General features: G+C 40.4%; 1 protein-coding gene, 1 non-coding gene and 1 pseudogene across 4 annotated transcripts; 2 read left to right on the forward strand and 1 right to left on the reverse strand.

Moving 5' to 3' along the window:
* The first annotated feature begins 11,365 nt into the window (after positions 1 to 11,365).
* Positions 11,366 to 11,472, forward strand: LOC145161997 (small nucleolar RNA R71). Its single transcript, XR_013738850.1, has one exon. It is a non-coding gene; the product is annotated as a small nucleolar RNA R71 (small nucleolar RNA).
* Positions 11,473 to 171,529: 160,057 nt separating this feature from the next.
* On the forward strand, positions 171,530 to 173,507 carry LOC145160355 (LOB domain-containing protein 10 pseudogene; annotated as a pseudogene). Of its 2 annotated transcripts, none has more exons than XR_013738099.1 (4): positions 171,530 to 171,802; positions 171,944 to 172,022; positions 172,115 to 172,188; positions 172,575 to 173,507. The product of XR_013738099.1 is annotated as an LOB domain-containing protein 10 pseudogene, transcript variant X1 (transcript). The 2 variants fall into 2 exon arrangements; XR_013738100.1 differs by lacking the exon at positions 171,530 to 171,802 and adding an exon at positions 171,816 to 171,839.
* Positions 173,508 to 175,262: 1,755 nt separating this feature from the next.
* LOC145158270 (uncharacterized) lies at positions 175,263 to 176,100 on the reverse strand. Its single transcript, XM_079077190.1, has 3 exons — positions 175,992 to 176,100; positions 175,508 to 175,923; positions 175,263 to 175,298 (listed from the first exon to the last, which is right to left on the reverse strand). Exons 1-3 carry the CDS (start codon positions 176,098 to 176,100, stop codon positions 175,263 to 175,265), a joined length of 561 nt encoding a protein of 186 aa, XP_078933316.1.
* Between the last annotated feature and the right edge of the window lie 112,258 nt (positions 176,101 to 288,358).

A 288,358-nucleotide genomic window follows, 5' to 3' on the forward strand; every position in this document is an offset into this window, starting at 1 on the left:
AAGGGAAAGGTAATTGTTGTTGAAAAGTCGAAAGATGAGAAGAAGGCAGAAATTGAAGCAGAAATAGAAAAGAAAAGACAGATACAAACTATTCTGAGGCTTCGCGAAAATGATCCACAACAATGGATAAAGGTGATCCAAAGAAACTTCACAGCTATGAAAATATCGAAGCCAGAGTGTCATACAACCACAAGTATGCATTCGAAAAGAAGCCAAGAAGAAGCTATTATATCGAAAATTTTGATATGAATCAGCTTGATTTTCCGATTAATGAAATGATGTTCATCACAGCACAATACAAAGTTATTGAGAAGTTTCAGAATGAAGATGATTTTCTCTATATGAAATTAAGGTTTCATGATATGGTTGGAAAAGATCAGGAGGAGGTATGGTCTTTTATCAAGATAGTTCGTGTGATAAGTGTGACAAAGGATGTTATGTTCGAAAACATGATCCAAAATTTTCGGTATCATGTGGTAAGGGCGAACAACATGGCATGTGATTTTACTGTAGCTGATTTTCCATTGATGAACTTGAATGATCTTATTCAAGTTGAATTAATTCTGAAGGATATGGATGCTTCAAAACTTCAAGGAACAAGCAAGGAAATTTTGAGACATGGGCTTGGTCACATCAAAATTTTCATAGACAATTACAATGATTGTCTAGCCTTGACTGATACAGAGCTTTCTACTGCATTGGGAAAAGAAGTAAAAGTGGATATGGAAGTTATGAAGTCTCAAGCTGAACTTAAGAAGTTTGCTGATGGAGAAATTTGTTTAAAGCCAATGGGGTTAGTCTTTTCAGGAAAAGACATGAAGGGAAAAGCAAAGAGATTTTTATTTCAAGCTTCGGAAGTTGAAAGATATACAACAACTCAGTATACGAACTTTATTGTTCGTATGAACAACTATAAAAAGAACAACGAATGCGGTAAAGCTGAATTGAAGAAGGTGATGAGCTGGTATACCGAAATTCGAAGGATGATGCATTTTGATGCTCAAATTCTCACAAACTAAAGTTCGACATTGATTACAAAGGGGGAGAATGTTGAGTCAAATATATTGTAATGTGTCGAGGTTTGTTGAGTCAGTTTCGAATGTTATGTAATCTATTTACTAAGGCATTTTAGTTTCGAAGTCTAAATGTCGAGTCCTTAGTATTTTTTGTATACTTTCAGTTCTCCTATAAATTGGAGATGTACTCTGAGATAGATAGAACTTTTGGCTGTAATTCTGTCTAACACTCTCGTTGTATGTTGAAAGTATAAATGAGTTGAAACAAGATCTTATTTACTCTGGTGTTCCGATTACATTGTTTTACTCTGATTTCTTTCATACACTCGATTAATCACTTCTACAAAGGGGGACATGAATATTTTTATAGTTCTTATCATTTTGAGTTTATTAGACTAGAAAGAGACTTATTTATGGTGAAAGAATCAGGTTTGTATAGTCATGATTTTTGTCAGTTTGGATATGCTCGTTACCATTATTGTCAAGAACACAAGTAAAGAAAAGTATGGAGGTTTAGGGAGGTCAAAAAGCACAATGCTTGTTCTTTGTAAAGATATTCATACCTGGTTGTACCGAGTATAGATAACAAATGATTATGTTCATACCATTTCTGTTTTCAGAAAAAAAAATATCAAAATTGAGTATTCAATATGCACCAATTCAACCAAGATTTAATAAAATCTTGGATTGTAGCAACAAACTAGGGTTAGAATTGAAATAAAATATTGGATTGTCAAGAACACCAACAAACTTACCATAGATTGGAGCAACTTTGTGCTAAATAAGAGGATTCATTGTTCCTTGCTCTTGCATATACATAAATTAGGGTTAGAATCAAAATAAAATCACACAAATTTAGGATATTTTGTGTGGTTTCTATTTCCATAAGTTAGCATGCCGTCCACTGCCCACCAACATATTTGTCTTAGTTGGCGTCTGATTCTCCATCTCCGTTTCACTCTGCAACATCTGAGGAGTAGCATCTCGAAAATCTTGCAATAGCGCCTCTGCAACATCAAACTTTTTATATATCTAAAACAATTTTAAGGGGGAGCACAGGCTACCCCTGGCTACAAGCTAGGTTAGCCACTGGCCACATAGGCGCCACTTAAGCTTTAACCATTTTCGCCACAATTTACCTATGAATGGGGTGTATTGATCTTTTTACTTACCAACTTTTTCCTTTTTTAAAAAAATCTAAAATATAAAAATCACATAAAATAAAAAATAAATATTAATTAAAATAACATAACATTTCATTAAAGTTTAAAAACATTATATTTAATTTAATCAACATAAAACATAACTTAAATTAACTAACTTAATAACGTAGAACCGATAATCCGAATAACATCAAATCTTTCAGTCTGAATATTCGCCGATATCATTGTCAATTGGCTTATTTAAATCAATTTCATTAACCTGATATATATGCTCCACCAAATTGTTGCGAAGCTCGTGATGTTTTTTATTGTCACATATTGACCTTCTTCTTGTGCGTCATACGTTGGAACCACCGCACTTGATGATGCATTTTCATTTTCTTGATACTAGCAAATTATTTTGCACTAGTCTTCTAATATCATATCATGTAAAATGATACACGCATACATGATACAAGCGATCTTTTCCACTGTTCGAGGACGTGCTGGATGTTGTAGCATGTGCCAACGCTTCTTGAGGACTCCAAATGCTTGTTCAACATCATTCCTAGACTTTTCTGTTGGATTAGGTGTCTAAGCCCATAACTATAATTGGTATGTACTTGAATTGATAGTAGCACAGTCCTTTTGAATTGCCCTCAAAACTAGCAACTAGATAGGATGAATTTTGGAGAGAGAGGTTGAATTTATTATTTGATTAATAAATTATAATAAATAATTTGTTAATATATTATGAGAATAATATATTAATTAGAAACATGAATATTTAATTAATATTTAATCAAAAATTAATTGGAATTAATTTTGGGATTAAAAGAATTAATTAAAAGTGCAGGGGCTAAAGTGTAATTGTTTAATAGTTAAGCAAGAGGTTCCAGATGCTTCCTAGGGAAGGAGGTGGACGGTTTCTATATGGATAATCTGGGGTTTATAGATTATCCAATGTGGATAAATAAGGAGCTGGATAATTACCAATTTGAAACATTAATATTATATTCAGAGTAGGGTTATCCATGATATCCTAGCTGCACTATAAATAGGCATCTACCCTCTAGGATTTTCAGCCACCTGAAACCCTAGAAGGATAGCATAAATTCTCAAGCTCCCTTATCCTCTCTCATCTCTCATCCTCTTGCTAGCATTGGGTGTGATCTACTAGAGGCACTACATTTGTGGTGCTTGCTCTTGAAGCTTCAACAACACCAAGGATTTGTATTGTTATTGTTATATAACAATTAAGGTATGTTTTCTTAACCCTAGTTAGTGTTTTCGAAAACATACTAGTTAAAGTCTTTGGGTTTTCCATTTTATGTTCAAAAGTTGTATATTCACTTAGAGAAAACATAGATTAAGAATTAGGGTTGCATGCACACATAGGTTTTTGTTTGTTATGCTCAATTAGAGAAAACAAAGATCTTGTGACGCAACAGCTTCAAGTATGACTATGAGATAACCTTTATCACCCCATGTAAATTACCCTTGACATGAATTAGGACAACTATCCCACGCCCAATGAAAACAATCCAAACCTCCAAGCATCTAAGGAAAGCCATAAACGAAATATGAAGATGAATATATGTTTAAGTGATTTATGAAGATGAATATAGATTTAAATGAATATGTTTTGATTTATATGTTTGTATTTATAGTGGTAAGGAAAAAAGAAAAAAAATTGAATTCGCACAACGGTCACAAACAATGCTCCAATGGTCATCTTTGTCATCGGTGGAAACCCACCACGAGTAAACCACGGCCGGTAAAAAAAGGGGTGCGGCGCGATATTCAATGCCGGTAACCCCTGCCACGTAGAAATACCATCGGTGAAAACCGATCGACACTGTATAGCCTAATTATCATTTGAATCTTTTGTAGTAGTTTGATTGGATAAATGTATATTTTTTTGTGAAATTAATAGTAAAATTGTAGTAGTTTAAAAATTCTAATTATCTAAAAGACTAACAAATAACTTAAATAAAAGTATAATTCCGTGAATAATTAAGACATTGATGTGCACGGAAGTACCCACTAATTTTAATATTTATAACCTAACAAACTTAGACTAACTATGCACTTGTAGGCAGTGTACCTAGTCAGATTACAGTATAGCTTAGGTAAGTCGGGTGTCGATCACAGGGAACGGTGTTATTAATTAATCTATTTACTACTAAATTAATCTAATTATTAACAAGCTAAAAATGGGGTTTTTATCTGATTTTTCAAGATCATACTAACTTAACTCAAATTCGATCAATAATTAAAAGACACTCTTATCTAGTTCGAATCCACTTCGTCCTTATGGCTAGCTAATAATTATGGATTATTAAGTTGGTTATTATTATATTAGTAATTTAGGTCTAAATTTACCAATAGTTAATTAATTCATGTAAAACTATGTATGGTCACACACAATTAAACACATAACCAATTATGTTTATGAATATGCTATGTAAGATTTATCATGCAAACACAATTATGATCATAATCTATGTTCTCTAGCACAACAAGGTTAATTACTTCAATTACTAACTAAGACTTTGGTCGATCCTAGCTCTAGCAATTCAATGTTCACTAAATTACTAGGTTATCAAGTTTATGCAGTTAATGGTCACTAAGCTACCCATAACATGAATTTAAGCAATTAAAGCAACAACTTAAACATGCTAGGTAACAATAAATCAAACGCAAGTAATTCACCAACTAAATAGATCCATAAACAATTATGATATTCATAAGTTTGAAGCTTCATCTAGCTAGATAAGAGTAGCTAGATTCAACTGCTCATAGTAGCAACTAACACATAAACACAACTTAAATAAGAAAACATGTTCATAGGTATTAATCAAATAAACAAATTATATACTTTTACTCTTTTGGTGTTGAAAACCCTTTTCCAGGACCTTTCCTCTGCTGTAAATCGCCTCCTGGAACCTCTTCCTTCAGCCAAAAGTATCTCCAATCGTAATGGAGAGGGGTTTATATATTTTCTGGAAAATCACGTTCCACGTCGTGGCAGGAAGCTCCACGACGTGACTTCAGGAGTTATCCGTATTCGCCAAGGATTCTTTCTTCGCGTACTTATCTTCTGAAAAGATCGATTCCACGTCGTGGTTATCAAGTTCACGTTGTGGCCCCAGTATATTCCATGAATTACTTCATCTTTTATGCTTCAAGCCTCCAATGTTCCATAAATTGTCACTTCTTGTCCCTTCCTTCTAAAATGCTTTATTTTGGCTGCAAATAACATTTTATCCTCATAAGTACCATAATTCTATGCAAATAACCAAAATATTTAATAAAATGTAGATCAATATTGCCTAAAACTACGTATAAATATAGCAATATCAAAATACCCCACACTTAGGCTTTGCTTGCCCTCAAGCAAATCTGCTTATTTAAACTTAAACCTGCATCACTAGCATTACATAGAACAATCCAATTCCAGCTCAGCCATTAAGACCTCAACGCATGCATTTGTGTCTAAATTTTCCTAAATGACCCCCCCATACTTTAAGTACTCACAATCTTCATAAACACTCGCCCACTTCTTTCGAACAATGCTCATTTTATGCAACCCTCCGAATCCATCCTCAGAAAACTTTCTAACCTCAAGATATTTTTGTAAAGCTACCCAAGCATACATAAACTAAAGAATTACAACTTTTTAGAAGATACCACAACTTGGAGCTCTTGAATTCTTCTTTTCTTTAATGTTTGATCTTTCAATTCATTGAATTCACTTCTTTCATGATTTTTGGCATCTTTGACTTTTGATTCTTTAGAACTTTGATCTTCTGATCTTTAACTTTGATAGCTCCAAAATTCTTCAAGAATTTTTTACTTTTCGGTAATTTCTCTCTTTCTTTTACATGTATAACTCACTTTTTTATATCACTCAAAAACCTACATGCTTAAGCAGGGGCGCTTAACCTCAACCTTTATTGGTTAAGACATATCTTTCCTGGATACATTTCAGGTTTAGGCTGCTAAACATGTTGCATTCCTCAAACTAAGTAGGATTATGTTTTTGTTCCATGATTTCACTAAAATAAGGGAGGCCACAAATGCATTATAACGTATATCGGCTCAACTAAACATTTGAGCTCTTATCGGATCATTCCACTAGCAAGTACAGTTCAAATTATTACTACTAGATCCAATTAATAAAAACTTAAAATTTACCAAATTATCTAGCAATTTACTTTTTCTACCCCCTACCCCACACTTATTTCATACAATGCCCTCATTGTATGCTTAAAATAATATAAAAATTAAGAGAAGGGAGAAAAAGGAACAGACTCCCCTGGGATAGTGGCGTGAACGAAACTCCAAAAGTGTGGAAAAACGTACATCTCGAATATGGACCTCTTTAAAATAAAAACTCGGACTTGAAGCTACTGTATATGGTGGAGGAAAACCAACCACAATAGTCTTTAAAATGACCCCAAGAAGATGCGTGGAAAGCCATATGGAAAAACACCCAATGGTCTTCAAAATAGTGAAATGAACAGAAATCACGTCGTGGTGTATAATACCACGTCGTGGTATTGTATAAAAACGCGAACAGAATATCCCAGTTAAAACACTCCACGACGTGAAAATTTATTCACCACGTCGTGGAAACTGGACCATCAGAAAATTAAGATTTTCCACTTCTTCATTCAACCTAGCACCTTGACTAACATCTTAATGGGTTAAGACTTCTTCTAATGTTGTATAAGACACTTGTGGACTATATCCTCTCTCTCTTTAACGCACCCCACACTTATTTCAAATTGTGAGTCACGACTCTTGACTCGACCTTACTCCTCTTCATGATTCCTTAGCAAGCTGTAATCAACCAAAAGAACTAAAAGAGTAACATAATAGTTTACTAAAGTCTTACATCAACAAACCAAGTTCAACATTAACTAACACCACATAAAACAAATAAAAAAAACTAAAAAGTAAACAGAAAAGAAATTAATCATCATCCTCTCGTCCCTGCACTCCACTCGGTCCTTCCCCATCGTCCCTCGGGATCCACAGCTCTTCCCATGTCGGAATATAAGGACATTGTGGTGGCACCGCGGGTGGTCGCACCACACCCATGTGGGAAAACATTGCTTCCAAAATTTGTGTGTTGTAATTCATCCCACCACGGAGATTATCCAAATATGATCCAACCCTGGTTTGAAACGGGTCGGTGGGTACTCCTCCCGGGTGACGGTCTCTCTCAACTTCTCCCCGGGCTCTAACGTTTCTTCGTCTTCTCGCAGGAGGTTGCTCGGGTTGTTCCACCTCTTGCTCTCTATCTTCCGGGGGTATAACATAACGTCCCCCGACATCAACCACCACGCGCATAACACCCAAAAATTGAATAGTCAAATCATTGTCTGGCAAACGGGTAAGGTTCCGCACAAATTCTTGGGAGAAAATCCCATATGACCAGGCAAGACGGGTGACCAAATGTCCACCTGTAATTGGACTTCCTTGTCGTGAACTGACCGCTCTCTTTCCCAAAAACCTTGCTAGCATGTAAGGAATATCACAACACACCCCGGGAGTAATAATACTCCACAAAAAGAACAAATCTTGTAAAGAAACCTTATCACCGTGATGTTTATGATTGATAAAAAAGGTGATAAGGCGGTGAAAAAAACGATGCACCGGATTCCGAATTTGTGCTTCACTTGAATCACGAGAACTGTACTCGTGATTTGCGATAGTGCGCCAAAATTGAACATCAAAAATACCGGGCGCAAAATCTCGAACACAACCAAGTAAAAATGGAACAAAGAATGGGGATTGAGTCTCCACTTCTGTATAGATCCCCATGCGCCATGCAAATTCCCGGAGACTACACTCCCGATACACCCCGCCCAACCGGAAAACTAGTGCTCGGTTATAATCAAAATCCATGGTGCGTTCTTCAAAGTTCACAGTAGAGAAAAACTCCACTGATAATTCCCGGTACACGGGTTCTTGGATCGCGAACAAGTTCCTCCATCCATGGCAAGTAAAGGAAAAATGATCTCCCTCGTATACTTTCGTCCAATGGCGCTCCAACTCAACAATCATTCCAACACCGCCGAGCCATCCCCAGTCAATAATCGGAGCTATAGCAAACTCCCTATTGTATAACCATCCCAAACGGTTCTGATAAGACGTCAACAAGGCCCGTGAAATGGTTCGTGGAAATCGATATAACGGATGGATATTCCAGACATCAATCGGGTCATTGTCCTGTTGAACAGCCCTTCTAGGTGCCATCTTTCTGCAATGTTCAAAAACAAACCAAAACAAAAACAAAACACCTAAAATATGTTATCAAAAACAATGCAGAAAACTTGTCGCCCAGGAATCACGTCGTGGCTTGGCTCGCCACGTCGTGGTCTCGCAGTCGGATCGTTGGGACAGATCGAACACTAAATACGCGATTTAACCCAAAAACAATACTTGGGGTTTGTTTCTATTGCTATTCTAAGGGCATGCAATCTAAAAACAGTGACCAATTTCATCCAATTTCGGAAATCCTATCATTCACATAAACCCTAACTATGAAAATGTATAAATTGTAAGTAATATCTACAATTAATGGATGAAATACATACCAAATGGAGTAAAAGGACAAGAGAATGAAGGAAATTTGGAGGAAAAGTTGAAAAAAAATCAGCTGTGGGGACCTTGCTTCCGTTCGTGAGGCAGTAAACAAATGGGGAAGAAGTTTGTGGTCAAAGGGTTTAATAACTGGTCCCCCCCCTTCGTGACTTTTAAAGGTCACGTCGTGGCATGCTATACCACGTCGTGACTTTTAATAATAGATAAACTGGTCAAGTTGCAATTAGTCCCCGAATTGTTCCTTAAAATCACGTCGTGGCTCTCCTGACCACGACGTGATTGATGTCTGGTCACAAAAATTTGCTAATCTAACAATTTTTATTTATGTTCTTTGTGTTCCAATTATTACCAAAGCATCCCACAGCTAATTTTTTTACCAAGTAATAATCTATAGATGATGACTTGATAACCTTTAAAAAAAACTCAAAAACTAAAAAGAAAAGAAAAGAAAAGCAAACCAAACTCGGGTTGCCTCCCGAGAAGCGCTTCTTTTTGAGGAGTCTTGAGCTGGACTTCGTGCCTCCTACGTTGAATCATCTGAAGAGTCCACCACTAGGATCTTTTGTTCCTTGAAACGCCTCTTGTAAGCTTGAACACGTCTTTTATACGCCTTTTTTGAATTTTCCTTTTTAGCTTTGACCTCGTCTCCATCAAGCTTGCGTTTAGTCCCTTTAGTCTTCAATTTTCCATTATCTTTAAGCTCCAAAGTATCCTTCTCTTCTTTCACCACTGGACTTGTTACTTTTGAAGTAACCTCCTTTTCATCACTCGACAACTCATCATCTTCCTTGCTCACCCAAGAAGTTGGATTCGTGTAGGCAATGACTTCAACTAAAAATGGAACAGATGCTCTCGGTTTTGTTCTTTTAACTTGTTGAATTGTTTTGATTTCCTCTTCCATGAGCTTCTTTAATTCTTCAAGTTCATTTTCTTCATCAATGTTGAAAACCTCTTCTTGAGCATGATTCCTTTAGAAGCCATCTTCTATCCTAAAAATTTCCTTTTCATCACCAACCCTCAAGGTGAGCTTAGACTCCCGAATATCAACAAGAGCTCCAGCAGTGTTAAGTAACGGGCGACCAAGAATAATCGGTACATTGGGATCTTCTTTCATATCCAATACCACAAAGTCTATTGGAAAAATGAATTTCCCAATTTTTACTAAAATATCTTCCACAATGCCCCGGGGTTGTGTCACTGAACGGTTCGCCATGTGAATAGTCATCTTTGTAGTCTTCAGCTTCTGAATATTTAATTTTTGATAAAACGAATAAGGCATCAAATTTATGTTAGCCCCAGAATCGGCTAAAGCATAAACCTTCATATTATTCCCAAACTCACATGGGAGAGTGAGTCGTCCAGGATCCCCCATCTTCTTAGGTATTTCTCCCAACACAGCTTTTGAGCTTTGCTCACTTAGAATCACCTTAGAATTCTCCTTTAATTGCTGACGAGTGTCTAACAAGTCTTGTAGGAACTTAGCATATTCTGGAATTTTTGCAAGCGAATCAATAAAAGTAGTATTGATAGGAATACCCTTTAATTGCTTGATAAACTCCAGATGTTCTCTCTCCAGTGGACTGAGATTAGCTCTAGACGGGAATGGCAAAGGCGGTTTATAAGTCGAGACGGTTTCCGGAATATTCTGATCAGACCAAGGCCACGACGTGGACGTATTATTCCCACGACGTGGTTTCTGTACTTCAGCTACATTTTGGTTCTCGAATTTTAGCTTCTTCGGTTTTGGATCGGGGTGCTGGGGCTCCACTTCCAAGGCCTCTAGGAACTCAGAAATCGCCTCTTCTTCAATATCTATGGCCATTACGTGAGATTGGGTTTTGTTTTCAGGATTTTTTAGGGAATATCTTCTCATTAACCAAAGTGGTAAGTTGACCAAGTTGTACTTCAAGGTTATTAATGGAGGCTTGCTGATTCTTTATTAATGCTTGCTGATCTATCATCATTGCGTGATGATTCTTTATTATACTTCTTTGTTCTTCCATTGCAACATCGGTAACATCATGTCTTTTTTCTGAAGCTTCCATGAATTTCATCAACATGGTCTCTAATTCTGATTTCTTCTCAACTAGTGGTTGCTCTCTTTGGTAGAAGCCCCAGCCAGTTTGCCTAAATTTCTCTTCTTTTTGCTTCTTGTATTCTTCGTAAGGCAGCCACTCCTTCTTTGGTTTTCTCCAATCTTCTTCATACTTATCCCCACTCGAGTAACACACTTGAGCTTTTTTGTTTCCATATTCATCCATATTGCAATCCTTTGTCAAGTGTGGGCCACTACATCTCTCGCAACCAACTCGAATTGCATGAATTGATTGGTCCATTTGAGTCAATCTCCTATCCATAGTGCTAAGCATTGCCATCACAGCAGCCATCTCTTCAGTTTTTGTACCTCCACTGCCTTTCATTCCATCTCGCCCTGGGTTGTGATACTCACGAGAGTGCCTTGAAAACTCTTCAATCAGCTCCTTGGCCTGATTTGGGTTCTTCTTCGTTAGTGGTCCTTGCGAATCAAGGAGTTGTCTAGTCATGACATTCACCCCATCATAAAATATTGACATCTCTTGCTGAATATTGAGGTCATGTTGAGGACAATTCCTTAACAACCCCTTGTAGCGTTCCCAGGCCTCGTATAATGACTCCCCCGGATTTTGCTCAAAGTTGGCAATTGCCTTCTTGAGTTTAGAGATTTTGGAGGGTGGACAAAACTGATCTAGAAATCTCTCACGCAATTGGGCCCATGTGGTGATCGTACCAGGTGGGAGTGCCTTCAACCAGTTTTTTGCTGCTCCCTTGAAAGTGACTGGTAGCATCCTTAGCAAAGCTGTCTCCCTTGGGATATTTGGAGTATTAAAATAATCCGCAATATCGTTCACCTCGTCTAAGTGTTTGAAAGCATCCTCGTGATCCTTCCCGTAAAATGGGATATCCTTAAGTGCAGTAAGGATATGTCCCTTTAACTCGAATGTGGCATTGGGAGGAATCGTAGGATGTACTAAACCCGACCCCACATCATCTTGAATGCGCTTCTTGTAGTCCCCCATGGCCATCTCATCAATGTTTGCCATTTCGTTCTCCAGCTCGTTCTCGAGTTCACTTGTATGTAATTCAAATTCAGGCTCAGTATCGTACGCGGACTCGGCTTGGACGGGTATTTGATCTAAGTGTTCAAGCTTGCTCTTGTTCTTTGAAGATGAACCTGACTCCTCCGTTTTCTTCCCCGACTTCTTTGAGAACACTGATTTGAATTCTTGTAAAGGTGTCTTCTTTGGTGTTTGATCTTCTTTCACGCTCTTATCCTTCTTTTTGTGAAGTGTAGACTCGGGATCTTCAAGTGGTGGTACCAAAGGTGTGTTAGAACCTCTGGTCATGAACTCCTGAAATAAGAAAAGAAAATAAAACATAAAACTGAATTAAGAAAAAGGGAAAAAAAAAATTGTGAATCACAGGTGTCACGCCGTGGAAGAATACTCCACGTCGTGACTTCTGTAACGAAAAAAAATTAAACTATGCTTATAAAAATAACTTTTTGCGGGTTTTACCCCACAAAAAGGATCGATTAATCTAAAGCAAATAAATAAACAATAAACTAAGCCGCTCCCCGGCAACGGCGCCAAAAAACTTGATGTGCACGGAAGTACCCACTAATTTTAATATTTATAACCTAACAAACTTAGACTAACTATGCACTTGTAGGCAGTGTACCTAGTCAGATTACAGTATAGCTTAGGTAAGTCGGGTGTCGATCACAGGGAACGGTGTTATTAATTAATCTATTTACTACTAAATTAATCTAATTATTAACAAGCTAAAAAGGGGGTTTTTATCTGATTTTTCAAGACCAGACTAACTTAACTCAAATTCGATCAATAATTAAAAGACACTCTTATCTAGTTCGAATCCACTTCGTCCTTATGGCTAGCTAATAATTATGGATTATTAAGTTGGTTATTATTATATTAGTAATTTAGGTCTAAATTTACCAATAGTTAATTAATTCATGTAAAACTATGTATGGTCACACACAATTAAACACATAACCAATTATGTTTATGAATATGCTATGTAAGATTTATCATGCAAACACAATTATGATCATAATCTATGTTCTCTAGCACAACAAGGTTAATTACTTCAATTACTAACTAAGACTTTGGTCGATCCTAGCTCTAGCAATTCAATGTTCACTAAATTACTAGGTTATCAAGTTTATGCAGTTAATGGTCACTAAGCTACACATAACATGAATTTAAACAATTAAAGCAACAACTTAAACATGCTAGGTAACAATAAATCAAACACAAGCAATTCACCAACTAAATAGATCCATAAACAATTATGCTATTCATAAGTTTGAAGCTTCATCTAGCTAGATAAGAGTAGCTAGATTCAGCTGCTCATAGTAGCAACTAACACATAAACACAACTTAAATAAGAAAACATGTTCATAGGTATTAATCAAATAAACAAATTATATACTTTTACTCTTTTGGTGTTGAAAACCCTTTTCCAGGACCTTTCCTCTGCTGTAAATCGCCTCCTGGAACCTCTTCCTTCAGCCAAAAGTCTCTCCAATCGTAATGGAGAGGGGTTTATATATTTTCTGGAAAATCACGTTCCACGTCGTGGCAGGAAGCTCCACGACGTGACTTCAGGAGTTATCCGTATTCGCCAAGGATTCTTTCTTTGCGTACTTATCTTCTGAAAAGATCGATTCCACGTCGTGGTTATCAAGTTCACGTCGTGGCCCCAGTATATTTCGTGAATTACTTCATCTTTTATGCTTCAAGTCTCCAATGTTCCATAAATTGTAACTTCTGGTCCCTTCCTTCTAAAATGCTTTATTTTGGCTGCAAATAACATTTTATCCTCATAAGTACCATAATTCTATGCAAATAACCAAACTATTTAATAAAATGTAGATCAATATTGCGTAAAACTACGTATAAATATAGCAATATCAGACATCAAACTAAAAATTTTAAAAAAATGTAGCAAATTAATGATATTTTTTTAAATAATATTAGTAATTCAAGTAACATATATAAAAAAAGTTAAAGAGACAAACTTTTTTATTAAAATTATTTATTTTAACTATACACTTCTTTATGAATGGTATAACAAATTTTTTTTCTAACGACACAATGAAATAATTTCAAAAGTCGATAATTAGTTTTTTGGTAATTAGATCCATAATGATACCGTTTTTGTAAATCTGATAGTGGTCGAAGAAAATATAAAAAAGGTCGTTGATAAACACTAAGATCATCATGTATATTAGCCACAAAGCTCCTGGTGGTCTAGCTCGCCACGGAAAACAAATATGAACACCACATCGGGTGTTTAGTGGTCGCTATTGGTTGAAGACTTCAAGTTTTTGTGGTCATTTGTGATGGGAGCACGAACCAGCACAACCAATTTTTTTCGCTCTCTATCTCACTCTATTTCTCTCTATTATTTTCTACATTTTATGTAATTAAAAAATATATATTTTGTTTAAATAATTAAAAAAAATAAGAGGGTATACCAACCTTATAGTTGTGTGTGGTGATGAGGTGACGTCTGAAAATAGAGTCATATGATTAATGAAAGAGAGAGAGATTACAAGGTTCTTGAAAAATATGAAATCAAAGAACAACAAGATGGGGAATATAAAGGCAAACTAAGCTAACCCTAACCTTAATGGACTAAAGACAAAAGAAGCCCAAAACAAGTGGGCTTGTACTAAACATATATATGCTAACATCCCCCCTCAAACTCACAACGCCACAGTAATAAGCATTGAGAGTTTGTCACACAAGAACCAAAATCGAGACGCTGACAAGGCCTTCATAAAAATATCAGCAAGTTGCAAGGTGGATGGAACAAATGGAAACGATATGGTCCCGAGTTGTAAGTGATGACGGGTGAAGTAACAATCAATCTCAATGTTCTTCGTCCGCTCATGGAAAACAGAATTCTTCGCAATCCGCATCGCACTTTTGTTATCACAATGCAGGTCTAGTAGGAGAAGAAATGTGAGCCCCCATATCTGCAAGAAGCCACCATAACCAGATAATCTCACATGTACTCACAACCATAGTACGATACTCAGCCTCCGTGGAAGATCTATAAACAACTTCTTGTTTCTTGATCTTCCAAGAAATGAGAGAATCTCCAAGAAACACGCAAAATCCGGTGGTGTATTTTCGATCATGACGATCACCATCCCAATCAGCATCACTATAGGCACGCAACTTAAGAGATGACGTCGAGGGAAACAAGAGGGTTTGAAACTGAGTGTCACGAAGATATCCCAGAATACGAAGTACAATGCCCCAATGAAAAAAAGTAGGAGCAGTAACAAATAGACTGAAAACATGAACAACATGAGCAATGTCCGGACGAGTAACTGTGAGATAAACCAAACTTCCCACAATAGTCCAGTAAAGATTCAGATAAGATAAAGGAACACCATCAGTAGGAGAGTACCGTGCATTGGTTTCAAGAGGAGTATCTACAGTCCGATTGTCAGAGAGGCCCACCCATGTAAACAAGTCAGATATATATTTAGTCTGAGAAAGAAGATACCCTTTCTTAGACCGAGCTACCTCAATACCCAAGAAATAACGTAGTAGACCCAAATCCTTCATAGCAAATCGACGAGCTAGATCATGCTTCAAAGACTCAAAACTACCATGGTCATCACCAGTAATAATCATGTCATCCACATATAAGGATAAAAGAATTTGTCCTGCACTTGAGCATCTAATAAACAAAGTCGAATCATGATTACTCCGAACAAATCCAAGAGAGGTAATCACTATGGAGAATTTCTCAAACCAAGCACGAGGTGCTTGCTTGAGACCATACAAAGCTTTGCGAAGCCGACAAACCTTGCCCGATTGGTGCTGCATTCTTGGGGGAGGAGACATATAAACCTCTTCATGGAGGTCACCATTCAAAAATGCATTTTTTTATCCATTTGAAAGATCTTCCACTGTAACAGCCCACCAACCAAATAAAAATTTTCATTTTCAAATAGGAAATTACAATCATAAATTGTTTCCAAAATCCATCACATAATAAACATGTCCAATTAATAGAGTAACAATATCAGAAAGTGTGGAAAATAGTGGAGAATGAATGTTGTGCCATCAAGTCGGACCCTTCCCTTTAGTACCGGAAGTACCTGAAACCACAATACAAATTGTAAGCAAAAGATTAGTGAGTTCCCCAAATACCACATAACATATAATCATAAAATACCACATAACATATAATCATAAAATACCACATAACATACATATGACTGCCATGGGTTACCCCTATGGTCTTTTCCTAGGAATGCCATGGGCTACCCCCATGGTCTGATATCCAAGTGCCATGGTCTATACCCATGGTCTTCCATGCCATGGGCTTCCCCCATGGTCTTCCATACAAGTGCCAAGGGCTACCCCCGAGGTCTTTCAGACAAGCAAACACATAGACAACTATCATTCCAGATGTCAAGTAATGGGCCGGAATTGATGCCTTCGACCCATTGATATAGTGAGAAAACTCACCTTGGTCTTCTTATAAATACTAACTACTCGGATACCGCTCCAACAATCTAACACTAAATACACAAATTACCCTAATCAGAATTAGGGCACAATCCCAAATCATGGGCCAAAACCTAAGTCCAAACTCCTAAAATAAGGGCCCAAATGATTTTTCCTTTAATGGCTTAACTATTCCTGGTCCAAAAGCAATAACGGGCCTTATGGCCCAAAAGGCCCAACAACACCACTTAGGTCTTAGGGCCCATTAGCAAGTTCAAAGGCCCACTCACTCTAAACAGATCAAGGCCCAAAACCAAGAAGGGCCCAAATGACTCAAAATCCTAACACAAGCCCAAATGCTCACAGGAAGCGTATGTACAACGTAATCCCCGTAGGCGCAGCGTACTAGCCCGCCATGTAGTACGCGTTGCGTACACTTTGGTACACTCAACGTACTGCTCAACCTACTACATTTAGTCGTTTACTATTTAACCCATACAGACACTTAATCCCAATACCAGATCTCGAATACTAAAAGGGTCCTAGGGCATAAAGCTGGCAACTTTATGCCTTAGCATAACTTATGGGAGTCCAACATCCATTTTTGTTTATCAAAGCTCACTTAAAGATCCTAGACTCATGCATGACTTCATATCCATCAACAAATTGACATTTTTAATCTTCTAACATGCCAAAGGGACTAAGATCTAGCCCTTTTAACCTCTGGAGTTGCCCAAACTCACAAAAGAGGATCCATGGACCAAAAGTGAACTTATAACCAAACCCTAGCTCAATCTAACAAAAGCATCTACAAGGTATGAGCTTTTTACCTCCAAAATCTTCCCAAGATGATGTAGATTCAGGATCTTGAAGCTCAACCATGCCCAAGGCTTGCTCACCAACTTCTTCTTCTTGAAAACACACCAAAAAGGGCCACTAAAGTCACTTTCAAGCTCAAAGATCACACTCCAAAGCAAACTAGGGTTTTTGGTACGTTTAGAGGTGTGGAGGCTGATAATAGTGAGGGTCCAAAGGTTATAAATGTGCTTAAATAGTGGTCATGCCCGAAAAATTAGGGTTTTGCTTTTGGCCACGTACGACCTGCGTACTCTTCGTTCGGCCCGCGTACGTGGTTCAAGTTCGCGATCACTCCCACCCATGTACGCTAAGCGTACATATATGTATTCCCAACGTACAGAGGAATCTCTTTTGCAATAAAAACCATGAACCAAGGACTAAAAGGTAACATACCTGAATCTGAGTGTTACAAATCTCCCCCACTTGAATTAGACATCGTCCTCGAAGTCTGTTGCCGCAGAAAAATCTAGGTAGTGCTCTCTCATTTCGTTCTCCGGTTCCCACGTCCACTCGAAGCCCCTTCGGTGCTGCCATTGCACCTTCACCAAATTCACCACCTTGTTACGCAATGTTTTAGACTTCCTGTCTAGAATCGTAATGGGCTTCTCCACATAATTCAAGAACTCATCCACATGAATATCATCTAATGAGATCACTTCTGAATCGTCGGCTACATATTTCCACAACTGAGACACGTGGAAAGTGTTATGGATTTGACTGAACTCGTCGGGAAGATCCAACTGGTATGCAACCCTGCCAACATGGGCAAAAACCCTGAATGGACCAATATATCGGGTACCCAGCTTGCCCCTCTTCCGAAATCAGATGACACCTTTCCAAGGTGACACCTTCAGCAACACAAAGTCTCCCACTTGAATCTCGAGATCTGAAAGGCGTCGGTCCGCGTAACTCTTCTGACGACTCTGTGCGACGCGCAACTGGTCACACACTCGTTGAATCAACTCGGTCGTCTTAAGCACTACCTCAGTGCTTCCCATGACCCGATGACCGACCTCTCCCCAACAAACCAGGGTCCTACACCTCCTTCCATACAATATCTCTAATGGTGGTCGATCAATACAAGCATGATAATTGTTGTTGTAGGATAACTCTGCCAGTGGAAGGTAAGTATCCCAACTCCCTCCAAAATCCAAAACACAAGCCCTAAGCATATCCTCAAGCATCTGAATCGTCCGCTCGCTCTGACCGTCGGTCTGGGGGTGGTATGTTGTACTGAAATGCAATTGAGTACCTAACTCCTCATGGAACTTCCTCCAAAATCTGGAGGTGAAATGAACATCACGTTCCGATACCACAGAGACCGGCACCCCGTGCCTGACTACCACCTCCCGAACGTAAATATCCGCTAACTTTTCTACGGATATACTCTCGGCAATTAGAAATAAACTTTACACTCTTGGTTAACCTGTCTACAATGACCCAAATAGAGTCAACACCCGGTGCCGTCCTGGGCAATTTGGTGATGAAGTCCATAGTGATTTCCTCCCATTTCTACATAGGGATGGGTAACGGCTGCACCTTTCTGTGAGGTCTCTGATGTTCGTATTTGACCTTCCTACAAGTCAAACACTGCTCAACAAACCAAGCAACTTCGCTTTTCATGCAGGGCCACCAGTAACTCAACCTCAAATATCGGTACATCTTCGTTGCCCCTGGGTGGATAGAAAACTTTGATTTATGCGCCTCCTCCAAAATCGTCTATCTTACCCCACCTGATGCTGGAACCCAGACCCTACCACACTGGGTCAATAACCCTCGGCTGTCTCTAACAAACAAAGGAATCCGCCCTCTAATCCACTCAATCTTCCAATTTTCCTTTTTCAATCCTTCTACCTAAGCCTCCTTGATCAAATCCATCAAGGGTGAAGTAACAGTCATCCTCAAACAAATATCTCAGATCGATGAGCACACCGCCTTACAGCTGAAAGCATCGGCCACCACATTGGCCTTCCCGGGGTGATACAAAATCTCACAGTCGTAGTCTTTTACCACATTTAACCACCTCCGTTATGACATATTCAAGTTCGGCTTATCCATCAAATACTTCAAACTCTTATGATCGATGTAGATAGTGCATCGGACCCTATACAAGTATTTCCTCCAGATTTTGAGGGTCAACACCACCGCCCCCCAATTCCAAATCATGCGTGGGGTAATTCGCCTCATGAGGCTTCAGCTTCCTCGAGGCGTAAGCAATCACATTCCCTCTCTGCATAAGGACAACTCCCAACCTGAAATAGAAGTGTCGTAATAAACCACAAAATCATCCAATCCCTCAGGTAACACGAGAATCGGGGCCTCGCACAATCTCTGCCTCAGTGTCTTGAAGGCCAACTGTTGATCCGGACCCCGCTGAAAGATCACATTCTTCTTGGTTAGGCGGGTCAAAGGCACTGCAATCCTGGAGAAGTCCTGAATAAATCTCCGATAATATCCCGCAAGACCCAAGAAACTCTGAATCTCAAATGCGTTCTTTGGAACTTCCCAACGCATCCCAATCTCGATCTTGGCCGGGTCCACCAAGGTACCACCCTGGTTGATGATGTGCCCCAAAAACTGCACCTCATGCAACCGAAATTCACATTTGGAGAATTTGGCATAAAGCCTCTCCCTCCTCAAGGTCTCCAACACCTCTCGTAAATTCTGCTCATGCTACTTCTTGGTCTTGGAGTAGACCAGAATATCATCAATGAAAACAATCACAGACCGATCTAGCATCGACCTGCAAACCCGGTTCATGAGATCCATGAATGCTGCTGGTGCATTGGTGAGCCCGAAAAGGCATCACCACGAACTCATAATGACCATAACGAGTTCTAAAGGTTGTCTTCTATACATCCTCATCCCTGATCCTCATATGATGGTATCGTGACCGAAGATCAATCTTAGAGAACCAAGATGCACCCTGAAGCTGATCAAATCAGTCATCGATCCTTGGAAGTGGGTACCAGTTCTTCATCGTTAGCTTGTTAAATTCCCGATAATCGATACACATCCTGTGTGACCCGTCCTTCTTTGTCACGAACAGGATCGGTTCTCCCTACGGGGAACTGCTCGGACTGATAAAACCCTTGTCTAGCAGCTCCTGCAGCTGCGTAGATAACTCCTGCATCTCAGACGGTGGTCGGCGATATGGCGCCTTGCCTATCAGAGCCAAACCAGACATCAAATCAATCTGAAACTCAACCTCCCAGCAACTCCTCGTGAAAGACATCGGGAAAATCCCGCATAATGGGTACCTTGCTCAACTCCGACGTGGTCTCAACCCGCGAATTTGAAACATAAGCCAGAAACCCAGAATAACCTACTGAAGAATCCTCCTAGCCCTCGCAGCTGAACAGAGAGATGGCCCGTGCGAAGCTCTCTCACCAGTAATGACTAGTTCTCCCCCACTTGGGGTTCGAACTTTCACCAACTTCCGATGACAAGCAATCACAGCCCCATTGGGCCCCAACCAGTCCATCCTGATGATCACTTTCAATCCCCTCAAGGGAATCGATAAGAAACCTCTCACTGAACATGTTCAGAATACATCCTCGGAATACCTGTGCAACGCTCACATTACAGTCATCCACGATCTCCACCTCCAAAGAGGAGTCCAAAGTCCCCGGAGCGTCTCAAAACTTCTTGTAAGCGCAAGAGATACAAAAGATCGGGTAGCCCCCGAATCGAATAAAATATGGGCCGACAATCCATTGACCAAAAAGGTCCCTAAACAAGATCATAACAAATATAAGCATAACAAGAAAACAATAAAAGATAGAGTTAAGTCACATACCAGTAACTACATTTGGCGTTGCTCGGGCCTTATCGGCGGTCAAGTGAAATGCTCTGCTCTTCAGCGTAGGAGCCTCTGCCTTGCCCTAGCAGACGTTAGTAATCCTCAAGGTGGCTAGCGTAGGCTCCACCACTGCTCCCCCAGAAAACCTCGAAAAATCGGTCTTTTTATGGCCGGTCTGGTTGCAGTGAAAACAAATCAAGCCCTTCTTGGGGCACTCCCTGATCATGTGGCCCGACTGACCACAAATGTAACATACCGAACCTGCTACTCGACAGGCCCCACTGTGCGGCTTTTCGCACTTGGCACAATAGCCCCGACCCTTCTGGCCTCTGCTATAAGTATTGGATGTCTTGGGCTTCTTGACCTGGCCCACTACTATCTGCACCTGCTCCAACTTCCGCTTCTTCCGAAGCTCCAACTCGATTTACTGCTCACGAGCCTTCTCAATCATATCATTCAGGGACTTGCACCCCGAGAAACTCACGAACTCCCTGATATCATCCATCATCATTTCATGATATTTTTGGATAAGGTGTCTAAGTCCATAACTTATTTGGTATATACTTGACCCGACCCGGCATGGTCCATTTGGGTTGCACTTCACCCAAACTATTTATATGGATAACATTATGAGAAGAGTATATTTGCGGCTTATTAAATATATTATAAGTTATAATATATTAATATTAAATCATATTATTTAATTAGTATTCGTCTTAAATTAATTATGAATTAATTTAGTGATCAAATGGTGACTAATTAAACATGGGCTATTATATTTATATAGTGTGGGCTAACACTCATTATGGTAATGGGCTAAGCTTATATGGGAGTCCATGGATGATCCATGGAGCTCTTAACCCATGGATCCTTGGAAAGGAAAAGACATGGGTTATTAGGGTTTACCCTAATCATGTGCACTATATAAACAAGCTTGTGATGCATGAAATGACACCCTATTGTGTGTGAAGAAAGGTGGCCGAATTCTAGAGCATAGATATACTCTCTCATAAGTTTTCCAAGTTTGTGGTGATTTGTGATTTCCATTTGAGGCATTCACATTATTGGTGCTTGGCTCTCAAACTCCTAAGGAATCAATTCACAAACAAAGGTATGTAATTCATCTAGTTCTTTTATGTTTAAAAGTTCCCCATGTCATGCTAGATAAGTTATAAACCTTGGAAAACAAATTTTGCATGTATTTTAGACAAACATACATACAAGGTTTATTAGGGTTGCATGTACACTTAGGAAGTGTTAGAATGCTCAAAACCCAACAGTGGTATCAGAGCCTAGGCTTGTTTGTTGATACTTGATGCAAAATTGTGTTAAAACTCGAAATTGTTTGCTGTCTGAACAGTGGACTCGCCGAGTCCATGGGGGGACTCGACGAGTCCAAGTGAAAATTCATCCTATTCGTCGAGTAGGTTCGTGCACTCGACGAGTAGAATGAACTGACAGCAGATTTTCGACTTTTGTTGCTGGAAATGGACTAGAAACATTACCCTAAACTGTTTTGGTGTTTTAAAACCTGTTTTAGATGGTGTAATGTTTATGCTAATCCATTTACAATGGCTTATATCAAAATTCCATGATTTTATGTGCTCATATAATTCTTGAAATCTTGATGATCATGTTCATGTTCTTATGAGTTTAGAAAAATGATAGGAATTATTTGCTGAATTGTTTATCATTAATTCTTGATCATTTATGTGTTTTAATGGAGTCCATAATTTGTCCTCAAGTTATGGATATCCAAAGGTCACTTTCTTTTAAACACACATTTAAACACATAAGTTACATAAAAATGAAGAGTCCTCAAGTTATGGATATCCAAAGGTCACTTTCTTGCCCTCAGGTTTTGGAATTTGTAAAGTTACACACACTTTAATATACTTTAATTCCAACCCTTAGAGTTTTAAAAGTTAAAATTCAACCCTTATACTATTTATAACATTAATGGTTAATTATTATATATATGTATAAGATCAAGTCGTTTTACCGTTATTAGGCCTCATTCACGAAGCCGGTCTATAAGGGGGGTATAAGGTTGTTGCCTATAAAATGGCAACTTAATGGGTGTCCACTCTCACCCACCGCTTCCTTGATCGGTGGAGGGTCGTTAGCCGAACGGGTAGGACAATGACTTTAATTCTCATTAAAAGTATAAGGATTATTATAAAGTAACTAAATATTTTTATAATTCCCAATCTTAGTTACTTTAGGAAAATGTGAATTTGATGCTAACCCATGAAATTCACACTTTGTACCTTACCAAGTCGTTGGTGGAGCGTGTGTGGTTAACCGACACACTAACTTGGACTAGTAAGGATCACGAAGGGTGACTTAATGTTTATCATAGATCGGTGGAGCGTGTGTGGTTAACCGGCACATCGATTAGGTGATAATATTAAGGGTACCAAGTGAGTTTGCATGGTTATTCACACCTTGTTTTGTGATCCTCGGCATCCCAGTCACAAAACCTGAAGGGCACAATCGAGATTGAAACATGCCATTGAAAGTTCAATGAATCTCAAAAGATCTAGGAGTTTCAAATCCAATTAAAACTTAATAATTTATTTCGTTTTTCATGGTGGAAATTGGTGAATCGTCATTCACCTACCTTCAAATATTTTATAGCTTGGATTACGGCATCCCTCTTCCAAGTTATAAAATATTGTGTTGGGTCCTAGCCTTAATATTTCATATTGGGTGTTATATTAAGGACTTAAAATCAACTAACTTGAATATCTCCCATTGTAGATGTCTGGTTTAGACAACTATGATCTTCCCAAATCTCATGGAAATCATACTTCTCTACCTCCACCTCCTCCATTTATTCTCCCTGACCCACAAGCTCGAAGACTTGAAAAATTCAAGGTCACTCAAGCCCTACTAGCAATGAAACATAAGGATGGAAGACCTGTGTGCACTCATGTCTTAGGAATGAAGTCACACTTTGACAGGTTGAGAATGTTGGGTGTCGTTGTCCCAAGGAAGTTGGCTATTGACTGGGTTCTTCAGTCACTTCCAGAGTCATATAGTGAGTTCATTCAGAACTACTATGTGATAAATCACGACATGGCCCTAATAGATCTATCTTATTTGCTTGTTGCTGCTGAGTCAAAAATGATGTGGCGCAATGGTCAAGCAAATATGGGTGGAAGGTCTATTTCTCAAACTTCCATGGACATGGACATTGGTAACATTGGAAGTCCAGAAAAGCCTTTTCTTCCCAATGGAAAGGGATCGGCCTTGGTCGACCCTGTTGACCAAAAGGCAAAGGGAAAGGCTAAGTCTGTGATAATCTCGTGTACCATTACCAAAGAGTCTATATGTTTTTATTGTCATGAGAAGGGTCATTGGAAGCGAAGCTGCCCTGAATACCTAAAAGATCTGAAAGCAAGTAGAAACAAAAGGTTTGACTCTGCTTCAGGTAAGTCCACTATCTAACTCTGTTAAGTTCCTTATTGATGATTCTTAATACAAAATGTGACTCGGTTACATTTTGGTGTCTGGCAGGATCAAGCAAAGGGAAGGATACTTAATAAAAGGAGTATGCTGAATCTGATAGCGAATATGGATGGTTCGAAGATCGGATTCTTGAGCTGCTACATAAGAGTTATGATAGATTGCTAGAAGATATGTAATAGCATAGTTTTCATTTAAAGTTGCATTGTAAGGAAAAAGTTTTTCCGCATTTATAAATAAATAAAATTTTGTTTTATTTTATTATATCTCCTTGCAATGGCATTTTATGAAAAAAATGATGTTTGTATGGTTCTAGCAATAATGGAAATGTGCATTTGATTCTTTCATTAGTGGTAGTGTCTAAATTTATCAAATAAGGAAAGATTCTCATCACCCAATGTTTCAATTGGACTGAAACTTGGAATCATGCAGGTTGTATTGCATGATGAATGAGAATTTTCATTTTTGGAAAGTTAAGACTAATTCCCTGACCACATGTATATGTGAGACAGGTGAAAGACTAAAGGATCGGGTACACTGGGTGTGTGCAGGTCAAAGTCCACCACAAAGATCGATAAGACTATTCGTCATGATTTACTAAAGTTTAGTGAATATGGTTGTACCTACAAGTTTAAGTACAATTCTGAAACATTGGAAAAGTTTCAATGTATGGCAGGGCGAATGGGAAGAATCAAATTAGGCAGAAAGATGAAAGTTTCTCAAATCTGAAAAGATGGGAGAGTACTTTAGTATCTTGTTTTATGATCATCTTAATGATTAAGAAACCATGTCACAATTCATCCTCTAAGGACATCTTAGTGAATTTTATGGCTAAGAAGAGGATTCATGAATTGTTGGAATGGTTAAAATCAAGAAGATGAATCATACTTCGTTCCAAAAACAAGTCTTAGAGTCATACTCCAAGATTGTAACTTGAGTGACACATCTTGAATAAGGTTTATAACACTTGTCAAATGTAAGAGTAAAATGTTTTCTACTCTTGCACATTTGAAATTGGTAAGTTGTGATGTTTTGGATAAGACAAAGACCAACTGACATCAATTGTGTGAAGTGTTTATCTTGATAAGAATCTGCACGGACTCTTGAATGTTTGTTTGGTTGTCAAGGAATGGTTCTTGACAAAGAGAAACTTGCATGTCAAGAGGACAGTGGGAGTCTTAAAGGTCTTCAAAGTTTCAAGAGCTAATCAAGGATAAAAACCTATAGTTTATCACTAGCACACGACTTGAGGTTTGTAACCTATCGTGTTGACATAATTCTTGTTTCTGTGCCTATTCCGGTAAAGTTCACTATGTATGTGAGTTCTGTGAGTTCTCAATTGTATGCATAACAACTTGGAAGAAATGGTGGGCCCTTGGGCGACCAAGAGGCAAGAAATCAAGATTGAACAAGTTCAATCCATATGATTTTGAGTTTGTCACTAACCTTGTCTTGTGATTAAGGTTTTGAGAAATTCACATGGATAGGAACACATACATCATAAAATCTAAGTGTCATAAGGTTTCTTTCCGATTCATGAAAATGATGGTGAGGAAACGCTTTCACTAAGTAGATTTTAAGTAGATAGCAATTGTGTTGTTTGCATTCTCAAAGTCGTTAGTGGAGCTTGTGTGGTTAACCGGCACACTAACATGGACTTATGAGAAATGGCAAACAGGTCTAAACATTATGATTACGACATCCCTCTTCATAATTGTTTAGACACACATGTGAGCTATCTAAGGAAAGATGTATGAGTCTGAGAAGCTTAGATAAAGTTTTGTCGAAGCATCTCGTATCAGAAGTTTGAACTTTGGTGATGAAAGTCAATTAAGTATTGATTTCTAGAAGTAGATTTCTGAGTACATGTCAAAGCTAGTGGGAGCATAATTGTTGTGCTAAATGATTATCATGCTAGTGGGAACATAATCAATTATGATGAGTATTGTTAATTATAGAAAACAAGAATTTCACTTGGAAAAGGTTGTTTTGCTATAATTAAGGGAGAGAAGATTATACTTCGTTTCAATCCTAAAAGTTTAGATTGAGATTTCAATCATCTTTAGTCAAGGATATATATACGAATTTTATGTTGGAATGGTTCAACATAAGGAAATTCTATATATATATTGCGTTCTCAAATTCGATTATGATTACGACATCCCTCTTCATAGTCGATTTTTGAAAACATGGCAAATAAAAAAATATTGTAGCAAAAGACTGATCTAGTATCAGGTCTTTATGTGAGACATCGTGAATCGTGTCCCATATGCTTCGGGTATAGGATCGGTCACATGTGCTATAATATTCATCCTTTCTAAATTTTCCAAATGCTCAGAGCATTAAGAAGGGAAAAGTCTAGAATTGGATAAGACTAAAATGATTAAGCAATTGTCGAGGACAATCTAAGGTTCACCAAAGATTGGTTGCTCAGTGACAGTTGGAAGTATAGTGTTAAATTTTGGAAGGACCATATGGATACATTCTGAAAAGAGGTAGCTCTTGTTCAGATATGATAATCAAAATGGGAATATGGAAATTTTCCATATTGGGAGTTGGACATTAAGAATCTATGAGAAAGTTAGAAACTTTTATGCAAGAAGGATGGTCAAAGCAATGTACTTTGAATATAAGAGTTCGTTTCCATAGAAGTGACCTCCTTTGGAATACTCTGTAATGACTGTTGACAAGTTTTGTAAACTTTTGTGCATAGTCATTGCAAGAGGATCAATGCACATAAGTTTGGAATCTAACAGATTACAGTAAATGACAAGAATTTGGTATTCTTTCATTTACGGTAAGGATTTGGGACTGTGAAATGAGCATCATTGGAATCATGTTCAATTGATCTACTTCACAAAGTAAAGATCATAGACAAACATAGTGTGCACACTTGGTGTATGGCATGACTATTGTTTAGAAAACATAGTGTACATGCTTGGAGCATGGGACAACTATTGTTTTAATTCAAGTGTTAAGTTGATAAATCGAAACAGAATAATGTGGAATCAATATGGTGATGAATAAAAGGTGTTTTATTTATATTCATAAGGGCTGAGACCATATTGGATTCAATTATTCTTGTGTTTCACTTTGCATGTTTTGACTTCCATAATAACTAGGTTATTCTTTCCGAATGATTAAGTTATTCAAACCATCCACAGTCGGTCATATGTTGGAAGTAGATATGAATCAAGACTGTCATGAGTTGGTTGTAGAGGTCTAAGATGTTGGACATGGCTACAACACTCATGAGTGCTCATAAGTTATGAGTATTGGATTCAACCCACGCTCACTTGCATCACTTCATGGACTTTATCTCGAGTGATCGTGAGACGGTAATATCATATAAGTCTTCAAACCTAGAGATATGAGTTGTTACCTATGAGTTGGTTGTACATTGATTGCACGAAAACGCATCAGTAACTTGATGTTATAAAACGTGCCTTTGTGTATAATTTAACAAGTAGTAGAAACAAGTATATGAGTCGAAGTTTATATGTTCCTTCTAGTCCTTGGAGGATTAGAAGCGATATCTGGGCCCCTCGATGATTTTGTTTTGACCTATGTACCGAGCCCGGTCAGAACTAAATTGATGTGTTCGATTAAGTTCTTTGTCAAACAAATCGGAAATCGGGAAACAAACTGCTGGACAATAAGTAAGACATTGTTCCATGTATTTGTCCGGCTGATATCATGAGAGCAGAGGATTATATGATCACTTATCTAAAATGGCTCTTCATAGTTCAACAGAGTTTTTGAGAGCTACGATTGCCGGTTGGTTCCTGAAGTCATATAGGCAAATATAGTTATTAGACTTATCCAAGTGGGAGACTGTTGGATAAGGTGTCTAAGTCCATAACTTATTTGGTATATACTTGACCCGACCCGGCATGGTCCATTTGGGTTGCACTTCACCCAAACTATTTATATGGATAACATTATGAGAAGAGTATATTTGCGGCTTATTAAATATATTATAAGTTATAATATATTAATATTAAATCATATTATTTAATTAGTATTCGTCTTAAATTAATTATGAATTAATTTAGTGATCAAATGGTGACTAATTAAACATGGGCTATTATATTTATATAGTGTGGGCTAACACTCATTATGGTAATGGGCTAAGCTTATATGGGAGTCCATGGATGATCCATGGAGCTCTTAACCCATGGATCCTTGGAAAGGAAAAGACATGGGTTATTAGGGTTTACCCTAATCATGAGCACTATATAAACAAGCTTGTGATGCATGAAATGACACCCTAGTGTGTGTGAAGAAAGGTGGCCGAATTCTAGAGCATAGATATACTCTCTCATAAGTTTTCCAAGTTTGTGGTGATTTGTGATTTCCATTTGAGGCATTCACATTATTGGTGCTTGGCTCTCAAACTCTTAAGGAATCAATTCACAAACAAAGGTATGTAATTCATCTAGTTCTTTTATGTTTAAAAGTTCCCCATGCCATGCTAGATAAGTTATAAACCTTGGAAAACAAATTTTGCATGTATTTTAGACAAACATAGATCCAAGGTTTATTAGGGTTGCATGTACACTTAGGAAGTGTTAGAATGCTCAAAACCCAACAGATATCTCGTCTTCCTCATCTCCTTATTCGCAACATACTACAGAACGAGCAATGCCCTCTCCTTGAATTTGGCGGTGATCTCCGCCACAGTCTCTGTAGTCTGGTGAAGGTCCTGGAACTCCCTCACCAGCTGTTGCACCTCAATGGTCGGTGAAAACTCCTGATAGATACTCTTCACAAATTATTCCCAAGTCGTCACTGTAACAGCCACCATACCAACCACTCGGGTAACCTCCTCCCACCAGTCCCGCGCTCGGTCCCTCAACAAGCAAGACGTGAATCCCACATTTGCCGCCTCGGGGCAAAAGCTCGTGCGCTAAGCATTCTCCATGTCAGCGATCCATCTGTGGCTAGCGATGGGGTCCTTAGCCCAAAAGAACACAGGCGCTCCGCACGCCTTGAACTCCCGGAACGAGGGAGTTTGAGTCTCAATCTGACCCGCGACAATCTCGGCTCAAAATGATCTGAGCTGCTCCTCCATGATCTCTATAATCCCCTCCTTGATGGTACCGAAAATCACCGGGGTAGTGTCAAGGATGCCACGAGTAACCTCGACTGCAATAAGCTCGCACAACCTCTCATCAATCGGTTCTACACCGGAACCTGAACCCGAACCAGAACCCGATCCCGAACCTGAACCTCCTCGAGTAGTCATCACCATCCTCAACTAAAAATACAACATAGAAAAAATCTATAAAGAAGTTCAAAGGGATTCCTCCTCACCGGACTCCTTAGAGTTTCCAGGTCTGCTCTTGTCTCGGGTACAGGTCCTGTGTTTTCAGTAGTACGGGCCAAATACTACCTTACACACCTACATGTACCTTCCTCAAGGTCATACCTGATACCTCTAATTCACCCAATTGTCTCAGAACATAACTCATACAACACATCACACACACATATCCTAGACTCTTCTAGGATTTCTCAATCCTCACAGAACCAAAAACCTCAATCCACATTGTAGGTTGCCTTATGCATGCAAGTTATACACAAATAGAATCATATAGACTGTCAAATAAAGTTTCTACCCTAAGTCCACAACCAAACAAGGAACAGGAAATGAGGCAGAATCCATCATTCTAGGGCTATGCAATCCTAATCATATATAACTTTGAAAGCATACACTTAGCAAATACAGAGTCAACATTGATTCCAAGAAATATATGGCATCAAATTTTCCTAGGCTATAAGGCATCACACAAATGAGGCAATTTTATCACATAATCCCTGAAGGTATCCTTAGCCCTACTCTAGCATGCACTTCACATATCAATCTTACTAATCGCAATACATAAGCATGGTTAATTTTTGGGAAACACTTACTTGAGCTCGACCGATCGTACGCACTGCACTCTCCCTTTTTACTTAAGAAAACCCTTTTCAGAAAAATTTGATTCTTTTTCATTTGAAAAGATTATCATTTCCTCAGTTTGAGTTCTGACACACCTGAGGGTGTGGCCGAATCCCTCAAACCAAGGCTCTGATACCAACTTGTAACAACCCAAAAACCAGATAAAAATTTTCATCTTCAAATAGGAAATTACAATCAAAAATTGTTTCCAAAATCCATCACATAATAAACATGTCCAATTATCAGAGTAACAATATCAGTAAATGCGGAAAATAGATAAGAGTCAATGCTGCGCCATCAAGTCGGGCCCTTCCCTTTAGTACTGGAAGTACCTGAAACCACAATACAAACTGTAAGAAAAAGCTTAGTGAGTTCCCCAAATACCACATAACATACAATCACAAAATACCACCCAACATACATATGATTGCCATTGGATACCCCCATGGTCTTTTCCCTAGAATGTCATAGGCTACCCCCATGGTCTTCCATACAAGTGCCACGGGCAACCCCTGAGGTCTTTCAGACAAGCAAACACATAGAAATTTCATTCCACATGTCAAGTAATGAGCCGACATTGGTGCCTTCAACCCATTGATATAGTGAGAAGACTCACCTAGGTCTGCTAATAAATACTAAATATTCGGCTACCGCTCCAGAAATATCACAATGAATACACAAATTACCCTAATCAGAATTAGAGCACAATTCCAAATCATGGGCCAAAACCCTAAGTCCAAACTCCTAAAATAAGGGCCCAAATGCTTTTTCCTTTAATGGCTAACTATTCTTGGTCCAAAAACAATAACGGACCTTAAGGCCCAAAAGGCCCAACAATGCGACTTAGGGCCCATTAGCAAGTTCAAAGGCCCACTCACTCTAAACAGATGAAGGCCTAAAACCAAGAAGGGCCCAAATGACTCAAAAGCCCAACACAAGCCCAAATGCTCACAGGATGCGTACGCGCGACGTAATCCCCGTACGTGCAGCGTACTAGCCCGCCATGTAGTACGCGTTGTGTATACTTTGGTATGCTCAGTGTACTGCTCAACCTACTACATTCAACTATTTGGTACTTAACCCATGCAGACACTTAATCCCAATACCGGATCTCGATTACTAAAAGGGTCCTAGGGCATAAAATTGGCAACTTTATGCCTTAGCATAACTTATGGGAGTCTAACATCCATTTTTGTTCATCAAAGCTCACTTAAAGATCCTAGACTCATGCATGGCTTCATATCCATCAACAAGTTGACATTTTTATGCTTCTAACATGCCAAAGGGACTAAGATCTAGCCTTTCTAACCTCTAGAGTTTGCCCAAACTCACAAAAGAGGATCTGTGGACCAAAAGTGAACTTATAACCAAACCCGGGCTCAATCTAACAAAAGGATCAACAAGGTATGATATTTTTACCGCCAAAAGCTTCCCGAGATGATGTAGATTCAGGATCTTGAAGCTCAACCACGTATAAGGCTTGCTCACCAACTTCTTCTTCTTCTTTCAAACACACCAAAAAGGGCCACTAAAGTCACTTTCAATCTTAAAGATCACACTCCAAATCAAACTAGGGTTTTTGGAACGTTTAGAGGTGTGGGGGCTAATAATGGTGAGGGTCCAAAGGTTATAAATGTACTTAAATAGTGGTCATGCTTGAAAATTTAGGGTTTTGCTTTTGGCCACATACGCCCCACGTACTCTTCGTATGCCCCACTTACGTGGTTCAAGTCCGCGATCACTCCCACCCATGTACACTAAGCGTACATATATGTACGCCTAGCGTACATATATGTACGCCTAGCGTACAGAGGAACCTTTTTTGCAATAAAAACCATGACACAAGGACAAAAAGGTAACATACCTGAATCTGAGTGTTACATCTACTGTCTAACAGATGCAACTGCAATCATAGTACGTACTGTCATCATCTTTTCCACTGGGGAAAAACTCTCCTCATAGTCAAAACCATACTGTTGGGAATACCCTTTTGCTACAAGTCTGTCCTTGTACCGCTCAACAGACCCATCAGATTTTCTTTTTATCTTGTACACCCAACGACAACCAATCGTATGTTTCTCAGGAGGAAGGGAAACTAATTCCCATTTATGGGTATGATGAAGAACAGTAGGTTCCTTATCCATAACATTCTGCCTTAGAGGATTCAAAACAGCTTCTCTATACAATTCAGGTGCAGTCAGATGGTGGATGCTCGCTATAAATGAAGAAAATGATCTTGGGTATGTAGAGTAGGAAAAATCTGGAAGCTTGGTGGACTTAATAATATGAATAGACCTCCTAAGGGGTGGTGTAGGTGGGTCTTCAATCTCAACAGTCGAAGGTGGGGACTCAGGAGAAGTCGAGGAACGCTATGAAGACGGGAGCGTGTTGTAACGCCCGCGTTTCTAGACTAAGCATTAGTATACTGATGTAATAGTTAGAGTCAACAAATGTAACTTATTTTGAAGTAATAAAGATGAATTACTTGAAGAAAGTTGTAGTGGTCGTGACAAGGATTTCGGAGATATAAACAACGCCGAAATCCGAGTTATAACGAAGAAGTTATGATCTGTCGAAGTTTCGCGACAAAATCGGCACGACGTTGTGTGACGTAAAAAGTGAATTTATGATAATGAGCTTTTTAGCCTTAGAAATCTAAACAAAAGTTGTGGTATACGTTAAACCGAGATCGTGCTGAAAAAGAACGTCCAAATCTGACTTCGTATGAGGAAGTTATGAATGTTCTAAGATTTGGCATAGCAATGTGCAGCCCGGAGTTCAAATTTTAGATCAAACAATTTTTTGTTGACACAAACTAAATGAGAATTAAATATCTCATTAATAGGAGTTCAACGATAAAAATACAGTCGAAAACGGAGTCCGTATGTAGAAGTTATGAGTTTTGCACGGTCGTTAAACAGTGTAATCTTCTTATACTGTTAAATTTAAAATCGGTCGAGAATTAGCCGATGGAGTCAAAAGGAGAGTTGTAGATCTTGTCAATACCTATGCGTGGATATAAATAACGTCGAAAACGGAGCTTGTATGCAAAAGTTACGGGGTGTAGAAGTCGGAAGGGTGCTGCTGCGAAGTGGGTGACGTGGCGCAATTTGGGCCATTGCTTTCTCCCCACCAGATGACGACAAGTGGCACCAACTCGATGAGTTGGACCAGAAAATCGATGAGTTGGTCCAGAAACTCGATGAGTTTGGGGCCAGAAACTCAACGAGTTGGGTCATAAACTCGACGAGTTCATCGCTTTTCCAACCTATAAATACCACCCGAGAGTTCCTTCATTTTTCACACCTAAAACTCTTTCTTTCCCTCTCTAAACCTCCCAAACACCCCCAAAAGCCAAGGAAACTTCCCTAGCACTAGAAGAAAGCCTCGAAGCGCCCGAAGGCTCCGAGAAAAAGAGTTTTGCAGCTCGGAACTCTGCCTCCGCAGAGCCCGGTTTTCAAGCAAACCTTCCGGTTTCGTCGAAGCGAAGCGTTGTCCAAGTTGGAATCACCATCTTATCAAGTGAGTGCATAGTTACTTTCATCTTACATATAGATATGAAGTATTTTATATAAATTATGTGCTATGTGTGCATATTATTTGTTTACTTGAGATCTGTGTTGGATGAAAGATTTAAACTTCTTTTTTTTCAGATCTAAACTGTATATGTATTTATATCTTGAGATCTATGATGGACGAAAGATTTAAACTTCCTTTTTTCAGATCTAAGCTGTATATATATTTTATATCTTGGGATCTATGTTGGATGAAAGATTTAAACTTTTTTTTTAGATCTAAATTGTATATGTATTTTATACCTATAATTATGATGGGTAAAGATGGGTAGATTAAAGAGAATATGAGATGAGAGATGAAATATGAGGTGAATGATGAGTGATGAAAGATGAGAGGTGAAAGATGATGAGAAGAGATGACCCAAGCGATAACCCAAACGATGGCCTCGTCATCTAGCAGAGTATAGATGACAACCACAGACTATTCTAGACAGTCCACTGGAACACCAACAGGCTCACAACCTGTAGGTGTGTGAACGATATGTTCATTAGATGTACTCTAAAAACCCATTGACATGTATTGCGGGTGGAGTCCCGAAAATAATACTGTCAATAAATTAGATAGACCTTGTCAGCTATGGACTTAGCGCCTATTAGATGAACCGTGACAACTATGGACTTAGTGCCTGTTATATACACCCTGGAAACAATGGACTTCGTGCCTATTCCTTAGGACAATCCTTAGGAATGAATGAGTGGATGATAGATGATTCTTAGGGTAGATCCTTACAAACTAAAGAAGATAATGGGGATGGGTAACTGGGTTAATTGTTTGCTGATGAAACATAATAACTTTATTATTGTGGGTTGAAAACCCTATGTACTCACCAGGTTTCCCAACCTGACCACTTAGTTTATTTGTATCACAGGTGTCGATATGAAGCTACATTACACTGAGAGATTAAAGGAGATGTAAATCACTAGTGTAAATAAATGTAAGGTCTGTATATGCTTATGTTCTGTATTGACGATGACATCTCAAAGTTTTTATATAAACAAAATATATTTATTCGGAAATGCTTTGATAATATATTTATCATGTTTTCTTTGAACAACTTTATCAATATTTTTCTTTAAAATGAATACTCTGATTTTCAAATAAGCATAAATATATTTTTTTTAAAATGACAGTGAATTTGGGGATGTCACAGTTGGTATCAGAGTATTAGTTTAAGCGAACTTGGAATTTGTAGGATTTCTAGACTTAAACTTTGAATGCTAAGCGATGATTGTGAGATGAGTGTCTACTATAATTTAGACACGAGCACTAGTTTATTTTAGGAAAGATGCCTAAAATGCTTATATGTGCTTAATGCTTTATGATATGGCTATAAATATGCCTTATATGCTATTATTTGTTCGGATCTATGGTCTATTGCCGACCGGATCTGGAAACCTTACGTGTTCAGGATTCTAAGCGTTCGATTATGATATTAGAACTATCATGTAATGTTTCTGAGTGATAAGGAGGATTTAAACGTCTAAAAAGATCTAAATTCACCTACTTTGGTGTATAGATTGAAATGGAAAGTACTCGAAGCGGATTTGGAAACGGCAAGCCGCAGCCTGAGGCACAAGTGATTGAGTGTACACCAGAAGTAGCAGCTGCACCCGAGCCAATCACGATGGCAGGAGTCTAAGAAATGATTCACGCTATGATGGCCAAACAAAGGGAGGAGATGAGGAAAGTGTTGCTTAGTAGGGTGAACCTACTGTGTCAGTACGCCTAGCACCTACTCTTAAGGCGACCATCTGGGTTGCTGAGTCTGTTGAAGAAATAATCAACGACAGGACCGCCAACAAGGTTTAAGTTGGTAAGAAGAGGAAATCTGAGGGATCTTCAAGGTTCAATAAGAACAATAGGTTATCAAAGCCTGGAGTAGGAGGAGGTGAAGAAAGATGGTGTGAGAAGTGAAAAAAGAAACACTCTGGAAAATATGGCAGGAAGGTGACATGTTTCAAGTGTGGAGAGACTGGGCATTAAGCCAATGAGTGTATATTTACCAAGAAGGTGTGTTACGGATGTAAGGAAGAAGGACATATTTCTAGGGACTTCCCGAAGAAAAATGAAGCAGCAAGGCCAAGCGCACCGCCAACGCTAAGGGCATTCCAGATGATCCTTGACGAAGCAGGTGGCAATGCAAGGAATCAGGAGTGAGGACTTTATATCCGAAGATCAAGATATGTATTACACTTACGGATAGTATCATGTGGTGTAGCCTATTAGAGGCATAGTGTAGGGTAAACTTGAACATCTATGTAATCGTTTCAAGAAATAATATAAACCTTGGTTTTGTTATCTGGTGTATTGAGTTGCTATATGATTTTCTTGTACGGTCTCTTGGAAAACTGCGAGGCAATACTTGGGACGAGTATGAGTAGGTGTGAATGGTAGTAGAGGCCTATACTACCAGAAGCACACGACTCACACTTGGATCAGGGAAAGTCACAAGGTTACCATGAAGCTAGTAATTGATTCCGTTTTGTTCAAGTATGTCGTTTCCACGTTTCGGTAATGACTAAGAAGATGATTGTTATTCCGAACCTAGTGGTCATATCAAATCAAGTCCGACTAAAATAAGTATGATACGTGGTTCAGAGAACCAAGTTTGATGTAGCATCCGAATTAAGCCAGAAGATTGAAGTAAAAAGATAATCGAAGCGATCAGTAGAAGTATCACGATCATTGTTAAAGTATGAAGCTTGTATCTAGAAGTTCTACATACTATAATGTAATTATATCACATTAGAGTATGAAGGAAGGTATATTACATTCTGGAATTTGACTCTAAGAGACCTGAGTCTAAGCGTCGCATCATACGATGAGAGTCATTAGAACATGACCTGTCGGTATGTCATGTGGTTAACCAAGAGGGAATAATGTTTGACCCAGCAAACATTGAAGCTGTGATGAAGTAGGAACGACCAAAAAAAAGCCCCACGGAGATTCGAAGATTTTTGGGATTAGCTGGATATTACTGAAGGTTTATCCAAGGCTTTTCTTCGATATCTGCTCCATTAACAGCTTTGACCCATAAACGAGCCACTTATACTTGGAGTGAGAAACACGAAGAAGAATTCGAGAAGCTAAAGAAGAAGTTGTGTGAAGCACCGATTCTTTCTTTACCTGACGGAGTTGAAGACTTCGCAGTTTATAAGGATGCATCTAGAGTTGGGTTAGGTCGTGTTCTGACCCAAAGGGATAAGGTGAGAGCATATGCATTGAGACAATTGAAAGAACACGAAAAGGACTACCCCACTCACGATTTGGAGTTGGCAGCGGTAGTCTTCGCACTAAAGATATGGAGGCACTATCTTTACGGCACGAAGTGAAAACTTTTCACTAATCATAAAAGTCTCCAGTATCTCTTTGATCACAAAGAATTGAATATGAGGCAACGACGCTGGCTAGAGTTACTCAAAGATTACGACTGTGATATACTTTGATGGGTTTTATACAAACAATCCTATGTGTGCATGCAACCCTAGAGTTGGATCTATGTTTTCACTATTAGTTATACAACTTTATGAACACAAAAGAACCCTAGCATGCATCTACTATTTTCGAAATTGACATAGGAGAATAGAATACATACCTTTTGTTGTTATGTAGTAATAACAACTAGTTCCTTGAATTTCCTTAGCTCTTGAAAGCAAGTACCACAAGTGTAGTACCTCTAATGGCTCACAAACACACTAGGTGAAAGGATGAATATGGGAGAGAGGAGAGAAGGATATCTTGCCCTAAAATTCGTCCCTTTTAGGGTTTCCCAAGGCTTGGACGAATTCTAGTGCCTTAGGGTGCTATTTATACTTGAGGCTAGCTAGGGTTTCAAGGTGGAAACCCTAATCCCTTAGCTTAGGGCCTAAGCAAGTCCATGGACTCCTTTCCTTAAGCCCTTGGACGAAAACTCCTAGATCCTTCTAGGATTTTCGTTCAAGCCTTAATAAAAGTGATCCAATAGCCCAAAGTCTCAACTATCAAATAATTACAAAACAGCCCCTATACTTTTAATTAATTCCTTTAATCCCGAAATTAATTCCTAATTAATTTCTGATTAAATACTAATTAATAATATGATTCCAAATTATTATATTAGTCATATAATATAATAAATAAATCATATTTATGCCCTAATCAACCTCTCTCCTCAACTGTCATCCTGTCTAGTCACCAGTGTGAAGGCAACCCAAAAGGACCATGCTCACAATCGGGTCAAGTAAATACCAAAATAGTTATGGACTTAGACACTAATCCAACAGTCTCCCACTTGGATAAGTCTAATAACTATTCTGCGTATGACTTCAGAACCTGATAAGCAATCGTAGCTTCCAAAAGCGCTGTCAACTCTGATCTTATCAGATACGCGTGTCCTTTAGATAAGGGATCATATATTCCTCCATTCTACAAGATATCGTATAGACATGAGACATGGATTGAAATCATTCTCTCAGTCTATGTGTCGTTTCCCGATTTCCGATTTATGACGACTGACTAATTGAACAAATCAAATCAGTCCTGGCCCGGCCGAGCACTTTCCTTTGTCATCACTAAATCATCGAGGGGCCCACAGATATCGCTTTTATCCCACCTACTAATCAAATGCTTGCTTGCACCTACTAATCGAATCACACACAACAATAAGTTTTATAACACCAAGTTACTGGTACGTTTACTTATTGTCAATGTGCAACCGACCAGCAAATAACAACTCACACGTCTCGGTTTCAAGAATATACAATGTTATCGTCTCACCAATCACTCGTGATAAAACCATGAAGTGATTCAAATGAGCGTGGGTTTAATCCAATACTCTAATCTTATCAAAGCACTCATGAACTCTGCAGCAAACTTGTGCTATGTCTAAACATTTTAGACAATCTACAGACAGATTCATGACAGTCTTCCTTCATACCTACTTCCAACGTATGACCGACTGTGGATGTTTGAATAACCTAGTTATTCTGGAAGTCAAAACATGCAAAGTGAAACGCAATAATAATATTAATCCTATATGGCCCCAAAACTTTTGAGCGTAAATAAAAACACTTTTATTTAAACACCATATTGATTACTCATTATTCATTGTTTACTGTTTCAGACAATCAACTTATTACTCGAATTATAACCACAATTGTCCCATGCTCCAAACATGCACACTTTGGTTTCTATGGTCCATACTCTGTGAAATAGATCAATTGAAAAACTTTCCCAATGAAACTCATTTCACAATCCCCAATTTTTTTTTTTTTTTTATTATTAGTATAAGAATACCAAATTCTTGCCACTTTTAGAATATGTCAGATTCTAACACTTTATGCAATGATTCTTTCGTAATGTCATAGCACAAAAGTCACCAAGACCCGGCTAATGAAATTACTAAGTTCTCTATCAGAAATTGTTACAAAACAATTTTATAGATGTGATGTCTCTCACTCAAAGTACATTCCTTTGAACATCCTTTTGCATAAAAGTTTCTAATCTACATAGAGTCTTAATATCCAACTCCCATTAATGGAAACATTTCCATATTTGCTATATGACAACTTATTCTTAATAGAATCTTATCTATTCATAATAATGTCAATATAGTCCATCCAGTACTATACTTCCAACTACTCACAAGCGACAAATCCTCAGTGAACCTCAGACCGTCCTTTGATAGTTGTTTAATTATTTTAGTCAAAACCGATTCTAGTCCTTTTTCCCTCTTAATGCCCTAGGCATTTGGAAAATTTAGAATGGTCAAATATTATAACATATGCAATCGGTCCCATACCCGAAGCGTATTAGACACGATGCATAATGTCTCATATAAAGACGTGATACTTTATCAGCCTTCTGCCATAATATTTTATGTGCCATGTTCCCGCAATTCGAGCTATGAAGAGGGATGCCGTAATCATAATCGAATTTTGAGAATGCACTATGTATCCTTGACTAAATTTATTAACATTTCTCGATCTAAGCTTTAGAATTTTGAAACGAAGTATAATATTCTCTCCCTTAATTATAGCAAAACAACTTTTCAACCCTTGCAACTTTGCAAAGTGAATCTTTGTTTTCTATAATTAATATTGCTAACTTGCAATACTTACCATAATAATCATGCTCCCACTAACATGATGATTATTTTCTTACCAGCATAACACTTATGCTCCCACTAGCTTTGACATGTATTCAGAAAATAATTGGACTTCTAGAAAACAATGCTTATTGAATTCCTTAAGTTCATATTTCTAATACCTAATGCTTTGATAAGCCTTTATCTAAGCTTTTTAAGCTCATACACCTTTGCCTTAGATAGCTCACATGTGTGTCTAAACAATTCAGAATTTATGTTACTAAGTCCCAAATGTTCAGATCAATTGCCAAATCTCACAATTCGAACTATGAAAAGGGATGCCGTAATCATAATCGAATTTGAGAATACAATTTTCACAATTGCTATCTTCTTAAAATCTCTCTTAGTGAAAGCATTTCCTCACAATCATTTTCATAAAGGAGGAAAACCTTATGACACTTAGATTTTATGATGTATGTGTTCCTATCCATGTGAATTTGTCAAAACGAAAGTTTGCGACAAATCCAAAACATTATGGACTGAACTTGTTCAATCTTGATTTCTTGCCTCATGGTAACATGAATGCCCACCATATCTTCCAAGCAACTCACCCTTTCATATCAATGTACTTTCCATTGATCGAGGTGCTTTGTCTTTATGCATTCAAATGAGAACTCATAGAACTCACACGCATAATTAACTCAATTGGAATGGCACAGAAAAAGAATATGTCATCCACAATAGGCTTTAAACCTCAAGTCGTGTGCTAGTGATGATCAACTAGGTTTACTCTTGATTTGTTCTTGAAACTTTTCAAGACCATTAAGACTCCCACTGACTCCTTGACATATAAGATTCTCTTGTCAAGAACTATTTCTTGACAAACAAATATTCAAGAGTTAGTGTAGCCTTTTGTCAAGTTCAACACTTCACACAATTGGTCCTGGTTGGTCTTTGTCTTATCCAAGACATCACAACTTACCAATTTCAAATGTGCAAGAATAAGAAAACTTTTTAAATTCCACATCTGTCGAGTGTTATAAACCTATTTAAGACTTGTCACTCATGTCAGAATCTTGACTCTAAGACTTGATATTGGAACGAAGTATGATTGACTTCTTGATTTAACCATTTCTACAATTCTTGATTCCTCTTCTTAGACATGCAATTGCACTAAGACTCACTTAGAGGATCAATTGAGATATGGTTCTTAATCATTAAGACTTATCATAAAACACAATAAAAGGTACTCTCCCTTCTTCTTAGAATAGAGAAACTTTTATCTTTCTGCCTACTTGATTCTTCTTATTCGTTCTGCTATTGATTTAAACTCTTTCAATCAACTCAGAATTATACTTAATCTTATAAGTATAATCATATTTACTAACCTTTAGTAAATCATGACGAATATCTTTATCACTCTTGTGGTGGACTTGATCAACGCACAACCTAGTGTACTCGATCTCCTGGTCCTTCTCTTGACACTTTGCCAAAGAATTAGTCTAATTTCCAAAATATGAAGTTTCTCATTCATCACGCAACCAAGTTGTATGATTCCAAGTTTCTGTCCAATTGAAACTTGGGTGATGAGAATCTTCCTTTATTTGGCAAATCCTCGACATTTCACAAATAACATAATCAAGAATCACATCCAATTCAACATTGCTAAAATTAGAAATACATAAACATCCATTTTCACATATGCCATTGCAAGGATGAATAAATAGGACGAAATCAAAATTCATTCTATTGCGGAAAAACTTGTCCTTACAATGCAATTCAAATGAAAACTATGCTATTTCAATTTCTAAGCAATCTATTCTAACTCTAAAGTAGTAGCTCAAAAATCCGATCTTCAAGCAATGCGATCGAAATCCATTTCTTCACGATCAGATTCAGCTTACTTCTTCCCTTAAGCTTCCTCTCTTTTCTTCGATCCTACAAAACATCAAAATGTAATCTTATCACATCATGTATTGAAAATCAAAGAATAGGAACTTATAGAGTTAGTTATTGGATATTACCTGAAGTAGAGCCATACGTCTTGACTCTCCCATCTCTTAGATCTCTCAGGTAAACAGGGCAGCTTCATCTCCAATGCCCCTTCTCTTGGCAGTAGAAGCAGATGGACTTTTTTGGAATGGCACAAGGAACTATCTCAGAATTTACCTTTTCTGGATTTCCAATGTCACTATTTTCAATGTCCATTGAAGTTTGGGAGTTTGATTTGCCAGACAAATTTGCTCGATTAGCACGCCAAATCATTTCTGATTCAGCAGCTATAAGCAAATAGGTCAAATCAATGAGGGTTACGTCATGGTCCATCATATAGTACTCTCTAACGAACTCACTATATGATTCAGGAAGTGACTGAAGAACCCAGTCAACAGCCAACATTTCTGAGATATCGACACCCATCATCCTTAACCTATCAATGTGTGACTTCATCTCTAAGATGTGTGCACACACAGGTTTCCCATCTTCGTGTTTACTTGCCAATAAGGCTTGAGTGAGCTTGAACTTTTCAAGCCTTTGAAATTGTGGGTTAGGGAGAATAATTGGAGGAGGTGGAGGAAGTGAAGCATGACTCTCATTTCCTTGATCGTATCGTGGAACGTCATCTTCATTTGGAAAGCTTGTTCCAAGGGACTTGGGAAGACCATTGTAAGATTTAGACATCTACAAAATGGGAGAAAATTCAAGTTAGTTGATAAGAATCCTTGATGTAACACCCAAATGAAACATCAAGGCTAGGATCCAACACAACATTCTACAACCTAGAAGAGGGATGCCGTAATCTAGTTGCAGAATATTTGAAGGTAGGTAAATGACGATTTACCAATTCCCACCATGAAAAACGAAAAAGAAATTTAAGTTTTAAATGAATTGAAAACTCCTAGATCTTTTGAGATTCATTGAACCTTTCAATGGCATGTTTAAATCTCGATTAGGCCCTTCTATTTGTGACTGGGATGCCGAGGATCACAAACAAGGTGTGAATAACCATACGAATCACGTGGTGCACCCAATTGCTACTATCACCTAATCAATGTGCCGGTTAGCCACACACGCTCCATTGATCTATGATAAACATCGAGCCACCCTTCGCCACCAATGTCAATCCCAAATTAGTGTGCCGGTTAGCCACACACGCTCCACTAACGTTTGACAAGGGTATGAAGTGTAATTCCATGGATTAGCATACAAATTCACATTTTGCCCTAAAGTAACTAGAATTTGGGAATTTGTAAAAGCATGTAGTTACTTTGTACTTCATTATACTTATAATGGAAGGTTTCGTCCTATCCTACCCGTTCGGCTAATGACCCTCCACTAGTCAAGAGTGCGGTGGGTAAGAGTGGATACCCATTCAATCGCCATTTTATAGACAATTTCCTTAAACACCCCTTATAGACCAGCTTCGTGAATGAGGCCTACTAACGGTAAGACTGACTGTTTACATATATAATATTAGACTTTTAATGTCATATATATATAGTATAGGGTGTATTTTACACCTTTAAAATACTAGGTGGTTTTATTAACTTTCCAAAACCATAAGGGTGTAATTTGAACTTATTCAAAATACGAGGGTTTTAGAATTTAACATTTCAAAATTAAACTTTTAATCAACTTTTAAATTCCAAAACTTGAGGGCAAGTTTTGAAACTTTTCAAAACAATTAGGTTTTAATCTCACTTTAAAATTTTCGAAATTTAAGACTATTTAAATTAAAATTTTAAATATTAAAACTCTTGATTTAATAATTATCTTGAATTAAACTATTAATTTAAATTATTAAATCATAAGGGATTATCTAGATCATAAAGGATAATTACCAATTAAACAATTAATTTATCCTAATCCTTTTAATCCCTCTAAATTTCGAAAATCATGGGATAGGATAATTCAAAATCTTTAATTACCATATATAACCATTCAAGGATAATTACAAGATATGGGGTAATCCAAATACCTAAAATTTAGGATCTTATCTTGGGGAGGAGGCTAATTTCGAAAATCATGGGGTTTTACAAACCCTAGATTTCGAAATCTTGAGGCTTAAGGAAAGGATTTGAAAACCCTTTCAAAATTTCGCAAATTAGGGTATAGAAACCCTAATCTCGAAATCTCTAGCCTCCTAGGGTTTATTGGCTATAAACCCTAGTATGTCAAGTTCATACATTTGAATAAAGCTAATTGAAAACAAAAACCAATGGCTCTGATACCACTGATGGGTTTTATACAAACAATCCTATGTGTGCATGCAACCCTAGAGTTGGATCTATGTTTTCACTATTAGTTATACAACTTTATGAACACAAAAGAACCCTAGCATGCATCTACTATTTTCGAAATTGACATAGGAGAATAGAATACATACCTTTTGTTGTTATGTAGTAATAACAACTAGTTCCTTGAATTTCCTTAGCTCTTGAAAGCAAGTACCACAAGTATAGTACCTCTAATGGCTCACAAACACACTAGGTGAAAGGATGAATATGGGAGAGAGGAGAGAAGGATATCTTGCCCTAAAATTCGTCCCTTTTAGGGTTTCCCAAGGCTTGGACGAATTCTAGTGCCTTAGGGTGCTATTTATACTTGAGGCTAGCTAGGGTTTCAAGGTGGAAACCCTAATCCCTTAGCTTAGGGCCTAAGCAAGTCCATGGACTCCTTTCCTTAAGCCCTTGGACGAAAACTCCTAGATCCTTCTAGGATTTTCGTTCAAGCCTTAATAAAAGTGATCCAATAGCCCAAAGTCTCAACTATCAAATAATTACAAAACAGCCCCTATACTTTTAATTAATTCCTTTAATCCCGAAATTAATTCCTAATTAATTTCTGATTAAATACTAATTAATAATATGATTCCAAATTATTATATTAGTCATATAATATAATAAATAAATCATATTTATGCCCTAATCAACCTCTCTCCTCAACTGTCATCCTGTCTAGTCACCAGTGTGAAGGCAACCCAAAAGGACCATGCTCACAATCGGGTCAAGTAAATACCAAAATAGTTATGGACTTAGACACTAATCCAACATACTTTACCAGCTTGGTAAAGCAAATGTCGTAGCTGATGCTCTAAGTCGAAAAGTAAGCCTTGAAAGAAAAAGGCCAAGAGTGTTAAGAATTGAAGTTGTCTCAACGATTGTGGAAAGCACTAAGAAAGCTCAGGAAGAAGCTTTAGAGAAAAATGACTGAAAGAAAGAACGTTTTGGAAAAACGCTGGTGTTCGGTACGAATAATCAAGGATTGAAGGTATTCAAAAATAGGATTTTGGTACCTAAGACGGGAGGAGTAAGAGATCTTCTGATGGAAGAAGCTCACAAGATCATGTACTCTATTCATCCCGGCAGCACTAAAATGTATAGGGATCTGAAACCCTACTACTCGTGGCAGACGATGAAGCTCGATGTTGCAAAGTTTGTGGCCGAGTGTGTAGCATGTGCGAGAGTTAAGGCACAACATCAGAAACCTTATGGGAGTTTAGAACCTTCACTTGTACCCATGGGTAAATGGGAAGACATCACCATGAATTTTGTGACTAAACTGCCCAGGACGAGGAACGGTCACGACATGATTTGGGTGGTCGTGGATCGGTTCACAAAGAGTGCACACTTCATAGCAATCAATGAGAGATTGTCTATGGATAAGCTTGCAAATGCTTACGTGAAGGAGGTAGGAAGACTTCACGATGTTCCTTTAACGATTATATCAGATCGTGATAGTCGTTTCACATCAAGGTTTTGGAAGAGTCTGCAAGAGGAAATAGGTACGAAGTTGTGTTTAAGTACATCTTACCATCCGCAGACCGATGGTCAGAGCGAAAGGACGATTTAAACACTAGAGATATGCTAAGAGCGTGTACCCTGGAATTCCAAGGTAACTGGGATGAGCACTTACCTCTGGTAGAGTTTTCCTACAATAATAGTTCCATTTGAGCATCAAGATGGCGCCTTATCAAGCTTTGTATGGACAGAAGTGTCGTACGCCCTCTTGTTGGCTTGAGGCTGGAGAAAAGCAATTTATGAGCCCCGAGATAGTCCATCAGAATGCTGAAAAGCTAAAAGTGATTAGAGAAAGGATGTTAGTAGCTCAGGATAATCAAAAGAGCTATGTTGAAAAGAAAAGACGACCGATGACATTCGAAGTTGGAGGTTCGGTTTTTCTTACAGTGGGAAGTTGAGTCCAAGGTTTATTGGACCATTCCAAGTTCTTCAGAGGATTAGGAACCAAGATTACAAGCTAAAACTACCAGAAGAACTAGATGGTATTTATAACACTTTCCATGTGTGTTATTTGAGGAAGTTCACGGGAGAAGTTCCCGACATAATTCCAATTTCAGAGTTGAGGATGGATGAAAATAAGAGGTTAATCGAAGATCCGGAGGCGATGGTTGACAGTAAGACTAAGAAGTTGCGACGCAAGATGGTCAAATTAGTGCTTGTGCAATGGAAACATACAAATGGACCAAACCTCACCTAGGAAACAGAAAGTGACATGATGAGCCGCTATCCGCATCTGCTTGCTGATGCATGATTCCGGGACGGAATCATCCTAAGGGGGAGAAAATTGTAACGCATGCGTTTCTAGGCTAAGCATTAGTATGATTATGTAATAGTTAGGGACAACAAATGTAACTTATTTTGAAGTAATAAAGAGGAATTACTTGAATATTATGTGAATTGTGTGATTTTATGTGCATTATACTTATTTATAAGATATAACAAATTAAGAATGAAAATAAACGTCAAAAATAAAAATATAGATAAACCCGATATCTATGAATAAAGTAGTAGTGGTCGTGACAAGGATTCCGGAGATATAAACAACGCCGAAATCCGAGTTATAACGCAGAAGTTATGACCTGTCGAAGTTTCGCGACAAAACCGGCACGACGTTGTGTGACGTAAAAAGTGAATTTACGATAAAGAGCTTTTTAGCCTTAGCAATCTAAACGAAATTCGTAGTATACGTTAAACCGAGATCGTGCTTAAAAAGAACATCCAAATCTTACTTCATATGAGGAAGTTATAAATTTTCTAAGATTTGACATAGCAATATGCAGCCCGGAGTTCGAATTTTAGATCAGGTGATTTTTAGGCGACACAACCTAAATAAGAATTTAAGATCTCATTAATAGGAGTTCAACGATAAAAATACAGTCGAAAACGAAGACCGTATGAGGAAGTTATGAGTTTTACACGGTCATTAAAAGTGTAATCTTCTGATACTGTTAAATTTAAAATCGGTTGAGAATTAGCCGACGGAGTCAAAATGAGAGTTGTAGATCTTGTCAATACCTACGTGTGTATATAAATAACGTCGAAAATGGAGCTCGTATGCGAAAGTTACGGGGTTTAGAAGTCGAAACGGTGCTGCTGCGAAGTGGGTGACGTGGCGCAATCTGAGTCATTGCTTTCTCCCCACCAGATGACGACAAGTGGCACCAAATCGACGAGTTGGACCAGAAAATCGATGAGTTAGAACAGAAACTCGATGAGTTTGGGGCCAAAAACTCCACGAGTTGGGTCATAAACTCGACGAGTTCATCGTTTTTCCAGCCTATAAATACCACCCGAGAGTTCCTTCATTTTTCACACCTAAAACTCTTTCTTTCCCTCTCTACTCAATCTCTAAACCTCCCGAACACCCCCCAAAAGCCTAGCAAACTTCCCTAACACTAGAAGAAAGCCTCGGAGCGCCCGAAGGCTCCGAGAAAAAGAGTTTTTCGGCTCAGAACTCTGCTCCCGCAGAGCCCGGTTTTCAAGCAAACCTTCCGGTTTCGTCGAAGCGAATCATTGTCCAAGTTGGAATGACCACCTTATCAAGTGAGTGCATAGTTACTTTCATCTTACACATAGATATGAAGTATTTAATATAAATTACAAGCTATGTGTGCATATTATCTGTTTACTTGAGATCTGTGCTCGATGAAAGATTTAAATTTCTTTTTTTCAGATCTTAACTGTATATGTATCTTATATCTTGAGATCTATGTTGGATGAAAGATTTAAATGTCCTTTTTTCAGATCTAAACTGTATATGTATTTTATATCTTGAGATCTATGTTGGATGAAAGATTTAAACTTTTTTTTAGATCTAAACTTTATATGTATTTTATACCTATAATTATGATGGGTAAAGATGGGTAGATTAAAGAGAAGATGAGATGATAGATGAAAGATGAGATGAATGATGAGTGATGAAAGATGAGACGTGAAAGATGATGAGAAGAGATGACCCAAGCGATAACCCAAGCGATGGCCCCGTCATCTAGCAGAGGTATAGATGACAACCACAGACTATTCTAGACAGTCCACTGGAACACCAGCAGGCTCACAACCTGTAGGTGTGTGAACGATATGTTCATCAGATGTACTCTAAAAACTCATTGACATGTATTGCGGGTGGAGTCCCGAAAATAATACTGTCAATAAATTAGATAGACCTTGACAGCTATGGACTTAGCGCCTGTTAGATTAACCCTGACAACTATGAACTTAGTGCCTGTTATATACACCCTGGAAAGGATGGACTACGTGCCTATTTCTTAGGACAATCCCTAGGAATGAATGAATGGATGATAGATGATTCTTAGGTTAGATCCTTATGAACTAAAGAAGATAATGGGGATGGGTAACTGGGTTAATTATTTGCTGATGAAACATAATAACTTTATTATTGTGGGTTGAAAACCCTATGTACTCACCAGGTTTCCCAACCTGACCCACTCAGTTTATTTGTATTACAGGTGTCGATATGAAGCTACATTACATTGAGAGATTAAAAGAGATGTAAATCACTAGTGTAAATAAATGTAAGGTCTGTTTATTCTTATGTTTCTGTATTGACGATGACATCCCAAAGTTTTTATATAAACAAAATACATTTCTTCGGAAATGATTTGATAATATATTTATCATGTTTTTGGGAACAACTTTCACAATAGTTTTCTTTAAAATGAATATTCTGATTTTCAAATAAGCACAAATATATTTTTTTTAAATGACAGTGAATTTGGGGATGTCACACGTGTCCTGAGTTGGAGGATCAGGTGACATAGATGAATCTGGAGCCTTTATATCAAAAGGATCAATATACACAAGATCTGACTTCATTACATTATGGGATGTAGCAGGAATCGAGTAGCAAGGAATATGTTCCAAAAAGGTGACATGTTAGGAAACATATAACTTCTGACTCACATGATCGTAGCAACGATATGCTTTCTGTCCAACACCGTAGCCCAAGAATACAAAAATAGCAGATTATGGTCCCAACTTGTTCCTCTCAACATGAGGACAAAGAACAAAACAAGTGCATCCAAAAACTCGTAGAGCAAAGTAATATGGTAAGTGGCCATATAGCTTCTTAAAAGGAGACATTCCTGAATTCAATGCAGTAGGAATAAGATTAATCACATAAACAACAGTTAAGATTGCTTATCCCTAAAAGGCACTAGGAACCTGCGCATACAAGAGCAATGATTGGGCTTTCTCAACAACATGATGGTGTTTCTGTTCCGCTACACGGTTTTGCTGAGGAGTATCAGTACACGATGACTGATGTATGGTACCATCAGAAGAAAGTAACTGAGTAAACTCATTATGTAACATATTCTTTATTAATAAACAAATTAGATAAAGATTAATAACTGAATAGTAGCCCTAAAATCCATAATATTTATCGGGGTGTTGGTTTCAGGGAGTCAAATGACATGATTTGGAGTTTCGGGGGTAAAAGTGTAAATCCAGGAATTATTTTTTAAATATTTTTAGAAGTCAGAGGGGTGTTTGGTAAGTATTGGACTTATTATGAAAGTATTTTGAAGACTGAGGGTTGTTGGGTAAATTGCGGACTTGATTTGAAAGGGATTTCAGAAGGCAGGGTATAAATGGTAAATTATGGACTTTGTTTGAAACGATTCTTATGGGGAGGGACCATTTGCGTCACTATGGAAGGAATTTTCAAATGGCGCCAGGTATATAACCCGTCCCATAACCCTAAGCCTAAGGGACTCATCAGCCGCCACTTGTAACTCAGCTGCCACCATGCTCGTCCTTCCGATCAGCCAAGGCCGCCGCCTGCTGCCTCGCTTATGAGCGCCATCGCAACGCGGTTGCCGGGGATGTAAGCGAAACCGGAAGAACCACCGAGACCGGTCGAATGTGCTGCTGACTGGGTCTCGTCATTGCTACCGCCGCCAGGCGGCTGTTTCACCGTCAGTTGATGCCGTCATCCTTCTTCTGTTCGTCGTCGCTTCGTCGGCGCTGCATCTCAGCTCCGTTGGTGTTGCCGCTGCCTGTTTTCGTTAAAGACAAACTTGCCGCCATCTCAGTCGGCCTCTGTTAGCCACCGCTGTTGCCGCTAGTGCTGTTGCTGCCGTCACCGTGCACCACCAGGTGGGTTGTTGGGTTTATTTTTTCGAGCAAACGTGTGGGTGTGCTTCTGCCACTAGAGAGCCTGCCGTAGAGGCGGTTGTTTGTTAGATTTCGCAAGAAAAGCCATCACCACCACCGTGAGGTGGTAGCTGCCACCTTATACCACCGCCGGCCACCACAAGGGTGGTTGTGTGTGTATCTTATTGCGTGTGTTTATTTTGGGATATTGTGTTGTATAATTGTAATTGGTGACGGAATAATCCAGAAATTCATAACCACCACCGTGATGTGGTGGTTGCCGCCTTCTGCCACCACCAGCCACCGTGTTAGGTGGCGGTATGCTTTTTCTTGTGTTTAGATTTCTTTGGGATGCTTGGACCTGATTGGACTAGAACTATAACCACCACCACGAGGTGGTGGCCGCCGCCGTGAGCCGCCGTTGACCACCACTACCCGAAGTGGTAGTGGATGGTGCCCGACTTATTTAACCCTAATTAACCTAATGAATCCCTAATTGACCTAAAAACCTAACCATTTGACTAATGGGCAGTCGATTGGGTTGGAAACCTTAACTTTGGATTTGTTGGTTTGGACTTATCGGGACCCGCGTTTTGGGCTATTGGAATTGAATTATGAATTACACCCAATCACACCGTATGATTTACCTAGTAGAATGATGGACTTAATGGATTAAGTCCTTAATGGGTTAAGTAAGAACACTTAACATTAATCGTCATTTTATGTGAAAACCCTAATTTTGTTTGGGCCTTGAGTTGGGCCTTTCTGTTGGGTTATGGTGATTGGGCTATTCATGGGCTATCCAAGAACAAGTATATGGACTAGAATATTTGGATGGGCTTTAGGATAAGGCCCAATGGAAAGGCTTGGGCCCAATTTGGAAAATTGGGCCATAATTGGGCCTTGATGATTATGAGATATTGGGCCATTAGAATGCCAAGTGTTGGACTAGAATAAATGGTTGAGCCTTAAGGTAAGACCATGTGAGGGGTTGGGCCCAATTTGGAAAATTGGGCCATAGGTTGGGCTTTGGTCCATTGTTTGTCTTTTTGGGCCTTTGGGGTGTGAGCTTGGGCCTTGGGCTTGAATAAAGCTAGGTTGGGGGTAAAGTAGTCTTTTACCCCAAGCATGGACTTATGGTTATGTGTTGGAACCTAATTATTAATTGGGTGTCGTTTTGATGTTGACAGTTCGGGAATATGTCATCCAGCAGCTAGAGTTTATCTGCGGGTCTTCAGCAGTGTGAGGTGAGTTCTTTTCACTATATCAACAAGGTCTAAGGCACCAAGGCCGGCCCTTAGGATTTGTATCCTGTTTATAGGATTATGCTATGTTAGAGATCAGTTAGATCTGTATCCTGGTTATAGGATGATGCTATGTTAGTGATCTGTTAGATCAGTATACTGGTATATAGGATGATGTTATGATTAGTGATCTGTTAGATTTGTATGACTATGTGTACATGCTAGCGAGCGTATGATATTTATGTGCACATGATTGTTTGATTGGGGGTTGGGTTGAGGCGGTCATGCTTTGTGCTGGAGGCCAACATACCCAGGACGGCCCAGATAGACTGAAGGCCCTGCGAGGCGGTCCAGTCAGGACGAAGACCCGACGAGCGGTCTAGATAGGCTGAAGGCCCTGCAAGGCGGTCCAAACGTTCCGAAGGCTCGAGAGCGGTCCATATAGGCTGTAGTGTCGCACCCCCAAACCAGAACGGCGGAAACGTTCGGGGGTGGAGGACTTTTAGGTAAGTATCACAACACATGCAATATAGTAATCAAAGTACAAACAACCATTGCATTAATAAGTATAAGTTTTACATAAGTGTTTAAACATTACATATTCAAACACTAAAGTAGGTACAATAGAAGACAAGAGTCGCGGTACGGTACTAGGTAGTCTTCTCAAAAGCTTCTGGAGTGTACCTGTCTACTGGATTCCTGAGAATACAAGTTATTTGAAAAGAGTAGATCAGCATTTAAGCTGGTGAGTTCATAAGTATTTTAGTTCTGTTAAGTATACCCTAAGTTCTTTGAATGAGTTCACTGGTTTCTCCAGGAAATCCTATATCTCCTGAGGTGATTAACTGATAACCTCAATAGTTTCCCTCTGTAATTACTTAGTTTATACTGATTATACATAACATAATATTGAATTGATAGTTAAATGGGTGTATCTGCCCTAAGCCCACAACCAAACAAGGAACAAGAAGTAAGGCGGAAGTCACACATTTCACTGTCAATCGGACATTACTTATGTACGACTCTGATGTAATAACTAAGGAATTATAGAATTAACCACTAAAGGTCTTTTATGTTATACTAGTTTACAAAGATTGAGTGACTAAGTTTCATTTGATAAGTCGTTTAATTCCATAAACCGTTTCCTTTGTATAAGTGGTTTAATCCCATAAACCGTTTCATTTGTAAAAGTGGTTTAATCCCATAAACCGTTTCATTGGTAAAAGTGTTCTTAGTTATATATGTTCTACAGTAACAACCTTAGTATTAATCATGGAGAGTATTCTATTATCCATAATACTGCCTTGTGGTTTTAAATGTTCAAAACCAGAAGTACAATACTTGATTTCATGATATATAGCTCTTACTGTAAGTAAAAGCTACTGAAGGTATATCTGGTCGGGATGTAATTAACTTTTCTTACTGTTATAAGAGAAGTATATTACTTTGTAATTCACTCGTTGTTTTATCCATGTGAGTCCTATTAACCATACTAATATGACGGAAATGCCTGCAGCGACGTTCTTCAGGCGTCGGAACGGTATGATATTTGACACCCTAGGCCTGCCGGCCAAACTGTAGCGAACAGTAAAGGTGCGGAATTGTCAGTCCCATATAGATCTATACACAAATTCACGCTCTCCCTACAAGAGATTCTGGCTAATAGTTCAGGACTTAAAAAGGTCGTACTTAGATAAGCACACCGTGAAGGGTCTCACAAATTTATTGTTTCAACGAGATTTCCGATGTATTATTGTTATTACCCGATGAATGCTAACTCTGGTACATTGTATCGTACCCTTGGTTAATGCAAACCCGGTAAGATGTATAATTACCTCGAGTTTGCTAACTCGGGTACTCTGTATAGTACCTTTGCTAATGCCAACCAGGCAGAATGTATTATTACCCGTGATTGCTAACTCTCGTACTCTGTATATCGTACCTTTGTTAATGCAAACCCGGTATGATGTATTATTACTCGTGATTGCTAACTCTGGTACTCTGTATATCGTACCTTTGTTAATGCAAACCCGGCATTACCACGTGTTTGCTAACCCTGGTACTCTGTATCGTACCTTTGTTAATGCAAACTAGGTATGATGTATCTTTACTTCTTTAATATGTTATCCGTATATTAAAGGTATTATACATATCTTGGTATAATTGAATGAATTTTGGTAATTTCCTTGGAAAGTATACAGTTGTAATTCATACTTGTATCTTTAGTTTTAAATGATAAATTATACCTATTATAATTTATATGTTCTATCTGATTAGCATGGTTTCTCATGGATGAACACCTTTGCTCAGCCTGATACAAAGGTGAAGATACCAAAAGGAGTAACCTTTGGTACTCATATATGTATAATATATATATATATATATATATATATATATATATATATATATATATATATATATATATATATATAAATATATATATATATATATATATATATATATACATATATATATATATACATATATATATATATTTATATATATATATATATATATATATATATATATATATATATATATATATATATATAATTAAGAAGGAAACGACCTTCGGACAAACAATACAACCCTAATTCCACATCCAAACAAGGAAAAGGACATATGATAATTCATTAGTCCTAAGCCCTTCAAATCTTATTTATATATTTATACATATATAAACATGATTTTGGCATTTATACTTTGAAATAGCTTATAAAACATTTTTCAAAGAATTTAACGGAGTTTTTAAATGACTTTAAAGATTTAACATGGCTTCACGTTATTTTGGAAGTATTTGATAATTCTTAAAAGCATACGGAATCATTTTGTGTGATTATTATCACATACAGTTATTAACACAATTTAATATTGTGTTAAACTTGTATTCCCCCCCTAAAAAGTATTTAAAAACCATTGAAAATGTAAATTATAGGGGTATGAACTCACTTTGATAATCGGTGATTTGGGCAGCGTTTCGTTTCCTGTAAAGAGTTTATTTAACGAGAAACCGGCTCAAACCGGGCAGAGTTTCGACCGGAGAGAGGATGAATTCTCGAGAATTCCGAGGCTCCGGGGCTTGCTTCGGGATTTAGACGCGATACCGGGGCCTTCGGGGGTCGTGAGAAAGTTTCCGGGGCTAAAATGTGAAAAAAGGGGAAATTTTGGGGTGAAAAATGGGGTTTCTTCGGAAGCCCTCGCATGCTATATATACTCTGAAGGTTCGGACCCGAAGCTGTGCGAAGGTGACACGCGTCGGACAGGTGGCGAGGTTTCTGGCTTACTTCGGACCGCAGGCTCGCAGATGGGAGGCTCGGATTGGACCGGACTTCGGTCCAATAGAAGACTGACACGTATGCGAATGGGGTGTCTCCGGGGTGTCCGATGCGAGGCTGTCCGAAGCTCATTGGACCTCGGCTGCGGTCCACTCAGGAGGTAACACGTGTACCGCGGTCCAACCAGAAGATGACACGTGGAGGTTCGCACGTGATGATGACGTGTCCGAAGGGTGACATGCGAAATTTCCCGGTTTTCAAGATTTTCTTGATTTTTGTGCTAAAAACTTGCGAAAATTATAACTTTCGCATACGAGCTCCGATTTTGACGTTTCTTTATATGCACGCGTAGGTAAAATCATACTCTACGACTTTCGTTTAGACTTCGTCGGCTGGTTTTGACTTTATTTTTAATATTATTATTTTAAACAGACCGGGACGGGAATCCGTTAAATATTCATAACTTCTTCATCCGACGTCCGTTTTCGTCTGTCTTTTTACCGTTGTGCTACTTTTGACGAGACCTTCGATTCTCGTTTAAGTTACGTCGGCTAAATATCGATCGATTTATATTTCGAATTTTTAGCTGTCTACTGCTAAACCGAAACTTCGAAAAATCATAACTTCCTCATACGAAGTCGGATTTTCGCGTTCTTTTTATGAACGTTCTCGGTTTAACATATTCTACAAGTTTCATTTACATTGTTAAGGCTAAAAATCCTTTTATCGAAAATTCGCTTTTTACACTAAACAGTGTTTTGCCGGTTTTACCGTGGATTTTCGATTGGTCATAACTTCTTCGTTATAACTCGGATTTCAGTGTTCTTTATGTTTTTGGAAACCTTGTTACAAACTCTACCACTTGGTTCATACCAATTACGATTATTGATCAATTAATTTTTGACCAAAATTTGACTGGTGTCACATTATCCCCCCGTTAGAGGGAATTTCGTCCCGAAATTAAGTCTAAAGTGATACTCATGGACTAGGTCTAATCTTTCCTATCCCAAGTGAATTCAGGTTCTTGGTTTGTAATCTAGGGAACCTTCACTAACGGGATGAGACTTAGCGTGGTTCTTCAGATTTCCCTATCCATGGTTTTTATTGTTTCTTCTATAGAGTGTAGACTTTTATTTAACTTGATTTCATCGAGTGAAATAACAAGTGTTTTATCGGATAGACACCTCTTTAGATTTGATATGTGAAAAATGGGATGAATGTTATTAAGTTTTTGTGGTAGTCCAAGTTTAAAAGTACAAGACCGATTCTGGTAATAACCTTAAATGGTCTTATGTACTTTGAGTTTTGTATTTCACGCTTTCTCAAGCGCATCTTGTCCTTCCTGAGTGAGACATTCATATGACAAGGTCATCAATCCTGGAATTCCAAGGTTTTTCTTTTATCGAAGCCGTAGCTTCTCTGGTTAACTCTGGAAGCTTTATGGCGCTTCCTGATTCGTATTTTGTTTTTGGTAGTTTCTCGGATGAATTCCAGATCAGCGAGGGTGCTGTGTGGAAATTGGATCTCTAGCTAGTTGCGTATTACCTACTTTAGTCCAGTGCAGATGGAATATGTACTTGTGACCACAGAAGGTTTCGAATGGAGCAACTTAAATGCTAGTGTGTTAAAGGACTCGACTAATTGGTGAATGGATATCCCATTCTTTACCATAGCCAATCCCATAGAATCATGACTACTCTGGTTCATAGAGGTTTTTGAGTGACGACCTGAACTAGGAGATGATTCTATTATCTCAATGGAGATAACAGATATTGGCATACCGTGCACTCACACGTTCTAGTTATCTTATCTACTTGCCACATTTTCAGGTTTCAAGGCTTCCTGTTGAGCCTCCTTACTCTATGTGGAGAGATTTGAATGGGTTATCATAGTCTATGATTGGAACTATTACCTGGGTACTCTTTCCGACTTAGGGTGTCAGCTACTATATTGGCTTTGTCGAGATGAGAACAAATTTCAAATTCGTAGTCATTTAGTAGCTCGACCCACTGTCGTGGTCTCATGTTGAATTCTACCTGGTAGAATACATGATACTGGATTTTGCTCCGAAGTTCATGATCAGACTCATACTTGGCTCATCCACCATAACCTCGTGTATACAAGTCGTATATAATTTAGATTTCACAAAACGTTCGGATGTGTGACTCTGCCCCAGGTTCACAACCAAACAAGGAACAGGAGATAGGGCGGAATCACACATCCTTAATCTTGTTAAGTCTAACATATATACCACTCTCGTGTATACACTTAGCAGCGATAGATTAACTTAATGAGTTCTTAGTCTCTATTCTTGAACTTGACCTGCGGTACAATGATTTTCCTATGAGATCTATTGAGGTACTTCGGTAGTTACTGACTTCTATGACTTCTTCGGTGCTTTTCGTTTGAAGTTTCCTGTCTACTGAGTAGGCTAGAATGACGGGGTACTCTTCGCATGGGTACTTCTGAAGTTTTGAAACAAGAGACAACCTAAGGGTTTTATGTTATGGATTGAAAGAATTTCATCTTACGGCTGATTAAGGAAAAAGTTCTCTTATACAGCATAAGAATTTTCACATGGTAAGGGCCAGGCCAAACCATGTCGAATGAGGATGTCGGAATTTTCTCGATGAAATAGATAATAAGTCGTTCTGGGACGAATGCTTACTAGGATGATATCCTATGTACCTAAGTTCTCAGCGTTTCTAGTTTTATTATGTTATTATCGCTACGAACCCCTTTTGATTCGAAATTGGCGGGTACTACCAATACGAGGGTTCTGACAATTTGAAATTATGAACTTTCATGAAACGATCCTTACTAGGTCTCTCTATAATCGCTTGGTGTATACAAGTCATGTATAATTAAGATTGGTAAGACCTTTGACTAAGCAACCGTGCCTTAAATCCACAACCAAACAAGGAACAGGAAATGAGGCGGGATTACTCACTCTAAGTCTACAAATCTTAATTATAAATGACCCTTATGTATACACTAAGTTATCATAGCTTACCTGTTAGGGTTTCAAATTTTTATATAAGTAATTATAGATAATTATCGGGGTTTGGAAGCGTACCAAAATATAGCAGGGTTCTTTGATGTTTTCCCATGTATTGGGATCAAAATCCTCCTGCTCCCCCGTCGTTCTTCTCTGTTGGACAATCCCTTTTGTAATGTCTTATTTCGCCATAAAGGTGACATATAGGAATGGTTTAAACATTGGCAGTTGAACTGATGAACTCGACCGGAGTTCTACAGATGCGGGCGGTATGCCCGTTCATGTTGCATCTATTGCAATGCAGCTCTCAGCAAACTCCATGATGATGGTAGTTGCACTTGCTGCAGTGTGGGAGGTTTCCTAAGTACGGCTTGGTTGGTGCTAGAATAACAGGGCTGATGGGGGTATCGACTGCCCCAGTTCGTTGCCCTCTTCTAGGTTCTTGAGTTGAACAACTCCCTTTCGTGTTCTCGAACTTTCGTTTAAGGATATTAGGCTTAAGGTTCGAGGTGTTCTTACAAGTAGTTGCTCGTTGCTTTACTTGGCCATCACCACGATCGGGGTTACCGATAGCATTATTACTAACATTTGTATTGTTAGCATTAAGGTGTGCCATGACAGCTGCTACAGCTGTTGTGAGCCTATGACCGCAGCTTGAAACGTAGCCGCATCTATCTGAAGGATTGGTGTTTCGCTGGTGGGTTGGTTACACTTCTTTGGAGGCATGATTCTGTTACATGATAAGAAAATGAGTTCGTGAGCGACTATCGTGTCTTTAGATGTATTCTAACCATTTGTATCTATGTATTAATCTTTTATTTTGTTATATTGTTCTCAATGATTCGACCTGCATCCCTATGATGCAGTCCTGGTGAGGAACAAGAATAAGTTTCTAGAATGGTTAGGAACCGAGTATTATCCAAACTAAGTTACCTTTGTTTGGTGGATATCGTTTCCTAATTTTCGAAAATATTCGAAAAATAATTCATAACAGTGTCAACATAAAATAGACTTATGAATTTGAGAAGTAATCACTATCAATTAAGATTCCGTGATCTGATTTATTGTTATTAGTCGTGACAGGAAAAGAGGATAAGCTCCAAACCTAATGTGAGTAATGAAATCACTAACTCACTAGGTTGAACCGATTTACAAGTTATTACTTAGATGAAAAGGTGCTCGAACACTTCACATGAATCATGCGTGGTTTCCCTTTATTCTATTCTGGGTGGTAATGATTTGTTCTCTCCTGGTATCTATAGGGTGTCCTTCTCCTCTGTAGGTATATTGAATTCCCGGGTTGTCTTACTTCCGATTCTGACACTGATCCCCATTACTTTGTAATGAAGATTTTGAATCTTGGAAGTTCATGTGAATCTCTCATTGGTGTCCTTAATAAGGTAAGGGCACTAAATGATTTCTATAGTTTGTTTACTTCTCCTATGTTTCTTCTTGGGATTCTCCTAATGAAGTTCTGTTGGATCCTCCTTGACTCTTCTCTTGATTGCTGGAGTAACTATGTTTATCTAACGGGTTTATACGAGAATGGGAATGTCTAAAGAATCTATGAGAAAATTTGAATTTTTACGAAGGTGATTCTTTCTGGTCCTTCTATAATCACATGGTGTGTACCGATTATATATAATCCAGATCAAATAGACCTTTGAATAAGTAATCCTACTCTAAAACCACATCCAAACAAGGAAAAGGAAGTAGAGTGAAAATCACATATTCTAAGTCTATAAAATCTCGGCTATATATAACCTTAACGTATCCACTTAGTAATTATAGACCTATTAGAAAAGATCTTTTAACATTTCCCCAAAGGTATGAAACATACCTCCATGTTATTTTAGTTATGAGTTTGATTCTTGGACTTCTAGATACAAGAACTTAACAAGTTTTCAGTTTTCTTGTTATAGCATCCTAAAATACTCCCATAGTATTTTAGTCTTTGGTTCTAGAATTCTTCTGGTGCTTAGGTAAGTTTTAGACCAGTTGCAACATTACAATCACTCCCCTAAACACATGTTGGTCATATCTCGGATGAATCTAGTTGATCAGGCTATATTGATCCCAGATATGATTATGTCACTGTCTAGGTTTAACTGCAATGTCCAACATCCAAATACTTTTGTTTTGTTCTTCTTGTGATACTCATTCTAGTATATATATTCTGCATGTACTTATACTTTTATAAAATATTAATATATTTTTAAAGTATAACTCTTGGTCAGAGTGTTTTTGTCCCAATGGGTTTATAGTTGTATATCTTTTATGACTGATATACTGAGTTCACTATAAACACTGCTCTGATACCAATCTGTCGCACCCCCAAACCAGAACGGCGGAAACGTTCGGGGGTGGAGGACTTTTAGGTAAGTATCACAGCACATGCAATATAGTAATCAAAGTACAAACAACCATTGCATTAATAAGTATAAGTTTTACATAAGTGTTTAAACATTACATATTCAAACACTAAAGTAGGTACAATAGAAGACAAGAGTCGCGGTACGGTACTAGGTAGTCTTCTCAAAAGCTTCTGGACTGTACCTGTCTACTGGATTCCTGAGAATACAAGTTATTTGAAAAGAGTAGATCAGCATTTAAGCTGGTGAGTTCATAAGTATTTTAGTTCTGTTAAGTATACCCTAAGTTCTTTGAATGAGTTCACTGGTTTCTCCAGGAAATCCTATATCTCCTGAGGTGATTAACTGATAACCTCAATAGTTTCCCTCTGTAATTACTTAGTTTATACTGATTATACATAACATAATATTGAATTGATAGTTAAATGGGTGTATCTGCCCTAAGCCCACAACCAAACAAGGAACAGGAAGTAAGGCGGAAGTCACACATTTCACTGTCAATCGGACATTACTTATGTACGACTCTGATGTAATAACTAAGGAATTATAGAATTAACCACTAAAGGTCTTTTATGTTATACTAGTTTACAAAGATTGAGTGACTAAGTTTCATTTGATAAGTCGTTTAATTCCATAAACCGTTTCCTTTGTATAAGTGGTTTAATCCCATAAACCGTTTCATTTGTAAAAGTGGTTTAATCCCATAAACCGTTTCATTGGTAAAAGTGTTCTTAGTTATATATGTTCTACAGTAACAACCTTAGTATTAATCATGGAGAGTATTCTATTATCCATAATACTGCCTTGTGGTTTTAAATGTTCAAAACCAGAAGTACAATACTTGATTTCATGATATATAGCTCTTACTGTAAGTAAAAGCTACTGAAGGTATATCTGGTCGGGATGTAATTAACTTTTCTTACTGTTATAAGAGAAGTATATTACTTTGTAATTCACTCGTTGTTTTATCCATGTGAGTCCTATTAACCATACTAATATGACGGAAATGCCTGCAGCGACGTTCTTCAGGCGTCGGAACGGTATGATATTTGACACCCTAGGCCTGCCGGCCAAACTGTAGCGAACAGTAAAGGTGCGGAATTGTCAGTCCCATATAGATCTATACACAAATTCACGCTCTCCCTACAAGAGATTCTGGCTAATAGTTCAGGACTTAAAAAGGTCGTACTTAGATAAGCACACCGTGAAGGGTCTCACAAATTTATTGTTTCAACGAGATTTCCGATGTATTATTGTTATTACCCGATGAATGCTAACTCTGGTACATTGTATCGTACCCTTGGTTAATGCAAACCCGGTAAGATGTATTATTACCTCGAGTTTTCTAACTCGGGTACTCTGTATAGTACCTTTGCTAATGCCAACCCGGCAGAATGTATTATTACCCGTGATGCTAACTCTGGTATTCTGTATATCGTACCTTTGTTAATGCAAACCCGGTATGATGTATTATTACTCGTGATTGCTAACTCTGGTACTCTGTATATCGTACCTTTGTTAATGCAAACCCGGCATTACCACGTGTTTGCTAACCCTGGTACTCTGTATCGTACCTTTGTTAATGCAAACTAGGTATGATGTATCTTTACTTATTTAATATGTTATTCGTATATTAATGGTATTATACATATCTTGGTATAATTGAATGAATTTTGGTATTTTCCTTGGAAAGTATACAGTTGTATTTCATACTTGTATCTTTAGTTTTGAATGATAAATTATACCTATTATAATTTATATGTTCTATCTGATTAGCATGGTTTCTCATGGATGAACACCTTTGCTCAGCCTGATACAAAGGTGAAGATACCAAAAGGAGTAACCTTTGGTACTCATATATGTATAATATATATAGATAATTAAGAAGGAAACGACCTTCGGACAAACAATACAACCATAATTCCACATCCAAACAAGGAAAAAGATATAGGATAATTCATTAGTCCTAAGCACTTCAAAGCTTATTTATATATTTATACATATATAAACATGATTTTGGCATTTATACTTTGAAATAGCTTATAAAACATTTTTCAAAGAATTTAACGGAGTTTTTACATGACTTTAAAGATTTAACATGGCTTCACGTTATTTTGGAAGTATTTGATAATTCTTAAAAGCATACGGAATCATTTTGTGTGATTATTATCACATACAGTTATTAACACAATTTAATATTGTGTTAAACTTGTATTCCCCCCCTAAAAAGTATTTAAAAACCATTGAAAAGGTAAATTATAGGGGTATGAACTCACTTTGATAAGCGGTGATTTGGGCAGCGTTTCGTTTCCCGTAAAGAGTTTATTTAACGAGAAACCGGCTCAAACCGGGCAGAGTTTCGACAGGGGAGAGGATGAATTCTCGAGAATTCCGGGACTCCGGGGCTTGCTTCGGGCTTTAGACGCGATACCGGGGCCTTCGGGGGTCGTGAGAAAGTTTTTGGGGCTAAAATGTGAAAAAAGGGGAAATTTTGGGGTGAAAAATGGGGTTTCTTCGGAAGCCCTCGCATGCTATATATAGTCCGAAGGTTCGGACCCGAAGTTGTGCGAAGGTGACGCGCGTTGGACAGGTGGCGAGGTTTCTGGCTTACTTCGGACCGTAGGCTCGCAGATGGGACGCTCGGATTGGACCGGACTTCGGTCCAATAGAAGACTGACACGTATGCGAAGGGGTTGTCTCCGGGGTGTCCGATGCGAGGCTGTCCGAAGCTCATTGGACCTCGGCTGCGGTCCACTCAGGAGGTAACACGTGTACCGCGGTCCAACCAGAAGATGACACGTGGAGGTCCGCACGTGATGATGACGTGTCCGAAGGGTGACATGCGAAATTTCCCGGTTTTCAAGATTTTCTTGATTTTTGTGCCAAAAACTTGCGAAAATCATAACTTTCGCATACGAGCTTCGTTTTTGACGTTTCTTTATATGCACACGTAGGTAAAATCATACTCTACGACTTTCGTTTAGACTTCGTCGGCTGGTTTTGACTTTATTTTTAATATTATTATTTTAAACAGACCGGGACGGGAATCCGTTAAAAATTCATAACTTCTTCATCTGACGTCCGTTTTCGTCTGTCTTTTTACCGTTGTGCTACTTTTGATGAGACCTTCGATTATCGTTTAAGTTACGTCGGCTAAATATCGATCGATTTATATTTTGAATTTTTAGATGTCTACTGCTAAACCGAAACTTCGAAAAATCATAACTTCCTCATACGAAGTCGGATTTTCATGTTCTTTTTATGAACGTTCTCGGTTTAACATATTATACAAGTTTCATTTAGATTGTTAAGGCTAAAACTCCTTTTATCGAAAATTCGCTTTTTACACTGAACAGTGTTTTGCCGGTTTTACCACGGATTTTCGATTGGTCATAACTTCTTCGTTATAACTCGGATTTCAGTGTTCTTTATGTTTTTGGAAACCTTGTTACAAACTCTACCACTTGGTTCATCCCAATTACAATTATTGATCAATTAATTTTTGACCAAAATTTGACTGGTGTCACATGTAGGCCCTACGAGGCGGTCCAGTCAGGTTGATGGCTCAGTGTGCATGTTGTTTGTTATGATATGGTTATGTTTGTATGGCGTTGGTATTTTGGGGGAACTCACTAAGCTTCGGGCTTACAGTTGTTGATTTTGTTTCAGGTACTTCAGATGATCACGGGAAGGCGAAGGCGTGACCGTGTACCTCCTCATGTGTTATGATTTTGGTTTCGGGGATACTATGACATGAAACCATTTTGAAAAAGAATTGTAATAATTACTGGTTTTTGAAAGTTTGAAAAAGTTTTAAATTGGCATGATTTTTAAGGGTGTTACACATTAGAGTTATATTCACCCCTAAGTCACAGCTGGAGCACTTTATCACAACTGAATGTTGAGTTTTAACAAGAGCTCTAAAATTGTTGTAAATGTCAAGGAAATCATATATGTGTTTCATAAGATAAACCTAGGTATAGTGAGTATAATCATCTACAAAAGATACATAATAGGCCGACCCACCCTTTGTAGATAGTGGTGCAGGACCACACACATCAGAATGAATAATATGAAAAGGAGAAATAGAGCAAGAGATACTTTTACTGAAAGGTAAAGCAGATAATTTTTCTAGTTTACAACCACTACAATCAGAAATATCACAAGTGTTCAAATCACCCAAAACACCACTAGAAGCTAGAAAAATCAAACGTGATATAGATAGATGTCCCAAACGAGAATGCCAAAGATAAAACTGAGACGGCAAAGGACTCAAACGAAAAGAAGACAATCAATATTGTAGGCAGCAATAACAGACGCTTTGAGAACCTTCAAGACATAAAGTTCTCCCACCTTACAGCCGATCCCAATCACCTTCTGAGTGTGTTGGTCTTGTATAACACAGAAGGAATCAGAAAAGAACACCCAATTACCAAACCTACACAACTGGCTGACTGAAACAAGATTCAAAGTGAGTTTAGGAATGTAATAAACATCAGGGAGAGACATATGAGGAATAGAAACAAACCCAACACCCTCGACTGTCATAGATATATCACTAGCAGACATAACAGAGATAGATGACATGCGCGCCAGAGAAGTAAACAATGAAAAATAAGGAGAAATGTGATGGGTTGTGTAACACCCAGTTCTGAAAATACTTTGGTTGTGGTCTAGGTGGCCCAGAGTATAGGCGATTCGGTCGTTTATGGGTCTCGGGTTCTATTCTAAAGGTTTTACGGCTTGGGTGTGTAGTTAGGAGCGTAGGGCTTCTCGCCACCTTTTCGTGGATATAAAGTTCGTCGGAAACAGACTTAGAATGAAGAAGTTATAGCACTTTGAAGTTATTGGCAATATTGGTCCTTAATAGAGAAAGATGGCAAGAAAGGACCATGTATGCAAGGTGGTAGGCGCACGAGTACGCCCAGCGTAGATGAGTAAGTGACACGGGTGCGGAGAGGCGTACACCCAACGTACGAGAAGTACGCCCAGCGTACACTCAGAGTTCCTAAACCCTAATTTTTAGGGTATGCCACTATATAAAGAACATAATGCTTCAAGGGTTAGCCTCCCTCTCATCCTTAGACAGCCACCTCAAAACCCTAATCCCCCATTGAGTGTTCTTGGAGCTTAAAAGGCCATTAGAGAGCATTTTAGTGTTGTGAAGCCATTTTCCAAGCAAGAGAAAAGCATAGTAAGGTGGAGGATCAAAGGGAAAGCAGTAGATCCGAGATTGGGGTTCCATTTCAGATCACCTTGAGGTATAAAGCTATAAACTTTCCTCAAGTATGCTTAGATCTAGTGTAGTTTGGTTTTGAAGTCATTTTGGTCCAAAGGATGAAGCTTTATAGTCCAAATCCGATTTCTAGGCTAAGGGTTGCCACCCTTGGTGCTAAATGACTCCCTAGGACAGAAAGTTGTCATCTTGGTGGTCCTAATGGGTTCATGCAAGAGTTAAGACCATTTTCATGGAAGTAGAATATAATTTTTGGAGTTTGGGATTATTAGGGCCATGTAAAGTCACCAAGTCAGTGAATTTATGTATTAAGACGTTGAAGAGGACCTGGATTTGTGTTTATAGCTGTTGGAATGGAGTATTGAGTGCTTAATGGAAAAGTGACTTAAGAGGGACGTACGCTGAGTGTACTGTTGGATTAGTGTCTAAGTCCATAACTATAAGTGGTATGTACTTGACCCGATTTGGCATGGTCCATTTGGGTTGCATGGCATCAGAACAATTTGGATAGACTTTTGTGAGAAAAGGATATTTATGATTTGTTAATATATTATAAGTTCTAATATATTAATATGAAATCATATTATTTAATTAGTATTGATCAAGGATTAATTTGGAATTAATTTTGTGATCAAAAGGAGACTAATTAAATATATGGGGATTGATTGTGTAAATCATTCATTCTTATATATGTGGGCTTATGATCCATAGTTCTTCATTTTGGGCTAAACCCATGGAGTAACCCATGCATACTCCATGGAGGTTTTAATCCATGGAGCATGAAGAATATGGAAAGACATGGGTTACATGGTATAACCCTAATAGCCACCATATATAAGGACCCCATGGCTCAAGAAATTGGCACTAGTGTGTGTACACATGAGGGCTAGCCGATTTGAGCATAAGAACCTTTTCTCTCAAGTTATTCCAAGATGTTGGTGATGTTGTGTGAACCATTTGAGGTGTCACACTTGAGGCACTAGGATCTTAAGCTCCATGGAATCAAACTACAACAAAGAGGTATGTAATTCTACTATAATTTATATTATATGTTCTTCATATTATGCTAGTTAGAACAGTACCTTGGAAAAATTTGATATTTGCATGTATAATAGAGAAAACATAGATCCAAGGTATTTAGGGTTGCATGTACACCTTAGGAGTGTTAGAATGCTCAAAACCCTTCATGTACATGCAGGTACTTGCAGCGTACTCGCCTTATAGCTAATACGCTTAGCGTACAGAAGAGTACGCCCAGCGTACTCATCAGATATGGTCTTGACGTGTTTTAGGCCTCAGATTGGGCCATGTATTGAATTTTGGTTCCTTGGGCCTTAGTGGGCCATCAGAAGTCAGATAATTTGGGCCAAGAATAGTTTGGTCTTAGGGTAAGGCCCATTAGAAGGATTGGGCCCAATTTAGCAAATTGGGCCATTAGTGGGCCACCAGTGGGCTTGGGAAGCCTACCTAGTGTTGGGCCTTTGTAGATCATGGTTTGGGCCTTAGATAGGGACCAAGGTGGACTAGGAGGTAAAAGGGTCATTTTACCCTAAGAAGAATTATTGATTTGGACTAAGTGATATTTTGGTCTTGGTAGCTCGAGGAGCCGAAGGATCAGCAGTTCAAGAATTCCCAGATAGCAGCCAGAGGGGTATCAGCAGGACTTCAGCAGTGCGAGGTGAGTCTCCTCATCGTGTGCATTGGTCTACGGCCACAATGCCGGCCCATTATGTTTGTGTATAGTAGGAAGACCCAGGGGTTAGCCCTAGGCATTTTTATGATATATATTCCTGATTACGATCCAATGTCGGACGAGGACCGAGGTATGTTATTATGCTAGAGGTCTTTGTGATTCTTTCATGTGTCGGTAGTATGTTCTGAGCTAGGGTCCGATGTCGGGGTAAGCCCGCGGAATGTTATATGTTGCATAGTAGTTGATACTTGTTGTCTTTGTGATACATATATGTGCCTGGTAGGGAGGTGAGTGTGGGCGAGGTCCCGTATCTCACCACTAGCTGAGTACGGACGGGGTTCCGTATCTCATTATTAGCAGAGCAGGGGCGGGGCCCGGGACAGGAGAGAGGTGAGTGTGGGCGGGGGCCCGTATCTCACCATTAGCTGGAGTATGGACGGGGTTCCATGACTCTTCAGTAGCAGGACAAGGGCGGGGCCCAAGATAGGCGAGGCCTTAGAACAGGAATTCAGTAGTGTGTGTTTGCTTTATGTGTTAGTATGTTTATGTGATTGTATATGTATAGCGGGAGGGGCCCGGAGAGAGGCGAGGCCTAAAAGAAATAGATCTATATATCGAGCGGGGCCCGATGCCAGGCGGGGCCTGATGCCCGGAGGGACCCGATGCCTGAGCGAGTCTGATGTCGGCCAAGTCCCGATGCAGCGGGTGGGGGATCAGTATGTGGTTATGTGTATGGTATGTGGTAGGTTGGGGAACTCATTAAGCTTCGTGCTTACAGTTTTCAGTTTTGGTTTCAGGTACTTCCGGTAGCAGAGGGAAGAGCTCGGGATGACTGCATCGCACACACCATGATGTTTAGCCTGGGATTTTTTACTCTGATTTTGATATGGAACAGTGATGACAATGTTTTGATGAAATGTTTTGATAACTTATGGTTTTATGAATGAATAAAAATGAAATTTTTAGTCTTGAATTTTGGGATGTTACAAGTTGGTATCAGAGCCTTGGTTTGAGGGATTCGGGCACACTCTCGGGTGTGTCTGAACTCAAACTGAGGACTTTGTATGAAAATTTTCAAAAGAAAATCATTTTTTATAAAGATCTTTGAAAAAGGAAAAGAATATTGAAAAGAGAAAAGGGTGTGGTACATGCAATCAACCGAGCTCAAGTAAGTTCTCCCAAATTACCCATAGATGTTTGTTTAGATATGATATACTTATGAGAACTGCATGCTAGACTAGGGTTAAGGATCTAGGAGGATGCCTTATGTGCCTGTTATATGCGTATGAGCTTTGAATCGCATGCTATTACAAATTCCTGATATGTGGACATAATTGCTTGATTATGTTTATGATTAGATTTTATGTTGGTACGAATGCTGCTTGCTTTGTGCTTTGTGGGACTTTGAGTGATGGGAGTTAGCTACTAGGTGAATACGTTAAGTCACATGTGACCAGGGTTGAATAATCTCAGAGTGCTGGATTTGACCCTATTGTGCAGCTCTCGTTTGAGTCTAACCATTGTAGGGATGAGTCCTTTACTCGAAGGATTATTCGAGCCTCGTTACATGTGATGGTATTCAAGTAGTGGTTAATTGGCATTATGAAGAGTCCTTAGCAGCTGAGGACTGGGTTGGGTTATAGATTTCCCTAGGGTAAGCCTAGGATGAGATTAGTGTTGGGAGCAATAGTAGTAGTGCAAGGGATTTGGTGGAGTCAAGAAAATCTTTGAGCAAAGTATGGATGGATGTGGAAGGTAGTATGGGGCCACACTACTGAAAGCAGAGGATATGTACTCGAATCAAAGAGGGTTGAGATAAAACTAGGGAACTTGTAGTGCATGTGTGATCCCTCAGGAGTGATGAGTATTCTGATGATTATTATGAGATGTTGCAGAATGGTGACGCTACGGGGTAGACCAGTTGGCGATTCAGGCGCCGGTGAGGGATCAGGCTCGGGCTTAGGAGCCGAGTAGCTCGGGGAGCAGATGAGAGAGTTTATTTCAGTAGAGATTATGCACAGTATTCTAGACCAGACTCATGTGATCTTTGGTTCGGTCAAGGAGGGTATTTAGAGCTTCTGGATGAGAAGTTGGGAGTTTTTCGTACTGAGATGATTGCCATGATGGGGGCGCGTACCATGACATTCCGAGAGTTCAGAGCTTATTGAGATCCAGATTACCATGGGGCTCGGGACCCCATCGCTAGCAGCAGGTGGTTGGCTGATGTTGCCAACGCTTTCCGTACGATCCGATGTCCCGAGGGGGACAAGGTACGACTTGCCTCCTATCTTCTAAAGGACAGAGCACGGGATTGGTGGGAGGAGGTTGGACATGCCATTGGGGATGATGCAGCGTTGGACGCGATGACATGGAGTGATTTCTCGGCCAGGTTCAAGTCCGAGTTTGCACCGGTGATTAAGTACAACAGTTAGCGCGGGAGTTTCAGGACCTCCGTCAGACGACTGCGACTGTGGCGGAGATTACCTCCAAGTTCAGGGAGAGGGCTCTTCTTGTTCCGCAGTATGTGGTGGACGAGGAGATGAAGAAGGCCCGATATCATGAGATGCTGAGGGATGACATCAGGCAGTTTGTGAGCAGGTCCAGTTGCAAGACGTTGGAGGATATGATTGCTCGAGCCAGGGAGAGGGAGATCGACCTAGAGCACCAGAGGAAGAGGAAGTCGGATGAGATTCAGGTAGCCACGGGTTCAGGCAAGAGACCCAAGGGGTCAGACTCTAGATCGAGGGACTATCAGAGCCGCAACCGATGTGGCAAGTGTGGCAGGACGCACGAGGGTGTGTGCAAGAGTGATTATGGTGGTGATTCTGGCTGCTTCAAGTGCGGCCGGACTGGTCATTTTAGCAGAGATTGTACAACTACCACCACCCAGGGATCATACCTGATATGCTTCCATTGCAGTCAGCGGGGCCACAAGAAGGCCCAGTGTCCGAGTTTGGTTACCACGGGACAGGTGATAGCACCTGCCCCTGTGACGTTGAGGATCTCCGACAGCCGTCAGGGCCGAGATTGGCACCCACGGTGAGGAGCAGGGCTTTTCAGATTACCATATAGGAGGCACGAGCAGCTTCCATTGTTGCATGTGCATATCTTTTGCTTTCTTATCAGCTTTTATTTATGATTTTATTGTTATGCCACTGCATCGATATTGAGTTATATGCCATTTGCATACCTTGAATTTTAGAATAGTAGTTAGAGGTCGTTCCCTTTTAGAGAAGGTTATCAGGAAGCAATAACTGTAGCAAGGGTGGCTAGAACTCAGGATACGTGTCGCTAGTATTTCAAGAGAGGTATTGATTGGTATTGGTCAGTTAGATCACTAGCAATGTGAGAGTCGGATTGCAAGAGGATCGATCGTTGGACGCTAAGAAGGATGAGGAATCCTTTCCAAGGATGTGAGTTATAGGGAGTTAGATGAACCGAAGTGGGGGAAAACCATCCGAGTATCCGGGAGCAGAAGTAAGTGCGAGCCGGGACAAGTTCGCATCCTGTTTGGTAGGGAAGCAGCCCGATTGACCATGTGTATAGAGTAGTACAGGAATTGGAAGTTTGGGAAACTTCACGACATAGGGTTCGTGTATTCACGATAGTAGATAGCTGGTTTGGGAAACCAGGTCGGAGAATTTCCGACAGGACGTGGGTTTAGCCAGGATGTAAGACTACGGAATAGCCATAGCATCCACCAGCGGTCAGACAATGAGAAAAGGGATGTAAGTCTACGGGATAGCTGTAGCATTCATTAGCAGCCTAGTTAGCAGAGTGTGGGTGAGGGCCCGTATCTCCTAGATTGCGGAGTGTGGGCGAGGGCTCGTATCTCCTAGTTAGCGGAGTGTGGACGAGGCCCGTATCTCCTAGTTGTTGGGTTTTGAGCATTCTAACACTCCTATGGTGTACATGCAACCCTATAAACCTTGGATCTATGTTTTCTCTATTATACATGCAAATATTAACTATTCCAAGGTTTCATCCTAACTAGCATATTATGAAGCACCTATACTACAAAGTTCTAGTTAGATGACATACCTTTTGATGTAGCTTGATGTCTTCAAGCTTTAAGAGCTTAGCCCCAATAGTGTGGAAGCCTCAAATGGAATCACAAATCACCAAAACACCTTGGAAGAACTTGAGAGAATATGTATGCACACTAAAATCGGCCCACTCTTATTTTCACACACTTGTGCCAATTTTGTGAGCCAAGGACCCCTTTATATATTATGGACGATTAGGGTTACATCCATGTAAACCCTAATACCCATGACCTTTCATTTACATAGGATCCATGGGTTAAAAGCTCCATGGACCATCCATGAAAGCTTAGCCCAACCTAAATGAACTTGGCCCATTCCATATATATAAGAGTCCATATTTAATTAGTTCTTTTTGATCACTTAATTAATTCTAAATTAATTCTTGATCAATACTAATTAAATAATATGATTCCATATTAATATATTAGAACTTATAATATATTAATATAAATCATAAATATACTATTCTCAAAAGACTATCCATATAAATTATGCCGGTGAAGTGCAACCCAAATGGACCATGCCGGGTCGGGTCAAGTACATACCAAATATAGTTATGGACTTAGACATTAATCCAACACTAGTCAGCATGATAAGAGTCAGGAAAGGATAGAAAGCTGAGATTCGAGGAGGAGTGGGCCTGCATAGCCCTAGAAAGGTGAGACATGTGGGAGAGGCCGCTCCGAGATATAGTTTGGGTGGGACCCGTGGGCGAGGCCCGTGCATTTTTAGCAGCACAGGTGGGACCTGGTAGAGACCGTAGGGTCAAGGTAGGGGATCGAGGATCCCAGGACTTATAGAGCCAGAGTGGAAAGGTAAATAGAGTTGGTTTGGATTGTCGTAGTTTCTTCGGAAGTCGCTGGGAGCGACTGAGAGATTGAGCTTGGGTTCAGTAACCGGTGGGAGTCCGGTAACCCTGATGATGGCAGATCAGTGGGGACCAGGGTGGTCCCGGTTCATCTGGAAAGCGGATAAGAGACAGCAGGATCCTCGGACAGGTAGTGATAAGAGAATTCTGGAGTGGAGCAGCTAGTTGACCGAGAGGTGCTAATTCACTCATAGCTGGATTAAATAATCTCAGAGTAAAGGTTTGACTCTGTTGTTCAGCTCTCGTATGAGTCTAACCGTTGCAGGGATGAATCTTCTACTTGAAGGATTATCTGATTTTCACGTTCAGTTGAGTTTTCAGCATCTGGACATAGTAAGTGGAAGCATTCAGTGGGTAACAGCGAAGAGACCAGCACTGGGAGTGGCTGGAGATTCGTTACAACGAAGGATCTGTCCTTCGCCGAGGCAGGAAAGGTTGTCGGTTATGAACAGTTGTCTTGGAAAGGCCATCGATTGCGCGGGGTAAGGGTTGGACCTCAGGAGGTCAAGAGTAGCGGTCCTTTCGGAGAATCGGACTGAGCAGACAAGGTTAAGCGTTGTATAAGAAGGGTTGTGAGCATCCAGGCTAGCTTGGAGTGGCTACTGTGACCCATGAGAAGTAACCGAGATAAGTATCCGCAGAAGACTTCGATGACGAAGTCTAATTTAAGTGGGGGAGAGTTGTAACACCCAGTTCTGAAAATACTTTGGTTGTGGTCTTGGAGGCCCAAAGTGTAGGCGATTCGGTCGTTTATGGGTCTCGGGTTCTGTTAGGGTGCAAAGTCACTCTTGGATGTATTTGTGCTTTACCCTTATGGAGGTGTAAAAGTTGAGTGTGTAAGTGAGTGTTATTTATGTAGATTTAGATATAGATCCTTTTTTGTAACACCATACATATTCGAATACATCTCTTAAACACTGAAATCACCGTGCTCATTGTGTGTTCTTTAATTCCGCAAGCCAAACTAAAGCTCATAATTCACATCAATTGGTATCAGAGCGGTTCTTCAAAGATCAACACAATTTTTTGAAGAAACGATTCTCGGTTTGGTTAAATTTGTCACAATTGGAGCATTTATGGTGAGTCTCTCTCTATGATCTCTCTTAATCTCATTGATTCGTGCGTTACGTTTTTGAATTTTGATCGGTTTGTTTCGTTGGATCTAATCCGTTTTTACCACATCAATGATCCAATAATTTTTTTTAAAAGATCAAGCCTAAGAACAAAATCTTGTTACTGTACATCATTCCAAATTTTGTTCATATAACATTCTTGAAAGTCCAATTTAATTCGAAGCCCAAATGAACATAATTTGTTATTGTTCACGAAAGCAATTGATCCAGATTTCAAAATCCGTTACTGTTCACATATCTTGAGCCCAAAAATATTTGATCCGAAAATCATGAGCCCAATAACTTCTTCTCACGGATCTGTGATACTGATACGCATCTAAACAAAAATCAGTGGTTAATAATCTATTCCAATCGTCATACGATTTTTCTCACTGTGATACGCATTTGATTATTGATCAAAACTATTCTTACGATTTCATCTCATCATTCTTAAAAATCATTTGTTGTTGATTGTTAATCTGAAATTAGAAATCGATTTCAGATGATTTGTGTATGATGAAATCGGGTTTGTTCATATCTCGACTTTGAAATCGGAAATTGATTTTGAGATATTATAAATCTTGGTCAAGAACACTTGAATGTAATAAAGAACAAGTTGAAGGTTCTTTATTTGATCTGAAAATCGGTGACAAAATCGTGAATTTGGTGTTTCTTGCACTTTGATTTCGAAAAGTCAAACACAGCAGAAAGTCAAAGTTTAGATTTATGTGATGATTTAATGAATTGGTAAAAGAAATCGGAAGATACAAGTTGTATTTGGGCTGGGGATGTCGAAATCATGTTCGATTTGGGGTTTAAATTCGAAATTGATGGGGTCTATGTTCTTGAGATCGAATAAAGTTCATGTTCGCATCTTCAATGATTTTCGGAAATAGAATGTTAATAAGGCTGTGAAATCGATTGGTATTGTCTATTGACGAACTGGATGCTTTGGTTGATGATTTCAAAGGTTGATGAATTGGGTTGGAGTCGATTTGATGAACAGGTGGCTGTCGAAGGCTTGATTAAAGAATCGATGTGCGAGAACTTGATTTTTGGGTTAGATGTTGTAACGCCCGCAGATCCGGGCTAGTCAATTTAGAGACGATGAACATCAAAAATGAGTTTTTGATGGAAGATTATTTAGAAGGATTAATCTTAACCAAGTTTTAGTATATGTTACAAGGGTTCTGTATATATAAAGAACGCCGAAATCCGAGTTATAACGAAGAAGTTATGGCCCGTCGAAGTTTTACGGCAAAACCGGCATGGCACCTGGAGACGTAAATAGTGAATTTACGGTAGAAGACTTTTTAGCCTTAGTGATATAAACAAAATTTGTAGTATACGTTAAACCGAGAACATACAAAAAAAAGAACGCCCAAATCTTACTTCGTATGAGGAAGTTATGAATTTTCTAAGATTTGGCATAGCAGTGCACGACCCGAAACTCGAATTTTAGTTTGAGCGGTTTTTGGCCTACGCGACCTAAATGAGAGTTGAAGATCTCATTAATAGGAACTCAACGGTAAAAATACAGACGAAAACGGAGTCCGTATGTAGAAGTTAAGAATTTTACGCAGACATTTAACAATATAATCTCCTCCTACTGTTAAATTTAAGATCGGTCGAGAATTAGCCGACGGATTCTAAATGAAAGTTTTAGATCTTGTTTTTACCTACGCATGGATATAAAGAATGTCGAGAGTAGAGCTCGTATGTTAAAGATATGGACGAAACTTGGTCCCTACTCTTCGAGCGCGATAAATTCGATACAGTTTGTAAATCTGAGATAGAATGAGAATTAGCTGACGGCGTCTAAATGAAAGTTGTAGTACTCGTAAATACCAACGCGTGGATATAAAGAACGTCAAAAATGGATTTCGTATGAACGAGTTACAAATTATAATAGCATATTTACGTATTAAAATAAAGTATAAATCATATATACGTACACATATATATACAAATGTATATATCATTAGAAAGGTATCGATGATGCGGTTATTATAAGACTAGTGTTGAGTAGTTTCGACATTAGTTTAGTACAAATATCGTTAAATCTATTTAAAATAGTATTATGAATGGGGTGTTTAGTCGTTTATATAACTATAAGGTCATTAAGTAATTATGGAGGGTAGTTTTTGTAAATTCAATTACTATAAATAAGAGGCTTGGGCTCTCATATTTCTTGCACCATTCTCTTTATTCAAGAGTCTTTCTCTTCTTATCCCCCGAGCATTTCGGTCCCTCGTGATTCGACTTCTCTTTCTGTAGTTTTAGTATAGTAAGGTGAGCGCTGAAGCGCTGCACGAATCGTTCTTAGAAAGATTCAGCGACGAAGTTCTGCCCCTGCAGAGCCCGACTCCTAGCTAAAACCCCCTTGTAAGTAAGTTATGCTTACCCTATTTTAATATAGCTTATATTTAAAATTAGTATTGTTATTATGAACTTATAATAAATATTTGAGCTATTATTATGACTTATATAAGTGTCGTTATAATATCTTTTTAACTACTCGCGGTACGGGGAATCTGGTTTAAAGGGCCGCATAGGGTTGTTAGATTTCAGAAGTGCTATATGCCAAAATGGTCCTGCCCTCCGGTGTTTTATGTCTGGCCCCTGTCTGTACATAGTGGTTGTAAAGTATTGTTTAAACGCTTATATAATAATAATAATAATAATAATAATAATAATAATAATAATAATAATAAGACTAATAATTAGTCACGGTAAATATTAGACTAAAATCTTGTAACATCCGGATTTTCAGAGGTATTATGGTGTAGGTTAATCTTGTGATTAAAGGAGGGACTCGACGAGTTGAGGGTCCAACTCGCCGAGTCGAGTCAGGTTTCTCCCGTGGATTTAATGAGTGGACTCGACGAGTCCGAGGAGAGTGACTCGCCGAGTAGGCGCTGATTAGAGAAACCCTAATTTCCGGGGTTTGGGACCTATTTAAAGGCACTTATAGCCTCATTTGCGGCCACCCTTTCCCTGGAAGCAAACCCTAAAGGTCATTTGAGCTAGAAAGTGAGAGAGAAGCTATATTGGGATTTTTAGTGCATCATTTGAGAAGAAGAGAAGGAGATCAAGCAAGGATCAAGAGGGGGAAAGTTGAATCCAGTGATAGATCGTCCAGAGCTTCTGAGGAGGGTAAGAGTCTGCACCTTTCTCATTATTTTGGTTAGATCTCATGTGTTTGGAGTTCTAGGGCTTTTACCACCTTTGGTTTGGGACTTTGAGTAAAATGGATTAGCTAGAAGCCTGGTCCTCAGATCTGGACCTTGTAAGGTCCCTAGAGTCCAAAGGTCCCAACTTTATTCATTCAAATGAGGGTTGTTGTGCTTAACACCTTAAGAAGGGCTTGTTTTGGCATCTTGAGGCATTTGTGTCGTGCATGAACGTAAAGGTCGAGACTTTATGTGCCTATGGTGTCTTAAAGGGCTAGATCTAGGGTTTGGAATGAGAGATCTGACTTTGGACGTCTGAATGAGGAATCAGACCGAGGGGACTCGTCGAGTCCATGAGTTGACTCGACGAGTCAGTGAGGGTTTGTCCCGATGAGCTTGAGCATGTGATAGCTCGACGAGTTGGGGGTCAACTCGACGAGCTGAGCTGGACTGTCACGAGATTTTTCAGGAAAGTAATTGGACTCGACGAGTCGCAATGGTGCACTCGGCGAGTCGGGTCAAACATGGACTGTTGACTCGAGTTTGACTTCTGTTGACTTTGGGGCTTTGATCAACATAAGTAGTAGAGACCATGGAGGGGTAAATGGTCTTTTATCCACTTCAAAAAGTTAAAGAGAGGAAGAATAGTCTTCGGTCATTAGAGTTGTGATTAGAGTATCACTTAGAGATATTCATCCCTTGTGTTAGGTGGAGGCTAGTTCGAGATCCGGGAGCGGGGTCTTTACTTGCTGCTAGCCAGGTGAGTCTTCTCACTATACATTACCTAGAGTGGTATCTATATGTAGACCGGAGGGTCTTGTGTGCTATGTGTATGTATGAGATTATGTGCATTGTGATATATGTATGCTATGTATTGTATAGACCGGACCGGAGGGTCCAACGATATAGACCGGACCGAAGGGTCCAACGATATAGACCGTACCGAAGGGTCCAACGATACAAACCGGACCGAAGGGTCCAACGAGCTACGGGACTGGAGGGTTCCGCTGAGACACATCGACCGGAGGGCCGCACTGTAGCCTCGAGTGGCGTATGTGTTGTATGTGGTATTTTGGGGAACTCACTAAGCTTCGTGCTTACCGTGTTATGTGTTATGTGTTTCAGGTTGTTCTCAAGAATCGCAGGAAGGCACCGGCTTGATTGTACACACTAGAGAAAGAGTTATGTTTTGAGGATCCTGGATTTTTAATGGAGTTGTGTTTTGTAATTTGAATAAACGAGATTTCCATACAATTTGTTATGAAAAGTATGCGATTTTAAAATGAAAAATCTGTTTGAAAATTTACGGTGTTACAAGTTGGTATCAGAGCCTTGGTTTGAGGGATTCGGATGCACCTTCGGGTAGATCTGGACTCAAACTGAGGATTTGAGAAAAAATTTCAAGGAAATGATTTTTCTAAACCGAGCAAGAGTTTCTAAAAGAGTACGAGTTGGAGCAGTGTGTACAATCAGCCAGAGCCCGAACGGTGATTTCCCAAAATACCCTTACGTTTGTATTATGAGATATTTATGAGATATTTATGAGATATGCTATGAGATATTATGCATGCTAGATATAGGCTAGGTATTTCATATGTTAGGACTAGAGTGGCCTGATTTGTGATGCCTTAGCCTAGGAGTTATTGTTATCTGTGATGTGCTTTCGAGCATGTGTTGAGTAAGAGTATCCAACAGGAATCCTCTAGAGAGGGATTTGAGTAGAGGAGTAATCTAGGAGAGATACCTAGATGAGCATTTGAGGAGTCTACTGAGAAAGTAGTCAGACGCCCGCGTGGGGTAAAGTTGCTTGAGTTCGGTGGTATCCTTTGAGTATGAGGAGAGCAAGTGGGTAATAACCTAGAGTGGTTTTACATGTTCGTAGAGATTACTCGATGCCCGAATGCTGCTTGCTTCGTGCTTTATGGAACTCTTGATGATGAGAGTCAGCTACTAAGTGAATATGACGATATTCAGGAGGTAGATGACTGGCATCATAAGGAGTTCTTCAGCAGCTGATGGCGGAGAAGTATGAGAACCTAGGAAGAGCCTAGGAAAGGGTGACCCTAGTCAGATGAGTACGCTGACAGAGTTGGATATTTCGCAAGATGAGCGAACATGCATGACGGGGTTGGTGATTGAGAAGGTCGAGCAGCTACTTAGGAACTCGGGGATGGTCCGTGTGGAAAGTATGGGCAGATGTGGCAGGTAGTATTGGCCCGTACTACTGAAAGCAGAGGACCCATACTCGATACAGGGAACATTCCGGAGGTTTTAAGTAGCAGATCTAGAGGTGATTTCATGGTTCGAATACCATGAATTGTAGCAGATCGAGAGGTGATTTCATGGTTCGAGTACCATGATTTGTAGCAGATCGAGAGGTGATGGCATGGGTCGAGTACCATGACTCGTAGCGGATTGAGAAGAGATAACATGGTTCGGGTACCATGATTCATAGCATATCGAGAGGTCGCCACATGGTTCGAGTACCATGACCCGTGGCGGTTAGTGTTACTGGTTCTACCAGTTATTCCGTTGAAATTGGTTAGACTGAGATCAGATGTGAAAGATTATGGGGCCAGACGGCCATGATGAACGCGTTTTAGTGGAGCATCCCTTGAGAGGGAAATCGAGTTAGCTCCGAGGGATTTTTGGTGAGATACCAATTGGAGTCGCAAGACTCAAGAATGAGTAGAGATGGCAGTTATGGAGGATTACGGCATGAGTTGAGCAATCAGGCGATAGTGGAGATGTCACCTTCTGTGACATGGATGGTATTATTTCCGTTTCCTGTGGGAAACATAAGAGGTGTTGAGAATTCGGTTTCCGAGCTTGGGAGTAGAACCCTGCGGGTTAGCATTGATGGCGACCTTCCATCAGAGTATTTGGGCAGTATGTCTGCCGAAAGGTAATGTTAGAGCAAGAGCAGGTTGTCAGCGGGGACTGAGATGGTTAAGGACCAGGATACACCCTATTTGAGCATAGTAGGACATGTGTTAGCTGCAGCAACGGACGGTCAAGAGGAGTATATCGGAGCAATGGCTCTTAGTGTCTATGATGGGTATCGAGTATGGAAATGAGGTCTCTGCTCTTATGATAACTCACGTGATGGGACGTCAGTTGAGGAGTCGAGGATGAGGAGTATGTTAGTTCATTATTTTCAGACAGAGAGTCAGGGTTACTACTGAACAGTTGAGATGTCCGGTAGTGGGATAGCGCGAGATTCTGAATGACTAGAGGCAGTAATGATGAGAAGCTTATGAGGATTCCATCTGAGATTCGGGGTATTTGGAGTTGTTTGATCTCCGTCGGGGAGATCATCGAGCATAGTGTATCACCTTCCAAGAATAGGTGCGATTTTACTGATAAAAAAAAGTCTGTGGGATAGATTGTTGGTGAACCAATTAGTGATGGTTCGAACCCTGAGTGGGGGAGAACCGGGTACTTTTTTTTTGAGGAGATCAGAGGTTTGTTCAAGAGTGGTTAGAGAACTGGATATAGAGACATGTGGTGCGAATTCCTGAGACCAGGGTTATCGGTGGTCGAGGTGAGTTGCAGAGGGAGTTAATGCATGTTGTCCGCGTTCAAGGAAGGATGAGTGTCTGCACGGCAGGTGGCCGTTGGTCAGAGGCCTTGTGGTAGATAAGAATTTTTCGAGGTGGATGGTTCATAGGGATGCTTCGGTAGTTGGGAGATTTTGGTTCGATGAATGGACTATTCTATGCTCTTTGGAAAGGGTAAGAGATGATCAGGCATCCAATTTCCGGGACGGCATGCGTAATCGCGCTTGGTTTTGAGCAATAGAGGAAAGAGTTTCGGAGGGTCATTTTCGTGTTCCGAGCCGTTGGCGATTTCTCCGTGTTTCAGTTTGGGAGATGGAGTATTCCAGGGTTACAAGTGGCACGAGAGAAAGACCGGTTGCGAGGCTCCGAGGAAGCAATGCGGTATCTGAGTATGATGTCATGAGTATGAGATCAGTGGTAGATTCAAGACACTGCGAGGCGTTGTGATGGTATTCCGGGGTATCCGAGTTTAATGTCCTAAAATCTCGGATTATTTTGAGTTTGAGTTTGAGATGACGAGTGGAGTATCAAGTGTCTATGGTTCCGGTGGGGGCCCTTCAACTAATTGACATCAAATGGATTTATTTGAGAATGTGAATTGCAACGAGAAAGAGAGGTGTTGTCACGACGATGGTCGTCCGAAGTAGTGATGCTTAGCCCGGATGGGTGTGTGTACCTATCTATGCTGGGCCGCAGAGCATGAGTTAATGATCGCAGTATGGTGTCAACCTGAGGATGAGATTGTGAAGTGGTAAAAGTAAGTGCGGTAAGACTGCGGGGAGCTGCAGTTTCAATGAGTCAGTGCAGAGAGGTGTGGTGATGCTACGGGGAGTCGTAGTACTCACTATTTAGTGAGAGGGTGTGGTGATTCTACGGGGAGCCGTAGTACTCACTATTCAGTGAGAGGTTGTGGTGATGCTACGGAGAGCCGTAGTACTCACTATTCAGTGAGAGGTTGTGGTGATGCTACGGGGAGCCGTAGTACTCACTATTCAGTGAGAGATTGTGGTGATGCTACGGGGAGCCGTAGTACTCACTATTCAACGAGAGGTTGTGGTGATGCTACGGGGAGCCGTAGTACTCACTATTCAGTGAGGGGTGTGGTGATGCTACGGGGAGCCGTAGTACTCACTATTCAGTGTGAGGTCATTGTGATACTACGTGGAGCTGTAGTACCCACTAGTCAGCGAGAGAATGTTGTGATGAAGTGCTCTTTGATCAGAGCTTGACGCAAAAGAGTTTTAGGCTTGGGTAGCCCTAATATTTGACTTGTGGAAGCCTGGGGTCGAACCAGGGGCGAGACTGGGGTCTCCATGTTTGTCGGAAGTCGTTATATTCTGAATTGAGTAGTGGTTTTCGTGGCCAAAGAGAAGTGGATCAGTGAGGTTCGCATGGGTTGCGGGTCACGAGTCATGAGCTGAGTGGTTCGTTGGGGCGAGTGGTTCCAGCTCTGGGTTAGATCGAACTCACGAGTTTGAGTTTGGCTCTGGTAGTGCGTTGAGTAGGCAGAATGAGATTCCGGATTCAGAGCTGAATTTCATTTGGAAAGGGGTATTGCTTCTATCAGGTGCCTTAGACCTGAGTGGGTCAACTCGTTGGTGTGAGAAAACCGTGAAATGCATGGAACTAATGAGTAGTAGACGACAGAGGTCGAGAGTGAAACGAATTCCGTATTCGCTTGAGGAAAAGCGAACTTCGTGACTTGTGTGTCACACTGGGCCGAGATAGGTAGTGTGGGAAGGAAGTTAGTGAGACATGTTGAGGTGTGCAATGGGTAACCTTTGGAGGTTCAACTGTGGAGTCAGAAGTTGACCTAGTGCTCAGTATTAAAAAGGGGTATGAAGAACGAAGTTGGGACTTGTGATTATGATGTCCGAGGACACTTCTGAGCGAGCCTGGTTATTCTCTTGTGTCTGAAGGGCAGAGTGTTGAGGATCCTTTGTTCGGATGGGTTCTGATAGCAGTTTAGTGTATGATCCCTGGTGGGGTGTGGACCCTTCCGTTTTTGGAGCGTGATTTGGATCATTAGCATGATGATATGAGTGAGCGGTAACCGATGGTTGGATTTGCTCTTGTGAGAATCAGAGGATCAGTGAGTTATCAGGGTTTGATATTCGAGGAACGAATATCATGGTGATCGCTTGAGTAGGCGGTCTGGCGGCGGGTCAGGCCACTAGAGCTTCCGGATAGTGGGAAGGAGTATATTAGCGACGGAAGAGTTGGTTCAGTTCTGGTCTTGGGAGTTTTGTGTGGTTTCGGGTGTCCATAGAGAAAGATATCGGTGTAGTATGAGATCCTTTCGATGGTGCCTTTTGGGTTGATGATTTCATTATGTGAGTGGTTAAGGAGTGATTTCGAGGGCGAAATCTAATTCAAGTGGGGGAGAATTGTAACATCCGAATTTTCAGAGGTATTATGGTGTAGGTTAATCTTGTGATTAAAGGAGGGACTCGACGAGTTGAGGGTCCAACTCGCCGAGTCGAGTCAGGTTTCTCCCGTGGATTTAATGAGTGGACTCGACGAGTCCGAGGAGAGGGACTCGCCGAGTAGGCGCTGATTAGAGAAACCCTAATTTCCGGGGTTTGGGACCTATTTAAAGGCACTTATAGCCTCATTTGCGGCCACCCTTTCCCTGGAAGCAAACCCTAAAGGTCATTTGAGCTAGAAAGTGAGAGAGAAGCTATCTTGGGATTTTTAGTGCATCATTTGAGAAGAAGAGAAGGAGATCAAGCAAGGATCAAGCGGGGGAAAGTTGAATCCAGTGATAGATCGTCCAGAGCTTCTGAGGAAGGTAAAAGTCTGCACCTTTCTCATTATTTTGGTTAGATCTCATGTGTTTGGAGTTCTAGGGCTTTTACCACCTTTGGTTTGGGACTTTGAGTAAAATGGATTAGCTATAAGCCTAGTCCTCAGATCTGGACCTTGTAAGGTCCCTAGAGTCCAAAGGTCCCAACTTTATTCATCCAAATGAGGGTTGTTGTGCTTAACACCTTAAGAAGGGCTTGTTTTGGCATCTTGAGGCATTTGTGCCATGCATGAACGTAAAGGTCGAGACTTTATGTGCCTCTGGTGTCTTAAAGGGCTAGATCTAGGGTTTGGAATGAGAGATCTGACTTTGGACGTCTGAATGAGGAATCAGACCGAGGGGACTCATCGAGTCCATGAGTTGACTCGACGAGTCAGTGATGGTTTGTCCCGATGAGCTTGATCATGCGATAGCTCGACGAGTTGGGGGTCAACTCGACGAGCTGAGCTGGACTGTCACGAGATTTCTGAGGAAAGTAAGTGGACTCGACGAGTCGCAAGGGTGCAGTCGGCGAGTCGGGTCAAACATGGACTGTTGACTCGAGTTTGACTTCTGTTGACTTTGGGGCTTTGATCAACATAAGTAGTAGAGACCATGGAGGGGTAAAATGGTCTTTTATCCACTTCAAAAAGTTAAAGAGAGGAAGAATAGCCTTCGGTCATTAGAGTTGTGATTAGAGTATCACTCAGAGATATTCATCCCTTGTGTTAGGTGGAGGCTAGTTCGAGATCCGGGAGCGGGGTCTTTACTTGTTGCTGGCCAGGTGAGTCTTCTCACTATATGTAGACCGGAGGGTCTTGTGTGCTATGTGTATGTATGAGATTATGTGCATTGTGATATATGTATGCTATGTGTTGTATAGACCGGATCGGAGGGTCCAACGATATAGACCGGACCGAAGGGTCCAACGATATAGACCGGATCGAAGGGTCCAACGATACAGACCGGACCGAAGGGTCCAACGAGCTATGACCGGACCAGAGGGTCCAACGAGCTACGGGACTGGAGGGTTCCGCTGAGACACATCGACCGGAGGGTCGCATTGTAGCCTCGAGTGGCGTATGTGTTGTATGTGGCATTTTGGGGAACTCACTAAGCTTCGTGCTTACCGTGTTATGTGTTATGTGTTTCAGGTTGTTCTCAGGAATCGCGGGAAGGCACCGGCTTGATTGTACACACCAGAGAAAGAGTTATGTTTTGAGGATCCTGGATTTTTAATGGAGTTGTGTTTTGTAATTTGAATAAACGAAATTTCCAAACAATTTGTTATGAAAAGTATGCGATTTTAAAATGAAAAATCTGTTTGAAAAATTACGGTGTTACAAATCTAGTGGTAATAATACTAGGTTTCATCGAAGGAAATTATTTTAAAGTAAACGAAGCGCTGTCCGAGTACCGAGTCACCACCTTATCAAGTGAGTGCATAGTTACTTTCATCTTACACATAGATATGAAGTATTTTATATAAACTACGTGCTATGTGTGCATATTATCTGTATACTTGCTATCTATGCTGGATGAACGATTTTATACAAGTTTTATATAATTTAAATTCTATATGTATTTATATCTACATAATATGTTGGGTAAAATATGGATAGATGAAATATGAGTTGGATGATGAGTTGAGAGGTGATATAGACCATGAGGTAAGGGTGAGAGGTGGACGATGTACTCTGATTTTTATAAATGAATAAAAATGAATAAAAATACATTTCTTCGGAAATGCTTTGATAACGTATTTATCATGTTTTTCTGGGAACAAATTCCGCAAGATTTTTATTAAAAGAAGTACTCTGATTTTTATAAAGCATAAACGAAATCGGTCTTTTCTGGCCGTGAAAATGGGGATGTCACAGTTGGTATCGGAGCATTAGTTTAAGCGAACTAGGAATAAGGATTTATTTCTAGACTTAAACTTAGAATGCTAAGCGATGATTGTGAGGAGTGTGTCTAATATATTTTAGGAAGTACACCTGAATAGACACGGGCACTAGCTCATTTAGGGAAGATGTCTAAATTGCTTTTATGTGCTAAATGATTTGTGATGCTTTATTACGCTATCGTTTGATCGGATCTACGGTCTGTTGCCGACCGGATCCGGAAACCTTATGTGTTCAGATTTCTAAACGTTTAATTACGATATTAGAACTGGTATGTAATTTTTCGAAGTAATAAGGAGGAATACGCGTCTAAACCTTCCTTTATCTATATTCTCGTCTCGATACACCAAACGACTGCTTTGGTGTGAAGAACATCATGGTGAAGACTCGTAATGAATTGAGTAAATGGAGGAAATGAGAAGGCTTACGATATTGAATGGTACCTATCGGAAGATATCGTAAGAGTGATATCTTGCCTATAGAACGCGTCTAAGAAATAATATGTCTAGTACGGGAGAAGTACACTTTCGATTAGCAGAAAGAAAGATTTTTGGTATAATCCATGAAGTTATCCCATCGTCTGACATTTCCATCACCAACCGAGTTGAAGCAGAGTTGATGATTGTAGATGCGCATGGAAGAAGTCCTTGTAGAGTTTAGGGAAAATTATATGATTGTTTGGACACATTTGTATGTGTTAAAATTGTTTTTTGTGATAATGACTTGGAGAACTTCGAGACAATACTTGGGACGAGTATGAGTAGGTGTGAAAGGTAGTAGAGGCCTATACTACCGGAAGCACAGGACTCACGCTTGGATCAGGGAAAGTCATAAGGTTATCAAGGAGCTAGTAATTGATTTCGTTTTATTCAAGTATGTCGTTACCATCGTTTCGGTAATGACTAAGAAGATGATTGTTATTCTGACCCTAGTGGTCATATCAAATTGAGTCCGACTACGCTGAGTATGTTATGTGGTTCAGAGAATCAAGTTCGATGTAGCATCTGACTTAAGACGGAAGATTGAAATAAAAAGTGATCAGTAGAGGTATCGCGAAAAGTTGTTTGTAGCTAGAAATGCTACCTTTTAAGATGAGATTACAACATGAACGAAAGTATAGTCTATTCTGGAAGACTCTAAGAGACCTGAGTCTGAGCGTTGCAACATACGATGATAGGTCATTAGAATATGACACATCGTTCCATTGTAGTAATAAAAGAAAACTTATCTTAAGTTCGTATCCAGTGAGGATCGAGATTGTGACTTGAAGGTCATAATTTGGAGTCTAACGTGAGATAGGGAGCAAGTGCAAGATCGAGCACCACCTGCAATCGAGTAGTCCAAGAATTAGATACTCATTCTAAGGAACATAGAAGTTACGATTATTACCAAGGATAAAGAGATAACATACAGAGTCATTATACAGCCCTGTTTCATTGATGATTCCGGGACGTAATCATCCTAAGGGGGAGATAATTGTAACGCCCGCAGATCCGGGCTAGTCAATTTAGAGACGATGAGCATCAAAAATGAGTTTTTGATGGAAGATTATTTAGAAGGATTAATCTTAACCAAGTTGTAGTATATGTTACAAGGGTTCTGTACATATAAAGAACGCCGAAATCCAAGTTATAACGAAGAAGTTATGGCCCATCGAAGTTTTAGGCAAAACCGGCACGACACCGGGAGACGTAAATAGTGAATTTACGGTAGAAGACTTTTTAGCCTTAGTGATCTAAAGAAAATTTGTAGTATACGTTAACCGAGAACATACAAAAACAAGAACGCCCAAATCTGACTTCGTATGAGGAAGTTATGAATTTTCTAAGATTTGGCATAGCAGTGCACGACCCGAAACTCGAATTTTAGTTTGAGCGGTTTTTGGCCTACGCGACCTAAATGAGAGTTGAAGATCTCATTAATAGGAACTCAACGGTAAAAAGACAGACGAAAACGGAGTCCGTACGTAGAAGTTATGAATTTTACGCAGACATTTAACAGTATAATCTCCTCCTACTGTTAAATTTAAGACCGGTCGAGAATTAGCCGACGGATTCTAAATGAAAGTTTTAGATCTTGTTTTTACCTACGAATGGATATAAAGAATGTCGAGAGTAGAGCTCGTATGTTAAAGATATGGACGAAACTTGATCCCTACTCTTCGAGCGCGATAAATTCGATACAGTTTGTAAATCTGAGATAAAATGAGAATTAGCTGACGGCGTCTAAATGAAAGTTGTAGTACTCGTAAATACCAACGCGTGGATATAAAGAACGTCAAAAATGGAGTTCGTATGAAAGAGTTACAAATTATAATAGCATATTTACGTATTAAAATAAAGTATAAATCATATATACGTACACATATATATACAAATGTATATATCATTAGAAAGGTATAGACGATGCGGTTATTATAAGACTAGTGTTGAGTAGTTTCGACATTAGTTTAGTATAAATATCGTTAAATCTATATAAAATAGTATTATGAATGAGGTGTTTAGTCGTTTATATAACTATAAGGTCATTAAGTAATTATGGAGGGTAGTTTTTGTAAATTCAATTACTATAAATAAGAGGCTTGGGCTCTCATATTTCTTGCACCTTTCTCTTGATTCAAGAGTCTTTCTCTTCTTATCCCCCGAGCATTTCGTTCCCTCGTGATTCGACTTCTCTTTCTGTAGTTTTAGTATAGTAAGGTGAGCGCTGAAGCGCTGCACGAATCTTTCTTAGAAAGATTCAGCGACGAAGTTCTGCCCCTGCAGAGCCCGACTCCTAGCTAAAACCCCCTTCTAAGTAAGTTATGCTTACCCTATTTTAATATAGCTTATATTTAAAATTATTATTGTTATTATGAACTTATACTAAATATTTGAGCTATTATTATGACTTATATAAGTGTCGTTATAATATCTTTTTAACTACTCGCGGTACGGGGAATCTGGTTTAAAGGGCCGCATAGGGTTGTTGGATTTCAAAAGTGTTATATGCCAAAATGGTCCTGCCCTCCGGTGTTTTATGTCTGGCCCCTGTCTGTACATAGTGATTGGAAAGTATTGTTTAAACGCTTATATAATAATAATAATAATAAGACTAATAATTAGTCACGGTAAATATTAGACTAAAATCTAGTGGTAATAATACTAAGTTTCGTCGAAGGAAATTATTTTAAAGTAAACGAAGCGCTGTCCGAGTACCGAGTCACCACCTTATCAAGTGAGTGCATAGTTAATTTCATCTTACTCATAGATATGAAGTATTTTATATAAACTACGCGCTATGTGTGCATATTATCTGTATACTTGCTATCTATGCTGGATGAATGATTTTATACAAGTTTTATATAATTTAAACTGTATATGTATTTATATCTACATAATATGTTGGGTAAAATATGGGTAGATGAAATATGAGTTGGATGATGAGTTGAGAGGTGATATAGACCATGAGGTAAGGGTGAGAGGTGGACGATGTGAGAAGCCTTGTTCCTAAATGTTGGCCCCGTCATCTAGCAGAGTATGGATGACAACCACAGACTATTCTAGACAGTCCAGTGGAACACTAGCAGGCTCGCAACCTGTAGGTGTTGTGAACGATGTGTTCACCCGGTGTACTCTAAACCCTGGTGATCGTGCAGACTTGGTGCCTAAACCTTGGCGATCATGCAGACTTGGTGCCAAAACCCTGGCGACTATGTGGACTTAGTGCCTGTTGTATAAACCCTGGCTTCTATGCAGACTTAGTGCCTAAAACCCTGGCGACTATGCGGACTTAGTGCCTGTTGTATAAATCCTGGCGACTATGCAGACTTAGTGCCTAAACCTCGGTGATGATGGACTTCGTGCTGATTCCTTAGGATGATCCTTAGGAATGAATGAACAAGAGATAGTTGATTCTTAGGGTAGATCCTTAAGAGTAAATAAGATAATGGGGATGGGTAATTGGGTTAATTGTTTGATGATTAAACATAATAATTATATTATTGTGGGTTGAAAACCCTATGTACTCACCAGGTTTCCCAACCTGACCCACTCAGTTTATTTGTATCACAAGTGTCGATATGAAGTTACTTTACACTCAGAGATTTAAAAGAGATGTAGATCACTAGTGTAAATGAACGAAAGTTCTGTTTATGCTTATGTTTCTGTATTGACGATGACATCCCAAATGTTTTAAAATGAATAAAAATACATTTCTTCGGAAATGCTTTGATAACGTATTTATCATGTTTTTCTGGGAACAAATTCCGCAAGATTTTTATTAAAAGAAGTACTCTGATTTTTATAAAGCATAAACGAAATCGGTCTTTTCTGGCCGTGAAAATGGGGATGTCACAGATGTCGAATTTAGTTACTGGAAATTGTATTGGAATTTGAGTTGAAGGTCGACTAATTGCAGACGGTATCGATTGATTTGGAGTCATGATGTTCGATTTCTATGGGTTGGGGACGAACACATCTAGTGATTTCGATTGTGTGATCGATGTGCAAAGAAGCAATGTGAGCGAATGGTTAATGGAATTTGTTCACGAAATGGTGTAATGTTTGGAAATCGATTCTTGCTGTTGGTTTGATTTTGGAGTCGACTGGGAAGCTGATTTGGTATGATGAGAACGAAAGGTGTGATTTCGTTAAATGGGTGTGTTTGATTAAGTAACGAAGACAATGGTATTTGATTTTGACGAATTGACGAAGATATACAAATTTCGTGAAAATGGTGTTCGCTACCCGATTAACGAAGTGAAGAAGAAAGATTTTCGTTAAGATGGTGTTGAAAATTTTTCGTTAAAATGGTGTTGAAAAATTTCGTTAAAATGGTGTTGAGGATTTCGTGATTGTAATTAACGAAGGGAAGGAAGATTTTTCGTTACTAGATTAACGAATTGGAGAAGAAAGCATAGAAGTTTCGAAAATGGTCCCTGCTGTTTCGAAAGTTTGACACATTTTACAAAATTTCGACATTTGGGTAGTTTTCGTAAGATTGGAAGTAATAAGGCAGAATTTTCGAAATTATTGTCTGCACTTTCGAAAGTTTGACACCTTTTGCCCACATTCGAAATTTGGACCTAATTTCGACAGTTTTGAAGAAGAATGCAGAATTTCGAAAGCAGTCCCTGAAATTTAGAAAGTTTGGCAGTTTTTGCCCAATTTCGAAATTGGACTGATTTTACTGAGAAGTTGAAGAATATGCATTTCAGCCCCCTGTACTTTATGTGAATTGACGCTTTCTACCTAGCTTTGGAAAAGGGGGAGAGTTTCGCATTTTTGGCTGTTTTGGGCGGACCGGGTCACTGCAGAATTTTGAAATTGACAATTTCTACCCATTTTTGAGAAATTTTGTCAAAAGCTGTCCGTGAACGAAGCTAAAAGTTGAAGATTTTTCGGTTTTCCGGATTGAAGCAAAAAGTTTATGCCACATGTTAAGGGGGAGTTTTGACACGAAAAATTCCGAATAGAGGACGTTCTCTTTCCTTGATGGTTTTATAATCAAATTTCGATTATAAAAAGGGGGAGAAATTTATATGGAAATTCGAAGTTGAATTTTTCATATTACGCGAACTTGAAGACCGAAGTGACCTTGAATTTTTGAAGTTTATGAAATGATGCGATTGGAGATTCGGAAGTGATTTCGGTTCGAGATTGGTTTGGACTAATTGAATATTTTTGGGGTGCGTTTTTATGCTCAACTTTAGGGTGATTATTTGGAGTTTGAGATGCTGTTAATCATTCGTTGATGCTCGGTTCGTATGGTCTCACATCCTTGAACCCAAATTGAAGAATCATAGAAGAATTGAAGATTTGAAGTTCATCTCAACATGTGTCACGCTTGAGGCTCGGATCGCGTAGTTGCTCGATTTTGGAATATTTGAAGTGGGTCATCAATTCCTAACTTTGAGGGGGAGAATGTTGGGGTACAAAGTTATCCATGTATGACTTTGTAAATGGTTTGACTTTTGTAGACCCACTTGCATGTGGTGCATTAGCCTTGTGACATGAGATAGAGAGTGAGAGAGAGAGAGACATGTAAACACCTCTATATAAGGTGGGTTTATTCCACTTATGGAGGTGTGTTGAGAGGTGTAAAATTGAGTGTGTAAGTGTGTGTTATTTATGTAGACTAGATCTAGATCCCTTTTTGTAACACCATACATAATCAATACATCTCTTAAACACCCAAATCACCATGTTCATTGTGTAATCTTTAATTCCGCAAGCCAAACCAACGTTCATAATTCACATCAATTGGTATCAGAGCGGGTCTTCAAAGATCAACGTGATTTTTTGAAGAACGATTCTCAGTTTGGCAAAATTTGTCACAATTGGAGCATTTTTGGCTGAAATTGGATAATACAAGTTGTTTTAAGGCTATGGATGTCGAAATCAAGGGTGATTTGAGGTTTAATTTTGAAAATTAGCTTGGAATTGAATTTTGATGTCAAATGCATTCTTGAGAACGAAAGCACTTGGATGTTGTTGATGCGTGTTTATGAACATTGGACGAGTTCTCAAATGTCATCATCTGTTTTTGAAGGGTTGGAACTAATTGATGTGGCGAGTGCTTGAGAGGTGTAAAAGTTGAATGTGTAAGTGTGTGTTATTTATGTAGATTTAGATCTAGCTCCTTTTTTGTAACACCATACATATTCAATACATCTCTTGAACACCCAAATCATCATGTTCATTGTGTAATTTTTAATTCCGCATGCCAAACCGAAGTTCATAATTCACATCATGTTCTATTCGAAAGGTTTTAAGGCTTGGTTGTGTAGTTAGGAGTGTAGGGCTTCTCGCCAGCTTTTCGTGGATATAAAGTTCGTCGGAAACAGACTTAGAATGAAGGAGTTATAGCACTTTGAAGTTATTGGCAATATTGGTCCTTAATAGAGAAAAATGGCAAGAAAGGACCATGCATGCAAGGTAGTAGGGGCATGAGTACGCCCAGCATAAGCTGGGGGTACGCCCAGGGTAGAGGAGTAAGTGACACGGGTGCGGAGAGGCGTACGCCCAGCGTACGCTCAGAGTTCCTAAACCCTAAATTTTAGGGTATGCCACTATATAAAGAACATAATGGTTCAAGGGTCAGCCTCCCTCTCATCCTTAGACAGCCACCTCGAAACCCTAATCCCCCATTGAGTGTTCTTGGAGCTTAGAATGCCAGTAGAGAGCATTTTAGTGTTGTGAAGCCATTTTCCAAGCAAGAGAAGAGCATAGCAAGGTGGAGGATCAAAGGGAAAGCAGTAGATCCGAGATTGGGGTTCCATTTCAGATCACCTTGAGGTATAAAGCTTTAAAATTTCCTCAAGTATGTTTAGATCTAGTGTAGTTTGGTTTTAAAGTCATTTTGGTCCAAAGGATGAAGCTTTATAGTCCAAATCCGATTTCTAGGCTAAAGGTTGCCACCCTTGGTGCTAAATGACTCCCTAGGATAGAAAGTTGTCATCTTGGTGGTCCTAATGGGTTCATGCAAGAGTTAAGACCATTTTTATGGAAGTAGAATATAATTTTTGGAGTTTAGGATTATTAGGGCCATGTAAAGTCACCAAGTCAGTGACTTTATGTATTAAGACGTTGAAGAGGACCTGGATCTGTGTTTATAGACGTTGGAATGGAGTATTGAGTGCTTAATGGAAAAGTGACTTAACAGGGACGTACGTTGAGCGTACATGCAGGTACCCGCAGCGTACTCGCCATATAGCTAGTACGCTTAGCGTACAGAAGAGTACGCCCAGCGTACTCATCAGATATGGGCTTGACATGTTTTGGGCCTCGGATTGGGCCTTGTATTGGATTTTGGTTCCTTGGGCCTTAGTGGGCCATCAAAAGTTATACAATTTGGGCCAAGAATATGGTTGGGCTTAGGGTAAGGCCCATTAGAAGGATTGGGCCCAATTTAGCAAATTGGGCCATTAGTGGGACACTAGTGGGCTTGGAAAGTCTACCTAGTGTTGGGCCTTTGTAGATCATGGTTTGGGCCTTAGATAGGGACCAAGGTGGACTAGGGGGTAAAATGGTCATTTTACCCTAAGAAGGATTATTGATTGGACTAAGTGATATTTTGGTATTGGTAGCTCGGGGAGCCGAAGGATCAGCAGTTCAGGAATTGCCAGATAGCAGCCAGACGGGTATCAGCAGGACTTCAGCAGTGCGAGGTGATTCTCCTCATTGTGTGCATGGGTCTACGACCACAATGCCGGCCCATTATGTTTGTGTATAGTAGGAAGACCTGGGGGTTAGCCCTAGGTATTTTTATGATATATATTCCGGATTACGATCCGATGTCGGGCGAGGCCCAAGGTATGTTAGTATGCTAGAGGTCTTTGTGATTCTTGCATGTGTCGGTAGTATGTTCCGGACTAGGGTCCGATGTCGGGGTAAGCCCGAGGAATGTTATATGTTGCATAGTAGTTGATACTTGTTGTCTTTGTGATACATGTATGTGCCTGGTAGGGAGGTGAGTGTGGGCGAGGTCCCGTATCTCACCACTAGCTGAGTACGGACATGGTTCCATATCTCATTATTAGCAGAGCAGGGGTGGGGCCCGGGATAGGAGAGAGGTGAGTGTGGTCGGGGGCCCGTATCTCACCATTAGTAGGAGTGTGGACGGGGTTCCATGACTCTTCAGTAGCAGGACAGGGGCGGGGCCCAAGATAGGCGAGGCCTTAGAACAAGAATTTAGTAGTGTGTGTTTGCTTTATGTGTTAGTATGTTTATGTGATTGTATATGTATAGCGGGCGGGTCCCGGAGAGAGGCAGAGCCTAAAAGAAATAGATCTATATACCGAGCGGGGCCCGATGCCAGGCAGGGCCTGATGCCGGGCGCGCCCTGATGCCGGAGCTAGTCTGATGCCGGGAAAGTCCCGATGCAGCGGCCGGTGGCTCAGTATGTGGATATGTGTATGGTATGTGGTAGGTTGGGGAACTCATTAAGCTTCGTGCTTACGGTTTTCAGTTTTGGTTTCAGGTACTTCCGGTAGCGGATGGATGAGCTCGGGATGACTCCATCGCACACACCATGATGTTTAGCCTGGGATGTTTTAATCTGATTTTGATATGGAACTCTGATAACAATGTTTTGTCGAAATGTTTTGATAACTTATGGTTTTATGAATGAATAAAAATAAAATTTTTAGTCTTGAATTTTGGGATGTTACAGGTTGCACCAGAATCTAAAATCCACAAATATGAAAGTATACCTAAGGTACCGAATGAAGTAGGACCATAATAAGACATAGATGCAGACATGGCAGTAGGATTGGAGGCCAAATACGGTCTGAAACTCTCAAAAACCTTGGGATCCAATGCATAAAGTGGCATGCTACCAACTGACTCAGTGTCAACTGATGGGGTAGCAGTAGCAGCAAATTGTGGAGGGAGAAGTGTCCATGGAGAAGCACCAGAAGAACGTGGCTGAAACTTCTGCTGACCAGACCTATATTGTCGTCCCGATTGAGTCTGACCAGATTTACCCTTGTTAAGTTAAAATGAACACTGAGCTTTCCAATGAATTTCTGTTTGCAAAAGGCGCATTCATTATAAGAAACCCTTAGATTTTGACGAGACTAACTAGTGGAAACAACAAGCACAGCAGGAGTGGAAATAGGAGTGAAGATTTCTTTAGGCCCTTTATCTGCGTGAGATTTGATACGAGTCTCTTCATCAATCAACTCATGAACAACGGAATCCACTGAGGGAATAGGGGAACAATGAAGAATCCTTCCACATAGGCCTTCAAAATCATAACACAACGCCATCAAAAACTGAACCAAACGTTGCTCCTAGAAATATAAGGCTCAAAATTTTTTTAACTCTTTAGATTCAGTATGAGTCAACTGATCCAATAAATCAGATATAGCAGCATAGAAATCTTGAATACTCATATGATTCTGCTGAAGGGAACGAATGTCATATTTCTAACTGATACTGCTTAGCAAAATTGGACCGAGCATACAGTCTCTCCAAATGGTTCCACACTTTCTTTGTTGTGTCATATTTAGCCATTTGCATACCAATAGACCGAGTAACAGAATTGTTAATCCAAGTAATGACCTTGGAGTTATCAGCATCCCAAGTATCAACCAACAAATCGAAATTTTTAGCTTGAGGCACTTGGCTTTAGTCCCAGTGATATGACCCCATATATTCTTCCCACGAAGGAATTTCTTCATAACATAGCTCCAATAATTATAATTCTTTCCATCTAATCGAGGACTGATTGACTGAAGGAAATCGTCCTTTCCATTCATGATGGCAACCGAAAAATAACCACAATAATGGACAAGCAATCAGAGAACAAGAACAACAAACCATCAGAAGCAACCAATCGAACAGCAAACCCTAGAATTCGAGCAGCAACAACAAACTAACAGCAACAACAAATAAACACTAACAAGCATACAAACATCAACAACAAACGAACATCAAACGAATCAGCTACAATAAACGAACATCAAAAGTTTGATCCGCGCCACAGATGACTGCTACAAAACCTCCTAACAACGTATCAAACCTCTGCTTTGATACCATGATAATAGAGTCATATGATTAATGAAAGAGAGATATTACAAGGTTATTAAAAAACATGAAAGCAAAGAACAACAAGATGGGGAATATAAAGGCAAACTAAGCTAACCCTAACCCTAATGGGCTAAAGACAAAAGGAGCCCAAAACAAATGGGCTTATAATAAACTTTTATATGCTAACAACTTCGACCACATTAGTGGTTAGTGGTAGGTACTTCGGATGACCTAAGCGAGATAAAAAATTCCGTGATGTGAGGAACCAAAAATACATCCAATAACTTAAGATCTTTCGATAGTGATGATTTACCAATATGAGAAATATGAGAACTCTTATCATTGCTAAACACAACATGCTCGTTGCTATATTAAGAGAAAAACGAGTCAAGATTTGTGGTGGAGTATGTTATATTAGCCACGAGTGACATGACATTGAGCTTGAACAACTTGTTTCTAGTTTGCATTTTGATTTGATACCTAAGCAAAGGTACTTAAGTTCGGACAAGAATGTGTGTCATTGTTTGTCCGACAAAGATGGCAATGCGGCGGTCGATATCCATGACCACTAGAAAAGAAGCCTCGACCATGGTTGTGTCCAGCAATGGTGCCACTGTGAGAAGTGATTGTCAGGGAAACAGAGTTGTCAGGGATTGTTGTCTGTCGGCGGTGAAGGCAACATCAGGTGGAGAAGACATGTGTATGGTCGTAAGAAATAACTCATGGCCATCGGCTTGAGATACAAGGTCACGAAATGATGGTTGTGGCTTGATTGCTTGATTGGTTGTAGAGAAAGTCTCGAAAGAAGGGCGGTCAAGTCTACAAAGGCACCAATGGCTATTGTCGAGCCTATCAATCGGGTGACCAATGGTGGAGAGTTGGTCTCATATGACTTTGAATTTGCGACCAAATTCGGAAACGCAGAAGAGGATCATTTTGGAGTTGACAAAGAGTCTTTTAGAAAAGTAGTAAACTAGCCTAGATACATGGGTTTAAATAATTATAAGCATTACCAACTTATCTTGGCAAGTTGTCAAGACTTATCCACACTCGTCTTAAGTTACATTAAAAAAAAAAGTTGTGATTTGTTGTGGCGTCTAAAGTTTGATGCTCTACCTTTTGAGTTTTGAGTTTTGACCTAGTCACTTCTAGTTTTTTACGGAATTTAAAACTTTAGTTCTTTGACTTCATTTTGAACAATTTTATAAAGTTAAGTGTTCAAAACTTCAAATAGGACAAAGAATCATGGATTGACCCTATCGTGATATTCTAAAAGGCTGACTGCTATTTAATAAGACAAAGCTAAAGATTTATCATAGAAAGAGAAACAATCTATTTTGCCAAAGCAAAACTCAAATTCATATCCGGTGATAATATTTAATACCCAAGCAACTACTGGTTCAATGATTATTATGCGGCTAAAAATCATGTATGGTATAGTGATAAATCTTCTGATTTATTGCATATAAATAGAGCCTTCACCGTATAATTAAAATCCCTGATAAAAATCGAAGGAAAAGGTGGTGATGAATCAAAGGTATATATAGCAAAAAAATCATGATGAGAAGTCAATGACATCAGACTAAACAAACCAACAGCGTGAAAAACGCATTCATTCATTAAAGCATGCGTGGAGTTTGGGTTCAGGATCTTCTTGAGTCATAAATGCATACCCAACTTTGACCTTTTCAAGTCAACACTCTGAGTCAGAAAGGTGAGTGAGAGACAGGTCTTTCGGCTGATATGCTTGTAACACATTTATTTGATAATTGATACTACATCAATGGAATAATATTTGAACTCAAGAGAGTTACATTATACCGTATATGAACTTCAAAATTTACATAAGCTTAAATATTTACCGTAAATATCCTTAATTTACAATTCTCCCCCCAAAAAAAAAAACAATGTCATATATCGATTTCTAATGTTTTATTATGAAATCTTATTTATAACATTGCAATATAAAGAAATTATGAACCGCAACAACCTTTGATATTAATATGATATAATGAATTGTCTATCTTATGTGGTTATGTTAGATCAGTCATGTAAGAGTAAATTACACGAATGGTCCTATAGTTTGAGAAGTTCAATAAAAAATAATTATTAATCAAGTAACCAATGAACCAATCCAAAACGTCGAAATTTAAAACGATCAATGGCAAAATGAACAGTTGTACACTTTTACAATGGAGACATATGCACATGATTATAACAAAACTCAATTTTTTTAGGCAATGTTCTTTATCAAAAAAAGTCCGAATATACCGTTGTTTATGATTTTCGTCTTTTTTCCATAGAGATCCATATTGATATATAAAAATTGACTTTTTTTTTTTCAAAAAAAAAAAAAAAACCACATCATTTTCTTTGTTTTATGAAAAGTCAAGGTCTATTTTTTATCGAAAAAGTTAATAAATATATTAAAATTCATATTTTTTGGTACTCTTTGAACATAGATTCATATTGAAGTTAAAAAAAATCGAAATTGTAGTTCAATTCAGATTGTGAATATGCTCAAGTGTGAATCTGCTCATATTTACAGTGTAAATAATAATACGTCAGACTCACATTGTGAATTTTGAAAACTAAATTATATACAGTTCAGATTCACAATGTGAATAAAGTCATTTGTTGATTTTACAGAAATAATTTACGAGTAATCAAAACGTTAAAATATTATAAAACTACATGGAAATATATTTCGATTCATATGTTAATTTCACTTAATTTGTGAATGATCAAAGAGTTGAAATAATAAGTCTGATTCATGTTGTGCATGTTAAAATTGAAATATTTACAATTTAGATTTTTAGTTTGAATTTGAACTGATCGAACTTTTTTTTAGTTGATGTTGATTTTATTAATAGAGGACAAAAAATTAAGATTTTTGATATAACTAGTTTTTTTTATAAAAATAAACTTAAATATCGAAAAAAACAAGAAAACAAAGTGAGTTATTTACGAAAAACAAATTGCTTTTATATATCAACATGAATCTCTATAGAAAGAAGACGAAAAATTATGAACAACGGTTTCGATTTTTTTTTCGATAAAAAACATGGCCTAAAAAAATTTTAACGAAAAAAAGATGTGGGTTTTTTTGGTAAAGATGTGAGCTTTATGGTATAATCTGGTATGTGTGCGTCTAATGTACAAGTGTACATCCATTCCCTTGACCGTTGATTATTATTATTTTCGATGCTCACGATTGGTTCTTTGGTTCTTTGATAATGATGGTTCTCTATTGAACCTTACAATATATATATATATATATATATATATATATATATATATATATATATATATATATATATATATATATATATATATATATATATATATATATGGAAGATGTGGAACCCGTTAAGGGTTGTGTATATTGAAATCAATATATAGTGATACATATTTGACAAAACTGTAAAATTGGTACTTGTGGTTTTCAAAAAACTGTTGATATGGTCTAAAAAGTTTTCAATTTGCATGAAGGGTCCAAAATCAAGAATTTTCCATGGTTTTGGTCCCTAGACTACTTGAAAAGACGGTTTTACCCTTTTATTTTATTTTTCTATTTTCTATATTTATGTTAATACCTTTTTAATTTAAGAATAAAAAAATAGTCCTAACCCACCCTATCACTCCACTCGTAACCCTCATCCCCCTCTCTCTCTACTAGCTCTCTCTCTCTCTCTCTCTCTCTCTCTCACACACACACACACACATACACCTGCAACTTAAAATACACACATGTGTAGTATTATTTATTATATGATTAATAAATAGCAATAAATGAATTTATTAATATGTTATGAAAATAATATATTAATTAGAAGTAGTATTATTTAATTAATAACTAATCAGAAATTAATTGGAATTAATTTTAGGATTAATTGAATTAATTAAAAGTGTAAGGACCTAAGTTGTAATTGATCAATAATTGAACAAGAGAGGGATTCTAGAATAATCCTAGGTAGGCCAAAAATATGAGACTTCCTTAGGGATCTAGAATGTCTCTTGAAGATAATTAGGAAACCAGATAATTATCTGATTTAAGATATTATTATTTTAATCAAGTAAGGCTTATCTAGGGTTTTCCTAACAGTTATATATAGTGTCTCATAGCTTACAATTTTTGGCCAATTAACTCCTCCTTTCCTCGAGATAGCCGAAAATTCCATATCCCCTTTCTTCCCTCTTAAGCCTCCTTGTTGCTAGGGTTGGGTGTGAACCATCAAAGGCATGAAATTTCTGGTGCTAGTTTCCAAGCAACTACAAGAAGGATTGTTTGATTGTTTACTACAAAAATCAAGAGATATGTTTTCTTCTATGAATTTCGTAAATTACCTAGGGTTATAGGGTTCTTGTTGTTCGATAGGATGTTACACCAATAGAGTTATAACTAGATCTAATAGGTTGCATGTACCCTTAAGTGTGTAGGAATTTATCCACGTTATTGCATGTAAAACACATCAGTGGTATCAGAGAGTATGGTTGTCTAACAATTGAATGTACACTGCTTGAACTTGAACTTAAACAAAACCCAAATTACAGGAAGATAGAATCGTCATTTTGTTGCGACACTGCATCATGGTGTTCTTCTGCCGTGACTTGGTGATTTTCGAATCCGCATCTTTTTCCGTTCTACCACGACGTAGAAATTATCCGCCACGACGTGGTGCACCCTCAGATCAACGAAAATTGTATTTACTTAATTGATAAATTGATTAGGATAATTACTTTAGATAATGTTTTTAATTGTATAAAATTGAATAATTATTTGTGTAATCAGATATCCTTATCTTGAATTTTTGAATTATCCTTATGTTTTAATTAGATTTAATTATTTGATTAATTAAAAGATTAAAAACATAACTGGTTTATTTTAAATTAAATTAATTCCTTAATTTCGAAAATTTAATTTAAACCTAGTATTTTGAAAGGTTTTTAAAATACACCTTATATATAATATTAAAAGTTAACTACTATATGTATAAGATTAAGTCATTCGGATCGCTAGTATGCCTCATGCACGAAGCTTAACTATAAGGGGGTTATAAGGAAACTGTCTATAAAATGACGGTTGAATGGGTGTCCAATCTCACCCACCGCTTCCTTGATTGATGGAGGGTCGTTAGCAGAACGGATCTGATAGGACAATAACTTCATTAATAAGTATAATGATATAAAGTGACTAAACTCTTTTATTAAATCCCACTCTTAGTTAGTTTAGGAAAAATATGAAAAGTATGTTAATCCATAAAATTGAACGTTATACTTTATAGTAGTTAGTGGAGCACTTGTGGTTAACCGGCACACTAATACTGACTATAAAGAGTAATAATGGGCATCTCGAAAAATATCATTATTTAATGGAGCACGTGTGGTTAACTAACACATTAATATGGGATGATGAATGATATCGAGAGTGCCAAGCATATTTGTATGGTTATTCACATCTTCTTTGTGATCCTCGGTATCCCAGTCACAATTAGTAGAGCATAATCTGAGATTAAACATGTCATTGATAGATTCAATGAATCTCAAAAGATCTAGGAATTTCATTGTTTGAAATTGGTAAATTCTTTTACCTACCTTTATAAATTCGCGATAAGATTACGACATCCTTATTCTTAGTTGTGAATTGTTATTTTGGATCCTAGCCTTAATTATTTATTATGGGTTAAAATATTAAGGATTATTGTCATCTAACTATAACTATTTCTTTTTCTCTATAGATGTCTACTCATGATGCTTATTCTCCTTCGTCGTCTACCCACCACTCGGGTTTCTCCTTATCCTCTATCGTGTCCAAGGTGACATTTGATGGCACCAACTACAATGATTGGATACGTAACATCAAGATGGCTCTTCGATTCGAGGGCAAAGAATATTTCCTAGAAGAAAAAATCATTGAAATCGATGAAGCCAAAGCTACTCCAGAACAACTAGCCTCCTACAAGAAATACTACGACGATGCTATAAAAGTGGCTTGCATCATGGTCGCTACAATGGATCCTGAGTTGCAGAGGTTCTATGAGGACTCCTTGCCAAGTTGTTATGATTAGTTCATATTGGATTATCATTTGAACAACACAGAAACCACATTGGCAAAACTCCACAACTTGCTACAAACTGTTGAGTTGGGAATGAAGGGAAAGAATCCAGCCCCTTCTGCTAATGCTTTTGTTCTCGCCATTGATAAAGGCAAAGGGAAGAAGAGGAAGGCTACTCCCAAAGCTAACTCCAAGAATAAGGCCTAGGCTCGATCATCTAGCAATGTCCCAAAGACAAGACCCAACTCAGACATTCCAGCTGTTAGTAACCGCAAATAGGCCACTTGTTACTATTGCAATGACAAAGGCCATTGGAGGAGGAGCTACCCCAAGTACCTACAAGACATCAAGGGTGGAAAAGTGAAGCCATCTTCATCAGCTATATACATTATTCAAGCTAATAACTCACAGTCTACTCGTTCTTGGTCCGTGATACAGGATGTGGTTTTCACATTTGTTCTGATTTGAAGGGACTAAAAGAAAGTGAAGAGGTGGAGCATGGGAGGATAAATCTGATCATGGGAAATAGGTGATCTTCTCTTGTTACCAAGATTGGGACTTATCATCTTGTGCTTAGTAGTGAAGTTAGTTTATATTTGATTAATTGTTGCTATTCGTCATGAATAACACGAAACATTATTTCATTTCATGCATTGTTCAGACAAGGTTTTCTTTACTCTTTTAATTATTTGAATGGTTCAATTCTAGTTTATAAAAATGGTGTTTTTATATTTGAAGCTTAACCTTGTTATTGTGTGTATGAAACTGTGACTTGTGTTGATAACTTAGGCAATATTGTATTTCACATTGATTCGTCTAATGGTTTAGACAAGGCATGATTGTGGCATTATCGTCTTGGGCATATTAACAACAAACGCATCACCCAACTCCAAAAGGATGGAGTCTTGGAATCATTTGACCTAAGGCCAAATGATGAATGCGAATATTGCCTTTTGGGTAAGATGACAAAATCACATTTCACTAGATCTTTTGAAAGAGGTGAAGGTTTGTTGGACCTCATACACATAGATATGTGTAGACCCTTCAGATCCACCACAAGGGATGTTAATTGATTTTATGTAACATTTACGGATGATTATAGCAGGTATGCTTATATCTACTTAATCAAAAATAAATCAGAAAACTTTGAAAAGTTCAAAGAGTTTAAACATGAAGTCGAGAATCAACTAGGCAGGAATATAAAGACGCTCTGATCTGGTAGAAGAGGAGAGTATCTTAGTATTGACTTCCACAACTACCTCAAGGAATGTGGAATAGTTTCACAATTGACTCCTCCTAGAACACCACAACTTAATGGTGTGGTTGAGAGGTGCAATCGAACCTTGTTGGACATGGTTCGTTCCATGATGAGTCGAGCCACTCTTCCTATTTCCTTCTGGGGCATGCCTTAGAGACAGCCGCCCATATCCTCAAGTTTGTCCCAACTAAAAAGGTTGCCAAAAAACCTCACGAGATGTCGACAGGGAAAGTTCCCTTGTTAGCACATATCAAAGTCTGGGGTTGTGAAGCTTTCGTTAGATGAGAGACTCATAACAAGCTAGAATCCAGAAGTGGGAGATGGATTTTTCTTGGCTACCCACAAAAGTCCTTTGGATATTTGTTCTACAGACCTACTGAAACCATGATTTTTGTAGCACAAAGAGGAGTCTTTCGCGAGAGAGAGCTCATATGAAAAGAGGACAGTGGGAGTACAATTGACCTTAAAGAGATTCAAGAGTCAACCAATGAAGGAACCTTAGAAGACATTAGCACTCAACCAGAGGAAGAAACTCCAGTTGAGCCATTTGACAATTCATTATCTCTTCATCGTTCTAATAGAGTTAGCATGCCACCAATGTTCTATGGTTTCCATATAACGTCAGATGGTGACACGTTTATCAGTGATCAAACACTAATAAATTTGGATGAGCAAGCTAAATACAGGGAAACGGTTTTAGGCCCTGAGGCTGACAAATGGAAATAGGTAATGGACAAGTGATATCAATTCCACGTATGACAACCAAGTTTGTAATTTGGTTGATCAAGAACCTGGTTGAAAGACATTTGGTTGCAAACAGATCTTCAATAATAAGACCAACATGGATGGAAATGTGCACACATACAAGGCACGACTGGTTGCGAAGGGATTTACTCAAACCCCAGGGATTGACTATGATGAGACCTTCTTACCAGTGGCCAAGATAAAATCTATTAGGATAATGCTCGCCATAGCTGCTTTTCATGATTATGAAATTCGGCAGATGGATGTCAAAAATTATTTCCTTAATGGGAAGTTGGCTGAAACTTCTAACATGAGTCAGCCAGAGGGTTTTGTTGATGCAAAGTTTCCCAATAGAGTGTGTAAGCTTGAGAAATCCATTTACGGATTTAAACAAGCATCTCGCAGCTGGAATCTTTGCTTCCATAAGAAAGTCAAAGAGTTTGGTTTCTCTAGAAGTGAGGATGAGTCATGTGTGTATGTCAAGGCTAGTGGGAGTATAGTAACTTTTCTGGTATTGTATGTTTATGACATACTACTTATAGGAAATGCCATTCCAACCTTGCAAGAAGTAAAATCTTGGCTTGGAAAGTATTTCTCTATGAAGGATCTAGGAGTAGCTACCTATATTTTAGGCATAAGAATTTTGAGAGATAGAAAGAAAAGACTAATTGGACTTAGTCAAAGTACATACTTGGACAAGGTACTAAAACGGTTTAGTATGGAAAATTCCAAGAAATGAGAGCTACCGATTCATAGAAATGCCAAATTGAGTAAGACTCAAAGCCTCGGTACGGATGAAGAGATAGGTGATATGAGTCGAGTCCCTTATGATTTGGCTGTAGGGTCGATCATGTACACTATGACATGTACTCGCCCTGATGTGTTCTTTGCTTTAAGCATGGTCAGTCACTATCAGGGAAATCTTGGTAAAGCTCAATTATTTATTCTTGTGTTTCGTTTTGCATGTTTTACTTCCCAAATAATTTAATTATTCAAATTCCATAGTCACTCATACTTTGGTAAGTAAGTAGTGAATTAAGACTGTCGTGAATTGGATTGTTGATTGTCTAAGGAAGTTAGACGTAGAAATTGTATTGCTACAACATTCATGAGTACTTAGAAATGGAGATTTAAGTATTAGATAAACCCACGCTCAGAGAATTACTTCATGGATTATATCACAAGTAATTGTGAGACGATAATATCTTATATTCTTGAAACAAAGATATATGAGTTGTAATTTACAAGTTGGTTGTGTATTGGTATTGCGAAAACGCATCAGTAACATGATGTTATAAAACTCAGTGTCATGTATAATTTGGTAAGTAAAGGATACAAGCAAATAAGTCAAATTTTATTCGTTCCTTTTGACCTAATAGGAAAGGCGATATCTTTGGGCCCCTCGGTGATTTGGTGTTGACTTATAGTGCTGGGCCCAGCCAGGACTCGATTGATGTGTTCAATATGAAGTCTTATGTCGTCATCACAAATCAGGAAATCGGGAAACAAAACTTGGACTATGAGATTGATTCTAATCCATATATCATGTCTATATGATATCAATAGAACGAATGAATATTTAATCACTTATCTTAGGACCACTGTCTGTTTAATTCAGAATTCGACAGTTGCTATGGAAGCACTCTTTCCTGGTTAATTTAGAAGTTATACTGGTAATTGCAGTTATAGACTTATCCAAGTGGGAGACTGTTGGATTAGGTGTCTAAGCAAATAACTGAATTAGTATATACGTGAATTATTAGCAAAGTCCTTTTGGGTTGCCCTCAAACCTAGTAATTGAATAAGATGACTTTTAGAGAGAGAGAGAGAGAGAATGATTTATTGGCTTATTATATGATTAATAAATGGAAATAAATGAATTTATTAATATGTTATGAAAATAATATATTAATTAGAAATAGTATTATTAAATTAATAATTAATCAGAAATTAGTTGGAATTAATTGGATTAATTAAAAGTGCAAGGACCTAAGTTGTAATTGTTTAATAGTTTAACAAGAGAGGGATTCTATAATAATCCTAGGTAGGCCGAAAATATGAGGCTTCCTTAGGGATCTACAATGTCCCTTGAAGATAACTAGGAAACCATATAATTACCTGATTTAAAATATTATTATTTTAATCAAGTAAGACTTATCTAGGGTTTTCCTAACAGCTATATATAGTGTCTCATAGCTTACAATTTTCAACCAAGTAACTCCTCCTTTCCTAGAGATAGCCAAAAATTCCATCTCTCCTCTCCTCTCTCTTAAGCGTCCTTGTTGCTAGGGTTCTTTGTGAACCATAAGAGGCATGATATTTATGGTGCTAGTTTCCAAGCAACTACAAGAAGGATTGTTTGATTGTTTACTACAACAATCAAGAGGTATGTTTTCTTCTGTGAATTGCGAAAATTGCCTAGGTTTATAGGGTTCTTATTGTTTAATAGGATGTTACCCCAGTAGAGCTATGACTAGATCTAATAGGTTGTATGTAGCCTTAAGTGTGTAAGGATCTATGTGACATCCCCATTTTCACGGCCGGAAAAGACCGATTTGTTTATGCTTTGTTTGAAAATCAGAGTAACCTTTTAAAGAAAAGTGTTGCGGAATTTGTTCCCATAAAATACATGATAAATACTTTATCAAAGCATTTCCGAAGAAATGTATTTTATTCATTTAAAACATTTGGGATGTCGTCGTCAATACAGAACATAAACATCAACAGAACTTACATTCATTTACACTAGTGATCTACATCACTTTTAAATCTCTCAGTGTAAAGTAGCTTCATATCGACACCTGTGATACAAATAAGCTTGAGTGGGTCAGGTTGGGAAACCTGGTGAGTACATAGCGTTTTCAACCCACAATAATATAATTATTATGTTTGAACATCGAACAATCAACCCATTTACCCATCCCCATTATCTCCTTTACTCTTAAGGATATACCCTAAGCATTAGCTATTCCTCGTTCATTCATTCTGAAGTCCATCGTCGACAGGGTTTACACAATAGGCACTAAGTCCATAGTCGCCAGGATGTATACAACAGACACTAAATCCATAGCTGCCAATGCTCGTTCATAGAGCACTAATTCCATAGTTGCATTCATTGGGTACTAAGTCCATAGCTACCAACTTTTATCTAATAGGTACTAAGTCCATAGCTACCATCGTTTATCTAACAGGCACTAAGTCCATAGCTGCCGATGTTATTTATTAGGCACTAAGTCCATAGCTGCCGATGTTATTTATTAGGCACTAAGTCCATAGCTGCCAATGTTCACTCATATCATCTTTCATCTCTCATCATTCATCTACCCATGTTTTACCCGACATATTCGTAGATATAAAATACATATACAATTTATTATTTAAAACATCTATAAAATTGTTCATCCAGCATAGATAGCAAGTATACAGGTTATATGCACACATAGCACGTAATTTATATAAAATACTTCATATCTATGTGTAAGATGAAAGTAACTATGCACTCACTTGTTAAAGTGATGATTCCAAACTCAGGCAGCGCTTCGCTTCTAACGATTCTAATTTCCTTCGAAGAAACCTAGCATTATTATCGCTAAATTTTAGTCTAATATTTATTGCGACTAATTATTAGTCTAGATTTGTCATTAACTCAAAGTCTACTTTCATGATCTATTAAGTAAGGAACAACCAGGTAGGATCATATCGGAGATAGGGTCCGTTTGGTATATGAAGTATACTGTTTGGAAATCCCACTTTAAACACCTCACTAAATCACAGCCTAGACATCATTCCTGTAAGTAGATCAATCGGTATAACGACTTTGAATCACTGATAGATATTATTTATAGGTTCATAATAACAATATTATATTTAAATATAAGCTATTTTTAAAGTAGGGTAGGCGTATCTCAATTACAGCGGGTTTTGCTAAAAACCGGGCTTCACTGAAGCAGAGTTTCTGAGCTGAAAGCTCTTCTTCTTGGAGCCTTGGGCGCTCCGGGGCTTTCCTCTAGTTCCTTGAGGATACTAGGGCTTTTAGGAGGGTTTTTTGGGAGTCTAGAGAGAAGTTAGAGAGAGAAAGAAAGGCTTATGGTGTGAATAAAATATGAAGAATTCATCCTTTATTTATAGGGGTTTGATCATAGAGTAGGCCCTAAGTTTCGTCCGTATCTTCCGCGTACGAGATCTGTTTTCTATGTTCTTTATATCCACGCGTTAGTATTTATGAGTACTACAACTTTCATTTAGACCCCGTCGGCTAATTCTCATTCACATTATTATCGCTAAATTTTAGTCTAATATTTATTGCGACTAATTATTAGTCTAGATTCGTCATTAACTCAAAGTCTACTTTCATGATCTATCAAGTAAGGAACAACCAGGTAGGATCATATCGGAGGTAGGGTCCGTTTGGTATACGAAGAGTTTGGAAATCTCACTTTAAACACCTCACTAAATCACAGCCTAGACATCATTCTTGTAAGTAGATCAATCGGTATAACGACTTTGAATCACTGATAGATATTATTTATAGGTTCATAATAACGATATTATATTTAAATATAAGCTATTTTTAAAGTAGGGTAGGCGTATCTCAATTACAGCGGGTTTTGCTAAAAACCGGGCTTCACTGAAGCAGAGTTTTTGAGCTGAAAGCTCTTCTTCTTGGAGCCTTCGGGCGCTCCGAGGCTTTCTTCTAGTGCCTTGAGGATACTAGGGCTTTTAGGAGGAATTTTTTAGGAGTCTAGAGAGAAGTTAGAGAGAGAAAGAAAGGCTTATGGTGTGAATAAAATATGAAGAATTCATCCTTTATTTATAGGGGTTTGATCATAGAGTAGGCCCTAAGTTTCGTCCGTATCTTCCGCGTACGAGATCTGTTTTCTATGTTCTTTATATCCACGCGTTAGTATTTATGAGTACTACAACTTTCATTTAGACCCCGTCGGCTAATTCTCATTCACATTATTATCGCTAAATTTTAGTCTAATATTTATTGCGACTAATTATTAGTCTAGATTCGTCATTAACTCAAAGTCTACTTTCATGATCTATCAAGTAAGGAACAACCAGGTAGGATCATATCGGAGGTAGGGTCCGTTTGGTATACGAAGTATACTGTTTGGAAATCTCACTTTAAACACCTCACTAAATCACAGCCTAGACATCATTCCCGTAAGTAGATCAATCAGTATAATGACTTTGAATCAATGATAGATCTTATTTATAGGCTCATAATAATGATATTATATTTAAATATAAGCTATATTTAAAGTAGGGTAGGTGTATCTCACTTACAGCGGGTTTTGCTAAAAACTGGGTTTCACTGAAGCAGAGTTTCTGAGCCGAAAGCTCTTCTTCTCGGAGTCTTCGGGTGCTCCGGGGCTTTCCTCTAGTGCCTTGAGGATACTAGGGCATTTAGGAGGGTTTTTTGGGAGTCTAGAGAGAAGTTAGAGAGAGAAAGAAAGGCTTATGGTGTGAAGAAAATATGAAGAATTCATCATTTATTTATAGGGGTTTGATCATAGAGTAAGCCCTAAGTTTCGTCCATATCTTCCGCGTACAAGATCTGTTTTCTACGTTCTTTATATCCACGCGTTGGTATTTATAAGTACTACAACTTTCATTTAGACCCCGTCGACTAATTCTCATTCTATCTTCGATTTACAAAACTGTATCGAATTTATCGCGCTCGAAGAGTATGGACTAAGTTTCGTCCATATCTTTAACATACGAGCTCTATTATCTATGTTCTTGATATTCACAGGTTGGTATTTACGTGTACTACAAATTTCATTTAGACATCGTCGGCTAATTCTCATTCTATCTCAAATTTACAAAACTGTATCGAATTCGCCGCACTCGAATAGTAGGGACTAAGTTTCGTCCATATCTTTTGCATACGAGCTCCGTTTTCGACTGTCTTTTTATCGTTGAACTACTATTAACGATATATTCAATTCTCATTTAGATTATTTTGGCTAAAAATCGACCGATCTAAAATTCGAATTCCGGGTTGCACACTTCTATACCAAATTTTAGAAAATTCATAACTTCCTCATACGGACTCCGTTTTTGTCTGTATTTTTATCGTTGAGCTCCTATTATTGAGATATTCAATTCTCATTTAGGTTGCGTTGGCCAAAAATCGGTCGATCTAAAAATTCAAATTCCGGACTGTGCACTGTTGTGCAAAATCTTAGAAAAATCATAATTTCCTCATACGAAGTCAGATTTGGGCGCTCTGTTTATGTATGTTCTTGGTTTAACGTATACTACAACTTTCATTTAGATCTCTAAGGCTAAAAAGTAGTTTATCAAAAATTCACTTTTTAGTTTTTACGATTCCCGGTGTCGTGCCGGTTTTGCTGTAAAACTTCGACATGTCATAACTTCTTCGTTATAACTTGGATTTCGGCGTTATTTATATGTACGGAACCCTTGTGACATATACTATAACTTGGTTAAGATTATTTAATCTAAATAATCTTCTATTAAAAGTCATTTTTGACGCTTATTGTCTCTAAATTGACTAGCCCGAATCTGCGGGCGTTACAATTATCTCCCCTTAGGATGATTATGTCCTGGAATCATCAACAAAACGGGGCTTGTATAATGACTCCATACGTTATCTCTTCATCCTAGGTAATAATCGTAACTTCTATATTCATTCGAATGAATATCTATCTCTTGGACTTCTTACTACATACAATGCTCGATCTTGCACCCGCTCTTCATACTATTTTGTAACCTTCGAGTTACAAACTCAATACTTATTGGAGACTCCTGCTCCTTCTGAAACAGACTTTACTTAAGAGAAGTTCTTTATTTTGATTATCATGACAGACCGATGGGTCATGTTCTAATGACCTCTCATCGTATGATGCAACACTTAGACTCATGTCTCTAAAAGTCAAATTCCAGAATGGAATATACCTTCCTTCACGTTCTAATGTGATATAATCACCTTTTAGCATGTAGCATTTCTATCTACAAGTTTCTTACTTTAACAATGATCGCAATCGCTTTGATTATCTTTCACTTCAATCTTCTGGCTTAAGTCGGATGCTACATCAAACTTGGTTCTCTGAACCACGTAACATACTCATCTTGGTCGAACTCGATATAATATGACCACTAGGGTTGGAATAACAACAATCTTCTTAGTCATTACCGAAACGATGGTAACGACATACATTAACAAAATGGAATCAATTACTAGCGCCTTGGTAACCTTGTGACTTTCCATGATCCAAGTGCGAGTCATGTGCTTCCGGTAGTATTGGCCTCTACTACCTTTCACACCTACTCATACTCGTCCCAAGTATTGTCTCGCAGTTCTCAAAGTCATTATCACAAAAACAATTTTAACACATACAAATGTGTCCAAACAATCATATAATTTTCCCTAGACTCTACTAGGACTTCTTCCATGCGTATCTTGAATCATCAATTCTGCTTCAACTCGGTTGGTGATGGAAATGTGAGACGATGGGATAACTTCATGGATAATCTTTCTTTCTGCTAATCGAAAGTGTACTTCTCCCGTACTAGACGTATTATTTATTAAACGCATTCTAAAGGCAAGATATCACTCTTACGATATCTTCCGATAGGTACCATTCAATATCGTAAGCCTTCTCATTTCCTCTATTTACTCAAGAAACTACGAGTCTTCACCATGATGTTCTGCACACCAAAGCAGTAGTTTGGTGTATCGAGACGAGAATATAGATGGAGAAAGGTTTAGACGCGTATTCCTCCTTATTACTTCGAAAAATTACATGTCAGTTCTAATATTGTAATTAAACGTTTAGAAATCTGAACACATAAAGTATACAGATCCAGTCGGCAACAAAACATAGATCCGATCAAACGATTGCATCATACAACATCGCAATTCATTTAGTACATAAAAGCAATTTAGGCATCTTCCCTAAATCAGCTAGTGTTTGTGTCTATTTAGGTGTACTTCCTAAAATATATAAGACACACTCCTCACGATCATCTCTTAGCATTCTAAGTTTAAGTCTAGAAATAAATCCTTATTCTAGTTCGCTTATACTAATGCTCTGATACCAACTGTGAAATCCCCATTTTCACGGCCAGAAAAGACCGATTTGTTTATGCTTTGTTTGAAAATCAGAGTAACCTTTTAAAGAAAAGTGTTGCGGAATTTGTTCTCAGAAAATACATGATAAATACTTTATCAAAGCATTTCCGAAGAAATGTATTTTATTCATTTAAAACATTTGGTATGTCGTCGTCAATACAGAAACATAAGCATAAACAGAACTTACATTCATTTACACTAGTGATCTACATCTCTTTTAAATCTCTCAGTGTAAAGTAGCTTCATATCGACACCTGTGATACAAATAAGCTTGAGTGGGTCAGGTTGGGAAACCTGGTGAGTACATAGGGTTTTCAACCCACAATAATATAATTATTATGTTTGAACATCGAACAATCAACCCATTTACCCATCCCCATTATCTCCTTTACTCTTAAGGATCTACCCTAAGCATCAGCTATTCCTCGTTCATTCATTCCGAAGTCCATCGTCGACAGGGTTTACACAATAGGCACTAAGTCCATAGTCACCAGGGTGTATACAACAGACACTAAATCCATACCTGCCAATGCTCGTTCATAGAGCACTAATTCCATTGCTGCATTCATTAGGTACTAAGTCCATAGCTACCAACTTTTATCTAATAGGTACTAAGTCCATAGGTACCATCGTTTATCTAACAGGCACTAAGTCCATAGCTGCCGATGTTATTTATTAGGCACTAAGTCCATAGCTGCCGATGTTATTTATTAGGCACTAAGTCCATAGCTGCCAATGTTCACTCATATCATCTTTCATCTCTCATCATTCATCTACCCATGTTTTACCTAACATATTCGTAGATATAAAATACATATACAGTTTAAATTATTTAAAACATCTATAAAATCGTTCATCCAGCATAGATAGCAAGTATACAGGTTATATGCACACATAGCACGTAATTTATATAAAATACTTCATATCTATGTGTAAGATGAAAGTAACTATGCACTCACTTGTTAATTGGGCAGCGCTTCGCTTCTAACGATTCTAATTTCCTTCGACGAAACCTAGCATTATTATCGCTAAATTTTAGTCTAATATTTATTGTAACTAATTATTAGTCCAGATTCGTCATTAACTCAAAGTCTACTTTCATGATCTATCAAGTAAGGAACAACCAGGTAGGATCATATCGGAGGTAGGGTCCATTTGGTATACGAAGTATACTGTTTGTAAATCTCACTTTAAACACCTCACTAAATCACAGCCTAGACATCATTCCTGCAAGTAGATCAATCAGTATAATGACTTTGAATCACTGATAGATATTATTTATAGGTTCATAATAACGATATTATATTTAAATATAAGCTATTTTTAAAGTAGGGTAGGCGTATCTCAATTACAGGGGGTTTTTGCTAAAAACCGGGCTTCACTGAAGCAGAGCTTCTGAGCTGAAAGCTCTTCTTCTTGGAGCCTTTGGGCGCTCCGGGGCTTTCCTCTAGTGCCTTGAGGCTACTAGCGCTTTTAGGAGGATTTTTTGGGAGTCTAGAGAGAAGTTAGAGAGAGAAAGAAAGGCTTATGGTATGAAGAAAATATGAAGAATTCATCCTTTATTTATAAGGGTTTGATCATAGAGTAGGCCCTAAGTTTCGTCCGTATCTTCCGCGTACGAGATGTGTTTTCTATGTTCTTTATATCCACGCGTTGGTATTTATGAGTACTACAACTTTCATTTAGACCCCATCGACTAATTCTCATTCTATCTCCGATTTACAAAACTGTATCGAATTTATCGCGTTCGAAGAGTAGGGACTAAGTTTCGTCCATATCTTTAACATACGAGCTCTATTATCGACGTTCTTTATTTTCACACGTTGGTATTTACGAGTACTACAACTTTCATCTAGACCTCGTCAGCTAAATCTTATTCTATCTCAGATTTACAAAACTGTATCGAATTCGCCGCGCTCGAAGAATAGGGACTAAGTTTCGTCCATATCTTTCGCATACGAGATCCTTTTTCGACTATCTTTTTATCGTTGAACTCCTATTAACGGTATCTTCATTTCTCGTTTATATTATTTTGGCTAAAAATCGACCGATCTAAAATTCGAATTATGGGCTACACACTACTATGCCAAATCTTAGAAAATTCTTAACTTCCTCATACGGACTCCATTTTTGTCTGTATTTTTTATTGTTGAGCTCCTATTAATGAGATCTTCATTTCTCATTTAGGTTGCGTTGGCCAAAAATCGATCGATCTAAAATTCGAATTCTGGACTGTGCATTGATATGCCAAATCTTAGAAAAATCATAACTTCCTCATACGAAGTCAGATTTGGGCGTTCTATTTATGCATGTTCTTGGTTTAACGTTTACTACAACTTTCATTTAGATCTCTAAGGCTAAAAAGTAGTTTATCACTTTTTACGATTCCCGGTGCCATGTCGGTTTTGCCGTAAAACTTCGACAGGTCATAACTTCTTCGTTATAACTCGGATTTCGGCGTTCTTTATATGTACGGAACCCTTGTGAAATATACTACAACTTGGCTAAGATAATATTCTATTAAAAAGTCATTTTTATTGTCTCTAAATTGATTTGTAACGCCCGATTCCTGCTTGAAGAAAGAAGTGTAAGCTTGGTGGTTCCAGAAGAAGCAAGTAGATCTAGAGGTTTTGCTTCTTTTCCAGCTCATTCAAGGTAAAAAGCTTCAACCTTGACCATTTATCTCTTAGATCTCTAGTTAGGACAAGTTTCTACCTTTTCTAAGCTTTAGTAGAGCCATTTTTTGGGATTTTGTGGTTCTAAGGGGAATGACTTCAGATCTGGAACCATTGAGGGTTCCCATTGCATAAAGGTGCCAAATTTATGGCCATGGTAGTCCCATGAATCATATAAATCCCATTTTAGAGCCTTTTGAGCCAAAAACCCCATGCATGAACGTCAAATCCGTAGCTTTACGTGTAATATGGACCCTAGGAGGTCAGATCTATGTTTTGGATGCATTAGGACCATCTGAAATCGACTGAATAGTTTTGGACATAGAGGGACTCGGCGAGTATGGTAGCATTTTCCCCAAAACCCCTTCTGATACCGAGTAGTGTGTTGAGTTGGAAGAAGACCCAGCCAGTTGGTTCCATTATGGACCTGAAGATCAACATACTCGACGAGTTCAAGGATGAACTCGACGAGTTCAAGAAAATATCCCAACCATATGAAGATGAACTCGACGAGTTCAAGGATGAACTCGGCGATTCAGGGACTAAACACCTTAACCCGGATGAAGATGGACTCGACGAGTTCAAGGATAAACTCGTCGAGTTAGTTGTAGAAGGTCCCGACTGTGTTTAAAGGAGAAATTGGTGAGCCCTTGTAAGGCTCAGCGAGTAGGGAAGAAGTCTTGGCGTTTTAATGATTTCAGAACTCGACGAGTTGTGGGGCCAACTCGGCGAGTTGAGTCAACTGGATTTTGACTTTGACCTAGATTTGACTTTGACCAAGGTGTTGACCTTGACTTTGAATTAGACCTGAGTTGACTAGGAAATGGTAATTAAGGATGATTGTTATGTGTAGGATCTGAGAGGGATTGATTCCGACAGCAAGGACTGTTCAGACACTTTACGACATTGAGGTGAGTTACCTTCTAGTAAAGTTGGGTCTAAGGCACGAATGCCGACCCACCAGTAGGTGATTATGTATGAGATGTTTGTCCTTGTGATGATTGTTTGGTTTGCCACTAGCTGATATGCTTTATGTGCTAGGATGCTCTGTTATATGTGATAGTAGTAGTAGGGGCGAAATAGTCCCCAGATACCAGTTGAAAGATATCGAAGGGGTAGTTAGTACCCATGCATGATTAGCAGTATGTTTATGTTATGTTATTATGTGGTAGTGGTAGGGGTGAAATAGTCCCCAGTAGTCAATTGAGATAAATCGATGGGTAAGTCAAGCACCCAGAATGGCTTGACCTCGGTAAGTCAAGCAACCCAGACTGGCTTGACCTCGGTGAGTCAAGCACCCCAGAATGGCTTGACATGGGTCGGTCAGGCACCCCATAATTGCCTGGCAGTATGTATGTTGTATGGTATGTGGTATGATGGGGGGAACTCACTATGCTTCGTGCTTACAGTTTACAGTTTTGTTTTCAGGTACCTCTTCATCGAAGGGGAAGGAGCCGGCACGGTAGCAGCGCGTCGTACACACACACCCGATTTCTGCACTATGATGTCCTTGGGATTGTACTCTGACATTATTATTATTCCATGACATGTTTTTATGACATTTGACTTATGGGTTATGAGTTTGAGATGATATTGATGTTGTTTTTCAGTAAATAGTTTTATAAATTACTTAATTAAAAACAAAATTTTTGTTCTTGAAAATTGGGACGTTACATGTTGGTATCAGAGCCTTGGTTTGAGGGATTCGGACACACCTTCGGGGGTGTGTGAACTCAAATCGAGGGTATGAAATGTTTTTACAAGAAATTGTTTTTCTAAAACTTAAAATAAAAGGTTTCGAGAAAGAATAAGGTGTGTGATGCGTGCGACCGACCGAGCTCAAGTAAGTACTCTCAAATTACCCATACAATTTTATGTTATGATATGATTATCATCTTTATGAGAACAGCATGCTAGATTAGGAATAAGGATCTAGGAAGGATGCCTTATGTGCCTATTATATGTGTATCAGCTTTATGAGAACTACATGCTAGTTTAGGGCTAAGGATCTAGGAAGGATGCCTTATGTGCCAATTATATGTATCTCAGCTTTATGAACCGCATGATAGTACAAATTAGTCAGTGGTGGTCTGAATGTGATATGCTTGATTATGTGTACTCGATGCTCAAATGCTGCTTGCTTCGTGCTTTTAGGAGTTCTAGTTATCTTTTACTAACTAGTAAACAAATATGTTAAGTTACATATTGCGAGGACTAAATAATTTCAGAAGGTTAGGTTTATCCTTATTTTGCAGCTCTCGTTTGAGTCTAACCGTTGTAGGGTAGAACCTCTCATTCAAAGAATTATCTATTCTTAGTGATATGTAATAGTATTTGCGAGCTAGTTAGGGGGAGATAGCAGGGACTTCTTATGCAGCCGATGGCGGAGAGTGGGTTGGTGATTACCCTAGGGCAAGCCTAGGATGAGATTAGGATGAGATCAGCAGTAGTGGTAGAAGGGACTTGGTGGAGTCGAGGCAGTTCTTGAGGAAAGTACGGATAGATGTGGAAGGTAGTATGGGCCCGTACTACTAAAAGCAGAGGATCCGTACCCAAATCAAGGAAGGTTGAGATGAATCCGGGAAACTTGTAGTGTGTGAGATCCCTCGAGTTATGATGAGTATTATGATGTTAGTGATGGTATATTACCGAGTATAGTGACGCTACGTGGTAGACCAGATGGAAGTTTTGGTGCCGGCGAGGGATCAGGCTCGGACTCTCGAGCCGGGCAGCTTGATGGTCAGATGAGGGAGTTCATTCCATCTGAGAGTACGCACAGTATCACTTATCAGATTCACGTGATCTTCGGTATGATCAAGGAGGGCATTTTAGATATTTGTGATGAGAGGCTGAGTCCATTCTGCACTGAGATAGTAGACATGATAGGAGCGCATACGTTGATGTTTTGGGAGTTCAGAGCTTGTGAAGCTCCAGATTATCATGGGGCTAGGGACCCCATTGCTAGCAGCAGATGGTTGGCAGATGTCGCCAACACTTTTCGTACCAACCGTTGTCTTGAAAGGGGACAAGATCCGACTTACTTCCTGTCTCCTGAAGGACAGAGCACGTGATTGATGGGAAGAGGTTGGTAGTGAGTTGGGTGATGATGTAGTTGATGCTATGTCATGGGATGACTTTTCGACCAATTTCGGGCAGAGTGTACCCAAGAGATTGAGGCGCAACAGTTGGCGCAAGAGTTGTTAGACCTCCGCCAGACTACTGAGACTATGGCAGAGATCACTGCCAAGTCTCGGGAGAGAGCTTAGTTGGTACCGCAGTATGCAGCAGTTGAGGAAATAAAGATGGTAAGGTATCATGACATACTGTTGAATGATAGCAGGGAGATCGTGAGTATTTCGGGGTGCAAGACCCTAAATGATATGACTTCTAGAGCTCGAGGACGGGATATAGACTTGGAGCACATTGGTAAGAGGGAATCAGATCAGTTTTTTATACTGAAGGGTCTCGGGAGGAGACCCAAGATTTAGAATTAGCTTTTGAGAGGCCAGCAGGACCAGATTCGGTGTAGCACTTGCGGGAAACTGCATAAGGGAGCCTTTCGTTCCAAGGGTTTGAGTAACTGTAACTATGGGTTATCCTCTGATTGTGTTTGAATTATATTTTCAAGATATTTCATATGCCAATTGCATACCGAGAATTATTAGCGGATAACGATAGATCATTTCCCAAATTGCGGGATTGGGAGAGTACAACGTCATCTTGGTTTATTCCAAGACTGAGGAGCAGCATGAGAAGCACCTGAGGGAAGTGCTAGAGACTTTGAGGAGGAAGATACTTTTTGCAAGGTTCTCCAAATGTGAGTTCTGGTTGCGCGAGGTGCAATTTATTGGGCACCTTGTCAACCAGAAGGGTATTCTAGTCGATCCGGCCAAGATGGAGGCCGTGATGTAGTGGGAGATTCCGAGGTCTCAAACTGAGATTCGGAGCTTCCTGGGTCTAGTGGGTTATTACCGGAGATTTATACGGGACTTCTCCAAGATTGCAGTTCCTTTGACCCGACTGACCAAGAAGTCGGTGACCTTTCGCTGGGGGCCTGAGCAGCAGGCAGCCTTCGAGACTCTCAGACATCGGTTGTACGAGGCACCGATTCTCACCTTGCCAGAGGGTGTAGATGATTTTGTAGTTTATTGTAACGCTTTGATCATGAGCATGGGTGCGGTACTGAAGCAGTGGGGTCACGTGATAGCAGGCCTTGGGGAATCGGGTTGAGGATTCCAGTCAAGACATGAGTTCAGTTTGGGATGATAGGCCGTGTGTATGCTCGACGTTAGATGTGTTCGGATTAGTAAGCAGCCAAATAATGTGAGAAAGTGTTGTAAGTCTGCGGGTGTAGCCGTAGCATTCACTAGCGGCTAGATAGTGTTAGGGTGTTGTAAGTCTGCGGGTGTAGCCGTAGCATTAACTAGCGGCTAGATAGTGTTAGATTGTTGTAAGTCTGCTGGTGTAGCCGTAGCATTCACTAGCAGCCATATAGTGTGAGAGAGTGTTGTAAGTCTACGGGTGTAGCCGTAGCATTCACTAGCAGCTAGACAGTGTTAGAGTGTTGTAAGTCTGCGGGTGTAGCCGTAGCATTCACTAGCAGCCATATAGTGTTAGAGTGTTGTAACTCTACGAGTGTAGCCGTAGAATTCACTAGCAGCCATATAGTGTGAGAAAGTGTTGTAATTCTGTCGGTGTAGCTGTAGCATTCACTAGCAGCTAGATAATGTTACAGTGTTGTAAGTCTGCGGGTGTAGCCGTAGCATTCACTAGCAGCCAGATAGTGCTAGAGTGTTGTAAGTCTGCGGGTGTAGCCATAGCATTCACAAGGTTGGCAGATAGTGCTAGAGTGTTCATAGTCTGCGGGTGTAGATCTAGCATTCACTAGGCTAGTAGATAGCATTGGAGTGTGTTGGATCGCGGAAAGTAGTACCCATCAGTTCGGATGCAGCAGTGAGGGCGCGACAAATCCACATATTGGTTTACGGATTTCCCCAGGTGAATCAGACCTGTTTGAGCCAGTGATAAGATCATAGGAACATCACCGCAGTCAGAGACTCAAGGAAGCGATGGACCGTTTAAGGTCGTGTGTGATTTAAGGCTACCCTTGGTCATGTAGTATTCACTTTTAGCATTGGGTTTGGGTGAGGTCAGGATCCGACGTTTGGACCCGATAAGTTAGATCAGAAAATCATTAGAGCCGCAGTTGCAAGATAACTAGGGGCAACTATTGACAGACAAGAATTTCATTCGGAAATCGTATGGAACGACCACGTGGGAGTCCTTTGGCTCCGCAACCGGGCCGGAACCCGGTATTTCAGATGACTGGTGAACGAATTGAGACCAGGGAGGTCTCGGTGGCTTTTGGAAAGCAGCCATGTGGCAGCATGCTGTTTCAGGCAGTTCAATGTTTCAGGCAGTTCAGTGTTTCAGGCAGATCAATGCTTCAGACAGCTTCGGGTCTCAAGCAGAAATGGTATTTTAGGATTTCATGTATGGTAAGAGTCACAGATAGCTTGGGTTATGCTAAGTCACTCACAGCGGGATGTAGCCTGGTATGTCGAGAGGTGCCTGCCCTGCAGGAAGGTCAAGGCGGAGCACCAGTGTCCTCACGGCAAGACGCAGCCGTTGGACATCCCCATGTGGAAATGGGAAGATATTACCATGGATTTCATCACCAAGCTTCGCAGGACCGTGCGGGAAGCGGATTCCATATGGGTTATCGTGGATTGGTTGACCAAGAGTGCTCATTTCATACCGATCCAGGAGAAAATTTCGGCCGAGAAGCTGGCTGACATCTATATTCGAGAGGTTGTAGCTCGACACAGAGTGCCCGTCTCCGTGATTTCTGACAGATATGTGCGGTTCACTTCCAGATTCTTGGAAGAAATTCCATGACGAGTTAGGTACTCGTCTGCACTTCAGCACCGCTTTTCACCCACAGACGGATGGTCAGAGCGAGCGGACCATCCAGACTTTGGAGGATATGTTGCAGGCATGCGTTTTAGACTTCGGTGGTAGCTGGGATACCTACCTTCCCTTGGTAGAGTTTTCCTATAATAATAGCTACCACGCGAGTATCGATCGTCCTCCCTTCGAGATGTTATACGGGAGGAAGTGCAGGACCCCGATATACTGGGGTGAGGTTGGGCATAGAGTCATGGGGAGTACCGAAGTGGTACTCAAGACGACGAAGAGGATCCAGCAGGTCCGGAGCAGGCTTCAGATTGCTAAGAGTCGGCAGAAAAGTTATGCCGAAAAGCGTCGTTCGGAGCTGGAGTTCCAAGTCGGAGATATGGTCCTCCTGAGGTGTCACCTTGGAAATGTGTCATCCGGTCCAGGAAGCGGGACAAGTTGGGCCCCAGGTACATCGGTCCTTTCAGGGTTGCAGCCCGGGTGGGAAAGGTGGCGTATAGGCTGGATTTGCCAGCCGAGCTTAGCCAGATGCATAGTACCTTTCACGTCTCCCAGCTGCGGAAGTTCCTGGTAGACAACTCTGCAGTGGTGCATCTGGAGGATATTCAAGTGGATGACAACCTGAATTACATTGAGTGACCAGTAGCTATCCTCGACAGGAAGTCGAAGGATCTGAGGAACAAGAGGGTCGAGCTGGTGAAGGTGCAATGGCAGCACCGTAAGGGCTCAGAATGGACTTGGGAGCCGGAGGACGAGATGAGGGAGCACTACCCCGAGCTTTTTCCAGATGCAGCAGCAGACTTCGAGGACGAAGTCTAAAATAAGTGGGGGAGATTTGTAATGCCCGGTTCCCGCTTGAAGAAAGAAGTAGAAGTTTGGTGGTTCCAGAAGAAACAAGTAAATCCATAGGTTTTGCTTCATTTCCAGCTCATTCAAGGTAAAAAGCTTCAACCTTGACCATTTATCTCTTAGATCTGTAGTTCGGACAAGTTTCTACCTTTTCTAAGTTTTAGTAGAGCCATTTTCTGGGATTTTGTGGTTCTAAGGGGAATGACTTCAGATCTGGAACCATTGAGGGTTCCCATGGCATAAAGGTGCCAACTTTATGGCCATGGGAGTCCCATGGATCATATAAACCCCATTTTAGAGCCTTTTGAGCCAAAACCCCATGCATGAACGTCAATTTCGTAGCTTTACGTGTAATATGGAACCTAGGAGGTCAGATCTATGTTTTGGATGCATTAGGACCATCTGAAATCAACTGAATAGTTTTGGACATAGAGGGACTCGGTGAGTTGCTTATGCGACTCGGCGAGTCAGGTAGCATTTTCCCCAAAACCCCTTCTGATATCGAGTAGTGTGTTGAGTTGGAAGAAGACCCAGCCAGTTGGGTCCATTATGGACCTGAAGATCAACGTACTCGACGAGTTCAAGGATGAACTCGACGAGTTCAAGACAATATCCCAACCATATGAAGATGAACTCGACGAGTTCAATGATGAACTCGGTGATTCAGGGACTAAACACCTTAACCCGGATGAAGATGGACTCGACGAGTTCAAGGATGAACTCGACGAGTCAGTTGTAGAACGTCCCGACTGTGTTTAAAGGAGAACTCGGCGAGCCCTTGTAAGGCTCGGCGAATAGGGTCGAAGTCTTGGCGTTTTCATGATTTCAGAACTCGACGAGTTGTGGGGCCAACTCGGCGAGTTGAGTCAACTGGATGTTGACTTTGACCAAGGCGTTGACCTTGACTTTGACTTTGACCTGAGTTGACTAGGAAATGGTAATTAAGGATGATTGTTATGTGTAGGATCTGAGAGGGATTGATTCCGACATCAAGGACAGTTCAGACAGTTTACGACATTGAGGTGAGTTACCTTCCAGTAGAGGTGGGTCTAAGGCACGAATGCCGACCCACCAGTAGGTGATTATGTATGAGATGATTGTCTGGTTTTCCACTAGCTGATATGCTTTATGTGCTAGGATGCTCTGTTATATGTGATAGTAGTAGTAAGGGTGAAATAGTCCTCGGATATCGGTTGAAAGATACTGAATGGGTAGTCAGTACCCATGCATGACTAGCAGTATGTTTATGTTATGTTATGATGTGGTAGTGGTAGGGGTGAAATAGTCCCCAGTGGTCGGTTGAGATAAACCGATGGGTAAGTCAGGCACCCTAGAATGGCTTGACATGGGTAAGTCAAGCACCCTAGAATGGCTTGACCTGGGTAAGTCAAGCACCCCATAATGACTTGACCTGGGCGAGTCAAGCACCCCAGAATGGCTTGACATGGGTAGGTTAGGCACCCCAGAATTGCCTAGCAGTATGTATATTGTATGGTGTGTGTTATGATGGGGGATCTCACTAAGCTTCGTGCTTATAGTTTACAGTTTTGTTTTCAGGTACCTCTTCTTCGAAGGGGAAAGAGCCGACACGGTAGCAGCGCGTCGCACACACACACCCGATTTCCGCACTATGATGTCCTTGGGATTGTACTCTGACATTATTATTATTTCATGACATGTTTTTATGACATTTGACTTATGGGTTATGAGTTTGATATGATATTGATGTTGTTTTTCAGTAAATGGTTTTATAAATTACTTAATTAAAAACGAAATTTTTGGTCTTGAAAATTGGGATATTACATGACTAGCCCGAATCTGCAGGCGTTACAATCTATCCGTGTTATTGCATGTAAAATGCATTACATTATTCATACAGCCACCAGATATGTACGTCGGAGAGCCATAACAGGACCACCAACGGCGATTTAGTTGTATTACAGACGAATTCAAGCTTTTAAGGTAAGTTTTTTTTGGTTTTTTGACAAATCGATTCTTAATGTGTGTGGGTGTTTTTGAGCAGGTTGCAGGTTAGAGCTGGCAGTCCCGGGTGGGGTTTATTTTTGTTTGGGTTTCCGACGAAGAAATAGGGATGGATGAATGGTGGGTTGCAATGAAGCTTGCACTCAATCTTCAAGTGGGTTTGTGTTTTTTGTAGGTTTTAAAGAAAAAGAATAAAGAAGAAGAAGAAGAAGAAGAAGACAAAGAGAAAAAGATAAGGTACGGTGGAGTGGGGGTGGGGTAGTGGTGGGGTGTAAATTTTTTGTATTTATATATTTCCTTTTATTTTGTAATTATAAAACATTAAAAGGGGTAAAAATAATGTAAAAAGAAATTAAAAGGGCAAAAACGTCCATTCAGGTTTTCCAAGGTCCAAAAGCATGACAATATCTTAACTTTGGGACCAAAACCATGGAAAATTCTTGAATTTGGACCTTCCATGCAAGTCGGAAACGTTTTGGACCATATCCATAGTTTTTTGCAAACCAAAATGACCAAATTTGTAGTTTTACACAAGAGTACCTATAATATACATAGATGTATAAATAGTCAAAATAGATAAATATATCTATTTAAAATACCCACGTCGTTTGAGCTGGGAGGGTACCCAAATGTTCAAATTGTTTCTAAAATTAAGAAAAACTGTGTAGGTGGAACCTTTTGTGAAAATATATGCACACTGATACGATGATGGAACATCCAAAACACGTACATGACCAATCACAACATGCTTCCTAACAAAATGTAAATCTATTTTCGCATGCTTGGTTCTTTGGTGCTAAACCAGGTTGGACACTAAATACATGGCACTGACATTGTCACAAAAGAAAAAAGTAGCAAGGGATATCAGACAGGATAACTCGAGAAGAAGATTCTAAAGTGAAGCGGTTTCAGCAACAACATTGGCTACACCCCGGTACTCGAATAAGGCACTAGAAGGAGACACTAGATGTTGTCATGTAGAGGACCAGGAGATAAGATTATTTCCAAGAAAGTCACATAACCCAAAGGTGGACCGATGAATGGTGGGACACCCGGTTCAATCAACATTAGAGTAATTAGTAACCAAGCGGTCTACAGCTAACGGTCGAATATGAAGCCCATGCATCAAAGTACCTTTTACATACATAATGCGTTTGAGGGCGTGAAAATGTAGAGCACGCGGGTCATGCATGAAGAGATAGACTTGCTACATAACATAAGCAATATCGAGACAAGTAAAAGTCAGATGTTGTAGGGCTCTAGCAAGGTTTCAATATAGAGTTCGATCAGAAACCGGATCACCGTCAGCAACGAGCTTGGTTTTAGTATTAGTCGGAGTGTTATATAGATAGCACGTAGCCATATCTGGCATGATATAATCTCTTGAGAAAAAGCAGGTTGGGATAAGAAGAGACATGAGGAGTTGCGAGAAGCAGCAATGCCGAATTAAAAAAAAGACAAGTGCCCCATACAAGACTTAGGAAATTCAGAAGATAGCTGAGAGATGACTTTGGAGATGAGTGAAGGAGAAGAAACAATGATGATGATATCATCCCCATACAAAAGGAGGTAGATAGTATCATAATCACGATGAAATGTAAAAAAAAGATATCAGACTTGTTATTAAAGAAGCTAAGGGAGGAAAGGTAGATGGTGAAACGGTGATACCACGCTGGAGGGTATTGCTTAAGACCATAAAGGGCCTTGCACACACGAAACACATGATCGGGAAACTGAGCATTGACATAGCCAGGTGTTGACAAATATAGACAATTTCATCTAGATTACCATGAAGGAAAGCATTCTTGACATTGTAGCGTCCCAAAAAATTTTAGAGATATTTTTTATTTATAAAATAGATTAACGAATTAAAACCTTTATCTCAAAAACCTTTGAATGACATTTGTTTGATTGAAACCATACATTATTAGAGTTGAATTACAAAACCTGGTATTTTGAAAAGTTTTAAAATACACCTAATATTATATATGATTAAAAGTTTAATATATTATATCTATAAGACAAGTCATTCAATTCAATAGTATGCCTCATTCACGAAGCCATACTCTAAGGGGGTATAAGGAAACAACCTATAAAATGACTGTCATTGACTGCCCACTCTCACCCACCGCTCCCTTGTATGGTGGAGGGTCGTTAGCCGAACAGTTTTTATAGGACATAACCTCTAACATTATGATACTATAAAGTAACTAAATCTTTTACAAATTCCACTCTAATTACTTTAGGAAAAATGTGAAATGTATGTTAATCCATGAAAACACACATCACTTTTTATATGTCGTTAGTGGAGCGTGCATTTCTAACCGGAACACTAATTTGGGACTATAAATGGATAAATCGAAAATTATCATTATTGATGGAGCGTGTGTGGTTAACCGGCACATCAATTCGAGATGATAAATGACCTTGAGGTTGTCAATCGGGTTTTCATGGTTATTCATATCTTAATTGTGATCCTCGGCATCCCATTCACAATTGGTAAATGCATAATCGAGATTAAACATGCCATTGATAAGATTCAATGAATCTCAAAAGATCTAGGAGTTTCATGTGATTGAAATCGGTGAGATGGTTCTACCTACCTAAAATAGATTCGAATTTGATTACGACATCCCATTTCAAAGTTCGAATAAAAAATATAGATCCTAACCTTAATTTAAAATTTGTGTTAATAATTAAGGATTAAAATCAACTAACTTGAATTTTGTCTTCTCCCAAATTTTGAATGTCAAATCAAGACAATAATGGTCTACCTCTTTCTTATTGAAATGGTTTTCCTCAATCTTATGGAGATGGTTTTCTACTTTCATGTCAAGGTGAAATTGTCTTCCCTTCCTTAGGAAATGGTGGAATTGGACATTGTGACAACCCGAAATTTCTAACTTGTACATTTTTCATTTTTATCAAAGTTAGCCTTCATTTTACTATCTTCTAACGAAATTATGGGTCTATATGAGTGTTTTAGGCTTAGTATAACATGGATATGAGTCTTAGGAAGGGTTAGAAAGTGTGTAGCATCACAAAATCGGGCCAAACACACCAAAGAAGGTGTGTGCGGCCGCACACCCGCGTGTGCGGCCAGCCAGCCGCACACACCCTCCAGCCTCACACCCGACCCTATATATTGGAGGAGACCCCCTTCATTCACCCTTTTCCTCTTTTGGCTGCACCCAACTCCCTCTCTCTACTTTCTCTCTCTAGAAACATCATCCAAGAACACTCTAAGGGCCTCAAAAACGTGAAGCACTCCATCATTCAGCTTGTTATATTGGTAAGACACCTGAATCTAAGCCTAAAACTCATAGTGTTCTTCATGTTCTTCATCCTTTGAAGGTGTACGGCCGCACACCTTCATGAGGTGGCCGCACACACCCTAAAACTCTCCAAAGTGAAGAGTTTAGCCTCCATTCAATAGTAGAACCTGGTATTAGCACAAGAACACCTCAAGAACACCTCAAAATTGACATTTCAGACACAAATGAGGAGTGTACGGCCGCACACTCCTGTGTACAGCCGCACACACCCTCTGTACAGCCGCACACTCCTGTGTGCAACCGCACACACAACCTGGCCGCACACTCACTCAAATGGCCGTACATCTCCCTTATTTGATCATATAGGGTCCCGACAAGCATTTCCAAGTCTTTAGGGTGGTTTCCCGTCATATTTAGCCATGAAACACCCTAATTCTAACACACATATGTGTTATCACATGTTAATAGGATCCACTTGCGTGCGAAACATCTGTTGACACTCAACACTCGTAACCAATTGTGCTTTCGGATCCTACGTCAAACAGTGAGTTCATACCCCTTCATTTTCCGTGTTTTTAATGTTTAAGGGAGGGAATACAAGCCAAACTTAAAGTATTTTATTAAGTTCTAAACTTATTAATACAACCCAACGATTTCCATGTTTAATAACTTACTCGGATATTTTATCCCTTTTGTAACCTGTTGAGCATAAGGGAAATTATTATTTTGGAAATCTCACTACATATCTTTCAGAAAGGTTTTTACAACGCAGCTTTATATCGACTCTAATAAACTATAACGGGTATAGTTTGGGATAACTCTCTAGGCAGTCTCTACTTAATCAGATTTCATAAATGAATATATATAAACTATGGCAGATTTAGTTTATGTTATATGTTTTCTCAGAAGTATAAAGAACATTTATTCAAGGATAATTACTGTTTTATACTGATTTCTCGCTAGTAAACTAGATTATACAGAATTGTGAGGCGCTACTTCAATACTGTACCCTTACGTGTATAGTGATAAATCCTTTTAGTATAACCAGAGTCTCCTAGAGGGAGAGCGTGAGATTTGTGAATAGATCTATTCGGGACTGACAATCCCACACCTGAACTGCTAGCTACAGTTAGGCGGGAACGCCTGGGGTGAACAAATGTCATTTAGCTTAATGCCTGAAGAACGTTACAAAGGTCTCTCGGTCATATCAAGTATGGTTATACGACTCACAAAATAAGTATAAACAAACTCTGTTTACGGACTCTACTCTTCACTTGTTTTATTTTGATTAATAAAACTACTCTCATGTATATACTGATAGTAATCGTGGGTTTTCAAAACCTACATCTCTACCTCTAGTACGGATAACCTGCCTCTAGGGAAATTATAGGATTTTCCCAAGGTAACACCGGTATTTCTAAAACTGATGGTTTATTTTCTACTAATAGACACTCCTTCAAAAACCGCTTTTCATAAGAAAATATAGGATTTTCTTGATAAACACTTTTCAAAGGATCAAAGAAACATTCTCTTCCAAAGATTAAATGCTTATGAACTCACCAGCTCTATGCTGATATTTCTAAAACTGCTTGTATTCTCAGGGCAACCATAGACAGGTATTTCTGCCAACTTTTGGAGAAGACGGGGCATTTTTGGAGTCACGTCTTTTACTTTTGCTATATACTGATATGTATAAATCATGTTTCTGAACAATGTAAATATTCATATTATAATGTAATGGTTGTGTTTACTTCGCTTACTATGATACAACTGTTGTGATACTACGCATGATGTCGCTCCGCCCCGGAACGTTTCCGCCTTCGGTTTCGGGGTGTGACAGATTGGTATCAGAGCTATTGTTTATAGTGAACTAAGTATACCGAACCTTACATGGTATACAACTATAAACACTAAGGGGCCTAAGTGCTCTAAACTAAAAGTATACTTTCAAAATATAAGTATTTTTACAAAAGTATACAAGTATACCTACGTACCAGAAAACAGTATCCCGAGTAGAACAAAACAAAAGTATTTTGGATGTTGGACACTGCGGTTAAACCTGGGAGTGATTTTGGTGTTGCAGCAGGCCTAAAACTTACCTAGTATCCATTCAACTTAAAATACTATAGGAGTATTTTAGTCAGAGCTGAATACATTGCAGGAATTCATTCCTTGTGTTGCTACTTATTCCTTTTAGCGATAACTTAACTGCATTGATAGCTCTTCCTTGCTTATCGCTTAGTAGAACATTCCAACCATCGTAATGAGATATATATTCTTGCTTCATATCTCTTGGTTCGATTCAGAGGACTTACCATCCTCTTCTTCCTGATTCTTTTTAGAACAAGTTGCCTCCCCGAAGAAGACCTATCAGAAGGAACAACGACACTCCACCACCACCACCGCCCCCTCAGTTTGATCCCGCTATGTTTCAAGCAGCTGTTACTGCTGCTATGGCAGCCGCGATGTCACAGATGAATCCTGGCGGATCTGGTGGTCAGGGAGGTGGTACTCATCCCCAAAATCATGAAGGTGGTCAGGGACACCAAAAGGAGTGCTCTTATAAAGACTTCATGAATGCGAAACTCACATCCTTCGACGGCACTGGAGGTGTTATTGCCCTGACTCGATGGTTTGAAAAGATTGAGTCCATCTTCGAAATCTGCTCTTGTTCTGAAGCTAACAAGGTGAAATTCGCTGCTTGCACTTTCGCCAACAAAGCATTGACCTGGTGGAATGGCCGGGTCAAGTCCTAACCCTGCCAATAGCAAATGCTATAGGTTGGGAGAGCTTGAAAGAGCTCATGCTTGCTGAGTACTGCCCACGGGGCGAAATCCAGAAACTGGAGCACGAACTCTGGAACCTAAAGATGAAGAGTTCTGATATTGCCACCTACACATCTAGGTTTGAAGACCTAGCGCTTCTCTGCCCGGGGATGGTCACCCCGGAAAGCAAAAAGGTGGAAAGATACATTTGGGGGCTGACCCAGCCGACCAAAGGAAATGTCTTGGCTGCCAGGCCAAACACCTTCGATAGCGCCAAGTGCCTGGCGCAGACTCTGATCGATCATGAAGTCGATCTCGATGAAGTGACCGCCACTACTGAACCGGCAAAAGGTAGTGGTGAGAAAAGAAAATTCTGGAAGCAGAGAAAGGGTCAATCTTCACAGGAGCGCTCCAAGAAGAAACAAACAGTGGCAGTCCACGCTGCTACTACTCCTACTGCTACTCCCACTGCTGTTCCAACCACCCAAGCTCCTACCGGTGGTTATTCAGGGAAACTACCTCTGTGCAACAAGTGTACTTTTCATCATCACAGAACCTGCCGTGATTTGAATTGCAACAACTGTGGAAGGAAGGGACACACGACCCGATACTGCAGAGCACCAGCCCAACCAACCAATCCGACTCCAGGAGCGGGTGCCAGCCAAGCCTGCTATGGATGTGGAGAAGTTGGGCATTTCAAGAGAAACTGCCCCAAGGCAACAACAACAGGTGGCACAGGGAGAGTGCTAACGATGGGTCAAGAGGAAGCCGTGGCTGAGCCTACCGTTGTGACGGGTACGTTCCTCCTCGATAACTCTTATGCATGCATTCTTTTCGATTCCGGTGCTGAAAGAAGTTTTGTTAGTCATGCATTCAAGCATTTTCTTAAACATAAATCCCGACCTTTAACCGAAACGTTTACCGTCGAAATGGCTAACGGTGAGAAAGAGAGCACTAAATACATATTCGTGGGTTGCATCCTCACTCTGAACGACCATTCATTCCCCATCGATCTTATGCCAGTCTCTATAAAAACCTTTGATGTCATCATCGGCATGGATTGGTTGAGCCCCAATCGTGCTGATATTCTTTGTTGCGAAAAAGCTATCCGTCTCAATCTTCTCTCCGGAGAAACCCTCATGATCTACGGTGATAAACTCAGTTCAAACCTTCGCATCATTTCGTGCATCAAAGCCCAGAAGCTCCTGCGGAAGGAGTGTTATGCATTCCTAGCCCACGTCATTAACGAAAAGCAGGAAGTTAAAGACCTCGAGAGCATCCCCGAAGTCTGCAACTTTCCCGATGTTTTTCCCGAAGATCTTCCGGGAATCCCTCCTGAACGCCAAGTCGAGTTTCGCATCGACTTAGTCCCCGGAGCTACTCCCGTAGCTAAATCTCCATATCGTCTAGCACCAGCAGAAATGCAGGAGCAATCTAGTCAGCTCAATGAACTGCTCAGCAAAGGATTCATCAGACCGAGTTCCTCACCCTGGGGAGCCCCAATCTTGTTTGTGAAAAAGAAGGATGGATCCTTTCGGATGTGCATCGATTATCGAGAGCTGAACAAGCTCACTGTCAAAAACCGTTACCCTCTTCCTCGAATCGACGACCTCTTCGATCAACTTCAGGGAGCCAGCTACTTCTCGAAAATAGATTTAAGATCAGGGTACCATCAGCTACGATTCCATGAGGGTGATATTCCTAAAACAGCATTTCGGACTCGATATGGTCACTACGAGTTCGTAGTTATGCCCTTCGGTCTAACCAACGCACCGGCAGTGTTCATGGACCTGATGAACCGGGTGTGTCGTCCTTTCCTGGACAAGTTCGTCATCGTGTTCATCGACGATATACTTGCCTACTCCAGAAGCGAGGAAGATCACAAACAGCACTTGAGATCGGTGCTGGAAACATTAAGGACGGAGAAGTTCTACGCGAAATTCTCCAAGTGCGAATTCTGGATTCGAAAAGTAACCTTCCTAGGTCACGTGGTAAGCGAGGAAGGCATACACGTGGACCCCTCCAAAATCAAAGCGATAGAGAACTGGTCAGCACCGAAGACGCCCATAGAAATCCGTCAATTCTTGGGTCTCGTTGGCTACTATCGCAGATTCATCCAGAATTTCTCCCGAATTGCCAAACCCTTAACCACTCTGACTCAGAAAGGCGTACCCTTTTGTTGGAGTGAAAAGCAAGACACTGCGTTCCAAACATTAAAGTAGGCCCTATGCAGCGCACCTATCTTGTCTCTGCCCGAAGGGACGGAGGACTTCGTTGTCTACTGTGATGCATCTAATCAGGGCCTGGGTTGTGTGCTCATGCAACGGGGAAAAGTCATTGCTTATGCCTCAAGACAGTTGAAAGCACATGAGGTCAACTACACGACGCACGACCTAGAATTGGGAGCAGTGGTCTTCGCATTGAAAATATGGAGACATTACCTCTACGGAACCAAGTGCATTATCTTCACTGACCATAAAAGCCTGCAGCATATCTTCGACCAAAAGGAGCTGAACATGAGACAACAGCGATGGGTTGAACTACTCAGTGATTACGAGTGCGAAATCCGCTACCATCCCGGCAAGGCCAATGTGGTGGCAGATGCCCTCAGCCGAAAAGAGTACTCAGGTCACAGAGTGAAGGCACTAACTATGACTATCCAGTCCCATTTATCCGCGCAAATCAAGGAGGCTCAGCTGGGAGCCTTAAAACCAGGGAACATGCTGGGTGAAGCCTTGAGGGGAATGGAAAAGAACCTAGAAATCAAGGGAGACGGAGTCTATTATTTCGTGGACCGGATATGGACCCCAAAGTTCGGTGGTTATAGAGAGGTTGTGATGAACGAAGCTCACAAGACCAGATACTCCGTTCACCCAGGTTCAGACAAGATGTACCTCGATCTCAAGAAGTTATATTGGTGGCCAAACATGAAAGCGGAGATCGCTACATTCGTGAGCAAGTGTTTGACTTGCGCCAAGGTAAAGACCGAATATCAGAAACCCTTAGGTCTACTCCAACAGCCGGAAATTCCCGAATGGAAGTGGGAAAGGATTACTATGGATTTCGTCACCAAATTACCCAAATCTCCGAGTGGGTACGACACCATCTGGGTAATAGTCGACCGACTAACTAAATCCGCTCACTTCCTGCCGATCAGGGAAAACTTCAACATAGAGAAACTCACACAAATCTACATCCAAGAGATAGTCCGACTGCACGGTGTACCTGTGGCCATTATCTCCGATCGAGATAGCAGGTTCACTTCGTGATTCTGGCAGTCCCTGCAGAAGGCTCTTGGAACTAAGTTGGACATGAGTACAGCTTATCATCCTCAAACATATGGGCAGAGTGAGAGAACCATCCAACCCTTGGAAGACATGTTGAGAGCATGTGTCATCGATTTCGGTAAGTCGTGGGACATTCATTTACCCTTGGTCGAGTTCTCCTATAACAATAGCTACCATACCAGCATCAAGGCTGCGCCTTTCGAAGCCCTCTATGGCCGCAAGTGCAGATCCCCTCTGTGTTGGGTTGAGGTGGGCGACACGCAGTTAGCCATGGGACAAGTCCAAGATAGCACTCTCACAGGTCCAGAAATCATTCGTGAAACCACCGAAAAGATTGTACAAATCCGAGAACAACTTAAGGCCTCACGAGATAGACAGAAGAGCTACGCCGATAAACGACGAAAACCCTTGGAATTTCAGGTTGGAGACCGTGTCCTGCTAAAAGTCTCACCCTAGAAAGGCATGATACGCTTCGGAAAGCGTGGAAAGCTAAACCCGAGGTACATAGGACCGTTCGAGATCCTCGCCAGGATCGGTCCTGTAGCCTACAAACTCCGATTACCTCAAGAGCTTAGTAACATTCATCCCGTCTTCCACGTCTCGAACCTTAAGAAGTGCCTATCCGACGAGACTCTTACTATCCCTCTCGATGAGATTGAAATCAACGAGAATCTAAACTTTGTCGAAGAACCAATCGAAATCATGGATAGAGAGATCAAACGAACAAAACAAAGTCGCATCCCGATAGTGAAGGTTCGCTGGAATGCCAAGCGAGGACCGGAATTCACTTGGGAGCGCGAAGATCAGATGAACCAGAAATATCCTCATCTCTTTCCTAATTCATGATTTGTATTCTATGTTCAAATTTCGGGACGAAATTCCCTCTAACGGGGGGATGATGTGACAACCCGAAATTTCTAACTTGTACATTTTTCATTTTTATCAAAGTTAGCCATCATTTTACTATCTTATAACGAAATTATGGGTCTATATGAGTGTTTTAGGCTTAGTATAACATGGATATGAGTCTTAGGAAGGGTTAGAAAGTGTGTAGCATCACAAAATCGGGCCAAACACACCAAAGAAGGTGTGTGCGGCCGCACACCTGCGTGTTCGGCCAGCCAGCCGCACACACCCTCCAGCCTCACACCCGACCCTATATATTGGAGGAGACCCCCCTTCATTCACCCTTTCCCTCTTTTGGCTGCACCCTACTCCCTCTCTTTACTTTCTCTCTCTAGAAACATCATCCAAGAACACTCTAAGGGCCTCAAAAACGTGAAACACTCCATCATTCAGCTTGTTATATTGGTATGACACCTGAATCTAAGCCTAAAACTCATAGTGTTCTTCATGTTCTTCATCCTTTGAAGGTGTACGGCCGCACACCTTCATGAGGGTGGCCGCACACACCCTAAAACTCTCCAAAGTGAAGAGTTTAGCCTCCATTCAATAGTAGAACCTGGTATTAGCACAAGAACACCTCAAGAACACCTCAAAATCGACATTTCGGACACAAATGAGGAGTGTACGGCCGCACACTCCTGTGTACGGCCGCACACACCCTCTGTACGGCCGCATACTCCTGTGTGCAACCGCACACACAACCTGGCCGCACACCCTGGCCGCACACTCACTCAAATGGCCATACACCTCCCTTATTTGATCATATAGGGTCCCGACAAGCATTTCCAAGTCTTTAGGGTGGTTTCCCGTCATATTTAGCCATGAAACACCCTAATTCTAACACACATATGTGTTATCACATGTTAATAGGATCCACTTGCGTGCGAAACATCTGTTGACACTCAACACTCGTAACCAATTGTGCTTTCGGATCCTACGTCAAACAGTGAGTTCATACCCCTTCATTTTCCGTGTTTTTAATGTTTCAGGGGGGGAATACAAGCCAAACTCAAAGTATTTTATTATGTTCTAAACTTATTAATACAACCCAACGATTTCCATGTTTAATAACTTACTCGGATATTTTATCCCTTTTGTAACCTGTTGAGCATGAGGGAAATTATTATTTTGGAAATCTCACTACATATCTTTCAGAAAGGTTTTTACAACGCAACTTTATATCGACTCTAATAAACTATAACGGGTATAGTTTGGGATAACTCTCTAGGCAGTCTCTACTTAATCAGATTTCATAAATGAATATATATAAACTATGGCAGATTTAGTTTATGTTATATGTTTTCTCAGAAGTATAAAGAACATTTATTCAAGGATAATTACTGTTTTATACTGATTTCTCGCTAGTAAACTAGATTATACAGAATTGTGAGGCGCTACTTCAATACTGTACCCTTAGGTGTATAGTGATAAATCCTTTTAGTATAACAGAGTCTCCTGGAGGGAGAGCGTGAGGTTTGTGAATAGATCTATTCGGGACTGACAATCCCACACCTGAACTGCTAGCTACAGTTAGGCGGGCACGCCTGGGGTGAACAAATGTCATTTAGCTTAACGCCTGAAGAACGTTACAAAGGTCTCTCGGTCATATCAAGTATGGTTATACGACTCACAAAATAAGTATAAACAAACTCTGTTTACGGACTCTACTCTTCACTTGTTTTATTTTGATTAATAAAACTACTCTCATGTATATACTGATAGTAATCGTGGGTTTTCAAAACCTACATCTCTACCTCTAGTACGGATAACCTGCCTCTAGGGAAATTATAGGATTTTCCCAAGGTAACACCGGTATTTCTAAAACTGATGGTTTATTTTCTACTAATAGACACTCTTTCAAAAACCGCTTTTCATAAGAAAATATAGGATTTTCTTGAGAAACACTTTTCAAAGGATCAAAGAAACATTCTCTTCCAAAGATTAAATGCTTATGAACTCACCAGCTTTATGCTGATATTTCTAAAACTGCTTGTATTCTCAGGGCAACCATAGACAGGTATTTCTGCCAACTTTTGGAGAAGACGGGGCATTTTTAGAGTCACGTCTTTTACTTTTGCTATATACTGATATGTATAAATCATGTTTCTGAACAATGTAAATATTCATATTATAATGTAATGGTTGTGTTTACTTCGCTTACTATGATACAACTGTTGTGATACTACGCATGATGTCGCTCCGCCCCGGAACGTTTCCGCCTTCGGTTTCGGGGTGTGACAGACATCGTCTTTATTCAACTCTTCCACCTCCTCCTGTGACTCTCCCAACATCAAATTTTCCTCGAGTGGAAAGATATGAAACTACTCAAGCCCTGTTGACATGTAAACATGAAAATGGAAATTATGTTTGTGTGCACGTTCTGAAAATGAAATCGTACATTGACAAACTGGAAATGATGGGTATCGTATTCCCAAAGGAGCAAGCCAAAGATTTGGTTCGTATTTCTGTTCTGAGTCATATGGTCAGTTCATTAAGAACTTTCATATGATGAATCTCGATGTGACCCTAATTAATCTGACCTACATGTTGATGGTTGCTGAAGCAAAAATGCTTAAGAACACAACTAAAACAGAAATGCTTATAGGGTAAATTTTTTAAGAATTCCAATGAATCCATTTGTTTTTACTGCCAATTGAAGGGACATTGGAAGTGAAGCTGCCCAAAATACCTGAAAGGTCTTAGAGATGGTAAAGTCAAGTCGTGTGACTCTACTTCAGGTATATCCATTAACTAATTCCATAAGTTCCTATTTTATAGACTCTTAATACATGATGTGATGATCATATTTTCATGGTATTGCATGATCTAAAAGAAAGAAGGAAGCTTAAGTGAAGTGAGCTAAATTCGATCGTGGGAAATGGAATTTGGTCACATGGTTCGATGGTCAGAATTTTGAGCTACTACTAGGGAGTTAGGATAATTTAATAGATTGTTATTACTCTTCAGAGATGTTTAGAAACATAGTTTTTCTTTTTATGCGTTTTAAGGACAAGTTCCAAAATTTCATTTATTTCGATAAAAGCAAAATTTTGGTTTACTTAGTTTCCTTATCTTATTTCCTTGTAATGACATTAATGAAAATGTTAGTTATGTTTCTAATAATAACAATATTAATTTTGGTTTTGATTCTTATTATATCGCTTGTGGTACTATCATAATTGACCAAGTGAAAGGAAATCTCATCACCAGCTGGACATATACTTGGTGTTGTACAAGTTGAATTGTATGATATATGAGAATCTTGTTCATTGGAAAATTATGACTTACTTCATTGATCACACGCTTATGTGAGGCAAGTGAAGGACTAATGGATCTACTACATGTTGATATGGACTCTTTAGATCCACCACAAGGGAAGATAACTCTATTCGTCATGATTTACTGATGTTTTAGTAAATATGATTATGCTTATAAGATTAAACGGAATTTTGATACTTTGAAAAGTTTCAAAGAGTACCCATAACGAATAGAAGAATCAATTAAGCAGAAAGATAAAAGATTCTCCATTATGAAAGGAAATGGGAGTGCTTTAGTATCATGTTTTGTGATCATCTCAGTAATTGTGGAATTATATCACAATTAATCATCTAAGAACATCTTAGTGCAATTGTATGACTAAGAAGAGGACCAAAAATTGATGGAAATGGTTTGATCATAGATGAGTCATGCTTCATTTCAAATCTAGTTTTAGAGCCATGCTTTAGTAACTATAAATCGTATCTTGAAAATAAATTCAAACTAAGAAGAATGATAACATATGGAGTAATAATGTTTTCTTACTCTAGCACATTTAGAATTGGAGTTTTGATGTTTTTTCGTTGATCGAGAAACAAAAGATAAATTAAGTCCTATTCTATGAAGTGTTTTCACATGACCTTTTGAATGTTTGTTTTAGGTCATCAAGGAATGTTCCTTGAGAGAAAACTCACATGTCAAGAAGTCTGTGAGATTTATGTTGATCTTGATCTTGGAAAAGTCAACTGACTATAATCCTTTTAGTTATCACTAGCACACAAACTGAGGTTGATAACCTGTGGTGTTTAATTGACATATTTTATGTGCACCTCCAGTCGAGTTGGCAATGATTATGAGTTATATGTTCTTCTTTTAACTAAAAAAGCAAAGCACATTGGTAAGTGAAAGTACACTAATCAATATGGATGAGCTGATAACAACTTGTAAGCATTGGTGGGCTCTTGTGCTACCAGAATGCAAGAAATTTAATAGCAAAGTTCAGTCTATGAAGGAAAACTAATTTTGATTTTGGTTTGTCCTAAACCTTGTATTATGAATATAGATTGGAAATGATAGATCCACATGGATGGGAACATAGCACCTTTAAATCTATGTAACAAAAGGTTTCACTCTAATTCATGAAAATGATTATGAGGAAACACTTTCACTAGTAGATTTTAAGGACACGATAAAGACCAATAAGGATATTGGTTGTATTAATTGCATTCTCAAATTCACAATATGATTATGGCATCCCTATTCATATTTCGAATTGTGAGAAATGGAAAGGAATTGTTTAGACTTTCAGGAGATATTTTTATCATGTCTTGAAAAGGTTTGAACACATACACTATCCGAACAAAGTGCATAAGCTTAAGAAGTCTAGTTGGAGACTTATTGAAGCATTACGAAATAGGAATCTACACTTCCATGAGAAAGTCAAAAGGTATTGAATTCTAGAAGTCCAATTGATTTCTAAATATGTGTTAAAGTTATGGGAGCGTAATTGTTATGTCTGGTATTTCATGTCGACAATATTATCCATAGGGAACATTGTCTCTAATTTGCAAGTGGCAAAAGTTGGGGACTGTTTCGCTATAGTGGACGTAAGGGAGTGGGCACTGATACTTCGTTACGAATCTAAAGTTTTAGATTATATAGTTTAATAGAACTTAGTCAAAGACATATATGAATAGTATGTTGAAATGTTTCAACATTGGAGATTCTATATATGGAAATATTATAGCAAGAAATTGAACATATACTAGACCCTTGTAATAATCATTCGAATCTCATATGCTTCGGATATAGGATCAATTACATATGATGTAATATTAGATTGTTCTAATTTTTCAAATGTTTTTAGCATTGAGTGAAAAGGATTAGAATTACATGTGACTAAAGTTGTCAAACAACTGTCAAGAACGTTCTAAGGTTTTACCGAAGAATTGGTTGCTTGTGGACAGTTGGAAGTATGTTATTGTTAGGACATACCATAGTGACACGTTCTAGATTGAGATGATTCTTGGTCAGAATGTTTGCCATATGGGAATATGGAAATGTTTCCATAATGGAAGATGTTGGTAAAATCTACATGTGAGTTGGAAACTTTAATGCAAAAAAGTGTTCAAGAAGAGTACCTTGAATTTATTATTTCATAACCAAGGAAATGTTTTGAGTAACAAGTTCTAGTGGAACATTCTGTTATATCGAAGGCTCGGTATATGTGACTTTAGAACCTTGACATCAAAAAAAGACAATGCATGTAAAGATGAAATTCCACCACATCTTAAATAAGTACTAGAATTTGGAATTGTGAAATGAGGATCATTGAAGTAATGTCCAGTCGATCTGTTCACAAAGGAAGGACCATCGAGAGGCATAATATGCATGTTCATAACATGTCATGACTAATGTTATCTAATTCAAACTAGTGGGTGAGCCCGTGGTGAACCACGGGTCACCCTTGTGGCTGTTCTTGCACGTTTATTGAATCTGGTATTACTAAAATGCGTCTTGTTTTATTCACAAAGGATGACGATGAGAAAACAATGAAAAAATGAAGCCCAAAACGGAAGCACAAACCGGTAGACGGAAAAGGGACAACAAAAAGGTCAAAATGGTCAAAAGGACTGAAAGTGAGAAATATTAAAACACGTGTGACCAGTCAGTAGTGAAAAATAAGTAGTAAGACAAAAAAAAGAGGGACAAAAGGAAGGCAAAAATGGTAAAGTGACTTAAAGTGACAAATATTAAAAGACATGTGGTCAATCTCTAATTACAACAACCCAGGGAGCAAAATTGTCAAACTATACAAAGTATTGTGGCAAAATCTTGAAACATACAAAATGCACTATTCCTAATGACCATGGCTATTAATATATTTCGGTCTTTCTTTGTTTTTTTTTTCTGAGAATATCAAAGGTGGGGGGACCAAAAGCGCCAACTCCACAAAGTAATATGATAAAAACTTGAGGGGTCACATTTGGTAAATGCAAGGGACCAAGTGGCAAACTCTAGAAACCTTTGCGGCTAATCTTTAATATATATAAAATGCAACGGACCAAAAGTGGCAAACATAAAATACAAGGGACCAATATATATATATATATATATATATATATATATATATATATATATATATATATATATATATATATATATATATATAATGCAAGGGACTAAAAGTGGCAAATTCTTAAAACTTTTTTGGCTAAATTGTGAATCATCAAAAAGTCACTATTCCAAAGTGCCATGGAAATTAATATAGTATATAAATAGTTAGTTGATGACTCGAAACATTATACAATGAATAAATTCGTAATTTTTATGGTGATTAAATAATATGGATTTATTTATGATCAATAGTTATGATACCATAGTCAATTAATTTATTATTGTGTTTCACTTTGCATTTTTACTTCCATGGGTGATGTTAATTTTATTTAAAATTTCACAGTAGTTCAAACTTTTAGAAGTAAGTAGTGAATTAAGACCGTCTAAATTCATTGTAGATTGTCAATTGAGGTTAAGACATTGTAATTGGAATTGCTACAATATTCATGAGTACTTTGAAAAATAGAGATTTTAAGTATTAGATAAACCCATGCTTAGTGATTATGTAACACCCAAATTTTCAAGCCAATTTAAAACTTTTCAAAAACATTTAAAACCAATAGCTATTACAAATTTGTTTTCAAAATGTCTATATCAGAGCTTTCCCAGAAACATAAACAAAACATGAGGAGCTGTACGATCATGCCTTCGCCTTGCGGCGATCCCCTGATGTACCTGAAACAATAAACTAAAACTGTAAGCTTGAGAGCTTAATGGGTTTCCCCCAAAATACTGATACACTGCACATAACACATTTACAAATAACAGCATATACTGGGTCCACAACTTTACAGACTGGATTACCCCCTGGGCCCACAGTGTGAGTCTGGAATGCCTTTCGGGCCCACAGCTCACATTTGGATTGCTACCGAGCCCACAATACGAGTCTCCGTCATCTCATATCTGGAATGCTCCCGCGTTTGTTGGTTACCGCACAGAGCAGTATCACCTCAACCCATCTCACATAATATGTCGACATATAACACAACCAATGCACATACAGATAATCACATAATACTACAGGTAGTCCTACTGACCTACCTAACTTGCATAACAATTAACATGCAACACTAACTCATACTCAACATACTACCAACTGCTAGGAAATCATATCTAATGGGCCGGCCTTGGTGCCTTAGACCCCTTAGTATAGTGAGGGTAACTCACCTCACACTGTCGACTCGAAGATAAACTCAAACTCTCAGATCTCCGGCACAACTCCACCACCTATAACTACCATAGAACCATGCTTGTAAATTTCCGATTCCCAAAATGTCCCCAGAAGTCAACTGGTCAACCCTTGGTCAAAGTCAAAGTCAACGGTCAAGGTCAACAATCCATGTTGACCTCAACTCGTCGAGTACCCTCAGCTACTCGTCGAGTTCCTTGCATAACTTGTCAACTCGCCGAGTCACTAGAGTGACTCGTCGAGTTCCTACGGTTTGCGGCCGTAAACTCCTTGGCCAACTCGTCGAGTTTCCCTTACAACTCGCCAAGTTCAAATGTGTCCAAAGTTTGGGAAAACCCTAGCCGACTCGCCGAGTCACTCAACTGACTCGCCGAGCCAACGACTATCTTCATCGGACTCGCCGAGTTGACCATGCAACTCGCCGAGTCCCTTCAGTCCTTCATCCATACATATGCTTTTTAAGCCATGCTAAGGTTCCATATTGCAGATCCAGCTTCCCAAGGCATGTTTATCACGTAAAGTTGCAAACTTTATGTGCATGCAAAGCTCTAAAGTCTTAAAATGAGAAAACCAAGCTTGTAAAGAAGTCTTACACTTGAGGGGAGGTTCATACTTGCCAACCTTGATAACTTTATGGACTTAGTGACCAAAGAGAGCTCAGATCTGAAGTTGCAACTTCGGATCTTAGCTCAAACACAAGAAAGGCTTCCTAAAAACCCATCCAAAAGAGATCTTGGAAGAAATGAGCCAAGGTAACAGCTTAATACCTTCAAAAGGGTGCCAACTGAAGTAGATCTCTGATTCCCACGAGTTCCTTGCTTCTAATCACTTGTTTCCCAAGCTTTTCTCACCAAAATCCTTCTTCAAAGCTTAAACACACCAATGTAGCATACACACACGAATTAGGGTTTTGGAATGTTAAGGGGCTGTAAAAGGGGAGGCTGGGGAGGCCAATGATCCTTTAGATAGGGTGCAAAACCCCAGAAATTAGGGTTTCATCCTCCAGCTCCTACTCGTCGAGTCCTTACTTGGACTCGGCGAGTAGGTCACTTAAACACGTGGACCAACCCGCGGCTACTCGACGAATCGGGTAACCAACACGTCGAGTAGACCTTGAAATCAAGAAAAATCTTATATCAAAAATCAATACCTGAGAATCGAGGCGTTACAATTCTCCCCTACTTGAACTAGACTTCGCCCTCGAAGTCCGTTGTGGTGAACAACTCGGGATAGTGCTCCCGCATCTATGCCTCCGGCTCCCACGTCCACTCAGATCCCCTCCGATGCTCCCAGTATACCTTTACCAAAGGTATCTCCTTGTTCCGCAGAACATTCATCTTCCTCTCCAGTATGGCCACAGGCCTATCCACGTAATCCAGACGCTCATCGACCTGAATATCATCCAACGACACCACTGCCTCCTGATCCATAATGCACTTTCGCAACTGCGAAACGTGGAAACTGCAGTCGATCCGATTAAGCTACTCTGGTAGCTCTTGCATGTATGCCACCTTGCCAACCCTGGCAATGATCCTAAACGGCCCAATGTAACGGGACCCAATTCCCCCCTCTTCCTAAAGCGGATCCCACCCTTCCAGGGTGAGACCTTCAGGAGTACCATATCACCCACCTGGAACTCTAAATCAGATCAGCGTCTGTCAGCGTAACTCATCTGTCGACTCTGAGCGGTCTGCAGTCGCTGCCTAATCTGCTGAATCTTCTCGGTAGTCTGCAAGACTACCTCCGTCCGACCCATCACCCTGTTTCCGACCTCACCCCAACACACCGGGGTGCGACATCTCCGCCCATACAACAGCTCAAAAGGCAGGGCGCCAATGCTGGAATAATAGTTGTTGCTGTAGGCGAACTCTGCAAGGGGTAGGTGGGAATCCCAGCTCCCATCGAAGTCAATGACACACGCCCTCAACATATCCTCGAGGGTCTGAATGGTCCGCTCGCTCTGACCTTCGGTCTGCAGATGAAATGTTGTGCTAAAGTGTAACCACGTGCCCAGTTCCTCGTGGAACTTCTGCCAGAAACGGGAGGTAAATCTAACATCCTGGTCGGAGACAATGGAGAACGGAACCCCATGGCGAGCAACGATCTCGCGGATGTATATGTCGGCCAACTTCCCGGCCGAAGAACTCTCCCGTATCGCCAAGAAATGGGCACTCTTGGTCGATCGATCTACGATGACCCATATACCATCAAATCCCTTCGCCGTCCTTGGCAACTTGGTAATGAAGTCCATCGTGATCTGTTCCCACTTCCACATGGGAATCTCTAAGGGCTGCAGCTTACCATGCCGCCTCTGATGCTCAGCCTTGACCATCCTACAGGTCAAGCACCTCTCGACATACCAAGCGATTTCTCGCTTCATGCATGGCCACCAGTAACTCAAACTCAGGTCTCGGACATCTTGGTGGCCCCTGGGTGAATAGAGAAGTGAGACTTATGAGCCTCCTCCATGACTGTCTGTCTGACCCCACCAAACATCGGAACCCATACCCGGACGCATCGGGTCAATTATCCCCGGCTATCTTGCACAAACCGGGTGTTCTCGCCCTTGATTCTCTCCATCTTCCAGTTCTCCGGTTGCATGCCCTCAACCTGAGCATCCCTGATCAAGCTCACCAGCGGAGAATCCACCGCTATCCTCATACATATCGCTGGGGTGGAAGGCCCAGCTGACTTGCGGCTCAAAGTGTCCGCCACCACATTCGCTTTACCAGGATTGTAAAGGATCTCGCAATCATAGTCCTTGACTACATCCAGCTAACCTGCGCTGCCTCATGTTCACATCCGGCTGATCCATGATGTGTCTCAAGCTCTTGTGATTCGTGTATATGGTACAACGGAACCCATATAAATAATGTCTCCATATCTTGAGAGCGAACACCACTGCTCCCAGATCTAAATCATGCGTAGGGTATCTAGTCTCATGCGGCTTCAGCTACCGCGATGCGTAGGATATCACTCGTCCTCTCTGCATGAGGACTGCCCCCAAACCTATGATGGATGCATCACAGAACACCAAAAAGTCTTCGACTCCTTCAGGGAGTGTCAAGAATGGAGCCTCGCATAACCGCTGACGGAGGTTCTCAAACGCCCTCTGCTGCTCAGGGCCCCACCGGAAATCCATCCCCTTCCTTGTCAGACGAGTGAGGGGTACTGCAATCTTAGAGAAATCCCGAATGAATCTACGGTAGTACCTTGCTAATCCCTGAAAACTCCTGATGTCTGAAGGGGACCTCAGCACCTCCCACCGCATGACTGCCTTGATTTTGGTCGGGTCGACCAAAATCCCCTCCTGGTTAACGAGATGTCCGAGAAACTGGACCTCTCGCAACCAAAACTCACACTTCGAGAACTTGGCATACAGCCGTTCTCGTCTCAGAACTCCCAACAACTCCCTGAGGTGCTCTTCGTGCTGCTCTCGGGTCTTGGAATATACCAAGATATCATCAATAAACACTATGATCGAGCGATCAAGCATCGGTCTGCAAACCCGATTCATCAAGTCCATGAATATCGTTGGTGTGTTAGTGAGCCCAAACGGCATCACCACAAACTCGTAATGACCATAATCTGTTCGAAACGCGGTCTTCTCCACGTCCTCCTCTCTAACACAGACCTGATGATACCCTGACCTCAAATCAATCTTGGAGAACCAAGATACACCCTGTAACTGATCAAAGAGATCATCTATCCTCAGGAGTGGATAACGGTTCTTCACCGTCAACTTGTTCAACTCCCTATAATCAATGTACATCCGGTGCGAGCCGTCCTTCTTCCTAACGAAGAGGATCGGTGCTCCCCATGGAGAACTGCTAGGTCGAACGAACTGCTTGCCCAGTAGTTCCTGCAGCTGTGATGACAGCTCCTGCATCTCGGGTGGTGCCAATCGGTACGACGCCTTGGCGATAGGAGCCACACCAGGCACCAGGTCGATCCGGAACTCGACCTGCCTCTCCGGAGGTATCCCTGGCAACTCTTCCGGGAATACGTCAGCAAACTCTCTAACCACTGGAACCTCCAATACTGGAGTCTGGTCTCTGACCCCGCATATCCACCACATACGCTAGGTAACCCGCACACCCGTGCTGAATATACTGTCGAGCCCTGGCAGCTGAACAAAACCCTGATCCCACTCTGGTGCCCTCGCCATATACAATCAGTTCTCCCCCACTTGGGGTTCGAACTACCACCTGCTGGCCCTCGCAATCTATCATGGCACCAAATCGACTAAGCCAATCCATCCCTACGATCACGCACACCTTCCCCATGGGAATCGGTATCAAATCTATCAGAAATGACACTCCGAAGATCTCCAACTCGCATCCTCGGTACACCGAAGAAGCAGAAACCCCGTGTTCGTTGGCGATAGAGACTCGCAACGGACACTCTAGCCCGCCCACTGGCACACCAAACTCCCTACTAAATGTCAGAGATACGAAAGACCGACTCGCCCCCGAGTCAAATAAAACCAAAGCAGGCAAGGAGTTCACTAAAAACGTACCTAATCACAGGTAGAACGGATAAGCATCAAACAGATATAATAAATGAGATAAAGGATAGAAACATACCAGCAACCACATCTGGTTCTGCCCTGGCCTCCTCCGCTGTAAGCTGGAAGGCACGCCCCTGAGCCTTCGGAGGCTCTGCCTTAACTGGCCTCCCATCAGAAATCCTCAATGTAGCTGGCGCGGGAACCTGCGTCGGCTTAGCAGCAAGCAACAAGCAGTTGGCCTTCATGTAGCCAACCTGGTCGCAGTGATAACATAACCTCAAACTCGGAACCGAGGAGGCCTGGCGACAGTCCTTCGCATAATGCCCCTCCTTGTCACACCTGTGGCACCCACTACCAGCTCGACAAACCCCAGAATGACTTTTTCCACACTTTCCACAAGTGCGGCTCTGCTGACCCCCGGTCCTAGAATCAGCGGTCTTAGACCGCTTAGGCGCCGACTGCGATTGTGCCAGGGCCTGCCGCTGCTCCCTGAACTGCAGCTTAATCTCCAACTCACGCCGCCTAGCGGCTTCCTGCAACTCCAAAAGAGTATCACATTGTTGGGTAGACACAAACTGACGGATGTTAGTCTTGAGCATGCTCAGATAACGGGTCATCTTAGCCTGCTCAGAAGCAAACTCTGGGCAGAACATCGCCCTCTCTGTGAACATGCTGGTGATCTCCTTCACTGACTCCCCATCCTGTCTCAAACTTAAAAACTCCTGAGCCAACCGTTCCCGCTCGACCCATGGGACGTATCGGGCGCGGAACATATCCCTGAACTGCTCCCAAGTAATAGCAGCTCTCTGCTCATCAGTGTATGACCATGTCGTCAACCTCCACCAGTCCTTGGCCCCGAGCCTCAGCATGTTCAGGGCACACCTGACCTTCTGGTCAGTAGGACATGAACACGTGAAGAAATAGCCCTCCACGTCAGATAACCACCTCATGGCTCTAATCGGATCCTGGGTACCATCGAATACCGGGGGCTTCGTGTTATCGAAGTCCCGGTACTGGAATCCCCGACTAGCTCCACCTCCTCCTGCCGCAAATAAAGCCGATGCAGTTGCAGCGACATCCGCCTCTGCAAGGGCTGCGTAACGCTCGTCGAAGTACTCAACCATAGCGGTCTTAATAGACCCAAACATCTCCGGCAGCTGTGCCCGGAACATAGCAGCAACCTCATCATGCAGGATCTCTCAAATCCTGGCATCCAACTCCTCTGTACCCATCTGCACCACACGCTCAGGTGTTGTTGGCCCCTTCCTGGCCTCCCTCTCCTGATCCTGATCCTGAACCGGATACAGTCACAAAGCGTCTCGTCATCACCATTCTGAAGCATACCACAAGATATCAGATAATCCACATAAATAACTGGGAACCAACTCCCGACTAAACCCTAGGGGTTGTGACTTCCTTGCTACGCGTATGGGTCCTGTGATTTCAGTAGTATGGGCCCATACTACCTTCCACACCTACCCATATTTTTCTCAAGTAGCACCACAACACCCTAACAATACACATGCACCTGGTGGTCACTCAACCTCACCCCTAGAGGAAGGCTAACTGTCTCACAACTGATCTACCGGCCTTACACAACCCACTCATCCATGAAACTTCCACCAACCCTGCAGCACTAGCGTATGCTAGCCATACATAACGTTGGACCCTATAGACTTTCAAATATTTAATCCTACCCTAAGTCCCTAATCGACAAGAACAGAACATAAGGCCAGATCAAGCATTATGTCACACCCCCGGACCAGACGGCGGAAACGTCCGGAGACGGGTGACTTCATTGTGCAGTATCATAACAATTGAATATAAATGAAACAGAGCAATCCAAACATCATACATTGAGATAACAAGCTTACATTATTTACATATTGTATTTGTTCTTCGAGTTACAAAAGAGACATAAGTAGAAAATTCCAAGCTACAGCTAAATAGTCCTGCATCCGCGTCCCTTGTTACCTGCTTACTAGATCCCTGAGAATACAAGTCGTTTTGAAAAGCGTCAACTAAAAAGTTGGTGAGTTCATAAGCATTTTTGTATAAAATCGTTTACACTTGTTTAGAATTGTTCTTATTGTACTTTCAGAAAATCCGATATTTTCTATGAAATCGTTTGAAGTCTTGCCTTGAAAATCATGGATATATGTGTGCATGCCATTACTTTTATTCATCCTTATAAGGAGTGATTTTGAAAAGTAGTGTGATTTGTAAAAGCGAGTTGTGTACGAGAATAGTTCTTTTGAATAGTAATAGTCAACCGTTTCCAGAAAAATCCCTTATTTTCAAAAAGAGAATATGGTTGAAAATCTTGTTCCTCTTATCGAGAAAAATTGAGTGTGCGCTCTAGTTTATCGTTATCAAAATCATAGAAAATCGTTTTCTCCATAAAATCCTATATTTTCTGCTATAAAATATTTCGTAAGTTCTAGTTCCAACTATGTATATGTGTGGGTTAAGTTATCGTTTTCAAAATCGTTTACAAATGTTTTCCATAGAGTCCTACGCTTTTTAATTTGTAAAAAAGCAGTGTTACGACTCTATACTTGTTAGGTTAAAGAATCAACATGGCAATTGTGGACATTCTACGCGATGAAAAGGACAGTCAGCACAACAAATGCGGACAATCACTTATCATGTATAGGACGGTCAACACAACTTGCCAAAAATTTATTTATGAGGTTTTTCCTTACATAAATTTCTAGATGACATAACATTTTCTAGTAAGCCGTTATAACCATACTAATCTGACGGAGTGCATGTTTTGGCATTTCTCAGGCGCCCTCAGTTTGGAAAAGACATTTGTCACCCTAGACTGGCTTGTCTAACTGTAGCGAACAGCGAAGGTGCGGGGTGTCAACCCCGTATAGATCTATACACAAATTTCTGTTCTCCCTCCAGGAGATTCTGGCTATAACTCCTTACAGGACTTAGACGTACACTAATATTTTTATATTTAGGTACTTTTGAGATTTGTCTGACTAGAATATTAACAACCTTTTGAGCAATCGTTAGAGATCCATTATTTGTTAGATAAACAATGAAATTCGTACTTATTGAATAGAAATATCGTTCTCTTTCCATATCGTTGATTGTGCTCGTTATATTCGTTCCTTTTCGTTTATTGAAAAACAAGTCATTTTAGTCAAGAGAAAAAGTGTCAAGTTATAATTTGTATAAATTTATAACTGCCGGTTATGACACGCATTTTCTGTTTTATGACATATAGAACATTACTTATGTTGTTGAAGGTTTTACGACAGCAGTTTATGACATGCAGATATTTCTGTCATAAAGGCTCTATTTGTGTATTTTCTTGACGCAAACTTTTATATTGGATATTTATAAAATACTCCCTGATGGTTTGCAAAATAGTCACAAAGTTCCCATTTTCGAAAATCACTAGAAATAGTGTCAACTTATCAAGGTCCCTTTTTATAAGTTTTATCTCTAGACATGAAAGCATAGATAAATGGGTTAAGTTGGACACAACCAATAGTTGGGAGGCTCTTTTGTTCACAAAGTATCATCTGTTCCTTATGAAGTTGTGAAATCTTACGTTCATGAGGATATTACTAAAATAATAATTTAATAATATTTCACACATACACACAAACATACGTATACATGCAATTATTCAAGTATTTAGGCAAGATTTGACTTGTACTCTCCCCCAAAAACATTAAAATATTGAAAAAATGTGGGGTATGAAGCTCACCTTGAGTTGGCTGAGGAGTTGTTTGGAGTTATGGAGTGAAGATCTCAAGCTTAAACTCTTCGCTGAGATGAGGAACTCCTCTGGGAAGAATGTTATCCTAAGGTTGATTATCACATATTATTATGAGTAAAATAATATGGATTTATCTTGAAGATTATATAAAATCTTAGATGAGTGGAGGACTTACTTTAGAAAACTCCAGGGGAGGATTTGAGAATTTTGCTTCCAGCAAGATCCCTAACTTTGCTCTTGGGAGGAGTATTTGAGAGAAAATGAGAGGAGTGAGAGGAAATGGATAGCCCCAAATTTCCTTCTATTGTCGTGCTTAAGAGTAAGTAAAAGGGAGGAAATCTTTGGTGCATAGGGATCTGATGGTCCAAGCTTTGTTATTTGGTGGGTAAAGCATGGGATACTGTTATTTGCATGGGGAATGAGAATTTCATCAAATCATAAGGTGAACCTCTTTTGTCCTTATCTTGATTTAGGATAAGGTCTTCCTAAATCCCAAACATTTTTTTATGTAAAAATGTTTAAAATAATTAATTTTGGCATAAAATAGGGGTTTAAGTGGTTTAGAATAGGAAAAATGAGAGTTTGGTGTGATTTCCGGCGTCAAAATGTCCTAAAATGATGAAATGGTCCGGAAATGGCAAAAATCTGGAGCTTAGAAGCGAAATCTGAAGTCCTTATGAAATTTCCGGAGCAAAGGAGTAAATTCCGAAGCAAACAGTGAAGTTCCGGAGCAAATCTCGCAATTCCGGAGTGCTCTTCTCGGATTCCGAAGGCAGGAGGCAGATCAGTAGCCCGGACCGAGGCATTCCGAGATGCGAAGTTGTCCGGTGCAAGGTCCTTCCGGAGCGAGCCTTAGTCTGCCGGAGTCAGAAGTAAGTTCCGAAGCAGGAAGAGGGTTCCGAAATGAGTAGCTTCTTGGTTTCTTAGAAGGTATCCAGACCAAGAGGGTTCTGGACCAAGAGGGTCCTTTTGGGGTTTCCTCTTCCGGTTTTGAGCTGTTTTCGACTACGGAAGGTGCTTAGAGAGATTTGAGATACGTAGAGAGATTTGGGAGAGATTTCACATTCTTGGAGAGATTTGGGAGAGATTTCACATACTTGGAGAGATTTCGCATATAGGAGAGATTTGGGAGAGATTGCACATACTTGGAGAGGTCTGGGAGAGATTTCACATATTTGGAGAGAATTGGGAGAGATTTCACATACTTGGAGAGATTTCGCATATGGGAGAAATTTGGGAAAGATTCCACATACTTGGAGAGATTTGGGAGAGATTTCACATACTTGGAGAGAATTGGGAGAGATTTCACATATTGGAGAGAATTGGGAGAGATTTCACATACTTGGAGAGAATTGGGAGAGATTTCACATACTTGGTGAGAATTGCACTCTATGTTTCCATGGTCCATTAGGTACCATAAAGTACACTTTTAATGTGTTAGCACAAGTCTCACAATAGTTATTGCTTACATGAGGACGGAATTTCCTAGCCAAAATGCTAGTTGTGACATCATCCCCCTGTTAGAGGGAATTTCGTCCCGAAATTCTTTCGAAAGGTAGGGTCATGAATACGGGAATAGGTGAAAGTACTTCTCGATTCATCTGGTTTTCGCGTTCCCAAGTGATTTCCGGTTCATGCCTAACGTTCTCTCGAACCTTCACAATCGGGATGTGGTTTTGTTTTGTGTACTTAACTTTTCCGTTCATTGCTGGTGGTTGAGCGAACTTCCGATTCGGGGTAGGGAGTATCGATCCTTGAGGATGGGTCTGTTTGGCTTTCTCGTAGTCAGTGGTGCTTATGGTAATTTCGTCTTTCTCCCTTATGAGTTAGACAGGTGCTTCCTGTGGTTAGGGACTGGGTCTGATGTTTCCCTTATCTATTATGCCGATCTTGCGATCAGACACTATCTGTTCTTATGATTATGCCAAGTGGTATCGGGTGTTTGGTTATTGGGGTGGTTCCAGGAGTCGGGGTGATTCTATTTCCGCTTAGCACTTGGTTGAGGTTTCCAAGAGGTTTTGGGAACCTTTGGAGGAAGGTTGGAAGCCTTTCGGATTCCCTTGATGACCCTTTGCTTCTTGGTTTTTAATCTTTATTGGGGCTAGGGAAAGTGTGTGGTATTTCTTACACCAGGACTTAGGTGTCTGGTTGCTAGGGATTTGTCGTTACCGGCTGAAGGAGCTTCTGATGGGTTTTAAGCATTCTAACACTTCCTAAGTGTACATGCAACCCTAATAACCTTGGATCTATGTTTGTCTAATAATCATGCAAAGTTGAATTCCAAGGTTATATTCCTATCTAGCATACATGGGGAACATTTTTAACTTGAATGAAAGATAGAATAACTTACCTTGTTGTTGATTATGATCCTTGAAACCTTGTGAGCCTAGCACCCCAAGTGTGATGCCTCAAATGCTTCACACAACACCAAATGCAAAGGAGTAAACTTTGAGAGAATCTTACACTTGCAAAATCGGCTCTAGCCCTCTTGTTTCTTAGTGTCGCCGATTTTGGTGGAGAATGGGTTTCTTATATAGTGTTGACACATCTAGGGTTACACCATGTAAACCCTAATGTGTCATGACTCTTCATTTCCATGACCCATGGGTTTGTAACTCCCATGGAGCATCCATGGAGCATCCTATGGGTGGAACCCAACTTGATAATCCATGGAGCCTCTTAGCCCACTATATAAGATATGGAAGATTTACATAATCTACCCATATATTTAATTAGTTATCTTTTGATCACTTAATTAGTTCTAAATTAATTCTTGATCAAACTAATTAAATAATATTATTAATATATTAGAACTTATAATATATTAATAAACCATAAGTGTTATTTCTCTCATTTTAGTTTATCCAATTGCATGGTGCCATGCAACCCAAATGGACCATGTCGGTTCGGGTCAAGTACATACCAGAAATAGTTATGGACTTAGACACCTTATCCAACAGTCTCCCACTTGGATAAGTCTAATAACTATAACTGTAATACTTCAGGAACCGATCGGCAATCGTAGCTCTTTCAAGGTCTCTCGGAACTGAGAAGATGATGATACGCCATTTAAGATAAGTGATCATATAATCCTCTGTTCTAGATATCAGCCGGACAAATACATGGAACAGTGTCTTACTTTGTGTCCAACAGTTTGTTTCCCGATTTCCGATTTGTTTGACAAAGAACTTAATTGAACACATCAACTTAGTTCTGACCGGGCCCGGTACATAGGTCAAAACAAAATCATCGAGGGGCCCAAATATCAGCTTCTAATCCAAGAAGGAACAGATAAACTTCGACTCATATGTTTGTTCTACCACTCATTGAATTATACACAAAAGCACGTTTTATAACATCGAGTTACCAATGCGTTAACGTACAATCAATGCATAACCAACTCATAAGTAACAAATCATATCTCTAGGTTTGAAGACTTATATGATATTACCGTCTCACGATCACTCGAGATAAATTCCATGAAGTGATTCCAGTGAGCGTGGGTTGAGTCCAATGCTCAGAACTTATGAGCACTCATGAGTGTTGTAGCCATGTCCAACAACTTAGACCTCTGCAACCAATCATGACAGTCTTGATTCATACCTACTTCCGACATATGACCGACTGTGGAGGTTCGAATAATATGATATACCAAACATAATTATTCTGGAAGTCAAAACATGCAAAAAAAAATATAGTAAACGATCGACAAGAGATAGCAACACTTTACTCATAAATAAAACACCTTTTATTCATCATCTAATGTCAATTACACTTTACAAATTTCAAGGTTATCTAACTACTAAATCTAATATCATCCTTCAGCCCTATGCTCCGAGCATGCTGGAGATGCTTAACCCGAGTCAGTCCCTTCGTGAGGGGATCTGTTGGATTCTCATCCGATGATACCCTCTTTGCCACGAGGAGTCCTTCTTCTATTTGATGTCTGATGAAATGGTATTTTCTGTCGATGTGTCTGGATCTCCCGTGATCCTTTGGTTCCTTGGCTAAGGCAACTGCACTTTCACTATCACAGAAAATTTCCATTGGCTCTTTAATAGCTGGTACAACTCCAAGGTCTCCAATGAAGTTCTTCAGCCATATCGCCTCCTTTGCTGCCTCGCTAGCTGCTATATACTCTGATTCGCAAGTTGAATCAGCCACTGTCTCTTGCTTGGAACTCTTCCAAGAAATTGCTCCTCCATTTAAGGTAAAGACCCAGCCTGACTGAGAGCGGAAATTATCCCTATCAGTCTGAAAGCTAGCATCACTATACCCTACAACTCTCAAGTCTTCACTCCCACCGAGGGTAAGGACCCAGTCCTTAGTCCTCCGTAGGTACTTGAGGATATTCTTTACCGCAGTCCAGTATGCCTTGCCAGGGTTCCCCTGATACCTGCTAACCATGCTCAAAGCAAAGGCTACATCAGGTCGAGTACACGTCAAAGCATACATGATCGATCCTACAGCCGAATCATAAGGTATTCGACTCATTTCTGCTATCTCAGCCTCAGTACTAGGGCTTTGTGTCTTACTCAATCTGGCATTACTCTGGATGGGTAACTCTCCTTTCTTGGAGTCCTGCATGCCGAATCTCTTCAACACCTTATCCAAGTAAGTACTCTGACTAAGTCCAATTAGTCTTTTACTCCGGTCTCTCAAGATCCTTATCCCTAGAATATAGGCAGCTTCTCCTAGGTCCTTCATAGAGAAACACTTCCCAAGCCAGGACTTAACTTCCTGCAGAGTTGGGATGTCATTTCCTATGAGTAGTATGTCATCCACATACAATACCAAATAGCTAACTATACTCCCACTAGCCTTGACATATACACAAGATTCATCTTCACTCCTAGAAAAGCCAAATTCCTTGACTTTCTCATCAAAGCAAAGATTCCATCTGCGAGGTGCTTGCTTTAACCCATAAATGGATTTCTCAAGCTTACACACTCTATTAGGGTACTCTATGTTGACAAAACCCTCTGGCTGACTCATGTAAACATCCTCAGCCAACTTTCCATTAAGGAAAGCGGTTTTGACATCCATTTGCCATATTTCATAGTCATGAAATGCGGCTATGGCTAACAGAACCCTAATAGACTTAATCTTGGCCACTGGAGAAAAGGTCTCATCATAATCAACTCCCGGAGTTTGTGAGAAACCCTTTGCAACCAGTTGTGCCTTATAAGTGTGTACATTACCATCCATGTCGGTCTTCTTCTTGAAGATCCATTTGCACCCTACAGTCTTACGACCTGATACATTCTCAACCAAGTTCCAAACTTGATTGTCATACATGGACTGTATCTCGCTGTCCATTGCCTCTTTCCACTTGGCTGACTCAGGGCCTGCCATGGCTTCCGCGTAACTGTTAGGTTCATCCAGACCTATCAGTGTCTCATCACTGATAAGTGTATCACCTTCTGCAGTAATATGGAATCCATAGTAATGCTCAGGTGCATTCCTAACCCTTGTGGAACGCCTCAGAGGTACAGACTTGTCAATTGGCTCAACATAAGTTTCCTCCTCAAGTTGAGTGCTAGGGTTTGAAGTTCCTTCACCACTTGACTTTTGAATTTCTTCAAGGTCAACTTGCCTCCCACTGTCTCCTTGGCTTATGAACTCTCTCTCTCGAAAGAAAGCCCTCCTAGCTACAAAGACCACATTCTCACTAGGTCTGTAGAAGAGGTAACCAAAGGATTTCTGTGGGTAGCCGATGAAAATACACCTCTCACTTCGAGGTTCGAGCTTATCATGAGTCTCGCGTCTCACGAAAGCCTCGCAACCCCAAATCTTAATGTGGTCTAGTTTGGGTACTTTACCAGTCCACATCTCATGAGGAGTTTTGGCAACTTTTTTTGTGGGAACTAGATTAAGGATATGGGCAGCAGTCTCTAAGGCATACCCCCAAAATGAGATTGGTAGCGAAGCTCGACTCATCATGGAACGAACCATATCCAACAAGGTTCGATTACGCCTCTCAGCTACACCATTCAACTGCGGTGTCCTGGGAGGTGTCAATTGTGAGACAATCCCACATTCCCTAAGATAGTCGAGGAACTCTGAACTAAGATACTCACCACCTCGATCGGATCGAAGCATCTTAATGTTCCTGCCCAATTGATTCTCGACTTCCTGTTTAAACTCTTTAAACCTCTCAAAAGTCTCTGACTTATGCTTGATTAAGTAGACATATCCATATCTACTGTAATCATCAGTAAAAGTCAAATAATAACGATTAGCATCCCTTGTGCCATGTTTGAAGGGCCCACACACATCCGTGTGTATAAGATCCAACAAACCTTCACCCCTCTCACAAGAACCTGTGAAGGGTGACCTTGTCATTTTTCCAAGTAAGCATGATTCGCAACTATCATCTGACTTTAGGTCAAATGACTCCAATACTCCATCCTTTTGGAGTTGGCCTATGCGTTTCTTGCTTATATGTCCAAGACGACAATGCCATAATGATGCTTTATCCAAGTTATTATCATTAACAGAATCAATACACAATACATTATTTCCTAAGTTATCAACCACAGATACAGTTTCATACACACCATCACAAGGTAATGCTTTAAAATAAAGAACATTATTAAAGAAAGCATTAATCGAACCAACTTCATTATCAAATGAAAAGGTGAAACCTTGTTTATACAATGCATGAAAGGAAATAATATTTCTTGCCATTTATGGCGAATAACAACATTTATTCAAATCTAAACTAAACCCACTACTTAGCGATAAAGTATAAACTCCAATCTTGGTGACAGGTAAAGCTTTCCTATTCCCCATGATTAAGTTTATTCTTCCATGATCCACATTCTCACTTCTTCTTAGTCCCTGCAAATCAGAACAGATATGAATACCACAACCGGTATCAAGGACCCAAGAGTTAGAATGGGGTGAGTTATTAGATAAGATAGTGTAAATACCTGCATGGTTGGGTTTAACTTTCCCATCCTTCACATCTTGCTGGTACTTTGGGCAGTTCCGCTTCCAATGTGACTTTTCATTGCAATAGAAGCATTCAGCCTCTTTAGGGTTAAAAGAAGGAGTGACAAAACCTTTCTTGGTTCCACTTGAAGAAGAGCCATAAAGGGTCCTAGCCTTGGTACCCTTCGAAGAGCTCTTCCTCTTCTTCCCTCTACCTTTCCCGATTGCCAAACCGGGGCGGAGTTTGGGGTAGGAGTGTTAACAACCGACTTACCCTTAAGACCTGTTTCTGCGGTCTTGAGGAGTCCCTGAAGTTTGTTGAGTGTGACCTCTTCCTTATTCATGTGATATGTCATGCGGAATTGATCATAGCACGATGGTAAGGAGTGCAAAATGATATCTATTGCAAGCTCCTCAGGGAAGTTCACATTAAGCTTCAGCAACCGATCCACATACCTTTGCATTTTCTGCATGTGGCTCGTGACGGATTCCCCGTCCTTCATCATGGTTGTTATGATAGAGCATATGATTTCATACCTCTCTTGTCGTGCACTTTGATGGTATCTTTCCATCAGATCTTGGTGTATTTCAAAAGGGTAGAAGTCCTCATAGGACTTTTGGAGTTCCGCTGTCATGGTGGCCAACATGATGCATGCTACTTTTGTAGCATCCCTTTCATGTGCCCGGAAGTCAGCGGTCTCCTGGGGAGTTGCAGTGGTCTCATCAATCTCCTTAAGCTCCTTGTCAAGGACATATTCTTTGTCCTCGTAGCGGGTAATCATCCTGATGTTTCTGATCCATTCATTGAAGTTGGATCCATCAAAAGTGACTTTCCCACACAAGTTCATAAGGGTAAAGGAGCCTTTAGGATTTGAGCCAGAAGCAGCATTGTTTGAAGAAATCTGAAAGAAGAGAACAAGATTAGTTTAGATATTAAGAGAGTCCTTAAACACCCAAATGTAATATTAAGGCTAGGATCCAATCACAATATATTATAACTTAGAAGTGGTATGCCGTAATCCAAGCTATAACATATTTGAAAGGTAGGTGAATGACGATTCACCAATTTCCACCATGAAAAACGAAATATAAATATTAGGTTTTTTTGGTTCTTAGAAATTCCTAGATTCTTTTGAGATTCAATGAACTTTTCAAAGGCATGTTTCAATCTCGAGTGTGCCCTCCAAGTTTTGTGACTGGGATACCGAGGATCACAAAACGAGGTGTGAAGTAACCATGCAAATCACTTGGTACCCTCAAGGTTTATCACTCAATCGATGTGTCGGTAAACCACACACGCTCCACCGATGCTATGGTAAACCTTAAGTCACCCTTTACCTACCTTGTTAAGTCCAAGTTAGTGTGCCGGTTAACCACACACGCTCCACCAACGACTTAAACAAAGTGTAAAGTGTAATTTCATGGATTAGCACCTTATTCACATTTTCCTAAAGTAACTAAGATTGGGAATTTAATAAAAGCATTTAGTTACTTTATAATATTCATCATACTTTTAATGAGAATTTATAAGTCCTTGTCTTACCCGTTCGGCTAACGACCCTCCACCGATCAAGAAAGCGATGGGTGAGAGTGGACACCCATTAAGTTGCCATTTTATAGGCAACAACCTTATACCCCCCCTTGTAGACCGGCTTCGTGAATGAGGCGTACTAGCGGTAAGACGACTTGACGTTATACATATATATATATATATATATATATATATATATATATATATATATATATATATATATATATATATATATATATATATATTAGTAACTTATAATATTATAAAGTATAAGGGTTGAATTTTAACTTTTAAAATTCTAAGGGTTGGAACTAAAGTTTTAATCAAGACTTTACATGTTCCAAAACTTGAGGGCAAGTTTTGTAAACTTCCAAAACTTTTCATTTCTTATAACTTATGAATTAATTGAGTAATAAAAATGAAGACTCTTCATTTTTATAACTCTTGTGTTCTTTTAATGGCTTTAATAAAAGTGAGACTTTTGGTTTTCCATAACTTGAGGACAAGTTATGGACTCCATTAAAACACATTATGATCATGAATTAAACTACCATGAAGGTTACAAACAATTCCTATGATCATCTAATCTTCATAAGTTCAAGAACATGAATATGAACACTTTCAAGAATCAAAAATTACACTTAAAAAAAACTTGTAATTTTAATAATTGCCATTGTAAATGGACTAGCATAAACATTACACCATCTAAAAAAAGCTTTAAAACATCAAAACAGTTTAGGGTAATGTTTCTAGTCCATTTCCAGCAACAAATGTGCAAACTTTCATACGAGCAGAAAACAGAAAAACGATTTTTTTTCAAGCTGTTTGCACACAAAATAAACAACAAACAAACCTAGGCTCTGATACCACTGATGGGTTTTGAGCATTCTAACACTTCCTAAGTGTACATGCAACCCTAATAACCTTGGATCTATGTTTGTCTAATAATCATGCAAAGTTGAATTCCAAGGTTATATTCCTATCTAGCATACATGAGGAACATTTTTAACTTGAATGAAAGATAGAATAACTTACCTTGTTGTTGATTATGATCCTTGAAACCTTGTGAGCCTAGCACCCCAAGTGTGATGCCTCAAATGCTTCACACAACACCAAATGCAAAGGAGTAAACTTTGAGAGAATCTTACACTTGCAAAATCGGCTCTAGCCCTCTTGTTTCTTAGTGTCGCCGATTTTGGTGGAGAATGGGTTTCTTATATAGTGTTGACACATCTAGGGTTACACCATGTAAACCCTAATGTGTCATGACTCTTCATTTCCATGACCCATGGGTTTGTAACTCCCATGGAGCATCCATGGAGCATCCTATGGGTGGAACCCAACTTGATAATCCATGGAGCCTCTTAGCCCACTATATAAGATATGGAAGATTTACATAATCTACCCATATATTTAGTTAGTTATCTTTTGATCACTTAATTAATTCTAAATTAATTCTTGATCAAACTAATTAAATAATATTATTAATATATTAGAACTTATAATATATTAATAAACCATAAGTGTTATTTCTCTCATTTTAGTTTATCCAATTGCATGGTGCCATGCAACCCAAATGGACCATGCTGGGTCGGGTCAAGTACATACCAGAAATAGTTATGGACTTATACACCTTATCCAACAGCTTCGTCACCCGATAGAGTAGGACGAAAGTCTATTTTTAGTGCTCGAGGTTTGTAAGTTGAGGATCAAACCTGCCCATGCAAATTGATGGCATCGGACTTCTTGTTGTTACGTTGATTTGAGGAGTGTTGGTTGCTAGAATGAGAGGGTGTTCTATGTTCATGTTCTTATCGTTGCTAGTTTTGTTTTCGTTGTTACCATTGGGTCTATCTTGTTTCTGCTTGTTAGGTGTTCCTATGTTCGTGTTCTTATCATTTCTAGTTTTGTATTCGTTGTTACCATTGGGTCTATCTCGTTTATGCTTGTTAGGTGTTCTAGTGTTCGTGTTCTTATCGTTGCTAGTTTCATTTTCGTTGCTACCATTGGGTCTATCTCGTCTCTGCTTGTTAGGTGTTCTAGCGACACGAGGGTGCTGCTATAAGGCAAAGGAATTCGTAATCCGATTTCTGCCAGGTCCTTCCACTATAGATGGAGGTGACCTAACCGTACATACTTAGGATCTTTAGAGATGGTTGACTGTGGGGTTCTTTCCTAATCGCTATTCAGCCCAGGGACAGAAATTAAGGCGGAATCGCATGTTCTTAGATTGCGGAATCCTAATCATAGGTGATACTAACGTTCATATGGGACCATCATGGTCCATTCGTAAGGATCCCTAGCTTCCCGTAATTTACAGGATTTGCTCTATCGAGACAATAGTTTTTGGATTATGTTTTTAATTGACAAAAATTTTTGGTGATAATTCGATGCTTAAGTTTATCGTGGAACGTACCAAAAGCTACGGTAGGGTTCCTTGTCGTCTCCTCCTGTCTAGTTGTCGACTCCTTCGATAGTCATCTCCGTTGGACAATCTCTCTTGAAATGTCCTGTTGCACCGCACTTACGACAAGCTGGACTCACTTCTGGGTTGCGGGTTGGAGTGACGTATGGGGCTGGGGCCCTACAGTAGCGGGTGGTGTGCCCCATCTTGTTACACCTTTTGCAACAAAATGTCTGGAAGACTCCCCAATGATGGTATTTGCACTTGTTGCAGGTTGGATTGTTCCCAAGGTATGATTGTCTCGATGTGGGAGGAGTAGGGTTAGTAGGGGTAGGGACTGATCCCGCTTGTTGTCTTTTAGTAGGCCTCTGAGTCGAACTGCCTCCTTTCTCGTTCCTGAACTTTCGTTTCTTGGGCTTAGGTTTAGGTTTTTGGGTGCATTGGCGAGTTGCTTTTCGTTGGTTTCCCTGGTTGTTGTTACGATTGAATTTATTGATACTGCTTCCGTTTTCGCTCGTGCTGTTGGCATTGAAGTATGTCATGACAGCTGCTACGGCAGTTGTTACAGTGGCTTGGAATGTGGTGGAGTTTATTTGTAGGACCGGTGCATCGTCAGGGTACTGGTTGTCTCCATGGTAAGACATGACCCTGTTGCACACGAAAAGTGAGCTCGTAAGTACTTGTAGCTAGTTTCAAGTGGGTTTACTCCTATAATATTAATGTACTGGTGCTAATTGTGTCAACCTACATCGCCATGATGCAGTTATGGTATTGAGTGGGAACATGTATTGTATGACGTAAAGTCCGTCAAAATAGCACATAGCTAGCACTATAGTTAACGGATTCGGTTGTATGGATTCTTGGAGGATGTACTCATCTTGGTTCTCAACTATTGGTTGCGATTAAGGGCATTATGAACCTAAGGCGAGTAGTGTTGTGATCCTCTTTTGGCGCACAAAGTGCTTGGCCATTTTACTTATACTATGAGTGCCCTTTTTGTGTTCCTTACGCTGCTAAGGTTGTCCTAGCCTTGATTGCTATGAGTTGTGGTCTCCAAATGACCACTTTCTTCTTTCAAAGAGTGTAGATGGTCTGCGTAGTTTTCTGGTCCTACTTGTGGGTTTCGTAAGGCATTTGGAATGGCGTTCTTGGGATTTACATTCCCATATATCGGGCTTTGTTTATGGTCTCTATTACTCCATGACAGAGGGTTGGAAACCGGGAGTCACTTTGGGTTACTTGGTCTAGACAGAAGTGATGCTTGATTCATGAGGGTGTTGGCTATCGGAGTTCGGTGCATGTCGATTGTGGATCGGGTTGTCTTTTATGGAGATACGCCCTAAATTGGATATGAGCCAATTTCTTAACATGTTTTTGCGTGGGTATCGTTTTGTTTCTAGGTATGTCTATTCCAGGAGTACCTATATGGGGTGTTTATGTATCTGGGAAGAGAAATGTGAAAAGGTCTCTGATCTACTATCAATTGGGTAGAGCTTCGCCAAGGGTTTCCTCGGCGCTTTTATCCTTGATGGGTTCTTAGTCGGAATCCTCCCTTTCACGATTCATCTCTTGGTATTCCTTAGGATCCACTTATGGGTTTTCCTCTTGGACTTCTTTCGGTCTCTCCTTGCCTCGTCCGCAGTTCACCGTGATAGGGTAGTAGAAGTCTTGGCGAGGAATTTTAACTACGTTGTTTGTGCGAGAATCGGGGTACGAGATGTACGGGGAAAGTTTTAGGTGTGGGAGGGGTTTATAGTATCCTAAAATACTCCTATATTATTTTAAACTTGATGTTCGATTCTAGTATTCTCTTGTACTCATAGTGGGTAGGTTTTAGGTTTGTTGCAACACCACCATCACTCCCAAGCACATGTTGGTCATATCTCAAATAGATATAGTTGATCAGACTATATTTATCCCAGATATGATTACATACTGCCAAGGTTTGACTGTAGCGTTCAACCTTTAGTTACTTTCGTTTTCTTCTTGTCATGATACTGTGTTAGTAGATATGTATACTTTTATAAAATACTTATCTTTTTAAATTATACTTTCAGGCAGAGTGTGTTTTAGTCCCATTGTATTTATAGTTGTATATCTTGTATGGCTAGATATACCAGTTCACTATAAACAATGCTCTGATACCAATCTGTCACACCCTCGGACTAGACGGCGGAAACGTTCGGAGGCGGGTGACTTCATTGTGCAGTATCATAACAATTGAATATAAATGAAACAGAGCAATCCAAACATCATACATTGAGATAACAAACTTACATTGTTTAAATATTGTGTTTGTTCTTCGAGTTACAAAAGAGACATAAGTAGAAAATTCCAAGCTACAGCTAAATAGTCCTGCATCTGCGTCCCTTGTTACCTGCTTACTAGATCCCTGAGAATACAAGTCGTTTTGAAAAGCGTCAACTAAAAAGTTGGTGAGTTCATAAGCATTTTTGTATAAAATCGTTTACACTTGTTTAGAATCGTTCTTATTGTACTTTCAGAAAATCCGATATTTTCTATGAAATCGTTTGAAGTCTTGCCTTGAAAATCATGGATATATGTGTGCATGCCATTACTTTTATTCATCCTTATAAGGAGTGATTTTGAAAAGTAGTGTGATTTGTAAAAGCGAGCTGTGTACGAGAATAGTTCTTTTGAATAGTAATAGTCAACCGTTTCCAGAAAAATCCCTTATTTTCAAAAAGAGAATATGGTTGAAAATCTTGTTCCTCTTATCGAGAAAAATTGAGTCTGCGCTCTAGTTTATCGTTATCAAAATCGTAGAAAATCGTTTTCTCCATAAAATCCTATATTTTCTGCTATAAAATATTCGTAAGTTCTAGTTCCAACTATGTATATGTGTGGGTTAAGTTATCATTTTCAAAATCGTTTACAAACGTTTTCCATAGAGTCCTACGCTTTTTAATTTGTAAAAAAGCAGTGTTACGACTTTATACTTGTTAGGTTAAAGAATCAACATGGCAATTGTGGACATTCTACGCGATCAAAAGGACAGTCAGCGCAACAAATGCGGACCATCACTTATCATGTATAGGACGGTCAATACAACTTGCCAAAAATTTATTTATGAGGTTTTTCCTTACATAAATTTATAACTGCCGGTTATGACACGCATTTTCTGTTTTATGACATATAGAACATTACTTATGTTGTTGAAGGTTTTACGACAGCAGTTTATGACATGCAGATATTTTTGTCATAAAGGCTCTATTTGTGTATTTTCTTGACGCAAACTTTTATATTGGATATTTATAAAATACTCCCTGATGGTTTGCAAAATAGTCACAAAGTTCCCATTTTCGAAAATCACTAGAAATAGTGTCAACTTATCAAGGTCCCTTTTTATAAGTTTTATCTCTAGACATGAAAGCATAGATAAAGGGGTTAAGTTGGACACAACCAATAGTTGGGAGGCTCTTTTGTTCACAAAGTATCATATGTTCCTTATGAAGTTGTGAAATCTTACGTTCATGAGGATATTACTAAAATAATAATTTAATAATATTTCACACACACATACAAACATACGTATACATGCAATTATTCAAGTATTTAGGCAAGATTTGACTTGTACTCTCCCCCAAAAACATTAAAATATTGAAAAAAAGGTGGGGTATGAAGCTCACCTTGAGTTGGCTGAGGAGTTGTTTGGAGTTATGGAGTGAAGATCTCAAGCTTAAACTCTTCGCTGAGATGAGGAACTCCTTTGGGAAGAATGGTATCCTAAGGTTGATTATCACATATTATTATGAGTAAAATAATATGGATTTATCTTGAAGATTATATAAAATCTTAGATGAGTGGAGGACTTACTTTAGAAAACTCCAGGGAAGATTTGAGAATTTTGCTTCCAGCAAGATCCCTAACTTTGCTCTTGGGAGGAGTATTTGAGAGAAAATGAGAGGAGTGAGAGGAAATGGATAGCCCCAAATTTCCTTCTATTGTCGTGCTTAAGAGTAAGTAAAAGGGAGGGAATCTTTGGTGCATGGGGATCTGATGGTCCAAGCTTTGTTATTTGGTGGGTAAAGCATGGGATACTGTTATTTGCATGGGGAATGAGAATTTCATCAAATCATAAGGTGAACCTCTTTTGTCCTTATCTTGATTTAGGATAAGGTCTTCCTAAATCCCAAACATTTTTTTTTGTAAAAATGTTTAAAACAATTAATTTTGGCATAAAATAGGGGTTTAGGATAGGAAAAATGAGAGTTTGGTGTGATTTCTGGCGTCAAAATGTCCTAAAATGATGAAATGGTCCGGAAATGGCAAAAATCTGGAGCTTAGAAGCGAAATCCGAAGTCCTTATGAAATTTCCGGAGCAAAGGAGTAAATTCCGAAGCAAACAGTGAAGTTCCGGAGCAAATCTCGCAATTCCGGAGTGCTCTTCTCGGATTCCGAAGGCAGGAGGCGGATCAGTAGTCCGGACCGAGGCATTCCGAGATGCGAAGTTGTCCGGTGCAAGGTCCTTCTGGAGTGAGCCTTAGTCTTCCGGAGTCAGAAGTAAGTTCTGAAGCAGGAAGAGGGTTCCGAAATGAGTAGCTTCTTGGTTTCTTAGAAGTTATCCGGACTAAGAGGGTTCCGGACCAAGAGGAGTCCGGACCAAGAGGGTTCCGGACCAAGAGGGTCCTTTTGGGGTTTCCTCTTCCGGTTTTGAGCTGTTTTCGACTAAGGAAGGTGCTTAGAGAGATTTGAGAGAGATTTGAGATACGTGAAGAGATTTGGGAGAGATTTCACATTCTTGGAGAGATTTGGGAGAGATTTCACATACTTGGAGAGATTTCGCATATGGGAGAGATTTGGGAGAGATTGCACATACTTGGAGAGATTTGGGAGAGATTTCACATACTTGGAGAGAATTGGGAGAGATTTCACATACTTGGAGAGATTTCGCATATAGGAGAGATTTAGGAGAGATTTCACATACTTGGAGAGAATTGGGAGAGATTTCACATACTTGGAGAGAATTAGGAGAGATTTCACATACTTGGAGAGAATTGGGAGAGATGTCACATACTTGGAGAGATTTCACATACTTGGTGAGAATTGCACTCTATCTTTCCATGGTCCATTAGGTACCATAAAGTACACTTTTAATGTGTTAGCACAAGTCTCACAATAGTTATTGGTTACATGAGGACGGAATTTCCTAGCCAAAATGCTAGTTGTGACACATTCTCAGGCTATAAGATCCTAATTATGTACAGCCGTGATACATACACAAGTAACTACAGTAATGATGTCAATCTCATATGAGGAAAACCCTAGGCTAGCAGGCATCATGTAATCAGGCAATTCTGTCATGCAATTCCTAAGGATCCCTAACCTAGTTCTAGCATGATGTTCAAACATATCACCATATCAAATAACCGTATGGTATTTTAGGGTCTACTTACTGGCTCCGGCTGATCGTACACCCTGCATCCTCCTTTACTTATTTTTAAAACCTTTTGAAAATCATTTTAAAAAATCCTTTCCTTGATTTGAGATTGGAGTCACACGAGTGTTCCTCCAATTCACTCAAACCAAGGCTCTGATACCAACTTGTAACACTTTTCAAGCCAACTTAAAACTTTTCAAAAACATTTAAAACCAATAGCTATTACAAATTTGTTTTCAAAATGTCTATATCAGAACTTTCCCAGAAACATAAACAAAACATGAGGAGTTGTATGATTATGCCTTCGCCTTGCCGCGATCCCCTGATGTACCTGAAACAATAAACTAAAACTGTAAGCCTGAGAGCTTAGTGGGTTTCCCCCAAAATACTGATACACTACACATAAAACATTTACAAATAACAGCATATACTGGGTCCACAACTTTACAGACTGGATTACCCCCTGGGCCCACAGTGTGAGTCTGGAATGCCTTTCGGGCCCACAGCTCACATTTGGATTGCTACCGAGCCCACAATACGAGTCTCCGTCATCTCATATCTGGAATGCTCCCGGGTTTGTTGGTTACCGCACGGAGCAGTATCACCTCAACCCATCTCACATAATATGTCGACATATAACACAACCAATGCACATACAGATAATCACATAATACTACAGGTAGTCCTACAGACCTACCTAACTGGCATAGCAACTAACATGCTACACTAACTCATACTTAACATACTACCAACTGCTAGGAAATCATATCCAATGGGTCGGCCTTGGTGCCTTAGACCCCTTAGTATAGTGAGGGTAACTCACCTCACACTGTCGACTCGAAGATAAACTCAAACTCTCAGATCTCCGGCACAACTCCACCACCTATAACCACCATAGAACCATGCTTGTAAATTTCCGATTCCCAAAATGTCCCCAGAAGTCAACTGGTCAACCCTTGGTCAAAGTCAAAGTCAATGGTCAAGGTCAACAATCCATGTTGACCTCAACTCGTCGAGTACCCTCAGCTACTCGCCGAGTTCCTTGCATAACCTGTCAACTCGCCGAGTCACTAGAGTGACTCGTCGAGTTCCTACGGTTTGCGGCCGTAAACTCCTTGACCAACTTTCCCTTACAACTCGCCAAGTTCAAATGTGTCCAAAGGTTGGGAAAACCCTAGCCGACTCGCCGAGTCACTCAACTGACTCGCCGAGCCCACGACTATCTTCATCGGACTCGCCGAGTTGACCATGCAACTCGCCGAGTCCCTTCAGTCCTTCATCCATACAGATGCTTTTTAACCCATGCTAAGGTTCCATATTGCAGATCCAGCTTCCCAAGGCATGTTTATCACGTAAAGTTGCAAACTTTACGTGCATGCAAAGCTCTAAAGTCTTAAAATGACTAAACCAAGCTTGTAAAGAAGTCTTACACTTGAGGGGAGGTTCATACTTGCCAACCTTGACAACTTTATGGACTTAGAGACCAAAGAGAGCTCAGATCTGAAGTTGCAACTTCAGGTCTTAGCTCAAACACAAGAAAGGCTTCCTAAAAACCCATCCAAAAGAGATCTAGGAAGAAATGAGCCAAAGTAACAGCTTAATACCTTCAAAAGGGTGCCAACTGAAGTAGATCTTTGATTCCCACGAGTTCCTTGCTTCTAATCACTTGTTTCCCAAGCTTTTCTCACCAAAATCCTTCTTCAAAGCTTAAAACACCAATGTAGCATACACACACGGATTAGGGTTTTGGAATGTTAAGGGGTTGTAATAGGGTGCAAAACCCCGAAAATTAGGGTTTCATCCTCCTGCTCCTACTCGTCGAGTCCCTACTTGGACTCGGCGAGTAGGTCACTTAAACACGTGGACCAACCCGCGGCTACTCGACGAGTCGGGCAACCAACTCGTCGAGTAGACCTTGAAATCAAGAAAAATCTTATATCAAAAATCAATACCTGAGAATCGGGGCGTTACATATTACTTCATGGATTTTAATCACGAGTAATTCTAAGACGATAATATCTTCTATTCTTAAAGCATATATATATATATATATATATATATATATATATATATATATATATATATATATATATATATATAGTTCACATTGGTTTGGTCAAACACATCTCGTAACTGGATGTTATAAAGGGTTATTCCATGTGTGATTTGATATAAGAATTGTATGACTATATAGTCAATGTAATTAGTTCCTTTTTCCTGAATAAGGAAAAGTGATATTTGTAGGCCCCTTGGTGATTTGAGTTGATCTATAAAACCAGACGCCTGGTCCGGACTAAATTGATGTGTTCGATTTTGTAGTCTAAATTGATCACAAATCGAGAAATTGGGAAACAAATAAATGAACATGAGGTTGATCATTTAATCCACGACTCAGTTCATATGATATCACGAAGGGATAACTGATCACTTATCTTAGGGCCAACGTTTAATTTGAATCAGAGTTTAGCAGCAACTTTGGAAATCACTCTTTCTTGTTTAGTTCAGGGTCTATAATTGCAATTGTAGTTACAGACTTATCCAAGCAGGAGACTCTTGGATTAAGGTGTCTAGGCCAGTAACTAAACTTGTATATTCTTGTAACTATAAGTAAAGTTCTTTTTAGGCTGCCCTCATAACTAGAACTTGATTAGAATGACAATTATAGAGAGAGGATGATTATTAGATTATTATATGGTTAATAATCTAATTCGAAATTAAGAGGAAATGATTTGTTGATATATTATATGATTAATATATTAATTGGAATTAGATAGTTGATTTATTAATTTATTATGTGGCTAATAAATTAATATGAGATCAATAGTTAAACAATTGATTTGTTAGTTTATAAGGTTAATAAATTAATAAGAAATCAGTTAGAATTAATTAATTATTAATCATAATTAATCTGGAATTAATGTGGGATTAATTGGAATTAATTTAAAGGTTCAAGGGGTGAATTGTAATTGTTCAATGGTTGAAGAAAAGAAGCAATTGTAGAACCATCCAATGGGTGGATGGTTTTGGGAGCTTCTTTGTGGTTTCTATAAGCCTCTTGGATGCATATAAGGAAAAGATTTGGATTGGGATTAAATTCATTCAAATCTTTCTTGGTCCCTAAGTAACGTAAACTATAAATAGGACCCCTTATGACCTTAATTTCGTTTAGGAACAAAATTTTCCTCTCCTTCTCTCTCCTCAGTTGTCTTCTAGTACTAGGGTTTGGGTGTGAGCCATTAGATGCATCATACTTTTGGTGCTACCTTTCCAAGCTCTTCTAAGGAAGGATTGAAGTGATTTGTTTGCTACAACAAATCAAAGGTATGTAACCCTAATTCTTTTCTTTTGATTATACTAGGGTTTCATTAGGGTTATGTTAGTTTTTTTGTTCATAGTATGTTGATTCAAAGTGTATGACATAGATCCTTTAGGTTGCATGTGCCTTTAAGTGTTAAGTGAAATTTCGCAAGCACATAGTTTTTTTTGTAACTTATAAACCCATCAACTACATCGATCTTGGTTCTCTAAACCTAACTCACTTTGTAGATTTTATCATAGTCAGACTTGATTTTCTATGACCACTAGGGTCAGAATAATATTCATCTTCTTAGTCATTACTGAGACGATGGTAACGACAAACATGAGCAAAACAAAATCAACTACTAGTGCCTTGGTAACCTTGTGACTTTCCCTGATCCAAGTGTAAGTCTTGTGCTTCCGGTAGTATAGGCCTCTAATACCTTTCACATCTACTCATACTCATTTCAAGTATTGTCTCGCAGTCCCAAGTTCTTTTTCCTAAATTAAATCACAAAAACAATTTTAACACATACAAAATCATAGATCGGAAGAAAAACTTACCGTCGGAGCTTCTGCGAGGCATGGTGAGAATTCTAGAGAGAGAGAGAGAGAGAGAGAGAGAGAGAGAGAGAGAGAGAGAGAGAGAGAGAGAGAGAGAGAGATGGGGGGAGAGGCGGTGGGAGGTAGAGAGAGAAAATATATAGATGAGAATGCTTTTAGGATCAAAACCCTGATACCATGTGCGTATATGCTATTTATATGTAAAATATGTGTTCGTTGGTTGGTGTATCTTATGCATGAGATATTGTATGTTGTTGTGATAACGTTAAACCGAATAACCGGTTCCTTGACATACATGTTTGTGTATTAAAATAAAGTAATTAAATTAAATTAGAAATAAAAAAAATGGAGTGCTAGGAGTGTTACCACTCCCTACCTAATGCTAAGATTAGGTGTTAAATGGAGAAAAATATGGTGACACTCAAAAAGCTGACGTGACAAGATGCTAGGAGTGTTATCGCTCTCTCCGGCCTTAATGTGGCCCAAAGACATGCTTAGCTACGGTTGTTCTCATGGAATCTTGAGTTTTCGTAAAGCTTTGAGTAAATTGACCGGCTACGTTGGATTTATAGTCCCATTATCATCATCTCTTCTATGTAATATAGTTCCTTTGTAAATGTGTTTCTATATCTAAGCATCTTCTTCTAACTTTTTATTAAAATCTTTTCATTCAAAAAAATAAAAATAATTAGTTTTCAACCAAATACACTGTTTATCGTGATCTTTCAGTAAATACGATCGATCATAATTATTTATTAAACATACAAAAATGTGGGTTTTGATTTGTCAAATCTGGATTCTTAAAGACATGTAAATGTGTCTTTTTATATTTAATTCGTTTATTTTAGAGACACTATGTCAGTGTCAGCGACACATTTAATGCACTTACATCTTTGCAAACACCATTTCTAAAACAATTACAAATTAATATGATTTAATACATGTTTTTTGCAAAAACTATTCACTTCAAATTTTAAATATTTTTTTTGTATTTTTTACTAAGAGAATAAGAACGAAATCTTATGATAGTTGTTTTTAAATACATAAATAGAACTTATTTATTTATTTTAGTTTATTTATTATTTTTTTTTATAAAATGTTGCAGACTGTTATATTCTTTTAGAAACCAACATAGTGGAAAGAATTCAAGTTAATATCTGAAAATTTATTTTGATTACTTGTCTAAATTAGACGTTACGTTATATAGTCCATTCATTTTTTTTCTAAAAAAACTACATTCTGTGAAATAATTAAAAATTATTTATATTAAAAGTGATTATGGTCTACAATATTAAATCAACTTTTTCCTCATTAAATCACAATTTAAATATTTAAATACTCATAATTTATATGTATGAAATAAGACATTGTAAATGTAGCTTAATAAGCATGAACAAATTTTTGCATAAAAAATGAATAGAGAAACTTTTCTCGCGAGGGATCTTCTCCTTGCCCGGAGCGGGTCAACTCTCCAAGTTGTCTCTTACTTTTTGCCCAATGAATAAAAACTAATATACTTTCTATAATATTTAAATACAGACGTTTTTTTAACACATTTTTAATAGGTTATGAAATAATGTCCAAAGTGTTTGATATGTATTCACATTTCACAAGGGAATATGGAGGAAAAAAAATTAACAAGGTGTGTATTTTTTTTTAAAGTTAAACATAAGTAATATGACATTAATTAAAAATTAAGAGCAATTATTATTTTGGTGCTCCAAATCATAATATCGTATAATATTACAGTTTCAGGTAAATTGATCTTGCTCTTATGATCGTAAGATCATTGTTATTATTGTTATTGTTATTTTAAATTCTAATATTTTGTTTTGGGTGAATCCAATATGAACTACAAAACTCTTTTTGAATTATTTATTGTTAGGCTATGTTTGACGTACTAGCTGAAAAGTTAGCTGCTAGCTGAAAAGCTAGCTGTTAAATAAAAAGCTAGCTGATAAAAAATAACGTTTGGTAAAACTAGCTGAAAAGCTAGCTGAAATATATAAAATTACATAAAAGGACATGTAGGATTATGTGTTTCTATAATTAATTAAGGGGTGTATTTGGAAAATTTTAAAAAAGCTCATAAAAAGCTAGTCTAAGTAGCTTTTCAAAAAGCTAGCTTATAAGCTAGCTTAAAAGCTACTTTTTGGCTTACCAAATACGACAACATAAAAAAGCTCGAAAAATAAGCTAGCTGTGGCGCGCCAAACACAGCCTTAGTTGTTGTATTTGAGATGTATTTTCCAATTTTAAGCTATTATTATTAACTGAATAATTAAATGAATATGTATTTTTGTTATATATATAAAATAGAATCTTACTATCACAATTTAATTTTACGGCCATTATTTTACAAAACAAAAAAAACGATCAAATATAAAACATCAGTTTTAACAACTTTGTGTGAATTTATATAATCTTTATTTATTTTGGAAAAATGTGAGAAGAGAAAGGGAAGGGTAATTATGGAAATAAAAAATAAACAGTACAGGGACAAAGAGGAAACTCAGGGGGCATTTAAGTCCTGGTTCAGAATCATGTAGGTCATGTCACTCTCTTCCTCTCTCTCACCATGCTGCAACAAACCCCCGAAACTTAATCCGACGGTCAATACTCTCCCTCACCGGAGGAGATACACATTACACCACACGCGCCCTCTCTCTCTCTCTCTCTCTCTCTCTCTCTCTCTCTCTCTCTCTCTCTCTCTCTCTCTCTCTCTCTCTCTCTCTCTCATATTTTCATAATTTCATAATTTCATAATATATATATATATATCCATACACACAGACAAATGACGCCGTTTACGTCCAGGTAATGCTTCTCCTATCATCCTTCAAAACACTTGAGTGTATGTGTGTGTTTGTTTGTTTCTTTCTAGTTTGATTTCATGCCCTCTTAATTTTTTTTGAAAAACTGAACTGATTTCATGTTTCTACTCTCCATCTCATTTAGGGTTTTATGAAGATAGGATCAAGCGGTTGTTGACTTGTTGTGATAGAACTTTAATTGGCTTCTAAATCTCTCTTTGAAGGTGCACAATTTACGTGAAATTTCTGCTGTTTTATCCAATTCAGTGAAATGAGCTGAAGCAACTCATCTGACAAAATTTTACCATATCATTAGGTTTTCGTTTGGAGAAGGAAGAACAAGCGTGTGATCCAAACAGGTTTCGAAGAAAAAAAAAATTAACAATAGAGGTGGGGTATAACTTTAGAAAGAATATCAATCTATTTTGTTTCAGTTCTAGATTTCTGTAGAATTTACATTCATCTCTCATCCTCTAAAACCTAGCTTCACCTCTTTCTTTTCCTTGTGTTGTGTTTTTTTGATTTTGTCATATTCTTACACTCGATTCATTCATCGACGTATAATTTAATAAGTCAGCCGTGTGAAATTAAAAACCTAACTAAAATGAAGCTTCTCTGAATTCAATTAACAATTAATATTCGTTTCTCTGATCACTCGCATGAATGTGTGTGTGTCTAATCACAATCAACAGATCTAGTCTGTCAACACGATCGATCACAATGATTTCATTTCTTTTGTATATACTTTTATTAATTAATTAAATCTACTTTTGCAGTTGTGAAACTATGTATGCAGTTGTGAAGGTAAAGGAGAAAATGTCTTCGAATTCACCATGTGCAGCTTGTAAGTTTTTGCGTCGTAAATGCACACAAGAATGCGTTTTCGCACCCTATTTTCCACCGGATCAGCCTCAGAAATTCGCCAACGTACACAAAGTCTTCGGAGCAAGCAACGTCGCAAAAATCCTCAACGAGCTCAGCGCCACCCAACGAGAAGACGCCGTTAACTCCTTGGCCTATGAAGCCGACGCCCGCCTGCGTGATCCGGTTTACGGCTGTGTCGGATTAATCTCGATTCTTCAACACCGGCTACGACAAGTCCAGATCGATTTGGAAAATGCTAAACGGGAATTAGCTAATTACATCGGACCTTCGGCTATGCTTCCGATTTTGAATCAAGGGTTTATTCAACAGTCGGCTTTACCTTACAACATGCAGCCGGAGCCGGTTTTGGGGTTGACCGGACCGAGGAGCTTCCGGGAAGTTCAGCAGATTCTTCAGGATCATCAGCAACAGATTGGGGTAACTAATGGTGAGAGAGGACAGCCGGAGGTGATAAGAAACTACGATCAGCAGCGGTCGTCGGGTGATCATTTGGGATTTTCCGGTGGGTTTGATGCGGTTTCAGCAGCGTCTGGGCAGGTGAGCGGCGGCGAGTTCAGCCACATGACCACAGCCGCGGCCATGACGCCGTCTTTATCACTTGGTGGCTCTTATGATAATAATATATATCAGATTCAACACCAGCCACAGCACAACCTTCATCGGCAACTGTTGCTCCACCGACAACCGCTGCCACCGCAAGGAGCCGAGTAACCGGCCGGGAAGGGAGATGCTTTGGACGTTGTTGATTTTTGTCGTACTGCCTTTCTCCACACAATTTTCTGTTCTTATTTAATTTTAAAATTGATTTAGTTTAATTAGTTAAATTGCCTTTTTTACTCTTTAGCGTATTTTATTTTACTAAATTGTTTAATTTAATGCCTATTACTCTGTTAGTTAATTTATTTTATTTCATTTTTATCATACTCAAAAATTCAGATAAATTTTGAACATAAATGACCTAAAACGATCTGAATCCATGCAACATTTGCAAGCATTATAAGTATTTTAATTTATTTTTTTCTACAAACATGATAAGGAAATAATATATAAAGTTTATAAAAAAATCAATTTGTTACAATAGAATATAATAAACAAATAATATATCAAGTTTATAAAAGTACATCAGTGACGTCGTCGATGATAAGAAAATAATAGATCAAGTTTATAAAACTACATCAGGTTTTGTATAAGACAGACGGGTGTGGGCAACGGGAAGCTCCGTTATAGGTGACATGGCACCTAATAACGGCGCCATAACGGGAGGAACACCGCCCCCTAGCCGTTATTAGGTGTTATGTTATGACGCGTTATGGTGAACATGGGAGGTAACGTCGCGATTTTGCTTGTGTTTTTGTTCAACCACCATAATTTCAACCGTTTGTTAACATAAAAAAAATCAAGTTTTTTATTGGTGTTATCACATGTTATTAGATGTTGCCCATTTCCACCTTGGGTGTTATAACACCCATGTATGAGTAGGATGCTGACATGACATCTTTTGGATGTGGTAACATGTAATAACATGTTGCCCACACCTAATAGTCTAACTAGTTGATTTAGGTTTTTAAGTTCAAATTCATGCATATGATAGTATCATAAATTTATGAGTCATTTTTGCAAGTTGGACAAATGACGACAGCTTTGATATTATGCATGTAATATTTTGTACATATTCTCCCAACAATCATAAAAAATGTTAAAAACATATGGAAAAGCAAGTTGACTTTTTCTTTTTGGTTTTTCTCTCATCTTATCTTGTTTTTATTTAGAAAGTAATGAAACAAGTGTTATTCCATAAAATGTCAAATATGGAATACAATATCAACAAATATCAACAAATGATTGCATTTAGATTTTGATAATAAAAAGAAATCAAATATCTTTTCATTTTTTGTTTTTATTGTATTTCTACTCACTTATCGGTTAAAATAAATGTTAAAATCAAAACAACAGATCAAAAAAAAAGTTAATAGATTTCATATGGTAGACTAAAAGTAAAAAGTTGTTTAATTTCTCTTCTATAAACGAGCACTCAATTTTCTAAAATATCCTTTTAAATTTGCAATATAGATTTTCTTGACAAAAGTAATTTCGTGAAATCAAATCATCGAAAAATATGTTAAATTCTGTAAAATTAGAACTACCATCTTTATAATCTCTCGCAAACAATTTGTAAAAATAAAGTTAATTTCGCGGACCCTAAACGGAGTCGTTTGTATCTTTTTTCACAAGCTCTAATTAATCATATTAACACTTTGTTAGGGGGTGTTTGGATAAATTGGTTTATAGCTTATTAGCTTATTGCGGTGGGAATAAGCAGTCTTTGCAAAAGTGTTTATGGTGGCAATAAGCAGTAAGCAAGAGGAATGCTTATTAAAATCAGCTTATTTAGTTTATTCCTACCACAATAAGCTGATTTTTAAGAATTCATATCCAAACACTTAAACTTAGGCCCCGTTTGATAGATGCTGACTGAGAAAGTGCTGACTGAGAAATGTCTGTCTGGGTAAGAGAGTAAGAAATCATGTTGTTTGATTGTACATCTGACTGAATGTGCTGACTAATAAAAAATGACCATTTTACCATGTTGTTGTATATAGTGATGGATGAACTTGCTGAATAATTATAAAAACATACAAATTGTCATACAAAATGTGAATTACACACAAGTAATTTAAAAATCCAAATAAAAATTATCATACAAAATGTAAATTAAACATAAATAATTTAATATCCAAATAAAAACATAATGAAATTTAAAATAACATAATAATTTAATGTAAAATATGTGAAAGTAGTTGTTTTGCAATCTGAACACGCAAACACGCATATATTGAACGACTTTTGGACCCCATTTTATGTCTTTTATGTTTTCTCTATCAATTCCCCCACCTTGGATGTCTGGAGTAACCATAGTGTTCTCCTCAAAATTTGTAAACAAGTCATCTTCTATATTGTATTTCCTTATAAAATTATGGACCGCGACACAAGCAATGACTATGTCTCTTTGCACTGTAAAAGGATAAGGAGCCATTTGTTTTAAGATAGGGAATCTCGCCTTCAATACACCATAAGCACGTTCAATAACATTTCTAAGTTGTGCATGAGCATAATTGAACCTTTCTTTTCTAGTTAAAGGTCTGCCTCTTCGAAAATCGGCTAACCAATACCTAGTATTGCGGTATGGAACCATAAACCCACGAGTGTTTGTATATGCGGCATCACAAAGGTAATATTTATCTGCAAATGAGTGTGACACATATTATATAAAGAAGATAAATAATAAAAGTTATGTAAAGATTACAAACCTGGTGGAGGACATGGAAATCCAGAAGTCGGATCGAATGCAACTTCTTTCAAAACTCTTGAATCATGTGCTATACCCTCCCATCCAGCCCAAACAAAGGTGAATATCATATCAAAATCACAAATTCCTATTACATTTTGAAAACATTCTCCTTTTTCCTCTTCCCCTATAACGAATTTGTTGATCAACGGGTACAACCACATGTACAAGAGTTCCATCTAATGCACCTATTGCTCTGGAAAAAATATCTTTTAATCGTCTATGTCGTTCTGAGTTATGTCGTGTTGAATTAGGAGTTGTTGGTACTATAATTTCTTTTGCAAAACACATCATTGCAGTTAGGACCTCGTGAAAACATTGATGAATTGTTTGTGTGGAGTGATGAAATCTTCCCTTAACCGCGCGAAAACATTCATTATGTCCTATAACATGTAAGAAAATAGCCATCTTCTCTTCAATGCTTATTGTCCTACTAGGTTGCAACCAATTTTTTTAGGTAAAATGGTTGAATAATAATGCAAATGCCTCTTGTGTAAGACGCATCATATCGTAACATTGTGTAGGGTCTCCGTACATCAAATCTTGCGTATATGCATACACACTTAAATCGTTATCTCTAATTCTATGAATTTTGATTAGCCTGCGCCGGTTTGACCTCAACCAATAAATTACAAGTAAAAGAAAAGCTACAACTTCACCATCAAAAACCATATTTGACCTGTTACAAGCAATTATGTAACATGTTAAAGTAAAACATATTCGTGCACCAAAAAAGTCATCAAACATCACAAGAGTAACAAAAAAAATCATCAAACATATTCAAAGTAACAAATATCATATAACAAAAAAAGTCATCAAACATAGCATCCAAAGTACCATCCAACATAACAAAAAAGTCATCAAACATAGCATCCAAATGTCATGCAAGTAACAAAAAGTCATTCAACAAAAAAACTAGTAAACATCATCAAAGGTAATCATACTTCCTACCCGCACCCATCACCCATGACTCACAACTAGTATGTGAAAGTCGTAACCAAACTTTCCTAACATCGGCACTTTCACCAAATAGCAAAAGAGCAGTCTTGTGTCTTTTATCTTCTTCTCCCCATTCCATTTTGTTCAATTTCTCCATACATCCATCAACATCCTTATCCATTTCACTTTTTTCAATTCTTTCATTTTTTCCACTAACGACCTTGCAAGCTTGACAATCTCATCCTCAACTTCTAATGCCCTTGCATCTCTTTTTTTTCCACCAACTCTTTTGTTTCCACCAGCTTCCTTATTTTTTGAACTCCCCGAAGATTCTTCACTTGCACCTACGTGTTGTGTTGAGGTTTCCATTGGAAGATCATCATCAAAATCATGGGAACTAAACTCTTCTACATGATGAGGGAGTGTAGAAGATGGACCCCAACTTTGAAAGCCGGTTGAGGTCGACCCTTCAAATAGTTGGGTGCAAAGATCAGGGTACATTAGAGGTCTAGTTTTTAATGACATCACGAACTTGTTCAACTGTTTACAATTTTTGTAAATATTAGTATTTGTTATAAAAATAATCATACTAGTATTTGTTATAAAAAGTATTACCTTTCCCTCTTCCTTCCGTTGTTCATCGGTCAAATTAAATTTATTTCTTATAGGATCATATATATTGCCAGTTTTGTTTTTCAATTTCACCCAAGCAACATATTTTGATTTGTAGTAGTCAAAGTGGTTTCTCATTTACTTCTGATCAACCTCTTTACCATGTTCGTTTATCATTTTTTCGCGTATTGTCTTCCATGAACTTGCCTTAAGCCTAGAAGCCTCACGACCATGAGTGGTTAGTTCATGGATACATGCATCAAGAAAGGTTTTATCCTCACTCTCGCTCCAAACCAACATCCTAAAACATAAATAACAAGCTAACATAAATATCTAAACATAAACAGTTTTCTACCAATGAGACCAACATAATCCTAAATAACAATAGCACAATCAAAGTCAACAACTTTCTACGAATTTCATAACTTATACATAGAAAAAAAATTCTGATTTCATAGCTTATATATATACAATTTGAGATTTCATAACATTAGAACATAAGATTATACACAAAAAAAAAGAAGAATTTGATTTCATAACATTGGAGCATAGATTATATACAAAAGGAATTTTGATTTCATAACATTAGAGCATAGATTATATACAAAAAAAAAATTCTGATTTAATAACATTAGAGCATAAATTATACACCAAAAAAAATCCGATTTCATAGATTATACAATGAAAAAAATTCTGGTTTCATAATCTATACATACATTATACACAATTAAGATTTCAGAGATTATACCCAATTTTTTTTTTCTGATTTCATACATTATACACAATTAAGATTTCATAGATTATACATACACAATTCCCGTTTTCAGAGATTATACATAAACAATTCCCGTTTTCATAACATTAGAGCAAAAAGGATTCGGATTTGAGATGTTATACCCTAGCATTTTCTGATTTCCTAAACCATTTAAGAGATTTTCGGATTTCAGAGCTTACCTGTGTTGAAGATTCTAGCCGGAGAAGATGGGACGATTATGGCCGGAGAAGACGGACGGAGCTTGGAAGGAAGGAGGGCAGCTGTCCGGCTGAAGGAAGAAGACGGCGATTGAAGGAAGAAGCTGGTGATCTTGCGGTGATTGAAACCTGTCGAAGGGGAGAAGAATAGATGAGGTTGCTGCTTTTCTTTTTAGGTCACGAAGGGAACAATAGATGAGGGTAGGGAGGTCTTTTTTCCCAGTCAGATGGACCTTCCAAGCTGACCTATTCAGCCGATTCCCAGACCTGCTGACCGAAACAACACATATCAAACAACATCCGGCTGACCGAGTCAGCCAGAATCGCTGACTCAGACCGGTCAGACGGGTTTCAAACAGCCCCTTAGCTTATCGTGGAACAAATAAGCAATAAACAATAAGCACCATCTTTTTTTCCTATCCAAACACCCCCTTAGTCATCCATTCTTTGGGACTTTTTATTTCATGCAATTTGAGCATGGAGAGAAATCAAATTGGATCCATCAAGTTTAACTTTTATCATTCAAATTATCCATAAATGCATTATAACATTTTCTTTTATATGATTTATTTAACCATATAAATTGATAAATTATATTTTTAGTTGAAATTTAATATATATTCTCAATATTGTAAAAAATATAGTACCTTACTTATAAGTTATAACCAACGATAGCAGGAGCGGACGCATGATTTCGTAGTAGGAGTTGTCGGTTGCACTTTTTTTACATAGTGCTACAATAATAGAAAAACGAAATTCAAAAATTTTTACACTGTGTCTGAAAAAAGAATATTTTGTCGGTGCCACTATGGGCACCATAGTGGAACCGCCCCTGAATGATGAGACATGATACTTGATATATAGTTTGTGAAAGGGCTTTTGACTTAAAAGTCCTTAAGTTTGTCAGATTTTGTTTGTTTTGTCCCTATGCCGATTTTTTGTTCGTTAATGTCCAAAATTCTCCAAGTTTTTTTCATTTTTGCCCTTGCTACCTATAATAGTAGGTGTCTAGGGACAAAACCGACAAAATTTAACAAACTTAAGGACTTTAATATCAAATTTGGAAAACATACTTAGGATAAAAGCATATAAGATTTATAAACTTGAGGGTTTTTTTGCAAATTTGAAAAATATACTTAGGGTAAAAACATCAAAGATTTGTAAAAAAGACAAAAGTGAAAAAAAAAACTTGGCAAATTTTGGACATTAACGAATAAAAAATCGTCACAGGGACAAAACCAACAAGACCTGACAAACTTAAGGACTTTTATGTCAAAAGCCCTTTGTGAAACATGAGATTTGATATATAGTTTGTGCCGAGCAAGATAAATGTTAGTAGGTTGAAGTTTATGTTGAAACCATGGAAAGATGAAAAAACTGCAATTCATATCCTGTGAAATTGTTTTTATCATATAACATGTGATTGAAATATGAGCTTGAAATGGAAGACGAAGGCTTTTGCATTCTTATTCCAACTAATGTTATTATTTCTGGAAAATATATTACATATATCGAATTTGTTTTTCGATTCCGGTTAATGTTATTATTTTTGCATACATTGAATATGATGAATCGATTTTAGTTAGATTCCAATTATTATTATTGTTTTTTCTTTTATAAATCTATCGAATATTTGAATTATTATTTATTGATGTCTCAATATCTATTGTTGTTTTACGAGTATTCTTTCACTTGGTCGGACAGAGGTATGTCCAAAATGAGTAAAGTTGACAAGATTTTTTTATTTCTAAAGGTCTTTTAGAGGTTTTCTCCAATCTTTCAGGGGTAATTCTTTGATCATCATCTTTCTGATTATAGATTGATTCTTGTAAAGGAGGTTGCTCTTGATTATGGCCCTTCTCCCTTTAGAGTGTTTCATTCTTGGTTTTCTATTAATGGTTTTGATAAACTGGTGGAGGACTTGTGGAAAATGATGGTATTGTTGAATCTAACCGTATGGTGTACCTTAAAAAGGAGCTTTCGGCCTTAAAAAAGAATTTAAAGACTTGGATTACTCAGGCTAGAGAGTCTCGTTCTGTTATCAAATATGCGATCCTCAAGGATCTTTCTGACATTGATCATAAAATGAACTGTGGGCTTGACACTTCTTCTGATGCAGTTACTTGGGCGGCTCTTTTAAAAGATGTTAAAATATCTCATTCTGAGGTGGTGGATGTAGCTCAAAAAGCTAAAGTTAAATGGGTTATCGAAGGAGACGAAAATTCCAAATACCTTCATGATATTTTGAATATGAAAGGTGACAGTTGGCGATTTTGGGTATCCTGCATGAAGATTCTTGGGTTAATACTCCCAATCTTGTCAAGCCTTGGATCATTTTTGTGCTTGGTTTGGAAAGCCTTTGGTTAATCATGAGTTTTGAAAATGCCTTAATTCTGAGCAGGTACCGGTTATGGAGGTTGGGGTTTCTCTTGAATAAATTAAGGTAGTGGTTTGGGATTGTCGGGTTGACAAGTCTTCAGGCCTAGACAAAGTCATTTTGATTTTATTAGACAATTATAGGTTTTACTTGGTCCCGATTTTGTTGTTGTCGTTGAGGATTTTACTAAGCCTGCTAGATTTCCAATAGGATGTAATCCGTCTTTTATTGCTCTTATTTTGAAAGTTAATGATGCGAACTCTGTAAAATATTTTCGGTCAATTAGTCTTAGTGGTTGCAAGTACAAGATTATGTGCAAGATTCTAGCCAATTGACTAGCGCTCGTGGTAGACGATTTGGTGAGTACTGAGGAATTTGCTTGTCTTAGAGGTAGACATATTTTAGATGGTCCCTTTATTATGAATGAAATTATTTCTTGGAAGATATGAGGCGAGATTTTTTGGATGATGTGTTACATCGTATAGGGTTCGGTTCTAAGTTGAGGGTTTGTCAGGGTCGCTTGAATTCTTCGAGGGGTTCGGTTCTGGATGACACTCTAAAGACCCTTATAGCTCATAAAGTTGCCAACTTTATGGTTTCCATCCATACAAACTTGCTCAATCAAGTAGAAAAGATGGACAAAACTTAGATCTAGCCACAACCAATAATAAAGGTGGAAACTTTGACACTTACAAGGGTTCAGAAACAATATGACGTGACGATGATGACGATTCCTTGCAAGCCTCACCAAAAGATCACCTTCTTCTCTTCTTCTTCGAACCAAGAAATGCTCCAAAAAGTCCAAGAATCAAGCAAGGAATGAAGGCTAGGGTTTTTCTGAGGTGAAAAGGGGTTTGGAGGCTGATAATGAACCCTAAAAAGGATTTAGAGTGTCTTAAATACGAAAGAAACCCTAAAAGATCATGGGCTTGGGCTGCATCAGTTCTCAGGTCGTGAGTCTCTATCTCTTATTTCGTGACCACTCAAAGGTGATGTCGTGAGGCCCCATTTCTTCCAAAATTATACTTTTTAACTCCTTGAACCCTAAATTGATCCATCATGGAAAACAGGTGTTACAACTCTCCACGTTTAGATTAGATTATGTCCTTGAAATCACTCCTTACTACCTTCTAGATACGAAACTCCAAGTTATTCCTCACTTGAAAATATTTTCGATACTCTCAAGCAGTTCTCCCCCACTTGGAATCAGCCACTCCCTATCGACTTCAGGAATTCCACTATGCGTGCACAATTCATAGCGTCGAAATCCCAACTTGAGATCACAATCCATATCAATAAATATTCCTATCGCAAAACCTCCTCAAAGTAATATACCACTCTTAAATAATCGAATAGATACTATAATTGCTCAACTTATTGAACCAAACTTCATTTTTGAAGGAAAGCTTCATAATTAACTTGAACGCTATCAGAAACGAGATCAGATTGACTCTCTTACAACCATGTAGTCGCAACCCACTGAAATTGGATTCCGCATAGATCTAAATCCCTTCCAGAAGACTGGTCAAATTTGCTCCGACAATCTAACCATAGGTCCAAAGTACCTATCGCTCCACACTTGAAGAAATACAGATGCACCACATCACCGTCAACTGATACAACCCATCAATTCTCGAACAATCTCAACCACTAAACAAAACTCGTGTGAAAGTGTATCCACCACACCTTGAAGTAGGTTGATAAATAAACAATAACTCTAACCTTACTAACCTTAACGATCGGTTCAATGAGCTAACCATACCTTTAATTGATATACACCCTGAGTGACACATGTTTTCTTAACTCTATATCTTTGTCCCAGAAGGGACAACTGACTATAATGACATCCTTTGACTAAAAGTTTCTGATGCAAAAAACCACGCGCATAACCTTGAAGGCATGAATCTGACATTAACTCAGCCTGCACCTACTTCTGATCAACCCCTTAATCCTCTCCACGATAAAAGATCTCAACAATCTCAAATATCGGAAATCCCACGAACTTACACTACAACTTCCTCCGACCTATTTTGTTGGAACCAATCAAAATCAAATTGGTTGTTGATCATTCAAGAAAAATACCCAGTTCTCCTCCACTCTGCGTTTACTCCCTCATTGGTCGACGTATTCCATGTTGAAACCTATAACCAATTTATCCATATACTTTCTAAACACTGTTCTTGATATGCAAAATGGTATGTGACAATTTTGAATAATAACCATAAATCGCAAGGAAATCGTGAACCTTAGATGGAGATGTCAAAAGCTTTCTCCACATTAAAGCTTCCGACCTGTCACGAACGATCCTCTTATTTTATGATTTACAAAGCACTCCGAAGGCCGAATCCCTGATCCATTACAACCTACAGATGCTAACATAATAGTTCTAACAAGCTAATTATACGAACGACTATCCATTTGACACTACAGTAAACAAGTACATCCATTCAAGATAAAACCGAGTATCAAAATTTATACCTGTTATTTTTATGATTCTAGATAAAAACAAGTACATCCGTCTGGGCTTACACTCCCTCCGCTACCCATGCAGGGTAGTCGGGTTTGAGATGACCCGGCTGGTGACATTGGAAACACGTCCGGTCCTTCTTGCAGTCACGAACGACATGCCCTTTCTCTCCAAACTCATAGCATTTGAACATATGACAAGCAAACCAGTTGGTTCCACCACACTTTCCACATATATCAAAGTCCCCCTGACTTCCAGTACCCAGGTTAGTTGTCTTGAACTCTCCGTCCACCGCTAAAAATGTTGAATCATGAGCCCTCTTTCTCTTTCCGTGATGCGCTCCCACAACAATACCCCTCTCCCCAGACGCCTCAAAAAATCTCTTCCACAATCTGAAAGACTGCAGCTCGCTCCTCGAACTTGAAAATCAGTATGTCGATGATACGACCAGTGATACCAGGCAACTCTTCCAGTAAAATCTGTAAAACTTCAGTGGAAATCCAGTCTCATAGCTCTACATCATCTGTATAAACCTCGGATGATTATGATTCCCACCTAGACATCGACATTGTAACATCCGGATTCGCAGGTATCTTATTTTAAGTATTTATCTTGAATTTTAGGGAGGGACTCGGCGAGTAGGCGCTCAGACTCGTCGAGTAGGATCGCACATTTCTTGTCTGATTTAATGAAGGACTCGACGAGTCGATGCGTGGACTCGGCGAGTCCGCGCTGTTAAGTGAAACCCTAAATCCCCGGGCATGTGCCCTATTTAAAGGCCTTTATAGCCTCCATTTGCGGCCAATGCACCCCTGAGAAACCTTAGAGAGCAGAGAGAAAGCTTGTAGTGCAAGAGGAGGGCTAATTCATCATTCTAAGTGTAATTTTGGAAGAAAGAAGGAAGGAGGACAAACAAGGAAGATTGAGGAGCTCAGATCTATCACCCATTTGATCAGAAGAGGCTGCTAGAGGTACTAATCTGTACTTAATCTCGTGTATTTGGTGTTCTACTCGAATCTAAGGTTTTCTTATGCCTTCTTTGGCTTGGATTCGAAGTATGTGAGGTCCCAAGGTGGAGTTCTTCTTAGATCTGGACCTTAAGAGGTCCAGAGAGTCCTATCTATCTTGCTTTTTGCTATTCCATTAGAGATATGACCCTAGGTTGCCATTCTAGAGGTTATTTCACCCAAAGAAGCTTTATGGACATTGCATGAGTGTAAAGGTCGGACCTTTACGTGATTATAGTGCTCGGGAAGGCCAGATCTATAGGTTAGAGAAGTAGATCTGACCTCAGAAGGTCATTTCAGTGTTGCCATGGATGCAACTCGCCGAGTCCATAATGGGACTCGACGAGTCGAGTCGGGGTTGCCCCGCGATTTGTGACAGGTGTGACCCGTCGAGTGGAAGGATGACTCGACGAGCCAAGAGAGGCTAGAAGGATTCAGAGGACCCGCATGGACTCGCCGAGTCGCCCATGTGCACTCGACGAGTCGGGTCAAAGTTTGACCGTTGACTTTCGTTGACCTTAGGGTTCTGGTCAAGACTGATTCAAGAGAGTTCAGGGAAGGGTAGAATGACCTTCTACCCAATCTGTAGGGATGAGACTACGAGAGAGTATTGATCGGGAATGTTATTTGAATAATAGGAGGAGGCTAGGTCGGGACGTTGAGCACGAGAGTTTATCCGACTTCATTGAGGTGAGTCTTCTCACTATACTGTACCTGGAAGGGTACCTATGTGTGACCGGAAGGTCTTGTATGCTATGAGATGTATGTGCTATATGCGGTTATGTGATATTTATGTGCTATGTGTGTTATGAATGGTAAGGACCGGAAGGTCAGGATGATGTGGACCGAAAGGTCAGGAGGTTACGGACCGGAAGGTCGATACGGGTAGGACCGGAAGGTCTACCGGGATTCGGGATGGAAGTCCCCTGAGACACATGGATCGGAAGATAGTACAGAGTTATGGCCTGGAAAGGCGTATGTGTTGTATGTGGTATATTTTGGGGAACTCACTAAGCATTTATGCTTACAGTTGTTGTGTTATGTGTTTCAGGTACTAGCGAGGATCGCGGGAAGGCGCCGACATGATCCGTACACACTCATAGAGATTATGTTTTGAGATTCTGGGATTTGTTTGTTATGATGTCGTTGGATACAGTTTGTTGATATTGTTTTTGATGATTAAAAATATGATTTAAAAATGAAAAATTGTTTTGAAAATTTACGTCGTTACAAGTTGGTATCAAAGCCTTGGTTTGAGGGATTCGGATGCACCTTCGGGCATATCTGAACTCAAACTGAGGATTTCGGAAAGTTTTTCATAAAAAGGAACAATTTTTCTAACAGAGTAAAAGATTTTGAGAAAAGTAGAAAGGAGCAGTGTGTACGATCAGCCAGCGCCCAAACGGTGATTTCCCAAAATACCCTTATATTATGTGCTTTGAGATATGTTATGATATGCATGCTAGAGTAGGCTAGGTATTCATATTAGGACTAGAGTGGCCTAATTTGTGATGCCTTAGCCTAGGGAGATTTCTGCTGCTATGTGATGCTTGAGAGTGGGTAGATAGCAGAGAGGAGCTTATGAGAGGTCTACCGAAGGGTAGCCTATGCCAGCGAGATGTAGGGTGCTTGTGATCTGGGATCCAAGGAGGAGGACTTAGGGTGAATACTAATGCGGTGTGGACGGTAGTATAGGGCCCGTACTACTGAATACACTGGAGCAGTGCGCACTCTAAGTAAGAGTCCTTAGGGTACTAAGGAACAAGTAGGGTTGAGTTATCGAGTGCGAGTATGCTCGAGCAAGTCTCTGATATTATTATGTTGTATTTCAGAGACATCATGGTTGGGACACGCCACAGACCTGAGCCGAGCGGCGTGAGTGACGAGGAGCTTCGTCAGATGATCCACGATGAGGTGGTAGCGGCGATTCGAGCCGAGATTCCGGAGATGTTTGGGTCTATCAAGACCACATTGATTGAGACTTTTGATGAGCGGTACGCAGCGGTGACTGAGGATGCGGCTGATGCAGCTACTGCAGCAGTAGCTGCTGCCAGGCCTCTGGGAGGTGACTCGTTGTTGCTTCGAGAGTTCAGCAACACGAAGCCACCAGAGTTGGACGGGACGCAGGATCCGATCGCTGCGATGAGATGGATTTCTGATATTGAGGGATGCTTCTACACGTGTTCATGTCCGGAGCATCTGAGGGTACGGTTCGTGCTGAACCAGCTTCGCTTGGGAGCGAAGGACTGGTGGAAGTTCGTGACGGCGAACTTCACTCTTGCAGAGATTTCAGCGGTGACCTGGGAGAGGTTCACCATCATGTTCAGAGACGAGTATGTTCCCCAAGTGGAGAGGGAACAGTTGGTTCAGGAGTTCTTGACCCTCAAGCAGGGTACTTATTATGTTACTATGGTTACCAGGAAGTTTCATGAGAGGGCGATGTTCTGCCCTGAGCAGGTGTCTACCGAGCAGGCACGTATGAGCTGGTATTTGGGCGTTTTGAGGAGGGATATTCGGGAGTTCGTGTCGAACTCGACTTACCGGACATTTGCTGAGCTCCAGGAAAATGCTCGGAAGAGGGAGATTGAGTTGGAGACTCAGGCCAGGGAGGAGGCCGAGTCTCAGAGGATGGATCGGCGATCGGCACAGTCTCAGCCGGCAGCCAAGCGGGCCAAGTCCGCTGATACGAGATCTGGAGGCCAGAAGGGCCGCACTTGTGGGAAGTGCGGAAAGGGACATGATGGGGTCTGTCGATCGGGTGCTTGCTACAAATGTGGCAAGGAGGGGCACATCACCAAGGATTGCCCCAAGGGATTTATAGTTTGCTTTCATTGCAGCAAGACTGGCCATCGGAAGACCGAGTGCCCGCAGCTACATCAGGGATCAGCACAGGGATCTGCACCTGCTTCTAGGGCTACCGAGGTTCGGCCAGCAAAGGCCGAGGCACCGAAGGCTCGTGGGAGAGCTTTCCAGTTGACAGCGGAGGAGGTCCGCGCAGCGCCCGATGTTGTGGCTGGTATGTATTCTTTATTTATTTATGCTGAGTGGAGATATTGTGCTTATATTATGATATGCGTAGGTACTTTTCTTGTGAGTTCTGTACCTGCCTTAGTGTTATTTGACTCGGGTGCGAGTCGATCATTTGTGTCGATAGCGTTTAGTCGGCACATCAGTAGCTGACGAGAGGCGTTGAGTCGACCTCTACGAGTTTCCATATCCGACGAGCGAGCGGTGTATGCTACGGATGTGATTCGAGGATGTGTACTCGAGATCTTCGGTGTTGAGTTCCCAATAGATCTAATCCCGATTGCAATGGGGGACGTATGTGTCATAGTGGGCATGGATTGGTTGAGCCGATTTGGGGCTGTCATAGACTGCGAGCGACAGTTGGTGACGATACGAGACCCTAGTGGGGGAGTACTTACGGTGTACGGCGAGGGTACCCGATGTGGGTCGGCGTTTTGTACAGCCTCCAGAGCGAGACAGAGTTTACAGCAGGGTTGCAGCGGGTTTGTAGCCTATGTGATGGACACACGAGAGGCCGCTGGGAGGCCAAGTTCGATGGATGACATTCCGATAGTGCGTGAGTTCCCGGATGTTTTTCCCGAGGAGTTGCCGGGTGTGCCTCCCGAGAGGCAGGTAGAGTTCCGCATCGATTTGGTTCCGGGGGCAGCGCCTATCACCAAGGCGCCTTATCGCCTTGCACCGCCAGAGATGCAGGAGTTATCCTCGCAGCTTCAGGAGCTGCTGGGGAAGGGGTTTATTAGACCGAGTAGTTCCCATTGGGGAGCACCGATCCTTTTTGTCAAGAAAAAGGATGGTTCACACCGGATGTGTATTGATTACCGGGAGTTGAACAAGTTGACGGTCAAGAACCGTTACCCATTACCGAGGATCGACGATTTGTTCGATCAGTTGCAGGGAGCGTCTTGGTTCTCCAAGATTGATCTGAGGTCTGGATATCATCAGATGAGAGTGCGTGATGAGGATATCCAGAAGACGGCGTTCAGGACTCGTTATGGGTATTACGAGTTCGTGATGATGCCTTTCGGGCTCACCAATGCACCAGCAGTGTTCATGGATCTCATGAACAAGGTGTGCAGACCGATGTTGGATCGTTCAGTGATCGTGTTCATCGACGATATACTGGTGAATTCGAGGTCTAGAGAGCAGCACGAGGAGCATCTGAGAGAGATCCTCGGGGTATTGACGACAGAGAGGCTTTATGCCAAATTCTCCAAGTGTGAGTTCTGGTTATGGGAGGTCCAGTTCTTGGGGCATCTCGTCAACCAGAATGGGATTTTGGTCGATCCGGCCAAGATTGAGGCGGTTATGAGGTGGGAGGTGCCAAGATCACCCACCGAGATCAGGAGCTTTCTAGGATTGGCCGGCTACTATCGGAGATTTATCAGAGATTTATCCAAGATCGTCATGCCTCTCACCAGGTTGACCCGGAAGGGTGTTGCTTTTTTCATGGGGTCCGGAGCAGCAGACCTCGTTTGAGACACTTCGCCAGAAGTTATGCGAAGCCCCTGTGTTAGCCCTCCCGGAAGGGATGGAGGATTTTGTGGTGTATTGTGACGCATCGATATCGGGGTTGGGTGTTGTACTTATGCAGAGGGGGCATGTGATAGCGTATGCATCGAGGCAGCTAAAGCCTCATGAGACGAGATATCCCACCCACGATCTGGAATTAGGGGCAGTGGTGTTCGCCCTCAAGATCTGGCATCACTATTTGTATGGGGTTCGGTGTACCATATACACGAACCATAAGAGCTTGAAGTATTTGATGGATCAGCCCAATCTGAATATACGCCAGAGGAGATGGTTGGACGTGGTAAAGGATTACGATTGTGAGATCCTGTACCACCCGGGCTTGAGTTATGCGACGATCCGAGCTTGAGTTCCAGGTGGGAGACTTCGTACTCCTGAAAGTATCTCCTTGGAAAGGAGTGATCCGATTTAGGAAGAGGGGCAAGCTGGGGCCCCGGTACATCGATCCGTTCAGGGTGACTGCGAGGGTGGGCAGGGTAGCTTATCGGTTGAAGCTACCTGAGGAGCTGAGCCAGATTCATGATACCTTTCACGTGTCTCAGTTGAGGAAGTGTATAGCCGACGAGTCGGCGGTGGTACCGCTGGAGGATATTCAGGTGGATGCGAGCCTGAATTATGCTGAGAGACCAATCGCGATCCGGGATCGGAAGATCAACGTTCTGAGGAACAAGGAAGTGTCTCTGGTGCAGGTCCAGTGGCAACATCGGAAAGGGTCCGAGCTGACTTGGGAGTCGGAGTTGGAGATGCGGGAGCAGCATCCAGAGTTGTTTGCCGAGCAGGACTTCGAGGGCGAAGTCTGATCCTAGTGGGGGAGAATTGTAACATCTGGATTCCCAGGTATCTTATTTTAAGTATTTATCTTGAATTTTAGGGAGGGACTCGGCGAGTAGGCGCTCAGACTCGTCGAGTAGGATCGCGCATTTCTTGTCTGATTTAATGAAGGACTCGACGAGTCGATGCGTGGACTCGGCAAGTCCGCGCTGTTAAGTGAAACCCTAAATCCCCGGGCCTGTGCCCTATTTAAAGGCCTTTATAGCCTCCATTTGCGGCCAATGCACCCCTGAGAAACCCTAGGAGCAGAGAGAAAGCTTGTAGTGCAAGAGGAGGGCTAATTCATCATTCTAAGTGTAATTTTGCAAGAAAGAAGGAAGGAGGACAAACAAGGAAGATTGAGGAGCTCAGATCTATCACCCATTTGATCAGAAGAGGCTGCTAGAGGTACTAATCTGTACTTAATCTCGTGTATTTGGTGTTCTACTCGAATCTAGGGTTTTCTTATGCCTTCTTTGGCTTGGATTTGAAGTATGTGAGGTCCCAAGGTGGAGTTCTTCTTAGATCTGGACCTTAAGAGGTCCAGAGAGTCCTATCTATCTTGCTTTTTGCTATTCCATTAGAGATATGACCCTAGGTTGCCATTCTAGAGGTTATTTCACCCAAAGAAGCTTTATGGACATTGCATGAGTGTAAAGGTCGGACCTTTACGTGATTATAGTGCTCGGGAAGGCCAGATCTATAGGTTAGAGAAGTAGATCTGACCTCAGAAGGTCATTTCAGTGTTGCCATGGATGCAACTCGCCGAGTCCATAATGGGACTCGATGAATCGAGTCGGGGTTGCCCTGCGATTCGTGACAGGGGTGACCCGTCGAGTGGAAGGATGACTCGACGAGCCAAGAAAGGCTAGAAGGATTCAGAGGACCCGCATGGACTCGCCGAGTCGCCCATGTGCACTCGACGAGTCGGGTCAAGTTTGACCGCTGACTTTCGTTGACCTTAGGGTTCTGGTCAAGACCGATTCAAGAGAGTTCAGGGAAGGGTAGAATGGCCTTCTACCCAATCTGTAGGGATGAGACTATGAGAGAGTATTGATCGGGAATGTTATTTGAATAATAGGAGGAGGCTAGGTCGGGACGTTGAGCACGAGAGTTTATCCGACTTCATTGAGGTGAGTCTTCTCACTATACTGTACCTGGAAGGGTACCTATGTGTGACCGGAAGGTCTTGTATGCTATGAGATGTATGTGCTATATGCGGTTATGTGATATGTATGTGCTATGTGTGTTATGAATGGTAAGGACCGGAAGGTCAGGATGATGTGGACCGGAAGGTCAGGAGGTTACGGACCGGAAGGTCTACCGGGATTCGGGATGGAAGTCCCCTGAGACACATGGATCGGAAGATCCTACAGAGTTATGGCCTGGAAAGGCGTATGTGTTGTATATGGTATATTTTGGGGAACTCACTAAGCATTTATGCTTACAGTTGTTGTGTTATGTGTTTCAGGTACTAGCGAGGATCGCGGGAAGGCGCCGGCATGATCCGTACACACTCATAGAGATTATGTTTTGAGATTCTGGGATTTGTTTGTTATGATGACGTTGGATACAGTTTGTTAATATTATTTTTGATGATTAAAAATATGATTTAAAAATGAAAAATTGTTTTGAAAATTTACGTCGTTACAGACATCCTATTAAACAAGACCAAACTCTCATCATTAATCCATCACACTTTTGAGATTATGTTTTGAGATTCTTAGAATCCTCGTGACTTTCCTTGATTTGAGTATGGATCTTGTGCCTTCAGTAGTACGAGCCCAATACCGCCTTCCACACCTATCCATACTTTCCTTAAGAATCATCCCAAATCTGCTAAGTTACCTCCTCATAACGATACTCCTAAAACCCGCTAAATAGCACATCATGAGCACTACACACTCCCTAGGCTTTCCTAGGATCCTCACATCACCTTGCCATCAACTGTCGAAAGACCCCCATTAGTTCCAGTTAATTATTCCATGAATATAGTCACATACAACAAAACTTAAATAATATTAGATTAAAAGACTCAACCCTACAACGGATGGACTTAGACAAGAGTTGTGCAATAGGACCAAATTCTTCACTCTAAGATTATTTAACCTTTACAACATGTGACTTAATGTATTCAGTTAGTAGTTAATTCACACCCGAAAGAGTCCTACATAGCAACAAGTAAGTAGCATTCGAGCAGTAAAACTTTATAGGAAATCATGCATTATAATTCAGGCAATTCTATCATGCAATTCCTGAAGATCGCTAGCCTACAACTAGCATGAAATTCTACCATAATCATCATAAAAAAATAGTGTGGGTATCTTAGGGAATGCTTTCTTGCTCTGGCTGATCGTACATGTCTCATGCTTCCTTGGTTACTTTTGAAAACAATTCTGAAAATAATTTAAAAACTCTGCAAATCCTTAGTTTGAGTCTGGATTTACATGAATGTTCATCCAATTCTATCAAACCGGGGCTTTGATACCAACATATAACATCACAAAAATCAAGATAAAAGTTTTTATTTTTTAAAACCATTTAATAACCCATAAGTCTTACAAAACTTAGTGCCCAAAAGTCATAAACATGAATAAGAGTATCCCAAAATCATAATCTCATAAAATACAGAATGATGTGCACAATCAAACCTTCACCTTGCCCCTACCCTCTACAGTACCTAAAATACCACACACAACCAAACAAATATACATATTGTATGTTGGGTCCACAGTCTCCCAATTGGATTACCCTGGCCCACAATCTCCTGATTGGATTGCCACTCTGGCCTACAATCTCCCGATTGGATTGCCACTCTGGCCCACAATCTCCTGATTAGATTGCCACTGGCCCACAATCTCTCGATCGGATTGCTCGGGTTTGTTGGCCGACAACACAAAGCAGTATAGCCTCAACCCACCCATACTATGTCGACATATGTAACAAATAAACATACAACTAGCAAGTACAAGCAATCATACACATCTACCAATCTAACATATAATCAGCATAGCATCATCCTATATACTAGGATACATAACCTAGTGAGCTGACATTGGTGCCATCGACCCACAAGTACAGTGAGGAAAAACTCACATGTACCGCGTATTAGGTAAACCACAACTCAAAGCCTTGCAATCGCTGCTACAACACTCCTATCACAACATACAAGGTCCAACCTTATACTGCACACTAAAATCAACCATCTTGACCAAAATCAATACAAGTCAAAATTCGACGGTTAAAGCCAAAGTCAATAACCCATAATGTTAATTATTCAGCTTCACATTGTGACCAACCCTTGGTCACATGGTGAGAGTTCAATCGGTCTGATTCCAACTCGCCTTGACCCAAACCAGCCAACTCGGTCAACGAAAACCATTTGAACTGACTCACGATGTGAGCAGCCTTTCGTCACGTCGTGAGCTCCAGATAAATCAGCAGAAAATGGAGGGTCTTCCAATCTCATGTCGTGAGACCTCATGTCTCACGTAATGAGCACAGTTAGAAGCCAAAATGCAAAGATTTAAGTCCTTATTCCATTAAACCTTTTGCTCTAACTTTCCATAAGGTCTTATAACTCCAAAATACACTAAAAAGTCGATGCTTTATGGACATGTATGTCCAATACATTCCTAGATCTCATTTGGATAAAAATGTGGAATAAGGTCATTAAAATTTCATGCAAGGATCTAAAACTCAACCATTCACTAGATCTACACTTCATGACACTCTAAAGACCCTTATAACTCATAAAGTTGCCAACTTTATGGTTTACATCCATACAAACTTGCTAAATCAAGGAGAAAAGTGGGACAAAACTTATATATAGCTACAAACAATAATAAAGGTGGAAGCTTTGACACTTACAAGGGTATAGAAACAATGTGAAGTGATGATGATGATGATTCCTTGCAAGCCTCACCAAAAAGATCACCTTCTTCTTCTTCTTCTTCTTCTTCTTCTTCTTCTTTTTCTTCTTCTTCCTCTTCTTCTTCTTCTTCTTCTTCTTCTTCTTCTTCTTCTTCTCTTCTTCTTCAAACCGAGAAATGCTCCAAAAAGTCCAAGAATCAAGCAAGGAATGAAGGCTAGGATTTTTCTGAGGTGAAAGGGGGTTTGGAGGTTGATAATGAACCCTAAAATGGGTTTAAAAGGGCTTAAATATGAAGAAAACCCTAAAATATGATGGGTTTGGGATGCATCAGTTCTCACGTCGTGAGTCTCTATGTCCCATATCGTGAGATAAGTCTGTAGCACAATTTGCATATTAACCCTTCGCACGTCGTGACTACTCAAATGTCACGTTGTGAGACCCCATTTCATCCAAAATCCGAACTTTTCCTCCTTGAAACCGTAAATTGATATATCCTAGAAAATAGGTGTTACAAGGATGATAATGTTAGGACCATTGTCCAGGTCTTGCATTGTTTTTATTTATTCTAAGGGATGAGAATTAATCTCAACAAATGTATGTAATCATAAATCATATATAAATTTTATTGATTATTATTCTTGATACATGTATCCATACTTGATGAATGGAAAATCTAAATCTCTTAAAATGCTTAAGGACGAAGTTGAAAATCAAATTGTCAAGAAATTACAGGTATTCAGATTAGATATAAGTGTCATTAATATATTATGGTAGACATACAGACATCGGTAAAGGACCCTGATCATTCTTTGAATTTTGTAAAGATCATGGGATAATTAACCAATACGCCATTTCGGGTACTCCTTATTAAACAATGTTGTCGAGAAGAGGAATAGAAACCTAATGGATATGGTGCAAGATGTAACTGTAATGCCCGAGTCGCCAGGTATAAATTTATCCATTATTTCAATTAATCAAGGACTAGACCATGAGTATATTGGGCATACACTAGCTACACACGACGTACTCCTTTACATGCGTGCATCGGGGATGACCCCTACGTACGATGGGCATACCCATGCGTACATAGGGCGTACTCAAGCAAGAGGCAAACCCTAATTTTTAGGGATTTCACCATATTTAAGCTCATTAAGTCCTTCAAGTTCACTACCTTATCAGCCTTCTTTGCCTCTTGAGTCATATCTTGAAACCTTAATCTATTTTCCCTAAAGTTTGAGCTTATGTGTGTGTGTGTGTTTTGGGTGTGTGTGGTGCTTAGCAAAAGAAGAAGAAGAGTTGTCAAGAAGCATTGGATCAGAAAGAGCTTGTAGATCCAGAGGTTTCTCATCATTTTTAGCTTATTGAAGGTCAAAAGCCTCCACCTTGATGACTCTATATGTTAGTTTGTAGTTTAGGGCTTATTTCATCATAAAATGGTCCTTTAAGGTATTCGTAAGAGTATGAGCTACTCCAGAATGTTATAATGCTAAATCCTAGTGTTTCTAACGTCCCTCGAGCATAAAAATGGAATCTTGATGGATTAATTTCAATCATGCAAGGAGAAGGTGGTTTCATGAAGATAATGTGGTTAAATCCAAGATTTGCCCCCATTAAGACATGCAAAAGCATAAATCTGGCAACTTTATGGCTTAATGCACTTTGATCAGCCTAGATCTAAAGTTGGACGTTAGGTCTTAACTAATTAAGACCTTAGAATGAGTTTTTGGCCAGCTACACCGTATGCCAGGCGTACCTTGGGGTACTTTCCACATACGCTTCTGAAGTCTCGATGATGCGAGGGTTATGAGTACGTCGGGCGTACTGGTTGGTACGCTGAGCGTACTCATCAGAGTGGACCTTGGGCTTGTTTCGAGCCATGTGAGGGACTTAGGGACTTTGGGCCCTTGTTGGGCCATAAGCTTTTCTGCGATGGGCTTTTGGGCTTGGGCCAATTTTTGGCAAAGATTATTTTTTGGGCTTTGTGGCTAGTAGCATTTGGGACTTGATGGGCTAGGCCCAATAAGGCAAGGATAAGTAACTTTTTCCCTTAAGACTAGGATTTAGGGTTTGGACTCACGGGTTGGATTATTGACCTAATTTCTAATTAGGTTTTCTTTACTTGTGATTAGTGGGGATTTCCGGTTCAGCAGCCCGATCATTTGTTTGACTGTCAGCAGACTTAGGTGAGTTTGCTCACTATAATGTAGGACACTAGGATATGTTATGTGCTTTTAGTCTTTGTGACTCCTGTTGTATCTGTTATATGCCTGTTTTCCCATGTTTGCTATATGTATGTGGGGTGAAATAGACCCGGTACAGCCTTGTGCTGACATATGAGTTGAAATAGACCTGGTACGGCTTGGGCCGACGTATGAGTTGAAATAGACTCGGGGGTGAAATAGACTTGGCACAGCTTTGAGCTGGCAGATATGTACGATATGCGGTATTTTGGGGAACTCACTAGGCTTCGTGCTTACGGTTTTCAGTTTATGTTTCAGGTACTTCCGGATTGAATGGGAAGAGCTTAGGATGATCACATCGCACACACCATATTGTTATGCATTTTATTTGACTCGGATGTATTTGGATGATTTTGACATACTCTGATTTCATTATGGTTTTATAAAAAGGTTTTGGATGATGGTTTTATTATTATAAAAATTGAAATTTTTAGTCTTAAATTTTGGGACGTTACAAGTTAGTATCAAAGGCTTGGTTTGAGGGATTCGAGCATACTCTCGGGTGTGTCTGAACTTAAACTGAGGATTTGGTAGATTTTTTAAAAAGAAATGTTTTATAAAAAGAGTTTTCCAATAAAAGAAAGGGGTTTGCATGCAATCGACCGAGCTCAAGTAAGTTTTCCCAAAATACCCATACATGTTTTATGACATGCTTTGATTTGTGAATTTATGAATCGCATGCTAGATTAGGGCTAAGGATCTGCTCAGGATTTTCAAGATAGAATGTCACGATAGATGCCTATGTATGCCTGTTGTATGAGCTTGTAGACTTGCATGCAAGTACTGAATAGTCAGTGATAGCATGGTTTGTTTAGTTTATGCTTGTTCTGATTATTTGATGCTCGAATGTTGGTTGCTTTGTGCATTTAGGAGTTGCCAGTAACTTCAACTAACTAGTAAGCAAATATGCTAAGTTACATATTATTGAGACTAGATAATTTTAGAAGATTAAGTTTTAACTCCATTGGGCAGCAATTGTTTAAGTCCAACGTTGTACTGTGAGTGTAACAACCATAAAATTTCAAACTTTTAAAACATACTTTAAACCATCATTGGTTTACAAATTGTTTTCAAAATAAGTTCCACATCAGAGACATCCAAAAATTGTGAAATAAAAACAAGATGAGGTGCATGATCACGCCTTCGCCTTCCCATGATCCTCTGAAGTACCTGAAACATATTCCAAAACTGTAAGCCCCCAAAGCTTAGTGAGTTCCCCCAAAATACCAATACAATAAAAAAACCAGAATAATATCATATACATCATGCATACAGAGCCTTCAGCATGACTAGACCGCCTCGCGTGCCTACAGACTATCTGGACCACTCACAAAACCTTCAGCATAACTGGACCGCCTCACCGGGCCTTCAGCCTATCTGGACCGTTCTCCGGGCCTTCGGCCTAACTGGTCCGCCTCATAGGCCTTTAGTCTATTCGGGCCGCGCTGAGTCTGTTGGCCTTCAGCACAAAGTCGGACCGCCTCAATCCAACCACACACACATGTCGACATATACATAACTCATAAACATATAATCAATCAACAGTCAAGCACATATCATACAGACCAATAGGCATAACAATATCCTATCTACCAGGATTCAGATCTAACATATCACTACAGTACTCAGTCATACGATAATCAGGATAACAATCCAAGGGGCCGGCCTTGGTGCCTTCGACCCGAAAGTATGATGAGGAAGACTCACCTTGCAATGTCGAACTGCAGTGAAGTCTATGATTGCTGACTCACGAAAAATCTCGAACTATCATAATAAACAACCACCCCATTAACAATTGGGATACCATTCTGGACTAAGGGCCCAAACATGGGGGAATTGTCCATAATCCGCCCAATTTTCCAAATTGGGCCCAACTCATTAATTGGGCCTCATCCTAAGGGCCATTTCCATAATTGGCCCAGAACACTCCTACTCAAAAAGTCCAATAAGGGCCCAAGCCAAACTGGCCCAAAGATGGCCCAAATCCGAAGCCTGAATCGTAAAAGCCCAACAGAAGGCGTACACCGGGCGTACCCCGAAGGTACGTAGGGCGTACGCGAGCCTCGAATTGACTGGAAACGGGCACGTTGACTGTGTACGCGGGGCGTACTCCCTTCTACGCGGGGCGTACCCTTGTAGAGTTCAAAACACTAATAAGTGTTTAATGGCTTAATCACATAAGCCCAAATTCCAGATCCATCGACCAAATGTATCTCAGAACCATAAAGTCTCAAACTTTACGACTTTGGAGGTCCATAAAAGGCTTAATACATGGTCTTAATCCATTAAGACCTCCTCCAAAGAACAAGGGACCAAACTAGCTCAAGGGACCTCATTTTTATGCCTTAGGACCCATTCTAGGGTCTGAAAGGACATATCAACTCGGTCAAACAAACCATGCAGAATGTTGAGATTCTTGGGACAAGAAGGATACCCAAAAGCAACCCAAAATGAGATCTAATCAATCTAAGCATAAAGGTAGAAGCTTTATATCTTTTGAAGCCTCCCGAGATGATGATAATCCCAAATCTACAAGCTTGCTTCCTTCCTTGACCCATTTGATGCACTAACTCCTCCTTTAAGGCACACAAAATCACACTATAAGCTCAACATGCTCGCTATGAGGACTAGGGTTCTCTCAAAACGGATAAGGGTCTTGGAGGCTGAAAGAGTGAGTCAAAATGACCCATAATGAAGCTTAAATACCCCACAAACCCTAAAAATTAGGGTCGCATCCTGACACACGTACGCCCTGCGTACATATGTGTACGCCCAGCGTACTAGGGCGTACCCACATGTACGCCCAGCGTAAAACTCAAACTCTTAGGAATTACCAATTTGCCACTAGGGCACCTTAGGCTAACTCCAATCAACATCAAGGACCAAAATGTCATATTAAATACCAAGGGAAGGATTTGGAAATACCTGACAACCCGGGATGTTACAACTCTCCCCCACTTTATCTAGACTTCGTCCTCAAAGTCAGCTGCAACAAACAGATCCGGGTAATGCTCCCGCATCTCTGCCTCCGGCTCCCAGGTCCACTCGGAGCCCTTTCGATGTTGCCATCGTACCTTTACGAGAGGTACTTCCTTGCTCCGAAAGACCTTCACATTTCTCCCCAAAATGGCTACATGCCTCTCAACGTATTTCAGGCGCTCATCAACCTGAATATCATCTAGTGACACGACCGCATCCTCGTCAAACATGCACTTCCGCAGCTGCAAAACATGGAAAGTGATATGGATCTGACTGCGCTCCTTGGGAAGGTCTAATATGTTGGCAACGTTCCCAACCCTGGAAATAATCCAAAATGGACCGATATATTGGGGACCCAACTTCCCCCTCTTCCGGAAGCGAATCACACCTTTCCAAGGTGAGAGTTTTAGCAACACCATGTCACCGACCTGAAACTCCAACTCAGATCGGCGCCAGTCGGCATCACTCTTCTGCCGACTCTGAGCAGTCTGCAATCTCTGCCTGGTCTGCTGAATCATCTCCATAATCTACAGAACCACCTCAGTTTGACCCATGAATCTGTGACCAACCTCCCCCCAACAAACTTGGGTACGACACCTCCGCCCATACAAAAGCTCAAAAAGCGGAGCACCAATGCTGGAGTGGAAACTGTTGTTGTAGGAGAACCCTGCAAGGGGTAGGTAGGAGTCCCAACTCCCACCAAAATCAATAACACATGCTCGCAGCATATCCTCGAGAGTCTAAATGGTCTGTTCACTCTGGTCGTCGGTTTGCAGATGATAAGTTGTGCTGAAATGCAGCCTCGTGCCCAGTTCCTCATGGAACTTCTGCCAAAAACGGGAGGTGAACCAAACATCACAGTCTGAAACAATAGAGACCGGAACCCCATGGTGAGCAACGATCTCGTGAATATACACATCGACCAACTTCTCGGCCGACGACCTCTTCCGAATTTCCAGAAAGTGGGCACTCTTGGTCAATCGATCCACGATGACCCAAATAACATCAAAACCCTTTGCTGTCTTCGGCAATTTGGTGATGAAGTCCATCGAAATCTGCTCCCATTTCCACATGGGAACCTCCAGAGACTGCAGCCAGCCATGCGGCCTGTAATGCTCGGCCTTGACCATCCTACTGGCCAAGCACCTCTCGACATACCAAGCAATCTCCCTCTTCATGCACGGCCACCAATAACTCAACCTCGGATCCCGATACATCTTAGTGGCCCCCGGATGGATATAAAAACGAGACTTATGAGCCTCTTCCAACACAACCTGTCTGACCCCGCCAGACACAGGAACCCAGAACCGACTACAACGGGTCAATAAACCACGACTGTGATCTCGCCCATGATCCGGTGATCTCGCCCATGATCCTCTCAATTTTCCAATTTTTTTCCCGCACACCCTCGCCCCGAGCCTCCCTCATCAACCCCACAAGTGGAGAATCCACAGATATCGTCATACATGACACCAGAACGGAAGATCCAACCAACTTGTGGCTCAGGGCATCCGCCACCACATTCGCTTTATCTGGATGGTAAAGGATCTTGCAGTCATAATCCTTGACTACGTCCAGCCATCTACGCTGGCTCATGTTCAGGTTCGGCTGATCCATAATATGCCTCAAACTCTTGTGATCCGTGTAGATGGTACATCGGACCCCATAAAGGTAATGACTCCAAATCTTAAGGGCGAAAACCACCGTCCCTAACTCAAGATCATGTGTGGGATATCTCGTCTCATGCGGCTTCAGCTGCCGCGAAGCATAAGCTATCACTCGTCCTCTCTGCATGAGAACTGCCCCCAACCCGGTGATGGATGCATCACAGAAAACCATAAAATCCTCGATTCCCTCAGGGAGGGTCAAAACTGGGGCCTCACAAAGTCTCTGCCGAAGGGTCTCAAATGTTGATTGTTGTTCAGGGCCCCACCGAAAATCTACCCCTTCCTCATCAGACGAGTGAGGGGTAATACAATCTTGGAGAAATCCTGAATGAATCTCCGGTAGTACCCTGCCAAACCCAAGAAACTCCTAATATCCAAGGGAGATCTCGGAACCTCCCACTGCAACATCACCTCGATTTTGGCTGGATCGACCAAAATCCCATCTTGGTTAACGAGGTGTCCAAGGAACTGAACCTCTCGCAACCAAAAATCGCATTTCGAGAACTTGGCATAAAGCCGTTCTAGCCTAAAAACCCCCAGAAGCACGCGAAGATCCTCCTCATGCTGCTCTCTGGTCTTGGAATACACGACGATATCATCAACTAGCACAATAACTGAGCGATCGAGCATTGGCCTGCATACCCGATTCATTAAATCCATAAATATTGCAGGCGCATTGGTGAGTCAGAATGGCATCACCACGAACTCGTAATTCCTATAACGAGTCCAAAACGCGGTCTTCTCCACGTCCTACTCACTCACCCTGACCTGATGGTACCCAGACCTCAGATCTATCTCGGAGAACTAAAATGTTCCATGCAACTGATCGAAGAGATCATAAATCCGTGGAAGGGGATAACGGTTCTTCACTGTTAACTTGTTCAACTCCCAGTAGTCAATACACATCCGGTGTGAACCATCCTTCTTCTTGACGAATAAAATCGGTGCTCCCCACGGAGAACTGCTCGGACGGATGAACAGCTTGCCTAGCAGCTCCTACAGCTGATATGATAGCTCCTGCATCTCAGGCGGTGCCAATCGGTACGGCGCCTTGGCAATAGGGGCCGCACCTGGCACAAGGTCGATCCCGAATTCGACCTGCCTCTCGGGAGGCACACCGGGTAGCTCCTCCAGGAATACATGGGCAAACTCCTTGACCACCAGAACCTCTGAAACTGAAACCTGATCCCCAACCCGCATATCCACCACATAAGCCAAATAACATGCACACTCGTGCTGAATATACTGTCGAGCCCTAGTTGCCGAACAAAACCCTGAACCCTTCCTGGTGCCTTCTCCAAAAATAACCAGTTCTCCCCCACTTGGGGTTCGAACTACCACGCGCTGACCCTCGCAGAACGCAACCCTGGTGTGTTACAGTGAGACCTTTCATTCAAAGAATTACCTCGTCTCGGTAATATGTAATTGAATTTGTGAGCTAGTTAGAGGGTGTTATGGGGAGTTCCTTCTGCAGCTGATGACAGAGAGTAGTGTGGGGGTTGCCCTAGGAAGATCTAGAAGGTGATTCGATACTGAGAGCCTTGTTATATTGATAATTATTGGGTTGATAAGGAAGTGACCAGGAGAACTCGGGGTGATCCTTGAGGAAAGTACGAATATATGTGGAAGGTAGTATGGGCCCGTACTACTGGAAGCAGAAGATCCATAATCGAGTCAAGGAAAGTCGCGATGATACCAGGAAGCTTGTAGAGTATGGGATTCCACGATGTATATGTACTTATGTGTTCCTGATAGTTTGAATGGTCTATTTTCAGTATGGTGGTTACTCAAAGAGGATCCGGTAGTGGTTCTGGTGCTGATGAGGGTTTGGGCTATGGGGCCAGACATATAGATGATCAGATGCGGGAGTTCATTTCATATGAGATTACCCGTAGCATTCTTGAGCAGACTCATGTGATCTTCAGTACGGCCAAGGATGGTATTATAAAGATGTTGCATAAGCACTTAGGTTCCTTTCATACTGAGATGATGGCGATGGTGGGAGCCCGCTCTTTGACTTTCCATGAGTTTTGGGCATGTAGGGATCCAGAGTTCTTTGGGAAGAAGAAACCGATTGCGAGCAAGTGTTGGTTGTCAGACATCGGGAACGCCTTCCAATCTAGTCTTTGTCCTGAGGAAGCGAATGTCAGACTTGCATCCTGTCTTCTGAAAGACAAAGCTCGAGACTGGTGCGAGGAGGTTGGGCACGCTTTAGGAGGTGAGCCAATAGAGTCCATGCCTTGGGAGGATTTTGTGACGAGGTATCGGGCTGAGTTTGCACCTATGATTGAGGTCCAATAGTTGGCGAGGGAGTTTCAGGACCTTCATCAGACTATTAAGACGGTGGCTGAGATCACTGTTATGTTTCATGAGAGGACGCTATTGGTTACACATTATATGGCGGACAAGGAGACGAAGAAGGCGAGGTACCATGAGATGTTGATGAGCGATAACTGGCAGTTTGTGAGCCGATCCAGTTGCAAGACACTAGAGGATATGATAGTGTACAACAGGGAGATGGATATTGACTTGGAGACGGGGAGGAAGAGGAAGCCAGATCAGGTTCATGGTTCAGAGGGTTCAGGCAAGAGGCCTAAGGTATTTGATTCAAGATCGAGAGGCCAACAGAGTCAGGGCTGTTGTGGCAAGTGCGGCAAAATGCACGATGGAGCCTGCAGGGGTGGTGGTGGTTCAGGCTGTTATAAGTGCAGCAAGACTGGGCATTTTAATCGGGATTGAATAGCCACTACCCAGGGATCAAGCCTGGTTTGCTTCCATTGCAATCAGAGGGGCCACAAAAAGGTTGATTGTCCGAATCTAGTAGCGGCAGGACCGATTGCAGCTCTCGTCCTGACGACTTTGAGGATCACAGATGACCGCCAGGGCAAGTCGGATGCGCCTGTTGTGAGGCGCAAGGCTTTTCAGTTGATAGTCGAAGAGGCTCGTGCAGCACTAGATGTGGTGACGGGTATGTATCTTCTCTGTACCTCTTCAATTATGTTAATTTTATGCTTATATTTGTGTGTTTTATTTTAGGATCACTCCTTATGAACGGTATCTCTTCCTTGGTATTGTTTGATTCGAAGGCTACCCGAACTTTTGTATTTCTTACGCTCAGCAAGAGGTTTGCCAATGCTCCATGGGAGCTGGATTGTCCATTAGAGGTTGATATTGCTAATGATCAACCTGTGTGAGTATCTAGGGTTCATCGGGGTTGTGTCCTGGAGTTGTTCAGAGAGCGGTATCCGATTGATTTGGTTCATATTCCAATCTGTGAGTTCAAGGTTATTATGGGGATGGAAAGGTTGAGCCCCAATGGGGTAATGTTTGATTATGAGCAGCAGTTGATGCGTATCCGAACCCCAAATGGGAGAGAGTTGGTGATTCAGGGAGAGGGTGTTCATCGCGGGCTGACCTTATGTTCATCAGCTAGGGCCAGATATTATCTTTAGCAGGGTTGTTTTGGATTTGTCGCCTATGTTATGGATACCCGGGAGAAGGGTAAGGCAACTGTGGATGTTGTGTCGGTTGTTCGGGAATATCCAGATGTGTTCTCGGATGATTTTCTTGGAGTGCCTCAGAGAGGCAAGTGGAGTTTCAGATTGACCTAGTTCCCGGTGCAGCTCCGATAGCCAACGCACCTTATAGGCTAGCACCTCCTGAGATGCAGGAGTTGTCTACACAGGTGTAGGAGCTGTTAGACAAAGGATTCATATGGCCGATTAGTTCACCTCTAGGAGCACCGATCTTGTTTGTGAAGAAGAAGGAAGAGTCACATCGGATGTGTATCGATTACTAGGATTAAAATAAGCTAACGGTGAAGAATCGTTATCAACTCCTGAGGATTGGCGATTTTTTTGACCAGCTTCAGGGTGCATCTTGGTTTTCCAAGATCGATCTGCGATCGAGATATCATCAGATGAGGGTCAGAGAGGATTATGTGCAGAAGACGGCCTTCCGGACTTGTTATGGTCATTACGAGTTTGTGGTGATACCCTTTGGGCTCACCAATGCTCTAATCGCATTCATGGATCTCATGAATCACATATGCAGGCCTATGTTGGATCGGTCTGTGATTGTGTTTATTGATGACATCCTGGTCTATTCTAAGATGTAGGAGCTGCATGAGGAGCATTTGGGGGAGGTATTGGAGATCTTGAGGAGGGAGAGGTTGTATGCGAAGTTCTCCAAGTGTGAGTTTTGGTTGCACAAGATGCAGTTTATAGGGTACCTTGTCAACCAGAATGGTATCCTGGTCGATCCGGCCAAGGACGAGGCGGTGATGAGAGGAGAGGTTTCGAGGTCTCCATCTGAGATTCGGAGTTTCCTTGGGTTGGCAATTTACTATCGAAGATTCTTTCAGGATTTCTCCAAGATAGTGGTTCCTTTGACCAGAGTGAAGAAGAAGACAATCACTTTTCGTTGGGGGCCTAAGCAGCAGGAAGCTTTTGAGACCCTGAGGTAGAGATTGTGTAAGGCGCCGATTTTGACCCTGCCTGAGGGTGTCCGAGGGCGGATGACTTCATGTGCAGTATCATAACAATTGAATATGAATGAAACATAGCAACCAAACATCATACATTGGAAATACACACTTACAAAGTTTACATATTGAATTTGTTCATCAATTACACAAAAGTAAGAAAAGTAAAATTTATTGAAGTCGCACCACTTGATATCATAGTCGAGCTTATTACCTGCTACTGGATCCTTTAGAATACAAGTCCTTTTGAAAAGTGTCAACTAAAAAGTTGGTGAGTTCATAAGTATTTTTGTATAAAATGGTTTTGTACGTGTTTAGAGTAGTTCTCATAGTGATTTCATAAAATCCGATATTTGTATAAATAATTTTGTAAGTCTTGTTCTAAAACTGTGAATATATGCATGTATGTCCTTTGTTATCTTTTGTTTGTAAGAGTAAAGTGAATATTCCCATAAAATCCGATATTTTCTAAAAATAAATGATTTGAAATATTGGTGTCTGATCTTATGTTAATGCATGTGTGTTAATGCTTGCGAAAATAGAAAGAGAATGATCCCAGACAACCTGATGTTGTCTGCGTAAGAGAATGCTGGAATCTCAACCCCGAGGTTGAGTACCAGCGCGTATAGGTTACCGTTTTATCCAAAAAGAAAAGAGAATGGTTTCCCGTAAATTTTATAACGTTAATTACTCTAAGTGAGCCGCTATAACAATACTTGATAATGACAATTTCGCCTGTCATGACGTCTTTGGGACGCCGACGGAATAAGGTACGGTTTATCACCCTAGACTGGCCTAGTCTAACTGTAGCGAACAGCTCAGGTGTGGGGCGTCACCCCCGTATAGATCTATACACAAACTCACGTTCTCCCTCCAAGAGACTCTGGTTATAACTACAGGCTACGATCGTACACTCAGTAGGTGTCAACCGACACGTCTCACTAGATCCTTAATCAAATTTACGCGGAAAAAGAAAGAAGAACATATAAGGTATATTCCAGGCCCAATAAACATGTAAGTGGACAACTAAGGCCCACTAAGCATGTAAAGTATTTCTAGGCTCAAAAGGAATGAGATTATATATATCCCGGGCCTAATATACATGTAAAAGGACAACTAAGGACCACTAAACACGTAAAAGGACGCTAAGGCCCACTAAACATGTAAAAGGACACTAAGGCCCACTAAACATGCAAAAGGACACTAAGGTCCACTAAGCATGTAAAAGGACACTAAAGCCCACTAAACATGTATATTATATCCATGCCCAATAAGGACGTAAATATATAAAAATATATACATTAAGTACATATAAGTTAACATGTCTAGATGTTTTAAAAGTATATATAAGTTATACAAACTTGCATCTAAAACATATATAAGAGCTTTTAGCATAATAAAAATAATTTCTTGTTTTTGACCTTTTTGTCCCTGTTTTTAGAAAAATTATAGAAAAATCATTGTAAGTCTAAATTCGGATCCGTAAACTCTGACGGTTTGGAAAATGAGTCTACTTTCCTCATAATTTTTATTAAGATTTTTAATGGCCTGAAACCAATGTGAAAATGTTCATCTTCACAGACTGGTCCGAAATCATTCCTGAAATGATAGGCAGTTTTGTAAAAATCGCCAAAAATTGTGGAAAAATCATCTGAATGCGTGATAGTAGTCATTTTAAAGGTATAAACCTGAAATGTTTTCATGTAAAACAGTTTTAACAAATATTACCATCAAGGTGGTCAAAACAGTCCGTAATTAGACCAAAACATTCCTGTTAAAAGCTGATTTTTGAGTTTAGGTTATATATGTTTGAACACAACACTTGTTTTTGCTATTTAGAGTGTATAATCTCAGATCTACAAGTTTTCATGTAATATATAAGATAAGTCATACTTTTCTCATGGTTTTTATGAAGATCTAAGTGATAAACTTCATGTTCAAGTGAAGATCCAAAAGTTAAACACTTAACACAATGGTACATGCAAATATCCAACGGTTAAACGAGAGTTGACTTGTATTCTCCCCCGAAAACATGAAAAATATGAAAGATATGGGGGTATGAAGCTCACCTTGGGCTTGATCGGTTTTGATGAAGAAGTGAAGGAGATTTTCGGCCTTAACTAGCTACTTGAGGAGAGTTTTCGAAGCTAAGAGAGTTCTAGGAAGCAAAACATGAAATGATGTTGTTTAGGGAGAGATTTCTTAGCACAAGATTGTATGAAAACAACTTGAGTGAGTGAAGTAACTTACCAACTTATGATCTTTGATGGAGAGTCCTTGAACACACTCACAAAACTTCGAAAATTTGGTGGGATGAATGGAGGGGCTTTCTTGTGCTAGAGAGGAAATAATATAAGAGATAGATTTGAATTTGTGAGGAATGGAGAGAGATGGATGATGGTTTGGGCGAAAATAAGGAGGGAAGGGGAGGTGATGGGGAAACTTTACATGTTGGGTAATCTACCATGCATAGATGCATGGTGGTTTAATGTTTTGAGATATGTTGTGTATTAGTGAGTTGTCACTCCCATTAACCATTCCATTATCCTTTTTTTAACATTAAAGAGCCGGGAATTAGGAGAGGGAAGGAAAGAAAAAAAAAGACATTGGGCTTAAATTTTTGTGAACTTGATATTGTATTGGCTCATTAGGGATTTTCGATCCATTTGGGCCCCATATGAGTTTACGGCCCAAAAAAAAAGTAAATGAAATGGGTTTTTGGCCCAATGTGGTTAGATGAGTGAGTTTTAGGCCCATAGAAACAAAGTGAGTGATTTTCAGCCGAATAAGGCCCATGAAGAGTTTTAGGGTCCAAAACATTGTTAAATACAAGTTTCGGCCCACAAGGATCATGTTTGAGGGTTTATTGGCCCATTAAGGCCCCCTAGAGAAGTATTGGTCCATTAGGGACTTGGGTCAAGAAGCTTGGGCTAAGGTCCAAAGTTTAAATGGTTATAGCTTATTGGGTAGGTTTTGAGCTTATTGGGTTAAGTTCTTGGGCTACACGAAGAGGTTTCGACTTGAATTACGATTTATGGATGTATAACTTATATAGTGTTAAAGTTTGGTTTATGTCAAAGGTAGGGTTACAAGGTTACACTAAGAAATTATCATGTACAAAGATAGAAAATATAAGAGTAAATTACACGAATGGTCCCTATGGTTTGGGGTAATTTGCGCGTTTGGTCCCTAACTTATTTTTTTAACTCGGAAAGTCCCTACTGTTTGTTTTTGTTACACGTTTGGTCCCTACTCTTTTTTTTTGTTACGCGATTGGTCCCTGTCTTACCTAAAAAGACAATTATTTAAATAGGAAAAAATGATGAGATAGGTATAGTAAGGTGAGGGGGGTTGGGGTTAGGATGCGTTTATTTAAATATTTTAAAAAATCAAGGGCAAAATAGTTTTTTTAGGTAAGACAGAGACCAAGCGTGTAACAAAACCAAATAGTAGGGACCTTCCGAGTTAAAAAAATAAGTTAGGGACCAAACACGCAAATTACCCTAAACCATAGGGACCATTCGTGTAATTTACTCAAAATATAACCCTAATTTGCTGGTTGTGACAACCGATGTTCTCAGCCGCAAGGCGGTCATGTCTTCGATCCATGATTTATGTTTGAGGATGACATTGATTACTCCATTCTTGGAGCAGATCCGAGAGGCTCAGGTTGAGGCTATGAAAGAAGAGCACCGAAAGAGTGAGCAAATTATTGGTCAGGTGGCTTCCTTTGATTATAATAGCTGAGGGTTATTGACTCTCCATCGGAGGGTGTGGGTTCCTTACTAGGGTGGTGTGTGGAAGGTTTTCATGGAATAGGCGCACAAGTGGAGATTCTCTATTCATCCCAGAGCGACAAAGATGTATAGAGATCTCCATCCCGATTATTGGTGGCCATGTATGAAGCGGGATGTAGCTTGGTATGGGGAGAGGTGCCTAACTTACTGGAAAGTCAAGGCCGAGCATCAGCGACCTCACAGCAAGATGGAGCCGTTGGATATTCTCATATGGAAATGGGAAGAGATTACGATGGATTTTATCACCAAATTGCCTCAAATGGCACGCAGGGTGGATTCGATATGGGTCATCGTGGATCGTTTGACAAAGAGCGCGCATTTCATTCCGATTCAGGAGAGTATCTCTGCGGAGAAGCTAGCCGACACCTACATCAGGGAGGTTGTGACACGATATGTGGTGCCGGTTTCAGACACAGATGTCCGGTTTACTTCCAGATTCTAGAAGAAATTCCATGAGGAGTTGGGTACTCATCTGCACTTCAACACAACTTTTCACCTGCAGACGGATGGTCAGAGTGAGTAGACCAAACAGACATTAGAGGATATGCTGTGGGCATGCGTTATGGATTTCGGCGGCAGTTGGGATACGTATCTTCCGTTAGCGGAATTTTCATATAAAAATAGTTATCATGTCAGTATCGATCGACCTCCTTTTGAGATGCTCTATGGAAGGAAGTGTAGGACCCCGATATGTTGCGGTGAGGTCGGTCAGCGGGTCATGGGGAGTACCAAGGTGGTACCTAAGATGACCGAGATGATTAAGCAGGTTCGTGATAGACTTCAGACAGCTCAGAGTTGGCAGAAGAGCTAGGCCAACAAGCGCCGATCAGACCTGGAGTTACTGGTTGGGGATATGGTTATCCTAAAAGTGTCACCTTGGAAAGGTGTCATCCAATTTAGGAAGTGGGGAAATCTAGGCCCCATGTATATTAGTCCTTTCAGGGTTGTTTCCTAGGTGGGCAGGGTAGCATATCGTTTGGATCTCCCGGAGGAACTCAATCAGATTCACAGTACTTTTCACGTCTCTCATCTGCGGAAGTGTTTGGTTGATGATTTCGTAGTGGTTCCACTAGAGGATATTCACGTGGATGACCGCCTGAACTACAATGAGAGACCGGTAGTGATCCTTGACAGAAAGATGAAAACCTTGAGGAACAAGGTTGTTAAGTTGGTGAAGGTGCAGTAGCAACATCAGAAGGGTTCAGAGTGGACTTGCGAGCTGGAGGAAGGGATGAGGGTGATGGGTTTTGAGCATTCTAACACTTCCTAAGTGTACATGCAACCCTAATAACCTTGGATCTATGTTTGTCTAATAATCATGCAAAGTTGAATTCCAAGGTTATATTCCTATCTAGCATACATGGGGAACATTTTTAACTTGAATGAAAGATAGAATAACTTACCTTGTTGTTGATTATGATCCTTGAAACCTTGTGAGCCTAGCACCCCAAGTGTGATGCCTCAAATGCTTCACACAACACCAAATGCAAAGGAGTAAACTTTGAGAGAATCTTACACTTGCAAAATCGGCTCTAGCCCTCTTGTTTCTTAGTGTAGCCTATTTTGGTGGAGAATGGGTTTCTTATATAGTGTTGACACATCTAGGGTTACACCATGTAAACCCTAATGTGTCATGACTCTTCATTTCCATGACCCATGGGTTTGTAACTCCCATGGAGCATCCTATGGGTGGAACCCAACTTGATAATCCATGGAGCCTCTTAGCCCACTATATAAGATATGGAAGATTTACATAATCTACCCATATATTTAATTAGTTATCTTTTGATCACTTAATTAATTCTAAATTAATTCTTGATCAAACTAATTAAATAATATTATTAATATATTAGAACTTATAATATATTAATAAACCATAAGTGTTATTTCTCTCATTTTAGTTTATCCAATTGCATGGTGCCATGCAACCCAAATGGACCATGCCGGGTCGGGTCAAGTACATACCAGAAATAGTTATGGACTTAGACACCTTATCCAACAGTCTCCCACTTGGATAAGTCTAATAACTATAACTGCAATACTTCAGGAACCGATCGGCAATCGTAGCTCTTTCAAGGTCTTTCAGAACTGAGAAGATGATGATACGCCATTTAAGATAAGTGATCATATAATCCTCTGTTCTAGATATCAGCCGGACAAATACATGGAACAGTGTCTTACTTTGTGTCCAGCAGTTTGTTTCCCGATTTCCGATTTGTTTGACAAAGAACTTAATTGAACACATCAACTTAGTTCTGACCGGGCCCGGTACATAGGTCAAAACAAAATCATCGAGGGGCCCAGATATCAGCTTCTAATCCAAGAAGGAACAGATAAACTTCGACTCATATGTTTGTTCTACCACTCATTGAATTATACACAAAAGCACGTTTTATAACATCGAGTTACCAATGCGTTAACGTACAATCAATGCATAACCAACTCATAAGTAACAAATCATATCTCTAGGTTTGAAGACTTATATGATATTACCGTCTCACGATCACTCGAGATAAATTCCATGAAGTGATTCCAGTGAGCGTGGGTTGAGTCCAATGCTCAGAACTTATGAGCACTCATGAGTGTTGTAGCCATGTCCAACAACTTAGACCTCTGCAACCAATCATGACAGTCTTGATTCATACCTACTTCCGACATATGACCGACTGTGGAGGTTCGAATAATATGATATACCAAACATAATTATTCTGGAAGTCAAAACATGCAAAAGAAATATAGTAAACGATCGACAAGAGATAGCAACACTTTACTCATAAATAAAACACCTTTTATTCATCATCTAATGTCAATTACACTTTACAAATTGCAAGGTTATCTAACTACTAAATCTAATATCATCCTTCAACCCTATGCTCCGAGCATGCTGAAGATGCTTAACCCGAGCCAGTCCCTTCATGAGGGGATCTGCTGGATTCTCATCCGATGATACCCTCTTTGCCACGAGGAGTCCTTCTTCTATTCGATGTCTGATGAAATGGTATTTTCTGTCGATGTGTCTGGATCTCCCGTGATCCCTTGGTTCCTTGGCTAAGGCAACTGCACTTTCACTATCACAGAAAATTTCCATTGGCTCTTTAATAGCTGGTACAACTCCAAGGTCTCCAATGAAGTTCTTCAGCCATATCGCCTCCTTTGCTGCCTTGCTAGCTGCTATATACTCTGATTCGCAAGTTGAATCAGCCACTGTCTCTTGCTTGGAACTCTTCCAAGAAATTGCTCCTCCATTTAAGGTAAAGACCCAGCCTGACTGAGAGCGAAAATTATCCCTATCAGTCTGAAAGCTAGCATCACTATACCCTACAACTCTCAAGTCTTCACTCCCACCGAGGGTAAGGACCCAGTCCTTAGTCCTCCGTAGGTACTTGAGGATATTCTTTACCGCAGTCCAGTGTGCCTTGCCAGGGTTCCCCTGATACCTGCTAACCATGCTCAAAGCAAAGGCTACATCAGGTCGAGTACACGTCATAGCATACATGATCGATCCTACAGCCGAAGCATAAGGTATTCGACTCATTTCTGCTATCTCAGCCTCAGTACTAGGGCTTTGTGTCTTACTCAATCTGGCGTTACTCTGGATGGGTAACTCTCCTTTCTTGGAGTCCCGCATGCCGAATCTCTTCAGCACCTTATCCAAGTAGGTACTCTGACTAAGTCCAATTAGTCTTTTACTCCGGTCTCTCAAGATCCTTATCCCTAGAATATAGGCAGCTTCTCCTAGGTCCTTCATAGAGAAACACTTCCCAAGCCAGGACTTAACTTCCTGCAGAGTTGGGATGTCATTTCCTATGAGTAGTATGTCATCCACATACAATACCAAAAAGCTAACTATACTCCCACTAGCCTTGACATATACACAAGATTCATCTTCACTCCTAGAAAAGCCAAATTCTTTGACTTTCTCATCAAAGCAAAGATTCCATCTGCGAGGTGCTTACTTTAACCCATAAATGGATTTCTCAAGCTTACACACTTTATTAGGATACTCTGTATTGACAAAACCCTCTGGCTGACTCATGTAAACATCCTCAGCCAACTTTCCATTAAGGAAAGCGGTTTTGACATCCATTTGCCATATTTCATAGTCATGAAATGCAGCTATGGCTAACAGAACCCTAATAGACTTAATCTTGGCCACTGGAGAAAAGGTCTCATCATAATCAACTCCCGGAGTTTGTGAGAAACCCTTTGCAACCAGTCGTGCCTTATAAGTGTGTACATTACCATCCATGTCGGTCTTCTTCTTGAAGATCCATTTGCACCCTATAGTCTTACGACCTGGTACATTCTCAACCAAGTTCCAAACTTGATTGTGATACATGGACTGTATCTCGCTGTCCATTGCCTCTTTCCACTTGGCTGACTCAGGGCCTGCCATGGCTTCCGCGTAACTGTTAGGTTCATCCAGACCTATCAGTGTCTCATCACTGATAAGTGTATCACCTTCCGCAGTAATATGGAATCCATAGTAATGCTCAGGTGCATTCCTAACCCTTGTGGAACGCCTCAGAGGTACAGACTTGTCAATTGGCTCAACAGAAGTTTCCTCCTCAAGTTGAGTGCTAGGGTTTGAAGTTCCTTCACCACTTGACTCTTGAATTTCTTCAAGGTCAACTTGCCTCCCACTGTCTTCTTGGCTTATGAACTCTCTCTCTCGAAAGAAAGCCCTCCTAGCTACAAAGACCACATTCTCACTAGGTCTGTAGAAGAGGTAACCAAAGGATTTCTGTGGGTAGCCGATGAAAATACACCTCTCACTTCGAGGTTCGAGCTTATCATGAGTCTCGCGTCTCACAAAAGCCTCGCAACCCCAAATCTTAATGTGGTCTAGTTTGGGTACTTTACCAGTCCACATCTCATGAGGAGTTTTGGCAACTTTCTTTGTGGGAACTAGATTAAGGATATGGGCGGCAGTCTCTAAGGCATACCCCCAAAATAAGATTGGTAGCGAAGCTCGACTCATCATGGAACGAACCATATCCAACAAGGTTCAATTACGCCTCTCAGCTACACCATTCAACTGCGGTGTCCTGGGACGTGTCAATTGTGAGACAATCTCACATTCCCTAAGATAGTCAAGGAACTCTGAACTAAGATACTCACCACCTCGATCGGATCGAAGCATCTTAATGTTCCTGCCCAATTGATTCTCGACTTCCTATTTAAACTCTTTAAACCTCTCAAAAGTCTCTGACTTATGCTTGATTAAGTAGACATATCCATATCTACTGTAATCATCAGTAAAAGTCAAATAATAACGATTAGCATCCCTTGTGGCATGTTTGAAGGGCCCACACACATCCGTGTGTATAAGATCCAACAAACCTTCACCCCTCTCACAAGAACCTGTGAATGGTGACTTTGTCATTTTTCCAAGTAAGCATGATTCGCAACTATCATCTGACTTTAGGTCAAATGACTCCAATACTCCATCCTTTTGGAGTTGGCCTATGCGTTTCTTGCTTATATGTCCAAGACGACAATGCCATAATGATGCTTTATCCAAGTTATTATTTTTAACAGAATCAATACACAATACATTATTTCCTAAGTTATCAACCACAGATACAGTTTCATACACGCCATCACAAGGTAATGCTTTAAAATAAAGAACATTATTAAAGAAAGCATTAATCGAACCAACTTCATTATCAAATGAAAAGGTGAAACCTTGTTTATACAATGCATGAAAGGAAATAATGTTTCTTGCCATTTCTGGAGAATAACAACACTTATTCAAATCTAAACTAAACCCACTACTTAGCAATAAAGTATAAACTCCAATCTTGGTGACAGGTAAAGCTTTCCTATTCCCCATGATTAAGTTTATTCTTCCATGCTCCACATTCTCATTTCTTCTTAGTCCTTGCAAATCAGAACAGATATGAATACCACAACCGGTATCAAGGACCCAAGAGTTAGAATGTGGTGATTTATTAGATAAGATAGTGTAAATACCTGCATGGTTGGGTTTAACTTTCCCATCCTTCACATCTTGCTGGTACTTTGGGCAGTTCTGCTTCCAATGTGACTTTTCATGGCAATAGAAGCATTCAGCCTCTTTAGGGTCAGAAGAAGGAGTGACAAAACCTTTCTTGGTTCCACTTGAAGAAGAGCCATCAAGGGTCCTAGCCTTAGTACCCTTCGAAGAGCTCTTCCTCTTCTTCCCTCTACCTTTCCCGATTGCCAAAACCGGGGCGGAGTTTGGAGTAGGAGTGTTAACAACCGACTTACCCTTAAGACCTGTTTCTGCGGTCTTGAGGAGTCCCTTGAAGTTTGCTGAGTGTGACCTCTTCCTTATTCATGTGATATGTCATGCGGAATTGATCATAGCACGATGGTAAGGAGTGCAAAATGATATCTATTGCAAGCTCCTCAGGGAAGTTCACATTAAGCTTCAGCAACCGATCCACATACCTTTGCATTTTCTGCATGTGGCTCGTGACGGATTCGCCGTCCTTCATCATGGTTGTTATGATAGAGCATATGATTTCATACCTCTCTTGTCGTGCACTTTGATGGTATCTTTCCATCAGATCTTGGTGCATTTCAAAAGGGTAGAAGTCCTCATAGGACTTTTGGAGTTCCGCTGTCATGGTGGCCAACATGATGCATGCCACTTTTGTAGCATCCCTTTCATGTGCCCGGAAGTCAGCGATCTCCTGGGGAGTTGCAGTGGTCTCATCAATCTCCTTAAGCTCCTTGTCAAGGACATATTCTTTGTCCTCGTAGCGGGTAATCATCCTAATGTTTCTGATCCATTCATTGAAGTTGGATCCATCAAAAGTGACTTTCCCACACAAGTTCATAAGGGTAAAGGAGCCATTAGGATTAGAGCCAGAAGCAGCATTGTTTGAAGACATCTGAAAGAAGAGGACAAGATTAGTTTAGATATTAAGAGAGTCATTAATAAAACACCCAAATGTAATATTAAGGCTAGGATCCAATCACAATATATTATAACTTAGAAGAGGTATGCAGTAATCTAAGCTATAACATATTTGAAAGGTAGGTGAATGACGATTCACCAATTTCCACCATGAAAAACGAAATATAAATATTAGGTTTTTAATTGGTTCTTAGAAATTCCTAGATTCTTTTGAGATTCAATGAACTTTTCAAAGGCATGTTTCAATCTCGAGTGTGCCCTCCAAATTTTGTGACTGGGATACCGAGGATCACAAAACGAGGTGTGAAGTAACCATGCAAATCACTTGGTACACTCAATGTTTATTACTCAATCGATGTGCCGGTTAACCACACAAGCTCCACCGACCTATAATAAACTTTAAGTCACCCTTTACCTACCTTGTTAAGTCCAAGTTAGTGTGCCGGTTAACCACACGAGCTCCACTAACGACTTAAACAAAGTGTAAAGTGTAATTTCATGGATTAGCACCTTATTCACATTTTCCTAAAGTAACTAAGATTGGGAATTTAATAAAAGCATTTAGTTACTTTATAATATTCATCATACTTTTAATGAGAATTTATAAGTCCTTGTCCTACCCGTTCGGCTAACGACCCTCCACCGATCAAGGAAGCGGTGGGTGAGAATGGACACCCATTAAGTTGCCATTTTATAGGCAACAACCTTATACCCCCCTTATAGACCGGCTTCGTGAATGAGGCGTACTAGCGGTAAGACGACTTGACGTTATACATATATATATTAGTAACTTATAATATTATAAAGTATAAGGGTTGAATTTTAACTTTTAAAATTCTAAGGGTTGGAACTAAAGTTTTAATCAAGACTTTACATGTTCCAAAACTTGAGGGCAAGTTTTGTAAACTTCCAAAACTTTTCATTTCTTATAACTTATGAATTAATTGAGTAATAAAAATGAAGACTCTTCATTTTTATAACTCTTGTGTTCTTTTAATGGCTTTAATAAAAGTGAGACTTTTGGTTTTCCATAACTTGAGGACAAGTTATGGACTCCATTAAAACACATTATGATCATGAATTAAACTACCATGAAGGTTACAAACAATTCCTATGATCATCTAATCTTCATAAGTTCAAGAACATGAATATGAACACTTTCAAGAATCAAAAAATTACACTTAAACAAAACTTGTAATTTTAATAATTGCCATTGTAAATGGATTAGCATAAACATTACACCATCTAAAACAAGCTTTAAAACATCAAAACAGTTTAGGGTAATGTTTCTAGTCCATTTCCAGCAACAAATGTGCAAACTTTCATACGAGCAGAAAACAGAAAAACGATTTTTTTTTCAAGCTGTTTGCACACAAAAAAAAACAACAAACAAACCTAGGCTCTGATACCACTGATGGGTTTTGAGCATTCTAACACTTCCTAAGTGTACATGCAACCCTAATAACCTTGGATCTATGTTTGTCTAATAATCATGCAAAGTTGAATTCCAAGGTTATATTCCTATCTAGCATACATGGGGAACATTTTCAACTTGAATGAAAGATAGAATAACTTACCTTGTTGTTGATTATGATCCTTGAAACCTTGTGAGCCTAGCACCCCAAGTGTGATGCCTCAAATGCTTCACACAACACCAAATGCAAAGGAGTAAACTTTGAGAGAATCTTACACTTGCAAAATCGGCTCTAGCCCTCTTGTTTCTTAGTGTAGCCTATTTTGGTGGAGAATGGGTTTCTTATATAGTGTTGACACATCTAGGGTTACACCATGTAAACCCTAATGTGTCATGACTCGTCATTTCCATGACCCATGGGTTTGTAACTCCCATGGAGCATCCATGGAGCATCCTATGGGTGGAACCCAACTTGATAATCCATGGAGCCTCTTAGCCCACTATATAAGATATGGAAGATTTACATAATCTACCCATATATTTAATTAGTTATCTTTTGATCACTTAATTAATTGTAAATTAATTCTTGATCAAACTAATTAAATAATATTATTAATATATTAGAACTTATAATATATTAATAAACCATAAGTGTTATTTCTCTCATTTTAGTTTATCCAATTGCATGGTGCCATGCAACCCAAATGGACCATGCCGGGTCGGGTCAAGTACATACCAGAAATAGTTATGGACTTAGACACCTTATCAAACAGAGGGAGCATTACCCAAAGTTATTGTTGGTAGCGGACTTCGAGGATGAAGTCTGATTCAAGTGGGGGAGAATTGTAAGGCCCGAGTCGCCAGGTATTAACTTTATCCATTATTTCAATTAATCAAGGACTAGACCATGAGTACGTTGGGCGTACACTAGGTACGCATGACATACTCCTTTGCATGCACGCATTAGGAATGACCCTTACATACGTTGGGCGTACTCAAGCCAGAGGCAACCCCTAATTTTTAGGGATTTCACCCTATTTAAGCTCATTAAGTCCTTCAAGTTCACCACCTTATCAGCCTCCCTTGCCTCTTGAGTCTTAACTAGAAACCCTAATCCATTTTCCCTAAAGTTTGAGCTTGTGTGTGTGTGTGTTTTGGGTGTGTGTGGTGATTAGAGAATAAGAAGAGGAATTGTGAAGAAGAATTGGATCTGAAAGAGCTTGTAGATCCAGAGGTTTCTCATCATTTCTTGCTTATTGAAGGTAAAAAGCTTCTACCTTGATGACTCCATGTGTTAGTCTGTAGTTTATGGCTTATTTCATCATAAAATGGTCCTTTAAGGTATTATTGAGAGTATGAGCTACTCCAGAAGGTTATAATGCTAGATCATAGTGTTTCTAACGTCCCTTGAGCATAAAAAATGGAGTCTTGATGGATTAAGTTCAATCATGCAAGAATTGAAGGTAGTTTGTGACATCCCCATTTTCATGGCCAGAAAAGACCGATTTGTTTATGATTTGTTTAAAAATCAGAGTAACATTTTAAAGAAAAGTGTTGCGGAATTTGTTCCCAAAAGAGAATATGATAAAGACTTATCAAAGCATTTCCGAAGAAATGTGTTTCATTAAAAACCTCGGGATGTCATGTTCGATACAGATCAAAAGCATAAACAGTACAATATAAGCCTTACTACATTATATATATCTACAGGCCTATAATCCGTAATCCCTCATCCAAGACATCACATCTATGCTCGAGTGCCACTACCTGTAATACAAGAAACTGAGTGGGTCAGGCTTGGGAGCCTGGTGATCACATAGGTTTTTCAACCGACAATAAATAAATTTATTAACATTATCAAACCAAACAAACCCGATTACTCGTTCCCGTTAACCTCACTTTACGTCCCTAAAACATCTAACACAAGGGACCTAGTCTAAGGACTTTCATCGGGGTGACAACACTGCTTCGGGGGTTCCTCAGCAATTTATGTCAAATAAGGCAACCATGTGGGGGATGGAGTACTGCTGGTGAACACTAAGTTCAAATAAACACCTACAGGTTGCGAGCCTGCTAGCATTCCACTAGACTGTCTAGAATCGTCTGTGGTTGTCATCTATACTCCGCTAGATGACTGGATCATCTTAAAACATCGAGGCCTCTCATCATTTTATCACACATCGTCTATTACATCTACGCATGTTTTACCCAACACATTTTGTAGATATAAAATACATATACAGTTTAAATTATTTAAAACATGTATAAAAATCGTTCATCCATCATAGATAAAAGTATACAGACAATATGCACTCATAGCACGTAATTTATATAAAATACTTCATATCTATGTGTAAGATGAAAGTAACTATGCACTCACTTGTTAAGGTGGTGATTCCGAACTCAGACAGCGTTTTGCTTCTATTAATTTATTTTCTTTCGACGAAACCTAGTATCATTATCACTAGATTTTAGTCTAATATTCATTGCGACTAATTATTAGTCTAGATTCATCATTAACTCAGAGTCTACTTCATGATCTATCAAGTAAGGAATAACCAGGTAGGATCATATCGGAGGTAGGGTCCGTTTGGTATACGAAGTATGCTGCTTTGAAATCTCACTTTAAACACCTCACTAAATCACAGCCTAGACATCATTCCCGTAAGTAGATCAATCAATATAATGACTTTGAATCACTGATAAATCTTATTTATAGGTTCATAATAACGTTATTATATTTAAATAAAAGCTATATTTAAAATGGTGTAGGCGTAGCTCACTTACAGCGGGTTTTTATAAAAAACCGGGCTTCGCTGGAGCAGTGTTTCCGAACCGAAAGGCTCTTTTTCTCGAGGCTTCGGGAGCCTCAGGGCTTCCTTCGGGTGCTAGGGGGTTTACCTAGGCTTTAGGGGGGGGGCTAAGTGGGTAGTGAGAGAAAATAGAGAGAGAAAGTAGAGAGAGAAAGTAGAAGGTTTTGGTATGAAATACTCGGCAGCCCTCGCATGCCTTTTATAGGCGCCTGGGCTCGCACTATGCTGGGCGTAGTCCGAGGTACGCTGGGCATACACTGAAGATAGTACAACACGCGTCGGTCTTCAGATGGATCATCGTGGGAGCTTCTGGACCGAGGAAACCGAGATCGCTGGGCGTACCGAGCTTCGTACGCGAGGCGTACCCGTACGCTGGGCATCCGATGTGAACACTGGGCGTGCGAAGCGAGACGTGTCATCATCGGGAGCGAGGACCGTGGGGAGCAAGGGACGGCTGGGATCGCGCCACGTCATCAATCTTGCAACAGCTTCGCAAATCGCATACTCGACTTCTAAAATTCGTAACTTTTGCATACGAGCTCCGTTTTCGACGTTCTTTATATCCACTTGTAGGTGGGAGCATCCTCTACAACTTTCGTTTAGACTCCGTCGGCTAATTTTGAATTTATTTGTAAAGTTATATTTTTAACAGGCCGGGACAGGATTGGTCCGTTAGAAATTCATAACTTCTTCATCTGACGTCCATTTTCGTCTGTCTTTTTATCGTTATGCTACTATTAACGAGATCTTCTATTCTCGTTTAGGTTGTGTCGGATAAAAACCGCTCGATCTAATATTCGAGTTCCGGGCTGTACACTGCTAAGCCGAAACTTCGAAAAATCATAACTTCCTTATACGAAGTCAGATTTTGACGTTCTTTTTATGGGCGCTCTTGGTTTAACGAACACTACGACTTTCTTTTAGATAGCTAAGGCTAAATATCTCTCTATCGTAAATTCACTATTTACGCCACGTAGTGTCGTGCCGGTTCTGTCGCGAAACTTCGACAGGTCATAACTTCTTCGTTATAACTCGGATTTCGGCGTTCTCTATATGTCCGGAATCCTTTTCACGACCACTACCACTTTATGTATCGATATCGGGTTTATTCAAAACTTAAATTTTAAAGCTTATTTTTATCCTTTATTAATTATAACTTTATAATTAAGTATTAAGCATACAAATTCACATAATTCACATAATACTCAAATAATTAATCTTTATTACTTCAAAACGAGTTACAATAGTTGACCTAGACTATTACATCACTGCACTAATGCTTAGCCCCGAAAAACGGGCGTTACATAGTTTCATGAAGATAATGTGGTTAAATCCAAGATTTGCTCCATTAAGACATGCAAAAGCATACAGTTGGCAACTTTATGGCTTAATGCACTTTAATAAGCCTATATCTAAAGTTCGACGTTAGGTCTTAACTGATTAAGACCTTAGAATGAGGTTTTATCCAGCTACGGCGTACGTCGGCGTACCTTCGGGTACGTTATGCATATGCGTTTGAAGTCCCGATAATGTAAGGGTTGTGAATATGCCGGGTGTAATGGTTGGTATGTTGAGCATACTTATCAGAGTGTGCCTTGGGCTTGTTTTGGGCCATGTGTGGGACTTAGGGACTTTGGGCACTTGTTGGGCCGTAAGCTTATCTGTGATGGGCTTTTGGGCTTGGGTCCATTTTGGGCATAGATTTTCTTTTGGGCTTCGTGGCTAGTAGCATGTGGGCCTTGATGGGCTAGGCCCAATAAGGCAAGGAATAAGTAAGTTTTTCCCTTAAGACCAAGATTTAGGGTTTAGAGTCACGGGTTGGATTATTGACCTAATTTCTAATTAGGATTTCTGGTTCAGCAGCCCGGTCATTTGTTTGACTGTCAGCAGACTGAGGTGAGTTTTCTCACTATACTGTAGGACACTAGGATATGTTGTGTGGTTGTAGTCTTTGTGATTCCTGTTGTATGTGTTATATGTTTGTGTGCATGTTTTCTATATGTATGTGGGGTGAAATAGACCTAATACAACCTTATGGTGACTTATGAGTTGAAATAGACTCGGGGGTGAAATAGACACGGTACGGCTTGGGTCGACACATTAGTTGAAATAGACTCGAGGGTGAAATAGACTCGGGGGTGAAATAGACCCGACACAACCTTGAGCTTGAAGATATGTATGGTATGCGGTATTTTGGGTAACTCACTAAGCTTTGTCCTTATGTTTTTCAGTTTACGTTTTAGGCACTTCCAGATTGAAAGGAAAGAGCTCGGGATGATCGCATCGCACACACCATATTGTTCCGTATTTTATTTGACTCTGATGTATTGCGATGATTTTGACATGCTCTGATTTCATTATGGTTTTATGAAAACGTTTTGGATGATGGTTTTATTATTATAAAAATTGAAATTTTTAGTCTTAAATTTTTGGACGTTACAATAACACCCATTGTTAGGTATTTTCATTTTCAACCCTTAATATATTATTTAATTGAAAATTAGGCCTTTTCGTTGGGTGTACAAGGGTTGTACGACGGGTATAAGTCATTAATGGAGTCGTGGCGGAGGTGGTGTACGTTGGGCGTACACGTGAGTTCATCTGGCGTATGCGTGCTACCCTTAAACCCTAATTATTTAGGGTTGTGTCCCCTATTTAAACATCTTATTCCCTTTGGAACTTCTTATGACCAACCTCCATTCCTATAAACCCTAAAATCGAAACCCTAGCCCTTGAGATTAAGATTTAAATATTTTGAAGGATTTTTTAATGTTCTTAATTGTGAAGGAAGATTATTCAAAAAGTGGTGTTGCATTCAAGGTTTTGGATCCAGAATCTACATCTCATTGTTCATCTATTGAAGGTATAATGTCCTACCTTGGAGCTTTCTTTGCTAGATCTTGTTTTAGATTATAGTTATGTTTATTTTATCCCCAAACCCTGATCTTTGGGAGTATGGAATACCCTAGAGCGTTTGAGCTGTCCTTTCAGACGTTTTAGGGTGTATAGTGTCATAAAAATGCAAGCACGGTCCTTTCCTTTCATCCATGCATAAGTTATGGAGTTTTTGGTGATGTTAGAAGTTAGGGATTTTGGATTAAGCTCTCTTTAGCTATGCAAATGCATAAATACAGAGACTTTATGGATTGAGATATCTTTTAGAGTCAGATATGAGGTTAGGGTAAAGTGTCTTAATGATCATGACCTTAAAAGTTGGATTTTGAGTTGAGCTATGTACGACGAGCGTAATTTTAGCTATGCCCAACGTAACCAGTTGTGAACTCATTTCCTTTCCAGCTGTGTGCTCTAAGCCCAACATAGACCTGAGTACGCCACACGTAAGGTCAAATGTTGACCTTTGACTTTCTTTGACTTTTGACCAATTGTGCCTTTACGTGAATTTGTGAGGGTTTTGGTCTCAGAAATTGTATTTTTCCCTAACTGTGGATTAGACTTCACTTGGGACTAGTGGATTATGGAAAATTATCTTAGTTATTAAAATAGGTAGAGTCTAGTTCCAGCAGTTCGGGTGTGAGTTCTATCAGTCATCTATGCGAGGTGAGTCTCCTCGCTATTCTTACCTGTATGGTAGAATATATGTGTTTACTAGCTGGGTCTATGTTCTATTGTAACATCCGGATTCCCAGGTATCTTATTTTATGCATTTATTTTGACTTTTAAGGAGGGACTCGGCGAGTAGGCGCTCAGACTCGCTGAGTAGGATCGCGAATTCTTGTCTGAATTAATGATCGGACTCGACGAGTCGATGTGTGGACTCGGCGATTCCGTGCTGTAAAGTGAAACCCTAAATCTCAGGGTCTGAGCCCTATTTAAAGGCCCTTATGGCCGTCATTTGAGGCCACTACTCCCCTGTGAAAACCCTAGAGAGCTTAGAGAGCATTTTTGGAGGCTACTCTTCATCCTTTGGTGTGATCTTGCAAGAAGGAGTGGGGAAATCCAAGCTAGATCGAGTGTGGAGCTTGGATCTGTGTTGTTCACACTGAGATTCACGTTTTGAGGTACAAGTTCCTTCCCATTTCGTGTATTTGATAGATTCCTTGAATCTAGGGTTTCCTTTGCACAATTTTGAGTTAGATTGTGATGCATATGAGGTCCCTTTGGGTATAGATGATAGATCTGGACCTTGAGAGGTCCAAAAGGTCCCAAGCTTCCAGCTTTATGAGGTTTCATGTGAGCCTTGAGAGTAGAACCCCATTTTAAAGGCTATTTCTCCATTTTTGGTCTTATATGCATTGCATGAACGTAAAGTTTGAACCTTTACGTGACTTTCGAGTGTTAGAAGGTTGGATCTACTGGTTGGTGAAGCAGATCTGACCTCAAAAGATCGTTTGAGTATTTTCATGGGAGGAACTCGTCGAGCCCATAAGGGACTCGACGAGTCGAGTCGGGTTGCACCGCGATTCGCGACCTGTGATAACCCGTTGAGTGTAGGGTTGACTCAGCGAGTCGAGTGAGGACCAGGGGCGAAGAGGACATGCATGGACTCGCCGAGTCACACGAGTGCACTCGGCAAGTCTGGTCAAAGTTTGACCGTTGACTTTTGTTGACTTTTAGGGTTTGGTCAACAATTGGACTTGTGGACCATTTGAAGGGTAAAATGGTCTTTTAGCCTTCTTAAAGGATATGGAAGAGACTAGTCTAGCCTGGAGAGCCGTTATTGATTTGAGATAATTGTTTATGTGTTTAGGCGGAGGCTAGATCAGTATACACGTGTGCGAGATTATCCGAGATAGCCGAGGTGAGTCTTCTCACTATACTTTGCCTAGAGTGGTAATTAGAGTTATGTGATAGAGTATCTTGTATGCTATTTGTGTGATTGTGATACACTGCATTATTTCTATGTGATTCATGCCGTGTATGTTCCAGAGTTACAGAGTTAGAACCGGAAGGTTCATAGAGTTAGGACCAGAGGGTCCACAGAGTTAGGACCGGAGGGTCCACGGAGTCACAGCCTCGAGTGTCTAATATGTGTTATATGTGGTATTTTGGGGAACTCAATAAGCATTTATGCTTACAGTGTTTTGTGTTATGTGTTTCAGGTACTAGTGAGGATCGCGGGAAGGCGCCGACATGATCAGTACACACTATCGGAGTTTTATACGTTTTGATCTTGGGATGTGTTTTTATGGTTTTGACATGTGATACAATGAGACTTGAGAATATGTATGAATGAAATTACATTTTTAAAAGTGAAAAATTGTTTTGAAATTTACGTTGTTACAGCTATTACTGTATTATGTGATACTGTATGTGCTGAGACTCCGGGTAGTCTCCAGGGTTGCTGATAACCTATAAGACGTGTTGTTTGCCCACTACTCTTGGGAGCGAAGGACTGGTGGAAGTTTGTGATAGCGCACTACTCTTCTGCAGAGCTTGCCGCGGTGACCTGGGTGAGGTTCACCGCTATGTTTCATGATGAGTACGTTCCCCCGGTGGAACGGGAACGTTTGGCCCAGGAGTTCTTGACCCTTAAGCAGGGTACCGAGTCTGTTACAGTGATCACCAAGATGTTCCATGAGAGGGCGATGTTCTGACCTGAGCACGTGTCTTCAGAGCAAGCACGCATGAGTCGGTATTTGATCATTTTGAGGAGAGACATCCGCGAGTTCGTGGCGAACTCGTCATACCGGATTTTTGTCGAGCTTCAGGCAAATGCCTGGAAGAGGGAGATTGAGCTCGAGACTCAGGCCAGGGAGGAGGCGGAGTCTCAGGGGAGGGATCGGCAACCGGCACAGTCCCAACCGGCAGCCAAGTGGGCTAAGCCCGCCGATTCGAGATCAGGGAACCAGAAGAGCCGCACTTGTGGCAAGTGCGGCAAGAGTCATGAGGGGGTTTGCAGAGCAGGGTCTTGCTACATGTGTGGCAAGGAGGGGCACATGGCCAAGGATTGCCCCAAGGGGTTTGCAGTCTGTTTTCACTGCAACCAGACCGGACACCGGAAGGCCGAGTGTCCGCAGCTGCGGGGATCAGCACAGGGAGCATCGCAGGGATCTGCCCCTGCTGCTGTTCGAGCTACCGAGAGTCGGCCGGTGAAGGCCGAGGCACCGAACGCACGAGGGAGAGCCTTCCAGTTGACAGCGGAGGAAGTCCGCGCAGCGCCAGATGTTGTGGCTGGTATGTATTCTTTCATCTATTTATTTTGAGTTTGTGGTGTTATGCTTATATTATGATATGCGTAGGTACATTTCTTGTGAGTTCTGTACCTGCTTTGGTGTTATTTGACTCGGGTGCGAGTCGGTCTTTTGTGTCGTTAGCCTTTAGTCAGCACATCAGTATTTGTCGAGAGGCGTTGAGTCGACCTTTGCGAGTTTCCATAGCTGATGAGAGAGCAGTGTATGCCACTGAGGTGATTCGAGGATGTGTACTCGAGATCTTCGGCGTTGAGTTTCCGATTGATTTGGTCCCGATTGCGATGGGAGATGTTTGTGTCATCGTAGGCATGGATTGGTTGAGCAGGTTTGGAGCGGTTATCGACTGCGAGCGACAGCTGGTGACCATACGAGACCCTAGTGGGGGAGTTCTTACGGTTTATGGCGAGGGTACCCGTTCTGGGTCAGCATTTTGTTCGGCCGCTAGAGCAAGGCAGAGCCTACAGCAGGGCTGTAGTGGGTTTGTGGCTTATGTGGTGGATACGAGAGTAGATGTAGAGAGACCGAGGTCGGTCGATGAGGTCCCGATAGTGCGTGAGTTCCCGGATGTTTTCCCCGAGGAGTTGCAGGGTGTGCCTCCCGAGAGGCAGGTAGAGTTCCGTATCGATTTGGTTCCGGGGGCAGCGCCTATCGCCAAGGCGCCCTATCGCCTTGCGCCACCGGAGATGCAAGAGTTATCCTCACAGCTGCAGGAGATGCTGGGGAAAGGGTTTATTCGGCCGAGTAGCTCGCCGTGGGGAGCGCCGATCCTTTTTGTCAAGAAAAAGGATGGTTCACACCGGATGTGCATTGATTACCGGGAGTTGAACAAGCTAACGGTCAAGAACCGTTACCCCTTACCGAGGATCGACGATCTGTTCGATCAGTTGCAGGGAGCGTCTTGGTTCTCCAAGATTGATCTGAGGTCTGGATATCATCAGATGAGAGTGCGGGATGAGGATATCCAGAAGACAGCGTTCAGGACTCGTTATGGGCATTACGAGTTCGTGGTGATGCCTTTCGGGCTCACCAATGCACCAGCGGCGTTCATGGATCTCATGAACAGGGTGTGCAGGCCGATGTTGGACCGTTCGGTGATCGTGTTTATTGATGATATATTGGTGTATTCGAGGTCCAGAGTACAGCATGAGGAGCATTTGAGGGAGATCCTCGGAGTTCTGAGATCGGAGAGGCTTTACGCCAAATTCTCCAAGTGCGATTTCTGGTTACGAGAGGTCCAGGTCCTGGGACACCTCGTCAACCAGAATGGGATATTGGTCGATCCGACCAAGATTGAGGCGGTGATGAGTTGGGAGGTGCCGAGATCCCCTTCAGAGATCAGGAGTTTTCTGGGGTTGGCCGGCTATTATCAGAGATTTATCAGAGATTTCTCCAAGATTGTTGTTCCTCTCACCAGATTGACCCAGAAGGGCGTAGCATTCAGTTGGGGCCCAGAGCAACAGGCCTCATTCGAGACACTTCGCCAGAGATTATGCGAAGCCCCGGTATTAGCCCTTCTGGAGGGAATGGAGGATTTTGTGGTGTATTGTGACGCGTCGATATCGGGATTGGGTGCGGTGCTGATGCAGAGAGGGCACGTGATAGCATACGCATCGAGGCAGCTAAAGCCTCATGAGACGAGGTATCCTACTCATGATCTAGAGTTGGGGGCTGTGGTGTTCGCCCTCAAGATCTGGCGTCACTATTTGTATGGGGTTCGGTGTACCATATACATGGACCACAAGAGCTTGAAGTATCTGATGGATCAGCCCAACCTGAATATGCGCCAGAGGAGATGGTTGGATGTAGTAAAGGATTATGAGTGCGAGATCCTGTACCACCCGGGCAAGGCTAACGTTGTAGCCGATGCCTTGAGTCGTAGGGCGGAGAGTGCCCCGTTACGAGATGTTTGTATGAGGTTGACAGTGATGACTCCGGTGTTGGACACCATTCGAGAGGCCCAGGTAGAGGCTATGAGACCGGAGAACCGCAAGAGAGAACGGGTGATCGGGCAGGTATCTGAGTTCATTGCCGATAGCCGAGGGCTTATGACCTTTCAGGGTCGGATTTAGGTGCCATTTGAGGGCGGGGCACGTACCATTCTTATGGAGGAGGCGCAAAGATCGAGGTTTTCGATCCATCCCGGGGCCACTAAGATGTATTTGGACCTGAAGAGAGAATATTGGTGGCCCTGTATGAAGAGGGATGTTGCGTGGTTTGTGGAGAGGTGCTTGACCTGTCGCAGGGTTAAGGCGGAGCACCAGCGACCGCATGGCAAGTTGCAGCCACTTGAGATTCCCCAGTGGAAGTGGGAACATATTTCTATGGATTTTATCACCAAATTGCCGAGGACTGCGAGAGGTGTCGATGCAATTTGGGTGATCGTTGACCGGCTGACGAAGAGCGCTCATTTTCTTGCTATCAGTGAGAGCTCTTCTGCTGAGAGGCTGGCAGAGTTGTATGTGAGAGAGGTGGTATCGCGGCATGGAGTACCGATCTCGATCGTGTCGGATCGAGATGTGCGTTTCACTTCCAGGTTCTGGAAGAAATTCCATGAGGAGTTGGGTACGAGGATGCATTTCAGTACCGCATACCACCCACAGACAAACAGTCAGAGCGAGCGGACGATTCAGACGCTCGAGGACATGCTCAGGGCATGTGTGTTGGACTTCGGAGGTAGTTGGGACACGTATATGCCGTTGGCTGAGTTTTCTTATAACAACAGCCACCATTCGAGTATCGGTATGCCTCCCTTTGAGTTGTTGTATGGGAGGAGGTGTCGGACTCCCATATGCTGGGGAGAAGTCGGGCAGCGAGTGTTGGGCAGCACTGAGTTAGTACTTCAGATGACAGAGCAGATACAACAGGTCAGGCAGAGGTTGTTGACAGCTCAGAGTCGCCAGAAGAATTATGCAGATAGGCGACGATCCGAGCTTGAGTTTCAGGTGGGAGACTTCGTACTCCTAAAAGTATCTCCTTGGAAAGGAGTGATCCGATTCAGGAAGAGGGGCAAGCTGGGGCCCCGGTACATTGGTCCGTTCAGGGTGACCGCGAGGGTGGGCAGGGTAGCATATCGTTTGGAGCTACCTGCGGAGTTGAGCCAGATTCATGATACCTTCCACGTGTCTCAGTTGAGGAAGTGTATAGCCGACGAGTCGGCAGTGGTGCCATTGGAGGATATTCAGGTAGATGCGAGCCTGAATTATGTTGAGAGGCCAGTTGTGATCGTGGATCGAAAGATCAAGGTTCTGAGGAACAAGGAGGTGCCCCTGGTTCAAGTCCAGTGGCAACATCGGAGAGGGTCCGAGCTGACCTGGGAGACGGAGTTGGAGATGCGGGAGCAGCATCCAGAGTTGTTTGAGGGGCAAGACTACGAAGGCGAAGTCTAATTCTAGTGGGGGAGAATTGTAACATCCGGATTACCAGGTATCTTATTTTATGCATTTATCTTGAGTTTTAAGGAGGGACTCGGCGAGTAGGCACTCAGACTCGCCGAGTAGGATCGCGAATTCTTGTCTGGATTAATGATCGGACTCGACGAGTCGATGTGTGGACTCGGCGAGTCCGCGCTGTAAAGTGAAACCCTAAATCTTGGGGCCTGAGCCCTATTTAAAGGCCCTTATGGCCGTCATTTGAGGGCACTACTCCCCTGTGAAAATCCTAGAGAGCTTAGAGAGCATTTTTGGAGGCTAACTCTTCATCCTTTTGTGTGATCTTGCAAGAAGGACTGGGGAAATCCAAGCTAGATCGAGTGTGGAGCTTGGATCTGTGTTGTTCACACTGAGATTCACGTTTTGAGATACAAGTTCCTTCCCATTTCGTGTATTTGATAGATTCCTTGAATCTAGGGTTTCCTTTGCACAATTTTGAGTTAGATTGTGATGCATATGAGGTCCCTTTGGGTATATATGATAGATCTGGACCTTGAGAGGTCCAAAAGGTCCCAAGCTTCCAGCTTTATGAGGTTTCATGTGAGCCTTGAGAGTAGAACCCCATTTTAAAGGCTATTTCTCCATTTTTGGTCTTATATGCATTGCATGAACGTAAAGTTTGAACCTTTACGTGACTTTCGAGTGTTAGAAGGTTGGATGTACTGGTTGGTGAAGCAGATCTGACCTCAAAAGATCGTTTGAGTATTTTCATGGGAGGAACTCGCCGAGCCCATAAGGGACTCGACGAGTCGAGTCGGGTTGCCCCGCGATTCGCGACCTGTGATAACCTGTTGAGTGTAGGGTTGACTCAGCGAGTCGAGTGAGGACCAGGGGCGAAGAGGACATGCATGGACTCGCCGAGTCATACGAGTGCACTCGGCAAGTCTGGTCAAAGTTTGACCGTTGACTTTTGTTGACTTTTAGGGTTTGGTCAACAATTGGACTTGTGGACCATTTGAAGGGTAAAATTGTCTTTTAGCCTTCTTAAAGGATATGGAAGAGACTAGTCTAGTCTGGAGAGCCGTTATTGATTTGAGATAATTATTTATGTGTTTAGGCGGAGGCTAGATCAGTATACACGTGTGCGAGATTATCCGAGATAGCCGAGGTGAGTCTTCTCACTATACTTTGCCTAGAGTGGTAATTAGAGTTATGTGATAGAGTATCTTGTATGCTATTTGTGTGATTGTGATACACTGCATTATTTCTATGTGATTCATGCCGTGTATGTTCCAGAGTTACAGAGTTAGAACCGGAAGGTTCACAGAGTTAGGACCAGAGGGTCCACAGAGTTAGGACCGGAGGGTCCACGGAGTTACAGCCTCGAGTGGCTAATATGTGTTATATGTGGTATTTTGGGGAACTCACTAAGCATTTATGCTTATAGTGTTTTGTTTTATGTCTTTCAGGTACTAGTGAGGATCGCGGGAAGGCGCCGACATGATCAGTACACACTATCGGAGTTTTATACGTTTTGATCTTGGGATGTGTTTTTATGGTTTTGACATGTGATACAATGAGATATGAGAATATGTATGAATGAAATTACATTTTTAAAAGTGAAAAATTGTTTTGAAATTTACGTTGTTGCAGCTATTACTGTATTATGCGATACTGTATGTGCTGAGACTCCGGGTAGTCTCCAGGGTTGCTGATAACCTATAAGACGTGTTGTTTGCCCACCGATACGTTGGATAGTCTCCAGGGTTGCAGATATACCATAATTGTTATCTTGTGTTGTGTTGTATGTGGTATTTTGGGGAACTCTCTAAGCTTTGTGCTTACAGTTGTTGATTCCATGTGTTTTAGGTACTTCTGATGATTGCGCGAAGGCGAGGGCTTGATTGTATATATTCTCCTGTAGTTTATGATTCTGAATATTTTAGGACACTATGATATTTTGATGATGATTTGTATTTGACACTTGTGGTTTTCTTGGGATGGTTATTATGAAAAAGGTTTTTATATGAATTTTAAAATGAAAAATTTGGGTTGGAAGTTTGGATGTTACAAATTGGTATTCGAGCCATGGTTTGAGGGATTTTGATAAACACTTGTGGGATTCCAAATGTAACACCCCAACTTTCAAGTAATTTGAAATTCATCCCTTAGGTTTTAATTATGTCATTTTTAGTCCTTGGATTAGAAGAAGTGGCCATGGGAAGCCCTAGTGGCAAAATGGTAATTTGGAGCATGAGTAGTACGTTGGGCATACACATATGTACGCGGAGCGTACGTGTGTCCGGGTGAAAACCCTAATTTTTAGGGTTTGTGGAGTATTTAAGCATCTTTATGGACCATTTACTCCTATCTCTCCAGCCTCCAAGTCCTTGAGTTGTTTTTGGAAAACCCTAACTCCATAAGTGTGTGTTTTGAGCTAAGAGTGTGTTCCTTGTAGGTTTGAAGAAGAAGGAGTTGCATCAAGGTGATTAGAGATTGAAACAAGCTATTAGATCTTGGATCATCACTTCATTAAGAAGCTCTAGAACGTAAAAAGTTGCCACCTTTATGCTTGGTTTGTTTGGATCTCATCTTGGTAGCTTTATGGTGTTCTTTTGTCCCAAAAGTCCCATTGTTATGCATGCTTCGTTTTGCACGTTTTGGGCTGTCCTTTCATACCCTAGGATGGGTTATAAGACATATAAATGAGGTCCCTTTAGCTAGTTTGGCTCCATATTCCTTGTTGGAGGTCTTAATGGATTAAGACCATGAATTAAAGAGTTTTTGGGCATCTAAAGTCTTAAAGTTCTTTATCATTTGGGAGTACTTTTGAACCATGGATCTGAAGTTTGGGCTTAAGTGCTTAAATCATTAAGCACTTAACAAGGTTTTGGACTTTGCGAGGGTACGCCCCACGTAGGAAGAAGTACGCCTCGCGTACTTGGTCAGCGTCCCCGTATGCGGTCAATGGGAGGCTCGCATACACCCTGCGTACCTTCGGGGTACGCCCAGTGTACGCCATCTGTTGGGTTTTTGCATTTAGGCTTCGTGCTTTGGGCCATCTTTTGGGCTTAAATACTTGGGCCCTAATGGGCTATCTGATTGGATGTGTTTTGGGCTACTTAGAGCATTAGACCTTAGGATAAGGCCCAATAAGGAGTTTGGACCCAATTTGGAAAATTGGGCTAATTATGGGTTTTAAGGTAATTTGGGCCTTTTGGATCAAGAATTAGACATGGGTCTCGGCCCAATTAGGGAAAGGGTAAAATTGACAATTACCCTAAGTATGGATCATTAGTCCAGGATGGTAATCCAATTGTTAATTGGGTGTTGTTTTGTTGTGATAGTTCGGGATCTTCGTGAGCCAGCAGTCGGAGCTTTTCAGTGTGATTCGACATTGTGAGGTGAGTCTTTCTCACTGTACTTTCGGGTCGAAGGCACCAAGTCTAGCCCATTGGTTTGATATCCTGCTATTTGCTGATTTGCTAAGTATGGACTAGATATGCAAGATATGTTAGTTTTCGATACGATAGTTTGGTAGATCTGTAGGACTACCTGTGTTTCTGGATGCATGATTATCTGTATATATTGTTGTCTATTATATGTTGACACGTTGGGTTGGGTTGAGGTTGTACTGCTTTGTGTTGTAGCCAACAAACCCTGGAGCATTCCAGATAAGAGCTGAGGGTCGGGTGGGGCATGCCAGACTCATACTGAGGGCTCAGTAGCATTCCATATATGAGCTGAGGGTCGGGTGGGGCATGCCAGACTCATACTGAGGGCTCAATAGCATTCCAGATACGAGCTGAGGACCGGTCGGTATGTCAGACTCGTACTTTATTCCAGATATGACTGATTGGTACAGGGTGCAAGCCAGACTTATGATGTGGGCTCAGGAGCAAGCCAGATGTGAGTTGTAGGCCCGATAGGCAAGCCAGACTCATACTATAGCCTCAGGGTTAATCCAGTCTTTTAGTTGTGGACCCATTGCATGTTGTTATTTATATATGCGATCTGTTGTGTGATTGGTATTTTTTTTTGGGGGGGGACTCACTAAGCTTCGTGCTTACAGTTTTGGTTTATGGTTTAAGGTACTTCAGTGGATCGTGTCAAGGTGAGGGCGTGACCGTACATATCCTTGCGTTTTTGGACTTATTATTTCTGGGAAACTCTAATAATGTGAATGTTTTGAAAACTATGTTGAAAACGATTTTGATTTTAAATAATGTTTTGGGAACAGTGGTTTTTGTAAACACTTCTTTAGAAAAAGGGTTGTTTTGAAAAGTTTAAATTTTATGAATTTTTATGGATGTTACACCAAACTCAAACTAAGGCCATGAGAGTTTTTATAAAAACTTTTAAAAAAGAAACAAAGAATTTCAAAGGAGAAAAACCGGATGAAGCAGAGTTTAATATCAGCCAGAGCTTGAGTGGTGATTTTCCCAAAACATCTCTACTTATTTTATGTGTTGTTTCGAGTTGTTATCTGATGAGTTAATAGAACGGCATGCTAGTTGATAGGCTAAGGATCCCTCAGGAAGTGTGCATTAGGGTTGCCTGATTTGTGATGCCTTTAGCCTTGGAGGTTGTTTTTATAAGATTGAACCTATCTTTCCTAATTGCTTGGTGTATGTTGCATAATTGTACGTGGATAAGATTTTATAGACTTGGAATGAATGATTTAGCCTTTCTTCATGTTCCTTGTTTGGTTGTGGACTTGAGGTAGAATCATTTATTCAACTGTCTATCGAGTCTTATTTTGTGTACGATTGGCATGCACGAAGTAAATGGAAAGGATAGTGGAGATCTTTGTGAGGCGGAGCGGTATTGGGGAGTAGTCTAAGATAAGTACCTAGATGCTTAGTATTGGTTCAGAGGAACCTATTGGGTGAGTGTGTAGATACCCATGCGGAATAGAGTTCTTGTGACTTAGGGTCTTGAGAGGACGACTCGAGGCAAATAAGGATTGGTGTAGAAGGTAGTATTGGTCCTGTACTACTGAAAGCACGAACTTCGTATGCGACTCTGGAAGGAATCTTAGGGTACTAAGGAACTTGCAAGAATGTGTAAGTGCTTGTGTATACGCTTTAGCCTGGTTCTAATAATTTTCTCAAGTATTTCAGTATGGTGGTTACCCGAGGTTCATGCTCCAACGACCCCGAGAGGCCGAGTGCCAGTGATGCTGAGATACGTAGGATTGTTGCCATCGAGGTGGCCGTAGTGATCATAGAGGCCATACCAAAGATGTTCGGGTCTATTAAGACTACGTTGATCGAGACTTTTAACGAGCACTATGCTGCCATCGCTGAGGCTACTGCTTCCGTAGCCACCACAGTCGTTGTTGTTGTTGCGAGACCGTAGGAGGTGATTCGTTGTGGTACCGAGAGTTCAACAACACGAATCCACCAGAGTTTGAAGGGACTACGGACTCGATTATTGCGATGAGATGGATTTATGATGTTGAGGGTGTGTAGGCCTATGTTGGACCGCTCAGTGATTATCTTCATCGATGATATCTTGGTCTATTCGAAGACCAGGGAACAACATGAGGAGCATTTGTGTGAGATTCTTGGGGTTCTGTGGACGAAGAGGTTATATGCCAAGTTCTCCAAATGCGAGTTCTGGTTGCGGGAGGTTTTGTTTCTGGGGCACCTCGTCAATCAAAATGGTATCTTGGATGACCCAGACCAGATTGAGGCGGTTATGCGGTGAGAGGTTCCAAAGTCTCCTTCTGAGATTCAGAGTTTCATCGGTTTGGCGGCATATTATCAGAGACTCATTCGAGAATCCTCCAAGATTGTAGTTCCTCTCAGTAAGTTGACGAGGAAGGATTTTATGTATAGATTGGGGCCTTAGTAGCAGGAATCGTTTAAGACTCTTCGACAAAGACTTTGTGAGGCGCCGATACTTGCCCTCCCTAATGGAGTTGAGGATTTCGTGGTCTATTCTGTTCCATCCATCTTGGTATTGGGTGTTGTGTTGATGCGGAGAGGGAATGTGATTGCATACGATTTGAGGTGGGTGAAGCCTCATCAGGCGAAGTATCCCACCCATGATCTTGAGTTGGGGGCGGTGGTTTTCTCCCTCAAAATTTGACGCCACTATCTTTACGGGGTTCGGTTTACTATCTACACGGACCATAAGAGTCTATGGTACCTTATTGATTAGCCTAATCTGAACATCAGATAGAGGAGGTGGCTCGATGTAGTAAAAGATTATGATTGCAAGATTTTGTATCACCCGGGCCAGACCAATATGGTGGTCGACGCCTTGAGCCGGAAGGCAGTCAATACCCCGATTCAGGATGTGTGTTTGAGGATAACCGTGATGACTGCAGTCTTACAGATGATCAGGGATATGAAGTCGAAGGCTATCATGGAGGATAATCAGAAAAGTCAGTGGATGGTTGGTCAGGTTTCAGCCTTCGATATTGATAGCAGGGGGTTATTGACTCTTCATGGTTGGGTTTGGGTGCCTTATGCTGGTGGGGCTCGCTAGATATTGGTGGATGATGTAACACCCATAAAAATCACAAGAAATTTAAACTTTTTAAAACAAACCCAAATTCAAAAATTGTTTATAAACATAGTTTTCAAAACATTTTCAACATCAGATTCTCCCAAAATCATAAGTCATAAACAATAGGATGTGTACGGTCACGCCTTCGCTTTTCTTCGATCATTAGAAGTACTTGAAACATATCCCAAAACTTTAAGTCAACGCTTAGTGAGATCCCCCAAAGTACCAACACAAAAAAGATAACATATACAATAACAACATGTCGGGTCCAATCATCCATGGGGTTGGAATACCCCCATGCCCAATCAACCATCGGGTTGGAATGTCAATATACTATGGGTCCCGTCAACCATCAGGTTGGAATATCCCCAGACCTAATCAACCATCGGGTTGGAATGCCAATCTACAACGGGTCCTATCATCCTTGGGATGGAATACCCTCGGTCCCATTCAACCATCGGGTTGGTATGCCCCCGATCTGCTGGCTTACACATAAAGTAGTAAAGACTCAACCCCAACCAAATATGTGCGCATATAACAGATAATCATATAATAGTCTACAGACACTCAGGCATATCTACATATCACTAAGCACAACACCATCCTATATACCATGATACCGATCTAACATATCACTACAACATGATGACATACTATCACATAACAGGATATCAATCCAAAGGACCGGCCTTGGTATCTTCGACCCGCAAGTACAATGAGGAAAACTCACCTCGCAAACTAGACAAAAGTTGATGAGGTCCTGACTCTGAATCTCATCTTTCTAACCAAAAACTATTCCAACCAAATGACCAATCTCCATCAAAATCCCAAATTACCAAAAATACCCTTCAGGTCAAACTTGGTTAAAGCCAAAGTCAAACTGGTCAAACCAATTAAGTCAACCGAGTCGACCTAGCCGAGTCAACTCAACCGAATCAACTCAGAGTGAGTACGCGGGGCGTACTCCGAAGGTACGCTGGGTGTACTCGCATCCTCGCATGTTGACCACCATCGGGGTGGTTGACCTCGTATGTAGGGCATACTCCCAGAAGTCCACAAATCCAATAAGTGCTTAATGGCTTAAGCACTCACGTCCATTTTTCATATCTTGGCTAAAATACTCTCAAGAGTCATAAAGTTTCCAACTTTATGACTTTGCATGCCCATTAATTTCTTATTTCAACTTCTTAATCCATTACGACCTTCTAAATGATGCATGGGGCAAAACTAATCACTTGGAATCCATTTTTATGACTCAAGACCCTTCCAAGGGTCTGAAAGGACAGCTTAATGGGTCAAGAACATGCTTTGTTCGTGAATCATCATTTTAGGACCAAAAAGTAAGTTAATAGCGCACAAACCTAGATCTACAAGATAAAGGGTAAAGATGCAAGCTTTATACCTTCAAGATGTTCCAAACCAAGTAGCAATCACAGATCCAAGGTGCACTTCAACTCCAATATCTTCTCACCACCTTCTTCTTTCTTCCAAACCACACTAAATCTCACTTAAGGCTCAAAGTTGCTTCTCTTTTGCTCTATGGTTGTTTGAGGGTTGATATTGAAGATGGAGGCTGAATAAGAAGAGGGTTTGAGTCTATAATGTTACTTAAGTATGAACCAAAGCCCTAAAATTAGGGTTTGCATGCCACCCTCGTATTCCCAACGTACGAAGTGTATGCCCAGCATACTAAGGAACGCCTTAGTACGCTTAGAGTACATACACATACGCATGGCGTACTCATCCGACCCAATTTCCACCAAAACCCACTTAAGGCCCCTTTTCACCATGTCTCACTTATGGACCAAAATGAAACATACTAAAATCATAAAGCCCAAGATTAGAAGTATCTTAATAGTGGGATGTTACAGATGAGTCCCACAAGTATAGATTTTCCATTCATTAGGGGCCTACGAAGATGTATCATGACCTGAGACATGGCTATTGGTGGCCGTGTATAAAGAGGGATGTGGCATGGTTCGTGGAGCGGTGCTTGACCTGCCGGAGGGTCAAGGCCGAATATCAGTGCCCTCACGGCAAGTTGTAGCCTTTGAAGGTACCACTGTGGAAATGGGATCATATTACAATGGATTTCATTACAAAGTTGCTGAAGACTACGAAGGGTTTTGATACTATCTGGGTGATAGTTTATCGTTTGACGAAGAGTGCTCATTTCTTAGCCACAAGTGAGAGCTCTTCTGCTGAGAAATTGGCCGAGATTTATGTCTGAGAGGTAGTGGCTCGCCATGGGGTGCCAAATTCAATTGTTTCAGACTGGGATATTCGTTTCACTTCTAGAATTTGGAAGAGGGGTCATGAGGAGCTTGGTACCCGATTGAATTTCAGTACCGCTTACCATCCACAGACTGACGGGTAAAGCGAGCATACTATTCAGATGTTTGAGGATATATTAAGAGCATGCATCATTAATTTTTGTGGGAGCTGGGACTCCTACCTTCCATTGGCTGAGTTTTCTAAAAACAACAGTTATCATGCAGTATTGGCATGCCTCCCTTTAAGCTCTTGTATAGGAGGAAGTGTCGGACTTCTATTTGATGGGGTGAGGTTGGAAAGAGAGTCATGAGGAGCACTGAGATAGTACTCAAGACAACAGAGCTTATTAAGTAGGCCAAACAAAGATTATTGATAACTTAGAGCCACCAAAAGAGTTACACGGAACAGTGACGCTCTCAGTTGGAGTTTCAGGTTGGAGATTTGGTGCTCCGGAAGGTATCACCTTGGAAAGGTGTTATCCGATTCAGGAAGTAGTGCAAGCTTGTCCCTATGTTTATTATCCCTTTCAGAGTGATAGATTGAGTGGGCACGGTGGCATACTGGTTAGAGTTTCCTAAGGAGTTGAGTCAGATTCATGACACTTTTCATGTTTCCTAGTTAAGGAAGTGTGTGGCCGATGAGACAACTGTGGTCCCATTGGAGGACATTCAGGTCGATGGTCGACTGACTTTCATCGAGAGGCTGGTGCCGATTCTGGATAGGAAGGTGAAGACCTTGAGGAACAAGATAGTGAACTTGGTCAAAGTTTAATGGCAACATCAGAAAGGTTCTAAGTGGACTTGGGAGACTGAGGCTGAGATGTGTGAGCATTACCCTGATCTGTTCACAGAGGCTGACTTTGAGGACAAATTCTAATTCTAGTGGGGGAGAATTATAACACCCGTTGTCACGTATTTTCATTTTCAACCCTTAGTATATTATTTAACTTCAAAATAGGCCTTTATGTTGGGCATACAAGGCTTGTACGTTGAGCTTAAGTCATCAAAGGAGTCATGGCGGTGGTGGTGTATGTTGGGCGTACACGTGAGTTCGTCGGGCGTACTCGTGCTACCCTTAAACCCTAATTATTTAGGGTTGTGTCCCTATTTAAACATATTATTCCCCTTTGGACCTTCTTATTACCATCCTCCATTCCTCTAAACCCTAAAATCGAAACCCTAGCCCTTGAGAGTATGTTTTGAAGCTTTTGAGTGTTCTTGATAGTGAAGGAAGATTATTCAAGAAGTGGTGTTGCATTCAAGCTTTTGGATCCAGAATCTACATCTCATTGTTCATCTATTGAAGGTATAAAGTTCATACCTTGGAGCTTGCTTAGATATTGTTTAAGATTAGATTTATGTTCATTTTTTCCCAAACCCTGATCTTTGTGAGTATGGAATACTCCAGAGAATTTGAGTTGTTTTTTCAGAATCTTTAGGGTGCATAGTGTCATAAAAATTCAAGCTTGGTCCTTTCCTTTCATCCATGCATGAGTTATCAAGTTTTTGGTGATGTTAGAAGTTAGGGTTTGGGGATTAAGCTCTCTTTAGCCATGCAAAGGCATAAAGTCAGGGAATTTATATATAAGGATATCTTTTAGAGTCAGATATGAGGTTGGGGTAAAGTGTCTTAATGATTAAGACCTTAAAAGTTGGATTTTGAGTTGATCCATGTATGTCGAGTGTAATTCTGGCTACGACCTTAAAATTGTCTTGATGTTGTGAACCAGTTTACTTTCTAGCCTTGTGCTCTACGCCCAACATAGAGCTGAGTACGCCACGTGTAAAGGCAAAATGTTGACCTTTTACTCTCTTTGACTTTTGACCAATTGTACCTTTAGGTGAATTTGTGAGGGTTTTGATCTTGGAAGGAGCAAATTGGTCTTTTGCCGTAAATGTGGATTAGACTTGGCGTGGGACTAGTAGAGTATGGAAAATTACCTTAATTATCAATTAGGGTTAATTGGTGTAATTAATAGGCGGAGTCTAGTTCCGGTAGTTCAACTGTGAGTTCTATTAGTCATTTGTTGGAGGTGAGTCTCCTCACTATTCTTACCTGTGTGGTAGAATATATATGTTGACCAGCTGATTCTTTGTGCTATTACTGTGTTATGTGATACTATGTGTGCTGAGACTTTGGGTAGTCTCCATGGTTGCTGATAACCCACATGGCGTGTTGTTTGCCCATTGAGACTTTGGGTGGTCTCCAGGGTTGTTGATAACCCATAATTGTTATTTTGTGTTGTATTGTATGTGGTATTTTGGGGAACTCACTGAGCTTTGTGCTTATAGTTGTTGATTAAATGTTTTTAGGTACTTTTGATGATCGCGGGAAGGCAAATGCTTGATTGTACACATTCGCCTGCAGTTTATGATTTCGGATATTTTGGGACACTTTGATATTCCGATGATGATTTGTATTTGACATTTTTGATTTTCTTGGGATGGTGTTTATGAAAAAGGTTTTTATGTGAATTTTAAACTGAAAATTTTGGGTTGAAAATTTGGATGTTACACAAAGTATGCTTGCAAACACCAAGTTGTGCTAATTTTTTTTGGACTGAGGCATTAAAAATGGCAGTCCACATCTTAAAAAAAGTTCATTCAAAGTCTATTCCTAAAATTGCTTTTTGAGATTTTGGCAGGACGAATACAAAGCTTAAGGTATTTAAGGGTGTGGGGATGTCCGACCGAAGCAAAACTCTACAATCCTGAATCACATAAACTCAACAAGAAAACTGTGAATTGCTTCTTCATCAAGTATCTTAAAAGCGTTAAAGGTTACCAATTTTTTGTTTCATCAGATAGTACCTGAATTCTATAAATGAAGCATGCTTGATTTCTTGAGAATGTCAAAATCAGTGGGACTGGTTTATTGATGGATTTTAACCTTCAAGAATCTTCAATTATAATTCAAATGCCCATTACGATTAGCACTTCATTAGGAGATTCAAGTTTTGTCTCGTGAAAAGACTTTTCAACTAAAGGGGAAAATAAACACCATAAAAGATCCCACTCAATATGTTGGAATTAAAACGCATGAAATAGCATATAATATTTATTTATGATGTAAGTGGCCCATAAATTTTGACGATTACATGAGACCGATATTAACAAAGGGAAGTAAATAACCTTATTGGGCTCCTACTGTATCTTTTCCAAAGATACCTCCTTGTTTCGCAGAACCTTCACCCCTTTCTCCCCAGAATGGCCACAGGCCTCTCAACATAACAAAGGCGCTCACCGCCTGAATGTCATCCCACGCTCCTCCGTCTCCTGATCCACGGTGCACTTTCGCAACTGCAAAATGTGCAAGATGATGTGAAACCCAACCGAACCTTTTTAAAAGGTCTATCCTGCAAGCCACTTGGCCAACTGACAAATCCTGATGAACCAACGTATCGGTAACCCAACTTTCCCTCTTCCTGAGGCGAACCCTTTGTGCTGAAAGGACAATTGTCCCACAACATCATACAAAATCAATCCACTGAAACACGAACACTCACGCCGGGCCCAATGAGTCTCGAGCTGGAATACCATGCATGCCCACGACGGGTCCAATCATCCCTAGGATGGAATGCCCTCGCATCCTACACACGAATCCCAAGTTATACACCTACTTTGACTCCTCCTGCTACCATATGATGCTTTTCAGACGACGTCGAACCCTCCTGGTCCCACTTGTCTATCCACTACCCGCAACATCGGACTCCTCACCGATTACTGAACCAAAAGACCCATACAAACGGCAGCCCCATGCGTCTCCCGAAAAGAAAACTGACTGGCTGGACCTGCTTCCACGCCCTGCTATCAGCCTCTACTAACACAATGGACACTACAATAACTCGAACCATCATCAATATACTTACCACTACTGGCCCACCAGTACGGCACTCCTATCTATCCCATATCACCCTTCGGGTGGGAATACCGATATGCCAGGTCCAATTGATCATAGGGTCCGATCATCCTCGGGATGGAATACCCTAGATTGGAAAACCAACCGATCGAATCAGTTCAACCATCAAGTTGAAACCCTCAGGGTTTGTTGGCCGACCGCCTCAACCCTACCGCTCCTCCTGAGCCTCCGTGCCTACGACTTTCAGTCGGCCCGCACTGGGTATCTTGGACTACTACATAGATCGGGACCGCCTCAACCTTATCCAACTGCCATAGACGATCATAATAAAGATCTAACCCGGTTCCCAGAACCTGAATGACAGGATATTCCAATCCCAAACCTTCCCAAAAGTGATGAATACCCATTCGGATCCACTCTCAGTCCCCAACTGGAGTATTACCCGATCCAAGAAGATGAAACCTCGGTGATACTCCGAACTGATAAAATCACCAAGATCCTTTGAATTTCGTCCGACCACTAATAACAACTTCCGATCAACCAAAATACACCGGAGTCCTCGGCCTACTCCAGCAGCATGTTCAATACTTGGAACAGACCTATTGTTTACTATAGCATAGTAGCCTACTCAATACTCGAACATAGATCTACAACCATATGCAGAGTCTTCATCATGACTGGACCGCCCTACCAAGCCTTCAATCTATCTAGACCACTCTCAGAACCTTCAGCATGTCTGGACCGCCTCTCCGGGCCTTCAGCTTGTCTGGACCGTTCTCCGAGCCTTCGGCCTGACTGGTACGCCCCACCGGCCTTCAGTCTATCCGGACCGCTCTAAATTGTTGAGCATCTCCCTGGACCACCCCTCCTGGTGCTCTCTCCCATGCATCCTGTTCTCACCCACTTGGGGCTTCGAACTCTTGATCTACTCTGTGGACTATATCCCCAGCCTAACCCTAAGCCTCATGTCGATCGTCCACCCTCTCGGAAATCTGTGGTCTGTTCCCTGACCTGTGTGTCTACCACATACGCTAAATAACCCGCACTCCTGTGCTTAATGTATTGCCGAGCCCTGACAGCTAACAAAACCCTCAATCTATCAATCCAAAAAAACCCTCAGAGTCGAGCGCACCATCGACCGGATACTCAACTGAACTCAATCCCTGACTAGAACTCCAATCTGTTTCCCCCAATTTATGCTATCAATAACCAAGAAGACGTGTTCCCTATGCTGGGGAGTTTTGCCGAACCCCTAATCAACACAACTCTCAAACCAAGCAGCCACTATGGCCTCCATTCTCCTTGTCGGGTTGTGAAACTTATCCCCATTTCAAAACCTCTCCCACTTCCGCATCTCGGGGTAACACTCTCCCACTTAGATTCAACTAAGCCTTCATAATACATGAAAATTGGAGGATTCCCAATCCTTCTCACTTTCCATCGATCGATCTGATGACAACCAGACTTTTTCAACTAGTACTCCTTTACTAGCCAATCCCGAATGATCACACGCTTCTAATAACTAGATGAACACTTCCTGAATCCCAGGGAATCCAACAGTCCCTAAAGCTCGAATGATCCCACACCCAAATCTTGAAGTCCAAAAAAAAATAGATGCTCCAACTAATGTCTCAACAACGAGCTACTTCCCTTGGTGCTTTCCCCCGCCAGTCAATAACGGTTACTAAAGTCGCTGAATCCTGACAATGTTGAATAACCATCCTGTGGGACCCTGTCCGCAGACCTCCTACATAATACCCTTCTTCCCAAAGTGCTCCAACAAATCTCCCGCTCTCGGCTCTAGAAATCATATCATTCAGGGTCTCGCACCCTGACTCACTCACCAGCTCGATCATCCACAGCTGAACTGCAGTAGCTGAAACAACCTCTGCCCTAAACCGGGCTACAACTGCTCCCAAGACATAGTCTCCAATCCCGAAAGTGCAATGAATCGCACAATCAATCCTTACTGTCCGATGCAAGAGATCCAAGGTGAATCGGATCTCACAAGATACTTATGCCACATCAACACACCCGCGCTCACCAGCGCTGAAATACTGTCGCCAACCCCTACGACTAGCTGACCCCGAGCTGGAATACAACCTGATCCTGGGGTCACAAGCCTGCTCAATCCTTCGGGCTCGTAAACTGAAAGGGCATAATCCTTACCCTATAAAACGATATTCCAATTCACCAATTAGTCATTGTACTTCCAGCTGCGAAACCCCAGCTGAACATAGTCATCACTCCTTTCCGGAGTCCCCGCGACTCTCATTCCGACCTCGAGCAACCCCCAAACCAAAAATCTAGAAACTCATGTACTAGCCTCTCCTGCTCAACCCGCGGAAATATAACGAGTACAGATTATCTCCCTGGTCCCAAGTAACTGCAGCCCTCTGCTCATCAGAATAGGTCCCAGTAACGAGTCTCGGTACTGGAAAGCTCGACCAGCTCCTTCCCCTGCCGACGTTGCAGCTATTGAGGCTGTTGCGGCAGCATTCTCAGCAATGGCTGCATAGCGCTCTTCGAAATACTCAACCATGGCGGTCTAAATAGACCCAAACATCTCCGGTAATTGTCCCTGGACAATACTCGATCACCTCCTCCTGGATGATCTCACTAACACGGTCCTCTGACAATGTTGGCCTATCCTGGCTACCAGCTCCCGATCTTAGCCTGGATCTGGTCAAGACGTCTCATAACCACCATTCTGGTAAGACACCAGAAAGGTCTCTGATAACCCATATAATGACAAAGATCCAATTCCCAACCAAACCCTCGGGGTTGTGACTTCCTTGCTACGCGTATGGGTCCTGTGCTTTCAGTAGTACGGGCCCATACTACCTTCCACACCTACCCATATTTGTCTCAAGTATCACCACAACACCCTAACAATATTCATAAACATATCGAGCGATCCATCCTCACTCCTAGAGGAATGCTAAATATCTCATAACTGGCCTCCCGGCCTCTCACTACCCACCCAACCACCAACTGCCACACGACCCTCCATTGGTGCCAGTTAACTATTGCATGAATACAATCACATACCGTATGGCTTAAACAATCTTAGACTAAAAGATTTAATCCCACAACGGTTGGACTCAGACAAGAGCTGCGCAGCAGGACCAAATCCCTTATCCTAAGACCATTTAACCCATGTAGCATGTGATTTGGGGTATTCACCCGATAGTTAGTTCACACGCGAAAGAGTCATACAACAATCAATGAGGTACTCTACATAAGATAAGGCATCAAAGATCAGGCAATTCTATCATATGGTTCCTGAGGATCCCTATCTTATCACTAGCATGTTGTTCTAACATATCACATAATCAAAAACTGCATGGTATTTTGGGGTCAACTTACTGGCTCCGGCTGATCGTACACTTCACATCCTCTTTTACTTATTTTGAAAACCATTAAAAAAATCATTTCGAAAATCTTTTTCCTTAGTTTGAGACTGGATTCACACGAGTGTTCCTTCAATTCACTCAAACCAAGGCTTTGATACCAACTTGTAACACCCATAAAATTCGAGCCAATTTAAAACTTTTTAAACCATTTGAAACCATTCAATTATTACAATTTGTTTTCAAAATAGTGTATGCATCAGAGTTCCCAGAAATCATAATCGTCAATCGAGGAAGTGTACGGTCACGCCTTCGCCTACCCGCGGCCATCCGCTGAACCTGAAACAATAAACTGAAACTGTAAGCCCGAAAGCTTAGTGAGTTACCCCCAAAATACCAACCTCATAACCATAATCATATCATATCAACAAAACAGAACAGCCATGCATCTCGAGTCTACAGTGTGACTGGTCGGCCCGCACCGGGCCTTCAGTCCACCTGGTCCACTCTCTGAGTCTACAGTCTGACTGGACCGCCCGCACCGGGCCTTCAGTCTATCTGGTCCACTCTCCGAGCCTCGGCACGTCTGGACCGCCCTCTCGGGGCCTTCAGCCTATCCAGACTGCTCGCCGGGCCTTCGGCCTGATTAGATTGGCCCGGCCCGGGCCTGTAGTCTACCTGGTCCGCCCAGGGTGTCTTGGCCTACTGCACACAGCAGGACCTGCCTCAACCCTTTCCCCAAACCAATAAACATGTGTACATATAACAAATAATCACATAACAATCTATAGGCAAACAAATCGATCTAATAGATCATATAGCATAGCAACATCCTATAACTAGGATACCGACCTAACCGGTCACTAACATAGCATCATCCTATATACCAGGATACCGACCTAAACCAGGTCACTAAACATAATACCGTCCTAACTACCAGGACGCAGATCTAACAGATCAATAACATATCATGCAAATACTCGGATACAAATCCGATAAAGGGTCGGCCTTGGTGTCGTAGACCCTGTTGATATAGTAAGGATAACTCACCTTGCAATGCCGGACTGAACCACGAAAACACACTCCCGAAACACTTCCCCAAACTCTAAGACCTATAACCATCAATGATCCAATCATAAATACCCGTTTACCAATTATCCTCAAAAGTCAAAACGGTCAACCCTTGGTCAAAGTCAAAGTCAACAGTCAAGGTTAACAGTCCATGTTGACCCGACTCGTCGAGTGCAATTCACCGACTCGTCGAGTCCTTCCTGAACTCGAGAAGTCGTGAAATCCTTGGTTGACTCGTCGAGTTTCCCTATAACTCGTCGAGTTCATGTGTGTCCAAAGGTTGGGAAAAACCCTAGCCGACTCGCCGAGTCATTCGACTGACTCGCCGAGCCCAAGGCAATCTTCATCAGACTCGTCGAGTCCTTCCTGAACTCGAGAAGTCTTGAAATCCTTGGTTGACTCGTCGAGTTTCCCTATAACTCGTCGAGTTCATGCGTGTCCAAAGGTTGGGAAAAACCCTAGCCGACTCGCCGAGTCATTCGACTGACTCGCCGAGCCCAAGGCAATCTTCATCGGACTCGCCGAGTTGTTCATCAACTCGTCGAGTTCACGACCATCTTCATATGACTTGCCAAGTCGACCTTGCGACTCGTCGAGTCCCTTCAATCTCTCATCCATACAGATGCTTTTTAAGCCATGCTAAGGCTCCATATTGTAGATCCAGCTTCCCAAGGCATGTTTATCACGTAAAGTTGCAAACTTTACGTGTATGCAAGGTGATAATGACCCAAAACAAGCTAAAGAAGAGGTTCTAGGCAAAAGAGCTTCACCAACATGCTAAAGACTGAGACCTTATGATGATAAAGGCCAAGATGAGCCTAGATCTGAAGTTTCAACTTCAGATCTTGGTTCATCACTCGAAATACAACACCAAATGCCCAAAATGGTCCCAAAACTCAATATAGAAAGGGGGTTTAACTAGAAGAAGCTCAAGGTGATGACTTGATACCTCCAAATGGTGATAAACTGAGGTAGACTTCAGGTCCCCAGCTGTTCCTTGTTCAAAGCTTCTTGGTCTTCAAACCTTTCCTCACCAAAATCCCTGTTCCAAGCTAAGAAGCACACCAAAATAGAGGACAACACGAATTAGGGTTTCTGAATTCGAGGGGAGCAGTAAGAGTGGCTAAGGGGGAATAAGTGATCCTTAAATAGGGTGCAAAACCCCGGAATTTAGGGTTTCATCTGCCAGTTCCTACTCGTCGAGTCCCTCCTTGGACTCGGCGAGTTGGTCATTTAAACACGCGGATCAGCCCGCTGCTACTCGGTGAGTCAGGCAACCGACTCGTCGAGTAGACCTTGAAATCATGAGAAATTATCACCACAAATTGATACACGGGAATCGGGGCGTTACAAAAGATCTCGGTGAAGCTTAGTATGCAATATGCATATAAATACATCAAGGAATCCAAAGGGATTTAGACTTATGTCAAAATACATATATTGAGTGTGTAGTAAGTCGATATAAAATGCAACAATACTTCCCTTCAGTTCCTTCCATAGTTAAGGTGCACATTTTCAGTGGCATGCTAAGCTGTTATCAATTAAATCAGGGTCTAGATCACTAGGAAGCTACCATAAAGTTTTCTGATATTTTCATGGGACTAATAATAACAAACTTGCTTAGTGAAATAAGTAATAACGCATAAGTGATATGTTTTTTGACTATGACTTTGCAAAATGCAAATATAAATGGATACATCTTTATATTATTAATCGGCCAATATCATGGAAGAGTCATAAATAAACATTGGTGACTATATCAACTATGATGGTGAAATTTGTTTTCATAGATAATGAAGCTTTCCATGGAATGTTGTTGAGAAATTAAACCACATGACTCATGATCGTAAACTCCATTTCCAGTCCGTTAAAAGAAAACTTATTGCTATAAGAGCATTGGGTATGTGACTAGACAACGATGTTTTTGCCTACGTGGACATGCCTTAACGGCGTCAGAACATGGGAAACACCATTTTCCCCTTGGTGTTATGGTGTTTCTCGTTGCCATTATGACATTTTGCAACAGCAGATTAAGCCAATGAAATCATTTTTATTCCCTTCTCTCTCTTTCTCTCTCTACCTCTTAACGTGTTATAACATGGGGAACACCATTTCCCCCTCGGTGTTATGGTGATGTTATGATTGAGGTGGCATATAATATTTGGTGTTATAGCAGACCCATACCGAATGCTCTAATGTTGCATCTATAAGTTTTCCATTAACAATAATTATAATGGAATGAGGTTTTACCTCGATATAAAATACTTGTTCCTTTAAGAGCAAGCGGGGAAAATAATATTTGTATCGAACACATTAACATTGATAATATGCTAGCAGATCAGATAACGAAAGGTCTACCATCCAATTATTTGAACATGTTGTCGATATGGGTTTAAGGATACACCTATTAGTATGTAATTCTAGCATAGGGCTTTAATGAAAATTTTAATTTTAATTTTATTTATTCAAGTACTTGATTATTATTTATCCATAATATACAATTTGTCTATATTACTAACTTGTGCATAATTACTTTCTATATAGATAAATATAGTGCATGACCACTTAACTCTAAAGTCATTTGACTTAAATTAATCGTAAGTTTCATATGAAGTATCATAGTATGATCGGTGGGGGTCCCGTATCGAAAAGGATGCATCTGTACTTTTCTACTTTTGGTATTAATATGAAACATGATGAATTTATCTTTGTAAAATAATGAAACATGTATACAAATAGTCACTTGGCCAAGTAGGAGAATGTTGGAAAATAATACATTATTTTCATGAATTATATAACACATGAGAAAAATAAAAGAAATTAAAAATAGAAAAGAAGTCATTTCATGTGGCTTAGGGACCAATCATCTAAATTTTATTAATATATATATATATATATATATATATATATATATATATATATATATATATATATATATATATATATATTAGCTACATTTTATGAGATATTTTTTTACAAGATAAGAGAAAAAAATTTTAAATTTTCATACGATCTAACTCTCCAAAGCCACACATATTTGCTTAATGACATGCACGATGAGTTGAAAGATATACAGTCGGATCTTAAAGGAATGCAATTCGAGTCAAATAAGATGAACAAAAATGATAGTTTAAGGTTGGAACAACAACAATTCCAGTCAAATAAGATGAACAAAAATGATAGTTTAAAGTTGGAACAACAACAATTTACAAGCAGTATTTTACTTAGGGGGTTACTTTAGTCATGATTGTTGTGATTTTCATATTGTGTATTGTAATATTTGTTTTATTTAATAAAACAATTGTAATGGTATTGCCATATTCTGTTGATTATTGAAAATTTTAGTATATTTATAATACTTATTGATCAACGCTATCCTTAGATGAAAACGCCATGGCAGGTTAGTGATAAATATTGAGCAACCTTATTGGTAAACATTATATTCGATTTGCTTCATCCGCAACACCTCTCCGATGAATGTGAGAAAAATGTCTAATTAAAGATCATTCTAACTTGATAGCGTTTAGCGTTGGTTCTTTGTTAGAAAACATGGATAATCACAAACTAACAAACTAATCTTTGGTGATAAAACACAGAAAATATCTAATAGCGAATTACTATGAAAAAATTCAATTCTTTGAGAAGGTTTCTTTTAAGTCTTTCCAGAAACAACGATACCTTGGTCCATATGAATTCAACTGACAGGGATTTTTTGTACAACACATGAAAGATGTTTTCTCCTCATAAATATCCATATTTACGAATATTTACCCTCTTAAGACCATTTCTAAAGACCCAATTTTAGTGATTTCTCTATTATGGTGGTTGGTGCTGCCACTCTACTGTTATTGGCTAATTCAAGGATGGAAGATTTAATTGTCCTCTTCAAGACCCAATTTTAGTGATTTTTCTACTGTGATGTGTCATTTTAGGTGGTTGAGGATTCAAGTTTTTATGTTAGACAAAACATATAAAATTAAAAGTACGATTAATGGGTGTATCTTTGTATCTTTCGAAAAAGAAGAGCAGATAATTTTAATCAAAACTCAAAAGTCAAACTTAAACTTAAAGCAATACGGCTAGTATAGCATGAAATTGGGAGAAATGCAATATAGAAGGGAATATTATATATTATATTATTATATTATAAAAGAAAAAAGTTAATGAGGAATTAATGCAAATGAAAGAGAGTAGTTAATAGGAATTATTGTCTTTTTGTCAGGAATGATGTGTCACAGTCGGTAATGATAACCAAAACCTGTACGTATGCTTCTGTTTGTGTTGATAAATTGGTAGTTGGAATGAAATAAAAACCAGCCCTTTCCTTGCTTCACTTTTGGGTTAAATTATTCTCTTATGTCATTCGTTGACATTTATTATCAACTATAAAAAATAACTTTTCTAATAAAACTAGGGAATACTCTTTAATAAAGTATTAAAAAAAATACTTATAAATCCTTTATTTACAGTAACCAAATTAAAATTAAAATTATATTGTATTTTATTTATTTTATTATTTCAAAAAATTTAGATATTCCGAATATGGTTTAAATCGAATAAGTAAAATTAATAATTTTAAGACATTGACCATTTGACCTCGGCGTAAAATGAATGTCTTTAAATTGTATCATACAATACAAGTTGGATGTGCTATTGTTTTATTCTTCGTCCCTTTTCATGGTTACACTGTTTTTTTAACTATTAATATTTAATTTTTATTTATAATGTAACAAAAACACTATTTTTCATCAAATAACTAAATCTTATTTATATGAGATACTATAGAAAAATTATTTGATGAAAATATAAATTATCAACATTATATTATAATCATTAATATATACAAATTCAAATAGTTTTATATAAATTATTTTGAGTAAAATATGGTTGATTTTGTGTATAATAATTTATTCTGCTTGATTTTTATCAATTACTATGTTCTAGAATTTCTCTAATAAGACAAATTCAAGTCTGTTTAGAAAAATACAAAATTTAGTAAAATTTACACACAACAATAAGTTTAGCATATTTAGTTAAATGATAAAAAAAACCTTACCAATATCTTATATTGATTAAAATAAATAAATAAATTTAATAGCATTGTATTATAGATTTTTTTGTTCCTTAAAACACCTTAAAGGGTAATTAAAGTGTTAAAAATATGAAGTAGTAATTAATATTATCTTAATGATTTATTATTTGATCTTTTTCAACTTTTTTTTTGCTGCTGAAAATTTCAAAAAATGCTCCCAAAGGAAGATGGATGGATAGAAGTCCAGCGAACGAAAACGGCGACTCGATATGAGGAACAAGGGAAACTAACTACTTTCTACGTCACTGGCTTCCCTCGCGACACATCGAAACCGGAGTTATGGAGACCTTTCGGCAAGTTCGGCCGAGTGGTGGATATCTATCTAAGTGGGAAGATGGACTATCAAAAGAAGTATTACACCTTCGTAAGATTCAAGGTGGTGGTGGATGAGAAACTACTAGAAGATAAGTTGCAAGGAATAAAATGCAGAAACATAACCCTTAAAGTAAACCTCTCAAAGCATCCAAGGAAGCCATTAAAAACGTCAAGAACCTCCATCGATACCGGAACGTAGGCCCACCGCCTCCACCCCCTCAAATGGAATTAGAGACAAGAGGACCTTCGCACAAGTAATCTCAGGTTCTGGTGTTGATGCTACAAAATAGAATTACCCCTCGATAGTCTTAAGCACTGAAACTTTCATGTAGGAATGGCTATCCAAAAGCATACTCATCGGTGAAGCACACAACTTCGATCATATTAGAAGCATGACGGCCTCACTGTTAATGAATGACGACGCCAAATATCTTGGGGGGCTTAACATGGCTCTGAGATTCAAACACTCTATGGATGCAAAGGAATTTTACACGACAAAAGCAGGTGGAATGATTGGTTTAGATGGTTGATTAGAGCCAATGAAAATGCTATACAATACGAAAAAATGAAATGGCTTAAGATTCTGGGGTTACCACTAAGACTGTGGGATGAAGCTAATTTCTCACTTATTGTTGGTAGATTCGGCAGGGTCGTCTCCCCATTTAATGTTGTCTCAAATAGAAGGGATTCCTTAATGGGAAAAATTGGAGTTCTAACATCACAAAGGAAGTGAATCAATGATACAGTCACGATTATAGCAGAAGGCAAAATATTCATAGTAGGTGTGGTAGAGAACACTGATGACTGGTACCCATTTCATCCTGCCCCATTCGACAAAGTGGAGGAAGATTCGGAAGATGACACCGATAGTATTAGGGATGTTGCGGACGTAGATGATGATGACGAGGATGCTGTCTCGGATACTTGGATAGGAGGAAACATCAATGATCTCGAGGAAGGTGAAATTTGTGATGATAACGTCACAGAGTGCACTCCTGAGATGTTAATTTCAAAACCAAATGAGAATTTAAGGATTGATGAAGAAAATGGTGCCGCAGTGGATGTTGGTACTGTAATACCCGTTACCAGGTATTTTCATTTCAACCCTTAGTATTTTAAATTATTGCACTTTAGTCACTTATGTTGGGTGTACCAGGCTTGTACGTCGGGGATAAGTCAGCATGAGAGTCGTGGCGGAGGAGGAGTACGATGGGCGTACATATAGGTACATCGGGCATACTCGTACACTCCTTTAAACCTAAATTTTTGAGGGTTGTGTCCCCTATTTAAACATCTTAATCCCCCTTGAACCTCCTTATGACCAGCCTTCATTCCTCTAAACCCTAAAATCGAAACCCTAGCCCTTGTGAGTGAGATTTGAAGCTTGAGAGTGATCCTTGAGTTTTCTTGGTAGTGAAGGAAGATATCATTCAAAAAGTGGTGGTGCATTCAAGCCTTCGAATCCAGAATCTACATCTATTTATTCATCTTTTGAAGGTATAAAGTCATACCTTGGAGCTTATTTTGTTAGATCTTGTTTAGGCGTGGATTTATTTTCTTTTTGTCTCAAAACCTTAATCTTTGTGAGTATGGAATACTCCAAAATAAGAGTTGTCCTTTCAGACGTTTTAGGGTGCTTAGAGTCATAAAAATGGTAGATTGGTCCTTTCATTTCTTCCATACATGTGTTATAGAGTTTTTTGTGATATTAGAAGTTAAGGTTTTGGGATTATGCTCTCTTTATCCATGGCATAAACGAAGAGACTTTATGGATTAGGACGTCCTTTAAGGGTCAGATCTGAGGTTGGAGTAAATGTTTTAATGATTAAGACATTAAAAGTTGAGTTTTGAGAAAAAGCCGAGTACGTTGAGCGTAATCCTGGCTACGCCCAACGTAGCCAGTTGCGAGCCCAATCCCTTCCTGCCTTGCGCTCCACGACCAACGTAGAGCTAAGTATGTCGCGCATATGGCCGCATGTTGAGTTTCGTTGACTTTTTGACCATTTGTGCCTTAGGTGGATTTGTGAGGGATTTAAAGGGGAAAATAGTCTTTTTCCCTAAACATGGATTAGACTTGTCTTGGTATTAGTCTAGTATGGCAAATTATCTTATTATTGATTAGGGTTAGTTGGTGTAATTATTAGGCGTGTTCTATTTCCAACAGTTCGGATGTAAGTTCTATCAGTCATCTGTACGACATGATTCTCCTCACTATTCTTACCTGTGTTGTAGAATATATTTATATTTTGTGATGACCAACTGGCTCTATGTTCTATTACTATGATATGTGTTACTGTGTGTGCTGAGACTTTGGGTAGTCTCCATTTGCTGATAACTCACTGGGCGTGTTGTTTGCCTACTGCGACTTCGGGTAGTCTCCAGGGTTGCTGATAACCCATAATTGTTTATTTTTTGTTGTGTTGTATGTGGTATTTTGGAGAACTCACAAAGCTTCGTGCTTACAGTTTTCGATTAAGCGTGTTTCAAGTATTTCTGAGGATCGCGAGAAGGCGCAGACTTGATTGTACACATTTTCATGTAGTTTATGATTCTGGATATTTTGGGACACTCTGATATTTTGATGATAATCTATATTTGAAACTTTTGATTTCTTGAGATGGTTTTATGAATAATGTTTTTATATGAATTTAATAACGAAAAATTTGGTTTGGAAATTTTGATGTTACAAGTAATTCTCAAAGACGTCCGACGACTACCCCACCGGAATTGAGTGCGGACCAGAATCCTAGAGCTTCTCTGATGTCTACCACGTCAAACGGTGGTATCGATCCCAAGGACACAATTAATGAAATTAACGTTGAGATAATATCTCCCATTAACTTGGAGTCGATTGATATTCTCGGAACTTTGGTTGATACAAAGATACCTGGGGAGTGTCCACAAAATAATGATAGCATTAACTTCGTCAATAACGGTGAAAGCAACCTTACATATCCCATTGGTGCCAGTCCAGGTAATAACCCCTTTGGGACCATTCAGAACTTGGTTCCGTTTGGGTGCTTCATCCCTTTTCCTTCCACCAATCCACCCCAGTTTAATTTAAAGGCCCAATTATTTGACGCCACAATGGGGAATGAATCAAACAGCAGGGAACCAAGGATAAAAAAATAACGAGAACCATTTCAGGTCCTAGAACTCCTTCGTCCCATACTCCCAAAACAATGACAGTACAAATCGACCCTCGATTAGACATCGTGGTTGTGATTTCATGAAATAATGATCCCCCTCACCCTTTTGATCTTAACGATAACCCTACAGGCAACCAAATCCATGTTGACAATAGTTCTGATAGCATGGGATCAAATAAAATCTTATAAATTTTGGAAATCGGAGCGGAGGTAGGTTTCCAAATTGAACCGAACAACCGTATCCTTGTGCAAGTCATTGGTGAATATGGAGTAAAAACACTGTAACGCTCATTTCAAGTATCATTTATTTCTCAAAATTTTAGGGTTTTGTACTAGGACTCAACGACTTGGGGAGCCCTAACTCGACGAGTAGAGATCTTTTCGGACGCGGGATTTAGGGTCTACTCGATGAGTTGGAAGGCCCCAACTCGACGAGTAGACGATGTAAAGGAAAACCCTAATTTTCATGGATTTGTACCCTATTTAAAGAACTTATGGCTCATTTGTAGCCTCCCTCATCGTCCTTACAGCATAGAGAAACCCTAGTTCGAGCTTTACACCTTCTTGAGTGTGTGTGTGTGAGAGCCTTGGAGAGTGATTTTGGTGTGGTTGTGAAAGAATTTGGAGCTTGAAGAGGTTGGAGTAAAGAGAGGGGTAGTAGATCTGACATCTACTATGGTTTGGCAACCATCTTGAGGTATAAAGTTGCTACATTGACCACTATTTGCTTATATCTCATCTTGTGAAAGTATTTTGTCACTTTTGATGCATAATGGTGTCATTCTCGGGTTTGAACTTATCATGAGGATATGGTTTCAGATCTGGACATCACTAGGCCTCCATGAACATAAATTTGCCCATTTTATCTAGTCTAGGCCCTTTCCCATGCCCTAAACCTTGTATAAACCTTATTTTTGAGTGTTTTAGCCTCTTAAGGCCTTGCATGCATATAAAGTTGGCAACTTTATGTGGTAACTACACCCTAGGGGGATGGATCTGTAGTTTGGAGCCTTGGATTCGACTGGAAAGGACTGAACATGAAAAGGGATGAAGGAACTTGACGAGTTGCTTAGCCAACTCGACGAGTCAGGCAGGGTTTACCCGTTTTCGGGACTCTAAGTGATCTCGGTGAGCTGATTAGAGTTTTCGGTATCTTGACTCGAGTTTTCGGCCTAGAGTTTTCGGTCTCCTGGACACTAAAGGACTCGACGAGTTGAGCAGCTACTTAGGAAATCTGGGATGATCCATGTGGAAAGTAGGGGTAGATGTGGCAGGTAGTATGGACCCGTACTACTGAAAGCAAAGGACCCATACTCGAAGCAGGGAGAATCCCAGAGCAACCCAATCATACAGAGAACTATCCTGGGGACAGGGTGCCCCACTCACTCCCGACCCCTGATGGCGAGAGCTAAGAATGGGATCCCCCTCCCTGATGGATCCATGGGATCCATAAGATTCGGGCTCTAGACAAGCCCCAAACTGCCCTGAAACTATCCCAGCCCTAAAGGCCTCAAGACGACTGTCCAAAAGCTCCACGATAGCCTCCCTAACCGAACCGAATATCACATGAGTCTGATCAATGATGTTGCGCATAATTTCTGTGGAAATGACATCTCTTATCTGGTCATCAAGCTGTCCGGCTCTAGAGCCTGAGCCAGATCCCTCCTCGGCACCTGAACTGCCAACTGGTATCTCGCGCAACATCACCATGCTGAAAACATATCGCAATAACTGTCAAGTATATCACTATAACTATCAAAATACACTTCACTGCTGAGGGATTACACATACACACTACAAGTTCCCTGGCTTTGTCTTGGCCCCTCTTGAATCGAGTACGAATCCTCTGCTTTCAGTAGTACGGGCCCATACTACCTTCCACATCTATCCGTACTTTCTTCAAGAACTGCCTTGACTCTACCAAGTCCCTTCTACTGCTACTGATCTCTGCTACTCTCATCCTAGGCTTGCCCTAGGGAAAATCTCTGACTCCACCCAAACCAATCCTCAGCTGCTGAAGGCCTTCTTGTAATGCCAATTATCCCTCACCTGAATACCATCACATGTGACGAGGCTCAGATAATCCTTCGAGTAAAAGACTCGTCCCTACAACGGTTAGACTCAGACGAGAGCTGTACAATAGGGCCAAATCTAGCACTCTGAGATTATTCAACCCTGATCACATGTGACGTGACGTATTCACCTGATGGCTAACTCCCATCACTCAAAGTCCTACAAAGCACAAAGCAAGCAGCATTCGGACACAGGAAACTACTTAAGCAAATCTATTCTCATAACGAGAAACTGTACTAGCATACAATGCTAAGCTCATACTATCAGGCATAACCTAAACATGCTATCCTACTACTGTCTACTCAATACTAGCATGCAATTCTCATAAAGCTGAAACACATATAGCAGACACATAAGGCATCCTCCTAGATCCTTAGTCCTATTCTAGCATGTTGTTCTACTGAAACTGAAACTGATAATCATAACATAAACTTGTATGGGTAATCTGGGAGTACTTACTTGAGCTCGGCTGATTGCATGCACCACACCCTTTTCTCTTTTCAAAATTCTTTTCGCTTTTTTTCCCTTAAAACTCTTTTCTTTATACTTTTTCTAAAATTGTTTTCTTTTCTCAAAATCCTTTTGTAAACATGGTTTTCCTCTTGAAAACTTTATACCACTTCCTTAGTTTGAGTTCAGACACACCCGAAAGTGTGCCCGAATCCCTCAAACCAAAGCTCTGATACCAACTTGTAACGACCCAAAAATCATGACTAAAAATTTCGTTTGAAAAACATTACTTAAACCACGATTGTCAATCCATAACATAAATTACAGCATAAAATCAGAGTGTTAATTCAAAACATATTCTTATCATCAGAGTAAAACATCCCAGGCTGACTAACTATGGTGTGTGCCATGCGATCATCCCGAGCTCTTCCCTCCGCTACCGGAAGTACCTGAAACCAAAACTGAAACTGTAAGCACGAAGCTTAGTGAGCTCCCCCAAACTACCACATACCATATAATAACATATAAGGCACATATTGGGCCTTGCCCACTGCATCGGACCGAAGTCCGGACTAACTGGGGCCTTGCCTCCTGCATCAGACCGAAATCCGGACTAACTGGGGCCTTGCCCCCTGCATCGGACCGAAGTCCGGACTAACTGGGGCCTTGCCCCCTGCATCGGACCGAAGTTCGGACTAACTGGGGCCTTGCCCCCTGCATCGGACCGAAGTCCGGACTAACTGAACATAGCATAACATGATCATAGCATATAACATAAGCACATATACTGCATACTGCATCGGACCGAGGTCCGGACTAACTAACACATAAACATGCCTGAATCACAAAGACATCAAGCATACTGAACTACTGCATCGGACCAAAGTCCGGAACTATTGCTCTCTAAACGGGCCGGCATTGAGGCCGTAGACTCGTTCCTACTGGAAGGAAAACTCACCTGAACTGTTGAACTCTGTTGATAATCCTCTTGCTGCTAGTCGACTATTCTTTGAAGCGCTGCTCTCCTAGCTCACCGAGCTACCAACACCAAATAATAGAACTTAGCCTAAACTATCCTCCAGAGGTCAACTAAGTCAACTCTGGTCAAGGTCATGGTCAAAGTCAACCTTCCAGTTGACTCGACTCGACGAGTTGTTCTACCAACTCGTCGAGTCCATGCTCCTCAAATCCTAAACAACCCCGACTGCACTCGTCGAGTCTAGAGAGAACTCGACGAGTTCTCCTTCATCTAACACTTCGGGACTATCTTCAATCGACTCGCCGAGTTGTTCTACAACTCGCCGAGTCCATCTTCATTGGCTAAGGAGATTGCCTTGGACTCGCCGAGTTCCTTCTTGAACTCGTCGAGTACCATGATCTTCATGTCCCTCACGGGCACAAACTGTCTGAGTCCTTCTCTAACCCCACTCACTGATCCGACTCATAAACAGAAGGGTTTTGGTTTTGCGACCCGACTCGCCGATTCCATGAGCTGACTCGCCGAGTCCTCCTTGTGACAACTTTATTCTGTCGATTTCAGTCTATTCCAACACTTCCAGCTCATAGATCTGGACTCCTTATGCTAGCATTGCACATAAAGTTGCTAACTTTACGTGCATGCAAGGTGTTGTGAGGCTAGAACACCCTATTCTAACTATAATGGAGGTCTAAGTCATGAAAGGAAGTCATAGCTGAGTAAAGCTTCTCACTCAGAGCTTCTAGAGTTCAGAAATGCTCAGATCTAATCTCTATTCGTCCTCAAAGGCTCAATACTCAGGTTGGCCTTGGAAATGGTCCCAAAAGTGACAAGATACTAACAAAGAAGGGGATCTAGATGATTAATAGCCAAGGTATGAGCTTCATACCTTCAAATGATCTGAGATGACACCCAAACTCTGGATCTATACTCTTTTCCTTGCTCCTTTCTCCTTCAACCTTCAAGATGCACTCAAAAGGGACCTTAATCTTCTCTCATAAGCTCAAGAATGAAGTTGGGTGGCTAGGGTTTCGTCTCTGGACAATGGAGGCTGCAAATGAAACCCTAGAAATGAGAATGAGATGCTTAAATAAGGTGCCAAGTCCTGAAATTAGGGTTTCCCAACCCAGACCAGACTCGCCGAGTCAGTCTCCCCGACTCGCCGAGTCGGTCACTTAATCCGCGACACGGGCCACGCTCCGACTCGTCGAGTTCCTCCTTGGACTCGACGAGTTGCCTCCTTTGACTTAGGGCTTTTCTTTCCTTTCTTGGTCTTCCTGATTCTGGGTGTTACAGCCATGTCGATTGAGCTTCGATGGAGTGTACCTTGTGAGGGAATTAAGTTTAGATCCCGAGGAGTTGACTGGTGGGCTGCCATATGGAGTCGCAGGACTTGAGGAAAAAGTGGAGGTGGTACGCTGAGGAGAATTTCGGTCTGGGTTGAGTGATCGACCGATGGTTGAGATGTCACATCCTGTGACGAAGATTACACTATTTCTGTTTCTCGTGTGGAGCGGATGAGATAACGAGCTTCCGGTTCCAGAGTTTGGAGGTAATTCTGTGGGGTATCATATAGTTGTGATGTGTTCACCAGAGTAATTGTGATATGTTGTTGCCAGGTATTTCTTATATTGTGAAAGAGTCATTGGTGGGGACTGAGATGGATGAGGACAAGGAGATGCCTTGGTCGAGTAAGGGATACTTTTTAGCAGCAGATTCAGGTGATCAAGAGGAGTATACCGGGGCGGCGGCCCTCGTAGCCTATGTTGTGTATCGACTGTGAGAGTGGGGTCTCTTGTTCCTATGATGATCCACGCAATGGAATGTTGGTTGAGGGACCGGAGACATGGTGTGTAATAGTGCATTACTTCCAGATTGAGAGTTGTGGCTAGTTCAGGACAGTTGAGATACCCGGCGGTGTGTCAGTATAAGATTTCGGGATGACTAGAGGCAGTCACATTGGGAGGGTTCCGAGGATTTCATCTGAGATTCGGGATATTTGTAGTTGTTTGGTCTTTATCGAGAAGATCATTGAGTGTTACGTGGTATGATTCCAAAGGTCAAGTGTGATGTACCTGGTGAAACAGTCTATGGAGTAGACTGTTGGTATGCAAATTGGTGATGGTTCGAACTCTGAGTGGGGGGAGAACTGAGTATTCTGTTGAGAGAATCGGCGATCTGTTCAAGGGCGGTTAGAGAACTGGTTATGGAGATCTGCGCTGGGGACCCATGAGACTTGGGTTATTGGTGGATGAGGCGAGGTGCAGAGTGAGATGATGCATGTTGTACGTGTTCAGGAAAGGATGAGTGTATCCACATCAAGTAACAGTTGGCCAAAGACCTTATTGTGGTTAGGAACTCTTCGTGTTCAGTTTGTAGTGGTTGAGTTCGAGGCGTTTGGCTCGTTGAGGTCCGGTTTCGACTGTTGAGAATTTCTAGTTCGATGTATGGGTTGTTATATGCACTCCAGGAAGGGCAGCAGTTGTTTTGGCAACCAACTTCAGAGTCGGTATGAGTATTCTTGCATGGGTTTTGAGCAGTAGAAGATGGGGTTTCAGATTGTCACCAACGTGTTCTCAGTCATTGTCGATTCCTCCGTGTTTCAAATTGTGAGTTTAAGTATTTCGAGGTTTCAAGTTGTGCAAGATGAAGATCTGTGGTTGAAGCAAGGCATTGTGAGATTCTGAGAGAGTGTATTGCGGTATTCGAGTGTGATGCCGTGAGTGGAAGATCAGTGATTGAGGCAAGACATCGTGAGGTTATGTGATTTGTACTGAGGTGTCCGAGTGTGATGCCCTAAATTTTTGGATTATTTTGAGGCTTGAGTTTGTAAGATGGCAAGTGGAGTACTGAGTGGTTATGGTTCCAGTGGGAGCCTTTCAGCTAATTGTCCTCGGACGGGATTGTCCAATAATTCGAATTGTAGCAAGAGAAAGTATTTTGTAGCGGCAATGGTCGTCAGAAGTAGTGATACAAAATCTGAGTGGGTGTGTGTACCTACCTATGATTGGGTTGCGGAGTATGAGTTAGCGATCTCAGCATAGTGATGACTTGATGATGAGATTATGGGGTGACAATAGAGTGAATGGATCCGGGTGGGAGTAATCACCTAGGACAGTCGGGGAAGGACCGTGGGATGAGACCGCGGCTAGCGAGAGAGTGTTGTGAAACTGCAGGGAGTCGTAGCTTTCACTAGTCAGTGAGAGAGTGTTGTGAAACTGCGGGGAGCCGTAGCTTTCACTAGTCAGTGAGAAAGTGTTGTGAAACTGCGGGGAACCATAGCTTTCACTAGTCAGTAAGAGAGTGTTGTGAAACTGCGGAGAGCCGTAGCTTTCACTAGTCAGTGAGAGAGTGTCATAAGCCTGCGGGGAGCCGTAGCATTAACGAGTCAGTGAGAGAGTGTCGTAAGATTGCGGAGAGTCATAGCAATCATTAGACCAAAAGAGAGAGTATTGTAAACTGTGGGGAGTTGTAGTATTCGCGAGTCATAGTGTGACGCAGAGGAGTTCTAGGCTGGGGTAGCCTTGGCAACTGAGTCTTTGAGAACCTGGGGGTTGAACCAGGGGTGAGACTGGGGTCTCTGGGATAGTCGAGAACCATTGTATCCCTAGTTAGGGAGGTGTTACCGCAATCGGGAGGAAGTGGAGAAGTAATGTACGCGTAAATACACGGATCACGGGTCGTGAGATGAGTATCAGATTGGTGACGAGTGGTCCCAATTCTGCTATCAAATCAGACTTCCGATTTTGAGTTTGGCCATATTTGTGTAATGAGTAGGCAGGATGAGATTCCAAAGTTCCGGATGGGTTCCTTTTGAGAGGTAATGGTTTCCATCGGATGTTTTAGACCTGTGTAGGTCAGTAGTTGGTTTGGGAAGGACCACAAGACGCATGGAACCAGTAGGTGGTAGACGACAGAGGTCGGAGGTGAGACGACATCAGATGGGGTTGTAGTGATTCGCTTGAGGTATAGTGAACTTCGTGACTTTGTGTGTCATGACGGGTTGAGATAGCTATTATGAGAAGGAGTCTGTAAAGTCGTTTTAATGGGTGTGCAAGGATAGCCTTGGAGGATCAACTGTTGGGTCGAGAGCTGATCTGGTGCACGGTGTTGGGAGAGATATTTAAGAGGAAGCGGGGGCTTATGAGTATAGATGTCAGAGGATAGTTTCGAGCGGGTATGATCATTCTATTGTGTCTGAGGACAGAGTATTGAGGTGCAACTTTAGATGGGTTCTGATAATAGTACAGGTGGTAGGTCCCTGGTGAGATGTGACCCTTCTGTTCCTTTTGAGCTACGATCTGGATCGATTAGTATATCTGTCATGAGTGATCGGTAGCCAATTATCGGTCAACGACTTGTTTTCATCAGTCGCAACAAGAGAATCAGAGTTGGCAGTGTGTTATCAGGGTCTGTTATTCGATGAGCGATTAACATAATGATATCTTGCAAGGGCGGTCTAGTTGGGAGATGGACCACTAGAGTTTTCAGGTTCTAGGGATTCAGAACGGGTATCGCAGCAGCAGAAGGGTCCGTCCTTTTTCGGGATTGGGAGTTCCTGTTTGGGTTCAGGTGTCTTTGGAGGGAAATTATGGTATGATATGAGATTCTTTCGGTGGTGTTTATCAGGTTATTGGGTTCGAGCTATGTGTTGTTTCGGAGCGATTTCGAGGGCGAATCTAATTCAAGTGGGGGAGAATTGTAACATCCCGAAATTTCAAGTATCATATTTAAGTGATTTATATTCTTCATGGCAGAGCAACTCAGCGAGTCAGATTTCCAACTTGTCGAGTAGAGGCGGGTTTTGGCCACCTGGGTTTAGTGACCAACTCGGCGAGTTGAGAGGCCAACTCGACGAGTTGGCGCTGTGTGTGGAAACCCTAAATATTCAGGGTTGGGTCCTATTTAAAGGAACTTATGCCCTCTTTTCCGCCACCCTTGTCATCTTAGAGCCTATGAGAAACCCTAAACATGTCCCATTCGTTGTGAAGAGAGAGAGAGAGAGAGAGAGAGAGAGACCAAATTGAGCATTCTTGTGCATTTTTGGAAGAAGATTTGATAGCAATGTGGATTTGATCGAGGAGGGGCTATGGATCTAGTGTTCTTCTTTCATTAGCATTTGTGTGGAGGTAAAAAGCTCTCATCTTGGCCACATATTTTGTTAGATCTCATTTTTGGGAGTTTTTAGGGTTTTCTCCCATCCATCTTGTGTCATTGAGTTATTTAAACATGGTTTGAGGTTGGAACCTCAGATCTGGACTGTAGGAGGTCTTGAAAGTCCAAAGATCCGAGCTTTATTGAGCTAGAGGCAAGCTCTTGTGCATCTGACCCTTGTTGGAGCTTGTATTGGCATTATGAGCCTAATATGCCATGCATGAACGTAAAGCGTGCAGCTTTACATGATATTCGAGCCTTAGGAAGATAGATCTGGAGTATGGGGCATCATTTATGTCTTAAAACGTCTGAATGAGATTTCGACTTAAGAGACTCGACGAGTCGATGAGCCGACTCGACGAGTCGGTTAGGGTTTAGCTCGATGAGTCTGAGCATGTTGTAACTCGACAAGTTGACGGGTCAACTCAACGAGTTGAGTTGGTTTTCATGAGACTTCGGAGGAAACGAGGGGACTAGAGGAGTTGCTTTGATGCACTCGACGAGTTGGGTCAACATGGACTGTTGACTCGATTTTGACTTCTGTTGACTTTTAGGGTTTTGACCATATGTGAGTAATGGAGACCATGGAGGGGTAGAATGGTTTTTACCCTTCCCAAGAGTTAGAGAGATGCTAGTATGAGTTTATTTAGAGTTGTGATTTTAATTAGAGATAATTATCATATGTGTTAGGCGGAGGCTAGATTGGTGATTCGTGTACGAGGTGTAATTTGCTTGCGTGCTTCGAGGTGAGTCTTCTCACTATATCTACCTAGAGTGGTAATTTATGTGTGACCAGAGGGTCTTATGTGCTTATATTGAGTATTGTGATATCTTGCATTATGTCTTTGTGATTTGTGCATGTGTATTATTGAGCATACTGAGTTAGGACCGGAGGGTCCACCCGAGTTATGGGATCGGAGGGTCCCACTGAGACACATTGACCGGAGGGTCTTATTCGAGCATAGCCATGAGAGGCTTATGAGTTATGTGTGGTATTTTGGGGAACTCACTAAGCTTCATGCTTACCGTGTTGTGTGATATGTGTTTCAGGTACTTTTCAGGATCGCGGGAAGGCGCCGGCTTGATTGTACACACGAGAGAAAGAGTTATGTTTTAAGGATCCTGGATTTTTAATCAAAGATTTATGGAGTTGTGTTTTGATAATTAGATACTTTCCATTTTTGTGACATGTGCTATGAGAATTATGTGATTTTAAAATAAAAAATTAATTTGAAAATTTCGGTGTTACACATCTTGGTTTTCCAAGATTGATCTTTGGTCGGGGTACCATTAGATGATGGTTCAGGATGAGGATATACCAAAGACAGCTTTCAGGACTCGGTATGGGTACTATAAGTTTGTGGTGATGCCATTCGGTCTCACCAATGCCCCGACAGCGTTCATGGATCTCATGAATAGGGTGTGTAGGACAATGTTGAATCGGTTAGTGATCGTGTTTATCGATGATATTTTGGTCTATTTTAAGACCAAGGAGCAGCACGAGCAGCATCTGAGGGAGGTATTGGAGACACTGAGAATGGAAAGGCTTTATGCCAAGTTCTCAAAGTGTGATTTCTGGTTGTGAGAGGTGCATTTTATGGGGCACATCATCAACCAAGAGGGTATTTTGGTTGATCCAGCCAATATTGAGGCAGTGATGCGGTGGGAGGTGTTGAAGAATGCATCAGAGATATGTAGCTTCTTGGGTCTAGCACGGTACTATCGGAGATTCATCCGGGATTTCTCTAAGATTGCGGTGCCTTTCACCCGCTTGACCAAGAAGAATGTGACATTTCGATGGGACCCGGATCAGCAGTTGGCTTTCGAGACCTTGAGACAGAGATTATGTGAGGCCCTGATTTTAGCACTACCCGATGGGTTGGATGATTTGGTGGTGTACTGTAATGCGTTTATCACGGGGTTAGGCGTTGTACTGATGCAGAGAGGGCATGTGATCACGTACGTCTCGAGGCAGTTGAAGCCTCACGATGCGAACTACCCCACTCACGACCTGGAATTAGGAGCAGTGGTGTTTGCCCTAAACATCTGGAGGCACTATTTGTATGGAGTCCAGTGCACCATCTTTACTGATCACAAGAGTTTGAAATATTTGATGGATCAGTAGAACCTAAACATGCAGCAGAGAAGGTGGTTGGATGTAATGAAAGATTGTGATTGCGAGATCTTGTACCACCCAAGGAAGGCCAATGTTGTGGACGATGCTTTGAGCCGCAAAGCGGAAAGTGCTCCGATCGGGAATGTTTGTTTGAGAATGACAGTGATCTCTCCATTTTTGGATATGATCAAACAAGCTCAGGTAGAGGGTGTGAAAAAAGAGAATTGGAAGATAGAGCGAATTCGTGGTCGGTATCCCTTGTTTTTTCGGGATAGCCGAGGTCTTCTGACACAGTGTGGCCGGGTGTGGGTACCGGTAACTAGGGGTGTGAGGCAGAAGATTTTGGAGGACGCACACAAATCCAAGTTCTCTATTCACCCGGGGGCCACGAAGTTGTACAGGGATCTGTGGTTGAGTTACTGGTGGCCCTGCATGAATTACATGGTTCGTGGAGCGATGCTTGACCTGCAGGAAGGTCAAGGCCGAGCATCAGAGACCTCACGGAAAGGTTCAGACGTTACCCATTCCTATGTGGAAGTGGGAAGAGATCACTATGGACTTCATCACGAAGTTACCGAGGACAGCAAGGGTGTGGATTCCATATGGGTTATTGTGGATAGATTTCACAAAGAGTGCCCACTTTATTCTGATCTTCGAGAGCATCTCTGCTGAGAAATTAGTTGATATTTACGTGCGAGAGGTGGTGGCTAGGCACGGGGTGCCAGTGTCAGTAGTCTCTGACTGGGATGTCCGATTTACATCTAGATTCTGGAAGAAGTTCCACGAGGAACTGGGCACCCAGTTACATTTCAGCCCAGCGTACCACCCCTAGATAGACGGCTAGAGCGAGAGGACGATCCAGACACTCTAGGATATGCTTCGGGCATGCGTGTTGGATTTTGAAGGAAGTTGGGATACATACCTCCCACTAGTAGAGTTATCATATATCAATAGTTATCATGCTAGTATCGACCAACCTCCATTTGAGATGCTGTACGATCGGAGATGTAGGACCCATGTTTGCTGGGGTGAGGTTGGACACCGAGTCATGGGGAGCACCGAGGTAGTGCTCAAGACTACCAAATTGATTCAGCAGGTACGCGACCGGCTACGAGTCGCACAGAGCCGTCAGAAAATCTATGTTGACCGGCGTCGATCGGACCTCGAGTTCCAGGTGGGGAACTTTATTTTACTAAAAGTGTCGCCATGGAAGGGAGTCATCAGGTTCCGAATTAGGGGCAAGTTAGGGCCCCGATATATTGGCCCGTTCAGGATTTCGGCCCGGGTGGGCAAGGTGGCTTACCGTTTGGATCTACCAGACGAGCTCAGCCAAATACATAACACCTTCCATGTGTCTCAGCTTCGGAAGTGTGTCACAGACGAGGCCGCGATTATTTCCTTGGACGACATTTAGGTGGATGAGAGCCTGAACTACATTGAGAGGCCCGTTGCGATTCTGGATAGGAAGACTAAGGTCCTTCGGAACAAGGAGGTGAAGTTAGTGAAGGTGCAATGGCAGCACCGAAGAGGCCCCGAATGGACATGGGAGTCGGAAGAGGAGATGCGAGATCACCACCCGGATTTGTTTGCGTAAGCGGATTTCGAGGACAAAGTCTGGTTCAAGTGGGGGAGATTTGTAACGCTTGTTCCAGGTATCATTTATTTTAAGTTTTTAGGGTTTTACACTAGGACTCGACGAGTTGGAAAGCCCAAATCGACGAGTAGAGATCGATACTGGACGCGGGACTCAGTATCTACTCAACGAGTTGGAAGGCCCAACTCGACGAGTAGGCACTCTAAAGGAAAACCCTAATTTTCCGGGTTTAGCATCCTATTTAAAGAACTTAACCATTAGGGATGGCCTCCTTACCAGCCTCCTTACTCATAGAAACCCTAAAACCGCCTCCCCCTCTTGTTCCTTGAAGTTTTGAGTGTTGTGGTGTGATTTTTGAAGGAAGTCTTAAAAAGAGAAGTAGCAATCTTGGAGGAGTGATCTTGGATCCAGAAACTCTACATCAAGGGCTGCATTTTGAAGGTATAAAGTCATAACCTTGACATGTAGTGTTTTAGATCTCATCTTTTGGTAGTTTAGGGCTTGTTTTGGAACTTTGGGCTGGATGTCCCAAGATAAGAGGTTTCCAGAGATTAGGAGTGTAGATCTGGCCTCTATAAGACCTCTAGAGGATTAAATTTGCAAACTTTAATAGCCTCCATGTCCCATTCATGCATTATGTCCACAATGAAGACTAAAATGGATCTTGGAGAGTATTTCACGCATGCATGGACGTAAAGTTAGAAACTTTAAGTGACTTGTCCACCCTTGGACATCAGATCTGTGTTTTGGGTCGATGGGATGAGGGTTTAAAGGCTTAATGAGTCAAGAGCTTCCTCAAAGAAGCCAGGGTTTGAGTTTAAGACATATTAGATGGGCTTTGGGGGTAAAGTTCAAAACTTTACCCTTCTAGAAGTCTCTATGGTTAAGGATATGCTCTATGGAGCTTTAGATTCGACTGGAAAGGACTGAATGCATGAAGACGGGGGAAACTCGACGAGTTGCCCTGACGACTCGATGAGTTGGGACGGGTTTCCCTGTTTCTGGATGTTAGGCAACTCGACGAGTTAATGAGATAACTTGGCGTTTTCCCCGGTTTTCTAAACACTGAAGGAACTCGACGAGTTTCTAGATGCACTCGACAAGTTGGGTCAACATGGACTGTTGACCTTGGTTGTTAACCTTGACTTTGACCATGGTTGACCAAGTTTGACTTTGAGGATATTTTTGGTATTTCGGGATTTTGACAAAACCAGTCACATGATGATTGTAGACAGTTGATTTGGAGCTGTGTGTTGGGACTTATCTGATCTTATCTTATCAGTTCAGCATTTTTGAGAGGTGAGTCTCCTCACCATACCAATGGGTCGAAGGCACCAAGGCCGACCCATTTTATGATATGTGGTACACTAGTTGATGTAGTGTTATGTGGCATGTTATTTGGTTATATGCTAGGAGGTATGCTAGTTGTATATGTGGTATACTTGTATGAAAGACCATGGGGGGAGCCCATGGCACTTGGATGTAAGACCATGTGGAGAGCCCATGACTTTCCTATTTAAAGACCATGGGGGGAGTCCATGGCACTTGGTTGTAAGACCATGTGGGGAGCCCACGACTTTCCTATTAACGACCATGGGGGAGCCTATGACACTTAGGTGTAAGACCATGTGGGGAGCCCATGGCATCCTGGAGTAAGACCTTGGGGGAGCCCACGGCATCCCTATATGTCGTATCCATGGCTTATGTGGTTTATGTAGCTTTTATAGCTAATATGGATATGTGATTATGTGGATTGTCTGGGGTATGCTCTAGGGAACTCACTAAGCATTAGCTTACAGTTTGTTGATTTGTTTTAGGTACTTCTGGGCCTAAGGGCAAGGGCAAAGCTTGATGGCGAGGCATGCACTCTCCGACATTTGATTTGATGGGACACTCTGATATTTGAAATAAAATGTTGATGTTATGGATTTTGAAAACAATTGTCATTGTCATTTCATATTTTACGGGAATGTTTCGGTTAATTAAAAATGAAAATTTTATTTGAAAATTTGGGTCGTTACAATAATACTGATTTTTTAAAACTGCTAAAACTATTTATATCCGTTGAGGGACTTGCACACCTCAGATGGAAATTTCGAAAGCATTTTTAGACTCAAGCTATAGTCTAATATTTAATTTCATATTTGAAATACTTTTAGTAAAAATATTTATAAAAGTCGAAAAATCAGACGTTTTAGGTAAATTAATCGCAAAACTTTAAACGTAATTTCAATGAGATAAGTATATCAGGAATTCAATTCATTCTGGGTTTCAGGAATCACCACGACCGAAACAATAAACAGACACATTTATAATGATTTTTACATATCAAGATCTATAAAAATCGTGTGCAACCATATATATAAAAATATGAGACATGTTTTTATGGTCAAATGAAAAATATTTTTAGTAGAGTTTTTTTATTTATTGCAAAATATACGATATGTGTCAATAAACGTTAATGATCACAATCTGTATATATTATATAATTAAAATATTGTAACAACAACAACAATATATATATATATATATATATATATATATATATATATATATATATATATATATATATATGCAAAAGTTCAACAAGGAATCATTTTAAACCATAGAACCAAGGAACCATTATTTTTTCAAATTTTAGATCTTATTATTTATTGACAAAAATTCTAAAAATATAGAAATTCATAATTTTTTTTCTTTCCATTGATATCAAATTTTATAAAAAAAAATTAATTTGTAATCTGTTCAGATTCATATTGTGAATCTGCATTATAAATCATTAATTTTGTATAAATTCACTCTATGAATCTGCACAAATTCACAGTGTCAATCTGCACAGATTCACAGTGTATGAATCAGCACATATTCAAAGGGTGAATCTGCAAATAAATTCACAGTGTGAATCTGAACAGATCAATTTTTTTTATCAAATTTGATATCAATGGATGAAGGATAAAAAGTTATGAATTTCTATATTTTTAATTTTTTTTTTTTGATGAAATATTTGTTCTAAAAAATGAGAAAATATTGGTTCATTGGTTCTAAGGTTTAAAATGATTATATATATATATATATATATATATATATATATATATATATATATATATATCACTAGTTTATAACCCGTGTGAACACGGTTATAAAATTAATTAAACTTTTATAATAAAAATTTATAATTATTAATCAGTTATTTTAAATAAGTCATTTTAAATAAGTCATTTTAAATAAATTATTAATTAAGAGATATATCAAAATTTTAGAGTTATTATAACTTCAAATTTAACATATAATTAGAAAATATAAATTTAAATTTTGAAATGAGTTGCCTAATATAATATATGTACATGACACATGGCATAATATTAATGATGAGTTGTATTAGAATGACACTTGGCAAAAGGAGATTAAAACTATTCATTTATTAGAATAGAGATTTTCCAAATACCAATTACTAGCATATATGACAATTTGGACACTTATTATATACAAATCTCAGTATCTCCATATATTATAATCATAATATGAAAGTATAAGAGTTATGTGGTTATATGACAATTTTCTAAAACTTTAAACAAACACACATATGTATATAACTTTAGAAAAACCAATAATACATATGGTGTATTGTATTATAAACATTCGTCTAGTACTTGTTGTGTCCAATTTTTAAATCCCTCCAAGCCTCAAAATCTTGAAATCTTATTACCTTCTTATACACATAAACAATCACATACACAAATGAATCAAAAATGCTATGTACTCTTACGATATATTTTTAGATTTCAAAATACCAAGAAATCAATAAAAGTCTTCCAATCAACACCAAAAGTCATCCAAAATCTACTTATGAGATATTATACAACACACAAAGAATCATACACATAAAAAGTATAAGGAAATAATACAATGATACATCCATATCTATCAATTGATTCACAAATATACAATAAGATCAAGAGATTTTATTTTATCGTGAAATAACTTATCCACACAAAAAATGCTACATGATACAAAAATATATGATTTTTATGTCCCATTGTATATTATAACAAGCACGTTATAAAACTTTGTCGTATTTCAAGGATTCAAGCTATTACTATTCATGAATATATATATATATATATATATATATATATATATATATATATATATATATGTTTAAATATATAAAGTTTATACATCTACATATGTTCGTTACTGTAACATCCCGATTCCTAGGTATAAAATTTAATTAATTTGCATTCATGATGTCAGAGCAACTCGACGAGTTGGATGCCCCAACTCGCCGATTAGAGGAGTAAATGGCCGCGTGATTTTTAGAGTCTACTCGACGAGTTGGAGGACCCCAACTCGACGAGTAGGAGCTGAGTGAGGAAACCCTAATTTTCAGGGCATGTGTCCTATTTAAAGGACCTTAAGCCTTCATTTCCGCCTCCCTTATCATCTTAACACTTTGAGAGAAACCCTAATCGAGCTATATCCTTGTGTGAGATAGAAAGAGAGAAGACTAATATTTCATACTTGGTGCATTTTTGGAGGAAGATTGAGGAGCAAAAGGCTTGGGACGAGAGGGAGCTCTTGGATCCGGTGTTCATTCATTCCTAGCTTCTGTTTGAAGGTAAAAAGTTACCACCTTGATCATTATTTGGTTAGATCTCTTTTCTAGGGAGTTTAGGGCCTTTTTCCCATCCTTCTTTGAGTACTTGAGTTGTTTAAGCTTGTCATGGAGTTGAGACTTCTGATCTGGACAATATGAGGTCCCTTGAGCCCAAAGGTCCAAGCTTTATCAAGCTAGTGGCAAGCTTTTATGCATTAAGCCCTATTTAGAGCTTGTTTTGGCATTTCGAGCCCTAGATGCCACGCATGGACGTAAAGCTTGTAGCTTTATGTGGTATTTCAGCCTTGGGAGGCTAGATCTAGAGTTTGGGACATTATTTCTGCTTAAGAATCGTCTAAATGAGAATTGGTCTAGAGGTATTCGACGAGTGCATGAGCCAACTCGACGAGTCAGCTAGGGTTTTCCCCCGATAGACTGGACGCGCTACAACTCGGCGATTTGATGAGACAACTTGACGAGTTGAGTTGGATTTTCCCGATACTTCAGAGAAAACGAAGGAACTCGACGAGTTTAGTCAACATGGACTGTTGACTTGAGCGTTGACTTATGTTGACTTTTAGGGTTTCGTCAACTGTGGACCTTGGAGACCATGGAGAGGTAAAATGGTATTTTCACCCTTTTGAGATTTAATGGAGAAGCTAGCTTAACATCTCGGAGTGGTTATTACAAATTGCTTATTAGAGATAATTATATTATGTAGGCGGAGTCTAGAATGTTCCTGGGGTACTAGATCTACTCGCTTACTTACGAGGTGAGTCTTCTCACTATACTTACCCTAGCGGTAATACTGTGTGACCGGAGGTCTTATTTGAGTTATCAAACGGAGGGTCCTATGTGTTTATATTGATTTATGTGATATTATGCATTTGTCTTTATGGTATATGCTATATTATTCTGTGCTTTACTGAGTTAGGACTAGAGGGTCCAAACCGAGTTGTGAGACCGGAAGGTCTTCACTAACACACATGACCAGAGGGTCCAACCCGAGTCGTGAGACCGGAGGGTCTTCACTGAGACACATGACTAGAGGGTCCACATTGAGCCATGAGATCGGAGGGTCCTCACCGAGAAGCATGACCGGAGGGTCCATGCGGAGCTATAGCCATGAGAGGCTTATTATTTGTGTATGTGGTATTTTGGGGAACTCACTAAGCTTCGTGCTTACCGTGTTGTGTGTTATGTGTTTCAGGTACTTCTTAGGATCGCGGGAAGGTGTCGGCTTGATTGTACATACCTATTCGACGAGATTATGTTTGAGGATTCTAGGATATTATCAGTTGTTTTGTTGATTTGTGTTTTTGACAATTGACACATTGTGGTTTTCGAGGAATGTGACATTGAGTTTTACGTGATTTAAAAACGAAAATTTTGTTTGAAAATTTACAGTGTTACAAGTTGGTATCAGAGCCTTGGTTTGAGGGATTCAGATGTACTCTCGGGTATGTCTAGACTCAAATTGAGGATTTGAGAAAAAAAATTCTAAAAAGAAATAATTTTTCTAAAACGAGTAAGAGTTTTAAAGAGAAAACGAGACGGAGCTATGTGTACAATCAGCCAGAGCCCGAACGGTGATTTCCCAAAATACTATTACTTGTTTATATTATGAGATACTTATGAGATATTAGAGCTGCATGCTAGAGGATAGGCTAGGTATTTCAGAAGTTTGGGCTAGAGTTGTCTGATTCATGATGCCTTAGCCTAGGGTATGCTATTGATTGATCTTATCTGCTATTTGCTCTGTGTGTGTACTGAGTAGGGAGAAACATAGCAGGAATCTTTTAGAGAGAGTTTTGAGTGATCTAGGAGAGATACCTAGGTGAGCACTGAGGAATCTACCGAGAAAGTAGTTTGATATCCATGAGGGATAGAGTACTGTGAATTAGGATCCTAGGAGGAGGACTAGGGACGACTACAGGTTGGTATGGAGGGTAGTATTGGGCCCGTACTACTGAAAGCACCAGATATGTATGCGACCCAAGTAAGATTCTTAGGATACTAAGGAGCGTGTATGGGTGGGTAATCGTGTGTGTGTGTGTGTCTTGAGATAGTCTCTGATGATTTTGTGTTTGCATTTCAGAGACACTATGGTGATACCCGCAACAACCCCGGGGGCAGTGGTACCAGTGACGAGGAGATCCGCAGGATCATTCGTGAGGAGGTAGCCGTAGCTATCAGAGAGACCATACCAGAGATGTTCGAGTCTATTAAGACCACGTTCATTGAGCCATTCGATGAGCGATACATTGCTGTTACGGAGGTTGCTGCTGTTGTAGCCACCGCGGCCATAGTTGCTGCTAGGCCACAGGGAGGTGACTCGTTGTTGTTCTGTGAGTTCAGCAACACTAAGCCACCAGAGTTTGATGGGACGCAGGATCTGATCGCTGCCATGAGATGAATCTCCGACATTGAGGGGTGTTTCTATAGGTGTTCATGTCCAGAGCATCTGAGATTCCGGTTCGCGCTGAACCAACTTTGCTTGGGAGCGAAGGACTAGTGGAAGTTCGTGACGATTGAGTTTACCCCTGTAGATCATGATGCAGTGACTTGGGAGAGGTTCACCATGTTATTTAGAGATGAGTATGTTCCCCAGGTGGAGAGGGAACGGTTGGCACAAGAGTTTCTGTCTCTCCAGCAGAAGACAGAGTCAGTGACAGAGATTACGATGATGTTTCATGAGAGGGCGTTGTTCTGCCCTGAGCACGTGTCCACCGACCAAGCACGTGTGAGTCGGTATTTGAGCATCTTGAGGAGAGATATTCGGGAGTTCGTGGCGAACTCATCTTATCAGACATTGGTTGAGTTGCAAACCAATGCCAGGAGGAGAGAGATTGAGCTAGAGATTCAGACCATGGAGGAGGGAGAGCAGCAGGGGAGAGATAGGAGACCAGTACAGTCGTAGCTGGCAACAAAGCGGACTAAGCATGCTGATTCGAGAGTTGGAGGCCAGAAGGGCCGCACTTGTAGCAAGTGCGGAAAGTGCCATGAGGGGTCTTGCCAAGCGGGGATTTGCTAAAAATGTGGCAAGGAGGGGCATATGGCGAGGGACTGCCCCAAGGGATTTTCGGTTTGCCTTCACTGCAACCAGACGGGCCATCGAAAGGCCGAGTGTCCCCATCTCACTCAGGGATCAGCCCAGGCTGCTGCTCCTGCTGCTTTACGTGTTACTAATGGCCGGCTGGGGAAGGCCGAGCCTCCGAGAGCTCGTGGGAGAGCATTCCAGTTGACCGCGGAGGAGGTCCGCGCAGCGCCTTGATGGGTTTTGAGCATTCTAACACTTCCTAAGTGTACATGCAACCCTAATAACCTTGGATCCATGTTTGTCTAATAATCATGCAAAGTTGAATTCCAAGGTTATATTCCTATCTAGTATACATGGGGAACATTTTTAACTTGAATGAAAGATAGAATAACTTACCTTGTTGTTGATTATGATCCTTGAAACCTTGTGAGCCTAGCACCCCAAGTGTGATGCCTCAAATGCTTCACACAACACCAAATGCAAAGGAGTAAACTTTGAGAGAATCTTACACTTGCAAAATCGGCTCTAGCCCTCTTGTTTCTTATGTGTAGCATATTTTGGTGGAGAATGGGTTTCTTATATAGTGTTGACACATCTAGGGTTACACCATGTAAACCCTAATGTGTCATGACTCTTCATTTCCATGACCCATGGGTTTGTAACTCCCATGGAGCATCCATGGAGCATCCTATGGGTGGAACCCAACTTGATAATCCATGGAGCCTCTTAGCCCACTATATAAGATATGGAAGATTTACATAATCTACCCATATATTTAATTAGTTATCTTTTGATCACTTAATTAATTCTAAATTAATTCTTGATCAAACTAATTAAATAATATTATTAATATATTAGAACTTATAATATATTAATAAACCATAAGTGTTATTTCTCTCATTTTAGTTTATCCAATTGCATGGTGCCATGCAACCCAAATGGACCATGTCGGGTCGGGTCAAGTACATACCATAAATAGTTATGGACTTAGACACCTTATCCAACAGTCTCCCACTTGGATAAGTCTAATAACTATAACTGCAATACTTCAGGAACCGATCGGCAATCGTAGCTCTTTCAAGGTCTCTCGGAACTGAGAAGATGATGATACGCCATTTAAGATAAGTGATCATATAATCCTCTGTTCTAGATATCAGTCGGACAAATACATGGAACAATGTCTTACTTATTGTCCAGCAGTTTGTTTCCCGATTTCCGATTTGTTTGACAAGGAACTTAATTGAACATATCAACTTAGTTCTGACCGGGCCCGATACATAGTTCAAAACAAAATCATCGAGGGGCCCAGATATCAGCTTCTAATCCAAGAAGGAACAAATAAACTTCGACTCATATGTTTGTTCAACCACTCATTGAATTATACACAAAAGCACGTTTTATAACATCGAGTTACCAATGCGTTAACGTACAATCAATGCATAACCAACTCATAAGTAACAAATCATATCTCTAGGTTTGAAGACTTATATGATATTACCGTCTCACGATCACTCGAGATAAATTCCATGAAGTGATTCCAGTGAGCGTGGGTTGAGTCCAATGCTCAGAACTTATGAGCACTCATGAGTGTTGTAGCCATGTCCAACAACTTAGACCTCTGCAACCAATCATGACAGTCTTGATTCATACCTACTTCCGACATATGACCGACTGTGGAGGTTCGAATAATATGATATACCAAACATAATTATTCTGGAAGTCAAAACATGCAAAAAAATATAGTAAACGATCGACAAGAGATAGCAACACTTTACTCATAAATAAAACACCTTTTATTCATCATCTAATGTCAATTACACTTTACAAATTTCAAGGTTATCTAACTACTAAATCTAATATCATCCTTCAGCCCTATGCTCCGAGCATGCTGGAGTTGTTTAACCCGAGTCAGTCCCTTCGTGAGGGGATCTGCTGGATTCTCATCCGATGATACCCTCTTTGCCACGAGGAGTCCTTCTTCTATTCGATGTCTGATGAAATGGTATTTTCTGTCGATGTGTCTGGATCTCCCGTGATCCCTTGGTTCCTTGGCTAAGGCAACTGCACTTTCACTATCACAGAAAATTTCCATTGGCTCTTTAATAGCTGGTACAACTCCAAGGTCTCCAATGAAGTTCTTCAGCCATATCGCCTCCTTTGCTGCCTCGCTAGCTGCTATATACTCTGATTCGCAAGTTGAATCAGCCACTGTCTCTTGCTTGGAACTCTTCCAAGAAATTGCTCCTCCATTTAAGGTAAAGACCCAGCCTGACTGAGAGCGGAAATTATCCCTATCAGTCTGAAAGCTAGCATCACTATACCCTACAACTCTCAAGTCTTCACTCCCACCGAGGGTAAGGACCCAGTCCTTAGTCCTCCGTAGGTACTTGAGGATATTCTTTACCGCAGTCCAGTATGCCTTGCCAGGGTTCCCCTGATACCTGCTAACCATGCTCAAAGCAAAGGCTACATCAGGTCAAGTACACGTCAAAGCATACATGATCGATCCTACAGCCGAAGCATAAGGTATTCGACTCATTTCTGCTATCTCAGCCTCAGTACTAGGGCTTTGTGTCTTACTCAATCTGGCATTACTCTGGATGGGTAACTCTCCTTTCTTGGAGTCCTGCATGCCGAATCTCTTCAACACCTTATCCAAGTAAGTACTCTGACTAAGTCCAATTAGTCTTTTACTCCGGTCTCTCAAGATCCTTATCCCTAGAATATAGGCAGCTTCTCCTAGGTCCTTCATAGAGAAACACTTCCCAAGCCAGGACTTAACTTCCTGCAGAGTTTGGATGTCATTTCCTATGAGTAGTATGTCATCCACATACAATACCAAAAAGCTAACTATACTCCCACTAGCCTTGACATATACACAAGATTCATCTTCACTCCTAGAAAAGCCAAATTCCTTGACTTTCTCATCAAAGCAAAGATTCCATCTGCGAGGTGCTTGCTTTAACCCATAAATGGATTTCTCAATCTTACACACTCTATTAGGGTACTCTGTGTTGACAAAACCCTCTGGCTGACTCATGTAAACATCCTCAGCCAACTTTCCATTAAGGAAAGCGGTTTTGACATCCATTTGCCATATTTCATAGTCATGAAATGCGGCTATGGCTAACAGAACCCTAATAGACTTAATCTTGGCCACTGGAGAAAAGGTCTCATCATAATCAACTCCCGGAGTTTGTAAGAAACCCTTTGCAACCAGTCGTGCCTTATAAGTGTGTACATTACCATCCATGTCGGTCTTCTTCTTGAAGATCCATTTGCACCCTACAGTCTTACGACCTGGTACATTCTCAACCAAGTTCCAAACTTGATTGTCATACATGGACTGTATCTCGCTGTCCATTGCCTCTTTCCACTTGGCTGACTTAGGGCCTGCCATGGCTTCCGCGTAACTGTTAGGTTCATCCAGACCTATCAGTGTCTCATCACTGATAAGTGTATCACCTTCCGCAGTAATATGGAATCCATAGTAATGCTCAGGTGCATTCCTAACCCTTGTGGAACGCCTCAGAGGTACAGACTTGTCAATTGGCTCAACAGGAGTTTCCTCCTCAAGTTGAGTGCTAGGGTTTGAAGTTCCTTCACCACTTGACTCTTGAATTTCTTCAAGGTCAACTTGCCTCCCACTGTCTCCTTGGCTTATGAACTCTCTCTCTCGAAAGAAAGCCCTCCTAGCTACAAAGACCACATTCTCACTAGGTCTGTAGAAGAGGTAACCAAAGGATTTCTGTGGGTAGCCGATGAAAATACACCTCTCACTTCGAGGTTTGAGCTTATCATGAGTCTCGCGTCTCACGAAAGCCTCGCAACCCCAAATCTTAATGTGGTCTAGTTTGGGTACTTTACCAGTCCACATCTCATGAGGAGTTTTGGCAACTTTCTTTATGGGAACTAGATTAAGGATATGGGCGGCAGTCTCTAAGGCATATCCCCAAAATGAGATTGGTAGCGAAGCTCGACTCATCATGGAACGAACCATATCCAACAAGGTTCGATTACGCCTCTCAGCTACACCATTCAACTGCGGTGTCCTGGGAGGTGTCAATTGTGAGACAATCCCACATTCCCTAAGATAGTCGAGGAACTCTGAACTAAGATACTCACCACCTCGATCGGATCGAAGCATCTTAATGTTCCTGCCCAATTGATTCTCGACTTCCTGTTTAAACTCTTTAAACCTCTCAAAAGTCTCTGACTTATGCTTGATTAAGTAGACATATCCATATCTACTGTAATCATCAGTAAAAGTCAAATAATAACGATTAGCATCCCTTGTGGCATGTTTGAAGGGTCCACACACATCCGTATGTATAAGATCCAACAAACCTTCACCCCTCTCACAAGAACCTGTGAAGGGTGACTTTGTCATTTTTCCAAGTAAGCATGATTCGCAACTATCATCTGACTTTAGGTCAAATGACTCCAATACTCCATCCTTATGGAGTTGGCCTATGCGTTTCTTGCTTATATGTCCAAGACGACAATGCCATAATGATGCTTTATCCAAGTTATTATTATTAACAGAATCAATACACAATACATTATTTCCTAAGTTATCAACCATAGATACAGTTTCATACACGCCATCACAAGGTAATGCTTTAAAATAAAGAACATTATTAAAGAAAGCATTAATCGAACCAACTTCATTATCAAATGAAAAGGTGAAACCTTGTTTATACAATGCATGAAAGGAAATAATATTTCTTGCCATTTCTGGCGAATAACAACATTTATTCAAATCTAAACTAAACCCACTACTTAGCGATAAAGTATAAACTCCAATCTTGGTGACAGGTAAAGCTTTCCTATTCCCCATGATTAAGTTTATTCTTCCATGCTCCACATTCTCACTTCTTCTTAGTCCCTGCAAATCAGAACAGATATGAATACCACAACCGGTATCAAGGACCCAAGAGTTAGAATGGGGTGAGTTATTAGATAAGATAGTGTAAATACCTGCATGGTTGGGTTTAACTTTCCCATCCTTCACATCTTGCTGGTACTTTGGGCAGTTCCGCTTCCAATGTGACTTTTCATGGCAATAGAAGCATTCAGCCTCTTTAGGGTCAGAAGAAGGAGTGACAAAACCTTTCTTGGTTCCACTTGAAGAAGAGCCATCAAGGGTCCTAGCCTTGGTACCCTTCGAAGAGCTCTTCCTCTTCTTTCCTCTACCTTTCCCAATTGCCAAAACCGGGGCGGAGTTTGGAGTAGGAGTGTTAACAACCGACTTACCCTTAAGACCTGTTTTTGCGGTCTTGAGGAGTCCCTGAAGTTTGCTGAGTGTGACCTCTTCCTTATTCATGTGATATGTCATGCGGAATTGATCATAGCACGATGGTAAGGAGTGCAAAATGATATCTATTGCAAGCTCCTCAGGGAAGTTCACATTAAGCTTCAGCAACCGATCCACATACCTTTGCATTTTCTGCATGTGGCTCGTGACGGATTCCCCGTCCTTCATCATGGTTGTTATGATAGAGCATATGATTTCATACCTCTCTTGTCGTGCACTTTGATGGTATCTTTCCATCAGATCTTGGTGCATTTCAAAAGGGTAGAAGTCCTCATAGGACTTTTGGAGTTCTGCTGTCATGGTGGCCAACATGATGCATGCCACTTTTGTAGCATCCATTTCATGTGCTCGGAAGTCAGCGATCTCCTGGGGAGTTGCAGTGGTCTCATCAATCTCCTTAAGCTCCTTGTCAAGGACATATTCTTTGTCCTCGTAGCGGGTAATCATCCTCATGTTTCTGATCCATTCATTGAAGTTGGATCCATCAAAAGTGACTTTCCCACACAAGTTCATAAGGGTAAAGGAGCTATTAGGATTAGAGCCAGAAGCAGCATTGTTTGAAGACATCTGAAAGAAGAGGACAAGATTAGTTTAGATATTAAGAGAGTCCTTAATAAAACACCCAAATGTAATATTAAGGCTAGGATCCAATCACAATATATTATAACTTAGAAGAGGTATGTCGTAATCCAAGGTATAACATATTTGAAAGGTAGGTGAATGACGATTCACCAATTTCCACCATGAAAAACGAAATATAAATATTAGGTTTTTAATTGGTTCTTAGAAATTCCTAGATTCTTTTGAGATTCAATGAACTTTTCAAAGGCATGTTTCAATCTCGAGTGTGCCCTCCAAGTTTTGTGACTGGGATACCGAGGATCACAAAACGAGGTGTGAAGTAACCATGCAAATCACTTGGTACCCTCAAGGTTTATCACTCAATCGATGTGCCGGTAAACCACACACGCTCCACCGATGCTATGGTAAACCTTAAGTCACCCTTTACCTACCTTGTTAAGTCCAAGTTAGTGTGCCGGTTAACCACACACGCTCCACCAACGACTTAAACAAAGTGTAAAGTGTAATTTCATGGATTAGCACCTTATTCACATTTTCCTAAAGTAACTAAGATTGGGAATTTAATAAAAGCATTTAGTTACTTTATAATATTCATCATACTTTTAATGAGAATTTATAAGTCCTTGTCTTACCCGTTCGGCTAACGACCCTCCACCGATCAAGGAAGCGGTGGGTGAGAGTGGACACCCATTAAGTTGCCATTTTATAGGCAACAACCTTATACCCCCCTTATAGACCGGCTTCGTGAATGAGGCGTACTAGCGGTAAGACGACTTGACGTTATACATATATATATTAGTAACTTATAATATTATAAAGTATAAGGGTTGAATTTTAACTTTTAAAATTCTAAGGGTTGGAACTAAAGTTTTAATCAAGACTTTACATGTTCCAAAACTTGAGGGCAAGTTTTGTAAACTTCCAAAACTTTTCATTTCTTATAACTTATGAATTAATTGAGTAATAAAAATGAAAACTCTTCTTTTTCTATAACTCTTGTGTTCTTTTAATGGCTTTAATAAAAGTGAGACTTTTGGTTTTCCATAACTTGAGGATAAGTTATGGACTCCATTAAAACACATTATGATCATGAATTAAACTACCATGAAGGTTACAAACAATTCCTATGATCATCTAATCTTCATAAGTTGAAGAACATGAATATGAACACTTTCAAGAATCAAAAATTACACTTAAAAAAAAACTTGTAATTTTAATAATTGCCATTATAAATGGATTAGCATAAACATTACACCATCTAAAACAAGCTTTAAAACATCAAAACAGTTTAGGGTAATGTTTCTAGTCCATTTCCAGCAACAAATGTGCAAACTTTCATACGAGCAGAAAACAGAAAAACGATTTTTTTTCAAGCTGTTTGCACAAAAAAAAAACAACAACAAACAAACCTAGGCTCTGACACCACTGATGGGTTTGAGCATTCTAACACTTCCTAAGTGTACATGCAACCCTAATAACCTTGGATCTATGTTTGTCTAATAATCATGCAAAGTTGAATTCCAAGGTTATATTCCTATCTAGCATACATGGGGAACATTTTTAACTTGAATGAAAGATAGAATAACTTACCTTGTTGTTGATTATGATCCTTGAAACCTTGTGAGCCTAGCACCCCAAGTGTGATGCCTCAAATGCTTCACACAACACCAAATGCAAAGGAGTAAACTTTGAGAGAATCTTACACTTGCAAAATCGGCTCTAGCCCTCTTGTTTCTTATGTGTAGCCTATTTTGGTGGAGAATGGGTTTCTTATATAGTGTTGACACATCTAGGGTTACACCATGTAAACCCTAATGTGTCATGACTCTTCATTTCCATGACCCATGGGTTTGTAACTCCCATGGAGCATCCTATGGGTGGAACCCAACTTGATAATCCATGGAGCCTCTTAGCCCACTATATAAGATATGGAAGATTTACATAATCTACCCATATATTTAATTAGTTATCTTTTGATCACTTAATTAATTCTAAATTAATTCTTGATCAAACTAATTAAATAATATTATTAATATATTAGAACTTATAATATATTAATAAACCATAAGTGTTATTTCTCTCATTTTAGTTTATCCAATTGCATGGTGCCATGCAACCCAAATGGACCATGCCGGGTCGGGTCAAGTACATACCAGAAATAGTTATGGACTTAGACACCTTATCCAACACGCCTAATGTTGTTGTTGGTACGTATCTCCCTATTTATGTTATTTTGAGATTTTTTTATGCTTATATTGTGCGGTATATAGGTCCTTTTCTTGTGAGTTCGGTGCCTGCTTTGGTGTTATTTGACTCGGGTGCGAGTCGATCCTTTGTGTCTTTATCCTTTAGTCGTCACATTAGTGTCAAACGCAAGGCGTTGAGTCGACCGCTGAGGGTTTCTATAGCCGACGAGCATGCGGTTTTTGCCACTGATGTATTCCGCGGGTGCGTATTAGATATTTTCTGTTTTTAGTTCCCGATAGATCTGGTGTCGATCGCGATGGGTGATGTTTGTGTCATTGTGGGCATAGATTGGTTGAGCCGTTTTGGAGTTGTGATTGACTGTGAGCGTCAGATGGTGACCATACGAGACCCTAGTGGGGGGTGCTTACTGTGTATGGCGAGGGAACCAGATCTGGATCAGCTTTAATTCTGCCGCCAGGGCGAGGCAGAGTTTACAGAAGGAATGTATGGGCTTTTTAGCATATGTGATGGATACTGTAACGACCCAAATTTTCAAAAGAAGATTTTCATTTTTAATTAATCAAACACATTTCCATAACCATGAAGTCCCAAAACAATTGTTTCCAAATCCACATTCATTACAACTTTATTTAAAAAACATCATAGCGTCCCATAAAATGTCGGTGAGAGAGTGCACGCCGCGCCATCAAGCCTTGCCCTTGCCCTTGGGCTCAAATGTACCTGAAACAAATCCACAAACCATAAGCTAATGCTTAGTGAGTCCCCCAGATCATACCCCACACACAAGCCACATAACACATATCATATTAGCTATAAAAGTTATCTCTACCATATACCACATATCATGTTAGCTATACAAGCTATCTCTACTATATATCGCATGTCATATTAGCTATACAAGTTATCCATATCACATATCCCTACATAAGGACGTCATGGGCTCCCCCACATGGTCTTACACCTAAGTGTCATGGGCTCCCCCCATGGTCTTTCCCTGCTGGACAGCCATGGGCTCCCCCATATGGTCTTACATCCAAGTGTCATGGGCTCCCCCCATGGTCTTTCATGCAAATATCACATAATCACTAGCATACAACTTAGCATAAAGCTAACTATCATACCACATATCTCTACTACAACTACTATACCACATATCATAAAATAGGCCGGCCTTGGTGCCTTAGACCCATTGGTATGGTGAGAAGACTCACCTCTGTCTATAGAATCCGAAGGCTGCTCTCCTAACAGTCTGTAGACACCCGTGCTGCACAATAATAATATCACTCAATGTTAGTGTAGCAACCGATTCCTGGTACGCATTTAAATTAAAGAAAGTATTGCATTTTACTCTGGGACTCGGCGAGTTGGAGGCCCAACTCGTCGAGTAGACTCGACTGACCATCGGGGGTTTAAATGACCTACTCGACGAGTCAGAAGACCGACTCGACGAGTAGGAGCTGTCTGGACAAAACCCTAATATTTAGGGTTTGCACCCTATTTAAACACTTTATCTCGTCCCAACCCAGCCTTCATCACCCTCCCAACTCAGAGAAACCCTAGATTGGAACTCTAAAACATTTTTGAGTGATTTTGAACCTTTTTGTGCCTTTTGTGTGTGTTTGAAGTTGAAGGAGAAGAAGAGAGCTTAGGAGATCTAGAGGAAGCTAGTAGATCCAGAGGTGTTGCTTCATTCTCAGTCCATTCAAGGTAAAAAGCTTGAACCTTGACCATCTATTTCCTATATCTTGTTTTGGGGCTATTTTCTACCTTTCTAAGCCACCTTTGGATTTGGATCATATTGTGTAGTGAGTAGCTTCAGATCTGGAACCATTGAGGGTTCCCATGGCATAAAGGTGCCAACTTTATGGCCATGGGAAGCCCATGCATCTTATAAACCCCATTTTATAGCCTTTTGATCCAAAAACCCCATGCATGGACATCAAGTTTGTAACTTTACGTGAAAAAGGGACCCTAGGAGGTCAGATCTATGATTGGGATGCATTAAGTCCCACTGAAATCGACTGTATAGTATTGGACAAAGAGGGAATCGGTGAGTCACTCGGGTGAATCGGGGAGTCGGGACGCTTTTTACCCTAAAACGTCTTCTGGAAATGGTTTTGGTTGAGTGGAACGAACACTCAGCCTGCTAGGGGTTTGTTTTGGACCTGGGAACCATGGGACTCGACGAGTGTATGAACAGACACGGCGAGCCCAAGGCAATCTCTCAAATTATGAGGACGGACTCGGCGAGTTCAAGAGGAACTCGGCGAGTCATCGACTGAACATCTTCTTATGGATGAAGATGAACTCGGCGAGTTCAAGAACGAACTCGGCGAGTTGGTTGAAGATTTGTCTGAAGCGTTGTTGAAGGCGAACTCGTCGAGCTCTTGCTAGACTCGATGGGTAGGAACGGGTTTATGACTTTTTGTGGTCATGGGGACTCGACGAGTTGGCAGGCCAACTCGGCGAGTCGAGTCAACCAGATGTTGACTTTGACCAAAGTTGACTTTGACCATGGATTTGACGTGGACATTGACTGGGATTGAGTGACCCTTGTAAGGGTTACGAGTATGATTTGATGACTTAGAAGAGTTGTCGTGTAGGGATTGAGGAGTCGGGGAGGGTCGATTTCCACACCGAGATCAGTGCAGACACTACGCGACATCGAGGTGAGTTACCTTCCGATAGGAGTGGGTCTACGGCCACAATGTCGGCCCACCAGTAGGAGTCGTTTGTAGATGATTGTCTTTGTGATGATTATCTGATGTGGTTATCTGATATGCTTTATGTGCTAGGATGCTATGACATATGTGTTAGTAGTGGTAGGGGTGGGATAGCCCTAGTTACTGATTGAAAGATACCGAAGGGGTAGGTAGTACCCATGCATGCCTAGCAGTATGATTATGATATGCTATAATGCGATCAGTATGCTTATGATATTTTATTATAAGATAGTGGTAGGGGGACATAGTCCCCAGTTACCGGTTGAAAGATACTGAAGGGGAGGCGGTTGAAAGATATTGAAGGGGAGGTTAGCTCTCGGTTACCGGTTGAAAGAAACCGAAGGGGCGGTTAGCTCCCGGTTACCGGTTGAAAGATACCGAAGGGGAGGTTAGTTCCCGGCTACCGGTTGAAAGATACCGAAGGGGAGGTTAGCTCCTGGTTACTGGTTGAAAGATACCGAAGGGGAGGTTAGTTCCCGACTACCGGTTGAAAGATACCGAAGGGGAGGTTAGTTCCCGGCTACCGGTTGAAAGATACCGAAGGGGAGTCCAGCTCCCAGATATGCCAGACTGATACCGGTTGAAAGATACCAATGGATAGGCTTTATGTGGTATGTGGTATGATGGGGGAACTCACTAAGCTTCGTGCTTACAGTTTTCAGTTTGTTTCAGGTACCTCCTCGGCGAAGGGGGAGGAGCCGGCGCGGTAGCGGCACATCACACACACGCATGATTTCCGCATTATGAGATTTACTTGGGATCGTACTCTGATTTTTATGAGACACGTTGTTACGGTTTTACGAATTGATTTGACATCGGTAATGTTTTTGGTAAACTAATTTATGTGTTACTTAATTTAAAAAAAAATGAAATGAAATTTTTGGCCTTGAAAATTGGGATGTTACAAGTTGGTATCAGAGCCTTAGTTCGAGAGATTCAGATACACTCTCGGGTGTGTCTGAACTCAAACTGAGGACGTGGTATGAAAACTTTTAAAAGAAAATCATTTTATGAAAAGAAGTTTGAAAAGGGAAAAAGGAACTTGGAAAAAGAACAAGATGTGTGATGTGCGTGACCGGCCGAGCTCAAGTAAGTTTTCCCCAAGATACCCATACATGTTATGTTTTGATATGATATGATTATGAGGACTGCATGCTAGATTAGGGCTAGAGGATCTAGGAAGGATGCCTTATATGCCTATTGTATACGTATGAGAACTGCATGCTAGATTAGGGCTAAGGATCTAGGAAGATGCCTGATATGCCTGCTATATGTGTTTTGAGCTGCAAGATGTACTGATTAGTCAGTTATATGATAGCTTGGATAGAGTATGATTGGATTGGGTTACTCAATGCCCGAATGTTGTTGCTTTGTGCTTCGGGAGTCCTAGTTATCTTTAGCTACTAGTAAATGAATACGTTAAGTTACATATTGCAAGAACGAAATAATTTCAGAAGGTTAGGTCTAGCCCTACTGCGCAGCTCTTGTTTGAGTCCAACCGTTGTGGGGTAGGACCTTTCATTCGAAGAATTATCTGGTCTTAGTAATATGTAATGGTATTCACAAGCTAGTTAAGTAAGGGTAGCAGGGGTTCCTTATGCAGCTGATGGCGGAGAGTAGGTCGGAGAGTTACCCTAGGGTAAGCCTAGGACGAGATTGGAAGAGTGCAACAGTAGTAGAAGGGACTTGGCGAAGTTGAAGCAATCCTTGAGGAAAGTACGGATAGATGTGGAAGGTAGTATGGGCCCGTACTACTGAAAGCAGAGGATCCGTACTCGAGTCAGGGAGGGCCGAGATAGAACCAGGAAACTTGTAGAGTGTATGAGACCTCCTGAGGTTTATGTAGGATTCTGACAGTTGTGTGTTATGTTTCAGAATGGTGATGATCACACGTCACGGAGGAGGAGGTTCAGGGTCAGGATCCGGTTCAGGATCAGGTTCGGGAGCAGTTACCGAGCCAGTTGATGGGGAACTACGTGAGTTCATTGCTTCTGAGATCACGAGAGGTATCCTTGAGTCGACCCCGGTGATTTTCGGGTCAATCAAGGAAGGGATCATAGAGTTGATGGAGGATCGCCTCAGGGCGTTCAGGAGCGATATGGCCTCCAGTCAGTCAGGATCACGCACACTGTCCTTCAAGGACTTCAGGAGCAGTGGTGCGCCGGATTTCCATGGGGCTAAGGACCCCATCGCAGCCAGGAGATGGATTGTAGACATTGAGTCTACACAGTTGACGAGCTTCTGCCCTGAGGGGTCGAAGGTGCAATATGCTGCAGGTTGTTTGAGAGACCGAGCCAGGGATTGGTGGGAGTCGGTTGGTGACTCGTTAGGAGCCTCAGCGATTGAGGCTATGACTTGGTCGGACTTTGTGACCAAGTTCAGGTCTGAGTTTGCGCCAGCTGTAGAGCTTCAGCACCTAGCCAGGGAGTTTCTGGA

The sequence above is a fragment of the Lactuca virosa genome, chromosome 2 (genome assembly GCF_052849685.1).
Source record: "Lactuca virosa cultivar CGN04683 chromosome 2, Lactuca_virosa_CGN04683_v6, whole genome shotgun sequence".
Taxonomy (NCBI): Eukaryota; Viridiplantae; Streptophyta; class Magnoliopsida; order Asterales; family Asteraceae; genus Lactuca; species Lactuca virosa.

Excerpts from the sequence above, each read along its gene's own strand:
- LOC145158270 (XM_079077190.1), bottom strand. The coding sequence starts at position 176,100 with ATGATATTCACCTTTGTTTGGGCTGGATGGGAGGGTATAGCACATGAT. Across the intron at positions 175,924-175,991 it reads ATTTCCATGTCCTCCACCAG|ATAAATATTACCTTTGTGAT; the intron begins GTTTGTAATCTT and ends ACTCATTTGCAG. Across the intron at positions 175,299-175,507 it reads AAGTCGTTCAATATATGCGT|CAAGTTCATCCATCACTATA; the intron begins GTTTGCGTGTTC and ends ATAATTATTCAG.